The sequence below is a fragment of the Pieris napi genome, chromosome 11 (assembly GCF_905475465.1).
Source record: "Pieris napi chromosome 11, ilPieNapi1.2, whole genome shotgun sequence".
NCBI classification, from domain to species: Eukaryota; Metazoa; Arthropoda; class Insecta; order Lepidoptera; family Pieridae; genus Pieris; species Pieris napi.
This window is the reverse complement of record NC_062244.1, coordinates 4,023,955-4,275,043: the sequence shown is the minus strand read 5'-3', so window position 1 is coordinate 4,275,043 and position 251,089 is coordinate 4,023,955. Positions and strand designations below refer to the sequence as shown.

Here is a 251,089-nt window from a genome sequence, read left to right as displayed (position 1 = left end):
TGACTGTGTGAAATCTGGAGCTCGAGACTTGCATAAAGGTATGCTGTGATGGGCTATCCGACATACTGCTTGAGCACAGATCGCAGCTGGAAAAATTCTGCCATAGAATTATCAAATACGTCAGTAACATGAATAGCACAAGAGGTGACGCGGGTCCGGCGAGAGACGCCAAGACCAAAAACATAATTAGAACTCAATAAACTTCAAAGTATCAGACAGAAAAACTAAAAATATATACAGATTGGTGTATACAATGCAAAATGTAACCTTATTCATCAATTGATATTTAAAATATAATTTTTTTCAATTTTTATTTTATCGGTCATATTAAATTTGGTTAAAAGCAATAAAGTTTACCAGACACTGCGTTTATCAAGTACTCTAACCGCTTGATAAGGCCCATTAGAGCACAGGAATTGTCGTAGTTTTGTTATACACACTTTTTAGTCTAAAAACTGTGATGTTAGTACGAGTGGGCACATTTTTACATCTACGTATCTATGATTCATCATTTTATTTATAGGCTATATAGGGTTCACTCGTACACGTCGTAGATTAACTGTGGTAGGTATGCCAGTTTCCTGAAAATGTTTTCTTTTAGTAAGCATTCATTGCACACACGATAAACCATTGCACCGCTATGATACCAACAACGTTTGAGAATCGCTCACATAAACACAACTCTGTATTATGCGTATGAAAGTCGCAAACAATATAATAATTATTACTTAATTGATTAGTAAACGAACTACGGAATGACACACCACACACTATTTAAACTAATTGATTATTAATCAAAGAGAGTGACACTTATATCACATTAAACAATACTCAAAACTTCTACAAAAATCCTATACACAGATATATATTTTTAGGACGTCGTTTTGTTATCGCGTTTTATACATGCATAAAGATAATTAGTTTGTTTGCCAAGCAGTTATATTTTTTCAGACCCCAATAACATAGGGAGTTTTACAATATTAGAGTGAAAAATTTATAAATACTGTATTGTTACTTCAACCTGCGCTAGAATGCATGCAAATCTAATGACCATTTATGAAATTAACATTGTTTCAACACTCTATAGTTAGGAGAAACGGTTAACCGTGAAAACATTGGTAAGTAATAACCGGAACATAAAAAAAACGCATTCTGCCTGCAATGAATGAAATTTAATAAATTCTATTACATCAGTGACCATGGCTTGATTATTTCAACAGATTTCTATGGTTATTTATAGACGAGTCTAACAACTACTATAGAAACGTTAAGTTCTTAAATTATTTACATGGAAGCTATATTTATAGTATTACTAGCTGACCCGGCAAACGTTGTTTTGCCATATATATATAGTTCAATAAAAATAACTATCTATTATAATAAAAAATAGGAGTTGAATGTAGAGGGGTGCAAATTAAGGGTTGTATGTATTTTTTAAGGGCACATTATAAAAAAATCAAAATTCGTCCAAAAACACGCTTTCTATGCCTTCCGAAACTTTATTTCGCGGGGAATCAAATTTCCGCTTTAAACTTTTATTGAAAGCGACATCATGGGTGAGTCCCGTAGTAAATTACTTTTCATAGTGTGTCGTCGCGAATCGTGACGCGTGCGCATGCTGCGTGTTGACTTCTTGTTGTATCATGTCAACTTTACACTTGATTAATATCTATAAAGCTTGACTCTCAACGATCAAGATTGCTATTTAATATATTCTTCAAACATGTCAAAGAAAAAATATTAATCACGAAGTCTCACTCAAGAATGATTAATGAATTATTAAAAAATAATCATATGTATTTTCAAGAACATACAAAAAAGTCTAAGCAAAAACGCGTCTCACACGGGAAAATGTGTTGTATATTGGTGTTTTCCATAATTCCTTAGTAAAAAATCGTATTACATCGTAATCGTATGTCTAAATCTTGCCTCACATTATAACGAAGGACCAAAGTTAATCGCGTTTAGGTAGAAAGAGAATCAAAAACATTGAACACAGACAATGAACGCTGAAAGAGATGGTGCACCATAAGGCAATTGCAGACCATGAAGTTCAACCTCCAGTAGTAGAGTAGCATCTGTAGATGTTTAACATCTTTCGCTGACGACTGCAGATAAACTTTATGGTAGTTTTTATACTACTCTCATAAAACTAATAATACTTCATAAATTAACACTTTTTTCTGGTTAGGTAGCGATCTCTATGTCGATTCGGTTCTATTGAAGTGAAACTTCTAATGCGACTTTCCAACAAGGTTGCGTTAAACGTTTAACGCTACCATAGAGGGGGTATGAAAGCACTGTTGCGTTAAACGTTCAACGCTCCTTCGGAGGGGGAATAGAAAGGGACAGAGCGAGAGTGAATGCGTCATTTCGTATCTAAATTTAGTCAACATAATCCCATTGTATATTATATAGATTTGGATATTTACTCCACTCGAAAATGATATTTATAAGATGCGATTGTAAATGTAAATAAATTGTAAGCAATGATAGTAAAGTTTGTCTTAAAGAAACTGTATGATTTCATTAAAAATCAATTTCTACCCCTTCCTATTTTCATTTCCACATTACGAAGTTTCACTTCTTCCGTGCACTATTTTTTTTGCAAATTACAAGTTAAATATTGTTTTATTCCGTATTCACTATAACAACACGTTTAGGTTGCTATGGGGCTTGCCGAGGTTCTGAAGTATCTATGTATGTTTGTCGAGACGATGGTTTTAGTGCATTTGGTTTAGGGTGGCATGCTTGATGCATCATGTTAAGCATAGCATCATTGGTATCGTGAATGTGTTGATTACAAAGAACACTACTAAACTAAAACCACATGTGGATATACTCGTAACCTGAAATTGAAAAAGCATTCTTACAACCAACAACTTGGCAACTACAGTGTGTCTTAAAATCTTTTATCCGAAAAACATTAAACGCTTTTGTAATTTTACTTTTCTCCAACTATATGGTTATATCTAATTATCTCTATATACTGTGGTATATCTAACCACAGTATACAAGAGAATTATTAAAGTAAAAGAAAAAATATCGAAGCAACATTAGAGCAAAACGAATACAGCCAAAAATAACACTTCTAACATAGCGTGTTTCATTAAAAATATATATGCTTTGTTGCGTAAGCGCAAGTATGATATTATTGAGTAGCGCATTAACGGTAATAACAGTGGCATTAAGATTGATTCAATTATATATAAGTGTAGCTTCTTTGAAGATCTAAATTAATAATTAGAGTAGATTCATGTCAATGTCAAACTATATATTAATAGTAATACGAAAAAATAGATTTTTACTTAGATATATGTTACATTCATTGTTCAGCTAAATGTGAGTTAAGTAAACGCTTTAAACAATTTATAACGCATTTCATTTCGATATATTTTTATAATATTTCAATTCCTTGCCCTTCATTTGTCGACTCTTGGTCTAAAAGTACACACAATGCCAACAAGTGCACTTAAAACATCCATGTAGGCTGTTTGTAATCCTCCTACAATCATGAATATTCATGGAGATATACTCGGTATTATGCGAAACAAGGTTTTCATATCATTACTGCCGAGAAAAGTATAGATTTTTCTCATTTCACATTGCTTACAAATGGTACCTATGTTCATTAGTATAATTAACTTATTCATAAAATCTTAATTATTTATTTCTTCACACTTTGTTACACAATATTATAACGAGTTACAAAAAAAACATTACATAGTGCACCAGGCGGCCATATCTTTTTCATAAATAATCACAAAACATACAATTAATTAGTTAATTTACACTGTTTAGTAGTCATATATCTTTTTTAAATTATGATAACGCTGTCATAAAAATAAAAGATGAGTGCTAAAGCTACGGCTTTATTGAAAATAGACTGAATTAATTTTTATGTATAAGGATGTAAATGAGAATGTAAAGAAACAAATGAATTTACTAGAAAATGGTATATAATTATTTTCAATAAACATAAAAGATTTTATAAAGCTTAGAGTCTTGTCTTAGTTTTGGTAGAAATAAAAATCTTTAATAATGTTTTTGTACTTGTTTTTTATATGGACGCAAATCGAACCACATCTATAAATTACGTACATGTTTTTCAATCAGGTTTAGTAAAACCTTGTCAGTGGATAATGCCGAACCTGACGCAATATATAGTTGCTTCGAAATCATATGATGGAATAAATAATTATTATCGTATATATAGGAAATATCTCTAACCGATTAAACGCTAGCTTTAATAAAAAGAAGATTTTTATAATTTCTGTTCAGGGTTTCAGCTTGCTTACTAGCTGAATCATTGTTGGATAATACAGAGCAGAGAGAATTCAGTGATTATAAAATATTTGCATTAATGTAAAAATAATTAGTTACGGGAAATGGCTTAACTATTAAGCTAGCCCTTTAAAAATGTATTGTACTAGCTGGCGAACTTCGTACGGGTACCGCTTAAGTCAATAAATGTCTTGTTAGAGATTAGCTTGACTTAAGTAATACGATGAATATAAAACAAATATTATGTTCACTACTATCACCAAATTACAATACTCAACATTACAATGCGCCTTGCTTTGTTGTATAGGATTCGGAAAAGCGACAATTTCAACAAATCAAAAACCATTTAAATCGATCCAGCCGTGTTTGATTTATAAGTGTCGTGCCATTATCGAGATCGATCCCGTTGGATTAACGAGATTAAGTGTCAGTATTATCAGGAAATTAATCTCTTTGAAGAACAAACGTATCTCTGAGCGTCAAATAAAAGCAACCAGGGGGTTGTTATATTTGAATCCCCGTAATTTTAAAATGACTTGGAACAGTTCAAAGGCGATGAAATTAAGCATGTGCCTAGCAAATGCATCGTTTAAAACGTATCCATTTAAAATGCCTCCATGGCTTTTAATAGGAATCAGAAGAGGATCTGAGGGCAGCTTAGAGTTACTCATAAAAAACATATGAATCTATATAAGCGTAGGAGAGCAAGGGTTATCTTTCACGTGGTTACAAGGTGTTTCTTTTTCAGCTTACAGTTCGCTTATAATAGCGCAACCAATTAAAGTTGAGTGTCAGAGGGCATTTTCAGCTGTTTGGTACATAGCGACTGACAAAAGATGCCGCTTATCAAACAGCACTTTCGATACTCTTTGCTCTTCAGAAGTCATTTCCAAAGTCACTCCTTAATATCTAGGATATATAGATAGAAGTAATTCCAGATATAACTCTCTAATCCCCACTGCGAAGACTTGTATTAAAATATATGTTTCATGATTTATTATAAATAATTAGTTAATAAATCACAGAAACAGTTATAAATTATAACTTATAATAAATATGAGTTACAATAGGTACTTATTTTTCTTAAAAATATTATTGTATCTTAATTAATCTCAAAAACACTTCTTCATCACAGCCGTTTTCATTGTGTTTAGCATCAGTTTGAAACAATTGGTTTTTGAAAACTACCCGAGATCTCGAAAATACCGATATCTCGCGAGATTGTAATTCTTAATATCACGAGATCTCGAATAAACGATCTCGACTCGAGATTGAATTCCCTAGAATAAACTCGTACATTCTCGTTTAGACAAAAGAAGTTTTATTTTATGTTCAGTACTTGCAACAACCATAGATAATATAAAGTTATTTTGCAAAAAAACATTTGCCTTTCTCTGCGAATATACTGCACCTTCAAATATTTTTCTGACATAATTTCTGTTCCGGTTTGCAGGACACACAGCCAATTAAGCTCTACATAAAAAACTAAGTAGTTTCAAGGTAGCCAGACTAATTTTAAAACATTTATTTTAACTAAGTACCAGTTGTTTATCAATTTAAGTGAGCCTCTAGGCTCAATATCACAGAACTCATTAATCAAACGGTTGTTATAAGCAAACATGATGAGTTTATTTGCCTAAATAATTGCTACTTGATATACATTCCATGATAATACATCAATACGTTATTAATTAAGATTTATCGGTTTTGTGCGAGGTTAACGGACGTCGTGTTAAAGTAATTTCGTTTATAAATAATATTTGCAAGTATTATATTCTTTAATGTGTCCTATACATTAGTTTATTACATTATAACGTAAAGCATTAAATGTTAAACAGGATATAATTGTGATATGGAAATTTAAGAAAATATAAATATATTAATAAAGAATATATTATTCTAGAGGGTCAGCCAGCTTTTTATTGATATCTGTTACAGTACAGTCGAAAGGAGGTTCAAAGTATGCATAGATAAAATAACCTATATCTGTCCAGCAATTAACGAATTTCTTGTTGTCGAATCTAAGGAACTAATAATATAATTATTAATACTAAAATATAATTATTAAAGATTATTTCATTTCTCTACGTATTCTTTAACCAAAGAATAAGGTTTACGTTAAAATGTATTTATATTTTGTAGTACTAAAAATGATTGTCCGTGTGTAGGAAAAATTAAATAGACAAAAGCTACTTAGTAGACTAAAAAAATTAGTTGAAATCTTACTCAAAACGAACTAAAGAATTTTCAATTTTTTAATTACATAATTTTATGATAGCCATATTTAATTAATTACGAGATTTCATTATATATTGATGAATGTGAAATAAATGTTTCAACATTTCTCTAACAATAAATCAAAAATGGATAACGATGGAGGTCTGTTAGTTTTTATCGAATATTTAAAGGCAATAAATAATAATGGTCATTTATGTATGTGTCTTTAAAAAATATATTAAACGCATGCGATTGAGTTTTCTGCAGTTTCTTGGACCAAAAATACTTACCGAATAAAGCGGAGATCGTACATTGGAACATTTGAAAAACTAACGTTGTTTAGGGACAACGTTGCAAAAAAATTGCTGATAATTTTTCCAAAAATACTGTTCCTAAGCCTAAAGATTTATTACAGTCATGTAAATGGATAATTTTGATTTCGAGTATTTCAGTGTAACAAGGTTTCATATTTAATTAAATATTCCTGCAGTATACAGAGACTGGGGTAATCTATATAATATATAAAATTATCGTTCTTTAAATCTATCAAAAGATGCATGATTATCCAATCAAATGTGACCTCAACTAGAAACGCCTCCATTGACGACTTGATTTCGATTACCGATGTAGTATAATATTAATAACACCATTTTTTTTCTTTGTTTGTTCAGTTGTGAACAATTGAATTGGTGATTTAGTTAAATAACTACAGTAAATGTAAATGGTGACACAAAAATCCGCAAATCACTCCTTTTTGTTTGTATGTCCAGAAAAATATGTTTATATAGATCTGTAAAATTAAAAAAAAATCAAGATTCGTTTAATTCACATGATCGATTACTACATACTGAGTTAAGAAGGATGTCAAGGAACTCAATGTGCTTGGAGAGACCAAGTTTTTTTGTTTCCTCCTGTTTCATATATTTAAAAAAATCAAAGCAAAAAAAAATACGTTGGCTTCGGTGCAAGCATTTAACAGGTTATAGATCTTCGAAATTAAAGCCAACTTAGGGTCAATTATACGCAAACCAAATCGCACTTATCGACTTGTGTTACGATATTCCAAGTGACCCCGCACTATGTTATAGAATGCATGGCCTCTAATGAACAAATTGCTATACGATTCAACGCAAATTCCACCACGTGCCAGACAATTTTTCCACTCAGTCTTAGGTCTTGGACACTGATTTATAATGTCCTTTTCACCTTGTCTGTAGGGAAACGTATATGTCGTTATAACTAACATACGATACTCAATAAAATTCGAAAACAAATGAAAAACCGGGGATTTTTGACTACTTCTCCAAATGGATATATAACAAAATAAAGTTTTCTTAAAATTTAGAATGTGTGTAATAAAAATATGAAAATATCTAGATAAGCGTCGAGTGCATAATTTGCATTAAATTCTAATTTTACGCAAATTGCTAGATTACGGCAATAATTACATAATAATATTATGCAAATGTTAATTATTACAAAAGTTTTACTTCAACGGAATTCTTAATAGTGAACTACGACTGTGAACTTTAATCATAAAATTTCGTGTTTAATAGTAATAATAAATAATAAAAATCAATAGTTGAAATGAATAATCAGATACAATATATAATATGCAAGACTGTGTTAAAATAAGTAAATTGTGTGACACACAAAAACGGATGTGAAAATAACAAGGTGATCCTGTAACGGCCTCTCCAAATTTTTCCTTTTTCATTAAGAGTATGATTTGAGTGAGATTTAAGTTTATATATTCTTGATTATACGTCGCAAATTATTCACTTAAATATTGAAATATACAAGTTTGGGCTTTTGAAATATAAAATACTCGATAACTAGCGAACGTTTAAAACCTTTAAGGTATACGAATAAATGACGCAATTTTGAGATTTATTTAATACCTCTCTCACTGTAGAAGGCAATTTACATTCCACAGGTCGCGGAGACCAAGTTCAAGTCTGACAATCACTGACACACAAGTGCAGCTTATTAATGATAAGTAAAAGTTTTATATTGAACGAAAATATGCCGGAGTTAGGCAACATTCCCTTCCTGTCTGGGCAACAATGACGTAAGCCGGAAAAAGCCTTATTTAAGACATTCAAAAAACAATTTCGGCAAAATTTTATCTAAATATAAATAAAAATAATAAATATCCATGCGATAATGTGAACTCAACGTTTTTATCTCAAATTACACGCATACAGTTAGCATCGCGCAGCCTTCCTGTGCCGCAATACTAAAGACGCACAATTATTCTACATAACGTCCAATAGAAATATGAATATTTTAAAGTTAGTCATTTACAGTATTAGCTATGTTTTATATATTATATAGTAATAACATTGACAAATAAAAACCACACATCGCTTTTCTTAATCTGTAGATGATCTTGATTATATCCTTGTAAAAGTAGGTTTAGTAGTTTTAATGAGATTTTTTATTTTTTATTTCCCCTGTTGTGAAATAATAAAACACCATATGATATTTCATACACGAATGAAAAAAGAAGTGTTTTTTACGATTTCTATTTCATAATCATTTTTATAAAGTTTACAGGATCTTAATGACACGTCAACAAAGTAATATCCTTTAATACAATTGTAATCAAATTAATTGCCATTATCAATCTGGTTTACTTTCTCTTATGACCATTTTGGGAAGTACAGTAAAAACTTTTAATTAAAAAGCAATAAATCAACATCCATCACTCTCCTGCCATACGATAGGGTTTTACAATGATTGAGAAATTAATCCAGGAAAGCAAAACAAATAGTAGACAATAAACGCGTTCATTTCATTACAAAGATTACACTAAATGGTTTCTAGATACCATCGTGACAAAAATGAATTGCATCTACAATTATTGAATGAATTAGCTCAAGCTGGGTGTGAGGGTCTCGGTCTTGACGGCTTCCCGCCCGGTGACAGCTGACCTGCTGACCTTGGACCCAACCATATTCGCACTTCGCGAGATAATATATCAATTACTATTATCAACTAACTACGTAGCTTTGTTCATGCAGTAAAAATTCCTGAGATCTTTGAAACGATAAGTAAAGACCAAATATAAGCCTGACTTCTTACCTGGTAGTATAATAAAAGGGCCTTAAGATTTAATATTATTCTATATATAATGGTTTATTATAATCTCATGAAAATTTAATATAACAAGAGGGATGTTCCATGTAAAACTTGATTGACTGCAGCGAAGAATTGAGATCTAAATAGGTGCTTAGTGTTGTATATTTTTTTTCCTACGCTTATTATTTTCCGTCAAATTTGCGTACATAAATAAACTAAGTTTCCTTTACGACAATAGAAACTTAAAATTTATCTTCACCAAACAACCGACACAATTAAAAAGCAATCTGTAATAAGTTTTTACAATTTATAAACAAAAGTTACGATGTAGACCGTATATAACATAATTTTTTTTAATAAAAACAACAATGATTGTTCTTATTTTATAAAGCTGAAATCGTAGAAAGTTTTAGTATGAACACTTAATACAAATATATTTATCGATATTAATACACATTGTTGACCTATGAAGTAATCACAAGAAACAATTTGTTCTACTAGTTCTCATGTCGCGTGCCTTTTTCATGTCAAACATAATATCATACATGATATGTATTAAATCCTTGACATTTCTTAGAATTTTGTTGCTTGTACTAAATGAAAATTTGAGTGGTCTATATACATAAGTATACATAAGTATGTACGATTAAATGGGTCACGTTTTTAAAGCCGTACTTGAACTTGTTATGTCAAATACTTGGGTCCACTGATATTATTTTTAAATGTGACGCAATTATTGGCTATTGTTTTGTCTTATGTTTATCTGTTATAAGTACGAAGTAATTCTTTTCACATGAAAAGTAAACTTGACACTACAGGATTTCCGTGTTCCGATATTATTCTTAAAAAAAACAAATTCTTATAAATAGTTGTTATTCAATTATGATATAATAAATATAACTAATTAACTGTAATGAAACAGTTGCCCTTGCAATTTACTTTTTTTCAGCGAACTAGTTTTTATTGACGAATGATTACCGCATATGAACGGAATAGTGCTAGTAATTTATATGAAATACTACATGAGAACTACTTCCGTTCTTGCCTTACAAAGAATGCGTTAAAAATGTGATACACAAAGACGTTTATTACTGTTTACACTTAAAAAAGTGTTTTAATTTTCTAAAACATTTTATTTCTTTTTAAAAGTAATTATAATACATATATAATAAGTAATTTTGACCTAATACTACAATCCCAATACTGTTTTAAACAGTAGACAGGAGTTCATAATAAAATACAATTAATATTAAAGCTACAACTTCATTAAAGCTTTCTCGTAAATTTATATGAAAACTTTATTTACACCCATTTATATAAAATCTAGAAAGTCACTTTTATCTGTTTTTAACAGTCCTTAAAACTGGACTTAAGAAATATTTGAATACAGCCTAGTCTTGATTACCTTGCACGCATTTTTCACGTGAACACGTTTCTGTTTTTTATTCATTTTTCTTTATATGTGAACAATCAGGTTCGAAATGCTTAACAATAAACATTTGCGATTTTATTGAAGATATAAGTGCCTGTATCATTTCTGAATTTCTTCGCAAATATTAAATACCTCAGCACCAAATATATTAAAAAGGAAATAGAGCCTACGTTATTCCATACATATATATATAATATCACACTTAGGGTGAGATTGAGTTGAGAGTTTTCGCTAAGTATGACGCCTGTATGTCAAATACCTACTAATACGTCTTTGACATACCCTAAGCAATAGGCAGCCTTGTTATGCTGCTGTTGTATTATGACGCTGGTATCAAGGACGACAGTATTTTAAATTTGCATATTTAGACACAATAACATGTTGGTATTCAATTAATGTACAAGATTGTTTATCCTATCTATACTAAAATATAAAGATATAATAGTAACACCACAAGTGAATTAACGCAGGTGTAAGCACAAGACGCAAGTGTAGTATATGAAGCAATAAAACTTCGATTTGCCGTTTAACAATAATTTTATTATATATAAAGAAACCACGTATGCGAATATAAATGTTGAAACTATTTAGTGATGAAAAACTGTCATGTGCCATGATTTATACCAATTTTTATAAAATGAAAAAAATAAACTGTTGAATAACGAATTAAATGAGTATTTCAAAAGTAGAACCTGTTACAAGAACCTTTTGGTTCTACTCGTATTGTAACAATGTTACCAGAAATAAAACAAAAATACTCGTCGAATTGATTTGGTTTGCATTTAAGTCGGTTTAAAATACAGTACCGACATTAAAGAAAACAACAAAGACTACTTTATCAAGGCGTTTACTTAATTAATATACGAAGCCAATTGATAAGTATAAAAAAGTATTGAAATCCAAACTACCCATAATAACACGTTACCGCCTTGTTCTCACTACATGACAATATTTCACTAGTGCAACAGTTTATATGAATATTGATAGTGGTAAAAAGTAACAGAAAATATATTAATTTAAGCTTTTATAAATATATTTAACTGAAAATGTATTCCTTGCTAAAAAGGCAAGCCTATATTATATTAGACTTCTGACTTTGCAAGACTAATATTAATACTTGTACGCGTTTAACTCTTTTATATTAGTAAGTTGATTGTTCGTCGCCTTAGATTACGTTACTTATCATTAACAAAGATCATTTACAACGTTGTTTGTGTGATCTTATAATAATTATTCAATTATTTTCATTTATTTGATTTAATTAAATTAGAGTCCAATGATCCAGTTATTTCATTCAATTCATTCTACATATTATTTTCTGAGAATCTCATTTTTATCAAAAAAGGGACAACTATACGTTAGTAAACTATAACATAACCTTAACTGTGCCATCGTGCGTTGTTTCCGAGCCGCGGCCGCCCAAACACGAGACCTGTCAGATGTCACTTGTCACATCGATAACAATGAGGTGGGCTCAACTTGTCAAACTCGATGAAGTGCGATTGTAGAATTTTAACACTTTATTAGCTTGATCTTTTGTACCTTGTTTTTGTTACCATATGTGGTATTAAGAAGCAAATACAATTTAGAACATTACAGCAGAGTTTAGCAGTATCGTTATAATATATATTTTATATAACTATTAATAACGGATATTCATGATTCAATGAGATACGCGCTTAATTTTCATTAGCACAACTACGCACGACACTATTGATTTTTGTGCATATTAAATAATATGACATAGACATAGGTAGATATATAAAGAATATTTCAAACATATAACAGGAATATATATCAAATCATAGGCTTGTGATCAGTTTGTATGATTGTTCATATAAAACTAAACAATAGAACCCAACATAAACTAAATGATTGTACTATATTTTATATAAATCGGAAAAAATATTTTTTAATTGATATCTTCCACGACCGAAATAAATTTAAAAATAAGAACTCAAAATATTTAAAACAACACGATGACCATTTTGTTTCCTTGTGATTCATATATTACAATGTTAATGGTATGTAAAGCCACAATAAATTAAGAATGCTTAAGCCATACGTACATTAAGATTACTGACAAATTTGATCACATAAGGGTATGAGCACAATTGCTCTCTTATTAATGTGTTCCTTATATAGCTAAAGCACATCTTGTAATGAGGTTTTAAAACTATAACTGTCTACATTTGGTAGGATGGCGTATTATGATTATCGTTTTTTTATCAAAATATTTGGTTTAAAAGAATTTATCAAAGTCTAATAAATTAAATTACTTCCAACCGGTAAGATCTCAGAAAATACCATAAGTACATATTTGAAAAGTGTATTTCAAAATGAGTAAAGTTAAGAGTAAATCCAATAAACACACGTTAATCTAAGAGAATGTGTAAGTATATTTATTCAAAATACAAATATCGGTTAAAATATATTCTATTTTTATAACAGTACAAACCTTTTATATGACCACAATTTTTTAATGATTAAAAGCAACTTAAAGTAAGCGTAGAATGTTTACGCATGTCTCTCAAGAAATAGAGCCATATATTTTTTTATTCTAAAACCACGCAGACCTCAATTAGAGACGTACCTTTTATAGATCGTATGTAAATTGTGAACATTCCAATTAACAATTATCTCTTTTTAAAATAGAATTATTTAGCGAGTGATTTATTAAACAACTGTCACAATAAAGACCTACAGAATTGTACAGGAAAGCGACGAGACAAATTTACTATTTATTAATATCAGTTGAATTCTTGATACCCAATATTCTGTTAATATATTATTGAGAATAGTGCGCCTTGTTTGCGTATATTTCCTTTAAATATGTATACAGTACCTGCTTATTGATATGTCTAAAGGTGAGAGAAGAAACGAAAGAAAAGAGAAAAAGAGTATATCTCACATTAATTAAAAAGTTTATATGGAAACTACTGTCTATCACATATATTATATTCTTTAATATAAAACTAAGCGGACAAAATTGACGGTTGGTCCATGGCAGCCAACATTTAGCGATATCAATAAATTTCCAAAATGTTTACATAACATGACACTTTTGTTACTTATAATTTAATTAAATCTCAAATAAATCTTAACTATGTTGCGAAAGGTCAAAAACTAAACAAATTAAACTTGTTGAACAAGATCTAGATAGTGAGATTTAATTTAGAACGACTCAGAAAAATATTTCACATTATTATGTGTTTGTAAAAATGTACCTAGATATCGATATATATTATGAAACTTATGTTATAAAACTTATATAACACGGTTAATATTATTATTTATGTAGCTTTATCTATCACTTCAATTCTCGAGAAAACCAATTATTTTCCTCGTGGATTTTCATGACAATACGTAATATAGGATTTAGAGCATGTTGAATGTCTGGAATTATTTTGAATTTTAATGTATATCAGATAACTACCAACTCATTGGAATGTATGTAAGTAGTGCCTTCGTTTATTTTGTAATCGAACTTTGTAGTCTTCCATTTTACTATAATGATTTTCTATAGCTATTTCGCTCATTTCCGTTATATCTAGCTTGAGCTAGTCGCTAAATGTAATGGAAATGAGCATAATATTCCAACCAAGTAAGTGAAGCAATAAAAAATATCGAGTGTGAATCATAATATGATACATATTATCAATACCTGGACCTTGATCGCTGAGGTCGCAAGTAACTTGAGTCTTCATTAACACAACGAAATTTATATACACAATCTTCTTAAGAATTTTATTAAAGGGCACTAGAACAATTCATCCAATTAACCATCTTTGGTGTTTCATTCTTATCGAATCAAATTAATCACACTACTTAAACCGTCAGACTTCGGAAAATGACATTTTAAGTCTAGTTAATATACACGGAAGTCGTACAGATTCAATTTTGGATGAAACAATTTTTTTTTCGGGTTGATAGACATACAAAGCTGACAACCTTTCTTAACGTTATACATAAAAAACGTCGCAAAAATTTATCTGTCAGAATGTCTAAATTTTTAACTTATGCAAAAATGTCTGTTAGAACAAATGAATTTTTGTCTTCTAGACGAATTTACATTAAAGTTCCAGCCTACATTGTTTTAATGTTTATATTCAATTTTAAAGAAAATCAGTGGCTCAATTACGTATTTGAGTAAAGCCGCGATGTGCAATACAAGCAAAAGAATAAGGAGAGTGTAATGTTTCACATGAATACATTGTCTTAAGAATATAATTATTTCTAGCTTTACAAATATGTGCACATATTTAAAATTCAAGCACTAAATCTTATTGCAGCAATATTTTCACGATGTGTAATAGTTGAACAAATTTATTTCAATTAATATGTTTATATGAACATTATTGTTCCAATAAATAAATATAAAAACGAAATATTCTTTCCATTTATAACAATGCATAAAACACATACGAAAAATTTAAATACGCAGTATTATGACGTTACTACGAATAAACTCAAAAATATAACCTTAATATCTTATAAATTTAACGGACCCAAAATGACCTGTCACACAATATCAATAACTCACAAAATCGAACCCAAAACACTGCCATTGAAATATACCTATGATATTCGCCTATTATCAATGGCATGTCCCAAGACTTTCACGCGCAAGCACTACACCCCCTCTGCGCACGCGTCGAACTATAAAAGCCAGCTCCCGCCCTCATTTTGTACAGACGCAAGTTGCACTTCAACATAGCGAATCCTGGAAGACACTAGTCTTTCATCAGCGCTATAAACTCGATCCATATCTACTTTCTATTTCTTTCACTTCTGTGCTTTACTTCTTAACACAAAAATGAAATCCATGGTAAGTAATGCTTCGTTTTCTTCTTTCGCTTTTTTTGTCAATTAATATATGAAAAAATTAAGATAAATAATTTCAACTTGATAACTTAATCGCATTACTAACAATAGTTTATTTAATAAATCATATCGAAACAAATGTAACTTTCAAATGATAAATGGTGCACCGACAAATATATCGGCTTGTAATTTTAATAATTGTTTATTGTATCTGATATGAAAACCAGTTATTGCACCGTTTTCAAACTAAACCCAAGCCAGATATTTAACCTTCAACTAGTTACCACTATTGAATAAAGTAATCTAATTTTCTGTCCGAACAGTAAGTCGTTTTCACAATTATTCGTCGGCCTGTATTTTAATAAAACGATAGTATCAAATTTGCAAGGATTTTCCAAACGATTTCTCTTTGTTCCAAATAACATTATATTTCCTTTCGACACATCATTTCATCCTTTGATAACAAATATGCGAGACTAATGTCTATATCGAAACATTTAATGGACCGTTAAACGAATTAAAATATTTTTCTATGTGAATTAAACTCATTCAGTAATTGTCCGTAACTAGGGCTATGACGCAAAATTAAAAAGTTACTGAATCAGTGCGTGCACGCGACTACCAGGTCATTGTCAATGCATATATTTTTTCCGCTCTACTTAAAGTTTTTCTGTAGTAAAGTTAATGCCCGCGTTCATTAAAAAAAAACAACTAATTACTATGATAAAGCTCTACAAATCTCTACGATTAATATTCGTAGAACGTCTACGGGACTAAAACAAGATGCGCGCGGAGTTGGCCCATCAATACAATGTGGATTCGATCAATAAAAATCAATGTAATAGAAAACAACGACCTTAACCACCTAACCCATTTTGAAGTTCTTACGTTTAAATAAATGGGATGAAAAAATTAAATAAAACACTATATTGATTAGTAAACAAAAAAAGTGGATCAGTTAAAATCGATTCGTTAAATTTTAATTACTTAATAAAATATGATAATTTTCCAGTTAGCTATGCAGGAAAATATCCAACTGGTAAATAGAGACCTAAAAGCTATTAATGTTTTTGACAAAAAACATTGCTATAAAGTAATAAAATTTTATGTCAAGTAACACCTATATTTGGCAAGATAAGCAAATTCATTAAGTTGTTCCCCGATCATGATCCATTTATGTATGCAATGTCGACTGGACTGTGTTAAAATCAATTAACAATCACCTCACTCGCTATTAATTACTTCGAACAAAATATCACGATTATCTTTTATGCGAAACGAGAATCTTGAGAAAGCTTCTGCATCTCAATCAAGTTATTAAAGGCTGGACTGTAATTTATGTGTCTGTCCCTGATAAATATATTTTATTTCGGACTATCATAAAATTATGGTTTTCAAAAAATATTCGCGAAACACAAACAGTGATGGTAGGAAATGGATACGGACAATTGCTTCTAGAAGCTACAAAGAAAGAATATTCAATTTAAAGGACACCATTTTGCTGAAATAGCTATTATCTAAGTCTTAAATGACTGTACATTTAACAAAGGCAGCCGCCGTCGCAGCAAGCGCCACCATGATTTTATCGATTTGATGTGAATCGAATGCTTAACGAGCCATTGTGTACAATTTGTAGCCGAATATTTGTCTTTATTACGATAAAATCTAGTTCTTGACATTTACGAGATTTGATTGGTCATCTAAAACAAATAATCTTTAAGTCCCGTCACCATTGTTAAATGTGAGCCAATTTATACTTCCAATAAATCAAAGATGCATAGTGTCTGTCACTATTAGGAAATTTCATACGTTTGCGGCGGAGGGATTTTCATTGTGCATATATGTTTCGTTCGACAACTAAATTGGAAAGGAAACCAGAGCTGTTGTCTCTATAATAAACGCTTTAAACGACTTCCTTTATTGGTAGCGTTATTTACAACAATCTTTTCAGTTCGGTATTTTTCGTGAATTTCTTTCATTCTCCCCAAATAAATACATCTTAATAATTCCAGGACGTCATTCCGTCAGTTTCCAGTTAGCTCGTGGTCTAATTCATATTCGCCACTCAAAGGCAACTTTTTGCTTGCATTCCTTTGCGCACAGTTTAGAAGGGCATGCCTACGCACACCGTCACACCAGTCAATACTCAATTATACCAAATTACGGACCGCCTACCAATGTTAGAGATAAGCATGTTTAAAATTATAATTACTCTAAAGTCTTACATCCTGTAGTTACTTTAATAGTTGATTTAATTTGGCGAATACAATTATCAAAGATTGTAATTTATGTACGTTACCAACCTATTTTCAAAATGCAAAATCAAAGTAACTCAGCCATATCTATACAACCGGGCATGACTATAACCATAAACAACGCGTGATAATGACCAACAATACCATAAACAATAAATAGGGCAGATTAAAAAAACTCTGCGCAAATGTCAATTTGATATGCGAGGGTAACCAGTTACTGAATGTGACGGTGGGCTGGTCCGGAAGGCTGGCTTCCTGCTGCGTGACCTTCAACTAGCCTTCAGACCTTGACGCCATTCACTCGGCGTTACTTTTATTTCTCTTGAAAGCGTAGGTTCTGGTAAATGCCTTTACTGACATTCAATTCGGCTGTCGCTGATCAAGATAGCTTTGGACAATTCAATGATGCCGATAGTATGCGACCTATAAGATACATTTCAATGTATTTAATAAACTTTTCACAGTTATACAATATATGCCACTCGCGTAAATAATATTTCTTGAACATTGCAATTTCGCTACGAAAACATAAGTCGTATATCAAGGGCAAAACATTGCAAAATATAACCACGATTTTATCAAATTTTGCAACGTCACGTGCTTTTAGAAATAACAAAATATAGCCCACGTTAAAACATTTTCACAACACGTGAAACTATTTGCAATGCCTTTGTTTTAACGTAATAACGTTTTAATTCTAAGGAGACTATTTTTGATAATTTAGAGTATTTTGATAAAAACTTTTATTCGAGAAATATTTCAGTAGTTGACGAAATGTTTCTACCACCTCTACAACCATATGAATACCTATAAACTTATACCTAAGTAAATAATTACCACAAAAAATAGATGCAGAATGCTAGGTCAAAATAAATGTATGCATGATAACAAAGTCGTCAAATTGACCGGCAGCTCTTTGGATTAGATGTGACCGAGTCCAAGCCATGACATAATTACGTGATACTAAACTTACGGCAAGACATTTGCGGCAAAATACCTTAATAATCTCATCATGTTTCAATCATATTGCGCTCCAATTACCCAACTGACAGAATATGCCTAACCATTTGATAATGACATTGTAATTTAAGCTAATAATCGGATTTAAAAGTTACAAAGATTTCATAATTAAAAATCTACATAATAACAAAAAATTACAGTGGTGATACATTTAACTTGTATGGCAAAGACTGAGGCCTTCTACAAAATTATGAAAGTAACTAAATTAGATAAAATCTCTTGCGAAGTTAGTTCACATTAAACGTAAATAAATGTATGCATTCTCACGCATAATTATTTAAATAATTGAAAATACTGCGCTTAATAACCTTTTGTATAACAGTAGTATGATAATTCGAATAAGATTTATATGTCCATCTTATGTCGATGTTAATTGTCAGTATTTAACGATTATAACTTTGCACAATAATTAGTCGCATATTTCCAAGCCTCTTGTTAACATTGAGACCTCTCGCTAAGTGTTTGTGTAGCAAGGGCTTTTAATATGATTAATCAGAGCAAAAAATGTACTTACAGCATTCTTATTCCTGATATAAAAATCTGATACTGAATAAAACATAACCTACCACAACATTTTGTAATTACAGCACGTATTTTCTCACTTCAAATGTTAAAATCAATAAATAATTACGTGTTTAATAAGTCTAATAAGAAAATATCTGTACTTTTTTAAATTTTAAAAATATAATCATGCTACAAACTGTTAATACGCAGTACATAAAACTAGGGCATAAATAAAACTGAAACAAGCAAACCGGCATCATAGAATAATTTAACGACCGGATTTGTCACTTTAATACTAAACAATTTAGATATTTCGCGACAAATTATGTAACTTAATTATTAAGTAAATTATTTTCAACAAGAACAAATACTTTTTGACCCGTTAACTTTGTAGGTTTACTAATTATTACTTCATTGTTTTATGTATATTAAGAATTTTAATTGAGGTGACTTTCGTTTTTTTATCCACGTAATCTATCTAGGTTATAATTAGTTGCTAATTACACAATTATAACCTTGTCTATCTAACATTAACATTGCATAAGCCCAAAGTTAGGGTAATATATTTTCTTAGTAGGTATACTATATTTTGTCTCTGACCGAATTTCTCTTTGTTCATAGATTGTAGTAGCTTGCTTGGCGTTGGCGTGCGGTGCCCACGCGGGATGGGCCGGTCCCCCAGCCAACATCGCTTTGTCTCAGGATGGACGGAATATCCTCGACACACCCGAGGTAGCCCAGGCCCGTGCCGCACATCTTAGCGCTTTACAACAGGCCTCCCAACACAACACAAACCCCCAAGATGATGGCTCATACGACCCCAGATGGGACAACGAAGAGTACTGGCAACAAGCTGATAACAAATGGAACGGTGCCCAGGCTAACCAATGGAACGGTGCCCAAGCCAACCAGTGGAACGGTGCCCAAGCAAATCAATGGAACGCTGCCCCTGCTGCCCCCTCTTGGAACTCTGCTCCTGCCTGGAACGCCGCTGGCTCCGCTCCCGCTCCAGTCGCTGAAACCCCAGAAGTAGCTCAGGCCCGTGCCGCTCACCTTGCTGCCCTTTCCGCCGCCAAGTCTGCTCCTCAATCTCAGTGGAACTCTGCCTCCGACAACCAATGGGACGCTCCCGCTAACAACCAATGGGACGCCCCCGCCAACAACCAATGGAACGCCCCAGCCCACAACCAGTGGAACAACAACGGTGCCAACTGGCAAGGACCTGCTGCTAACATCAGATTGGCACAAAACGGTGCCGGTATCTTAGAAACCCCTGAAGTTGCCGCCGCTCGTGCCGCTCACTTACAAGCTCACGCGCAGGTTGCCCACAACGCTCCCCCAGCTCACCCCCAACAACGCTGGTGAACACTTCTTCCTTTCTTTCTTGGTAACTAGACACCTCTAGCACGTCACGCGCATCGCGGTGACCGCCAGCTCATGACGCTCTAGAGCCACGTCGAGATGCCTCTCTTTTCCTTCGATCTCCCCTTCGTTTAGGAACTCTTCAAAGTGCAAGTGCGTCAGCCTATTCTTTCCTATGGCTTTCTTACTTTTATACAAACTATTAAACGGACTTTACTTTTGTACATACTACCTAAATATATTAATTATAATATGTATGCGTAATAAACAAAATATATGAAACGGAAAATTGTTGTTCGGACTTTCTTTTACGATCTTATCCACACCCTTTTTTTGTCATGTTTCAGTTCATAAGAAAACATTTATACTGTTAAATGTAAACGTAAGTTAGAAAAAATGTTTATTTTATTTTTAGTCTATTTTGTTAAACATTACTTTATGAGAAAGAGTCGCTAATTACTGAACGCAAGCTAATGAAAGCGCAAATACCAATTGCTTTGTAATTAAAATGCAATAAAATCTACAAATTAGAATACTTTCCTGGAACCCTAACGTAAAGGTTTGTTCAATTCAAACAGCAATTCATTAAAAAATAAAACAAATAGACATGGACTAATCAACGATTGTGCTGTTTTTCCAGTTCACATACTCGTACTTAATTAATACATTATTAAATGTTATAAGTACAAATTAACTACAAATTAAATAAAATCTTATCCTTATTCTTTTTTTTTCTTTTTTCATTAGTCGAGCTATTTGGGATAAAATAAAATACTCGAGCCTGTTTGAAAAATGTATTATTAAATATTTTGATATTTACATTATGTTATCTGTTATAGAAATTTAAAAGCATAAAAATAACTAGCATGTCAGGACTATCAGGATCGCGTGAGCATCTTGATCGAAAACTGTAACTAACATAGAATTAGGCGTTTATGGACACGAAATCTTTATAGCTATCAGCATAATATAGTTAATAATGGTAAGTGTAACCAACATTTTAAACGATCATGTTTATTACTACTTCTACATTAAGTTTCAACGAAAATGTAAATATTTTTTAATCGCTGTTCGAGTAGTTTAGTAGTACTTTGGGTTAAAAGTGATTTGTTTCCTTCGAAAACGCAATTTATACATTAATTTACCTATGTAAAATTGACCTATAAATTTTATTAACTTTCTTAAAGATTATTATTCACTTAATTTTACTGACACCAACGAAAACAATTATATTGTCTGAGAGACTACATATTACGAGACTAGAAAATTATGGCTGTTTAAGTTGATTTACGATAAGTAGTAACTATAATTACAAGTTAAGGTTACAGGGACAAATAGATAACTCTACATTAAAATAATATATAATTTTGCCATCAAGAGCGAGTATCGGGGGCGTTGCAAGGACGGTGTATCACTCGATCGCAGCAATCAACTGATTAAACTACAAATATTGGCTGTGGAAAATTAGCTTGCAACTAGTCGACGTTTGCCCTGGTTGTACAGAAAATTATAGACACAACTAAGGTTTTCAAGCAATAAGGCTGTAGCTATGGTATCTAAAAGCCGCGGGAAACGGAATAAAACTTCCAGTTCTATAAAGGTAACTAATATTAGTTAATGTACCTACTAATACAATATAGGGGATTCATTCACATATATTTTTTTACACACGCCGCAGCCCATGGGCGAGATAATTTTTTACATATTTATTGGATAAATATAATAATTTTGGCAACGATTGTGAATATAATTTAAAGTATTTTTAGCATAACGAATGGATATCTCACAGTAATCCATTTAACACTCCTTGGTACAGCTGGAATTTCAATAAATCTACTTTAAGTAGTATTGAGGTAGGTGGCTTAATTTATGATCATTACATTAACCGGCTGCATTGGTTAGGTATATATATATATATATATGTAGGTATAGACCTAATACTTAGGTGAACCCTTAAAAATAAAAGAAAGAAATTGTTAAACTGTGAATTTTGATTTAAGCAAAATATATAATAAATACGTACATCATAAAGATCAGAAAAGGTCCTCGAATCGACTCGTAGTGAAATATCACTTTCGTTGTTTAAGAACTAATATAACACATGATTTTTTATTAGAACCAGAATTATAAGAAAAATAAAACACAAGAAACTATCGAAGGATTTCCACAAGATTTGAGAGATTATTTGCTAACGTCTACTTTGCATGGTCTTCGGTACATCGGCGACAAGAAGTTAACTTGGCTTGAAAGGTATAATCATGCTGCTATGTTTTGCAAATGATATTAAAATTACGTACTTTAATGATAAAAAACTGAATTTAATATTACTTAATTTCAGATTTTTTTGGCTAGCAGCATTTCTATGTTCTATAGTCTGCGCAGGATTCTTTATCCTGAACGTTTACGCCAAGTGGCGGAAGTCACCAATGATAGTGAGCATCAACCCGGAAGATATGCCACTTAACAAGCTTCCGTTTCCGGCACTTACGATCTGCAATGTTAATCAGGCGAAAAAATCTGTTGCGGAACGGTATATGGCTTCTGGGTTAGTAATAAAGAGTGTTCAAAGTCTTCAAGAGACTAGGAACTTTATATGTTATTTGTACCTAGATATGATACGGTGAGACAAGTGATCTTATCTAGAATTAACAAAAATTACAGAAATTCCCTCGAAAAGAAACTACTTGAAAGTTTATGTTCTACACAAACCGATGCAGATCTGTTTGAAGACACAATTGCTGAGAGCGCGGATTGGGATCACACGCGATCATTTCTTATTAACGTAAGTACATATTTGTTTCCCCAGAAAAAGAATATACATTTGATAATTTTCTGAATGTCATAGAAACAGTTTCGACATCAATCATTTAATATTTGCAAAGTTTATTATTATTGATGTCTAAATAATCTAAATTGTCTGTCTATTTTCGAATTTTTAAGTGAAGTTTCCAACAATTCTTCGGTCATAATTGTTACAAAGACTCAAAAAGAAAAGAAGAACTCTTGTTAAAGATCTCAAATATTTTATATAACGGCAGCTTCATATGTTCGCTAGTACAATAATGACGAGATATTTTTTAGGTAACACAACCATGTGAGGAAATGCTAGCAATATGCATCTGGAGCTCTGAAATAATGAAATGCCAAGATCTCTTCAATGCTCAGCTCACTGATGAAGGCCTTTGCTGTACATTTAATGTCGTACATAGGGAAATGATGTTTAGAAATCCGTAAGCTTGCAATAATATTCTGTTCAATATTTTCCAATGAACTGAAGTTTCCTGAGAGTTCGGTCACCATAAGGGCGAAGTTTCACCTTAAAATTTTCGATGAGAAAGCTCAAACCCTGGAGACCGGCGATTGTCGGCTGGATGTTTGCATTGCATAGAACTGCCTGTTAATTTTAGCATTCTTTAGGTAAATTTACTCAGGAATTCAGTAATTTACACAAGATCTAAGGTTGTTATCGCATTAATTCGCTGACTAGATATATCCTTTTAATCGGTTTGCAACTTCCTGTCAATAAAGCTAAGTGTTCCAAGGATGGCTGCTTAATAAAATAATTGAATTGCAGGAGAGATTTGAACGATATGAATATAACATTTCCATCACCAGCTGTAGATTGGACACCGGAAAATGGATACCCTGACGATGCTCCACGTGACGGATTTCCATGGAAACCTCAAGGTATATTTATTTACTGATAGGTATCTTAAAGATTGAAAAATAGAAATACCATTACGTACTGTATATATTTTGAAATACATAGAATTATTTTTTTATTATTTTAATTATAATGACAGTATATACCATTTCGTGTTGATTTCAATAACATAGATTCGAAAATCAAACATTTAGGAAGATAAGAATGATAAAATCTTACAGGAATCGGTACGGACCATGGATTGACATTAATACTAGATGCAAACATTGCTGAATATTACTGTGCTTCTACCAAAAGCGTTGGATTTAAAGTAAGTGCTTTTGCTCTAGTCTATATAAATTGTTCCAGAAATTATTTATTGTTGATCGTAATAGGTGTATAAGGAGACATTGGTTTCTGAATGTATGTTGGCCCGTGGTCATTTCAGTAGCAGAAGGACTTCTGTGCGTATATTTCACAGCATTGATATTTTTTATTTACAATGCCGTTTCACCAACTACGCAGTATAGCACACGAATTTTTTCAGATTCTGTTGCATAATCCTACTGAAACTCCTAAGATTGCTAAATTAGGAGAAATTTATGGACCAGGAATTGAAGCTAGAGTCGCTGTAAAGCCACGGATTTCGGACGCACAACCTGCCTTGAAAGACATTGACGTTAGTAAGAGATTTTGCCTGTTTTCAAGTGAGCGGAATTTGGTTTTCTACAGGTTAGCCCACTTTTACTATCTAAAACCTTATATATATCAAATAAAAACTTAAATACATAAATAAAATATAAGGGGTAAATTATTCAGCAGACGGGTCACGTACAATGAAATAGGCATAAAAACACACCTTGCAGATGTATTGTTGGCCTCGTATGACGAAATAAAGCATCTTATTAGCTTGTAGCACAAGAATTAACACAACAATATTGTAAATGTAACAGGATCTTTACAAAGTAGAGCATAAAGCTAGCCGGAATATACCTCTATTCCTACAAACCAATTTTTTCAGAACATACACCTTCAAAAATTGTCAAATGGAATGCGAAGCACGACGAATGTTGGAAATATGCAAATGTGTCCTTTATTACATGCCAAGTAAAATATAATACTTAATTGAACTAATTTGATAATGTAAAATAATTTTCTGAAACTAGACATATGTTTTAGAAAACAAAACCACGAGGATATGTGGCAAAGCCGATGCAAAGTGTTATAGCGACATATGGAAAAATGTTCCTAAAAGTAAGTAGCACTTATTCCGTTATCGTTTTTTCGAAATCCTACCGACTACATCAAATATACCATATTATAATGTGTTTAAGTTGTAAAGAATATAAAAAAAGTCTTCATAGACGTGTTGTAGAATAAAACACTGATCTGATTTTAAAAAAACATGGACGAATATGAGTAGAATCTTCAGTTAAAACAGAATCATTTATATTACACTGATAAAAGCGTAAAATATATCAGTTTCAGAATAATAAAATAAATCAGTTTTTACAAGTTTAAGATGTTTTTTTAACGATTTAATATCTCTTTTAATTCTCCAGACAACGACCAATCATGCGAAGATTGTCTTCCCTCTTGTACAGAAATATCATACTTAGAACGACTAAGCACAGCACCACTGAATAAGAACCTCATCATTAATTACGCGCAAAGCCTACAAATGTCGCGTAACATGACATCGGAATATTTCACGTAACTACTTGTTAACTTATGGCAATTAGTTGCTTGGCTAATTAAATAATTGGATTAATCGGTTTCAGAGCAAATATGTTAGTCATACATTTCTACTTTGAGGACAAGACATTTCTTAGGTTCACTAAAGGGGAAATATTTGGTTTGACAGAGTTTCTTTGTAAGTATACTTTTGTGATGAAATGTTTTTTTTTTCCATTGGTTTGATAGCACTTTGAAACCAGACTTGACTTTGATTGACGTTGTAGAATACAGGCACTACACGAAGATCCAAAAAGCGACGACGACGTCATTTAGCTTTAGTGCCTTTTTTAAAGAACAGGGGGCAAACGGGTAGGAGGCTCACCTGATATTAAGTGATACCACCGTCTATGGACACTCTCAATGCCAGAGGGCTTGCGAATGCGTTGTTGGCCTCCTACTTAAATTGGTACGCTCATCGACCCTAAGTCGAATTGGTTCGGAAATACTTCAGTCCGCAGCTGATTCCACATAGTGGTGGTGCGCGGCCAAAAACTGCCTTTTAACGCTCAGCTGTGGAACGGATGTCGAGGTGATACGGGTGGAACTGTGCTAAAATCAGCTGCAGGGTATTAATCCGAACAATTCCTCTGAACACTTCCCGTGGCAAATGCGGTAGAAGATGCAGAAACACCGCACATCTCTATGCAACAAGGGATCAAGAGAAAAGACTCGGAAAGGGGTTGGTCGTCGACGATTCGAACCTCTCTTTGTTGCATACGGTCAGGTCAAGTGGAAAGAGCTGGTACTGGGGACCTCCCCTCCCAGAGATGAGAAGAATACTCCATGTGGGACCGAATTTGCGCTTTATGCATTTGCAAGCGATGGCCCGTTTTCCTTGCTGTGCACAAGCGTCTTAAGGGGAAATTTAGTCTTTGCCTCCAAATGACCGAAACTGAACGTCGTTCATTATGTCAACGCCAAGTGTAGCGTTGCTGGCTGACTATAAAAAAGAAGTAGCGATAAAATTATTAAACTTAAGAAATCTGAAGCCAAGACTCATTTTATTATAAGTTACTATTTATTTAATATACATTTCATTATAAGGTATTTGTAGTAAGCAATTTTTATATTTTTTTCTATTAAATTTGTAATATGATCATATATTTTAGCTAATACGGGCGGCTTATTGGGTCTATGCATGGGATTCAGTATGATGAGTGTTGTAGAACTATTGTACTTTTTAACATTACGAGTCATGTGTGTCGCACGACGAAGGCAACGAGTTCGACCATTTGTGAAATAAATTACCAAAGTAAAAATAAAGAGTTTTATTGAATTGCTTTGAATAGTTCAGTCTCATTAATGTAATGTGAAAATGAAGTTTCTACGAATAAAATCGTTGAATGTTCTACAAAAGCAGTATTGTAAGACATAATCAATTATCTTTCTTTATGAAATAAATTGTTAAAAATTATTTTAATGATGTGACCATTATGAAACATGCTATTGTACCATAATTTACAGATCACCATACTAAGTCAAATACAAATTTCTGTTCATTGTGTTGTAATTAGTGATTAAAGATTATGGTACCCTTAAAAAAACACTTAGCAGTGCCACAAATGTGCCAAAGTAACTTACTACTAAATTTACATACACTGTAAACTCTTTATAACGAATTTCAAGGGACTGAGCATTTTTCTTCGTTATAGAGAGTTTTAGATATAGGGAGTGAAGAGAAAAAGCACCAAATTTAACCAATTACAATAATTTATATATATATATATAATAGATAGGTGACGGTGGTTCGTTTAGTAACCACTAAAATTTCCTACAGGCGTATGTACAGGCCAATGTAATCTAAGAAGAAGCCAACCAAATTATATCTTTTTTTACATTATGGAGAGATTTTCATTATAACGAATAATGTTATAAAGAGTTTACACTGTATTTATTTATTAATTTTATAATGGAAGAAATATAATATAAAATGTTTGATTTTCTTCTCCCCTTTTTAACCCTTAATTAAGCTGTCGAACATCCTTTATAAGCTTTAAATGTACACACTATTACTATGGCTGTCTTGGAGGGCCATGTTGGTTTGAATTGGGAGCAGTTGGTGGTGCTGGCACATCTGGAGGTTGCAATGTACGTGTTCTTCTTCTTGTGTAGTGTTGCCATAGTAGTATAGCTTGATCATCCATAAATTTACACACCTAAAGGAAAACAGTTATTTACTGATATTTTAAAAATTAGGTGACATGCAAAATAAATCAGGAAATCTCTGTACAAAAAGATATAAACAAATGTGCTAAAGTTAAGCTAAAGTTGGCAATAGTTGCACATTGCAGTTAAACAATAGATAAATATGTTGTAGTAACATCCCAGTGGCTTTATTTCATTCTAGATTGATTCCCATTCTGTAATATGTAGTAATGGTAACTTGCCCATAGAACATATTTAAACAATAAAACCGTAAAGTAAAAATACCTGAGCCGAAACACATTCTCTCCTGAATGCTTCATGTTGTAAAAGTTCTAAAAAGTGCAAGCACATAGGATATTTAAGATATCTAGCATAATCTGGTTCTCGCCAGTATTGTAAATATTTTATGTAATTTACAAAGGTCTGCTCCTTAAGATACCCTCTTTGAGCTAAAACTAAACAATTTATAGAGTTAGTACCTATATTAGATTGAAAGATGAGGAATAAAGAAAAATAATGTATTATGGAATAAGAGATAAATATAGTACTGAGCTAAGATATAACTTACAATGGATATAGTTAGGGTTGGCAAGACATTGCACAAATTCTAGTTCCACCTGAAATCTTATTCTATTTTGCTCTTCTGTCTCCGTGTTAACTGAAAGAAAATAATTTACAATATAGCAAAGGTTTTTTTTTAAATTACAGTTAAGAGAAGCTACGAAAGGATGAGGTGTACCTTTTGCTGCTAGCATTTTTAATTGAAATATGTTATATAATTATTTTCGATTAACAATACAGTTACTACGGTTACAACATTGTATTTAACATTTTTCTATTTCGCAATATGCAATATCATTAAAAACCAATATACTACATAAATTTAAGACAAAAAAATTAAATTCAGAAGTATAACGTAATTAAAGATCTTTTAATACATATCAAGGAGATATTTAAAGTTTTACTATGATGATTGATAATAATAAATAACAAACATAAAACAACAGATGTCAATTCACAGCAAAGTATTAATAATTTTAAATTTATAATTACGATTTACGCTAAAAAGTAAACACGTCAAGAGTGTGTCTAGTGTCTACTGTCTAATGTCTATTCTAGAAGATTTTTTTTTTTTAATGGCTTTGGCACGATTTGTGCATTAGCCAGCGTCAAGTATAGGATATTTTATAATTCGTGCGTCTTTAGAAATTCGATCGTGTCCTCCATGTACAGTTTTGGCACTCGCTCGGTACCGCACAACCCTCCCAAAGGCCGAGAACAAATTTAAATTAAATTAAAGTTTGTTCTCGAACTGGAATTCTGGATTCTGGAATCGAACCCGGTACCCCTCACCTAGGCTATGAGGCCCCCCAATAATTTTGTTATTTTAACTATTAGTATTGTGGCTAAGCTATAGATTTTCAACCACACTGTCATTTTTAGTTGACTTCAGTGATACTTTTTACACATATGTGTAATAAAATGTATATTTTATTATTGATTTTTGTTAACACTTTTGAATTTTGATAGTTTGGTTGAAGAAGAAACAAACAAGCACGGTTTTAGTAGTTATTTCGTGAGGTATGTAGCCCGGTCGAAGAACTATAGCCGACTCTCTAGGTGGGTATTAAAAAATAAAGCAATTATAATATGTCAATTGTGATTTGTACATTGTAGTCGTACTTAGGACTTACCTTACTACTTTATACGGTTCCAATTTCTAAAATTTTAATTGTTTTTTACTGGAAAACTATATTTTATCAGTTTCCGTTGTTTAATAATATTCTAAGTCCGCCATTGAATATTTTTGTGTAGTATTGTGCTAAAAAAGATTTATTAAGTATCTATGTCATAAATAATTGCATAAACAAAGACTGTAGTATTTTCTAGATAGACTTTTCAGTGTGTTTTTACCATGTCGGGACATAAGTATATAAGTAATACTAGTAATCTCTTTGAAGATGAAGATGTGGATGATGACACCTTTGTTAATAGTTTCGCATCAAGAAGGCCGCCCCCTAAACCTCAGAGTCAAACGTCATCATACATCGCAGACTTGGAGAGACAAAGACAAACAATGTTACTGAAACAAAAGGAAATCGAACAGCGTACTCTTGATTCTTCTTCTAGGAGCATCGGTTTACTTCGCGAATCGGAGCAAGTCGGAATTGCAACTGCCGAAGAACTCGCCCGTCAACGTGAACAACTACAAAATACAAGCAGAAGGTTGGATGAAATCAACACTAACTTGACTTACAGCCAGAAACACCTCAATGGTATCAAATCTGTGTTTTATGGATTTAAAAATTACCTCTCAGGTAAATCTGATCAAACTCCACCTAAAAGTTTAGCGTCTACAAGTTCTAGTATAAACCCAAGTCCCAGTAGTAAGTTAGGAGAAACACTTGATGGTATTGGTGGTTCTTCGCCAGATGAGCGATTTAGTAGTCACCCAACTACACGTCTGAGAGGATTAAACCAGGAACAAACTACATTAGAACCAATGTCTGATACTCAACGTGTAAATAAAATGTTAGATGACAATTTGGATGAAATGGTTCATCATATTTCTAGATTAAAAGGCTTGGGAATGGCTCTTGGTGATGAAATTGAAACTCAAAACCATTTAATAGATGAGATTACAGATAAAGCTGATACAGCTGACATAAAAATTGGTCATCAAAATAAACAAATGAACAAGTTATTGGGAAAGTAATATAACTTCATTCCAATATCATAATAATATATAAATGAGCAAGTCAAAAGAAATAAGACTGCTCTTAATATCATGTAAATCCTTACATTTCTTATTCAGTTAAATTTGATTAGATAGAAAACTTTTAATGTCAATGTATAAATAGCAAAACATAGCCTTAGTGTGATTTCATACTTTTTACTTTTCATACTTTTAAAGTGATTATAGTTATTACTGTAATAGATGTATCTAGTATATATTACTGTAGAAATGTATTCAGTTTAATTTTATATATTACTAATATTGTTTAAACAATGGTACAGGTAACTATTTAAAGTAATTTGTTAACATTGTAATCTATCACATTTCTGTTTAATGCTGCTTTCACAAGTTTGTAAGATATATAGAAAATAATAAAAATACACACTTAATGTTTACTTTCTTTTTTATCACTTTTAGAATCATTAAAAAGTTAGTGTATTCACTTCACCAAAGGTTCTTATTGAGAAAATACATGTTTAGACTGACATTTCATTCATATGTAACAATACTAAAAAAATCACTTCATGTCTTTATTGATTCATACAGCTTAAGAATAGAAATAACAATACTCAGACTGAAGCCTAAACTACTGGGAGTTGAATCATACTCATAGCCTTCTTACTGACTTTCTTGATGAATTCTCATGTGTTTTTGTAAAACCCTTCGGTTTGAAATCTTTTTTCGACATATCTTACATGTCACTTCTTTACTTCCTGTGTGTGATTCTTTATGGACTCTCAAGCCTGATGTAGTAGCAAATCCTTTAGAACAAATATCACATTTGTGTGGTCTTTCACTTGAATGAGCATAGGCAAAGTGTACTAAAAGTGAATGTTTACTAGAAAAACTTCTGTTACACTCATTGTAAGTGCACTGAAAAGGTTTAGGTTTCAGCTCACCAGTATGAATAAGACTATGACTTCTCAAATAGGAAGCCCTGGTATAGGTTTTGGGACATAGTGGGCATGAAAATTGTTTTTGGCCAGTATGAATTTTAGTGTGTTTCATAAGTGAGGATTTAACTGTGAATTGTTTTCCACATGTTACACATATATATGAATAGCGGTTGTTTGAATGTGCTAATCTGAAATGCTCTTTCAATGATTGTCTAGTTTTGTAAGTTTTGTTACAAAATCCACATTTAAATTGAGAATCTTTATGGGAAATAAGATGTTGATTCAATCCATTATTTGTGTAGAACTTTTTGCCACATTTAGGGCACAAATATTTCTGAATACCACTATGCTTGGCCATGTGATACCTTAAACTAAATATCCTTGTGAAAGATTTGTTGCAAAAGGAACATGCATATTTTTTATCACCAACTGTTCTTGGTGGGTGTTCCGTAGCTGTTATCTCAGTTACCGGGGGTAATGGAGTCAGTTCTTTATTTACAGGCAAGTTGGACTCAAAATCCAAAACCGACTGACTGGTAAAAAATGGTAGCTCATATTCATGGTCTTGATAAACAACATTTATGTCAATATTATCTAAATCAGAACTCAGTGGAAGTTGAGGTTGTATAGTTAGAATTTGGGTGAGAGTAGCATTAGCTTTCAGACAGTTGAGCTTAAAACCATAAGCCATTATAGCTGTAGCTACACATGTAGAGCATATACCTTGAGGCCAATTTTCTTCATCATTATGCTGGAAACATAAGTTATCATTAGATCAACTATAGGTTGGGAATACTTAATTAAATAGTTAAACAGTATTCAACATACCTCCAAGCAATTGAGAAAAACCAATATATCAATTAATTTGATTTTTATGTTCTCATGTTCAATGAGATCTTGTATTTTCATAAACATGGTGGCGTCATTTGAATCAAACTCTACTAAACATGTCCGACACATATTTGTCGTGAGAGGAACAATTAAACTCGTAAATTCCATTTTTATGATTTCAATTTATCCATAAATAAATTCTATGTCTATTTCATGCATATTTTATAATATTTTTCAATTTTTATGTTGGCACTTGGTGCGTAATTCGCAGTGAGCACTGGAGCCAGTGCTTCCAGATCCCAAAAGTAAAATTACAGTGTTGTCAGCTAAAAAATATAGTAGTTTCTTAAAACAATACAGCAGATTCCAAATTCGATTACAGTAAAATTACAGTAAAAGTTTGTTTAAATATTAAAAGAAAAATAAGATGCTGTATTAATTTATTTGTAAATTCATATCATTGTAAGTTATTCTAAAATAATTTCCTCATGATTTTGATAAATTTTTGCATTCATCTTCAAAATCATTTCATTAGTGGGATTAAATTTCGACGAATTTTCAGAATTTCGACGAATGGCTTGCTGAGCTAACATATTTTCTTTAATAGTATTTGTGATCAGACAGTTCCTCTGCTTGGTTTTTATACTATTAATTTCACTAAACTTGCGTTCGCACTCAGCGTTTGAGTGAGGCAAAGATAATACTAGACCGACGGTTAGTTTTTGCTAAGCGTTAGTTCTGATTCATTGGGGAATTCCCCGCACTTAAACTAATATGTAGGCAGTGCTTCCAGATCCCAAAAGTAAAATTACAGTGTTGTCAGCTAAAAAATATCGTAGTTTCTTAAAACAATACAGCAGATTTCAAATTCGATTACAGTAAAATTACAGTAAAAGTTTGTTTAAAAATTAAAAGAAAAATAAGCTGCTGTATTAATTTATTTGTAAATACATATCATTGTAAGTTATTCTAAAATAATTTCCTCATGATTTTGATAAATTTTTGCATTCATCTTCAAAATCATTTCAATAGTGGGATTAAATTTGACGCAGATTTCAGAATTTCGACGAATGGCTTGCTGAGCTAACATATTTTCTTTAATAGTATGTATTTGTGATCAGACAGTTCCTCTGCTTGGTTTTTATATTATTAATTTCACTAAACTTGCGTTCGCACTCAGCGTTTGAGTGAGGCAAAGATAATACTAGACGGTTAGTTTTTGCTAAGCGTTAGTTCTGATTCATTGGGGAATTCCCAGCACGTAAACTAATATGTAGGTAACAATCCTACTCTACATTGTCTATAGATAGAGGTCAGTGGTTCTGGGTTCTAGATTAGGTTGCAAATTTATATTTCGTATTTTGTAATACGTAAAACGTATTAAATTTGATTAATTTGATAATTTATATGAACGGAAATTAAATACAGTATTTTCATACACTGTATTTTATCATTACAGTATACAGTAGAAAAGTCTAAAATACAGTAAATCTACTGTAATTACAGTGAATCTGGAAGCGCTGTATGTAGGTAACAATCCTACTCTACATTGTCTATAGATAGAGGTCAGTGGTTCTGGGTTCTAGATTAGGTTGCAAATTTATATTTCGTATTTTGTAATACGTAAAACGTATTAAATTTGATTAATTTGATAATATATATGAACGGAAATTAAATACAGTATTTTCATACACTGTATTTTATCATTACAGTATACAGTAGAAAAGTCTAAAATACAGTAAATCTACTGTAATTACAGTGTATCTGGAAGCGCTGACTGGAGCAGAGCTGAGAGCAGATCATCGATGTTTTGACATCGATGTTGCTATACGAAAAAAATATCGTAACATCAATGTTAACTGAATCGAACATCGATGTTAAGTGGTAAGCTTAGGTTTGCTAGAAAAGCGGTGCCTTTATCTAACGGCCGTAATGTAACGTTGGGTGATGTCACCCGTACGTTGTTTTTAAAATAACATCAGAGTAGGTTTTCTAGAGTACGTTGAGTGTCGCCGTAAGGTCAAATAGCGGTGCTGTCATTTGCATGACGGCCGTCATAGCGTTGATAAACATTAGTTCAACGTTTTGCGCGTGTAGAGGTGCCCATGTTTAACTAATACAATGAGTGGAAACGTAACTTGGACGAGTGAAAATGATTGTTTTTTTGCATTATGTTAAAAAGTAAAGACGGCCCAGCTTTTCTAGGAAACCTAAGGTTAACAACCGTAATATGACGGCCGTTAGTTAACGGCACCGCTTTTCTAGGAAACCTAAGCTTTAACTCACGGCCTACCGCACTACCAATACAACTTACGAAACAAATTATGTCTTCTATGAACGTATCCACAAATCAAGTTTATTAAAATTTTGAACGCGTAATCATTATTTTCGTTCACAAGTCGTTCCCTTCGTTTGTTCTTCGTAGTCTCGCTCGCTCTTTCTCTATCACACTTCGTCACTACTCTTTATCAACAAAGAAATATATTAAAAGCTACGATTAAAAGGTTCTTCTTTGTCAAAATTACTTTTCATTCAGTCAGATGATAAAAAATATCGGATATTAGATATTGTAATAATTTGTTCTGTTTCTTGATAAATTTCCAACCATTTCACTGTATTTTATTTCTTTGTCAATTATTAATGCAAAAATCAAAAGTTCCGTTTTGGATAAATATAACATCGATGTTTGGCTTTCGATTATGACATCGATGTGATTCTATGACATTAAATACTATACGTATTTAGTCTTTTACTATTGATACTTAAAATGACTAGTATTGCATGAAAAACTAAAACTATATTTATTATAAAACACAACTTTATTCGGAATAATCAAAGCCTGCGAAAGAAACGAAATTTTCTATCAAATAAAACAAGTTTAGGCTATTATACCTGTTTTAGTATAAAAATAAGTAATTGCATGAAGTATCAAGACAATAAATCATACTAACCTAAGAAATTCAATGACATTCTGTGTTGCCATCCGAAGACCGAAAGTTTTCAAAAAATTCAATTATCTTCTTTCATTAGCCAGACTCTAATATATGTGTAATGTGTTATGTGACTAATATCTGATCTGTCATCTGTGGCATTGCGGTGCGGTTGCCTTTTGACGTGTAGATTGTAGTGTTTCGTGGGCGCATTTTTCAGTGTATAAAATTTTATAATTAAGTAATTAATTTCATGATTGAACTTTTGCACAATCTACACTCACATAAAAACATTTTTCATATAATTTTACTTCATTTGAAGGTATAATATTCTAATAATTAACAATAATATGCATAACCTCTTATCTATATTACATGTATCTACTTCTTGATTATTAGGAAATATTTTATAAATATATATTAATATTTTGAATCAAAATTGTTCATATTACTAAATCTAAACAATTTTCCAGGTGAAATTTTAGCCGGTAGTAATCATGAGTCGTTTCTTTGCAACTGGCACAGACTCTGAGTCTGAAACTTCTTCAGAGGAGGAGCATGTAGTACGAGCACCAGCGCCCGTATACACGGTAAGGGTTATAACTAACTCATAGTTTTTTATTTTTTAACTTATAAAATCAGAAAAGTATTACACAACATTAACACAGTATTAATAAGGCAAGAATTATCATGTATCATATGTCTTAGCAAAATATCTTCAGCATGTTATCCCCATCTAACAATGTAAGGTGCTTCAAAAAGATCCCTAGATCTGATGTTAGGATGATTATACTTTTCAGTTCAGCGATGATGAAGAGGAAACGAAGCGTGTTGTGCGGTCTATGAAAGAAAAGAGATATGAAGAGTTGGAAGGATTTATCCATTCAATAAGAAATCATCGTAAGATCAAAGATTTCTCCTCTGCATTAGCTTCATTTGAGGAGTTACAAAGGGCATACACCCGAGCTTCTTCTGTCATTCAAAAGGAAGAAAATGGAATTGCACCACGATTCTTCATTCGAGCTCTGGTAGAGTTAGAAGACTGGGTTACATCAGCCTGGAATGATCGTGAAAGCAGAAAGGCCATGTCTAAAGGAAACAGCAAAGCTTTGACCTCCTTGAGACAGAAACTAAGAAAATATACTAAAGAGTTTGATTCTGAAATTGTAAAGTTTCGTGAGAATCCTGATCTTCCAGATGATGATGAAGAGCGTAAGGGTGAGTTAACATTTTTCTTAAAAAATTATTGCAATAGTAATTAAAACCTATAGTAAACCTATCAAAGTAATAATTAACAAAACTAAGATTTTCTTATCACCCATCTGTTATTGAAACCTAGCTAAATCTACTGCTATAATAATAAAGATAATTTGAAGAAGATGTTGTGAATTATGTGCTGGTCAGTTATACAAATAATACTAATAAACAATAGCAGAGAATTATTTTGCATAAATATGCCTTGAGTGTAGAGTAGCCCACATTCACCATGTGACGGCCTAAGTCACCCTGTGAGGGCTCAAGCCGAGGTTCGAGTGTCACAGGAGACGCCCTTGCGCTAGTCGCGGGAGAAACGCCCATTCAGGCCGCGCTTCACTCGCCAAAACAGCCCGAGCTGACCTGTAAAGGCCCTTAAGGCCAACAGCAAGATTTCCATTCAAAAAAAAGTAGCCCACATTATTAACACTTCTATAGTTAAATATATAAGAGTGATTATAATTGTAAATTTTTCTGTAGATGAACCATCGTCTGATGAGTCAGATGAAGAAGAAAAAGTTAAAGAAAAGCCTAAAGTTCGTCGTTCACCAGAACCACAACGTCGGCCAGCTCCTCAAGAGGATGAATCCTCTGATTCCATGGATTGGGGATCCAGTTCCTCTGAGTCTAGTTCTAGTTCTGATGACGAAACCCGAGGGGCTGCTACTCTTCGTGAGCGCTTTCTTAAGCGTGCAACAGAGAGGGATGATGATGAAGAGGGAGACAGGCGCAGGGCCAGAAGAGAGAGACGTGAGAGGGTGGGCAAAGTGAGCAAGAAAGACCAGGTTGATGATGGTGGTGAATGGGAGACAGTAAGAAAAGGTGCTGCTACTTCTGACAAACCAAAAATGTTTGCTAAGGTTTGTATATCTACTGTGGAATTTTGTATTGGGGAGCGTTCAAGTATTACCGAACGAATTTTTGTATCCATTTATATAACATTACGATGCGGGACGGGGATTGAATTACGCGTTATATTATTTTCGACTTTCCAGGTGGTCACGAAAAGTTTTACTTGGGTACAGAAAAACGTTACGGCGCGTTACATGGGGGGATGTCAATAATCTCCAAAAATTGTGTGATGTAATACTTGAACGCTCCCTTGTCATGTCAATAAGACATTAAAATGTTTGAAACACAAAACTGTTAGAACTAGTACTACACTGGGTGTGTCTATAGTTGTCAAAAATGTGGACTAAAAACTTATTATACAAACTCTATAAAATTGGAGTTCTGTAGCTTAACTTATTTCAGAAAGTATCTAATGAGTCAAAAATCGCATAGTCCTAAATTTATTCAGTTTATAAGAAAACAACTAAATTCAAACTCAAAATATCTTTATTCATGTAGTTAAACAAGTACACTTATGAATTGTCAGAAAGAAGTTAGATTAATTGTAAATTTACATTTACTACCAGTTTGCAACTAACTAGCTACCTCATCTCCCTTGCGCTATTTAACTTTGCTTATATTATACAGTTTCATTATGAAATAGTGACAAATTAGCAAAATGTAAATATTACGAAAAAAGGTACATAAAATTATATGTAAAGGCTGAGTGGAGGCCATCTTATAGCTAATAAGCAATCAGTTTGAGGCAACCATTGTGTTAGTAAAAAGTGTTGGTTTGTAACAATTCTATGTTGAAGCCAAATATGTTTATTTAATTGTTAGATCTTAAGTATATTGACTATCAAAATATATAACTTATGCCAGTTTGTTTTGTCTAATTACATTTATAGGAAGATAATTAAGATTTTTTTTTGTCACAGGATAGTGACATTGATGCTGCCCTAGTTGTAAAGAAACTGGGAGAAGTCAGTGCGGCTCGAGGCCGAAAACGCACAGACCGCCGTGCCCAACTAGAACTATTACATGAACTGCGCACTGTCGCTGCACAACACAATCTTGGTGATGCTCTTCAGTTAAAACTACGCGCAGCCACTGTTGCAGCACTCTTTGATTACAACCCTAAGGTGTCTGATGCTATGAAACCTGAATATTGGTCACGGCTTGTTGAAAACGTGGATCATATGGTAACTATTCTCTTAGCTAACGAGGACATGGTGCTTAGTGAAACAATCACAGACGAAACAGAGCAACTTGTAACTGCTCCATTTCAAGTTAGAGGCAGCTTGCTAATAGCGCTCGAGCGATTAGATGATGAGTTCACTAAACTTTTGAAGGAATGTGATCCTCATTCCAATGAATATGTTGAGCGATTAAAGGATGAAGTGAGAGTCTCGGCTCTGATTGACCGAGTCTGTCAAGTTGTGGAGCGTGATGGCACCCCTCAAGAAATATGCCGTGCTTATCTTCGTAAAATTGATCATCTTTACTATAAATTCGACCCACGTGCCGTGAAGAAAGATCAACCTCCTAGCGAGGAAACTTCTATTAAGAAGATGGAGAAATTTTGCAAATACATCTATGCAAACGACGAATCTGATCGTCTACGTACGCGTGCCATCTTGTCGCACATCTATCATCACGCTCTGCATGATAACTGGTTCCAAGCGCGTGATCTCTTGCTGATGTCTCATTTACAAGAGAATGTTCAGCATTCCGATCCCAGCACTCAGATTCTGTACAACCGCACTATGGCCAACCTAGGTCTGTGTGCATTCCGTCGAGGGAATGTAAAAGAAGCACACGGTTGTCTAGCCGAGCTAATGATGACTGGAAAGCCTAAAGAACTGCTCGCTCAGGGTCTTTTGCCGCAGCGTCAGCATGAGCGATCTAAAGAGCAAGAAAAGATTGAGAAGCAGCGCCAGATGCCTTTCCATATGCATATAAACTTGGAGTTACTGGAATGTGTGTATCTGGTATCTGCTATGTTAATTGAGATACCGTATATGGCTGCACATGAGTTTGATGCCCGTCGTCGTATGATAAGTAAGACGTTTTACCAGAACTTGCGCGCGAGTGAGCGTCAAGCTCTTGTGGGTCCGCCCGAATCGATGCGAGAGCACGCGGTTGCGGCTGCTCGGGCCATGAGACGCGGGGACTGGCGAGCATGCCTTAATTTCATCGTTAACGAGAAAATGAATGCCAAGGTAATTACTTTAATTAATTGGAAAGTTAGTTACTGTTACTGAAAGGGCTATGAATATGAATAACGTATGAATTACGAATGTTTTATTTTTTGACAATTATCTACAATAGTAATAATTTTATTGTAATTTTAAACAGAGGAAAATCTGAGCATTTCTCAGCTAATTAGTTGACAATATCAATGATGAGTATGTCAAGTTCAACGCGTTCTAAAACTTACAATTTCTTCGCAGGTATGGGATTTGATGGTTGGCGCCGACAACGTCCGGGCTATGCTTGGTCGTTTGATCAGAGAGGAGTCACTCCGTACTTACTTATTTACATATGCTCATGTCTATGCTTCACTATCCCTTCGTTCTATGGCCGACATGTTCGAGATGCCGCGTCAACGCGTGCATTCGCTTGTCTCAAAGATGATTATTAATGAAGAATTGTTAGCCTCACTTGATGACCCCAGTGAATGTGCAATCCTTCATCGCTCGGAGCCCACTAGAATGCAGGCGCTGGCGCTACAGTTGGCTGATAAGGTGGGAATTATTTTTAATATAGCAAGTAGGAAAAAGAAAAAAAATACTACTAATAGAAATAAATACTAGTAATATAATAAAAATAATCTTTTATAAATAATAATTATGTCGACGTAATATTATAAATTCAACAATATTATTCTTTAAGTTTATCATGCAAATGATAATCCTATTATAAATGATATGAACGCAGTGGTAATATATAACATAATTCTAGGTGGGCAACTTGGTGGACTCAAACGAGCGTATTTTCGAGAAGCAAGGGTCGTTCTTCCAGCGGGGTGGAGCCCCAAGGGGCGAAGGCCGACAACGCGACCGCCCCCGGGAAGGGTGGGGGCGCCGGCAACGCAACCGCCGTCGGGACGACGACCGCACCCACGAAGATTAAAGCATAAACGATCGTACTCTATCCATAAACTAACTACCCTGAATACTTTTCTACCATTTGTATCTGAAGAAAAGTGCTCACAGAACTTAGTCATAGACAATGTGCAGCAAGCTTATGAAGATTCAAAAGAAAATGTCACCAATTCAGTATATATAGAAAAATTTCAGACATTAATATGCATACATAATATCATTCCTTCACTACGATTTTCTTTTTCAAAACAATCCATACATTTCGATAAAGCTGCTAGTGTCTATTCTCAAATCTTCTTTTATACACCCGGAAGGAGGCGCCCTTTCATATTACTACAGTAAATATCGTTATATGTAGTTATGTGAAAGGGCGCCGCAAATACTACAGATTCCGAATACTTACTCCATCAATATTTGTCTATTTATCATACAATTAGCTTTTCATATGGTGAATGATATCAAATATAAAAACCCGTTTGTATTCGTTTTTAAATAAATTTGTTGCAATTCGTTTTTGTTTCATTTTGAATGATTTTCAGAAAAAAGCGCACACCCATTTTATTTGTCTTGATTAATACATCGAAAAGCATTAAACGTTTTACTTTATTTGTATTCTGCTTTTTTTAATGTATAAACTAACGAAGACGGCGGCTCGGCCGAATACTCTGTTCACAATTTTCTCCTACACTATTAGAAAATGAACTGTTAATATCTGTTTACAAACATTGTATTTGGACATACGGCTGTCATAGTAAGCAGTTTAAGGTAAGGATCAAGAGTTAGACTAAGGGTAAGATTAATCCTCGTAATCATTACGTAATATATACTTATTGTAGTTAAGTTCTAACTCTCAAGCAAGACTTGTTCGTACCAAAGTAGACTGGGGTCTGCAGGCTATCTACAAGGTACATACAGCAATTAGAATAATGGGCAACAATTATAGTAGGCTAACCGCTAATGACTTTCTAGTTTCTGTCTCCTAGTACTTAAAAGACAGGCAGGATAGTTAGGACCACTCTTGATTTTACTATGTGTAGATAAAGTATATATAGTATATACACACTACACTTATATAGCTGATTTGGTAATAAATATATTACAAACTCATTTTAAATTGTGATATTATTATTAAAAAAATATATTTTAAAATAATTTATAAATATTTGTCCTTTCATAAAACATAGTTTTTGTGCATGTAACGAAACGAATGAAATGGCCGCCGTCGATCCGAAGACATGTCATTGACATTTTCATTTAATTAAATCGCTGAACTGAATCGGATTTTCGGCATTATAATAATAATTACGTATACTATGTTGTTTAAGGAGACGACTATATAAATATATTTAAAAAAAATATTCATACTTTATTTGAGAAATTTTATTTTGTAAATTAGATTACGATGGCAGCGACGAGAAGACTTCAAAAGGTAAGGCTTATTTTATAGTTTTTCTTTTTGAACTACGATGTTATTAAAGTGTTCTATTAAGGTAAATGGTAAAGTAATCAAAGATTAACAGCTGTATGTTCTTAGTTGCCGGTATACAAAGTGATCGTCCATATTTCAGGAGCTGAATGACATCAGGCAGTCGGGGCTGAAGTCATTTAGGGATATCCAGGTTGATGAATCGAATATATTAACTTGGCAGGGTTTAATTGTGCCCGTGAGTATTATTCAAGTGATTTTTCCCGTCGATGACTCATCAAATGAATATTACAAAAGTTTCAGCTTTAAGGTTTTATTTCTTATTCCATAATATTATTTAGGTCAATTTTGTATTCTTATTTACAATAATAATTCTGAATCTAAGCATCAACATTTATGTGGGTATTCAATTTTACAGGACAACTCTCCTTATAATAAAGGTGCATTCAGAATTGAGATCAATTTCCCAGCAGAATATCCATTCAAACCTCCTAAAATAAGTTTTAAAACAAAGATTTATCACCCTAATATTGATGAAAAGGGCCAAGTATGCCTACCAATCATTAGTGCTGAAAATTGGAAACCAGCAACTAAGACTGACCAAGGTAACTATTATGTTATTGGAGAATAAGTTTTACTATGGTAGTTTTCCACCTTATAATGTTAATTATTTATAGAACACTACAATATTTACAAGTGAAACTTTCTGATAAAAATATAATACTAACAATAGGCAATTTGAAGAAACTCTTTTCCCAGTTGGGCACCCACTTCTCAAGTAAACTATCTGGCAACTGAAATTAAAATGTTTAAATGTGGAGGTACAAAAGGAAGTCAGATAATTCACCTTAAATAATAAATAAATCATTGGAGCACAAATGTTTATTGTCACTGTCACATTGGAGTTAGCTGGCTTGACTTCATTATAATCTATTTACCACATTTTTAGTTTTTCCATAACTATGACATGTTCCTTTCAGTAATACAAGCCCTAGTTGCACTTGTGAATGACCCTGAACCAGAACATCCATTACGTGCTGAGCTGGCTGAGGAATACTTAAAGGACCGGAAAAAATTCACAAAAAATGCAGAAGAGTTTACCAAAAAACATAGTGAAAAGAGACCATCAGACTAAACTATTCAAATTTGCAGCAATAATCATTTTACATGATTAGCTTGTATGAATTTACATTTTGCTAGCTACAGTAGATTTACTTATTATTTTATTATAATACAAGTTAAGTATTTATGTATTTCATAGTTGACATTTCAATAAAAATACTTTATTATAATTTCATACAAAATCTAATCATGTAAGATAAGACAAAACTGCTGATATTGTAACTTCTGTGCTGATGCAAAAATATTAAATGTCCACATTGCTTGCAATTCTATATGCACTATATATGTATAAAAACTCAATTTATAGAATGGGCTTAAACAGTTGATTTAACAGTTTCTGGGCTATCGATTCTTTATTCTCTACTAGTTTTTGTTATTATTTCAAAATTTCAAACAATAGTCAAAAATTTAAAGTAAATATGTTTCTGTATTCAATTTTAACCATGATTGGCTCTGGCCTAAGCTTACATACAAATGTAAATGCTCCTATAAAGTGAATATTGTCTAAGTATATAAAGTCTTATCGGTGTTTAGGAACAATACCTTATACAACCACATTATATAGACAAGTGGCTGTTCATAGAGCTAGAATACTCTGTGCTTAAGGGTATGCATTTCTTCTGTAATTGTCACCATTTTAATAAGAAATTTTTTGGGGAAACATACTACATATATACAATACTGTGTTAATAATTTTAACTTATTGCCTAACAATTAATATAAAGAGATAAATTCCTGTCTTGTTAGAAAATTGTGATTCCTTTATTATGTATCATTCATAAATTTTTGTTGTAATTTTATTCTCAGATTATTTTAATTCCATGTAAGAATATGCATTAATATATCTTTCTATGTAATAACTGTTCAGTGAATGAACCTTAAATAAATATTTTTTTTGATATCGGTGTTTTATTACTAAGACAGAATTGAATCCCACTTTGTACTTATTAAGTTTATAATGGTAAGAAAACAAAATATGAGCTGAGAACTTTAATCAATAAAATTGTACACATCATTATTATTGGGTGATTCATCATTGATTAAAACATTATTTTCTTTAAAAGATAATTTCTTTCGCCCTTTGCACAATGTTTCCTTAAAAATTTTATATGTACTAATTTGATTTTGTTTTTCTGTATCAGTCTTGTGTTTTATGGTTTCACCTTCAATAATAAATTTCAAATTATCTGCAATAAAAAGCAACAAACATGTAAGCAAATGTAACTACATTTAGTTTCTGCAAGTTCTCTAAATCCGTTTTTGTAGCATAACAATATAAATCCGTTCTTCAATTCAAAGAATATTAAATATACTCTTGAGGGTAAAGAAATGTTATTTTGTATTAAATAGTGTTAATATCTATTTTATACATAATATACATTTTTTTATATACATTGTATGAAAAACAAAAAAAGGTTCTTTGTAACTTTTGTTTTGTTTGTGTAAAACTAAATTTCTTAAAGGAAATTGAGCTCATACATTATATACCTTCAATTTTTGTTATGCAATTGTCTAGATCAGCTTTACAGTTTTTATCTCTTCCAAGTAGAGGCTGAATACTGAGGATATAATCTGGTCCATAGAAAGGCCAATAATCATGTTCTGGAATATTTTGTTCCAATTCTACATTCACAACTAGAGCTGTGATGGAAGCCCACAGCTTAGCTGTATTACTGTAGTTATATCCACCTTAAATAAATATTATTGACATAAAAATTTGGATCCCAATAGGTATAGATTTTTCTATTATCCTACATTCATCTAACTACAATTTAAACTGTTTTAAGAGCAAAAATATTCTTAACATAAATTCTAAAAAAGCATACCTCCACCTAAGAGCACAGTAGGCTTTTGTTTATCTAAGATATTTTGGACACAAGTACAGTATCCTTTGATTGTCAGCCCACCTCCTCCCATTGGATCACCAGCCAAAGCATCGGCACCACATTGAACCACTATGGCATCAGGTTTGAAACTATCATAGACTTTGTGAAATACTCTGAAAAATAAACATTCAATTCTTAATGATAAAACTGAGAACTTCCATTGTTTTGATGAATATCAAATTGAAAGCGATGTCCAAAACGGTATTTAAATGTTTTTTTTAAAGACCAATATAGTTAAATGTAATACATATTAATATAATTTCTTCTTCAAATATAAGGTTGAATTTATTATATTATTTGCTCTAATTGATTGACAAGTTTTCAGCAATCACTGTCAGCGAAAGACTGCCATATCATGTAGTAGAGTTAAAAATTGGGAAGATGAAAAAACTTTCAATGATTAAAGTTTATTTAAACAAAACTTAATATTTTTAACACATTTTTGTCAATGTCTCAACTCGGAACTTACCCTAACAATTTTTTTATTATGTTTTGGTCATATACTTTACACAATGATATTAAGCCAGGACCTGTTGTCATGTTACCTGTGTCCAAAGCCTGCTATTATAACTTACTTTCCAAATACATATTCCATTGTTTCATCATTATATGATTCATGTAAAGGAACATTGCATGTGTACCCTTTTCCAGTCAAATTACCCGCTTCATCCACACTTCCTGTACCTGGATAGAACCCAGGTTCATATTTGTGGATTGACAGGGTGAAAACTGAGTTGCTTAAATTATATGCATCTTGCACACCATTACCTTAGAAGTAAATTTTAGTTTTTATCTAAGCTTGACTTCTTTTTACAGAAATAACATAGAAGAATGGTTATTTTTCTGAAAAAATTTTAGCAGGACATTCTTTCACTGAGACAGATCTTATGACCAATTGATTATTTTTTATTGAATGGTGATGATAATAAACTTTAGTAGTTAGTGCAGTAAATGCATGACAGGTCATAAACACATATGTATATGATATTATTAAGTTAACAAATTTACCAATATAACAAGTTAACATTTCATACCATGATGGACATCTAAATCTATGTATAGAACTTTTTTAAACTTCAGCCTTAGTTTTTCTATACATATTACTATATCATTAACATAGCAAAAACCTTCCGCACAAAACCTGAAATAAAAAACTTCTATTTAGAAACAATATAACAAAGTAAATCTATTCACATTAAGTATTACTATAAAATCTAAATTATAATTTACCTTTGGGCATGGTGCCAACCACCAAACCAATTAATAGCGACATCAGCAATGCCTAATATAATGCTTTTAGCAGCAGCCACTGAACCACCAGCTATAACTGATACCAGTTTATACATATCCGATACTGGTTGGCAATCATATCCTGGAAATAACAACAATCAAATAAAATTCAGTTAGCAATCATTAATAAAACCACTTATTTTACATGCAGATCAATAATTTCACAAAAGGGTTGAAAAAGTATCAAAATAATGCATAATTTACAAAACTTATTTATAATTAAAGCCTATATAAAATATATTATTTTCTTCTTATTACAAATATTCAGGCTTTCATAAATTATTCTTACCTAAACCAAATTCTTCATCATGAATTCCAATCACATAATCATCATCTACTTTTTGCAGTATCTTCAAATGATCTAAATAAATTTCAGAATGGAATAACTTTAGGTCTTCATATAACGCTGGTGTGGAATTTACAACTTGCAATTTATTAATGAGACTATAACTAACGATTAAACTTTGTACTCTGGAAGCCTAAAAAATTAAATCAGATACTTAGATAATGCTAAAAAGTGTTTTTAAGTTAAAACAAGATATCGTGTCTGCTAATACTAAATATTACTCTTTTAGCGACAGCCGGTAAACGATCACTTTCTGCCATTAGGAGTTCATCCCATATGTAACATGACTTAATAGTTTTCTTTGCCATAGTTTATATCTCTTCATTAATATTACAATTGTTAAGTACTAACTAAAGAGATATATGAACAGATAGTCCTAGATGTTTAATTTTCTAAGAACTTCACTAGGAAGAAATTTCCAATATAGTGAAATACTAGTATCTAGTGGTGACATATTTATATAATAAATAATAATTGTTTTAAGTATAATTGAATATTGTCGTAGACGTTTTATTTTAAAAACTACTACTACTCTTTTTTTGGAGTTTATACTTTATGGCCTGGTAATTGGTATCTAGCCCAACTGGCAACTAGTAACTACAACTTTTTTTTTTTTGGAGTTTATGGCCTGGTATCTAGACCTTTAGGCCAACTAACTACTACTATTATTCTTTGTAAATATGTAAATAAAACTGATTGCCACCACCAAAAATAACTACAGAATATATAGTATAATTATACTATGTTGATCCGTTATTTTCTAGACTTTCAAATACATAGAAAGGAAATAAAACAATGTTTATCTATGTATTTGAAAGTCTAGAAAATAACGGATCAACATAGTATAAGTTGTTATTTCTGAGCCAGTAACACCATTGTCGACATACTTTAACGATTAAAATAAAATATCGAGCGGTGATTTTATAATTTTAATTATTATTATAATCTTTAAATTATTAGCTTAATTATATAGATTGGTTTAAGTTTTAGTCTAAAACTAAATGCCTAAAACTCCCTCCTCCTGACTTCTTCTCCTTCTATTTTATTCTCATAATAAGAAAGAAGGATGTAAACCGCGGTAAAATATCAAACGAAGGAGTTTATTGCTTCTTTAAATTCAATTATACATAATAATTAATAGGTTTGGTTAGGAAAGCGAATCAGACACCTACTCGGCGTTGATGTATAAAAATATCTGCTCCAGCTGCAGAACCCACTGAAAGCCACTCGGCTATATTTTCTTTATAATAAATATTTCCTTATAAAAATATCATACATAAGGCGTTTGTGGTTACTTTGGATATAGCAAAACACTTCAATTGGGTGTGGCATAAAGTGCTTCTCTCGAAGCTTCCCGTCTATGGGGTCCCAGAGAAAAAAAACAACTGGATCTCTTCGTTGACGGAACATTTTCCGTGAATGCTGGGCTCCCTCTCTTTTTATCAACCCGACAGTCAGTTTCGCATTACTTTTTGTATTTTCTACCATTATTATTATTATGGGGGCTTATTATTATGGGGTCATGCTGCTGATGTCGAAACTATTTTCATCCTGCAGAAGAGGGCTATTCGTGCAATCTATAATTTAAAATGTAGGGAATCTCTTAGAGATAAATTCAAGGAAATGAATATACTAACCTTTCCCTCGCAATATATTTATGAAAATATTATGTGTGTATACAAAAATAGTGATAAGTTTACTAGAATAGAATATACGCACAATGTTAATACACGGAACAAACGCAGGCTGCAATTTCCCCGTACTAGACTATCTAAAGTTAGTAATTCTTTTTTGGGGAAAGGGACACTCTTCTTTAATAAAATCCCACAGGCTCTTTTATCTCTGCCTTTCAATAAATTTAAGAAATGTATTAAAGAAAAGCTGTGTAAAAAGGCTTACTATAAAGTCAACGATTATCTAGTTGATAAAAGGGCCTGGGACTAGTGCTAGACAGGCTACTTCTAATTAATTTGCGATATTTGTTTTAAATAAGTGTTGTTTGATGATTTGCTGTTTTAAAAGAGTACCGAGAGTTTTTTACGCCGGCTTTTTCTCTCGGCCTACACACCTCTGTCTTCTTTGCCGATGAGTAGGGATGCCTACAAATTCAAATTAAATGACGTGGAATAAGTGATACATGTATCTTATGTTCCATAATAAACATATTTTATTTTTTATTTATTTCATTATCATCGAGAGTGTTCAGAGGAGTTATTCGGATTAATACCCACAGCTGAGTTTCATCATCGAACGTCGAGGCAGAATACGAAATTCCACCAGTATCACCTTGACACCCGTCGTTCTACCGCTATGTAACCAGCTACCCACTGAAGTAATTCCGAACCAATTCGACTTAGGGTCTTCAAGAAAAGGCCGGCATCGTACTCGCGTGCCCTCTGGCATTACGAGTCTATGGGCGGCGGTAACACTTAATCTCCTGTCCGTTAGCGCCGTTCTATAAAAAAAACAAAGAAATATTTGATATTTTTCAGATAATTAAAATTGCAGAAACAGTAAATAAATTTTATAATAAACTTTGTATTTATGTGCGTTTTCCAATTACAGCACTAGAGCGCATTATGCAGCATAATGCTCAACGTTGAATGTTCCAAGTTTCCAACTACAGCAACGCTTCGCACAATTGAGCACTCTCAAAACTAATGCTCTCGCGTGCTTCTCGCAATAAATACCAACACAGTGAAAGAAAATTGACCAGTGTTTTTCATTAAGTTGGCATTTATCGAAATTTTCGTTAGTAAATATTATTTATTGTTGAAAAATTTGTAAAACTTTCGTTTCGTCGTAGATTTTGAAAATAATTAAAGTTATTTCAAACTGCTAAAAAAAATAAATATAAGTATGGATGAAGGTATAAATAGTTACTTTTTTATATTCCACATTTAAAATATGAATACAATTTTATTTTAAAATTCGGATCTGTAAACAAATTTATTTTACAGGATTATACTTTTGTAAACATTGCAATGGTTTTGAAGTATATAATTTTTTTAGAAATAATTAGAAAAAAATTACTCAAAACGTAAATGATGTAAACTTCTTACATGAAACTATATATTTTACTGTTAATTAAGCTTGTAAAACCTTATATTCTTTAAAGGTTTTCTTTTATTTCAGTAAAAAAATGTTAATGAAATAATTTGATTATTAAAATAAGCGTAAAAAGTTTTCAACCTATTATTATTGTTAACCACATTATTTATACATTAATGAGGTTGCTAACTCTATTCAGAATTTTTTTTTTCAACACTGACTTAGCGCACTCTGCTGATGCATTTGAAAACTTAATTCACATTCCAATTAAGCTTCAGCATTATGCGGCATTGTGCGGCACTGAGTCGTATTATGCTCTGTAATTGGAAAACGCACTATGTTTATTAAAAATTCATAATAAATCATTCACATTTCCTCTATTGTTAAGCGCGCTAGCCTTTTCATCTACGTTCCACTACCTGTGGAGTGACCATAGACAAAAATTTGACGTTTAGACTCTAGCTTTAAGGAAGCGGTGATAAAATGTCTTGATTTTAATAATTTTGATGAGTTTGGATAGACCATAGTAAATTTTGTTATTCTCGATTATTTAATTTATGTATAACTAGAATTCGTTTTGTTTCTAATAAGTATTTATGAACATGATTTAAATAATCTCGTTTTGTTGAAACATGAAAGGGTAGTTGACAAGGTCTATTACAAAACAGTTGTAATTAGTCTGACTCTGAGTTTTGAAGCAGTTTGTTTTTGTCGTAAAATTCATCTTCTCGATGCTTTTCCGCGTTAGTGAATTAGTGATTATTAAACTAAGGTGGAAATGGTTCGAGGTTAGTAAGGTCGAAGAATATAAATAGAACGGTACAGACAGCATACTCTAAAACGCTATAATATCCTTTGTTCCTATTTAAATAGGTCTATAAAATAAAGTAGGGTTATGTTTTAATTTTTTTTTTTGTAAATAACCATTACTCTAAAACAAATATATTTGTTTTTAAAGAAAAAGAGAATAGCATCTTCATATATTATCATTAATTAAACATAGTCCAGTATAAAAATTATTTTTCAGTAACTAGCCCAATGTCAGGTCAAGAGGGTGTGAAAACTCCACATCGTATTGAGCTCTGTGAAGAAAAAAATCCCAAACCTAAAAAAACTTACAGAAAACGAAGGTACAGTATGTTGACAAAATCATCTTAATTTTTGGTATTTTACTATATTTTGTAATAAAAAAAATTATGTTGGCTGCAGAATTGTGGCGGCAACACCTACGAAGACTGAAAACGAAGAACAAACCTCTGAACCACCAATTAAGAAAGAAATTAAATCAAAACCTTTAAAAACAAGTAATGGCATAAGTAACATGACTAACGGAAATATAGTGAGGTCCAGAGCAGCCCGTGCAGCTGCCCGATTGGCGGAAAGTCATAAACTAACAGAATATTTCAAAGAGGAGATCAAAAGTCCTAAAATAGAACATGTTCCCTCTCCACCAATTGAAAAATTTAAGACAGAAATAGATGAAAAACCAAAAGCAACAGAAGCTAAGTCTGTTATCAGTAATCATAAGCTAACTGAGTACTTCCCAGTGCGGCGGAGTGTAAGAAAGACTTCAAAATGTGTAATGGCTGAAAAGATGAGAGACTTAGAGAGGGCTATAAGAGAACAAAAAGAAGATGGATTAAAGGTAATACTAGAATTAATTTCTAGAGAGAACATTATATGACATTAGACTGTTTACTAGCTTTTTGAGTAGTAGGAATACTACTAAAAAACACATTTCATATTTCCATTACTTTAATTTTTGTGTTTTCTCCCTGATCCTGTCAATATATTCATGTCTTTTAAATACTGGTCAATGTTAGACGTTATTTCAAATATAACCCTTATTTATAGGTGCACTGACCATTGGATACGGTCAACTGGAACTAGTTTTTTTTGCATTTATTATGTTGTTGTTTTTGTATTGTTACATGTAACCCTTATGGAAGTGATGAATATAAAATCAATTACCTATATTTTTAAATAGATAAAATTATTAGTGAGTGTTATGTAGGATTTTTTCATGTATTTTAAAGAAAATATAATTTATTTACATTCTTTTGAAATTAGGTATATCTTAATCCTACTCCTAAAATAAAACCTGTTTTGCAAGGTTATATGCAACAAGCAAATTATGTTTTGATAACAGATTGCCTACTTTGATGGTAAAGGCCGTGGTGTGATTGCAACCAAGCCTTTTCACCGAGGCCAGTATGTAGTGGAATATGTAGGTGAACTTGTTGGTGTTGCTGAAGCCAGGGAACGTGAATACATGTATGCTCAGGATCCAAATGCTGGCTGCTACATGTATTATTTTAGACTGCAAGATCAACAGTATTGGTATGCATTTTTTTGTTTTTTTATTAAAGGTTTGATGCTATAATTATAATTTTTTTATCTATGTATTAACTATGGCTTACAACATTCTAATATTACATTTCGATATAAGGAATAAGTAAGAGTAGTTTATGTAAATGTTAAGGGTTATTAAATCAAGAATATTGGTGTAATACCTGTGTTATGTATAGTTTTAAACAGTGTTAAAACTTACAAATTGGAATTAGAACCCATTATCAAGATATAAGTAGTAGGTGACCAAAATATAGATTTTTTAAATTCTATACAAGTATACTGAATACCGAGATCATCCTTATTATTATTACGAATACGATTTATAATACATTGCACCCTTGCAAAATGATATAGCAAAAGGTAACGAACTAGCACACGTTTCAACACGTTTTTTCCGAACTGTTATACAAAACGACATTATCTTCTAACATTCTCTTTCAGTATTGACGCAACTCGTGAGTCTGGGCGTCTCGGTCGTCTAGTGAACCATTCTCGTAACGGCAATCTATCAACCAAAGCTGTATGGGTCGATGGTCCTCGGCTCGTGTTGTTGGCCGCTCAAGACATCTCCCCTGGAGAAGAACTGACTTATGACTACGGCGATCGTTCCAAAGAATCGCTGCGTCACCACCCATGGCTTGCGCTTTGACCTGTGTAAGTACTATATCTTTTTAAAAATAAATACATGATTTTTGGGAAACATTATTTGAAGCATAATGACAGGATATATATATGGGAATAGCTAGTGAATTTGTAGAAGATTGTTGTATACTATTACTCGTATTCAGTCGTATGTATAACGCGGTCTTGGGTTTTATTTCCTTCGTAACAGTCTGTTCTATTTGTTCCGGTTGGTGAACACGATTCGTGTGCATACCACCGATTTCACTAAGTCTTATGGTAGATACCATAGGAATTGTTTTTTCTACTTCATAAAGTACTCCTGAATTAACAGAAGTTAAGAATATTGAGATAACATATTTTCTTGAGAATAACTCGAATATCATTATTATATTTTAAAAGAACTTAATTTTAAGGCTTATTATAATTTATTTTCAGATTGACTTCAGGAGTCTCAAATGAACTGCTAAGGATAATTTATTATTAAATTTAGCTGTTAAGTTTGTTTGTTACAATTATATAAGGTTTGATATAATGTAGTGGGACAAGTGGCCTAGAATAATTTTGATACTCGGATAGGGTGGTTCATGTACACTGTACAGTGTACAGCCTTATGCCACTATCACTGTTTGAAATATCTGAAATTTTTAAACTCCAAAAAAAATACAAGTTGCTACATAAATAATTGACTTTATTATCATCATCATTAAATAGTCAAAACCAGTATGATGAGGTACAATTATGCTTTTTAATTGGTTTGGCTAAGTTCTTCGTTTAACATCCGTTTTCTTTTCAACTGTTCTATTAAAAGTTCTGCAAAAAATTGACTTCAACATCGGGACATTATATTCAGATATTTAAATCCTAAATAATAATATTAAGACAGTAAAGTCCTGAATTATAAAAATCATATTTCTGTTTTATTAAATTTTTCCAAGGGGCGTGTCCCAATAATACTAGTTAAATTTAATATAAAGATCGGACAAACTTTTATAAGTATTTCCAATGACATCAGTATTTGTGGTATTTGTTATGAATATCTACTTAAAGTGACAAAGATAGTCTAGGCTAATAATATTTTAGACAAGTTATAATAGTATATCCACTGCTACTAAGATCTCTATTAGTACTGTACAAGTAATATTATCAGTTTCATAAAAGGAAGTGGTTCAATTTAAAAGTAGACCTGTATTCTAAGTCCCTCTATCTAAACTAAATTGCTTGTTTACATTGTTTGAAGTGTAAAAAAAAAACATATTTTAGGTAGTGAAATAGATTAGTTAATATAAAGTTAAGGTTCAGTTATAATATGGTTTTAACATCTGTTGGTTATACAGAACATTTAGAACAAGATTGGATTTTGATTCTTTTAAGAATACAGGTTATAAGAGAAACATAATTGTCATTCTAAGAGACTCGAATTATGTATGGACTGCCTTAGCTAATGTTAAGGGATGCCAATAACTAGAGGAGTTGTTCAAAATATACATTTAAATTTCTGACTGAAAACGCTGTAAAGAATGTGAGACATTGTAAAACACCGCATGAAGATAGTACTGCCCCTGCAGCATGTTCTGAAGATTTTTCGTTTGTTATTGTAGCTATCATTAAAATTACAATATACTCAATTCTCAAATTAAGTTCAAACAGCAACTCGAATAAGTATCTATAAATAAGAATAGTTATTAATTTTATTTGAGGTAAAACCTAGGTCATCGCATAAACTGACATTTTTGGGATTAAAATCTGCATATATAAACATGATTATGTAAAATCCACCAGTTTATAGGAAACAAAATGTAATAGAGTATGCTTGGTAAATGTTAAAATCAATATATAAAAGAATTTCTTTAGAAACTTCCAATAATTTATTTTTAATATGTATAGTACATAATTCACAACAACAGTTGTATTACTTATTACCAAGAAATTATATTTTTTTTGTAAGAAGAACTTGTAAAGTAACAAATAATAAATGGCTTAACAGACAAATTATCAAAAATTATTTTTAAAAGCGTTTGTGATATACCTTTATGTATAAACTATACTTTTTGGCGATAATGTTCCCAAATCCCATAGTGTTCTATAGAATATGTAGCCGTCCACAGACTAAATAGTGGAAGTTCGACTAGCCCTTCACATGTGTTTCCAAAGTATTTTGTTCATTTAAAATTTACCCATTAAAAATCATTATATAATGTTATAGTTGTATAAATAGTGGTTATTACACCAAGTTGTACGAGAGTGAAGTTTGCCAGACGTTGAAATTTTTTTTTGCTTTTTACTTATTATTTATTTTCATTCTTGTTAAATTCTATTTCTCCCCTACTAAAATTTCTTTTAACGTTTGGCGTCCCTCGTAATTTTTATGTTTTTTTGCACTACAATTTAGTTCCTAAATCGTTGGTAAATTAATTAATATAAATGCTTAAATTATCTAACATCATAAATTATAAGTATTCTGATGTTTTCTCAAATAGGCTATGTATAAGAGTAATATATTTTAAAATTAATTGCATTTTATGAAATTAAGTAGAACGTTACAATAGATGTAGATTTAGTTCGCTTATTGTGTATTGTAGGCGCACATTATAGGAAGACGATATTTCGAAGACTGCGTGATATGGAACTCCATATGTAACAGGAGATATTTATCACATACAGATTATGTACAAAAATTACTCAAAGGCAAAAAAATATTTTTTCCAGAATTTTTTAGTACTTCGATACCCTTTTGAGTTAAACCAATTGCACGATAATAGATGTCCTACTCAGGTACACCAAATATACAAATGACATATTTTTATAAGAATGAAATTTTAGTTAAGGCTATTTATGTTTTATGTGTGTAAAATTAAATACTGTGAATAGTGAATATTCAATGTGAAGGGCTATTTTTATGAATAGCGATTTTGTAAGACTTAATATATGTGGGCTGATGCACTGCCCTAATTATTGTATAATTAATCAGTAGAAAATTGAGTGAAATAAACGAATACATATTTATGGAGATTTTTTAATCTAACTGGGTTACGTACAGACTAAGTAAACTTTTATTTTAAAACAAATCTCTGTTAGACCAACGGAAATGACAGTTCGCGTCGAAAAGATACAAATTTATTTTTGACTTTCTACATACACTACTGTTAAGGCATCTTGACTGAGGCCCCCCCCCCCCCCTCATGACGTCATCGATCAACACATCGGTATCAGTACATTTTGTTTATTTTTTTTTTGGTAGGTTGACCAGAAAATTTACCAATTATGTCACAAAACTATGTTATATTATGATATACTATATTTGTCAATTAGACAGCAAGTCAAAACGAAACCAGAAAATAGTACAAATTGTTTACAATTTTTAAATTTATTTTAATAAGTATAAGTTAATAACATCAGTCTGCCTATAATGCATATTAAATTGATAATCGGGTTCAGGCTACAACAACATTATGATGAGATTTTAAATAATAGATTTGCGCTTGCGATTCGAGTTCCTTCAAGCTCCTTACTACAGGTTCCATTTGGCTCACGTGGTCCTGAAAGACATATTTGGCTTTTCAAAAAATTGTTAAAGTTGTGAAAGAGATCGTAAAAGCGATGAAACCACCATTGCACGATATTTTTATTTCCTAAAAATACCTATCAATTTTACAAGATTACAATGATCGAATTGTATGTGCGTTATCGTAAGTGAATTTTAAAATATTAAGTTGAAAATCCATTTCAACTTCAAACTCTTTTATGACTTCGAAATTACTGGACTTTGATTGGTTGTATTACAATGTAACTTGTTTCTTGACAACTCTATAATAATGCCAGAAAATGCGTAATGTACAGATTTATAAAGTTTACATTGTAGTTTGGATTCACAAAATATATTTATAAAAAATCGAAGCATATTCAATTCCATATTTTTTTAAGTAAAAATTTAAATTGGGCTAATCAGAATAATTCTTCTTTTTACTTTAATATTGTCTAATATAATATACGTATATAAATTTCAGTTTAAAAAGATTTAGAGATATAACACATTAAAAACTGGTATCTTAAAAAAATAAGACGCAGTAAGAAAATAATACAAATCTTATACATATATTTCAAAGAACCTACCTGATAACCGGAGCCAACTTGAGTACGTTTCTGTCCATAGACAACTTTGCCATCAAACTCATTACTAGGCACTTTCATGTCGGGCTCTACTTGTTGGATTGTTATATTTAAGTGATCTTCTATATCCGCTAAGTACTATAAGAAAATAATAATCTATAGAAGTATCCTAACATAGTAATTACTTAAACATAAATCGAGATTGGTCGATATAATTGACCATATATTTTGTGTTTCGTTTTTAAGGTCACATTGTTCGGGAAGAGTTATAAGAGATCATACAGTAAAAGTAAACAGTTTTTGACACAAATAAAAACCATTCTTCATAGAAGTTATTTGTATATGTTTATTCACATTTATTTATTTATAAAGTGTTACGTTTTCAATTTATATTATTTATAAAGTATTTTTATTTAATCTAGGGGAATGATTTAAAATGTATACATTTTAAATAATATTCAAAACAAGTGTACCTGAGGTTCATTATACCACATGCAGCATCCCTTGGGCCTGTCATCAATGAGGTTTGTGTTAAAACAGTTACGGCCGCGAGAAGAACACCACTCCCCGTGATACCATACCTAAAATAAATACAAAATAGGGGTTGATCGTAGAGGGGTTGTATGTATTTTTAATGCTGTATCATAAAAAAATCCAAAAATTATAATAATTAATCCCATTATATATTTAATTAAAAAATAATTTAGGGGTGGACTACCCTTAACATTTAGGAGGATGAAAAATAGATGTTGTCCGATTCTCAGACATACCCAATATGCACACAAAATTTCATGTGAATCGGTCAAGCCGTTTCGGAGGAGTTTAACTACAAACACCGCGACACGAGAATTTTATATATTAGATATATGAAATAAAAATAAAAATAATTTCACTAACAAAAATGTATAAATTTTGTCAAATCGGTGTGGACTTAAGAAAATATCAAGATATTTTTTTTTTTCGAGCTTAATCACAACAAACAAGTTTTGTACCTTCTCAGGCACGGTAGAGACAAGACTAATGGCCAATCCCATTCTCTCCGCTCGACCCACTCGGCCAATGCGATGCACATAGTTCGATTTCTCGTCCGGTAGAGTCACGTTGATCACTTAAAAAGCGTAATTAGAGTTTGATTACATAATTATAACATTTATTACTAACTCAATGGTCAAGTTTTGTTTATTAATGTTTTTAATACATACTAGTAACTCATGGTGAGTTACTTGACTTTAGTCAAAAACCTGAAGGAAAAGAGTAACTATTGTGCGTATTGTAATAAGTTAAAAATAAAATTGCATTAAAAATTGATTTTTCTAAAGGTTTGAGACAGTTAGCTAAAATAAAAGTCAAGATTCTATAAACTAAATTTTCAAGGTCTTTAACTATAACTCAAGTGTTTGACAAAAATTAACTAAGCACTTCATTTGTTCTGAATAATCTGTGGTTTATGTGCACAGACTGGAATAAACCAGTCAAAAGAATGTATCTAAAGAGAAATATATTTTGCGAGTGACTCAGTAATCAGTATCGTAATAAAAACTGTACAGGACTGACATGACTGAGACTTTCTGTACAATTCAATACAACCTAATAAGTATACTTACTGAATGGCAACCCTGATATATCTATGCCTCTAGCGGCAACATCGGTACAGATAAGAAACTTCACTTGGGACTGTTTAAATTTTTCCAAATTAGCTTTTCGTTCGGCAGGTTTACGATCTCCATGCAGACAGACACACGAAAACTCGCTCCCGAAAGATTTAAGAAACCGCTCCAAATTATCACAATCGAGTTTCGTACGACAAAATAGTAAAGCTCTGCGGGAAAAAAATTAAATTTCATTTTTATAGATATAAACAAAGCAGTTGCAAACAGGTTAAACATATTAAGTGATTTTTAAAATGTTTAGTATTATTATAATTTGATAAATACCTTCCTTATATACAAAATCTAAACTTAGTTACTTATTATTATGCCGTTATAAATTATTTGTCTCTTTGAGAGAGGGTTAGCGCTGAGTATGACAGCGAGTGTTACTCAAAAATGTATTGTATTAAGGATACACTTAGCGGTACAGTCTCTTATAGATATTTATTATTTGTTTAAATAAATAGGTCATTAGGTTTTCCGTAAAATTACAGGAGCTTATACCATCACTACATTTATATGAATTAGTGATACTACTTGAGCTCAGGTAGGAGCTGCATGAGAAACTAATGAAATGTTAAATAAATGCATATTCTCGTGTTTAAAATTATCCATCAAAAAGCTTTTGCCATTTTTTTTTCATTTCCTGTATTAGTCTTAGAAAATATTTCTAGTAATAATAAAACAAAAGACGACATAACATACCTGTCCATTTTATGTTCCCTAATCGCACGAACGCAGTATTCTCCTTTCAGTACTTTGACAGCTTCAGACAATGTTTCAGGGGTTGTGTTACCGCTTCTTATATTATCCTTAGAATGGACACCATCCGTTTGGATTTGCCTGCAATCAAGAAATCTTTTAAGTAATTTTTTAAAACCCTTTATGCTGATGATGGAAAATTTTATTTTTATTTTATTATATATATATATTCTATCACTCTTTAATAGCCTATTTAATTATAGTATATCTAAATTAGAAAATAAAGGGCAGAAATTTTTAACACTACTAACTTCCTTGCAGTCTGCCAGAAGAGATCTTTCTGTGGATCAACATTGACCACAACATGATGAACGGTTTCTGGCACTGCATCTTCGCCTTTCAAGTCCACCCAGGTTGGGAAGTGCATTAATTTTTCCTGTAACATCATCCATAGAAGAGTCCTTTTTAACATTTATTGTTTAAACTATATAAAATATTGTAAGGTAAACACATAATACATATATACTGCAGTGTCTGCATATATAAGGTCACTTAATAGCTGACCCTGTAATGGTCTTGACTTGAATTAGATGATTACAGGGTATCTATCTCGGGATGTAACTTTTGCGTTTTGTAGGATAGTTAAGGTCAGTTAGCTTAATAATTAACTTCTACATATCTTATATCTGACATTGGCCAATTAATTCCACAAAACTTTAATCTTATGTTATATAAATCTAGGTTCCTGTGAAACATAAACAAACCTATTTGCATTGAAATATTAATTTGCTTTGCAACTATGTTTATTGATTTAAGGCAAAATGCTAGTGACAGAGTTGCTTTTGTCTGAGTTTTGATGAAACCAATAGCTTACAAAAAAAAAAAACAGTTAATACAGCGTTCTAATATTTTTGATATATGTACTTACCGCCATTTTCTTGACTTCAAAGGCGTGTAGAGTCGCTGAACAAACAACCATCTGTAATCGTCGTCCATCTGAAGTAATTTTCGGTATTTGCCTATGTAGCCTTTCAATAAGCTCGCCACACCCTGCTTTCAGTAGACCATCAGCCTCATCCAATACGAAAAAACGGCAGTGTGTTAGGGCTAAATAACCTGAATAATAATAAAAAATATCAATATACTTTATTAAAACTTAACAGTAACATACAAACAAATAATACTTATTTTATTATTCCAGATTTATTTTCTGAACTATCATAAATATTGTCTTACCTCCTTGTATAAGATCTTCTAACCGACCTGGAGTTCCAACTACAATATCAACACCAGAATTTAATTCATTTATTTGATCTTTAACATTTATTCCTCCCACAACTAGCAATTCTCTAACTTTTGGATTGTCTAAATGCTTTTTAAATAACGTTATTTGGGAACAGGTTTGTTCTGCTAATTCTCTTGAAGGCTGAAAAATTTGATTTAGTATTAAATTCAAAACTCAAAAATCATTTAATCTAAAAAAAGAAATCATTTAAATAAAAAGAAAATATTTGACACCTTTTTATTTCATTTCGATGAATTTAACTAACTTCCAATACCTATCTACATTTATCAACCTGGGAACTTATATTACATGAAGCCAGCAGTGTTGGCCTGTGGTGGCTTGAGTGTGAGACTCTCATGCCTAAGTTTGTAGGTTCAAACCATGTCTGTGCACCAGACCCAAAAAATTAGTGCATATGTGAGGCATAGACGGCTAATCACCTATGTTTCTTTGAAGAAAAATCCTTACACAACAGATACAGAAATCTGAGGGCAAGAGCAAAGTTTATAGTGCTGGTTTTTCTTTTATATTAATACACATGTCCCCTCTAGAAATGCAAACACTAAAAGACTGATTAATTACCTCAATAATAATAGCTTGTGGTGCGTTATTAACTGGTTTACTCGAGCCTGTTGCAGCCCCAGCTGAGACAACATTCACTTTGACAAATTCCTTAGGTGCTTGACTAATAGGAGTATAGTCTTTAGGAAGCGGTTGCTATGAAAATAATTTTAACAAAACATTAACAACTTTAGGAATCAATAGAGAAATTTGTTTTTAAAAGAAGAACCATAATCAAGACATGATTCATCTATTTCTCTCAATAACAATAAAGTGTGACTTCAATATTTAGTTTTTGTAATCCCAAGTTGAGCAAATCAGAAAATTGGATAATTAATGAGCTTCTAACAATTATGGTGTTATTCAAGAACAGACTTACAATGTATGACTGGTAATTTTTACAAAACTATCTTATAATTTTCTTTAACATATTTTTTTTATATAAAGCATCTGACTTAGCATAATTTTTAATTACACTGCTTCTATTATAAAATAAGGCTCACCTTAAATGGTGTTGCACCAAAATTAAAGGTCATTTCAGCATTTTTTAAAACAACAGCAGGAAAATAGCAGTCTGCCCTTCGGGACTGATCTAATTTAAAAGCAACACCTAGATCCTCACCATTCTTTGTATATCTAATTTCGCCATTGTTTAAATTTAACATACAACCTGTAATTAATTATATTTATATCATATATACATAACTAACAAAAACAAAATATTAAAGGACAAGAATTATAAGTCTGATCTTTTTTATTACAAAAACAGAGGCTTATTTTTAGTTTAAATATAAAAACTTTATATGTTCCAAAAAATATAAAGATATTTAATATAATTTTTTATAAAACACAGATATTTGAGACATACCTATTACATCATTTTTCCCAAAAGCACTGCCATAATCATCAAACTGTTTTGCATTTGACTTCTTCCCTGTACCACCAAATCCAAAGCCTAGTCTATCAGTACCTAAATCTAGTCTTGCCTGGTAGATGAAATACAATATTAATATTAAAAAAGAAAATATTGTTCTGCTAGAACTTTTTGAGAGCTACAGTAAAGAAAACGTACCGCTTGTGTAGACCAACCAACTCTGCATAGGCCTTCATCAGTAACAATAGCTTCGTAGTAGTATAAACCCTTTGTGTGTACACCTTTAGTTGCTCTACAGCCATGCCAACCTGATTGATCACGAGACTGGCACCGTAAACCATCAGGTGTGACGGCTAATGCCTCTGTTCGGTCAAAGAACGACATGGTCCATTCTGTCGAGGTTTGTGTAATAATTTTACTTGATTTTCCTTCTTGTATATCTTTAAGAGTTTCCCATACAATTTGTATTATAGGTAAGCAAAAGGCACCAGTTTTTCCACTGCCAGTCTCTGCAGCCATCAACACATCTCCTCCACCAAGAATAAGAGGGATAGCTTCGGCTTGGACATCTGTAGGTAGCGTCCACTCCATTTCATCTATTGCTTTCCCTAGTTCGGGAAGGACTCCAAATTCTTCAAATGCAGTCATTTTAAAAGGAATTATATGAGATCGTAGGTGGAAAAATCTCGCCCCGCTGCACCGGTCGATTGACGTTTCTATCTAATACACAGACTACATACACTATACAGGTTTAGTAGAGGTAAAAAAATTTTTTTTGAGTTTATGGCCTGGTATCTAGACCTTTAGGCCAAGTAGAGATAAATATATACTAATAGTACAGAAAACGCATAACGTATATTATCCACAGAAGGCATTACTCAAAATCGCTTCCCAACTGTGTAAACATACGTTGGTTTAACGAATAAAGATTTCAATGAGATATATTTTTATATTAAGTACCAAATTTAAATTTTACAAAGGTAAGGTAAGTAAGGTTTAGGTAGGTTTAAAATTTTCTAGATTTTTTATAAATAAGGAAGTTGATTTCAATTTATGCTATTATCTTTATTGTTTCCTATTACCTATATTGTTTGGCTTAAAGGTCTCGTTACCAGGCCATAAAAAAAAAACTTACATTCATATATGTATTGTCAACATGACTTATGAGCGATCTTATCATCAGATTATTCTTAGTTATTACTTATTAGCGTTATTATACATAAATATGAACGTAACCTATAAAGAAATTAGAAACTAGTTTTGTATGCGGGACTCTGATTTCTTAATGAAATTATATGTAAATCAATCATGGAATTAGGTGTATTGGAGCAAAATGACACGAAACGAAGTAATCGGCTTTCAACTTTAGGTAAAACACTTATATACGCCACTGGTGGTCTAGCAGTTGGTGTTAGTGTTATTTGTATACCATTTGTTTCGCCAGCCTTCAGAAAAGTATGCCTTCCATATGTGCCTGCAACTACAGAACAATTGCTAGGAGTCACAAGGGCATTAAAGGGTCGCACAGGGAATTTATTAGATGTTGGGTCGGGTGATGGCCGAATTGTTTTCACAGCTGCAAAATTGGGATTCAAAGCACATGGAGTGGAGCTAAATACAGTGTTAGTGTGTTACTCCCGTATAGCGGCACTCTTTAACCGTCAGTATCACAATACAAGATTTTTTAAGAAAAATCTTTGGAGTTTTGAATTAAAACCTTATAATAATATAGTGATATTTGGAGTAGAACAAATGATGCAAGAATTTGAAAAAAAGGTCACGCAGGAAGTGAATAATGGAACTGTTATTGTTGCATGCAGATTTCCTTTACCAAACATGGTGCCTATAGAAACAATCGGTCATGGTGTTGATACTGTGTGGAAATATATTATAAAAAGATAAAATATATCCATTTTAATGAATTCTTAGAAACTAGATAATATATATACATTTAAAATCGACCACTTCTTTTTCTTCCTGTGTATTTAGTATCCGGTTTTGTTTCTTTGCCTTGTTTTCTTCTCCTTTCTTTTTTTTCTAGTAACCATGCCTTTGTATTCTTTAAAGGTTTACCCCGCAACTTCTTAGAAGCTTCTCTTCTGGCATATTTTATTTCTAGACTATTATCTTCTTCTTCAGTACCTAATAAAAAATAGTATGTAAATTTGAAGCTCTAGTAAATAATTACTAATAAGTACATATATATAAATAATAATACCTAAAGCTTTTGGCAATGGAGCTGCTCCACCAGTCATAAGGACTAAGAAGAATTTTTTAGCTTTAGCTGAATTTGGGAAGTCCACCACAACACCTCCATAAAAACCAGCTTTCATTGCTTGTGATGTCAAAAGATTTAGTTGGCTCTCATTTTCTGGATAGAACTGGAATACTGCTCTAGCAGATCTTGACTGCAAAATGCAAGGTTAAATGGTGATAATGGAACCAAATAATATAAGGCACCTTATTTAATAAATATATAAATACTTACCAAGGCAGCATATAATGTACTAAAAAATGTATATAATCTCTTAACAGGGTGATGAGACTTTTTGTCAGCATTAAATAACCACTGAAGAGCTGATACTGAGACTGCCCCATCAAAACTGCCTGGCCTAAATGGTACACCTTCACCCATATCTGATAATACTACATCTCCTTCAATTTCTCTTTCTATTGCAACATCTGGAAAATACAAGTTGATAATAATAGCTAAAGCTTGCATAGCTTTTTAATATTTTTTTTCTCATATTGAAATTGAAGACTCACCCAACATTGCTTGAGAAATATCCATACCAATCCACATATGACCATTTTGTTCAAGAACTGTACCTGATAATCCTGATCCACAACCAATATCCAGAAGCAAACAAGGAGTATCTTCTGGTAGTAGCAATAGTTCTATACACCGTTCAGTCATTTGTGCTTGAATGTCTATTATTCTAGAACTTAACAAAAATAATCTATGATTTATAGACATTAATTAATATAATTTATTATTATAATTCAAAAAACTACGCGCTTACTTTTGAGTATATTTTCGAGCTTCCTCTTCATTGTAAAACTGAAAGTACGTACGTATTTATGATTAATAACTTTATTAGAAATTTATAGATTAAACTAATCAACATTTTTACCAGTTCAGGAGGAGCTTGATGTTCCGGCCTTCGTGACATATTTATAATTAAAAAAAGGAATTTTAACTTTAACTCAAAATATGTTTTTTTAAAAAAACATCATAAGTCTAACCTTAAAACACGTTTTGTTTTGGATTTTGCCTAGAGTTTCTTGTATAAATTGTCAGCTGTCACGTTTTAAAGATAGAGTTTATGTTTTTTTTTCCTTTATGGCTCTGGCACGGTTTGTGCATTATGGCCGATTTACACGTATTAAGTTGACTAAAAATTTACTAAATATTAACTTAATTTTAAGTAACTTAACCCGTGTAAACAGTGAATTTAGTAAGAAGTTGCAAGTTAAAATTTAGTTGCAACTTAACAAGGTAGAATAGAACTTTGTCTATTTTTCGGTTAAGTTGGTGGGCGTGGCTAATCACTTGACACGTTTGGACAGGCAAAATTTAGTTAAATTTAAGTGAAAAGCATAAGCTGGCGGAGTCATTGCAAAGCTTTGCTTTTGCTTTCGGCGCTGGAAGCTCAAAAACATATCCAAAACTATTTGTCCGATATGCGTATACAACAATTAATGAACAGTAGTAGAACCCCTTCCCCAATGAATAATAGTAGCAGTTTTACTCCTTCGCCTTCTTCAAATACGTATTACGTTGAGTCCCCAGAACCTTCACAATCATGTATTGGAGCATACAATACAGTAAATCCCCAATCAGGAAGAGAAAATCCTATAATATTTTGTTCTGTGATCGTCCATCTTGAGCGAAAAAATGAGTTTAACTAATTATTTAGTATTTTTACGTGTAAACGGTTACTTAAAATTAAGTCACTTGAAATTTAGTTAAAATTTAGTTAAGACTTGGCAACTTAATACGTGTAAATCAGCCTTTAGCAGAGTTTATGTTGTTAGTGTTGTGTTGAAATTTAGCACTGACAAATATAATGTGTGATTTGTCAGTTATCAGCTGTTTCCATAGAGTAGGTTTAATATTGGGTTTTATTATTTAACAAATTATTCTAATTTCAAGGATCAGGGGGTCTAGCCATATTGGTGTCGAAAAGTATTCTACATACACTACCGCTTTTGCGTAATTGTACTGTCGAAAACGCTTCGTTCGTAGCCAAGAGGCATGTCGATACATTACCGCAAAGTCGACACCGTAGATGCGAGCTGCTGTTCGTAGCACCTTATTCCGTCATATTGTCTCTGGATTAAATGTATTCCTAATGTCACTTTTATAAACAAATAAAAGTTAAAACTTAACAATATTATTGTAAATTTGCAATTGGAAGCTGCAAAAGGGACATTAGAATGTCAGAAAGGTCGGACCAATTTTCAATTTAAGTGGAATTTACGGAAGGTGCAAAGTGAATATATGAATTTTAATTGCATGTTTAAATTAAATACCAATGTTTCATGTTTTCTCAGAAATTTAAGGCTACAAATAAATACAATATTTTGAAATTGCATAATCGCGATATACTTATAATAATTAGTAGTACTCATTCTTTGATATTTTTAGGATTTGACCTCACAACTAATCTGCAAAATGAAGAAGCAACATATTTTGTTACCGCTTAGAAGAAACAATAGAAATAGTACTGTGGATTGATAAATAAAGAGTGAAAATAAGATTGATTAGAAGTTGATAAAGTCCAAGGAATTAAAAAACAATAGAAAAAAAACGTAGACTAGTGTGAACACTGATATTAGAGTTTAATTTAAGCTTTAATTAGGTTTGGTGTTTGTGCTTGAACATTTTTAATGTCAATTTGAAAGCAGATTTTTATATAAGTGTAGATTTTATTAGTGATTTACTACTAGTTGGAATTATCTCTGTTTATGTCCATCAAACAATTTCAGTTTAAGTTAGAGTCATAAAGGTTGATTGTTTATAATAAATTTATACTTTTAGAAAGTGAGAATTGAAAAGCAGCAAGTACTCAATGAAATGAAAAGAGGGATTAATCAAAATTATAAAATAGAAACTTAGTCTGGTATGAAATTATAACCCTTAATCAACCTTTGTTTCCATATTGATGCTCCAACATCTTAGATATAAATTTAAGTTTGATTCTGATTTAAAGTTAATATTTATGTCAATTAACTTTTGGTTATATCAGTGATTTGCTACTAGTTTATATGTAAATGCACATTCTGTTTAAGTAAGAAATGAATAAACATTGTATGTTATGTATTTGTCAGTTTTATTTTTGGTAATTTACCTATGTCTTTAGTAGGAAAAACCATTAAAGTGGTTAACAATATTAGTTTATTTTACAAGAATATACAGATAATGCATATATGAATGACCCGTACCTACTAATAGTTAGGAATATTAAACAAACAGGTAGCAAAATAAAAATGTTTCAGTTATGGTTATTTTTTATTAAAATAAGGCACCAAATATCTTCCTTAACATAATGCAGTCTACATAGAAAAATAAACAACTTATTAAACAATACAGACATTACTACTGAACACACACAGGTGCACCAAATTCAATGCATTACTACCTAAATAAAAATTGTTCAATTCATAAAACCTAACGTTAGATGAATGAATCTATGAATACATCTTGGGCGATTAAAATAATAGTGATTGTTTCCTTAACACAACAATTGTAAATAATAATAGTTATTGTAAAGATATAATTCTTTCCAAAATCTACAAATGCAGTTTGTTTATAATAATATCTCATTAACATTCAAACTGCTGAACTTATTAAGATTAAATGTGGAAGAACATAGTTTCAGTTACTGTTTCCTGTTCTTGAGGTAATGTTACGTAACCAACCATTATTTCATACTCCATAGCTTCTCTTTTTCTGAAAAGAAAATATTTTAGTTAGTACTTTTATCCAATAGAAAACTGACAAACTAAACTGTAAGATCGGTCCAAGGTTTGTTCAATAGGTAACTTTAGTATTAAAACTCTTTACTTAATTTTAAACTTAAAAATATACTTAATTTGTCACTGCTGCTTATTGTCAATTAAAGTTTTTAATAACCAAACAATGTCAGTAACTCCCAAGGGACTTGAATTCAAACTTCTCATTCATTAACAATATTATAATAACTTCTCTCGTATATTAACTTAGTAAATAATTAAAGAAAATATCTGCTTACCATTACTTAGTATTGCTCACTAGATTTTATATATCCAAAGTTCATGAATCCACTTTAATTGATTAATTTAAATCAATATTATATCATTAGCTTCTATTATAATTACAATAAAATATATTTACAACTTCTAATTAGGTTCATTAGTGACTGCTTTCTCATCTGAAATATACAAATAAAATGTACAATCATTTTACTTTGTGATTTGTATCTACAAATTAAAGAACAATTTCATGAACTTACATGCAATATAAATATCAATAAAAGATATCCAATATAAACAGAATTTACCTCTACTAATTTGCTGATTTTCTTGATATTTTCATATTTATACGTGTATATTATGTTATCCTCGCATTGATTCATAGAAAAACTAAAACTCTTAACTTAAAAATATTAACTCTAGTTTAAATTATTATAATTACACGAGAACGTTAAAAAAAGACAGATAACAAATTAAAATCATTTCGTTAAAACGTCCAAAATATGACCATGTTTTTAAAACGGTAGCCATTAAAGATGGCAATAGTTGTACTGAATTATTGCAAACAGCAGCTTTTGAGATCACGCTAAAACATGGCGGAAAAACACCGTTTTTTCTACACTGCCGAAACATTAATTGGCCGTTGGCTACCGAATAGCGTTAGCGTTAATGTGTGTCTTTTCGTAGCACTGTCATGGCGTCGCTTATTGTATCCCGACTCACGCCTATAAGGCCTAGGCTACCGACTGTCGACACGAGCTGTCATTTTCATACAAATTTAGTTTTCGACTTTCTACATACACTACTGTTAAGCCATCTTGGCTAGACCCCCAGTTTACACTTTACACTCTTCTCTTTACAGTTATCACGTATCAGTATTCACTATTCAGTTCCCAAGTGGCAAGTGCACAATGTACTTCGGGTGGACAGTTTATATTTTTAAAATAAGTAAAAGTAGTAGTTAGTTGTTTTCAATTTTCTTAAGCAAAATATTGAGTTAAACAATAAATGTATAATATAGACAAGAAAGAATCTAGAAAATTTTAATCATGCCTAAGGTTTTGAGTTTGAAGAAAGTACGTTACAGAAATGTTTTCATTCAAGTTAAGATAAATAAGATTAATTATTATAACGATTTAATACATTTACAGTCGCAGACACAGTCTTCCAAGGGTCAAAAGTCGATAACACAATTTTTTAAAGCAGCTCCTAATAATTGTATTTCTACCCCATCGAACCCTGAGAAGCAAGAACCTCTTTTCGTCAAACGTAAAGCAACTTCACCTGTGTTAGTCGAGTCGATCTGTAATTCGACAGCAAAATCCTCTCCAATAAAAGAAAATATAATTGAAAATCATGTAAAAAGGTGTAAGATCCAAAAAGATTATTTTGTAGAGGATAGTAAAAAAGTTTTAGTTGAATCCAGTTTAGATGATCTTCCTGACAGACCATGTAGCAATGATAGTGCTTTGAATAGACGATCACCATTAACTGTTATATACAATGAAAATCATGGCGAAAGCAAATTATCCTGTAAAAATACTGAATCAAGTTTGTCTTCTATGAAATTATTGAGAACTCCTGAGAAATGTAGTAAGAATGGACAAAGTATATCATATAGCCCAAAATCATTGGTTGAAAAGAGCCCAAGAAGTTAGTACAATATTTTTTATTCAATATAATGTGTTATAGTTCACTTAACCATGAACTTTTAAATTAAAGACAATCTCTTGTACCATGTTATAAATAATACATGATTTTTTTAAAGGAAAATTTGCAAATAAAAGTAGAGAGGAGAGTTCACCATCAAAATGTGGGTCAACTATCAAGTTGTTAGAATTTGATAATGCTGGAGAGAATACAGATGACCTCTTTGCTGATGAATGGGATTTAAATGAATTAAATGAGGTAAGCTATACCTTTTATCCCTCTTATCAGTAAAATAAATGCTTGTAAAATCACCAACTTTGTATGTAAACACAACAAAAAACTTCTTTTTTCTGTTTAATAGAACACTAGGGAAGATTTAGATCTAACTATTATGCAGAGGTGTGAGGTTTTATCAGTAAAGTGTCATCCTACAAAACTGGAACTGAGATTGAAGAATAATGTTGACAGTCAATGCACTTGCTGTATTGAGGGAGTCTGGTATGCTTATTAAAATCTGTGTGTAATTTGAATAAAAAATATTTTTATCTTGGCTGAAACACAAGATTTTTACATTTACAGTAGAAGCAAAAAATATAATATTTTACACACAGTTAACTTCAATTTTATTACAAACATAGGTGATTTACTATTTAGTATGTAGTTTCTTAAATACCAATTCCATTGGAATTACCTAGAATTTAGTTTCACTTAGATTCAGATCAGATCATGTGTAATTTTTTCACCATGTTAATTTATTTGATGTTATTCACACTTTATTACACAATATTGAAACTATTTTAAAAATATTAAACAAAAATAAAAACATTACAAAATGCTGTCACTATCGCACGACGAAAATACCTGTGAGGAAGTGCAAGAGTGCACTATATTTATATAATAATTATTATAATTATTATACAAGGCGAAAAATAATAATAAACTTATCAAAAAAAAAAAAAAAATTTGATTATTAACAACTCCAAATAGATGGAGGAATATAATATGGTTGTTAAGTCAGTATTTTGGGATAATTATCTTACGTAATATTCATACTATTCAGGATGAACACTCCAATTCAATCTGGAGAAATAATAAGTATATTAGCATCAAAAAACTCAGCGGGTCAGTATTTTGTAAACAATAACTATGGACTTCTGTCTTTGAGACCAGATCATCTTATATCTACTACCAGTGTAGTAGCTGGAGTATTTTGCAAGAGAAAGGCAGTACTTCAAGAACGATGGAAAGGGATTGATGCTGGTAATGTTGCAGTAAGTAGATTAAGTTTATTAAATGCATAAATCCCCTTCAGTATACAAGTAAACCCTCTTCCTTATATTATAAGTTACTGTTTCATTTATGTTATTGTATTTATTGCTTCTTCTGGACCTCTCCAAATGTAGATGCATTACAGTTTTATTATAAATAATATATTACTTAGATATATTGAAGAAAAAAAAAACTTTCCATATATAGATGACAATTGGGATTTTAATACATGAATTGGTACAAAAAGCCCTTACACAGAATATTAAAAAAGCATCTGACTTGCGCCAGTCATGTGCAGATATAATAAAAGAATCACTACACAAGTTATATGACGCTGGTATTAATGAAAAGGAAGCCAAAACTAATATGGAACAGTACATAACACCTCTAGAAGATTTTATGCAGACATATTACAGTAAAAATCCGTTGGTACGTAATTATTTTATTATCTTTAAATAATTTCTTATTAAAAGTTTTCTCTGTTCATCTTTAGTTTAAGATAATTAACGAATATCAAAATTTAAAATTGATTTGTCTTTGGCTATCCAGAAATAAGTGTGTTCTAAACCACTTAAAACCTTGATTTATTTCGTTTTGAAATGTTATTCTTCTTTCTTTCTTCTTCTGTTCTCTATAAAAAATATAAACAAATATAACTTGAAGCCATTTAGTTTATGTCCCTTTAGCGTAACACATAAACATTTGATTATTTTGTGAAGTATTATTTTCTTTGAATATCTTGTCTTATTATAGCTAATGATACAATTTTCACTTTGCAGCATCACAAAGCTAAATGGAATGGCAGAATAGAAAACGTTTTAGACATAGAAGAAAATATGTGTTGCCCAGAGTTGGGACTGAAAGGAAAAATAGACGCGACATTACAAGTAACCATCCATGAAAAAAAAGGTAGGCTTAAGGGGGATAGGAATGGTGATAAATTATAAATAGCTTTTTAACATATTCAGAATTAGCAACGTTAGTTTACGTTTACGAAACGTAAAGTCGCATCAAGCTATATCATACGTTATCGCATTTAAATTTTCTAAAATATTCCGCAATTAATGTAGCACTCTTTAATTATAAAATATTGTATTTTGATGTGTCTATAACTTTTATAGTCATAGTATATTAACTAAAGCAATTATTAAAAATTCATTGTTTCACCTACTTATCTACCATAAGTACAATCTAACAGGCGAATTTTCGTATTTGTTAAGGTGAATCACGCGAAATAGTTCCATTAGAATTGAAGAGTGGTAAAGCGTCTGGCTCAGTTGAACATCGAGGCCAACTGGTTTTGTATGGTATGATGATGAGTATACAACGGAATGAAGACCCCGCTATTACAATTCAAAGGGGCCTGTTGCTGTATTTAAAGTGAGTACGAATTATTTTATTAAGCTAGCTAAGTCTTGGCGAATAAGTCATTAGTTTTGTAGACTATTTACAAGGCCAAGGTTTACGAGCCAAGACAGATACGTCATTTGGGACATCCGATGTCTGTGAAGATCTTAAACTTATCCGAATAGTCTAAGTAAGTCTATAAATCTCAAACACATTATCGTATTGAGGAAGGTTTTTCCTAATAGTGCGATTCTTAAACGTGATCTGTATGCGATGTGCCTATGACTGCAAGTAATCTTGCCCTTACGGTATAATAACAATAATAATAATAATTTATTTATTGCAAGAATATGGTACAAAAATGTTGTGGTGGTACAAACGTAAGTTCGCATATTCTGCCACACACAATGGCGCGCAAATTTGTCTTTAAAGGCATTTTACATTATTAGTCAAAGTCAATTCTTATATTATCTGTATCGTACATATCATACTTTATTAAATTTATATCAACTACAGTGTCTCACGCAAATAATCATTTATTGAAGTAAATTTGTCCTTAATTCTTATAGGGAACAAGTGGATGTGAGAGAAGTCAGTTGTGGCTATCCAGAACGACGAGATCTCTTACTGTTGCGGAATGAGCTTGTTCAGCATCTTGCTTCCGGACCGCAAAGTGTCAAAACAGGTATTTAAAGTATTCAATGCATATTTCTAAAATAAATTCTCATTATGGACATTTATTTTTTCACAAAACATACTAAAAAGTCTAGAAAAAATTCTCCTAAGCATAACTTATTCTAAAACTTAAAAATATTGTATTTGATATAGGTACCTACTTGGTGTAATTATTTAAATTTGCTGTTTTAAATATAATAAAAGTTTTATTTAATCGTTTAGGGCCCCGTCGCATTCCTAGTTAAATTTAGAAGTTTTAAGAAATTTACTTCTTTACGATTTCAAAAACATTTGCTCCACGGCGGCTGTTCACGAAACATTCTTAATTTTGCCAGAACTTGTCGTGAGTGCAATCATTTGTATTATTATGCACCGTGCTCAATGTTAATTTATTATCTTATAGAATTAATGGATATAGAAGACGCGGCTAAGATGTTACAGCAAAGTTTACCGGAGCCAGTACATCATCACAACGCATGTTCTAAGTGTCCATATTTAACAATTTGTTCTCTACACTTGTGGTGAGTATCCTTTTAAATATCAAAGCTAATATTCTAATAAATCATATGTCCTCTTACTAGTTGTTCATAAAATTGGACTTCGTATCTTTTAATAATTTTCTCGAAACAGTGTAATCAATCTATATATTACATACATTATGCCCCATTTTAGGCACACTAATGACGTCATTGTCTCTGAATCGCACCCGTTAGCCAAGCTGCGAGATACAGCATTAGGTCATTTGTCATCTACTCATGTATCATATTTCCTACATTGGACGAGTTTGTTGAAGTTAGAGGAAACGGCTCAAGTGTCTAATTCACCGTTACATGCATTATGGACGGTATCACCTGAAAACCGGTAATATATTCTATACAATATCCCACCCCTTTAAATAATTGGCAAGTTTCTGAAAAGATGATAATCATGTGAGCTAACTCATCAAATTTGCTGTCAAATAAGTGCAACCTAAAGATTGATCTAATATGTAGAAATTTACGATATTCAAATTGTCTAAACAATGTTGCTAGAATTAATTTTGACCAAATATTGTTACTTTTTAGTCTTATCAGAAACATAAGATTAGACGTTGATGTTAACGGTAATGAGAAATGACATTCGCAACTTTGGCTTCCATAAACATTAGTGTGTATAATTGCGCGATAAAATTTAATAGTATTGTAATTTCAGAGCGAAACGCGGCACTTGTTCTGCGAATTTAAAGCTGCTCTCGGTCAAGGTACTTGAGGATAAATACGCACATGTGTTCGAAAAGATGAATAAAGGTTCGATAAATATAATAAAATGTATTTATTTCAGAAACTAACTAAAAATTCACATTAAAAACAGTTATACAAGTATTTAGTTACAGATGTTATAAGCATTCTTAAGTACGTACGTGTAAAACGTTCCACGTCCGATGGGGCGCGAGAACAAAAGTTATAGGAAATATTAACTTTTAAAAATATATACATATATGTATTTGCGTTCACAAGTAAAAAAATAACAAAAATATATTACTGCTCTCCCCGTGCCCATGAGCTAATGTCTGGCCGTGAACGCAGGAGATATTTATATTACAGTGCACAAATATGTGCGCACCGACAAATCTTGATTTCATAACTCCCATACTTCTTGGATAGAACATGTCTTGGATGTCCGACATGACCGGAGTAACACGAGAGCAGGCGCAAGACCGATCGCTCTACTTATCCGATGGAGATCAAACACCGCCAATTTCTAAACGTAATATAAAATTTCTTCAGAAAAATCGCAAAGGAGTATTTAATTTTCGGTCTCACCCGGTATTTGAAAATCGAATATCAAAGTATCAAGAATAAACAAAGAATGTCAAAGAAAGCATGGCAATGTTATTTATAGGTTTATTCGAGTTAAAATAATCTTTGAATTTGAGTGATTGTTAATGACCGCACCCAGGACCTGTTCAAACTTAATTACATATTAGCGTTTGATTAGTGTTGCTCTTACATAATACATTATTTTACTGTAGATATTGAAAACCATGCGCTGAAAGGACCAAAAGAAGGGGAATTTTCAATAGTCAGTTTGGATGCCCGACCGTGGGTTGCAGCGGGTGTAGTAACACTTACCACTAAGACTGAATTACATATTAATTTAGAGAGGTACGATATACATATCTACTTTTTAAATAAATTGAAAAGATCGCGTATTCGCGACACATGGTCGCCTGTTGTACAATATTTTATTTGTTTTTGTCATGTACTAAATTGTTAATAAATCCCAATAAGTATGCAATAATAATATTATATAGATTTTTATTTGGTCTTTCGTAACTTACTATATGGTACAAGCATATCTTAAAAATCGCGATACTGTGTTTGTGGTATCTACTTCTTAAAAACGCCGAGCCGATTGTATGAAGCTTTTTTGTACATATTTTGTTGGAAATACGCTATAAAAAATATCGAGGGACAGTTCGTTTAAAATATTATTATTTATTTGCTTATGTAGATTCTGTATACATCGTACAAAAAATATATGGATTAATTTATATAAAATTTAATCTGGAATATTATTATTCAACTTTGTTAGTAATATTTTATATATAAAATAATCGTGTCTTGTCTACTGTTGTACATTATGCTCATGTAACGTAGCGCTAGCTATTATATTTAATATTCTTGAGAATATTGTTCCTCATATAGCTGAGTATATATCTTAAACTGTAATTTTGATATGTTTATTTTGTTTTAGGAACCTCAGCTTGCGGCATAAAAAAAATACAGCTTTTCACATAGACACATACGAATCATACGCCACTACTGTACAAAATTTAACGAATTTGGGAGTACTTATGGAAGATAGCGATCGTGCACTGCGATTACGAAAGTAAATAGTGTTAATTAATAATTAAAAAGTTTTAGAATTATTTGAAATTCATAGTATAATAATCTATAGAACTTTTAGAGTACTCTGATAAATCTAAAGTTTTAGGGCTTACCATTATATTTAAATCGTTAGAGATGACATTGTTTTATAACATATTTTTTTACTATGAAAGAGGGTAGGTCCTAGCTTATATTATAGTTTTTCAATTATTGGTGATGCATGCTTTTAAGTTGTACGTTATTGAAATTTGTAGACTTATTATTGAAAAAGATGAGCCAGAATTTATAGAGAAGTTGCCCCGGGAAGTAGGTAGGTTGGGTTCGAAACTGATGCGAAATTTGAACATCGAACAACAACGAGCCGTTTTAAAAGCACTATCTTGTAACGACTATGTGTTATTACAGGGGTTGCCTGGCACAGGTATGTATTCTAGTTATATTATAAGAATACGAATAAACTTAGGCGCAAAACATACAGAAAAGGCGTAAGGTGAAGGCTCGACGCAGGCGCAGAGCCGCCGTGGAACAGATAAGGCACGGATGCGACTTAAATTATATCAAAGAGGCGAAGAGACGGCACAAAGAGTCATTACGCAGGCTGACTTTATCGTGATAGCATGTCTTCCTCTTCAGATGACGAAGATGACTGCTAGCGACGCGGAACAGGCGACGAAACGACTTGCCTCTGCCACGCCGCTTGAGTATAATTAACAACGTGCCGCTTACGTACATTTTGTATTGACGCGTTTTGAAGCGGCAAGATGCCTGCGCCGCTCCTTCACCTTACGCTTTTTCTGTGTGTTTCGCGCCTTAGGCGAGAATGCATAGTAGCTATAGATAATAAATATATTATTTGTTCATATGTAAATATATCTTAAATTTTAACTATTAGTCAAATACAACCTACAAATTTCAGTCTTACCCTGTGTATCTGATGCGAAAGTTTTTGACTTTACTGGTTTGCTCACGATGTTGTCCTCCACTGTCTGTACACAGCCGGGGTTTGAACGCACGACTTTAGTCAGGGGTTGAGGCCCACGTCTAGCCTTAAACTGATCTGACATACAGTTATGTTACTACTGTATTGATTGACGTAAAACGCATATTTTATTTAGCGTACGCTTAGTCTCCGTGTGTAAATGCTTTTAGACAAATTTCAAGCGCATAATGTATTTTTAACTTAATTTCAGGCAAAACACAAACAATTAGTGTTCTCATACAAATGCTTGTTTGTCTTAAACAGCGTGTCCTAGTTACTGCGCACACGCACTCCGCTGTCGATACAGTTTTGACCAGGTGGGATGTTTAGGATCCTTTTATCATGAACAATATTTTTTAACTTACAAGGTCGTTTGAAATTCTAAAGTAAGAAGTAGTCTAAAGGTAGTGTTACCATGGTTACCATTTCTTACAAAACGTAACCATGGCAATAAAAACGGTACTTTAATTTACGATTTCTAAGGCCGATTTATTTTATAAACACTTCTAGTCTTGCCCTTAATGCTCTTAGAGTGCACTGTGCGCGTATTAGATTTTCATTAGTTAGTATTTTTCATATACATATTATACTTTAGATATAATAAAAAATACTAATACGTTAAAAATAATAATTAAATATAACTGAAATAAGTAAAATTTTATTGGAAAACCTATAAATCTAAACAAATCAAAGTAAAGGAAACTAAGCATACTACTAAGTAATTGTTTCTTTAGATACATATTTATTATAGTATACTTCAAATCTAACTATAGAACGTTTTATCCGTATCACTTAAAAAAGAAAAACATTTGATCCCTTATAAATAAGATAGTTTATTTCTTGAATTTTGTTTTCATTTGGCACATGGATGAAATACAGCTTAAGGTAAATATATAGCACGCTAAACTTTTTGATGCTTTTATACATTGAAGAAAGATTAGCACACTCCTTATATAAACATTCTCCTATTATATAAAGATTTATTACATTGCCAATGTTGTAATGTTAATAGTTCAATTAACTGGTATTTATATTTTACCCCTTTATGGCTAAGCGTAATTTTTATAGAACACACTAAAAAATGTTTGATAATAATCTTGCTAGTTTTAAATAAATCACTATCTATTACTGTAATTTAATCATTTAATTTTTGACAAACAATATTATTATTTAACTAGGTTACCGGAGTCACTGAAAATTATGAGATTAGGATCGTCATCACGCGTCGCTCATAATCTTGCTGCTAAATCGGAGGCTACCCTTACCAAAAACTGCAATACTTCAGAAGAATTATCAAAGTTATATGATTCTATGGTATTTATTTTATTTATCTTTGCATCCCATTCACCTCGCCTAATAATAATTTTCGCATTAAATCTAGGGAATATTCAGAAACGAGGCGTACACTACACTAGCGAATACTATTTTTTACGTACGCGATTCAGACCTAGCGCTCGTCACTGAATCTTACCGTCAGTCATATGATTTACGATAAATTAACCTGCCTTGATTACGTTTTACGATTGATTACGTCAACTGGTATAAAATTAAATTAAATTAATTTATTGCCAATTGCCAAAATGCCAAAAAAAGACGCGTCAATGTATAAATGACAAAATGAAGATGCTTAACAGTGTTTCGTAACTTAATGCCTAATTCAACAATTAAGGATTAATCTCTGATATAAATAAAGAGTGAGCATTTTTTTCAAATTTCAATTTTTAACGTCTTTCATTATAAGCTCAGAGCAATTTCGTTTTGGATTGATAGACAAAGAGAGATATATGAATGCTAGACAGGTGCCGATCTGTCTGGGCTTATAATGTTTTTTTTTCATTTAACTTTTTGGATATTTAAGAACGTCAAAAATATATTTTTTCAGGACGTAGTGGGTGTGACTTGTTTGGGCGCGAATCACGCCCTTCTTTCTAGAACAACTTTCGATGTTTGCATTGTAGACGAAGCCACTCAGGTAACTTTTGTTTTTTAACTCAAATTTATCTGTTTAGACGTACGTTATACGCGTTCGGACTGCTGAAGCTAGGATTTTATTTTATTCAATTCTATATGCAATTCTATTCAACTGAAACTTTATCAACACGCCTATTCCATACATTTATATATTATTATTTTTTACAGGTTTTACAATGTACAGTACTACGACCTCTTTTTGCTGCAAAGCGTTTCGTTCTTGTTGGAGACCCAGAACAATTGCCACCTGTTGTTAAAAGTAAATCTGCTAGGTAAAAATATTATTTCATTTGTTATCTTTGGGTTTGGAATTTAAACGTGGTTCAATTTTTGCAGTAAATTTTTCTCTATAAATTTTCATAGTTGCTACAATTTGAAATGTACATGGTTGAGGATCTAAGTATGAACCAAAATTTTTCTTCTGTAGGAAACATTGAATATTAAAATTTCCTAAACTTAGAGACAGAGAAAACGGGAGATTTCTTCCTTATTTGGAACTACTAAAGAAAAACTAACAACAAATTTGGTTTAATAGTATAGTAGACTATACTACAACTGGTACCGTTACGATAAAGAATATGAACGTGTTTGTAAAAAATACTTAACATGTAAGAAGACTTTTGGAGATCTTAAGTTTTCTGTTGAAAAAATCTTTGAATATCATGTTGCTTACGCGTTTATTGAAATTTCGTATTTCTTGTGGCCATAGTTTTATTAACTGATGATGGACATTTTATTGTTTGAACAGGCGTCTAGGAATGGAAGAGAGTCTTTTCCACAGACTCATGAATGATAAATCGACATGTACACTACAACTACAATATCGTATGAACCAGGCCTTAGTGGATATCGCCAATAAAGTCGCTTATAGTGATAGACTAAAGTGCGCGAATAAGTCTGTTGCGGAGTCGACTATGAATATTGACGATGAGGTAAGGTTGAAACTTAAAATAGTAATATGTTGTCTTTTATCGCGAATATCACTCCTAAAACCTTGCTCTAGATTAAAACACATTTAGTTACCTAAATTTTTGAATATTCATATTTTTTCAAAGATTTTATGAATTGTTATTTACATTTTAACAACGTAGAAAAACAAATTTGTGCCCTAACGCCGACATTATGCGCAGGCTTTTGCATACGTAAACCGACCCCTCTCGTACCTAAGTACAAAAACACTATTAGAATTTAACCGATAAAGTACTCTTCCAATTATAAGAGTTGCTTGTGATATTGTTATTGGATTGGATGTTTGAGAATGATTTAGGATTTCGTACAATCATCAGTACGAATGTTTTGATTGACAGACTCAGTTTGTTCAGCGAGTTCAGAGGTTTATTGTGTATTTGTAAAACCCAAAAATGCCCAAATTTAACAAGAAAAAATATGAATGCAACATCTGGCCTTATATAACTTATACTTATAGAAACTTTCTGCCCTCGACCCATGGGAAATAGAAGCTTGTAGTAAAGATGTGGATAAAGCAGCTCTTTTCTACAATGTGGAGCCAATCGAGACTAAATACCATAAAGACCTTACTAACACCGATGAAGGCTGCGTCGTACTCGCCTTAGTTAAACTATTTATACAGGTATTATAATCTTTATATATATAATTCTTCTGTGAGTGTGTATGTCACTGAACTGCTCTCAAACGACTGGACCGATTTTGATGAAATTTTTTGTGTGTGTTCAAGGGGATCTGGGAATGGTTTAGATTCACAAATCAGCCCGCCAGATGGCGCTGCAGTCGGTACTTTCATACTTTGCTTTACTAATTGCTTGAAATATCATGCAGGACAACGTCTGTCGGGTCCACTAGTTTATTATAAAATGGTATTTTGTTTAGGATGAGATTATAAATGTCTAACTGGGATAAAATAAATATATGATGAACTGTGTATTTAGTAGTTGATTTTATAATTTTTCTGTGTCTTTGTATTTTATATAGGAAGCACAAATGACAACTTAACTAGACTAACAACATCCTAACAATACTAAAGTTTAATTTTATTGTTATGTTATTACACTAAATAAGAACGACTTAACAAGTAGTAAATAAATCATCATCTTATTTATTCATTGTCAGGTTGGTGTCAAAAACTCGGACATAGGCGTTATAGCACCATACCGTGATCAAGTGTCATTATTGCGTCAAATGCTTGCGACAACGCATGTCGAAGTCAGTACCGTTGATCAGTTCCAAGGACGAGATAAATCTGTCATCATATACTCATGTACTAAAAGGAATTCATTTGATGATAAAGTTAAGGTCAGTACTTAGGTTATTTGATCTCGTTTGGCTTTTTAGTTAGAACCGTGACGGCTTCGGAAACTGTCGTGTCGTTGACTTATAGCCCGCAAGTTCTAATTTCGATTCTCGGAACAAATTAAATGCATTAGCAATACTCCGGGGTCCTTGTTATAAAGAACATTGTTCCGACGTGTTGCAAAATTTTAACTTGATTTTTCTTGTTTTTCAGGAGGGTGAAGTTTTAAACGACCAACGCCGTTTAGCAGTTTGCGTTACTAGAGCCAAACACAAGTTTATAGCAATAGGGAATGAACAAGTTCTACGGAAATATACACCACTATCTAAACTTATTGATGCATGTACACAAATAGCGATGGACAAAAATATATTGCTGGAGTTGATTAAACAATATAAGAGTGTGTGAAATTAAAAGCAAAGAATAAACAAAACTTGTTTTTAATTTTAATGTTCCTTCTCTTTTATTGTAGTGTGCAATGCTTACAGGTTTTGGCATATCACAAATTATTACATTGATACTTTCATCTCTAAAAGTTATCTATGAATTTATGTTAATTTATTCTTTTCCCTCTATATGACCACAGAACAAGACATTTTAAATTTAAGATGTGCTTATTTATTACAGAAAAATTATAGAGCAAAGAAATATTTAAATGCAAAACATTAATTATCAGGGTCCTTATTGGTTCTAGGCTTATTGTCTGGTAAATTAAAAAATTTGCTGACATCAAATTCATCGGCAGCAAGCAGATCGTCCCGCGCTATCTCGTCCACTTCAAGGAAATTGTCGTCAACCATACTTTGAACATCAAAAATATTGTTTTGGTCAAAAGAGGGGGGCAGAATGACGTCTTTTAGTATTTCGTCTGGCTCCATAAGAGTCAAATCAATGTTTTGTTGAGTGGAGCCATTGGAGGTGGTCAATTCTGGTTGTGCACGTGGAACACCTGAAGCCTGGGGTTCAGTAAATATGGCATCAAGGTCGGCGAGAGTGTACATATTCTCAGAGTCGGGCAAAACCCGCGAGGGGCTCGACTGTGAGGAAGAGCGAGCCGGGCGCTCGCGGGCGGGCGCTACACCCGCCCTTTTCTCATGTTATACTCTCTTCTTCTGGCCCTTCTTAGCCATGCGCTCTTTAGTCTTTTCAATTAAAGGCACAAGCTGTTTTTCCTCAGCCAATATTGTTAGTAATGTTATTATAAACGGCATGTAGTTGTGTCGGCGTCGTATCATCTCCTGCTGGTATTTGTGCATTTTTATATCTTCATACTCAATTAGCATCTTAAGTCTTCTCACTTCATTTTCAATATCTCCAGAATCCATACCAAGCATATGATTTTCTGTTATTAACTCATCTATCTGACGTTCATATATCATCTTTCGGTTAGATACCAATGCCATAAGATTAAAATGGATTTCTCCCTCAGTGTAGGTGTTAATTCTCTTCAATATAATTGGCCGTACAACATCCAACCAGTCCTGATCTGGACCTATAGGACCATGATCAATAGGGCCATCCCGTAGTCCATCCAATTCATATAAACGACCATCTATCGGTATGTAGCCAATGAAATGGTATGCATCTTCCTCCTTTGTTTTCGGGGATTTACTGTCAAACTCAAAAAAAGTCTGCTGTGCCATAGAATTATGGGATGCACGAATTGTTTGTGAATTACTGAGGGTGAGCCCACGCATTTTAGGATCAAATGACATACTAAATTCTTTCAACTTTGTCAGTTCTGGACCTAAGTGAATATCAGGGTGGTTGCAGTTCAATAATAAACTAATTACCGCTTGTGTGGCGCAAGCATTATTAATTACCTGTTTTGCGAAGAAAATTTTTTGAAGACGATCATCTGTCACAACAGGATTAGTAGGTTCTTCATGTTGAACATATTTAAAAAGGAAAATGAGTCCATGAACTGGTCGCAAATTTTCAAATATTCCATCATCGATTGTCCACATTTCTTCTACCTGTGCTCCTGTTACACCAAATTTTTTTATGAGTTCTGTAAATACTCCAGGATCGCTTTCGATCAAACACCAATCCCCCGCAGAATCCATTGTGTTGATTTCGGAGAGCCACTAAATTAAAACCGCGTTCCTGTATTTAGTAATTCAGTTTAGAAAATTATCTTTGTGTTCATTCTACTTTTTTTGCTAGTCACGTTAAAAAATTCACAGATTTTGATTATTTATTGTAGTTTAATGTTTATCAAAGACTACAACAATCAAAGAAAATTATAATATACTTTGGAACAAAGAAGCCACACTCGAAAAAAATATATTTTACGCCCTCTTAAGTTCAGCCCCTTAAACTAAAATTAAATTGTGATTATAAACAGGATTATAGGTAATTCGACATATTCCTGTTCCTCTTACGTCGAAATACAGAATCCCAGCGCTCGATTCTGTAGCTATCTTTTTTTTGCTGAAATACATTTTAAATGAATGTTGAGGGAGTATTAATTTTTGTATAATTAATTTTTCGATATAAATTGAAACTATATGCTTTTTTAATAGATTTTACGTAATTTTATTTATACAGTCCAAATTATAATTGACAGACACAAACATAAATGAAACATATGCAAATATAAAATAATATTATCTCTATTTACATTTTGTATATATGACAGTTACACTTACAGTATACCTCATTTTCTGAAATTTTTAGTAGTGTAAGACGTAAGTAATAAGTATAATATGTCTACGAATCTGTGTCAGCACTGCTGTGTCTTGTGAAGTCGTGTCTATACCTAAGATTAATTTAAGTAAATACTTTCCCCGCCCATTTTGATTGCTATTTAAAAGTATTTTCAACTTCGTGCACAAATTTAATTCTTAAATAATTTACATGAAAAGACATTGCGTGCTGAGTCCATGCCAAAACAACTCATCGTAGTAGATATTTTTAGTAACAACCTAATTACTGTAAACCCTCAAATTTATTTAGAAGGTAACATAAAAATTAAAAAATATTATAATGCTTACTAGAACTTTTTAATATTATGGTTTACTTAATTTTTAACGATTAATTTATGATATATGAGCAATATATTATATCCTGACCCTGAAATTTTAATTATTTTACACGATAAGCATGCAATGTTAAGTTATTTTGTATTCGCAGATAAGTTTAACATTAGGGACACTTTAATAAATTTGTTTTTAAATATATTTTAAACTAATGCTACCGCATTTACAGGATAGTATAATAATGGTGAAGGCAGTAGTGATTATCACTGTAAGTGATACCTGTTTTAAGAACCATGCCAAAGATGAGTCAGGACCAGCCTTGGTTCAACTTGTTAAAGAGCAGTTTCCAGATGCATACATCCATACAATTATTGTTCCCGATGAAAAGGAATTAATTGAACGTGAGCTTAAGTACTTTTGTGAATCAAACATTGATTTAATTCTGACAACTGGAGGAACGGGCCTGAGTAGTAGAGATGTGACCCCAGAAGCCACCAAAGCTGTTATACAGAGGGAAGTTCCTGCAATTCCAATTGCTATGACCTTAGAAAGTCTTAAAAAGACTCCTATGGCTATGTTATCAAGAGCGACGGCAGGAATAAGAGATAGGACTTTGATTATTAATTTCCCAGGAAGCAAGAAGGCAGTTGTAGAGTGTATAGAAGTTGTAAAACCAGTTTTATCTCATGCTGTTTCATTGTTAGCAAATGATCTTGTTGAAGTTAGAGCTGTTCACGATCAAATGCAAAGTGGGTGCCCTCATAAAACTAGCAGAGTAGTTGTGAGTAAAGTGGCATTAAGGCACAGAGAGTCACCATACCCAATGCTTGAGATGACAGAGGCGTTTAATATTGTGGATGCTGTTATGATGCATTGGACTGAGAGGGTAGAGGAAGTGCCTATTGATCAAAGTATGGGCAAAGTGGCAGCACAGCCAATATTGGCTAAAGAACCAATGCCTCCATTTCCAGCCTCTGTTAAGGATGGTAAGTTTTGAGGGTCATTAAAAGCACATTTAATCTAATTTACAGAATTCCCTTAAAAGCCTTACTTAGTTAGGAAATGAATTGATAAATCTGTCCTGAAATGTTTCTATACAGTAGAACCTCTATAAGTCGAACATCAAGGGAGACGCCAAAAAATTCGAGTTATAGAGTTTTCAACTTATGGAGGATTTCGACTTAGGCGGATTTTGATTCGACATAAAGAGTTTGAGGTAAATTTCAAAGGGAATCAAAATTGAACACCTGACACAAAGCAAGCAAACACGTGTTTCCATGAGTCATAAATTTATTATTGTATACTCCTAAAATGTTTTCTAAGAAACAATAGTGTACTCACATTGTCGGCAATTTCTTAAAGTCGGTAACTTATTTTTGTTCGAACAATAGAGATAATAAATTCCAAATGATCAAGTTGTAAAGGTTGTAAAATAAAACGTTCCTATGTTCGAGATACAGAGGTCAAATTTAATTTTTCGAGTTATAGAGTGAAAATATGTACCAAAATAGCTTGGAGGGACTCGGTGATTATTTCGATTAACAGAGGGTCAAGATTTCAAGTAATGGAGGTTTTGGTGTTTTAAGGGAAGGGAACAAAACATTTTTTCGAGATTTGGAGGTTTTTGACTTATCGAGGTTCGACTTAACGAGGTTCTACTGTATATAGAAATAATATCCAAGTATTTTTTTTTCTATATAGTTTGATAAGACTGCTTTGTGATACAAATAATTTGTCTATGTACAGTTAAGGTTAAAAGTCAAAGTTTTAAGGTCTCATCTATCTTTGCAATTTGTTTCAGATATTTTTTGTATATTTTAGACAGACAGTACAGACAAATAATTTAAAGTTGAGAACATTAATTTGATTTATTTATTTTAATTATATTTTTGCTGTTCATATTTTTAACACCTTATAATGTTTAACATTAATGCAAAATTTGGGTATTTAATGTTTGAAACATTCTTTGCTACCTACTTTTGCCATTCCAAACAGATATCTTTAATGTCATGGTTACTTGTCTAGGCTACGCCTGTTTAAGTTGGGACGGGGTTGGTATACGCAAAGTGCGTTCAGCTGTGACAGCTGGAGATACGCCCGCTGCCCCGCTTGCATCGGGCGAATGCGCTCGTGTAAATACAGGCGCGCCCATACCTGCGGGAGCTGATTGTGTGGTTCAGGTTTGTCTATTTCACGCATATTATATGCAATAGGAACAACTGGTACTTTAAAAAATTATATATTAGATTTTTTGTAACGAAAAGAAACAATAGATATTTTTATTAAGTGTAATTGGACACATTACGGATTTTTTATTGATATTCAAGATAACGTTTTGTAAAGCAAACATTTTAGTAGATTAAGCGCAAAACCTAATTCTGACCTATATCCTTAATAAATGTAGTTTATATTTCTAGGGAGTACCATAGACTATATTTCGAATAGATCCTTACCAAAACTAATACAATGTAACCAAGAAAATTAATTATTAACTCATCTATGAGTCTAGCGTGCGAAGTCGAGTGATTCATCACTGATTCATAAATAAGTTTGTATAATTTTTTTATTGAATAAACTGGCAGCAGTAATTTCATTTTAGGTTGAGGATACGAAACTGGTGAAAGCCACAGATGATGCCGAGACCGAGCTGGAAGTAGAGATTTTAGTAGCTCCCCAACCGCATCAAGATGTGAGACCAATCGGTTTTGACATATCTTTGGGTGCTGTGCTGTTGGAAAAAGGTAAGTTCTTTATGTTCATATTTAATCACGTTAACTGTGTGCTTACACAGTCGTTTATCTCGTCAGATTGCTGTCGTAAAGAAATCTTAATATAATGTATGGAATTTTATAATTTAGGCTTTCTTCAGTAATTCAGCTATGAAAGATAGAAACATCAGGTACCGATCTTAGTTCTTTTGTTTTTGTTGACGAAGGGTAGACATTTGTGAAAGTTTTATAAATATGAGCAATTTTGGCCAGTGGCTTCAACTTGCGCTAATAAATCCTTAGGTGCGTTCGTATTACGGGTGCACCAATAAAATATCTATGTGCGCAATCAATCCGCTCGTAGGTACGTTGTAAAAAAACATCGTGCTGACACAAACAACTAACGTGCTGTAGACATAAAATAGAAGGCACCTTGCGAAGAAAGAAAATTTTCTTTATTATCAAGGAGACCAAGACCTAAAGGTTTTGTATGTCATAGATGTAAACTCTTTTGCATTAAAACGGTCACCTAAGGAATTTACGTTCTAAGGTCAATTTCAAATAACTAAATGAAATTTAATTGTCCGACGTAGTCTACTATAATCGTATAAATTAATACGCGTAAAGTGAATTCTGGCAATGTTGTATGAATTCTTTAAAACTGATTTACATGGAGAAACAATCAGAAGTAGTCGGCAATAAAGACAAAAAAAAATCCTGACGGACGTAAGAGGACTTTCACGCGTATTAATTTACACGATTATACGTGTAAAGACTACGTCAGACAATTAAATTTCATTTAAATAACTGCTATCACCTTAGAACTTAAATTTCTTTAGGTGCCCGTTTTTTTGCAAGAGTTTATTTGTAAGGTACCCGTTGACGATCCATTTATCACTCAGGACTACACGGCATTTTTTATTAACCACGATAGTACAATATCTAGGTTACCTAATAGATTTAATGTTGTCTGTATTGAATCAACTTTAAAAATAGATTATTTGTCACCTTGCAAAGGTGAGCGATTCATTGAGCTCATTAAACATAATTTGATCTTTACGTACCTATTTGTTAACGAAAAGATATACAGTAGAACCTCTATAAGTCGAACATCAAGGGAGACGCCAAAAAATTCGAGTTATAGAGTTTTCAACTTATGGAGGATTTCGACTTAGGCGGATTTTGATTCGACATAAAGAGTTTGAGGTTTATTCTTATAAATTTTGAGTTAGAGAGGTAAAATAAATAAAAATTCAACTTGCAGAGGTGACAAACATATTTTTTTTTATTATAAATCAACATTATTTCAAATCATTTTAAAATAAAAAATATGGCATTAATAAAAGTCAGTATTTTTTTTTTGCTTAGATAATTTGGTTGTTCTCTATCTATAGCATTGTCTAATCTATATAGAGCAGAAAATTCTTCTTCTTCAGAGTTACTGGTTTGCTCTATAAAATTACGTAAGGTATTCAATGCGGTTTGCGCCTCTTTGATGGAAACCCATGAAGCGCATGTACTATTCACGTCTTCTATGTCATCTAAATCATTAGTATCGGTTTTCTGAGCTACTGAATCGATAATTTCGTCATCAGATAATGTCCCAGCAGTCATAACTCCATCATCGCACGAAACAAAGTCCTCTAAGGGTATTCCAAAGCAAGCAAACACGTGTTTCCATGAGTCATAAATTTATTATTGTATACTCCTAAAATGTTTTCTAAGAAACAATAGTGTACTCACATTGTCGGCAAGTTCTTAAAGTCAGTAACTTATTTTTGTTCGAACAATAGAGATAATAAATTGCAAATGATCAAGTTGTAAAGGTTGTAAAATAAAACGTTCCTATGTTCGAGATACAGAGGTCAAATTTAATTTTTCGAGTTATAGAGTGAAAATATGTACCAAAATGGCTTGGAGGGACTCGGTGATTATTTCGATTAACAGAGGGTCAAGATTTCAAGTAATGGAGGTTTTGGTGTTTTAAGGGAAGGGAACAAAACATTTTTTCGAGATTTGGAGGTTTTTGACTTATCGAGGTTCGACTTAACGAGGTTCTACTGTACATAGGTCAACATAATATAAGATAGCTATAACAAAAATACCATTACCGCTTGTCAATTATTGATTATAACTGCAATTAAGTTATCAAAAAGATAAACAATTAGTATGTAATAAGTGACTTCAGAAACCTGTTTTTTTGATTCGATGTTAATTTTTGTATATGCTTAACACTGGCAATAAATAAGTTTGACTTACGTGTAGGAACGAGCGCACTATATATGTGTGTGTTTAAAATCTTGATTGAATATGATTTTGAATGCGACGTTGCTGCTTAAATTAAACTAAATTTTATATGTATCGATATCAGTTAGTGAGCGAATCTTTTAACCGCGTAAGCTGCAGAACTAAGTCTTTTCGCCAATCCGTTAATATTAGGGGACCACTGAGGTTTTGAATCCATGATTCCAAAAAATACAGTTGTATCATCCAGATTCAATTCCTCATCATTTATAATTTTGTCTAGCATCATGTAGTAGTATATATCTGAAATAAAGATAATTTTAACGTAGAGAAACGGACCCGAAAGACGTCTATAAAATATCACCTTATACAAATAAATACAATTTAAACTCATTCTCGAATGCACTTGAACACACATAAAAATTTCAATTAACAGAGTAAACAAGATATCTAGATATTTAAAAATATACTGTAATCTGTAAGTAAATTCGCTATAAGATTTCTACAATCAAATTATTTATCTAGTCATATCTTTTATGATTATAACTTGATGAATGATATTCTGATCTTCATATACCACGAGATAAATTATTACGTTATTCAGCGAAATTATATATACAGGCTGCCAGTAGCAATTTTACCAAAAAACTTTAATTAAATATAACCGTTTCCTCTGTTAAGAACTGCCCTGCGATTCTGTAACTCACTTTTCGAACTCACACAGCGGTTTTCGCATCGGCGGTCGCTCTCAAATCAGTCGTGAAGCAGTCTTTTTATGATTTAGCATTCTGATAAACAATAAACTACAAGCTCCCTTTTCAGAATTCCAAATCATAAAAAGACTGCTTCACGACTGATTTGAGAGCGACCGCCGATGCGAAAACCGCTGTGTGAGTTCGAAAAGTGAGTTACAGAATCGCAGGGCAGGACGGAGATACGATTGTAAGTTCTTTTTACTTTTGAAGTAGCAGCAAATTTTGTTAGTGGTATGTAAGTCGGTATATATATTATAATTATTGTATGGCATAAATAAATAAATATTGAAATGCCATGTCATGCCATCTCAAGTCTGCGGCATCAGAGCTGCGGATTGGATTTGAAAATTACCGACAGTTTCGTCGTCAATCACGTAATTAAGGTTCTTTGATTGTCAATGCCAGCAATGCTATAATTATTACGTACGTACGTAATTTACGTAGGTACTTACAGTTTTAGCTGTATCATGAAATGATTGGAAATCAAGAAGATAGATTTAAAATCGGACGTGCAAACACTTTTAAACTGGTAAGCGAGTATAAATAAACACAAGTAATGCTTTTTCTCATTATTTACGCAGGTGATTTAATCGATGCAGCAAAGATAGGAATTTTGGCTGGCGCTGGTTACCTTAAAGTGCCCGTAAGAGTTTGTCCCAAGGTATGTTTATTTTTTATATACTTTTTTTCAATAAATAAATTTTAAGTATTGTTTACTTTTTTCAAAGGGATATATTTCATGTCTACATGAAATGAGAATAAAAAGTTGCATTCAGTCTATGAAGTGTAAGTTGGCGCTCTAGTATCGGCGGCATTTCCTGTACACTGACTGTTTTTTTCCAAGCTTGATGAAAATAATATAAATAACATGAGTTTTAATTACCACTTTGTACACTAGACGTAGGCGATACAAATCATATATAGTTACGTAACCTATCAAAATAATGTACAAAGTATTGTACACATTGAAAAGGTCTACAGAAAAGTCCGTGATGGTATATGTCTATCTCTTATGGATAACCCACAATAACTTTTTTTGTCATTTACTTTTTACGACAAATAATGGCTAATTTTCGAAGCGAGTTTAACCAATACAGCATTAATCCTTAACCAATTGATTACCTTGAATACATTGTTCATTTAATATAGATCTATATGGCCATATATACAGCATATGATTTAAATGAATATTTCGAAGATATTACAAATTTAAAAATTGCGGGACGCAGCGCGTCGGAGGCCGCGGTTCTCTCTATACTTTATAGCACTTTGAATTTAGTATCAGCATTGCATCCGTGCGAAGCCGAGGCGGGTCGCTAGTATACTACAGTAGAACCTCTATAAGTCGAACATCAAGGGAGACGCCAAAAAATTCGAGTTATAGAGTTTTCAACTTATGGAGGATTTCGACTTAGGCGGATTTTGATTCGACATAAAGAGTTTGAGGTTTATTCTTATAAATTTTGAGTTAGAGAGGTAAAATAAATAAAAATTCAACTTGCAGAGGTGACAAACATATTTTTTTTTATTATAAATCAACATTATTTCAAATCATTTTAAAATAAAAAATATGGCATTAATAAAAGTCAGTATTTTTTTTTTGCTTAGATAATTTGGTTGTTCTCTATCTATAGCATTGTCTAATCTATATAGAGCAGAAAATTCTTCTTCTTCAGAGTTACTGGTTTGCTCTATAAAATTACGTAAGGTATTCAATGCGGTTTGCGCCTCTTTGATGGAAACCCATGAAGCGCATGTACTATTCACGTCTTCTATGTCATCTAAATCATTAGTATCGGTTTTCTGAGCTACTGAATCGATAATTTCGTCATCAGATAATGTCCCAGCAGTCATAACTCCATCATCGCACGAAACAAAGTCCTCTAAGGGTATTCCAAAGCAAGCAAACACGTGTTTCCATGAGTCATAAATTTATTATTGTATACTCCTAAAATGTTTTCTAAGAAACAATAGTGTACTCACATTGTCGGCAAGTTCTTAAAGTCAGTAACTTATTTTTGTTCGAACAATAGAGATAATAAATTGCAAATGATCAAGTTGTAAAGGTTGTAAAATAAAACGTTCCTATGTTCGAGATACAGAGGTCAAATTTAATTTTTCGAGTTATAGAGTGAAAATATGTACCAAAATGGCTTGGAGGGACTCGGTGATTATTTCGATTAACAGAGGGTCAAGATTTCAAGTAATGGAGGTTTTGGTGTTTTAAGGGAAGGGAACAAAACATTTTTTCGAGATTTGGAGGTTTTTGACTTATCGAGGTTCGACTTAACGAGGTTCTACTGTATATAAAAAAAATCTCATATAAAAAGTAGTACACTATATTTGCGATAAACTCTTTAGAAAGAAACCCTCTATACACTAAACGAATTTGTTATTTCAGAGAAATCAATAGAAATGTAGAAAAAAAATAATTATATAAATTCCTATTACAGGTTGCGATATTATCAACAGGCAATGAGTTGCAAGAACCGTTTGAGAAAACACTTCGTCCTTCGCACATAAGAGATTCTAATAGGATTATGCTGAAAATGCTTCTTAGGTATGTATATATTTATTACTAACTAGCAGCCCCAAGAACTTAATTTCGCCTTAGTGTGATTTTTTCTCTCCAAAAAAACCTTCCTCAGAGTACAAAGTATAAATTTAAAAATACTCGTAATAGTCCAGCCGTCTTCGAGTTTTGAGTTTAGCAACATATTTTGCGTTTACTTTTTATTTATATAGATCTTCTTACCTACTCACCAGTTTATAATTAGGTTACTTCGAATCCCAAAATACTTATGTCAGTCGTACAGTGATGTTTCTATGTAATTCTATAGTAGTTTATGCAAAAATTCTATGCATATATATATAAAGCAAAAGATTGGCTGATTTTTTTTTTGAAAAACACTGTACAGATTTATCAGTATTTTCGTATAGGTCGCCTTTGGAATATATTCAAACGAATAGTACGAACCCGGTTAGACATTTTTATAAATTTTAATAACCATCCAATCAATTCCATAAAATCAATTCTTAAAAAATTTTGGCATTAATAACATCGATATATTCTTCATCGGATAAAATATTACTTCTTATCTTAATATCTAATTGTAAATCGGAGGTATTATTTTCAGTATTTAAAAAACAATTTACTATATTAAATTTTTTCGTCATGGCCAACTTCAATGGATACGTTTAGCGACAAACACTTTTCAAGGAAACAACTGTTTAAACAAAATAAATAATTTTATGATCAAAGTATGTTTTAACTTGTATTGTTTAATCATTAATGTCTATGTTATATGAGAGACGTAGGTACTTACTATATCTTGTATAAATGCTTGGCCAAAACAAAAGTGGAAGTCGAAATTTATCTAGAGATAAAATATATCTATCTGTAGGGAACACGGTTACGACAGCATAGACTGTGGTATTGCCCGGGACGAGCCCGCAGAGTTAGCGTCTGCGATCGCGGGCGCATTGGCCAAATGCGATATACTTGTATGTACGGGTGGCGTTTCTATGGGCGAAAGGGATCTACTCAAACCTGTGCTTGCTAATGTACGTATAAGTTAATATTTTAATATTATGGATTTTATGACCCTTTAACCTTTGTTAATAGATTCTATTTAAATTTTTGTGTGTAATAGCATCTATAATAGTATTTTTTTCGTACGTTACTTGTCTTACAATCAGTATACTACTCTACTATTTGACACGTTCCTATTTTTAGTATTGCAGTATAATTTATACAAAGCTTATAGCTTTATAAGTCACATACAAAACTTCAATTGTATAAAGCTTAAGATATAATGATACATGAATAATTACTGTATTACTGTATGAGGGTGACTTAGGCATACCGTGATAGCCACTACAGTAATTTGAAAGTTATACGAAAATCGATTTGATTCATTTTATGCTAAATATGAAGTTTGCCATCCGGAAAAATAAAAGAGATATATAGATGATACTGTTATGGAAATAGATACTAATTATGGTTGGCATTATCACGCGAAGCAGAAAAATTGTTCTAGCGATTATTTTTTTTTACTTAAAATTAACTCACGCAGAGATTTCCTTGGCTTGATGAGCTGGTTGCTCACGCGATGATTATAAATATTAAACATACATATTTCTTGTTCAATAAGTAGCTACTGAGTTCTAATTTAAAAGTCTAATTATTGAGAAAACTTTATATAAGTAAATGTTTATTCGCAAAAATTTGCAAAATAAAATTTACTACACATCATGCATAAAAATAAATTTAGTCACGAATTAGCTCGTTGCCCAAACCCATCTCAGATAAATACGTCTTAAGCTTGTCTAAATTCGATGAATGATTGAAATAATGAATATTGTAAAGAATTAAATATCGACTTGTATCCTGCATTCATAAAATTGTTTTCAGGATTTCGGAGCGACGATCCATTTTGGCCGCGTGCGCATGAAACCGGGCAAGCCCACCACTTTTGCTACATGTGATTATGAAGGAAAAACCAAATTTATATTTGCTCTGCCAGGTATATATAATTATTTGTATGGAAGAAAATGACCTTAGCAAGCTCTTTTTCATATATTATCTACGTACTTTATTATTATTTTGGTTCCCGTTTTGTATGGTAGATTATATACTTTACGCTTTTATAATAATCTAATTTTGTTATTTGATAATTATTTTTGATGATTAATTCTTGAGCTTAAAAAAGTCCCAACTATATGGATAAAGCTAATTAAACCTTGTTTTAAATTTTCAGGAAATCCAGTGTCAGCATATGTTTGCAGCTTATTATTCGTAGTGCGTGCACTACGTCAATGTACGCGTTATACGAGCGAGTTTGCCCGTATGCGTGTACGTATCGCGCGTGACGTCAAACTCGATCCAAGGCCTGAGTACGCACGTGCTGTTCTTCACTTCCCTGAGAATGAGGAGTTACCTGTTGCTACGTTGCTAGGCAACCAGGTAAATAAATATTTATAGTTGTATTTAATTATAATTTTTGTTGCAAATGAATTTGCTTAGCGAAAATAATATATACAAATATATATACAAACGTCAGAAAGCGCGGTATGGTCAAGAAAACTATTATGGCCACACTAATTTTTATGTAATTTAATTGAATGAATATGAATGGTTATTTGAACCATATGGTTCAAAGGTTAGGCTAAGAAATGTTGTTTTTCTTAATGATAAGATATGATTAAATTTTTAAAATGGTTTAATTGTCAATTTGTAAAATTGCCCTCTTTTAGGTCTATTATAGTGTTTTCCTTGCTGAAAAGTTCTGTGAATAATTGTCATATATCCCTATTTGAATGTTCACTACCATAGAAGCAAGAAGAGATATACCACATTTTACAGCTAAGGGCTACAATTTGTTCCGAACTATATATGTAAATTTAGAGTAATCAAAGCAGCTTCTATTATTAAACCCACTTAAAACGGTTTTCAATTTCACTATGACATAACTAATGTATTTTTTATTTTGTTTACAGTGCAGTAGTAGACTACTTAGTGCCTCTGGAGCCAGTGTGTTACTTGAATTACCAGGTGCTAGTGAAACTTGTAAAGTTTTACCAGCAAACTCTGTTGTATCTGCACTTGTTACTGGAAGAATTGACTTTAGCAGACCCGAGTTATATGTTATGTGAACGGTGTTCCTATGTTCTCATTTAATTGTTATTACTTAATTCTATTATTACAGGGAATCTAGATATAAAAAAATTGCTTATAGCATAATAAGTTATATTAATTCAAATGGTGAATAAAGTTTTCTAACATAATGATCATAGACCCATGTCAAGCGAAACAGACTTTACAAATATTTGTTTGAACAACTTAGCATATTACGTTCCTTTGTTTTGTATGTAAGATCATTGTTGAATAGTTGTAAGTAAATTTTTTAATCATATTTTAGTATGTATTTCATCATTTGAGATGTATAATGCATATTATATACTAAAGTTGTGATCTGATGTTAAGTTTATGATAAAATATATTTAATAAAACAAATTGTGTGAGATTTTCTTTTATTTTAAATCAATGACAAACTACTGAAATTTCGTATAAATGTATAGCATTTAAAAATGTTCAACAACTGTAGTGTGCAAATATTAAAGCCATGGGACTTGTATTAGCGGTGTACCGAAAATCTTACTTCATAAAAAAAATTTTTTTTTTTGAAAAGTAAAGTTGAATTGTGAATTGACTAAAATGAAATTGTTTCTTTCAACAGTAAACATTTAACACAAAATGATAAATAAACATATATTTAAATAATTTATATTAGCTTGTATAAAAACATTCTCAAACCACAGATCACTCAAATTGTATAAATAAATAGATCTTAGATTTTTTAAATTTATATTATAAAACCTACTATAAATTACACAACACGTTGGACTTCAAAGAACCTTTTAAGGTAATACACTTGCCCAAATGTCATAATTAGAAGAACACACGCCTCAAATATAGACCACATTACAACTCTGGAGTTTGTGCTCTCATTGATATCACGATGAATGCGGTCACGAACCTGGAATATTAAAAAAAATAAGAAAATTTAACTTTAATCATTATTTATACCCAAGGATTACATTATATGTATATGATATAAATTTAATGATGTAATGTATATAGTATAATAGACTAGATAATATAAGAATTGACTTTAACTTAAAATAATAATTGACTTTTACTAAAAATTCCTTAAGACAATTTTGCGCGCCATTGTGTGTGGCAGAATATGCGAATGATTTACTATTGTATCATCTTAACATTTTGTACCATATTCTTGCAATAAATAAATAATAATTATTATTATATATGTCACTGGAATATAACAAAATCTGCAATCCGCAAATCTAAATTCCGGTCACATATACCAGGAGGTAAGGAATGTGCAACTATAGATTAGATAATATAGTTTTGTTCAGTTTTCATGCAGAAAGACATTATTAGGCGTGTCTGGGATTGAGATTAGAGATGCGTTTGGAGGATGAACATTACAAAGCCCTTTCACCAACTTATTCTCTTTAATACTAATCCTCTTCATGGGGTTTGGCCTCAAATTGCGTCTGTTTCTTTGATAACTTTTTTTTTAAGTAGGCATCATTTATATACGCCCGACATAATGCACAACACAATATTTGGTTTAAAAACATCCTGGTTTCCTTACCCTCAGCATACAAATATTAATTGAGAAAATTTATAGATGAACATACATTAAGGGTTTAAAATGTAATAAGTCAAAATAGGAAATTTCTTGCATATAAAGGTTTGTTGTTCAAAACAGATATTAAATTATCATACCTGCATATACTCTTGTTCATGTTTTACAGTTTTTAGAGTAGTTCCCAATTCCTTAATCATATCTTCTAACTTATTGTGATTTGCATCATCATCTTTTTCACCTGTTTTTTTGGCTGGAGCATCACCCACTTCGAAATTGAACATTACTACCTATAAACCAAAGAATTGTCTTTATTACATTTGAATAGTCAGATTGTTTAGTTGACATTTAAATAGCCTAACTCAGCATAAGTCACAATGATTATGACTGTGATTTTAAGTAAGATACTAGAAAGAAATAATACAAATAATCTCTTAAAACAGCAAGACTAAAAAAACTTTTAGGCATAATATATGTGATTCAATATAATATCAGTATCAGAATGTAATGAGACTGCGATTGATCACCTTTGGTGTCATAGTGGACATTTGATTGCTAAAACAATATGTATAGCGTCCAGATGTTGCTGCTGAGAATGTGTACATTCCAGATGATTCCCTTTGTCCTGTGTATATGACAGCTCCATCAGGTCCTGTTATCTTAACATCTATATCTAAGAAACCTCCTTCAGCTATTTCAAAGGTTAAACCTGTAAGTCAAAAAAAAAATTCTATGTGATGTACCAAACTAATAAATTAAGTTTAATACACAAAAAGTACTTGTTATTAGCCACTCATTTACGACCTTTAGTTTTTAAACAGACATATATTACTAGAAAGCTGTGACCGTTGAATTATCTCACCCATTTTAGTATCGGCATCTACATTTTCAAAAAAACATTCTTCTGCATGAGCATCGACTGTAATGGTATAACTGTAACTAGCCGTTATTACTGAACAGATAGATAGTAAGAAAACTATATGTCTATTTGAGCTTTTCATTTTAATTGACTAAATTTATTTAACTGTAACCTATTTTGTTTTCAATTTATTTTTGAAATAATATTCAATGCAAAGCTCTACCCTCGTCAGGCCACGTAATGACATCTGACAATTATAATTTATAACATACAAACGGCTGATGTCAGTCAAAACTATTGCCATAATAAAAAAAAAAAAAAAAAAAAACGGCTGATGTCTGCTGTCAAAATATGCACTACTCAATTTCAAATTTAATGACATATTAGTATACTGTTTAAATAATATTAGTTGCAAAAGTAATAGGTACAATTAAATATCTTACAAAATTGTATGTAGGTAAAATATTGCTGGCTGCCTTGTTTATTTTAAAAGCTACTACTTGGCTATCTCTTTGTAACTCGACGGCAGGTTGTATAACATAAAAAAAATACATACATATTAAGTATATTATAATCTCTTTAACTTAAAAATTTTGACTGTGTCGAACTTTTCTAAATGTTAATCCAAACAATAATAATTTAACGACTCTTCGTAATGAAAGAGCCAAAGTTCAAGGAGAATTGTTTATTTTTGTTTTTAGATTAATAATGGGATTCAATAAAACCAAAATAATGTGTCTGTGCAAATTTGCTATGAAAACAAAAATCAGGTTCGTCTTATAAAAATGTGTACCATTGCATTAAAATTTTGAATACATAAGTACTTATGTCGAAATAGCATTGCATATTTATTACGACAATATTTACTATTTACGAGGTCTTTAAAGCTATTCAAATTAGTTTTTATTATTATAACTATCCACTATAATAATTATTAACCAAGACTTGTTGAAGTTACATGTTTCAGTCGCCTAGTCGTATGGTAAGTATTTGATAGAAATAGCATTAGAGGTATTGATTTTATAATAATGGAAAACGTTTTAAATTTATGAAGTAATGTCCTATGTGCTGTGCGGCACGTGTTGGACAATTTTGCATATAGACAAGTAGGTGCCTTTTGTGGCGATTTTTAGGTCTAAGACATTCCGATTTTCCACACGACGTTATCTTTAGCCTTACAAGGATTGTTAAATTATTTTTCATTTATTGTTAATTGTGCTCATGTAAAAAAATCATTAATCGCGCACCTGTTGTGACCTGGAGAAAAGAGCGTCGTGACTCGTGGATGCGTATTCCTCATCTCTCCAAAGAACCTGATATCAAATTTATGGCCTATAGAGAACAAGACCATCCTAGGATAGATGCATCAGCAGTAAAGCTATATACGGACGGAAGTAAAGTAGACAAATTGGTTAGTGCCAGTGTTTCCTTATAGAAATATGGTGCCGAATTTGAAAGTCTTAAATTGAAACTATCTTCATGCTGTTCCGTGTATCAAGATGAACTGGTAGGTATTCTTAAAGCAACTCAAAGGATCCTTTGTCACCCAGAAGCAACCTACAGCGAATATAGTAACTCCCGATGTGTACTCGAAGGTATTACGGGTGGTTGCTCTTTAAATCCCCTTGTAGTTGAAATCCGTAGGATCAAAAGAGTTTTGATCAAATTTACTTTTATCTTTTGAGTTAAAGCGCATGCGGGCGTGAAGGGTAATGAAAGAGCAGACAAACTGGTAAAGGAAGGTCTAGAAGAGGCGCCCGTGTACAATTGATTCCCCATGTCGCATTTGAAAAACTGTCTACGTGGAAACACGATAGAAAAATGCAATCACAGATATCGCAACGGCGAAACAGTTGCAATAACAAATGTTGTTTCGGCCCTTTCGATAATAAAAAAAAATAAAACCAACGGGATTGATTACCCAGATGTTGACAGGTCACGGTGGATTTTTGTCGTATTTTTACAGGATTAGGGTTAGACAAAGTGCTGCCTGTCTTTGTAGCAATACAGCTGAAGAGACGGTGTTAATACCTAATATGTTCTTACCGACTGTCCAATGTGTCCAATACGACAGGTATAACAGTGAACAAGCTATGGGAATTAAAGTAACAGAGACGAATTTAAAGGAAATAAAGTTCAATAATAGGTTAAGATGCATCTTTCTGGAATTTACTATGAATGTCATACAAAAAGTTGTTAAAAGAAATAGGTAGTAGTGTTTAATCATCCAGGTTACCAATACCATTTACGTAAGTTATTTAATACCTACAAAGTAACATAGTCGGGGAATAATCTAGAAAATATAAAAAAAAAAACTCTTATAGATGGATAAGAAAACCTTTAAGGGCCTCTGTTACAGCGTTTAACTACTGTATTATAATATATAACGTGTCGCTTGGAACAGCCAAATAGACACAGCAGCTTAAAAGGTTTAATCGTGATAATAAATATTCATTATGATATGCCGTTTGAAAGCGGACCGGAAATCTCAGAAGATGCTGTAAGGGGAGAATTTTTTTGCGTTAGCTAGTAGACGTACTGGGATCCGAAACAATAGCTTATAACTTGCTGGATTGGGATCCCGGTACTGAAGAATATCGCACTTATATTACGATATCTGATAAACATAATATTTCCCGATTTCTTAGCTTCACTTGAAGCTAGTTTACTGATTCCATAATAATGAATCAGTTAAATAAGTTAATATTGTATTTTTAAAACATTACTTATTTCTAATTCAGAGCGAACGAGATTAAATTTATTGAATGAACTTAGCTACGTCACACTGCGAATATTTCGATCCGGTTCAACGTTTCAAAGACCATCCTATTATTCAACAATTTTATGAATGCTTATGTACAATATTAAGCAAACGGGTTCAGTAAAGACCAGATGGATACTTAAAACTAGTTTTCGCATGATAATGAATTCCATTTATATACCTAAACTAAATATTAGTCAGCAGAGATAAATAAATGAGAGACAAAATATATTCTAGTGATTTAATACTTCTTTTAAATAACATAGCACAAACATATTTAAGGCTATTCTACTAAACTAACCTAATTAATATATATAATTATCAACTATTATGTTATTGTCGTTTAATATTTATTGCGTCCAAATACGCACGCTATAACAGAAGTCGGTAGGAGACCACAACTGCCAAAATTTGACAATATTTTAATAAAACTGAGCAATTAGCGACCCTGTGTTAAACCAAACAGTACTTAAACGGCAAAAAATATTGCACGTTGACCTTTGAATATAATTTTCCAGTATTGGCTTTGTAGACGTTAACTCTATTGTATGGACTTCAGTATACATACATTTTCTATATTACTGACATGTTTTGTGCTTAGTGCATATTCATTTTTTCTTTTTCTACAATACTGACATGTTTTGTGCTTTTGCATACAATATTTTACACTTTGACATGCCAAGTGAATAATGATTATATTTCGATTATATTTTTCAATTTCATTATTTTTTCCTTGCTTTAAGGTACACCTTAAAAATACATTTTGTATCCATTGTAAGTGTAAACATTATGCGGGTATATCATAAACTCTTTTGCTTGATTTATAATTTGATACATTTTAGTCTATAGTTATTTTGGGCTGGCGATCTGAGTGAGTTGTTGCCCCACATATTTTTATGGTGCCACTGGCGGTATTGTTGTGTACCGGGTTGTGCAGCTCCCTTAAAAATGGTTGAGCTGCATGAGCTATTCGGGGCATGCTAGCCGTCTGCTGGCACAGGCTTGCTCAGATCGATCTGGTTCTTTCTTCCAAAGACCAGTCCAGTAAATACTCTGCATTTGTTTACACCAATTTATTAATTTATTATTGTATTATCTGGACTATAAAAGAGACTAAGACCCCCGAGTTTGTTTCGACATTTCTTCTCAGGGCAGTCAGTTAGGAAATGTCGACTTCATCTAGTTTAGGATGACATTGTAAAAGTGATTTATATAGTCCTACTTGCAAGAATAAACTATTTCATTTCATTTCATTTCAACTGTTTCAAGTATTTCTTTTAATATTCAAATATGATCAAAATTTAAACTAAAGTTACTAATAGATAAATTAAAATTAGTTGTAAAACATCAAAAATATAAGCCCGAAAAATAAAACAACTAATAAAATTCTCATACCAACACAGTTGTTCATTCTATCATTTCGTTATATACCGCACCAAACTAAAGTGCGCAGTGGTCCTGGCAAGAGTTATATTAGTTCAACGAGAAAGTTCACGAGCTACGTTAAATTTCAACTTAGGTAATTATTACGGTAATAACGCTCTACGAAATCGATACTTCACTTTTATCTCTGTTTTGGCCGATATGTACAATCACCGAGCGTTGTAAATGTCAAAACAATTATATTAATCGATTTCAAGTTTTCTAAACGCGCCGGCGGTTCCATAAATATCATTGTCGTATTTCGGTTCGGGCGCAACTTGGCAAAGTTCGTTAAAATTACGAAGGTAGTCCCTAACTTCTTCTACGCGTTGCCGCCATTTTTTTGTTAGCACGTCAAATGATTCTTCCTCGCCACCCCATTCCATCGGCAACATGCGAGCTGGGAAGTGGTCCAACAGCTCCTCTATCTTATTGTGTAGATAATACTGAAAGTAGTAGTTCCTTTACAATTACTATACACGTTATATGAGACTGATACAAAATATACACAGATATTGAACTCCTTACAACAACCCTCAAACTTATTTACACATTTGGGTGTTTTGGGTTATGTCGCTTTTGTGGACCGTTCCCATGACCTTTCTATATTTTTACTAAATTTATATCGGTTTGTAGTATCACCGTTATAGTGTGATACGGGTTGAACAGCCGTTTACTGTTATACTCTCTTATCGGTTACCATTAATCTTAAAAACGAAAAGTCAAGTAGTAAGGCTAACTTTCCTGGTCTGTGACTGGTCAATTATAAATAAACTAACGAAACGTATTTTACGTAATGATAAATAACATCGTTGTTGTTATATTTGAATACCAATGAGGAAATTCGTAAAAAATGTTATTGGATTGTTAGAATATTTAATATGCTATTTACATACCCGATTGCGAACTTTTTCGTTGACACAAGACCTCATAAGGTTCAAAGAAGAACCGACAAGGCCAGCCGCGCCCACTACGTGTATTCTGCGCATACGCTGCGGATACGCGCCCTGAGCTAAGTATATGCTACGGCGAATTGCGTTCGCACCACCCGCTACATATGCCGCCATTGAAGCACGGACGTTGCTCGCCTGTTAAAAATAACTTAAATCAAATGGATGTAAATAAATAAAATTTCAATTTTAAATATCTTCTTGAATGAATAACCATTTACAAGTACACGTCAGCCCCGTCTCTCCTCCTGCTGGGGGTGGCCGCAGATCAGATGAAAAATAATAAGCGGCTCAAATATAAGTCCTTCCTCCAACTTCGATTTGTTACTTTTAGACTACTCCAAAGTCTAATCTCTACAGACTCTTTGGCCGTGGGGTTAAGTGTGCAAATTCATGATTTAGTAATAAAAAACACCGAAATTAAAATCATATATTGGTACCCAAGAAATAAGAGAAGAAAACGAGGTAGACAGTTTCGAAATAAAAACCGTAACTTGAAAAATATGAACAAGCAAAGCTCAGAACAGAGCAGAGTGGAAAGAAATGGAGGAGGCCTTTGTCAAAGTTCGGCAAACAGATGGGTTGTCGGTGTCACCGACTCACTAGAGTAGGTGTAACACTAGGTAGTAACACTAGTTTAAGATTAAAATCATGTAAAATTTCTGTCTGAATAAAGGCTTATATCATTATTATTATTATTATATAATTTATTAAAGATTTAAGTTGGCGTCTGGTAGATAGTACCGGTGACCCCAGAGCTGGTGCTTTTCTCGCTCAACGGGACCAAACTTTTTAAATTCGTTTTAATTTTCTTTTTATTTATTTTTAATTACTTTTATTATTACTATGTAGGTTAAGAAAATTGTAAAGACTGTATATTTGATTGTTACGTTTAGGTTTTAATAAACGATATATTTATATTTTAAAAACAAAATTATGGTTCAGGAAGTGTAACCATGTGTAACAATAATGCGACGTCACAGTCGCTCATTATCATTTTATAGACATTTGAATTTTTAATTTCTGATAGAACTGACTTCCGCAGCTCATATTTACAATTTTGTTTAAAAAATTAACCTTTGCATTGAAATGTAGGTTAATTTTCCTAATGTTTTGTAAATGAAAAAAAATACTTTAAGTTTTGTAGTAGATTTGGTATAAACAACTTAATATTAACGAAAAAAACCATGCTGAGTTTATGCATTGAAATTTAGATATATAGGTACATATAAGATAATGCTTAGAACTCTTCATATATTTTAATCATAATTAATTTAATAAACTACTAACCTTAAAATACAGTATTTACAATTTTCTTAAACCTATAAAGTAATAATAAAAATAAATAAAATGAAAATCAAAACAAATTTAAAAAGTTTGGTCCCTGTGGCAGTGTACCTTTAACGCTGGCAGTGTACCTTTAACGCTGGCAGCATTTCCTAGCTGTATTGCGAGACTTATTCGTTGAGCCAAACGTAAAGAACGACATACTAAACGTATTACGAATGTGTGAAATTTCTTATTCATATTACTTGAATAAAACGATGAGCCAGTGCAAAGTCCAAGTAGGTACCTACTCGTACGTCCTATTATAATTCTTAATCTGCAAGTCAATATGACGACTTTGAGTTTCTTGTAAAGTCGCAGTCTAGAGTGTGATTCAACCCATAATTATCAAAGTCGTGGTTTGAAATCCTGCTGTTCACCAACATATTTTGTCTGCTATCAAAGAGAAGAAAAACAATGTGAGGAAACTCGCATATCTACTAAGAAAAATATCAATGACACAAAATGTAGCTATATCATACTTCATACAATTTCCCGCATAATACGCTTTCTCACTTTAGTCGCGGATTTGATTGGAAATCGTCTTAAACGAGTTGTACTGTATGTTAATTCAAATCTAGAACGACAGTATAAATAAAATGTCTACATACTTCCCAAATAAATGCATCTCCTAATATAAGTTTTTCGTCAAACAGCCTTGTATCAGAGATGAGTAGGATTGCCTTTACAGCCGATGTGATGTCAACAGCGCTTTCAGGATATCCTGGTCGTACTCTAAAGATAGTTACTCGCAGACCTTCATCAGTCAGCTTCGGAAGAGGTACTATATCCCTGGAATACATTTTCAGGATTATATTAACATTAAAATGGTTCAATTGTACAAACCTGGTACTGGTAAACGCGTATGTTTAATCCGATCTGATTACTTTTACCGTATTTTGGAATGGCACGCATTATACTTCCTGGTTTCCGGAAACTATAATTTGTATTGAAACTAATTTATTAAAACAGTCCAATTTTTAGTCTAAGACATATCCGTCCTATCCGTTATACTAATCACGTGCGATCTTATAAAAAAACAGTTATGAAAATTGAATTTATGGAATACATTTTGTATAAGTTTAAACTTAATTTTAAAAATCCTTATAATTTTATAAAATTAATTTAACGGAGCTAAAATTTTTGACCTTCGAAATAAAACGAAAAGTGTTAATGAAATCACTAAAGCGTAAATATGACATATTTTATCAATATAATATATGCAAGAGATTTGTTCTTATATAAATTTTTATAATTATTATAACAGCAGTTCTTATTTGCAAGGAAGGAACCTGAGGAATTGACGTAAAATAAATAAGTTTATAATAATTTTGTTGCCTTTGTTGTTTAGGTATTATGAATTTTCTGTTGCCTAATCGGAACCTAGGTTTCGGTTGAGAGATCTTTCCTCCTTCAGATAAGTTCATACAGTGTCATATATGCCATTTGAGGGGTTTTATTTTATACTTACAAGAATTTTGCGACATCGCTGAGTGGAGGTTCGTTGAGTGACCGGTGAATATATAGGTCTCTGTAGCGGCATCGTGCGTAGCAAAACGCTTCAAATTTATTTCTTGCTCGCTCAAAGTCCATTCTGCACCCGCGGATAAATACTTTGAATATATGGTTATCTGTTAACAAATGCTTAAAATTAACCATAGATCTTATAAGTAGATTTCAGGCCAAAGGCTTCAAGCTAGAATATTCTACTTCATTATCAAATAGGCATACTAAAAATGGCTTAATTTAAACATTTAAGTATAATAGGTTTAATGAAATAATGCAGTGTTTATTGAAACATTTAAGGAACTTCACTGGCGTGCTCTTTTACCCAAGCGAAACCTGGAGCCGTTATAAATTTCAAAAAAACGTCACAAAATTATAATACAATTTTTTTACATTCTTGGGGGCATACACCTTATCAAGGAAATGACCTCAGTTCAGCAGCAGACACAATATTACCTTATAAAATATCTCATCACAATGGAAATACCTAGCGTAAATCAGTTTCCGTTTTTTTAATACATATATATTTTTTCTTATGTTTACATTTGATATAAAAAAACAAAAACGTATTCTCAAAAAACACCGGAGTTTTATCTACGTAGGATTTACCTTAAAATTAATTTAAAGCACTAAAGCAGTTCACACAAGCGTAACAATAATAATGAACCCACGTACCTAAGAATTCACGAACTACCGACAAAGCAAATTATTGTTTCTATAGTTGATGAAGAAGATGTAAGAACTATTAATTAAGCCTTATTCATCGTAACTACATATTATCTAGCTTATAATTACGCAAATAAGCAAATAGTAGGTATAGATAAGGAAGCTGTCCACACAAGGCCTAATAGAATAATTATTCCATTTTATTATCAATTTATGCGAAAATGTTTTGTACCATATACGAGATGCCTTAAGTTACGAAGATTTTATATAGTAAGTATTATTGTATAGACTATAAATTCATTTTAAATTTAGTGCGAAGTTGGATTTTTGTTTTATTTGAAAGATATATTAGATGCGTCCGATCTTCAATTGATATAAAACGTGTTTTAGATTTTTGTTTCGTAGTAATATTATATCTAGATGATAGTTTATTGTATTCTTATAAAAGAACATTTTAATTGGTTTTATTGTCATAAAATGTTCATAATTTTGTCCAGGACTACAGTGCAATATAATATTACTTATTTATGTTTGGTATATCGTAGCTATATTGTATCGATAAGGCCAGTTGCCAGTAGCCAGATGACTATAAGGCCTGTGTTGATTAGCTGTTTGAAACCTGATTTAGTAGTTGTATAAATAGAATTGTCGTAGTAAAACAAAAAGTCTAGATGACAACAACCTCCAGCTCACTCCGCGCCTCCACATCTTTTTACTTTTTATTCCGGTTTTAGCGCATATTTATTTTAGAATACGTGGGAGTTTTAAAAAACTTAACTTTTTCAACATTTTTCGCAATTAGCCCCTAATTTGTTTATTTATTATAATTAGACATAAAAATTGTTTAAGAATGAGAACTAAACGGACTTAAATTTAATTAGGCATTCTTTCAGCGAGTTTAAATGATAAAGTATATGAAAAAAGTAATAGTTTTGAATATCTTATTTTGTGGGAATAACAAAAACATATCAGGTCAGAATTTATATTATTAATTTAAAATAACTTATCTAGCAGATCGTTGATTTTTTTAATATCCATTGTTGATTTCATTTGTTTAAATATACGTACCTATTAGTTTTTTTTAATAATATAAAAAAAATAATATGAGATAATTCCGCTTCACAATAATTCAACATTATACATAACTAGGTATGTCGTCGCCTAATTATTGTAACACTCTCGATATTTTTATTTTAATATGTTTAATTATAAATAATTATATCAAACAAAAATATTAAAATTAAGGAAGCCAATTTTTAACAGTGTGTTTTTTTTTTATTTCATTTAATTAAGACCGTTACGACCCATAAGGAACAATAAAAGAACGTATTGTTTTTTATCCAGCCATTATAAGTGTCAGAAATATCAAGAATTTTACCATACAATGCATTTTTCTACAAATGCAGATAGTTTCAAACAAATAAATATATTTTTTAAAGTGTTATATTATCTGGATTGGTTGGATACACCGAAACTTGGGTTACAATAGTATACATTAGCTTAACCTTTTATATTATTTTTGTTTAGTTATAAACAGAATGTTTGTTTGTAACCTTTAAAACTAGGTTTACAGTTTCACGTGTGGACTTTACACTGCGTTTTAATTGCCCCGCTTTTTGTATTAAATAACGATTGTCCCGTTCCTGAATTAGGTTTTTATAGATATTTGCTCCTAGTTTTTTAATAATATATTTATGTACACTGACCGTAATTTTTGTTAATAAATCTGGACATTAATTTCAAAGAACTACGGTAGGTAATAAACTTAACTCATTTATTTGTTTTTTTGGTTGTTTTCCTGCTATTATTCTCTTTATGCTTTTAAATTACAAACCTACCGTTACATGTTTTTATAAACTGTTTTGTAAAAACTGTTACATATTTTTTTACTTTTACAATAAAGAAAACAATTTTAACAATCGTAATTTGCATTTCTGCTTTGGGGTCAATAGGTAATGATTTTGTACTCTATCTAAAGGGTAGCGTATCTTTAACTACATAATGTCGCAATGCTGTCATGAATAAACAAATACAGTCAAAATCTATTATAACGACATCGAAGGGACTACTCATATTTGGTCGTAAAAACTGATAGTCGTAACAGCCGATGACGTTGTTTTTAAGTACCTATTATATACTTATTATTGAATGTGTGATTAATATCATGCATAAAATAAAATTACATTTTATTTATTTCACATGAAAATTATAATAAAAAGACATTACCTACGTTCATATAATTATCATTTTTCTACATTAACAATTTTTTTTTATAAGGCGGTCTAATAGAAGTCAGCCGGGACCTTTGATTTTGGTCAATATAACGGGTAGGTATGTTGTTTTAAACGATGTCGTCGTAAACGGTTTTGACTGTATGTAGGAGATGTAAAATTAAAACGCTAAATCTCTTTCCTAATAAAAAAAGTATATATTTTACTTTAGCAATTGCTCAATAGTTGATCTCTCTATCAAACAGATACTATGATATAGAGACTTCTTTAATACCTTCTACATACATGGGTATTATTATACACTGGCGATTATGTATGCAACATTACACTGAGAAATCCTTAGTGCTCGAATAAAATATCGATTAAATACCCGTCATTTGCGAAAGAGTACTTTGACAGAATTCTAAAAAGATTGCATAGAAAAGCTCGTACATTATACGTGACAAGAGTTAATTTGATTTGTCAATGCACCCTCGAATCTACCCATAAAACAATTACTTTACCATGTTCATGGCTAGCTAACTTATCTTTAACACAGTGATGCCAACTCCTGCAGAATGTTACCCCTAAAACCCTCTTCAAATACCCCTAAATAACGATTCTCTCTGCTCTATTTACATTTAATGCAGGTATAAAAATACTAGCAGTTAGAAAGTAGTATATACAAGAAACCTTGGCGTAAACACCTGGATATACCTTGTCGTAAACACCTGGACCGAATCCAGGAGGTATTAGAGAAGGGACTAAGTTAAAAGTGCCCTTTGTGTCATGAAAGTGGATGAAGAGAGGTAAGTCAGGAACGTAGCAAGTGAAGATAGGTGGTCTCTGTCTACCCTGGGTGTGATGATAGAAAAATATCATAAAATATACTCTATAATTCATATACTATAATTAGGAAATTTAATGGTGGTCATAGATCCGAGAACCGAATCAGAATATTCTATGTAATAATGTAGTCAACGTTAGCTAAGACTTATTTACACTAAACAATCATGTAATATAAATAAATAGTTGAGGTTAATAACACAAAGTGAATAAAGATGTATAAGTACTTGATCATACGCGTTTAAAAACAAACCTATTATACAGTAACACTTAACTAGACTAACATAGAATTAAAATACATTTTTATACAAATATTGTTGTTTATTTCCTTGGAAAATTACATAATCTCTGACGTGTTAACATATATAAATATCATGTTGATTCGTCATAATCAGCGTTATAGTATTACAATAGTAATAAAATTTTAGTATTAATTGCTTTGCTATGGCATTCGATCTAAGGAAATAATTGGTTATAATTACACAAGTTCTGACTGATGCCCGCGACTTCTTTTATATAGGAAATGAAATCACACTACAGCGTGAAGGCATATCAACCGACCAAAAAAATATACTTAATTATTAGTAAAGATTGTAACGTAATGAAGTAGAATTGAAGAAAATAGGTTTTAAATATTGAATAATATATCAGTGTTCGTTCTACATATATTTTACTTTAATTTGTAACATTAAATATATATTTTACGAAAAATATGGAATAAACGATATTTTTCGATAAATTAAATTATTAAGATTTAATATTGTTTTTTTCATCTTCATACATACGCCATATATATAAATAATATTTTTTTTAACAAAAGCAATTAATCATTACAAAATTTAAGTAACGTATAAATACTTTTAGTTCGGGACTCAGGAGGTCAATAAAAAGTATTTCTTTTATTTATTTATTGCAACAGAGTAAAACGTAAGTTACGTTGATACGCATAGAATGCGTTGAAATCGTTGTAGTGCGATGAATTTTAATCTATCAGAAAATCAAGTAATTCATCAATAATGAATTATTATTTTTTGCCAACATTTATGAAACGATGGGGTCGAAAAAGAATGACGGAGTTATGCCATCCAAACATTCATTCCCAGATTGAATACTTTATTAATCCTTATTTTTTTATTACATATACATCAACTAAACAATACAATGAAAAAACATACCCATTTAAAATCATCATACTCAAAGATATCAAAATAAACTCCAAACAATTTTTGCTTCAAGAATAATTATGAGCATGCGTTACTAATGGTATCATTTAGTAATAATTAGACGACTCTTTTTTAATATAAATTCATAATTTTTGGAAACATGGGGTTCTTAGTAGATTGTTAGTAAGCCTATTTATTTGTACACATCAATAATCCTTTTTCGGATTTAAACACGAGTTTAACACATTTAGTAGCGAGAGGCTCGCTGACCTCGATTGTGTAGATAGATAATAATGTATTTTTGAATATGTAAAAAAAGTTTTATTTAAATATAAATCTTTAATTAAAATTAGGTACAACGTGTCATATCTCATATATTTCATCACTTCCAATGAAACAATTTTAAACCCACATTAAGTCAATATATTCAATGCGTGAAAAAGTGAATTAAAGATAAAATGGCATGGAAATAATTACCAATAGCATCCGGTCGTGGCAGGTGAGGGTTGGCAGCACACATACTCCGGAGATCTATGACGCCCCTCTCAATATCACCGGGATTCTCCCCAAGTTCCTGCTTTATCATCTCTTCCTGTTTACTCGACGGTACTTGGAGCAGAGACATTTTTACACGGCACTTTAAAGAACTGTTCTAAAAAGGAACTGTACGCTTGCTGAGTAAGGATAAAACTGCTAGCGATACGAAATTTACGACTTTTATAAACAAATGGCATACGAGCACGCTGACCGCTAGCCTGACGCGATGTAAATGTGCAAATTGTTAGGATATATTTTTCTTATAGAATCAGCATATTGATGACGATATTTTTCCCTTAGTAGACAGAGTGAACACTGTTCACACTGTGACTGGCCGTTCAATGCCTTCGTTAGATAGTAGTACAATCTTGTATTAACGGATTTAATTGACTGGAATTTAAATTCTTAAATATTAATTTAAAATTATAACTGTCTATTTATATATAATAGGCTTATATTACAATATGAACGGTGTATTTTAATCTACTTATTTTGAACTTTACTGATGTTTTATGAAGACACCATGAAAAATATTTCGGCTTTAATATCGATACTAGCGTAGGTAGCGATAACATAGTTTTAAAAAAGCGGACGGTTGCAGTTTTATATTGTCTTAACAAACAATTAATAGAATCATCAATGCATTGCCTTATACTTCTAGAACGTTTGTAATGCCCTCATTCCAATATCTTATTCAATTCAAAAATGAGGAAGGTGATTTATTAATTCATTTTAACAAGTTTCAACAATCTTAAAACACTTCCGTAATTTTATGTCGTGCTTTTTAACTTAATATTTTACGTTTCTTCTGTTTTTCGTAAGTGCCTGTATTTTAATATCACAATGTTACGAAGAACTACTGCCAGTATTTTTGACGCAGACACGAGTTAGGTAGTTCTTAGTTATATATTAATACTAGCTGACCGGGCAAACGTCGTTTTGCCATATCATTTATAATAAAAAAATAGGGGTTGATCGTAGAGGGGTGAAAGTTAGGGGTTGTATGTTGTATCATAAAAAAATAGAAATTAAAAATTTTGTCTAAAAAATAAAAAATAAAATTTAGGGGTGGACTACCCTTAACATTTAGGGGGATGAAAAATAGATGTTGGCGGATTCTCATAGATACCGGATAAGCACAAAAAATTTCATCAAAATCGGTCAAGCCGTTTCGGAGGAGTATGGCAACGAAAACTGTGACACGAGAATTTTATATATTAGATAGTTTTGTAAGAGTAAGTAGCCATTTAGATACCAACATTATTAAAAAAATTGGCAGGTATTGACAACTAAATGTGTACTCATTTGTGGAGGAAGCATAGTGTAGGTACCGTTCCACCAACCTAAAGGGAGAATTCTGGACAAGTCTTACCACTGACTGGCCCCCGTTGCTTATTTCGAGAAGTTATATAATACACGACCCTAGCGGCCGGAATAACTTCGTTGGCGCGATTCGTAAGCGCAGATTATAGGTTTCACTACACTTTGAATTCAAATTGGGTTTTTAGTCTTAGCAACTCGTTAGCGTAGCAAAAAATGTGTTAAGGCTAGACGTATTTTTTATTAAGGTTTAAACACCTTAAGTGTTAATTAAAACCCTATTTGTTATAAATCTTGTTTGTAAAACAATTAACAAACACTTGTAAATTCCATTGTCATATACGTAGTTTTTTTATTTCGTTCTATTAGATCATAATTTGACGGTTGGAAAGCCAAGCGTCTAATACGTTTCTGAGATATTGTTAAGAAATAGCGGATAAAACTAGAGACAAAGAAAATCATGCTTAAATCACTTATTGTTTTTATCAAATTTTAAAAATGTGCAACAAAGAAGATTGCTTCAGTATTTTATTTACGATTGTATATCTATATATTATGTTATGACATATCTTTTATTTTTATGATTTTTTTTTAAATAAACTTAGTTTATATTATTACATAGTTTGTAAACTATTTATGTATTTTAACGGATCACGGGGTGTGCGAAAAGAACGTCTTTATCTATTGTCTGTGGATTGACGAGTTGGTAAGTCTACTGTCTAAGTCAAAAAAATAAAGTTTTTCATTATTAGCATTGTTGAAATCTGTCACATGAGACCGTGACAGTGACACAATCACTTCAAATTTAAATTTGTACGCAGTATTTTAACGGTCACGTTTGTGAAAAACATTCAAAAATTGTAATCAAGATTGCTTTGAAATGCAATTTTAAATAAAGAACAATCAATTCTATAAATTAAAGTATGCATACGAGTATATGATAATTAATAAAAACCATGGAGCCCTCAAAAGATGCCATTGCTGTGCGCGTAACTCGTTTAAATCGTCAAATAACTGGTAAAGTGATAAGTGGTACAAATAGATTGAGCAGAAAGGTGGACCGAGAAACGCTATTAGATGGTTTAACTGTTTTGTATGATGAATGCAATGAAGATCCAGTCAAAAAAGCAGATGATCTTGTTCGTGTTTTTGTCGACAAATGTAAGTGTGTTATATGATGATGACCTTTATGTGTGTACATGCAGCTGCAGTGGGCAATGACCCTGACATATTGATGAATGTGTTTAAAAAACACCTACTAACAATGCCTATAATATTTTATTTTATCCTAACTATGTAGGTATGTATGTTATATGGAATATGTGGGTGCAAAATCAGCTTACTTCTACATTTACAGTAATTAATTGCTTATTTATTTTCCCACATTATTATATTATCTATGCCAGAATAATTCTATAATTCAAAATAAATCTTATACCTAATAATAAATTGAGCACTTGTGAACCCACCTCCAGTAAAAACAAATTGGTGACCAAAGGCACCTTATACATGTATTGCTTGTGTAACCGGTGTCATGCTAATTGAGTTGGTGTGTTTTCATGGTACATTAAACTTTTGTGACTTCTGCCTCAGATTTGAACCTACTTGGAACAGTTATAAAGACCAGTGTCTTCAATATATCCAAAGTAGCCTTAAATATTCTTGATAGTAGTAATGTTTTTATATTGAATGAATAAATGAAACCAACAATTATGTCTTAGTATTTCTTTTTATAATGAATTGTTTTTTCAGACCGAAGTGCATTAGCAGATCTCCGCAGTGCTCGTGTTTGTGTGTCTGATTTTGAAATATTGCAAACTATTGGAAGGGGACATTTTGGAGAAGTACATGTAAGCATAAATTATTTATAATATTAAAGTTTTACTATTTTAATTTATTTAGATTTTATAAAGGTTACATATTATTGTGATAGATGGTACGTGAAAAACAAACAGGGGATGTCTATGCATTAAAAAGTGTTCGCAAGGAGCAAGCAAGGAAAAAAGTTTCAGGAGCAGCTGATGAAAGAGATATTTTAGCTTCAGCATCGGGCCAATGGATTCCTAAATTACAGTATGCATTTCAAGTATGTAATCTTACATTTATTATGTCATTTAGTAAAAAGTCACTCAACCAGCACAAAGGGTTGTATGTATTTTTGTAGCTTTATCATAAAAAAAATTAAAAACAAAATTTTTCTAAAAAATAAAAATGTTGGGATATACCACCCTTAACATTTATGAAAATGAAAATAGATGTTGTCTGATTCACAGACCTAACCAATATGGACAAAAAAATTCACGAAATACGATCGAGCCAATTCGGATTTTAACTACGAACACTGACACGAGAATATTAGATATATATTAAGAATAAACATAAAATTTATATTTTTTCAGGACAACAACAATTTATATCTTGTTATGGAATTATGCAATGGGGGAGATTTAGCTGGGTTCATATCTCGCTGCAGTCATCCCCTATCAGAAAGAGATGCTGCATTCTATGTAGTTGAAGTTGCTCATGCACTCAAAGCACTGCATGGTATGGGCTTTGTTCATCGAGATTTAAAGCCAGCCAACATATTAATTGACAGGTATTGTAGAATTAATTTATAAAATATGTTTTATCTTAATTCTCAATCTTTTAGACACAATACACCTTTCAAGTGTCTTACATTGTGTGACAAAGAGATAGCTTGATTATTCCTCTTTAAAAATTATTTAACTATTATTTTAGGTGTGGCCACATTAAGCTAGGCGACTTTGGATCATGTGCGCGTCTATCTGAAGGCGGTTGTGTATCGGGAGGTACAGCTGACTACATAGCTCCGGAGTTACTCGCCGCCGCCGACTGCGCGTCCCACACACACACTGTCTGTCTGCAGTACTGCCACATTACTACTGCGCTTGTGGGTTATGCATAGATACAGCCTCGTAACACTGGGACAGTTGCTTATAAAGATTCGTACAAAAAAAACAATTAGTGTTTTTATCCTGTTTCATAGATACCAAATAAGGACAGGATGAAGTAGTAAATGCTAAAGTAAAACCCACTTGTGTATTCGTTTTATAATTAGTGAAACTCGTGGTTGAGCTATGTAACTGATAATTACTGATATTTCTTATAAGTTTTTCATTAAGTTATATAGAGGTGGCTTCTTGAAAATGAAGATACAACTATTACAATTGATTTAATTTATATTAGAAGTCTAAAGCAACTTTCCATATGTTATTAGGTAGATATAGTAAACATAGAAGTAGATGAAGGAAACAAAAGCTTAGCATGTATAACATAATTAATTTCAAATAGTACTAACTTAGAAATTTAGTCACTTATGTAGTTGCTTATGTAGATGTAGCAATTACAATGTTAATCTAACAAAATTATTTTTTTATATTGTAGCAAAAGAGTAGAATTTAGAAGAGTTATTTGTCACTGACGCCTATGAAAAGGGATTTTATTTTTGACTCCCCCCTTTTATTTCTTAACTTCGTTTCGCCTAACATGATTTTTTTACTTATCCTACATTTTTTGTAACTACATTCCATATATGGAACATTTTGCCATGTTACCCTATAGAGACCTCGGTTCTCTGGAATAAAACCTAAGTATTAAATAAAACTAAATTTTTAAAAATATTTTTCCTATTTCTCTCCATAAAACCAAGTTCGAGGAATAAATTTAAACAAAAATTGTGTTATCCCACCCCTCTTCGTGTTTTGAGCTTAGCAACTTATTTTGCGATTATTACACAATAGCACAACAACAAAGTTGACAAAGTGATATCAGTTTCGCCTACGAAACGTGACCCGCCTCATGCCACAATGCGTAATTGAAATTAACTTTAATATTTGTTTACTTGTTCCAGTCTGCATGTGATTATTGGTCACTAGGTGTGGTAGCTTTTGAACTGGTTACGCTAAGAAGGCCGTTCTCATCCAGCGATGACGATTCTGTTGCACAAGTCCTTAGCAATATACAGCAGTAAGTTTATTTATAAGCATATTTTAAAAACATTCATTATTATTCGTGAGTAAAAAAATTAATAGGATTTTGACAATAGTCACTAAATAAAGCAAAGTGACGTAGTTAAGTAGACGCATTTCGGGTCTACTGAAATAAAGAAAATGGTTTTAAGCCGATATATTTATTGTTGATTTGCAAATCCAAACAACTTAAGATTATTGAACAAGTTATATTCATGCGTTTGTTTGTCAGTCTTGAAGAGAAACACTAGTTTGCCCACCTTTATTCCACATATATTTCAAACATGCAAATTGTTTAAAGAACGTTTACATCACTTGCCACGTTTTAGGGATGTGACATTCTGCATAAAAAAAAACGATTTTTTATTAATCGATTTTTTCCTAATTTTTGAATAATTTCAAAATAAACACCCTAAATATTTTATTTTTCATGGTTTTTTTAAATTAAAAATAAACAATAGAAATTATAAACACAAATTAACGTTTAAGAATAATCAAAATCGAAATTAACTTAATCTCGTTTTGATAGATTTTGATAAATGCTGTGTGTATTCCTTTTCAGTAGCACATTGCAGTATTTTTGTTGTCTTTTTAATTGTATGTAGTCTTGTGCTGCTGAATAAATTTATTTTACTTTTAAATTATAGTGTTCCATTCAAACTTGAGTTTTTGTAAAATTAACTGGTTTTATCATCCTTTGGATGTTTTACAAAAAAACATCCATGCATCGAGTATATAAATAAATCTTCAAAGAATCGGATTCAATGTATCGCATTGTAAACATCGTTGTATATCGAATATCTCTAATATATCGAGGTCCGGGTTATAAAAGACCAGACATAATGTCGGGAGGTGGCAGATAAAAAATCGACGATTTTAAATTATAAAAATCGCGTAAAAAAATCGATTTTTACCTTTTAAAAAATCTATTAAAATCGATTTTTTTTTCACATCCCTACCACGTTTACTGGGCTTTATTTTCCCAGTTCACAAAATATTTTAGCAATTTCACCATAGGTCTCGTAACACCAGTTGACAAACTCTATATATATTCTAGATATGAACAGGATTCAAATCGTGAACCTCCTTTCGACCCTTTACCAAACAATCCATCTACGACGTGGCGGGGTTTAGTGAGTGGATTACTACGGGTTCAACCCGCGAGACGGTTCAACTATCTTGATACGTTGCGACATCCGGCACTTGGGCATATAGCATTGCACGCTGCTGCTATACGGGATCAGGTAATTTCTTGAGAAAAACTATGCTTGTCAATTGAATTTTTTAGGACCGGAATTTGACAACGGTGATTTGTATGGAATGTAGACATTGTGAAAATTTAAGGTCAATGAGGGATAGCTGATAGAGAGTAGTGTTTCGAATACCATACCTATCCGCCTACCATAAATATATATCGAGACACAAACTTAATGAATTTAAAACAACTTTATATTTATAATACATGTATTCTTGTCAAAAAAATTATAACGTTAGCTAAGTGAATATGTTAGACAAAATTACTTTTAAATTAATTTCTTATAACTACTTTTAATCCATATTTCTTTGGTTACTTTTATTTTTAAGTTTATTGCATGTACGGCTATATTTTATTGTGATTATTTTAAGAACCACTACAATGTTATGTTAATTTAAAGTATTATTCCCTAATACCCTAAACCTATACCACCACAAGCCGTCAGTAGTTATCTGATTCAATTCTGCCATTCATCCTAAAAATCTATTTAATCATCAACTCCATACCATTTAAGAATCTTGGTTTAAAAATTCGGTAACGATTCTAACTAAACAATATTTATTTCTGTTAGGTACCGCCATGGGTGCCAACTGTACGCGGCCCAGAAGACGCTCGGTACTTGTCTACGCCGGAAAGGCAAAACCATCCGGTCAGTACAACGCCCTTCCGAACGAGACCGCCTTTCGCTGGACAATTGCCTTTTGTCGGTAAGTTTACGCTCTTTTCTCAAAATTCTAGTTAAAAAAAATGTTTATTGTGTGTCAAATTTTTCATTAAATACATGAGTTGAGACAGCTTCCGTAAGTAGTCAGACTTGTGTTGGGGTTGGCTCGCTACTTCCATTATTTATACAATATTGAGACAGTTGTTATAAAAGAATACAAAACAATAAACAAAGTTATATTTGCGATTTGTCATTGCTTTTTTTAATTACAATTATTAATTAACAAAACATTTTTACAAAAACGTTTAGCACTATTGAGTATTGACCTACAATCTAAAAGATGGGATTTAAATATATGGCATCATTCAAGATATAATTAATTAGAACTTATAAGAATCGTATTGGTGCGAATATAAGATATATGTATAATTATTAATAATACTCATTGTGTTATATCCGATATGTCCGTATCAAAATAATAGTCTCGGTCTAAAACCTTCTCATTAATATTCTGTTAAAAAAAAGTGTCTACAACAAACAACAAATGTATATTTTGCTTATTCACAAATGTTCTAGTAAATATACATAAAGAAATATTGATTATTGTCCATTGTTGATGAGCTATGCGCTCTATTGTTATTTCTGTAATAAAATATCGGATACCTATCATTTGTTTGGAAAAATTCCTGAGAGTGGAGTGCTGAGAGCATAATAAAATATAGAATCCGTAACGATAAGTTTACTTTAAAAAATTATGGATATGGGATCTTAAAACCACGTCCGATTTCGTCAGATTTGCTAGTGGTACTGAATGAAAGAAGTATAGTGGTTATAATGTATTTATTTTCAGGCTACTCGTATATTGCACCAGATGATAGCGAGGAAACTCTAAGCAGTTTCACGACTTCACACGACAGTACCGCTATTGATTTGGCTACGTTCAAGTAAGAAGTGATATATTTTAGTTTTTAGTACTTATTAGTGATATTATCTATTTAACGTTATTTGTACATAGCATTAAGTTATTAATATTGTACATTGTATTAAGTTATATCCGGTTTCGTGCCCTAACCTACATACCATAGTAAGTTAACCTGACGTATGGCAGTTTATACTAATAACATTTGTAAAAGAAAAGTTTTGTGTTGATGTTACTTATTTTTAAAACATTCCTCTTGAGTAATAGACAAAATCCATAAAAACTGTTTGATACTACTTTATATGGAATGTTTCCTATTAGAATAATCTAAGCGTATCCAATTAATAATGACGCCTAAAATAGCCTTTGAAGAATGCTCCTTTGAAAAACTCCAATCTTCTTTATTAGCACCTTATTGAAAATCAACGTTATTATATGATAGACATGGAAGTATGCATGTGTTTTTGTCTGTTCTTTTTATACTTACTTATAATTATTGTATACTTATATAACGTGTATAAAAAAAATCTATTTGTTAGATCGGCAGAAAAGCTGGCAACAATTCGCGCCAAAGAAATAGCCTCTCTTCAAACCAAGCTCGCATCAGCTGAGTGTGCGATCAGTGAGGCAGTTGAACGTGCACGCAGAGATACGGAAGATGAAGCGGAACGTGTACGTGCACGTCTGCAGGCTGATATCACGGCACTATCATTGCAGAACAAGTAAGTTTAAGGCAATATTAGTTACTCTTGTTAATAATAGTTGCATGTGACTAAAGTAATTGCTGTGAAGTTGGTTCACGCTAATTATAGTTTTTATTACAACCAGTTTTGTTTATAAGACTTAAATTGCTTTGTTGAAGATTAATTATGCTATCAATAAAAATTTAGAAGCGCCTTTGAAGAACTTTTTGTCTAGTTTGAATGTTTCCTTAATATTATTATTTATTTTCGATTTAGTTAATCAATTCATCAGTCGGTCAATCAATCAGTTCAATATTCGTCACACTGTAGAAGTTATAAAGTTACGTACCGTCGCTGTGTCTTGTGCATTACTTTTTACAGATATATCTAATACGATTACCACAATTATAAATTACTATTTTTTTATTTAAGTATTAAAATGTTATAAAAGCATCCTATTTTTCATAATAGACGTCTAGAGCGACAGATAGAAGTTGAGAAAGAAGAGCGAATGGCCCTAGAGCGAACTAACCAAGAACTGTGTTCTGGTGTAAAAGAACGCAGCAATGCAGAAATCAGAGCAGCCAAAGCCCAAGCTAATGAATTGCTAAGTGAAAGGAACATGTTAAAGGAAGACATGGAACGGCTTGAGGCGAAAGTACAGGAATTACAGAATGAATGTGCAAGCGCAGTAGCCGCGGCGGATGCGGCCCGATCGCAGCATAAACACTATAAGGTAATTTGAGAATACAGTTAAAAAAAACATATTTATATATAAAATGTCAGTCGCAATACGTTTCGTTTTGTTTTTAACGCAAAAGTATGAAATAATTTGTATGTATATAGGTATATTAATGTTAGATACAATAATAATTACCTACATTATTAAATTTATTACATTGATACATGATGAGCAACTGAATCTTTAGTCTAGATCAGGGGTCTCCAAACTACGGCCCGAGGGCCACATCTGGAGATCCCGCGGAGAGCTAGCATACTTGAAAACTCCTTTTAGAGAACATATTTTTTATAGCAAATTAAATTTAGTTTACTGAAGTATTCTAATTTTATGTTGAATAATTATTAATATGACATCTACATTGATATCGTCATGGGCTAACTACTCATTACATTGTTGTAGGCTTATTGATATTGTGATAAAAACATAACTTATAACAAGCATAATGACATAATATGGTTTTGGCCCTCGGAACTTACTGGAGTAATCAGTATGGCCCTACGGCTGGAAAGTTTGGAGACCCCTGGTCTAGATCAATCTCTGGGGAATGATACTGTATAATATGTACACTTTTCCTCGCTTTTCTGTATTCGCCCATTATTCTGATTTAATATAATTTATTACCTTATATTATATACCTAAATGTATTAATGTATTTTGTCTTTTTCTTGAGACTAGTGACAAAATGATTAGTATTTCAAAAATACAAACATGTTCTTTTTGGAAAATATAGCACTTATATTTCGTTCAGTAAATTATAGAAACGTTTCTCAGGATGTCATACATAACGTGCAAGAGTTGCGTCATAGGTGGCTTACAGAAATCAATGTCAAGCCAATAGTGAGTTTTGTGTTAAAGTAGCAGTAAAATAACGTAGAAATACCGTAAATCAAATATCTAATATAGATGCTTTTAGCTTGATCGGACGTAGGCTTAAATTTTAATAAGGATTGTTAAAATTTCTTATTGTTGTACCTTTAGTAATTGTATATATTATAATGATATATTTTAGTTTTGTTATTAGAGTTGCTTGGTAGAGTTAAGTCCGCCGCATTCCTAATCCTTTTATTTTGTTCAGAGCTCTTAATGCAATACAATAAAATAAATACATTTAAATCTAAACTAGAAGGCATTTGCAAGATAATTATTACTGCTGTAGTTTTAATTATTACAATTTGAAAATCTAGGAAATTGAACAATTTTCTATGTTCAATATGCCACACGGTTGCGATTGTGGCCGGCCATTTCGGAACCGGAATTCTTGTAGCTGTATTAATTCCTAGAAGCTTTAACAAATAAAAACATTGTGTTGTAGTTTTAGTTAAATAGTATATGATTATGGATTGCACGAAGACACGAATTTTCGAAACAGGATACCTTATAAAGACACATTTTGTCGAATTGCAGGATACAATAGCAAAAGAGCGTGCATTACGTCGCCAAACAATAAGCGGTAGTGACGTAGATAGTGCGCGTTTAGTCGCCGCTGAAGCTAATCTTGTGCGGGAACAGCGAGCCAAAATATCACTTGAAGAGCGCCTCGCAGCAGCCAATAGTGACATAAACGACCTACGAGGAGAATTAGAATATGTTCGCGAATGTCTTGAGCAATCTCAGGTATGTATAGAAACATTGCTGGATAATTATAATACAAAATGATTTTTGTTTCGCAAGGAATCAAACCACTTATATATTAACAAACATCTAAATATTATATAAATGTGTGAAAGTTGTTTTAATACGCTGTTAGATTTTTTTTTTACTTGTTGGGACTGAAAACTTCTGAATATGGGAGCGTTCAAGTATTACGTAACGAATTTTGGAGGGGGGGGGGGTCCTTTTGTAAAACGTTACGATACGGGGCGGGGATTGAATTACGCGTTATTGTTATTATTTTGTACTTTCCAGTACTTTACACCACATAATGGTAACTAATAGGTATAAAGAGTCACTAGGTGGTCACGAAACGTTTTACTATACTTGGGTACAGAAAAACGTTACAGCGCGTTACATGGGGGGGGGGGAGTGTCAATACTCTCCAAAAATTGCGTGACGTAATACTTGAACGCTCCCTATTCCGTGTATGATTCATTCAAGATATTTTATATATCTCATTTTTCATTTTCTTTATAGAATTCAGCTCGCGAAAAAGATCGGATAGCTGCGGCAACCAGACATGAACTAAGTGAGCTCCAAGTTCAGTATGCGCAAGAGAAGATGAGAGCCTCTTCATTTGAAGCGCAGATTCAGGTGAGAAATATACGCTATATTATTTAAAAACGAGTTATGTTCTAAAATAGTAATAATAATATAGCATTAAGGTATATTTGCTATTTTGTATAACAGCATATCTATTTTAGTAATAGATTCATAATAAGATAATTAAGTGATGCCAGCTTAGCGTGAAACCAATACAGATCGCGATAGAAGAACACACTATTATGCTTTGAGAATTTATAAACAAATCATTCATATATTGCAAGCTTTTCCTAATGTAACTAAACCAAGATATTCTTTATTTTGTAAAGGAATTAGAACGTGGAATTTCTGAAGCGGCGAAACGCGAGGTATCCTTAGAAGAACAGAGCAGTAGGACTGAATCCCGTCTCCAGCAACGACTTGAGGCGGCGGAAACAAAGGCCGCGTGCGCAATGAACGAAGACGCTAGACATAGAGAAAAGGTGATTTAGTTAAAGTTATTAGGAAATAAGTATTTTAGTATTTCAACTATTAAAAAACTTTATCTCACGGAGCAAACGCGAAAATGGTTTAGTTTATAGTTAAAGAAGTTCTAATTAAATGCGTAAAACGGAACCACAGACAAATGTTATTTTCAAAGCCTGTAGAAAATTTGACAAAAATTGTTCTACATTTAAATTAAAATACGCGGCGTTTTATCGAAGCTAAAGAGTTTCTTTTGTTTTTCATAAGAAAGCATTTTGAAATGAATTGAACAGGATCGCTTAGACAACGATTAATAGACATTTCTGTGTCTCAGAGTACTCCATAACAAAGGCGTCGACGCGTAACCATAACCGCCTGTAATGCACATGAAACATTGGAAAAGAATATAATGAAAAAAAAATGAGATAATTTACCGTGCGCGTGCTTTGTAAATATGTAACTATATTGTTATGCGATAATCTAAACTCACCTCAAGAAATCTATTGACAATTTTGGAGAAGATAAGATGCACTTGTGCAATTTAAGATGTAGTACTTTACTGTGGAGATATGAAATTGATAAAATATCTCGCGACAGATAACGTTCGATCAACACTATGTAGTTACATAGAAACTGGTACACAGCCTGTAGATATTCTCTTTTCGTAGTATTAAAGTGAAGACGGGTAATGCTAATATGGATTATACTAATGTAATTGAGTTCAATCGGAAACATGTTGCAATTACATGTAAGTTTCTTATATCATAACTCTTGAGTGTGTTCAAATTATATCAAAAATGTTTAAATATTTTTTTTCGTACAAAGTATATCAAAATGTGTCGTGAATATATGAAGTCTGGGTATGGATATGTTATTCTGGTGTGAGTCGAGTCCCACACACAAACAAAAACAAAATGACATATCTGTGAATATCATATCTTTTCTGAATACTTAACTACTTTCGGTAGCAGCATTCACAAAACAAAATTCTACCTCGTATTATATAAAAAAAGTATGTTTGTTATGAATGTATTTCATTCTGTATCTATAAAAAAACGTATATTAAAAAAAACCCGCATAACACTATATATTTTCTTTTCTTAATCAGCTTTATAAGGATATAAAATAATTATGAGAGGGAATATGATATGTCGTGGCTTTGTTAAAATTTGTTTTAAATTCATATCTAGATCTTATTCAATATCTGTAATGACTATTTATTTTGTCAACAAACAATTAATTACCCCTAATGATTTAAGATCCCTCATTAGCGATCTATAGATATTTCTAATAACCTTCTGATAGATCCGGTAATGAGTTCATTTTGGAACGTACTGAAAGCACCTTCTATATTGAAAATAATTGAAATGTGACTTGGTTAATAATTTTGTGTAGATTTTTCAAAATAACAAAGAAGTGCCATCGAGTATCCAATAGGATCTCTTCGGGGATTTTAAATGATAATTTATTTCTCAGGATAATTTTAAAATTCTTTGCACGTACTTATAGTAATCATTAATCATTATTACGCAGTATTTTAAAAGAGATTTTACACAATTTGAGTGAGTTGTGCAATATAATTAACGCGTATTTATACAATTATAATAAAATATTATAGCGCCTATATAATTGTAATTAAATTATTATTTGTATATTTAAATAATAACCCTTGTCCATAGGTTACAACGCTAGAACAGTTGGTCCGACAACTAGAGCGCGAAGTCAGTGCTATGGAGAATCGAGCCTGTGTAAGATGTATGGCTCATGCTAATGATGTTAATGCTAACGCAGCGACCAATACATCCGATTGTGACATTAGATGTGATACAAGAAGCGATACGGAGAGCGTAGTGGATTGTCAGCTAAATGTGCACGTTTCGGTCTTAAAGGAACAGTTGGAAAGGGCTGAAGCGCAATTACAGGTTTGTATCTTTTCTTATTGTTGTTCCTATTAGATACATCCTCTATTACAATACGAAAACTACCCCTTTTTTAGGCACGCGCCGATGAAATTGCGACTTTACGTCAAGAGGCCAGAAGTGCAAATCTTGCGAGATGGAGAAAGGTATTATATTTTAAATAATTTTGAATGATATTTAGCTTTAATGAATTTAATTGTAATATAAAATGCAATATTCAAGTAGAATTTTCACATCTGATATATGTGAAATGTTGTCAAAGTAATTGTCAAACTTTAGTAGTAAGCTCGATCAAAACTATATTTAATGTGGGATTTAAAAAATGTAGTATTTAACATAAGTCTCTATAATAATACATAAATGTATACTTAAATAGAGACAATTACGATTAAAATACATATTATATGCAAAAAATACGAGGTATTGATTTTTTTAGGAAAAAGAATTCAACGATCTTTCTCTAGACGCTAAAGTAACTACGCGTGATTTAAAACGCGCTGAAGAGCGCATAGCAACTTTATCTCAAGGGCGTAAAGCTGCTGAAGAAAAAGCGGGCAAGCTAGAGAAAGAGATAGCGATATTGAAACCGCAGTACGAGCAAGCGAAAAAGGATATGGAGAAATATAAGGAACAGTTAGAAAAGATCCAGAAGACTCATGACGTACTTCAAGCGGAAGTTGATAGGTAAGTTAATAATTGTGTGCTTTTCGATTTGATTAATAAACACGAATGGATGTCTATTAATTTAGTGGATAATAATTTTTAATTAAAAATGATTTTTATTTAATAATTTTGCGTTATTTTTATTGTTTTCTTGTGTGCAAAAAACTAGATAAATATTCATAAAGTTTTACTTTCAAGGTCCCGAAATGATATCCGCAAGTTGCGAAGTGAAGTACAGTACAGTGAGAAACGGAGGATGCATGCTGAAGAGCAAGAAGAATTATCAGCTCGAGAGAGGGGCCAGCTTCGTGATGAACTATCTCCGTTACGAATGCAGAACAATGAACTAATTATGGTAAGGGTATTTGAAGTTTATACAATATGGAAAAGATAATAGGAGTATGTATGTACTGTAGATTAGTTTCCGCAGATAAACGCCCATTTGGTCCGTTGTGTGTTGTGCGTAAAAATAATAGAAATACGAGAGTGTCCTGAAAACCCTAAGAATTGTAAAGTTTTACAGTTGTAAACAGATTATTAAAAACAATAACTTTCTTTGATATTCGTTAGACTTACCAAAGAACAGTAATACAAAAATACTATTAAATTACTATAACATTAATTCAAATAATTGCAGAGGTTCAAAATATTGCAGTTAAAACATTCTTGTAATGAAAACCAGGCCTAAAATTATTTACAGATCATAGAATAACACAATAGTTTAAAAACTAACCATTGTTTATTGTTTATATTTTTCATGACGTCTTTGTTTATATTTATCAATTCATTGTATGAAGAAATTTATACAACCTTCTCCAATTCCGTCCGAGATGTATTTAGTTTCAATTCGGCAGCCGTCAACGACAAGAGATATTGTATCTTAACATATCTAAAGTGAATAGATAGTTAGATAGTTTTTCGGTTATTATTTAATTGAAATTTAAATAATGCCTGACGTTTAAAGAGGTTTTATTAAGTTATGGATGATTTTCGACGTTTCGGAAAGCCGGCAGTGTGGCCTAAGCCAATGTATTTGCGTATACGTGGACGTTCCTTACAACGTATGAAGGTGGCATTACTCAGTGATTTATTAAGGAGCCGCTGTAATGCGATAGATGCATCTCTTTCTGCCTTACATGCTTATTTGTCGGCTGTGAGTATAGAGTCAATATCGTTTGTTATAAATAAAATATTTGAATACAATAACAATCATGCGCATCGGATACGTTTGTTTGTATTTCAACTTATAATCGTGAAGTTTAGCAGAATTTAATACGTTGAGCTATTCGAATAAGGTTTTAATTTTCGTTTATATTTAAGTTTTAATTGATGGAGATCAAAGATTAAAATACTTTTTAGTGTCTAATAGGTTCGTGTATGATTTTCCTATCGGAATCTAGTTTATATCCAATTGAACACGGTTTACAGAATAATAAGGCTCTGCAAGAAGCATGTGGTCTATTGGAAGAGCAGCTGACGGACCTTGAGAAACTCGCCGACTTACATGAGCTGAAGAATAAGGATCTCGAGGTAAATAAAAGAGACCTAAATTACTATGGTCATACTACGCCGATGTTTCTGTCCGTAGATTATGTTGAGTTAAGGTGTTCAGTCTTAGTATCTACCATATATTTTTAGATGTAAGTTAGGCTTCTCGCAAATAAATATTCGCGTATATATTCGATCAAACCAAATTCTTATATCGTTAAATCTGTTAAATCAAGCAGAAAGTTTTTTTTTATTGGTAAAGAAATTGAGAATATTTCTAGGATCAGTTATTTAAGTTTATAATTCTAATAAAAAGGTACTTTTATATTTTTAGAGTGAGATGCTACGTATGCGTACAGAGTTGGAGACATGTCGTTGTCGCGTAGCCGAGGCTGAACGGCAAAATGCTGAGAAAGCTCTCACTATAAGCCTCGCTTCGCAGCGGGAAGACGAAGCCAGGGAACAACTTGAGCAGGCGCACGCGCAGATAGATTTCCTTAAGGTAAGCGTTTTCTTATCTCTATTAACCGCTACTACATTCATCTCATTTCTCTCGGAAATTTTACATGTCTCGTTTGTTACGATATTTGGTTAATTATATATAAAAGCTACTTCAATGGCTAAGGTATGTGATGTAAAAAATAGAAATGATTATAACAGATAAGTATTGTTTCTCCATGCAATCTAATAAAGGACATTGTTTGTTTGTGGGCTATTCTTGTCACGGAAAGTTGTGAAACTATACTCAAGACAAAATGAACTATGGTTATAAAATCATCAATGTCATTAAAACAATTCATAAACATAACAAACATTATCTATTACATTATGTACAAATAATTACTCTAAAATTGTAGCCAAATATGGAATACAAAAAGGTTCAAACATTTAAAAAAGGGAAATAACATATGTTCAATACATTCAACTAAGAAATACCTAATTTGGCTGTGGTGTGTGATGGTGTAAAAGTTAGGGTATGTACGTGAATGTGGGGTATGCTCATGATGCAGGTGACTTTGCGCTATGGATATTCTTAATACTTCTTTTAAGCATATTCCGCGATAGCTTAAAGAAGTCAAGGCTTAAATATTGGTCGTAGTATATTCGGGCTGCGCGATACACTGAGTTTTTAGCATAGTTAGTGTTGATGTGAGGAACATGAAACAACCAGTATTACATCTTTTAATATCCATGAAAAATGAAGCCCACGATTAGTTGTGTCAAACCTGTCTGAGAGGAATCTTTTCTTATCTGATAATATTACATCATCGAAAATTATTTACAGGATCGTCTAGAAAACAGGGAAGTGCTAGTATCTGACCTGGAGTCCCGTGTAGCAGAACTAGAAAGCGCCTGCGCAGGTCATGAGGCCGCGTTGACGTCAGCCGCTCGTCGTTTGCGCGATTTGCAAGAAGAGAGTACTGCTCTACGCACACGTGCGCTTAATGATCACGCACGCGCGCTCGCCCTACAGGCCAATCTTGATGCTGCGCAGGTAATATTACTTGTTTTTTTTTATTTTTACAAATAGTGATTTACAATCCTCCTTATTATGAATGTATAAAGTAATTATTATCTTACTTAGCTATTATAGTCAGAGTATAATCCTATTCAGATTAGATTTAAACAGCAACGGCAATATTTACTTAATTGACTGCGACCCTGAGTTTGATTCCTATAAACCAATAATTGTTACCTAACCTACGAAAATATATACAATTACGAAATAATGGTAGATATGTACGACCCGTACTCTTTGGGTGTTACCAGCCACAAGCTACAGGCACATAGTAATAATTATGTTTACCCAAAAACTTATATACAATAATTGTATTCCCTTATAAGAAGGAATTCTTAATTTACAGTTCATACTTAATTACTAGTCTAGTCATGATTTTTACTCAAAGTATTAATCACTTCCTGATAAAAAAAAGCATTTAATTAACAGGAAGAGGGAAGTGCGGCTCGCGAAGCCCACGAGGCAGCAGCCGCGTGGTGGCGCACCAGAGAGACCAAAGCTGATGCTACTATACGCCAGCAGGCCAAGCTTATTGACTTTTTACAGGTGATTTAAAATAATATTATATATAGTTTATGTAAGTCTTAGTTCAGAACAATAGCCGTCATTTTGTACCAAGGTTTTATTGTCATTTATTATGTCCATCGGTCAGTTTTTTTTGTGTAATATCAAGGTGTTCCCAGACCTTTAGCTAATAAATTAACACACAGTAGAAATTATATATTATTAATACGCAATATATATTCCGCATGAAAATGTTTTTATTACCTTTAAATATAGATTTAATTCCCAAAATAGGATAACGCCATCTTCTTGTATATGATCGACTAATTGAATAGGATAAAAAGACAACACAGAACGTTAATAATGTTTGTTTTTGCTTACATAGTTCTAAGATCCTTATATCTTCTTAGGAATAAATACATCATAAAATAACGCTAAATATATTTCAGGCCAAAGTAGAGGAAGCTGGTCGAAAGAAGTGTTCGTTAAGCAACAAACTCTTTGGACGTTCCGGTCGCCGTACGGCAGCCTCGCCGCCTCTACTCAGAGTTAATAGGTAAACAATAATAATAAATTGTTAATTAAATTATTTATACTCTAGACTATTATTTCTTTAGTTGATAGTCATTGATGTATAATTTTTGTCATTGATGTAGGTTTTAGTTAAGTGTAAATAACAACTTGAACTTTTTTAAAATTGCTGTGGTTATATTATATAATCTGTGATAAAATCTAAAAAAAATATTTTGAAAATTTAATATTTTTACGTGAATTGTTTATGCAATTCTTACTGTCCACCATAAATTATATGTTTCATAATTAACACTACTGTATGATATACTAATATTAAAAACTATTTGTTTCAGAGAACTACGGGAAGAAGTAGAAAGATTAAGAGCTAAGCTATCTGCAGCTAACATTTCAGCCAAGTAAGTTGACTACTTAAATATTATTTGTAAAAATTATAGATTAACTCACTAAACCATTTTCCTCTTTACAGTTTTCCACCCACGCCACGAAGAGAGAGATCTGAAGTTAAACCAAAGATAATTGCAAATGCGTAAGTTAATATTTACTATTCCAATAGAGTCTTCGATGACCGCGAATGCTATTTAGCACTCGAAACGTCGAGTTCTTTGAAATTTCATAAATACGTGATTGTATCCGTTAAAAACGTATTTTAAATGTGTGTTAACCATATTATTATTTTATGGAATTAGCTGCAATGTCATACTTTTAACTTAAATAAAAGTATATTTACCTGAAAAGCTAATCTTTAATCTTAATCTTGTCGACCTGATATCCACAGTTGCTAATATGTTTAATTTTATTTTTCTATTACAGAACAATGAGTTTTGATCTGAATCATGAGTCTGATCCACCTGAAAAGGATTCGCTGCTTGTTATATGGTAAGGTTTTTTAAAAATTATCTCAGAGTAGACTACTTAGACAGTTACGTGTATTATATATAACACTATTTATTACTACAGATTTGTGTTGATATTTGCTACCAGAGATTTCCAACACGTGTTTTTACATAAGTACCAAATTCACACAAAAATGTATATATGTCCTGTCCTATCTCCGACCTTTTTCAAATATTGTGATTTAATGTAACCATCCTGCTATTTTGGAAGTCGATAGCTAAAATTAAATGACCGTAGGTACAAAATCCATTTCTAATTCACATAAATCTTCATCTTTAAGGAACGATGGTAGTCGCGAACGCATGATCGCTCGGTACTGCGACACCGCGCTCGTACTCACCAACGGTCAGAGAGAGTTGCGGGCGCATCTTCACGCTACGAACGCACTTGACTTGCCGCACAATGAGGCTAACAGAGCGTTTACTGTGAGTATACGTTATTATAATATAACTTTGAGATCACGATACCGAATATTTATTTCCACAGGTCTTTTTAATTGTAAAGAAAATTCGACTAAAATTCCAAAAATAATTACATATTAGGTCTCCTTTCTAAGTTTAATCTGTTTGATAAACACATAAGGTCCATTTCACAGTTGCAATTTGATTGTTGACACCTCTATTATTTAGTTTAAAATCGTTGTTATCACTTGAAAACCGTCTTGAACTTGGTTAGTTGGATATAGGCTTGATTCTTGGTAGGTTTTTTTGTGTTTAGCAGGCTAATCAGTTGCAAATGTTTATGTACGTTATAGTTACGCCTAGAGCACGCAGTAGCGGGCGGGGATACATGCACAGTGGTGTGTACAAGTATACCGGAGCGAAATGAGTGGGTCTCACGCCTGACGTCTCCAGTAGTACATTCGGGGTATGCGCCTGCGCCACTTGCGGACATGGATAATGCCCCTACTTCAGCGCTCTATGTCGCGCCTAATGTGATTGCTATTGGTAAGTCAGGAGTGATTAAGGTTTTAGATACTATTTATTAGTGATAATTCTATATATAATTATTTTACATTTTTAAATCTTGCTTCTTCATCCGTGTCAGTTACCTTACCAAGTACAAGGGTACTCTTAATGTCTGTTTTATTTTTAATCTTTGTTACACGCAATATTCTTAAAGCTTTTCAGTAATTATTGCAAATTGAAAAAAATGTACTGCGAAATCATTTTCATACTATATTTTAACAAATTTTTAAATATATACTTAAAATCCCATTATATCACAGGGCATCCAAATGGCCTACGCTCTCTTCGCGGAACAGTACGTATAGAGTGGGAGGGAGATAGCGCTATTGAACACGTATCCTGTCTCGCTCAATGCAGTGGACGGGCGATACTCGTTTGCGGTGAATGTGTTGTACACGCGGGATTATTGAGTGTGGGTTCGGCATTACGAAGAGCGAGCACTCTTAGACCAAGCTTGACTGTGAAGCCTATGAAGATTGATGGCAGGCCGCATCTTATACAAGTGAGTTATTATTATGAATATTGTTCTGTAAATACGTTGACGACATGGTCTTATTTTGTCTAGAAATATACTTGTAGCAATGTGGATAGCAAGTGTCAAATATCCTGTCTTTTGGTAAAATAAATGTTTGGTTTGGAAAACAGAAAGTATACATTTGCAGGCTCAAACCACAGTCTGAATGAAATGAAATTTAATATAAGTTTCATTCTTGTTACAGACAATCTCAGGAGACGTGGCAAGTGAAATCTGCGTGGCGATAGCGTGTGGTAGACGCGTATTCCTTCTGAGATACGAAGCTTCAGAAGCAGAGTTCAAAGTTATCCGCTCTCTGACAATAGATCGACCTGCAGAGTCAATACTTCTAACCTCGAGATCAGTTTACATCGCCGGCGAAAAGCCTCTCAAACTCAAACTACCCGCAGGCGCGCTAGAAACCTTTGCCATGGACGACCTAACAGTTTCTGCGGCAGCCAAGAAACATCTACCACCCAAAGCGATAATACTAATCAAGGAGAACCCAGTGGAAATACTACTCTGTTACGCAGAATGCGGCGTCTTCGTGGATGAGAACGGCAGAAGATCTCGCAACGATGAGCCAAAGTGGAGTCCCGCAATCCGAAGCTGGGAGTTTGTCAGCCCATTCCTGTATGCAGTGGGAGAAGACAGAGTCACCATAATATATCTAACTGAAGAAGCATACAAAGCCCCACCTTGCACCTGTGATACCACATCCATTGCATCTTCTGGATCTTCCTGCTATGCACCAGAAATATTTAACTACAAAGTCAAAGACCCAATGCTTATTGGGAGAGCTCCTAACGGAATAATAATAAGTTCCAAAACGGATAGTGGATACCAAGTATCAATAGTGGAAGGGATGGCTGCCTTTAAAAGTATTGGAGCTTCGCTCGAGTCCTTGGCGACCATTTCGAAAGGATCCACGAACGACTTAACGCAGTCCTTAAACGATCTCTGCCCTCAAAATGATTCGCAAGAGAGTGTAGAACTAACCACAGGATTTCTGGCTGATATTAGGAATAGAGCGAAGCAATTGCGGAATAAAAATAGACTGGATATGCAATCTATGCAGGCGTCTGACGATATTATTAAAGAGATTTTAACAACTGAAGTTGGAGTTAGGCGTCCCTCTAATGGAAGGAGATCGCCTGTTATTTCAGAGTTCGATTCTGACACGGAGACGGAGAGCGAGGGCGGAACTGGGACTGGGACTACTAAATGCACGGCTGATGTATGTGGAGAGATTTTCGCGAGACAAGTGCGATTTAATTAAGTAAACATGAAAGCAAGGCGTGCACAATTAACGTTGATGGTGATAGGGATAACCCTAAAACCCACTTCTAAAATTGCGTATTAAACATCTCTTAACTTCTCATACTAGCTAAATAAACTTTGAGCGGCATTTATAGGTAAAGGGGATATTATTATCCAATTTAGTCATTTTATACTTACCACACGTATTTATTTATGTTGTAGAATTAAGTTTTAACTGCTTGAAATAATTGTACTTCTGATTTATTTTAATGGTAGTTGCATATATTTTTAGAAAGAAATTTTCTTAGTTTTGTTTAGATTTAATTTATTAATTAGTTTAACCATTGCTTGCCTAAACCGCAAAATGTGAGGAAAATTATAAATGTTTTGTATTATATATACTGTGATTTGATAAATATTTGGATTTGGAAATAATTGTATGTAACAATATTAGTGATGTAATGTTTAATGTACTATTCATTAAAATAAAACTTTCTTTTAAACTTTGCGTTTTTATTTCTTAATATACCATTCGTCACACGTTTTTTAAAAAGTAATTTTGTTACTTCTTTCTTGCAATTCATTGTTTACATTCAATAATGAGATTGACATTAAAAACATTTCAAGTATTTTAACTTTCTAGGCATCTTTTCCTGAAATTATTTTGTCGTCTTGTACCTCAAATTATTATTCAAAGCATCTCAAAAACTCTATAAAATTACGCCTATACACACTGTATGTAATAAAGAAATTTTCGATAATTGCGTTAGAAAGATATACAGTGTTAACTGCATGTAACGGCATTCGATTTAACGACAAACCCCCTAAAGCGGTGACTTCACTCGGCTATGGTTGGTTAAGCTTACATACTAGCATTACACCCACCCTCAATAACGACAATTAAATAAAAATGTGCGTGTACTAGTGTACACACGTTAGAAGTGAAACTTCTTTATGACCTTATTTTTCGAAAAATTATCTATATGCAACTAACTTTACAGAAATTGGTTAAATAAAGTTAAATTAGATAAAGTTTAACAAAAGGCTTGTAAAATCACAGACTTGAATACAAATAATACAATTATTTCATTTTATCTTATTACCACTAAGATTATTACAGAATTTCATAAATTGTAATATAGTTTTAGTATCATTGTTATGGTTATTATAAATTTTTGTTATTAATGGTTTAGAATCTCTTCGAATCAACCGTGGTAGGGACGAGAAAAAGACGCGCGTAACGGTCAAATGTGACGCGTAACCGAAACATGTGACGCGTAACCGAAAAATGTTACACTAAATTTTTTCCAACCCCGATAAAGAAGTTTCACTTCAATAAAAAGTACTTTTTAAGTTGCCGAAATTAGTTAAAACTGCGGAACTGTGTACGTTCTTGCCGCTTTATTGTCCTAGTCCGTAAAACTCGACTGTCGCCCTCATACGTCCCGAACTTTTTAGGAAATCGTTATCACTGAGAACAGTCGAGTAGGGATGTGAAAAAAAAATCGATTTTTAATGCAGAATGTCATATCCCTACAGTCGAGTGATATAGAAAATACGTAACCAAATAACTACCACTGAGATTGTCCATATGGTTTTTTTATTAACATAACACAGTAAAAGTTAAATGCCGTGTTATGTGTCATTTCAGTTAATTTATTTTATGTAAGTTCGATGACATGGTGGACGAGAATGCTTTGTTTGTTTCCGAGCAACCAAGGTTAAACCTTTTTCATTTCGGATCCAAGGGAATTTTGAATCTATCTCAAACTTTTTTTTTTAATAAAAATGCTAACTTCAATTACCATTAAAATTAATAATTAGTGACTAAATTAATGGTTGCGTTTGCTATTTAATTGATTCGAATAAAAACAGCGAATGTAAATTTTATGGCATTACGCGAGTTCGAACACTCGCGTTAATTAAACAGATAATCTATATGATAAAATTTAAAGATCTTTACAGTCCAAAAAAATATTTATTCATATTATTATACAAGGAAGTATTCAATTTTCACCTTGGTAAAATAAAAACACAGTTCAAATTGCATAATTTTATTATTTACATTCTTATATAATACGAAACTATCATTAACGTACTGCATTGGAAGGATTTGAGCCGACATGTACAAAATAGCTCTCATATCCTATAGATACAAAATTAATCGTAATAGCGAGTTCAAACAAAACCCCTATAGTACTGTACTTATAAACTGCCCTACAAAATTCGTCGAACAGTCGAGATCGAATTATTCACAGTAAATATACACAACACACAGACATAAGATTATCCTTACTCAGTCGTAATATAATACAAATTGATTTTTTCACGCCACACAAGCACACTCTATACACATTTATTAGTAATGTAATCGTTGAGGCAGTCAGAGTCTTCGTGAATTCGTGAGCAGGTTAAGATAAATGTACAGAGCTGGACATACTCGTACAGAGCAGCGCGAAAAATATAGTATTTCTTTCATTATATCTATTATTTAAATCATAAAAGATCATTGAAATTCAATTAATTATTTTTAATAAAATTTGAAGCAGACCACAATGGAGTGTGTTTGGAATAAATAACGAATTGATTTTATTTCAGCTAAAGGTATCGGAAAACATACGATTTATTTAAAGATTTCATATTATGTTGGACACTCTGTAAAATCGGCTGGGTTTAATAATTTTGACGTCACTAAAGACAGAACCCAATCAAGTTCTTTCAGTAGTCATAGCGATAATGTCGCAAATGTGGAGAAAAACATACGAAAACTCAATATTAAAAGTTTTCTGTTCCAAATCTGTCTTTACCAATGTTAATGTTTATTTAAACAATTTGACGATAGATTATACAAAAAATCACCGAAAAAGGAACCACGTAAGTTTTTCCAACAAGTTTTCTGACGCTTAACTTTTTTTTTAAAGTTTTGACTGAAATTGCTAAAGCCCTAAAAATATGTTACCTTTGAAAATGAAATATAAATTAATTGAGGAATCCCCTACATTGTGGTGCGCCACAAAGACACGGTATTTTCTCATCTTCCAGCGGGAATTTGTAATCATATGTAATTTCTTCGTCAACCCCAATCGGTTGTTTGGAATAAATCACAATTTTCTTCTGCGATTCTATTGTTATAATCTTCGCGTAGCAATTAGGCTGAAAGGAATGAATAAGTTTTCTGAATAAAAAAAATGTATATGAGATCGCTATATAAGCTGTTGTAACATATGTCGGAGCAGTTGCGCTACTGTCAACTGTCATTGTCATTTTGTTAAGGTTGTGACATATGACAGTGACAGCTGACAGTGGTGTCGACATAATTTTTAATAATAATGACTCAATCACTATTACTATGGACTATCAAAATATAGTCGTTAATTTGTAGATCTAATAATATTGGCAAATCGAATCACAAGTATTACAGGTTTTAAACCGATCAGACAATGACAGCAGAGCCATTGCTTCGACATACATCTATTTGTTATATAGCCAAAGTCACTAATAAACAAACAAATAAAGCCAAGTTTTACAAAAAAACTTTTGTAGTACACAGTGTTTATATATAATTCTTCAAAAATATCAGAAGAATAAAGGCCTATAAACTCAAACCTACGATCTCCAATGACCTTAAAACCTGTGCAAATACAAGGTAATACTCACATTACAGCTGTGGTTGATGAACCGTGCGAGGTTGCCGCACTTCGTGGCATCGATGATCGTATCCAAGTCGATTCGGAAGAGATACGAACTTCCGATGCCCGTCGCTTCGTATTGTGCTTCGCGTACGTCCGCCACTATCGGACGTACCATTTGACCCACGTACTCTATTACCATTTCATCTGCAGCTATCGGCTCCTAAAAAATTAAAATAATATATTAATTTACACCGACACAGTGCACGCCGCTCTCAACCACACTCTCAAATACGCACACACATACACATATTCATACATTCACGCATACTTCAGGGCCTTCCACGATTTTTGTTCGATTAAATAACACTGCCGTTAGATTAATTTGGTCACAACCATATCTCTGTCATGCAAAATGTTTTCATTTAAGTTTTACTCGTCAGCTATAGCAATATACACACTCGTTATATTAGCGTATACATGTACAACACACGGCCGTGTCTATGACACAGCCACACCCCATTTTTTGAAACATCGTATAGGTTTCATCCAGTAGGGATTACCGGGGTAAATAATTAAAAGAGAGATTTTAATATTGAGATATGATTTAAACCGGTCCGTTGTTTTTTTATTCTAAGCAATAGTAACAATTTTTTAAGTATATTTCAGACTTACCTGTGCGAATAAGCCCCAATCGTGAATACCAGATTTTGCAAATTTGAGCTGCTTCTTTCTGAATTTGAGCTGATTGAACTTAAGCAAATCTGAATCCGTATCCGTTCCTGTAAAAAATACATTTAAAAATAAATTATAAGTAGGTTTTATGTTTGTAATTTGTATAAATTTGACCCTAATTCGTAAAGTCCAATTGCTTTACTAGTTACCTCTTTCTAGCGTAAACGCAATTTGATGGACAGAGACGTAAGAGTACGAGAGTCGAAAATTGTATTTTAAAAGCTATTCTCAAGAAATAAAGGGTTTAATTTAATTTGATTTTAGTCAAATCAATATAATATATTTTAAAACTTTAGAATCGATGTGAAACATGAATTATTAAAGCAGATGACATTGTATTTCTCTTTGTATTCGAGAATTACTGCAACCAAACAATATCCGTATATACAAGTAACTTCCGTAAGAGTAAGAGATAGAGAAAGAGTAGTACCAAAGGCGGTGAGCAGTCTTCTCTGGTTGGACCTGGCCTCTCTTGAGAGCAATTGCATCTTGTTAGCGCGAGCCTTTTCGTCGTGCGTGGCGAGAGGCGCCCGTCCGTGATGGTACTTGTACTTAGCTTTGACGCGAGCGTCCATCTTGTAATAGCCTTCTGTACGAGCTGAACCGCTTGAATGACCCTGAAGATATTAAACGTTAAATTAGTTTCTGAATTCACCAACCGTTCATTGGTTCAAATACAGGTGTAACATTAAATGTCTGATATATATAATTTTATTTATGTTAGAACATATAAAAATGTCAGTTAATTCAGGCCCTCGATACGATTTTATCGGCAAGATTTATTGAGAGATGAAAGAGAACTAAGAGAAATTGATTATTTAACTTTCTTTAACGGAATATAAAAAGTGATGATTCAAAGCTGTCCGTGACTTTTATTTAAATATACTTGAATTAAATAATATATCTAATTTTAGCATATAGTATACTTGAATCTTTCATTTATAGTTTTTAAATATACATTTATATACATAACTTTGGTGCTCTCTAAATACTATGAATTAAATGGTTATACAGATTAGATAAAATAATACATCTTGGATATATAATCGCGGATTTACATAAAAATATATCTATAAATATTTAATCAACATCACAACCATTAAACAAATAATTTAATAATCTCTTGTTTTTTTGAGAGGAATTGAGAGAATTCACATACCTGCAAATCCTCGTAGATATTATTATATCGCTTGGATTTCTTTCTGGGCGGACTATATACTATGTCCGTGGGAGAATGATCAACCCAATGTGTGTCATTCAGCCAGTAGTCCTGCGTGTCCTCAGCCAATAGGGCTTCATAGGCCCGTCTCAGATACTCTATATCTTCCCTGTCTATGCCTCTCGTGAGGAATTCATACATAACTTGCATCTCCGCCATTATGTCGCGGGGTTTAAAGGTTATATTCGAATGTATCTTTTTATAGTCCTCCATAGGTTCGTATAACCTAAAAAGTGTTAGAATAAAAAATAGTTTTTATTGTGCATTGCATTGACCGGTGACCAATTACAAAAATCTAGAATTTATTATGATGACATAATTTCATGGACTATATATAATACTAGCGGCCCGTCCCGGCTTCGCACGGGTGGGTATTTATTTTTTTAACATTTTTTTGTTCTATCATCAATAGTTTCCGCAGCGCATTCGATGATAGATATTTTATAGGCATTTTTTTTACTTGGGTAACATTATAGTAGTTTTAGTGGGGATGATTATTTTTTTCTTGCAATTAGATAATAGTCAGTAATTCTATAGCACTCAAATATTGAAATTTTTTTTAAAATCGGTCCAGTACTTTTTGAGGCAATTCGTTACAAACATACTTACTTTCTATATAAAGATATTATCCATATAGAAATCGGAAAAGATATAATTCTAATAAATGGAAAATCACTGAAAACTCCAATCTGACCATTTTGATTTATATATTTAAGAATGCAATTTTATTTAATAAAATTCTAACCCAAAAATATACAGTTGTAATTAAACATAAAGTAAATCTTAAAACTTACTTATTTTGTATTTCAGCGAGTTTTTTGATCTCATGTTTCCGTTTGTATGGTCTTTTGGTCTTTTCCACGGGTTTAATCTCTTCGACCTTTATAAGAGGAGATTCTGTTTCCGGTTCTGTCATCCATGTGTAACCTGAAGTAAGTTTGGAGTCAATTATCAATAAATGTCAATAATGATTTTAAACATCTTAATTTTATTTGTAACTTTCATAAAATATATACACCGATTTTAAATACCTTTCAAAATTATTTACCTACCTGGGTAAAACTACTAAACCGATTTTTATGAAACCTGTTTTCAAAGTTGGAATAAAAATCTAAAAGAATCATCTCGATATGACTTTCCCATGAAATATAAACAAACATACATACACTTGCAAAATTTAATCTAAAAATAATAATAATCAATCTTTCTTCTAATTCCAAGACACAAAAATAAATTCCTTACCATGATCGTGATGCAGATGATTAGAGTTAGAGAGTCGCCTGACGGGTGTCTCTTCGGCATCGGTCGGCGGTCGGCAATACGAATGGTCAAGAGCCACTTGGGACGCCTGGGAAGCTTGGGACTCCTGCGACTCTTGGGACGCCTGGGACCGAGGGGAAGAGGCCGGTGAATGTACTTCATCCTGTATACAAAATAAAATTCAGATAGAACATTCCCTTTGGGGTAATCATGCTTTGCCTGCATAGCGTTCAGGTTTAGATGTAATTTTTTTTTATAATTTAAAATCTAATTTTCTAAGAATGGTTGTCTATCTATTAATATAACTGGTTTCATTCAATATTTAAGGTTTTATTAGTGAATATGCAGACTTAGAAAAATGATCCGGAAAGTTCAAATAGCTGATTATAGTTTGGCTCTTCCCTTAAAAAAGACAGTCAAAATGTTTTAAAGGGTTTAAGTAATATTAGTGATTAACAATTCTGGGTGATTGAATTCATTCGTTAGTTTAAAAATGAGCTAAACGCATTGTGTAAGATAGCGTATACGCGTACTAATTTGTACGTATACGTACGATATTGAATACCCCAAAATAAATATCTTTTACGCGGATAATTTTTTAAAGATTTACATCCATCTTAGACACTAATCGATTTATTAACCTCTTTAACCCCATTAACACTGACTGCGGTATCCGTGTGACTATCGCTGACTGAAGGCCTTCTCTTCTCCGGTTTCCTCTTGGTCTTCCTCTGCTTCCTCTCCTTCTTCCTGCGAGCCTCGAGTGGTTCTTCTTCTGAGGAAATCTCGCCTTCTTCCAATTTGGCTGGTTTTTTCTCCGGTGACTTGCGGTGGTTCTTGAGTGGACTGAGGCGGCTTTCTTCAGGTGACTCTTGTTTACTGTGAATCGTATTTTATCACAAAATTAGACAAAAAAATTCGTTGGTTTCAACTTGAATCATAATTCAATGATAATATAATAATGAAACAAAAAATTAATATTCCCATACATGGTTTATTAAAATACCTTTCATCGGGAGGCTTATCAGGTTCGGGTACGTTCTCCAACTCCTTTTTCCGTCTCTGTTCCTCCAAGAACTCTTCTTCAATCTGAGCCATGTATTCCGTGTTACGTCGTCTTTTCTCCTATAAATTATTACAGCAATAAATATTAGTACTGAGTTTTATTCACATAATATATTGATCTATAGTAAATAAGCTTGATACAATTTTTTTTTTTTTTGAAAATACGTTTTTTTTTAAATCATCAGTGTAATATATACAAAAGAAATTACCTGGTATTCCCTCTCTTCTTCTGAATCTGAATATACTCTGTCGAACATATCTTTGGGCGGCTCCGGTGAGAGTATGGGCGATCCCAATCTGTCATCCGCGGATGCCTCTACAGGTGGTATTGGAGTTTTCTCTGAAATATAATTAATTTTGAATTATAATTCTGTCGAAAATAATTTATATTCTTTGAATTTTTTAGATCAAATGAATTTTGATTTGAAATAATTATTTCTTAAGACTTAAACCCCGGCTTTAAGGAGAATACAACACTTAGTTCTATCATTACAGGAAAAGAAGAGAATTTTACCTCTCTCAGCTCTTCTTTGTTCTTCTTCACTGTCAGAAGAAGAGTAAACTTTCCGTAGCCTCTCTTTGTTTGAAATAACCTTAAACTGCAACAAAATATACAATTATATTTAAATTAAGGATTACAATTATTTATGTTACTGAAACCAGATTAATTTTTTTAAGTTTTTTATTTACCAAAATGAGTTTGTTTAAAGTCCCCAACCGCGCTTGGTGGAAACACAAATAGGGTTGGAACTCAGTTTTAAGGGAAATCGAACCCTGTATGTTAACCTTTAATGATGATCTAAGCCACCGAAGGTAACTGGCACCGCGCTTTATACAAAAGTAGTTGTAAGAAAAAAAATATTTTGATACTTCTTCTGACGTTTCAATTATTACATCTTGGTTAACCAGAATTTTAGGTCACTTACCGACCGACGTTTAATTCCGTGATATTTTACATATTACGCACCTGCGACTCATCAAGTTCCGAATCGTCAGTATCAGAGTATATCCGCGGCGCTGTCATACGACGTGACGTCGCAGAGCGCTCTGATCCCGACCAAGATGAATGTGATGATGAACTGGATGAAGATCTATAGGTGGTAATTGAAGTATTTTACAAGATATTTACGGGGATATATAGAATACCGCCCAAATATTCTACTTTAAAACTTTTATAAATAAATCAGTGGCGCTACAACCTTTAGGTCTTGGCCTTAGATTTCGGAATCTGTTTCATGATCATAGAGCAAGATCCCAGGGCCGCCAGACGTCACGTATTTTCTGACGGATGAAATGTGGACGATTGGGTAGTGTTAGTATGTACTATGATCGTATGCCTACCTGCTAGCTTGGTCAAACCGCCAATTTCCAGGTATCAGGTAATCAAGGTACACAAAAACATTACTTACTTCACGTAAATTCTCATGGCTGATTTTTATATATGTTTTCGAGTGTATAGTTAAAAATAAATTGTCAATACTCCCAGACACTTTCCGTCGGCCATATTGCTTAACAGACGCTTTAAGGGTCTCAAAATAATTAGTCAACTTCACGTAAATTCTGACGCTCCATTTTTATATATGTTCATCCGACAACTATTTTAAAAGCTTTGACAAGAAGACAGACCGATCCAAGGGGCCAATCATCCCCTAAACTAAATTTTAATATCTCTGTGAGTGGGAGAGCATTATCTACGCGCATGAGACTGAGTGAGACCGACTGCGCTATTAAGGCCATGAAAATTACTTGTACAGATATTTTATAATTTTTATAACTTTTGTTGACAAGTAAATTATAGCAACAAAAATAAGAAAAAAAATTGACACATAATAAATAATACTAAAGTTAGCCGACATTTTTTTTTTCAATTTATTAATTAGAACTAAAAAATATTTTTTTTAAAAATACCACTTATATTTAAATAGCAGCAATTTTTTTAATTAATTATTTATTGGAAATTTGGAAACAAAGTGGAAAAATATTAATTCTTCAATATTTCTTAACAGTGGCTTTTAATATTCATTATCATCATCATCAAATATCAATCTTGAAATTGAATATCTAAATCGTGATCGTCATCATCAGCATTATCCTTATTTTCTTCCTCTGTAAAAAACAAGTTAAACAATGAAGGTCTGAAAAAACTAAAAAGATACAAATAATATGAGAAACGAAAATAATTTACCTGATTGTTCTCACTGACAAAACCCGGTAATTGATCTCCATCGAACCAATGAAAATCATATTTACCATCTTGTAGTGTCCAGCCATTGTTTTCGGGGTTGAAAATATTTATCATCTTCATACTTGCATTGTTCCAAAGCTAGCCCGTCGAAACTGTTGCCAAAGCTCACTTTTACAAGGTGGTAAGTTACTGGCATCGAAGTTTCTTAAATTCTTTCGATTGAATTCTTCATTTATATCAGATACTATGTATGTAAATGATAAACAACTGTAGTCTGGCAGCATCTACATCAATTATTCCAGGAACGTTGTAAACATCACAGATAAATTTTTGTATTATGTTGAATACACGGTGAAATGCTTGTTGGTACTCTTCATTTTTCTTCAAAATATTAAACGGCTTTTGCTTGCCCTTTTTGAATAATAATAATTTTTCAAGTAATTTTCATGGCTTTAACAGCGCAGTCGGTCTCACTCAGTCTCATGCGCATAGATAATGCTCTCGAGCTCCCACTCATAGAGATATTAAAATTTAGTTTAGGGGATGATTGGCCCCTTGGATCGGTCTGTCTTCTTGTCAAAACTTTTAAAATAGTTGTCGGATGAACATATATAAAAATGGAGCGTCAGAATTTACGTGAAGTTGACTAATTATTTTGAGACCCTTAAAGCGTCTGTTAAGCAATATGGCCGACGGAAAGTGTCTGGGAGTATTGACAATTTATTTTTAACTATACACTCGAAAACATATATAAAAATCAGCCATGAGAATTTACGTGAAGTAAGTAATGTTTTTGTGTACCTTGATTACCTGATACCTGGAAATTGGCCGTTTGACCAAGCTAGCAGGTAGGCATACGATCATAGTACATACTAACACTACCCAATCGTCCACATTTCATCCGTCAGAAAATACGTGACGTCTGGCGGCCCTGGGATCTTGGACCATCATTTTTAAATATAATTGGCATGTAGGTGATCAGCCTCCAGTGCCTGACACACGCCGTCGACTTTTTGGGTCTAAGACATGTCAGTTTCCTCACGATGTTTTCCTTCACCGTTCGAGCAAATGTTAAATGCGTACATAGAAAGTCCATTGATGCACAGCCGAGGATAGAACCTACGACCTCAGGTATGAGAGTCGCACGCTGAAGCCACTAGGCCAATACTGCTCTACTTAAAACTGTTATAGAAATGATAAAACAAACTTTTCAGTTTTAGAATAAGAAGAGATAAAAAGACTATTTGAGCACTCTCAATTTTCTCATACAACAAAATGTACAAGCATGAACATTTGCGAAAATAAACTAACTTGATCCTTTTACGAAAAGGCCAGGTTCAAAAGAAAAGGAAAATCTCATACCGCGATGAGCTCGTCGAGTCGCGCCTCCGTCCTGTTGATAAATATGAACCAGTATTTCTGTTCCTGGGACTGGTTGGTACTTCTTTCTCTTCGTCTGAATTCTGAACAATCTCCTCCTAAAAATATTTTATTAAAGTTGAAACATAATAAAGACTAAAATTCCAAATACAAATTGCTAGTGTAAGTAAAACGTGGTTATTATTTTAATTAAGCTACTAAAAGAATTCAAAATTTTGAATATGACAACTGATTTTTACCTTAATAAAAGAGAAATAAATGTTATAGGGCATTATTTTTATATTTCATATACGAAGAAGAACTATGATATAAGTTACTAATTAGTCACAATTTAAACTAAATTATAATTTTCCATGTTTTGCCTCGGTGAAGACAGCTCAAACAAAAACTAGTAATTGCAACCTATATTCAAAAGAGTCGATATCAAAAGGTATTTAATAAAACACTTGCAAAACAAATTACCTGATCACTAAGCCGTTTGGAACTGTCCTCATCCATCCTCACAGGTGAGGGTATCTTCCTCTTCCGGCGGAAGCTGGGCATCTTGGGTATAGTGGCTCGAAGACCCAGACCTACGCCAGTACCGTAACCACCCAACTCTAGACTAAGCTCTCTCGACTCCATTATAGACTTAATCGAATCCACCTCTTCTTTCTTATTTGAAATATCCTGCGAATATTTATATTTTTGAAGTGAAAACTTCTTTAGCTTTTACACTTTTTTTGGAATGGGTAAAAAATGTTTAACTCGCGTCAGGACAAGTGACCTGATCGAAAATTAGTAAGACGTATGGAAAGTAGACAGCTGGCGCGGCGTATTTAATGTAATGTAAATTGTCATGTTTGTGTACGATAGCGCAATAAATATTGTATTCTACCACATAAAGTACTTTTATACTGTTAATTAAAGCAATGCGTGCAAAATTATTCCCTAACCATTCCAAAATATCAAAAATGCACAACGTTAATATTCAAGTTTTCACTTCTGCCGGCACTCCCGGAGTGCATATTATTATTTCAATGGTAAATAAAACTTGTAAAATTCACTTTATTGAATTCTTATTTTAACTCTGATCTAACATGAACACAATAATAATATTAAAGTCTTGCAATTGAACAGAAGCACAAAAATGCATATTTTAACATTATTCGTGTAAATAATACAAAATATGGAAAATCTGTGTTCAAGTTGAGAGAAACTGAATTTATCGTACGTACGCGAGCACTTGTCAAAATTATCGAAAAGTTTGAGTCAACATATGTAAATAAAAGTTGTTTTAGTATAGAATAAAGAATATTACCTGCTTAGCATATTTGAATGTATAACGTTACCTGCAATGGTTGTCCAACTTCCTCCTTTGCTTTCGTTCTAGTTTTCCTACTCTGCTCATCCCACCATATTTCAAAATTTTTGAAAGCAGTGCTTTCGATCATTTTCTTATTAAAGTCTTTCTTCAAGATCTGTTTTAGTTCTGCCTTCACTCGCTCTATAACGCAGTTGATGGTTGGATAGTGAGGGTTATCTAATTCCTATAAAACAAGGAAATATGTATTGAATAAATATAAAATATGGAGTAAATCCTTCGCGTCGTTCAGCAAACATACTTTAACACTTATAACATTCGCAAAATGAAAGAAAGATTTGAAGTAGTAGTTATTTAAATAATCGTACTGAATAATGTTAAAACAAGAATTTTATAAATACGATTACATAACCAAATTCATGGACCTTCGAGCCGGAAAAGTAAGTCTTATTTAAAAGCATGGAAGTTAGTATAGTTACCATGGTAACCATTATCTTTGTATGAAAATAACATCGTAAACACAGCCCTAACCAAAGGCTGGAAAAGTAAAACAAAAAAAAATAAAGTTATAAATCTAGATGAATACCTGCAGATCATAGTTATGCGTGTGATGCCCATGAGGTGGTGGGTAATGTGGTATAATGGGTGGAGGAAAAGCTCCATACAGAGGTACTTCACCCACAGCTGGTACTACGCCTGCATAGGCCGCACCTCCATACCCTGTAATATAAGATGGATTTTTAATTTTGTGTTTACAATTTATATATATACATATATATTTTTTATATATATATATAAAATAATGAAGGTTTAATCGCTTTTTGTTCCTTTAAACGTTTTCAAGAGAAGACCGGAATTTCACGAGAGGCTAATGTAATATTTTTGAATTGAATTTTGACATTAAATGTATGAAAACATGAACAATTTACTTCAAAGTATCTAACCTGTAGGCCATACATGTTGATAGTAATGTGAGTGATGCGTAGGCGCAGTTGGATAAAAATACCCCTCGGCTGGGACTTGCTCCTCGATCTTAGCCTCGGTCGAAGACAGTGAAGATAGTGACATCTTTAACATAAATTGAAAAGCTAGGTTGTTGCTAAATTGCTAAGGGGGCGTCCATAAATTACGTGAGGTGTTTTTTTAAATTTTCTGACCCTCCCTCCCCCCTTGGTGAGATGTCGTGAGATTTTATTCAACCCCCTCCCCCGTGTGCAAAAAATTGCTTCGTGCTTTTATTTCGACTAAAACAAAATAAGTGAAATGTTGAGCGTTGAGGTATGGAGTTAGCGGGAAGTTGCAGAGATGGCCTTTAGGGTCAACCGTTTTCCTATTTTTTTTTTCAATCAGAAATAAAATTGCGTGATATTTGCCGAGACCCCCCCTCTCTCCAACGTAAGATTAAATAAGATTTGACTCGACCCCCTCCCCCCCCCCCCTTAAACACCTCACGTAATTTATGGACGCCCCCTAAGAATAATAATAAGAATTGCTAATTTATAAAAATACTTCACTTTTGTTATAGTCTGTGACGAAACTTACTTGATTTTAAATTATTTTCCCAATAGAGTTTATCTGTTTTTTAAACAGAAGAAAAACAGTTGTGTGGTAATCGTGTCTGTGTGTTCGTCACACACAAGTATACAATATCATCTACTAGTTAAAACATTTTTTGATCAATCATGGAAAATATTTAGCCAAAACCGATTAGATCTAACTATACACTATAAATTTGTACTTAATTAAAAAATAATATGAAATTAAGTATAAAAACTGACCTGATCATCATCTAAGTTATCCTTATCTTTATCCAGAGGTTCCGGAGAATGATGTTTCTTCTCCCCAGTCAACAATTCATCTTCAGACGATGATATATCCGACCCAATCTTGTCCATTTGAGGTAGTTTTTTTCTTTCCTCTTCCTGCAATTGCTAAAATAACAAAAAGTTTTTAAATCTAAAATTCTGTAAGTTTTGCTAAACATTTTACTGTGAATGTGCAGTTCTTCTTCAATTCCAAGTTATGCAATACTTTTGACAAAAAACTTTTATTATTTTACAAAAAACTTGATTTCTCCTGTCATAATGCCTTAAGTCAAAAAATAATCATCAGACCAAGACGATGTTTTCTGATATTGGGCTAAGGAAAAATTTGCTACAAGTTTCAACTTTATCCAGTTTTTTACATACACAAGCCGCAATCCTTTACGAAAAAAGCAAATACTTGGGCGTCTAATAATTTTTTTTAAAAACAATTTATTTTTACAAAATAAGCTACCATTACAGATTACTCCAATGCGGCAACTGTATACATTTATATAACATACAAATATAGAAAATAATAGAAAAAATTAACAGTAATAGATTCAAATATTAACAAAAAGAATAACTATTTCGTACAGTATAGAGACTGACATGAAGCAGACAATGAAGTGAGATGATTTTTGTCTTGTATCATTTTAATTTTAATTTATTTAATTTGAATGGTTGGTATAAATTCCTTACCCTTTTAATAGTAAGTTTAAGACATTCAAGATAATTATCTCGATCGAGATAGGGTGACGGGGTCTTAGACAAGGGCTCAGCGTCGAAATCTTGGTCTTGGTTAACTGAGATGATGCTCTCACGGTCTTCACTTATTGAACCTGCAAATATAATCTTAGTCTAGATATGTATATATTTATAAGATTTTTGAAGTGAAACTTCTTTAGAATCGTTGTGATTTCAAACCGGATGCAACGGAAAAAGCGACAGTAAAAAGAGACAGACACATAAATTAATAGGATTTGGCGTGGGAGAGAGTGAGAAAGCGACAGGTAAGAGACACAAACACAAAAATGTGTAGGATGAAGCCAGGAAAGAATGACAATTCATACTATTTTATATTATTTACGGATGAAACGCAATAATAATAATAATATTAGCGTCACGAAGATGTGCAGCGTTTTTGTCGAAGAAAAGAGAGATAGCGATTGAGAGAGAATGAGAAGGGCGGACTTTATGCAAAATAATTTAAAAATTAAATTTACAATTCGTATTAATTGCGACACTTTTAATATTTCAATGACAATTAAATTCATTAAATTCCTAACATATCTTCCTTGCCAAAGAAGTTTCACTTCTGATATGTGTACTTTGTACGCACGCACTTTTTTTCGAAGGCCTGATAATTAAATGAGTATACCTTCATCATCAGATGGTGGCTGCGGTGCATCCAGGTCTGGTATCTTCGTGGGAAGACGGGCGTCTTCTTCCTCCTCCGAGGATATTCCCAAAGCGAGAAATGGAGGCGCCAAGGCTCCGCTACCAGCACCTCCTTTTAATAGCATTGCGATTCTAAAAAAAATAAGTAAATTATTTTCAGTTCAATATAAATATAATGTTTAATGCGTATTATGTACAAAAGTCGATAAGTTGTTAAATAAATAATAAATTATTTTATTTTAAATACCACGTCAAATAAATAATTATAAAACTGTTCCCACATTAATTATGGTCACCGGTTACCATGTTTTTTGAAGTGAAACTTCTTTATCGGCGTTGGAAAAAAAAATACCGTACATTTTTCCGTTACGCGCCATCTTTTTCTTGTCCCTACAACGGTTGATTCGAAGAGATTCGAAGCCATTAATAACAAAAATATATAATAACGATAACAATGATAGTAATAATTCTATTAATGAATTCTGTAAAAAACTTTATTATGGTTGAAAGATTATTTATTTAATAAATCGTATAATAGTGCGCAATGACAATCAAAGGTAGGCAAACTTCACAAACAACAAATCTTGCAACTAATCAATAAACTCGATCCGAAATCGCAGGACGCAAGTTATCAAACTTATTTTATTGTAAATTAAAATTCCACGTGTTTTTATTATCAAAGAAAAAAAAAATTGTATTAATTTTTTATTCCTATCTTCCTTTTTCCCTCCCTCTAAGTATCGGAAATCTAGAGTTTTGGATTTGTATAAATATGAACAATACCTAAAGATTAGTTTGCCAAAGAAGTTTTACTTCTGATATGTGTACTTTGTACGTGCGTAAGTGCGTGCGCACTTTTTTTTTTATTCGAGCTTGACCAACCTTGTATCCAAATCAACATTCTTGTGATCATCGGCAGGTGGCGGTGGCTTCGGCTCTGGTTCAACGGAACTCTCTTTCGGAGGTGGCGCCTCCGCTTCTGGTATTGGTTGTGGTATTTCCTTTGCGACATAAATATTCCATTTAAAAACTTTATCTGCACTATTAAGGTAATTCTTTAAACTTTTTTGGAAGCGTTTTAAGCACATATGCGAACAAAGATTAAATCTAATTTGAAGATTCTTGACATTACTCAAGAGAATATTGTGAATTGTGATGCACTAGAATATTGTTTTTTATACTTTAATACAAATTAATACATTTTGTTATAGACTACACATGCTATAACACTTAAAGACTACCTACAATAGAGTTTCCAAATCGTCACATAAATATAATTTTATATAAATATTCATGCAACATATTTATTGGCTAAATACCATAAATACTCATTCTAATACGATATCTCTATATAATAATCCTACAGTATAACATTTTTATATAAACACTATTTTTGTACTATGCAAAACATAGCTATATAAATGTACAACAAACCTTTATAATAACCAGAGGAACGTACGTATTATACGTTCGTACGTAACAGTGCGTACGTACGTTTATAAAATGTTACATGCTCTAATACAAATGTATCAGCTACATGCTATGTTGTTTCTAAAAATTACTGACCGTAAAGCTAAAACTATACTCCAACCTTTTTTATCTTTCTACGTATATAAACTTATTCATGCTCTAAAATACCGTATCCAATTCACATTAAGCCGAATTATCTATTGTCGAACCTTTTCCTTCTCTTTCTCTGGTTTCTTTTCGGGTGAGACGCGAGATGTCGCGTTCGTCGTCCATTCTGGCGTCTTGCGAGAACGCCGCTCCGACTTTACAATAGTTTATGGTGTTATAATGATTGAATAAGCCAAAAAACAGGCATTATGCGGTAATTTATAGTATTATGAATACACATTATATGAGTAGTTAAGTAATCACGGATGACAACTTACGGAGTAGCATCTACATGAGGCTCCCTGTATTCCAAAAAAGTAATTAAGCCACAAATGGATTAATTGATGTACGTATATTATATCATCTTACAAGGAAACAAATAGAAAAATCGCGCTCAAGCAAAAATATATTAGTCATGTTAATTTTTTGACGTGATAACGTCTTTAAAATCGTATTAGTCGGGTGACATGTTCAGAAACTTGTGTCACACCAAAACCTCACGAGCGCGATCGCAGGTATAACGAGAGAGAGACGGACCGATCTCCCGTCTCATCTCGAGCGCTGCCAGTCATTCCGTGAATGTATGAAGAAAAATGTATATCATAGTCGAATAAGTAAACTTGTCATTTTACACCCGAAATTTATCATCAAAAGTGTGAATAAAACGATAGATGTAATTTAAAATTTGAAAAAATTGTTATCTTCATTAATTCCTTACTTCCCAAAAACTTATATCACCAATAAGACGTTATCACGTAAACATCTCGATCGTAAACCTACTTTACAAACAACCAATATTTTTTTTAATTTATGTAATGCTGAATTAATAAAATGTAAAATACAAATAGAAACGCTTGGGTACTAAATTTTCCTTTTGACGGCATATTAACAGTCAAATTAAGAGTCAATTGCCGCGACTATTTTTTAATTGTTAACATTGCTATGAATATAGTTTTGGTGGATGTTAAGACAAAAATGTTACTGATTGCCTAATAAAGCGGCAATAAAATTAGTGACTTTCAATATTTGTACGGTGAGATAGGAAGCACGTTATGTTTGTATGTGTAAATTGCTGTATAGGCATATACTCACGTGCGAGGGCGTGTGCTGATGGGGCGTGTGCGGAGTATGCGGCGTGTGGTGGGCGTGGCGCCAATCCCACCACACGCCAGACCCACCCGGAGTCGCACCCGGCCCGTATCCATACCCGTAACTGTTAAGATATATATTTATGGCCCAAAATATGTGGTATTTTTCTTTATTAGTAATTATGCTGACTTATTGTGCCTTCCAACTCTGAACAATTCTTTGTTTTGCCGTCAACCAAGCCACGAAAGCGGTGAGGTTAAGGGTAAAAACCAATTAACAACATTTCGTAATTAATGCTGCGATATTCAGATAATAATATTAATAATATTTATTAAATATATTAATTGCGTAATTTATACTTCCTATAAATTACGGTTTTTACTTTGTTGCTTTATCTAATACCAGCCTTATTAAACACCTTATATGCATTGTTTATATAAAAATAATTATACTTTCCTTACAAAACCTCTATTGTCTAATGTATATATTTATTTATATATTTTTACTTATTTATATAAATTGTAATTACCCAGGCGTCTGATAGTAGGGGTCGTAGCTAAGTGGTCCGGTGGGAGTGAACGGCACTTCCGACGTGTGACTCGACGTCGCGTACGTATTCTCCGTCTCTGCCGCACGTGAATACCGCTCTCGCTCACGCTCTCGGTGTCTGGAAATAGAAAATAACTAAATTAATAAATAATTCAACTATAGAGTTTTGTAAAGTTTTAAATGTTCAATGTACATTTTATTTTTTCAGATGCAAATTATAATCAGAATATGAACATTTTGGACATAATACAAAAAATTGCACTTTGAAAGGGAGTGCCTTATCATCAAAGCAAAGAAAAAAAGTAACATGCTCGTACAGCCATACAAAAAATTTAATCAAATACAATATTTAAATATCAGTTTAATAAAATATTATCAAATTTAAGGTAATCAGTATAAATATAATAAATAAAATATAGGCCTCGCCTGCTTGGCATAAATCATGGACATGATACAATATACAAGTAACAAAAATACCACAAGAAACTTTTTTATTAAAGTTAAACACTGCTTTAAGGAATAAGAATAAGCAAAAGTGATTAAAGATGGAACATAAGTGTTTTAGGTACCTTTCCTTCCGCTTGCATTTCCTTTTACATCGTTTGCTTGTAAAAAAGTAAAGAAAGGTGAATTATAAAAATATAGCACACCCATATCTTTTAAAGATTATTACTGTGTTACTAATTTAATATTCTTATTAGTTCTAAAAAATTTTGAAACAGAGTTAGTCGGACGGCTGGTAGCGCCGTGGGGTTTGATTTAGTGGGTATGCACAGTAGCGAGTACCACATCACCCTTAATCACAAGACAGTCGCGTAGCAAGAGAGTATGCGTAATACATTTCACCGCGAAAAAAAAGTGCGAGTCTATGTATTGCTGGCAAAATGGATTTTACAAACCTATTACAGTATAACATTGAATTTTGAGAAATGATTTGACTATCCACAATATTAAGAGTTGGAAAAAGTCTTACCGGTCCTTCTTCTCTCTATGACCATCCCCATCTCTGTCTCTGTCTCTATCGCTATCTCTGTCTCTTTCACTCCTGTGCCTATGCCTATGTCGGTATTCGCGATCATCGTCAGACCATCGGGAATTACTATCACTATGTTCCAAGTCTTTATACCGGGAGTATGGTTCCTAGAACAAAACAAATTAGGTTTTTTTTTAAATATTATATCAAATTATTGATATAATATTTTAGTCAATTTTACTGAAATTTCTACGGTACATTCTAAACAAAAAACAATATCATTCATCTGAGAGTTATGGTTGAGGCAAATATCATGAGGAAACCGTAAACTCATAAATCACCATGTGAAGGTAGCTTACTTGCTTATAAAAACAATAAAAGTGTTGAAAGAAATGGATGCAATCTGTAGAGCCACTGGATTAATATTATTATCATTGGATGAAAACTGAATTTGTTGTTCATAAGAACCAGTCTTGAATTGAATATTTAACCTATTGAAGCTTCAACGTTTCTAAAATTCTTTAAATGTTACTTGTCATTATTTTTATTAGTTAGGTTTGAGTTATATGTTAAAATTAATGTACCTTCTCAACCAGTTTGGTATCCTCTAACCTCTTACTAAGAGTAGAATCAACTTTTGCCAGCCGAACGTCTTCATGTGGAATCTTAATCGGAACTGGTTGTGGTTTTTTCTCCATGGTCTTATCTTCATATATCTCTTGACATTTTCTACCAAATGCATCATTCAGTACTTCTAACACCTTAAACAATAATAAGCACTAAAGAAGCACGTACCTTAATATTGCTAGTGAAAAAGTTAGTTACATTTTATTTCAAAATATCTTTCCTTTTATATAAAGTGTGTTTAAAATTTGGTTATGTGAGTGATTTTGTTACCTACTTAAAATATAACAAACCAGGTGGTCTAATTTATCTTAATATCATTTTTACTCCTTTAACTCCTTCAAGTAAAACTACTGTTTTTTATTATTTTATATATAATACAATAGATATACCTTTCCCATAACAGATTTGCCATTATATTTTTCTATACACAACTTGGCATGTTTAACTTCATGAAATACAACCCTTGCAAAGCCCAAATGCCGGTTAGTCAATGGATGATAAAAGATTGTCAACTCCTCAAAAGGGCCAACTTTATTCATCATGTCAGACAAAAAGGCTTGATCTATGTTATCATTTAAATTTCCTATAGTTATCTCGACAGCTGGTGGAGTTCCGATATAATTTTTATCTATTTTGAATCTGCAATATAAATGTTAAAACATATTGATTCTTAATGTATATAAAAATAAAAATGCAAGAACACTTAAAGATGCTTCACCAACAAAACACAAAACTGTACTATCAACATTTTAAATTCCCGCCATCAGTCAATTGTCAACTTGATATTATGTTGGTATAACTGGAGCAAATGGCATAATAAAAACAAAGAATATTATAACCAAATTTTATAAATTCTTGAATAAATTTTAGAGATATTCTAATTTCTTCTAACAAAAATCACCTAAAACATATTTTTTGTGTTGACTAAGAGTACAAAAACTGTTAAACAAAACATCATTCCTATGCAATAGTACCAAATGTTGATTAGCAATAATTGTTTATATTGTTAAGAGTATACATACTACTTTTTTAAAGTTATTAAGTTAACATTATATCGAAATTACTGAAACTTAAAACCATTATAGGAAGGAACAAACCTTTTCTTTAAGGTTCCATTTGTATGTTTAGGTAATGTTTGGTTCTAATATTATCATAATGTTATTAGGGTAAAAATAAAATAATTTACCTAGGTACTGGTAAATCAGCTGGTTCAAGTTTATTCCAAATCCTGGAGAGCTGAGATCTGGGATCTCTGCAGTGAACAGGAGGATATGTTTGATCCCCTGGTACAACTCCATCATATCGGTACAGTTTTGTGGCTCCTTTTACAAGAAATGGATCTATTAACAGTTTGTAGTTTTTAGGCGCCTTGTGCAGCACTGCATTATGTCCTGGTGCCTTATGCTCCATTCCACCATTCATTCTGAAATACAAAATGTAAATGTTTCTGAGAAAACATAACCTCAACCATTTTATTTGAGAAAACAAAAATAATATACAAATGAATAACAATATCATTAATAGAAATGCCACATAATAAGTTAAAAATTAAAACAAACCTGAATTATATATACAAAATATGTTATGAATTCAATACAACTGTAAAAAAAATAATACATAATATCTGCAATGACGCAACATTATTATTTCTGTAAGCAAGTACTTATTTCTTACACATAGGAAAAATTATCAAGTGAGCTTATTTTCTAATATTATTTAAAAAGACAAATAATTAAAATAAAATTTCACAGCATAGGTACTGTCTCAAATCTCAATGGTGACAACTTCTAGTTCTTGAATAAAGATGATGTTACACTGTCAATATACAATTATTTGAAAGCATAATTTTACAGACTATACACAGTCCTCCGTACCTGTGGACACATGGTGCAAAATATATTTATGCTCAAAATATATTATATGTGTATATCTTTATTGCGATTACATTTTATTTTAGCCACATACGATATTTATAAAAAAAATCGGTTGTCTGTAATGTCGGTTTACTGACGATAGTTGAACGTGACAACGTCATAAGAAAATACTGATGGAATGGTTGCATTTTTCAAAAGAAAATTTTAATTTTATTTGTTTGATAGATATTTTGTATGGATATAGAGAAGGAGGTAAATGGAAATCACAATGGAATTGATCAAGTTACATTTTTTTGTACGCATAAATACAATTATGTAATTTTTTAACGAACGAACGCGGAGGCCTATTGTGCCTCTTTGTCGCTCGTTCCACGCTCTCGCTTGCACTTCAAACCTTAAATGGAACGCCTCAGAGCGAGGTAACGCCGCATGAGTCATGTTTTTTCGTGCGTGCAGCCGTCTCCGTCGAATTATAAGACGTTGTTACGTCAAAATAAGTACGTGCGTAAAAAGTACATATGTCAGAAGTAAAACTTCTTTGGCAATCTAATTTTTAAGTCTTGTTCATATTTATACAAATCTAAAACTTTAGATTTCCAAGACTTAGAGGGTGGGAAAAAGGAAGATATGTTAGGAATTTAATGAATTAATTGTCATTTAAATATTCAAAGTGTCGAAAATTCATACAAATTATAAATTTAATTTTTTTATTATTTTCTTCGATAATAAAAACACGTGGCATTTTATTTACAAATCGTCATTTGAGATTTCAATAAATTATTTTGCATTAATTATTTATTATTAATTATATTGCATTTATTATTAATTATTTTGCAGTGGTAGGGGAGCCCAAGAGGGGATTTCGGGATTTACTCAAGCGCGGCAGATTAATATATAGGGGGATACCTTGTACCCGGTTAAGTACCTCCACAAAATATGAGGCCCATATATAAAGCCGCACGTGAAGGAGACAGAATCAGTTTAGTAAAAAAAAATTGACCATCAGAAATTCCCGAGCGCCTCAGATTAAGGTAGGGTGAGTTAATTACATCCTAAAAAGTGTATATTCCACTAATCTGACAATTTGAGAGTGACGGAAAAAAAGGGGAGGGCAACAAAGTTGTAAAAAAAAAACGTCATCTCGACATTCTCGAGCGTAGCTAATTTTTTTTTTATTTTGAAGGAAATAATTCAAGAATAATGAAAAATATATAATCTGACGATTTCCGCAAGCCGAAATAACAAAAATTCGTCGATAAAGTTAAATGCGTGCAGCTGCGTGATGCCTACATTTCCTTAAACCGATCGGAATCTACTAAACGGCGTTCTAAACATTTCCCTCAAAATTACATTTCCTGTGAATTTGAACCGATTCGGACCGATAGATTTTGAGAAATTTTGAAAAATCTTAAAAAAATAAGAAATATTTTTTTTTTAAGTGGTTTCTTTATCGATCAACTTCAAAAACTAATCCGCCTTTGAGCTTGAAAAACCACGTCGATCGCCACCAAGCTGGTCAAAAGCGGTTGATTCGTTCGAGAGATATCGTACACGAAAGAAACCCGAAAAAGTGTTTTTTCGGGATTACTCCGAAATTTGTGGTTCGATCAATTAAAATTGCAAAATTATTTATGAGGATGATAAAACTGCGTCGAATGCCGCCAACCGCGTGAAAATTGCTTGATCCATTCAAAAGTTATTGCGGTTTGAAAATTCCAAAAATAGTGTTCTATGAAACTTCTATCAGACTTTCGAGCTGGGAGAGCTCAAATGCATAGAAATGTTATTTCTTTGAACTCAGCGAGCTCAAAATATCAATTTTAAGCGCCCAGGAATGGAATTAGCGGGAAGTTGCAGGGATGGCCCTTTAGGTGAACCGTTTTTCTATTTTTTTTTTGTCAGATCAGGCGAATCCCTCTAGATAATCGTCAGATTATGAGACAGTACGTTTAGAACATAAAGATGAACCACATATATCTTAATCTGACGCCCTTGAGTATTTCAAAATTGCGATTTTTTTTTGCAAATTAAGAAAATGGCTGTGGGTTTGCGTCCCATCGAAATCGTCAGATTAGTGAATGAGAGCTTTTTTTTGGTGCACTTAACACTCCCTTAGAAAATCTGACGCGCTCGATAATTTTTTTTTTTTTTTAATTTTCAACCCTTAAATACAACCACCCGCATCATGCAAACGATCAGATTAATATACGTACATTATTAAAAATACGTAGGGCATAGATGCTATCAATATCTGACGCGCTCGAGGATGTCCATGCAACAGTTTTTTTTTACATATTTAACAATCTATAGCCGCTTCCCCCACCGATGAAAAGGAATTTATCATATAACATTTTTTTCTTCTTTTTATCTAAGCTTTGCATCCCAATAGGTCTCTACGACGCTCGAGTAAATCCCCATTTAGCATCGTGGGCTCCCCTACCACAGTATTATTGCGTTTCACTTCAAAAATTATCTGACATAGAACATAGATTACTGTTACAACATGAATGTTTTAAAATATATCTATGTTCTTCAGTGTCACTGTACTCGTACTGTTAGATTGTAATCGGTAATTATATAAATTTAATATATGGTAATGTATATTGTATAGGGTAGTATGTTTAAAGTTTTATTTTTCGATACACATAATCGAATGGCATTCAATCGAGTAAATATTAATATTTGTTTTTTTTTAAAGTTGATTGGTTGAATGAATATTAAAAACGCAACATAAAAATAAATTGATATTTGATCCACTGTTCTAATCATAATACGGATTCGATATTATCCGAAAATCGATTGTATCATTAATATAATGCTTTAAGACTCGATCACTTAGGATCGGATCGTCATTCGTCAGACTTCACAATTCACATCACTAATTTCGTGTACATAGAAAAGAGGGTTGTTGCGTCACCGATTTTGGTAATTTTTGATGAATTTAAAGCGTGTAGTCCCCCAATTTTTACTTAAACTTAATTACGTACACAAAAGTGCTTTATAAGAATAGTGTCTTATTATTGTTATCTTGTCTTTCAGACAAAATGGCCGAGAAAATTATTCCTGTAGTTCGTGCTGAAGATGAAGAGGCAGAGGAAGAAGAATTAGTTGACCCGCAGACACAGTTACGGGTAAATAAGATTATGTACTCTTACAAACCACGATCACATATAATTTTAAGATCCATATCCTCTACTGCATAATTATCTATCTCCTAACCTAAGTATTTAATACATACTATGATAATGATTTTCCTTGAGTTTTATAAAATTAATAAAAAATATTTTGGCTAAAATATAAGCTCCACCTTCCTGGGCTTTAAGACTGCTAGAAGCCGAGTTTAATGAAGATACATATATTGTTTGGAAAAATTAATTTTTGTGATATATTTATAGAATGAAGAATGAAGCATGAAAAAAGGCAAGGGGTATTAATGTGGACAAGGTTTTAGTTTAAATACCTACTTTTTCCAGTTTTTACCATGTGTAATGTTAAAGTAGTTTGTGGTATAATTTTAATGTTCTTATATTTGTTGGAGTAATGAATCATGCCATTTATGGTACACTTTGATTATTAATTAGACATACATTATAATAATACATCAGACTGTAGGTTGAGTCTCAGGCGAGTCCCAACATAACAGTGCTGGGTGGAAATACATCAATCATAGACAATCTATGAGTAAAAAATATATATAATATGTTACAAGAAATGTTTTTAGACTTAAATTATGAAAATAATAAAAACATGTATTTTCAATAGAACTGTAGGTAATGTAGTTAGCACGGAATGTAGATTATATTAGGAAACAGTTTATTTACCAATACTTCTTCTAGGAACAATGCCATGAAAAGCCCGAGATGCAAGCAATGTGGGCAAAATACCAAGAATGTAACAACAGAGTGAACTCTCGTTCAAACACTGCTGAAACATGTGAAGAGGAACTTGTTGACTATGTTCATGTTCTTGACAAATGTGTCAACAAAGATCTTTTTAAAAGGTTAAAGTAAGTCTCGTTCAAATGGCTCTGTTACCCAAATTATGTTCCAACTTTGGGTTGTAGATTTATTAGTAATTTATTCAATAATTAATGATCAGTGTTGCGAGACTTTGTTTTATGTAAATAAATAAATTTTAATTTACTTTGATTTTTATTAAAAATTGTTAAAATGTATTAAAAAGCAATTGAAAAAATCAAACACATTAAATACTATAAATTCACTTTATTTAAGCATATAACAAAAGGATGTTTTGATTCACACATTACTTCTCAATATTATGGAATGTCATAAAATGCAAAATGTTTAAGTAAATATTAACCACATAAAATACAATTTTGTATAAAATATATTTAATCAAATAAAAAATAACCATTCAAATTAAATTTTAACAATTTTCATAAGATAATATACATACCTAAGATTTAATTTGATACATAGAAAATAATTTTGCATAAGCCATTCAGCCGAAATGTATTTTACACTAACTAGTAAAAAATAAGACTGAGTTAGTATTGAAAAAAAAAAACAATGGGATATAAATGTTTATAAATAATTAACATGCTACTGCCCTTAGGTTTCTTTAAGAAATCCGTGAAAATTTGTTTTAAAATGTTGAATAGAAATAACTTAAGATTAACTTCTAAATTATATTCTTAAACAATGTATGAACAGAGACTTCCTAAATAAAAAAAAAAAACATCAAACAGCTATAAAGATTATCTCCTAATCATAGCTTCTATAAATTAATTTCATCAAAATCAGTTCATGCCTTTAGGAGCTGCAAACTGCAGACAGACAACAAGTTAAATATTACATATTCTATAAGGAAAATGTATGTATTATCTTACAACACAATGCATTATCCATATTAATAACAAGTACAGCAGCAAGTCAACATTTAATTAACGGTTTATTTTGGATATAACATTACAGTTGCTACAATTAGGTAGGCTTTAGCTAACACTTTACAGTAGTCATTGGGGAGAGTAATCAGAATTTATTATATATTAATGTGTGTACTGTGTATAGGGATTTCCTGAAATGTTATATCCAGTTTTGACAGTAATTAAAAAAGCAGCACTTGTCTATTTTCGTATCAAATTTATCACTTAGCATAATCTATGCTTTTAGCGTCGACTATAGTATTGCTTCACAGATTAAACATATTTACGGCACTTGTCTACAGGCTTTCTTAATCTATGGTATACAATAAAAGTAACGCGTTTAGAAATCAGTATTTACTACAACATTGTAGTTATGAAAGAAACTCTCAGAAATTTGAAGATTTAACCATTAAAATATATTATGTATACATACATACATACATACATACATAATATATTTATATTAAATTATATTAATATTTTTTATTTTTGGGAAAAGAAATCCTGCAATTGAAAGAATCCGAATCCTAAAGGCATTGTATCTACGTAGGGCCGTAACTCTTTCTAGCTTACTCTAACTGGCACCAACTTGTAGGACATTAAAACATATTTCGCAAACCCGTTGTGGTTTATTCATTCCGAACTTTAATATGGGAATATCTTGACTGGAACATTTATTACACAACATTCGGCCGCAGTGACGACTGTAAAGAAAAAAATTAAAATTGTTAAAATGTTAAAATTTTATGTGCATTTTCAATTATTTTAAAACAAATACACTATATCTAAAGTAGAATGTAAAATTATAGTATCTTTTTTTTTCGATTTCTTTCGAACCTTCCTACTATCTAGTTTTATTACTGTTAAAAATATAAGTATTCAGATAGATTACATACCAATGATGTTTTCTCATAGTCAGCGTGAATTTAGTACCGCACTCTTGACATAGATCGCTTTCCGCCCATGGCGCTTCAGCGGGCAATGCGTCTAACAATCTGTGGAGAAGCTGTCTTGTCGCTACCTAGGGGAAATTTTAATAATGGCACAACAATTATTTTCATATTTCTAAACTACAGCTAGGGGAGCGTTCAAGTATTACGTCACGCAATTTTTGGATATTATTGACCCCCTATTTAACGCGCCGTAACGTTTTTGTGTACCCAAGTACAGTACTGTGCCCAAGTATAGTAAAACGTTTCGTGACCACCTAGTGACTCTTTGTACCTAAAAGTTACCATTAAAGTGTAAAAGTACTGGAAAGTCGAAAATAATATAAACAATAACGGCTTAATTCAATCTCCGCCCCGCATCGTAACGTTGTACAAAAGGAGGGGTCCTCCCTCCCTCCAAAATTCGTTACGTAATACTTGAACGCTCCCTAGTTTGAAATAAAATTACCTGATAATTAAATATAGAGACGCCCTCTTTATTTTCGTGCGCCAGGCAGGCTCCAGCTTTGACTAAAACCCTACACATGGCAGCCTGTCCATTCATATACGCCAATAGTAATGGAGTATTGCCCTAAAAAAGTTTTACAATTATTAAACATATCCACATAGGTTAACCAAATTCAGAACAATCGATACTAAATGACTAATCATTTATATGGCATTTGCCTCAAATAAAATTTGAATCTCCTCATAAACATACAAAAAAATGGTTGTTAAATATGTAGAGAGAAACCTTACCATATAGAAAAGGTAAATTTTAAACGTTTTTTAAATTTGTTACACAGTGCTTTTGGCATTTATATTAAGTAAACCGTGAGGTAAGCTACTAAGGAATTAAACGTAATAAATTTGTAACAAAAACTACTTTGGAATAATTACATCCGAGAGGGCTTTTGCACACATTTAATATTTATTTGAAATCGAAAAAATACAACTTAAAATGTTAAAAATATTGGAACTCTTTAGTCGTATTCAACTTTATGAAATAGATCGTTTGGAGCTATTGCATACCTGTAAGTCTGTCCTATTGATTGGAAAGTCCGGCATAAACTCTAGGAATGTTTCACATATAGTTGCAGCATTATCTTTTTTACACCAACACAGCTCATGAAGAGGATTGCGACCTGTAATATTAACGTTGTATTAGCAGATGCAGAGATGCATTTGTCTCATTCTTTATTATTTAATATACTCTTCTATTACGTGCTTATTTAAACGTTCTATCGTTTTTTAAATCGAAATTCTTATTGATGATAAGATGTATATCAATTATTTAAGTAGTATATCAATGATACGATTATATAGAGAAAATATATAGAAATAATGTGATATACGCATTAAATCGTACACATATCAATAAATTATAGCAGTTATTACTATCAAGTGCAAATATTTGTTTTTTATATCTTATCACACATAACACTGCCGGACCCAATCATAACGTCAAGAATGCAATTTATATTTCAGGACGTCATGTTTTAAGGGGTTTTACGATTACCTTTAAGGTTAGTAGCAGCAGCATCAATATCACTATCCGCTAGTAAAGCTCGTGCAACGGGGGCGTGACCCTCGCGAGCACACACGTGCAATGCGTTATCTCCCGCCGCATCAACAGCGCCTACTTCAGCTCCATCGCTTATCAGAGCGGATACTATCGCCGCTTGGGAGGTCCCACCCGTGCCCGCTGCTACGTGCAATGCCGTACGCCTGATCATACGTAAATTATGTTCGTAATATAATGTTATTTTAAGCTTGGCGGCTTAATTGGTACAGTAGCTCTATCAAGTGTCGGACATTTAACGCGAACGTAATATGTATATATACATTTGTTTTAAATATTTGTATGAAGAATCTTACAGTGCCATAGAGTATACAAATTGATTAATAAAAATACTTTATGATAAAATAAATTCTTTAAAAATAAATTATATCCAAATAATTAATTTCGGTTCGACTATTTCTAAATTAAGTTTTACTTCACCCGATGGCAGGCTCAGGTCATGTTCATGGCCATTTTCAAATTGACACTTGATGATGGAAACAAAATACAGAAATACCCTACTGATTATCTTTAATGCATACAATAGGCATCATTGGTGACAGTACTTTCCCAAACTGTACGTTCCGTCCCAAACCGGACGTGCGGTTTGTAGAAAAACGTACTATCCAATAAACTAAAAGGTTTTACTGAATATAGAAATGCGCAAATGAGCTAGACCCCAGAGTTTACCTCTCGTAAAATTCCGATTAAACTCATGAACCATCAAATCACATCCTCAAAAGGACTACATAAAAAGTACACATACTTATGCGCATCTCTATCGTTAGGCCTTGCTCCAGCCAAAAGTAGAGTTCTCAAAAGGGCTTCATTTCCCGATGCAGCCGCAAGATGTAATGGCGGCGCTAGTGTCGCATCTTGAATCCGCGAGTTGACATCTACCTTCACCGAAAGTAAAAACATCAAACTCTCCATATCGCATTTCTGGATTGCGACGTGTAGGAAGTTCCGGCCTTTTTTATCAACCTGGTAAAAAAGTAATTTATTAACTAACCACTTCCTTCTTTAGCTTAAAATTAACATATTAAATACAAGTAATATCATTGATTTTTGAAGTTATACTTCTTTAGGCGCGTTATGAAAATTTGATGAGAGTGAAATTTTACGATGCGCGCGCACCTATGACACAAAATTCGGAGTGTGATTATAGCGTGCGCAATCTACAAAAGAAATAGAATATAAGCTAACTTCACGCATATTCTATTTCTTAGCTTAGCAGCTTAACAAGAATTTTGAATATCCATGACAATTGACATCTGACATTGACATTTACCTTTTAAACAAATATAGGAGTTTGAATTATTGTTTAAAATAAAAGATTAAGATTATCTATGTATCTAGTTATTTTCATTATACAAGTGCGAATTTTATATGTGCGTCTGAATTATAATCAGAAGTGATTTAAATTTAATATCTAAATCAAAACTAATTAATATGATAAAATATTTGTGAAAAAACTGTGCCAACCTTCCTGAGTGCTTCAATACAATTGAGGTTAACTATCCGTAGGTATTATCGAGTATTATTGTTGATTAAAACTGAAACATGAACCATTATTCATTGCTTATGTTTATTGCGTTTGTTACAGCAACGTTTTAGAAATATTCTATATATCAATAATTGAGAACAAAGATTTAAGCACGAATACTAATAAGGAGAAAATGAAGGCTTGGAGCGATATAACAGAGAAGTAAACATTTTAATAAGTACCTGCATCTCAAAAAAATGACCACATTATTTAATCAAAACATGTAATTTTTTAGATTTAATCTAGCAAATATAAGGACAAGAGACAAAAAACAATTGATGAATCAGTGGAAGTGCACTAAATTGAATACAAAAAAAGAGTTGTCATCTTATCGCCGTGAAACATCTAAAACTGGAGGTGGAACAAAGCCACCATCACCTTCTCGAGACACAATGGATATGGCAGAGATGATACCGCAACGGTTTGAAGTAGATTTCAATGAATTTGATTGTGATGGTGTCGAGGTAGGAATGTTAATTATAAATATGATGTATGGTAATGTTCAAGGTTCAACCTTTCAAGCATAGGCATTTGCTCACAACAGTACTTTATTCCCCTACAGGTAGTTAGAGATATTGTAATACCTCAAAACATCCATGTTGCACTTGTAGTACCGAAACTCTGTCCAGCCAGAAGTGAGCCCATTCCCACTTATAATGGACAGTGGGTATAATACACCTTAATACCTGAGTGCGAACCACTCACCATGATACTTAAATTAATAGATGTTATTTATATATTTCAGGATATTACAAATAAAATCATTTTGGAAACAATTGATATCCCAAAAGCCAACAATGACAAGGTAATAAATCAGTTTTGACATAACTTGAATACTAAAAAAGCCAAACAAAGGTGTGCACAACAGTGACAACATAACTTAACAATTTCATTATTATGTAGGATTAAAGAAAGGTTAAAGAAAATCATGTCGAACTGAACAACAAGAATCCCCAAACAACTCCAAAGAAACCTACACGGAAGACACCGGTATTATATTTAAATTATCTCTATCTCTAAATAGAATAAAAGAAAGTTGCTATCCAGGTCTGTAGCATGTGCTACAAATTATATTATTAACACATTTATATAATTATATTAATATAAATGTGTTAAAAAATTTATAATATGAATTATAAAAAAATTTAAGTTTTGCATGGACAGAGCTTAAATTAATATTCTCTTATTTGTTGCAGAAAGCAAGTAGTAGTTTTAGTTTTGGAGAAGCCTCGTAGATGCACAACCAAGTAATGATTAATTTAAAATTACAAACCGAAATTCTGATGAAGACAGTCACTTAAAAATAAATAGTATAATGAAATAAAAATGTTTTAAAGATAAATAGTGTTTTATTTGTTTAATGTAAGAGAATAATAATAAATATTTATTTAATTAATTTTTCAAATGTAAACTGAACTTTATTGACTTTAATGACTCCTTTTCCAGTCTTTGATTATTTAATTGTAATTAATTATTTGCATGCAATCAAAAACTATTTTTAATAATGCCAAAGAAGTATAACTTCTTACGCGCGTACATAAGTACACGCACCCTTTTTTTTATATCTTATATATAAAATTCTCGTGTCACAATGTTAGTTAACATACTCCTCCGAAACGGCTTGACCGATTTTTATCAAATTTTATATGCATATTCCAGTAGGTCTGAGAATCGGCTACTATCTATCTTTCAACCTCCTAAGTGATATGGAGTGTCCACCCCAAAAAAAAAAATTCTTAGTCTAGAATTTTTTTTTGTTTTTATTTTTTTATGATACAGCAAAAATAGATACAACCCCTAATTTTCACCCATCTACGATCAACCCTTATTTTTTATTATTGTAGATAGTTATTTTTATTGAACTAAAATAATATTTCCTAGAAATAATATACATGGTAAAACAAATGTTTGCCGGGTCAGCTAGTTTATTATAGAAAAGACAATCGACTAGTAACTTTTGTCATTTTATTAATTTATTCGGATCATTGGTTTCTTCCACACATTGAAAACTTGAAATCATTTAAAGAAACTCTAAGAACAAATTTCAATTTACATCATACAATGAAAATCTTATGTTTCTTAAATATTCTACATAGTGTTTTGTTACTACCCTATACTTGTTAATGGTAGTAATTTTTTTTTTTGAGGGTTACGTCACTTGTACTCGATATGGATGCCTTAAATATTTATGATTCTACTTTTAAAAAGTAAAGTTAGCTAAAGCTATAGTTTTAATGTTTACTTTTATAAAAAACTATGGTTGACAGATCTGTTCACCTGTTCGGCCGCTGAGGGATTTTTCTCCAAAATGGCTTGAGCCGCCTTATTATTCCTCGCAGTGAGAGCCGCTGCGAAGGGAGTGACTCCCCGATTGTCCCTCGCTGATAAATCTACTCCAGGTTGCGATAGGAGAAGGGATATTATTCCGGCGTGCTGGTTCTCAATAGCAATGTGTAGAGGGGTCTTGCCTTCAGCGTCTTTGGAGTTAATGTTCGCGCCATGCTCTAGGAGCGTCTGGAGGATTTAGATAACTGGTAAATCTTCGAGCCCTTACAACTAAAATCTTTATTTGGGATAACTACCAATTAATACGTAGTTTTTTCATAATAACGAGTTTTATTAGTAGTTGTTGATATAAATTAAAATTCCTCAGTTCGACAATTTCAATTCTGCTCACATAACAGTTGTGTGAGGAGTTGCACAAGTAGAAAACCCTAATATACTTATTGTAAATGGTACACAGATTTATGTAAAAATTAAATTATTTCGATTTAAAGAAAACACTTTTTTACCGGATTGAAGTTATGTATTATTATAAACTTATATGTATTTTACATAATTAAAAAAATTCCGACGTTTCGCGTGCTTTACAGCGTGCGTGGTCACGGTGACTAAAGACAAAAGGTGTTGAATGTCATAAAGTATCACAGCTGTTGAAAAAGTTGTGTTATCTGTATTTATTTTCCCGGAGTTGGTATCGACTAAAAGATGGAGGGTTTTGGCAGAAATGAAAAAGATTTTTCTTTAAATGTGTAAAAGTTATGTTAATAAAAGACAATACTTAGTGCGATTTGCCAATACAACGTATTAAATAAACCAAACATACCTGTATGACATCAGTAAGTCCCCAAGTACAACATAGATGAAGAGGTGTATGTTTGTCCGCTGCGACGTCTGAGCCCTCGCCGGATGGACCAGCTCTTCGCGGCGATTCTACGTCACATCCGGAACGGATGAGGAAAGTTGCTAGATTCTCTTTGTTTTCGTCTATGGCCCTGTTTGATGAAAGATAATGGTGATAAGTTAGATAGGTCTATTGGAGTTGTCTTAAGTCGCATTTTTATTTAGTTAGTAATTTTTTTATAAATTCCTTCTCGTATTTTTTTTATGCCGTACAAAAATATTAACATCACTGTACAATCAAAGATTACACATAGTAGGTACACATATATTTTTATGAAGATTAAAATACATAAATAAAAAATAGATTCTTAATGTGGATTCAACAAACCACAAAAATTAAAAAAAAAAAAAACACTACACTTTCATATTCCTTCCTTTTTTGAATTGTCCTTACTGTATGTAAAACATCCTGAATAACGTAAATTTACTTTCTATTTTAAAAAATTACCGTACTTACATAACCACGATATATTGAAAAGAGGCGATGAAAAAAATCGCGATTTTTTGCCACTTTTGATTTAATTGATATTTAATCTTACTTATGCAGTAGTGTTTGTATGCAGCCATCAGGACCAGGGCCCCAACAGTCAGCATCTGCGCCGTTTCTGACGAGAATCTGTATAAGAAAAAACATCTTACTATATTGACCGAAATCAAGGCTCCATAACAGATATTTTCTACGGTGTAATCTCCACGTAACTTTACTTCATTTAACCCTATCAAAGTAGGAATTACTCGACAAGTTTGCCTTGTAAGTTACATTTCATATAATAAGTATCTAACAACTCAATAACGCCAAAAAATGCGTAGTATAGTGTAAACTGCGCAATTTTCTTTTTATTCGGTTTAATTCATTGTCTCTTTTAATTTGTTCATTGTGTCTAGCTTAAGTACAATTTGATAGAAGGAGACGAACCACAACCATGGATATTTTTATTGAATACGGGGATGGATACAGTGTAAAACTGTTTGTTATGGATGGAGCGGGACGCGTAAAGAGATAAACATCGAAATCGAGGTGATCTCAGTTTATACATTTTTTTAAATATAAAATATTAGATTTTATCCCCGACTATGTTGGCGTTATTTATATGTGTTACATGTATATTGTATAGGTATGTATTTCTGACTATTATTAGTTTTCTTTTTCGGGTTTAAACGAGAAAAAACTGCCATGTTTTGTTTTTTGATAATTGTGTTGAACGAATTGGGTCAACATGATGATTTAAATATTAGTTATTATATATTATTATCACTCTATTTATTGTTTGATGCTTTCAGAGACTTTTTAATTCAAGTTAATATTAATAGCTTTTGTTTTACAATTATAAACCACAATTGATTTAGTATTGGAACGATAATGATCAAATATCTTAATATAATTTATACATACACTAGCAACTTCCTCCTGTCCCGAATCGAGTGCGGCCCAAAGAGGAGGTACTCCGTTAGCGTCGAGTTTGCTCATGTCAACTCCGCGTACGCATAATGCTTCCACCACTAAGCCTAGGCGACAGTGGATAGCCAGTTGAAGTGGGGTTTCTCCTGCGTCAGTTCTAAAAAAAGTTAAGTGCTGACATTTTATTTTTACACGTAAATCTTATAACCAATATAACAATATTATTATTTGTTATACATTTTCTTAAAAGATCTTACAGAATTTTTCCAATAATCTATTTGAACTTCCGGTCGTTGCGACCTCATTCACCTACGTGAAGTCCCCTTACAAACACACACATTTCTGTGTCTGTTTCATTTTTTTTAAATACATGCAGTGCAGTTGTGTCTTCTTAAAATTGCTATATTGTGTATGTATATTTCATTCGCCAGGAATTGAACTCCGTAATACTACGTAAGCAGATTTAGTGCAATTAATCCCCCCCCCCCTCCTCTTGTCAGCAAAAATGAGCAAAACTCTTTTCGTTTTTAAGCATAGACAATGTGTTACCCACACATATAGTAATAAAAAAGTAAATAATTACTGTTGACGTAATCACCAAATAAGAAAATCAAAGTACCACCCCCCCCCCCCCCCTCTTATAGTGCTTACGTAATACTTGAACGGCCCTTATGTGACAAGAAGACGCATACAAAGCTTAAAGTTACTAATTATATATAAAAAAAACTTTAGAGGTGTCAAGGGACACCCGGATGGAACGAAATTCCTTTCGATTAATTTATATGTTAATTGGTATCATAACAGTATGATAGATTTTCTCGACACCAATCTTACGAAAAAAAAGCCAACATCACGAGGTGTTCCCCCTTTCGCAACGCTCGATAACTTCGTTCCAACAAGACTAATTTAGTTAAGTGATTCCAAAAATAATTTTCATTTCTTATCCCTACAAAAAAAAAGCCAACATCACGAGGTGTTCTCAGGCGGTCACCCATCCAAGTACTGACCTCGCCCGACGTTGTATAACTTCGGTGATCGGACGAGAACAATAGCAAATAGCAAAGCGTTCCGTCTAGCCCCCTTTCACAACGCGCGATAAGGAACTTCGTTCCAATAATCAATAATGCCGTTAGAGGTGAAACAATGCAACTCACAGCATATTCATATCAGCACCGTGGTCGAGTAAGTAAATTGCAGTTCTAGAGTCCTCTTCAACAATAGCTTGGTGAAGTAATGTGAATCCTTTTCCATTTCGTATGTTGGGGTCCGCGCCACCTTCTATCAATGGTCCTACTAAATGTTTGTGACCTGGAATTTTATATATTTTTTTTTATTAAAAAATTAAAAAATAATAATTTAGGGGTGGACTTCCCTTAACATTTAGGGGGATGAAAAATAGATGTTGTCCGATTTTCAGACATACCTAATATGCACACAAAATTTCATGAGAATCGGTCAAGCCGTTTCGGAGGAGTTTAAAATACAAACACATTTTATATTCTAATATATAAAATTACGCTCTTTAAAATACATTTGTTAATTTTTGGTAGTACGAATAAGTACTCTGTGCTGGTATGCTGGTACTTAGTGTAGCCGTATGATCAGGACCCGAGTATATTATTATCATGTTTTATTGTAAAGCTATTACAATGATAGCCTTTTTTTAGCCGTTTTGCTGTCGCATATGACTCCACTATTAAGATATTTAAATATAACCTCTTTAACGAATATAAACCCCAAATTTTACTAACTTGAACTGATACACTTGAATTAAACCTAAGAAGTTCCTATTATTGAATTCGAAGTATTTAATGCTATATACCTCATTCTTCCACCTAAGTCGTTGTCTTCTCTTCTCGCTGGTTTTAAAAAGACATTTGACATTCCCAAGATTTAATTTAAAAAAAAATGATTCTACCTTCTGTGAGCGCAAGACTAATCGGCGTGTACCCTTCAGAATTCTTCAAATTCAGATTTGGTATAGCACTAGAGCGGTCTGATGAGGAATCTTCCTTCTCTAGTGACTTTTTGTGATCTATGATAGCTAGAACACAACCTTCGTGGTTATTAAGTACCGCCAGATGTAACGGAGTCTGTCTGAAAAAATATGAATATTATCTACATCTATAAAATTAATCTTTGCACGTAGAAAATTTATATTCTATGTTGTAAATTGTCTATGGTATACTCGAGTGCAATACGTTTGCTGGCGTGTACTGCTTTAAAGCGCTCGAATAGAGTGAGAGAGGTATATGATCAATTCTCGTTTATATACGTTAAAGTTTTGATAAATAATTGTGTTGCTTAGAATCCTGTTGTATCAGAAAGAGACTGCAAAAGTATTTTTGTTTTTGATCTTTGAACCCAATTTTATCGTTACTAAAGTGATGATAAAATTAGTCACCTTTAAATGTTGTACGATCGCCAAATATGTATTAATTATTTTTATTGTTCCTTCATTTGTCGTATGACCCAAATATCATAAGGCACAATGCCAATACTACTAACAATTAAATATTATCATTGAAAAACAACTCTTTTTTATATTTTATAAATTTTTCAAATATTACTTTGTTAAATAATTTAGTATTTTTTTATTATTCATGTATGTACAAGTTTTTATTATTACTTTTGAGATACACGTTTGCAGAGCTATTTCAAATATTCAGTATCTGTTTAGGATTTAATTTTAATATAATGACAGTGTTAAATCTTTATAAACCAAACAAATGTAACTATTTTTACATTATAGAGAGTTAGTTATTCGTTATAGTGAATGACATTATAAAGAGTTGGCACTGTATTTTACTATAATAATTTTAAAATATTACTTTCATAGTACAAATAGCCAATTATTAAAATTAACAGAATAATCTATGACGCAATACGAAATATTACGTACAAAAGTGCAAATTAGTAGTGTTTTATAACAATAAACAATGCGGAAAATTACACTTGTATGAATTACGTTTCACACGCGTTTCTAAGTGTAAATAAACAGAAGGATTTTAGAGTATTCATATATTACGTTATCGAAGCCAAATTAGTTATTATAAAGAATTTTGATGTATCTTTAGTTTACCAGCTTTAAAAGTAATAAGTAATTTACCTACAGATGACTTAAAAGATGAATCAAAATAGTACATCAATTCTCAACTTAGTATTCTATAATCCTAATTCTCGTGGTACCTTAAGCGGGCCATAGACGGACCGCATGTTGCAGCCGACACCGACTGCTCTAAGCGGTCGCGGACGGCGATCTGCAGTTTCCATACTAAATTGATATTCGCAATACACGGACCGCTCGAGCAGTTCCTGAGCAAATCGCATATTGCAGTCGGTCTTGACTACAACATGCGGTCCGTCTATGGCCCGCTTTAGTGGTTGAAGCGTTCTACTCTCATCCCTGTGTTCATACGTTAGAATCACACCTATGATAGACTATATGCATTTAACACTCGCTCCTGAAGAAAAACTCTACTTCCCTATTAACTCTATTTTCCTATTAAGTAAAAAATAAGAAACAGATACAGAAATTTGAGGCCAAGACAAGAATGTTAGGGCCGCTAATTTCTTTTGACTAAGTTTCTAAACTATTAAAAAAATCACAACTATGCTAAAAATTGTTGAAGTTATTTCTTTTGGCGCGTTAGGGAAAAACGATGAGAGAAAATGGTGACGAACCGACACCCTAAAGTTAGCATAGTCAACATTTTAAAATTAAAAATGTCCATTATGTAGAAATAATTGTTTTGTGATATTTAAATAAACTTTATTTAAGTAGATAATGCTTTATAATAAAACTTTCAATGTATAAAAACCTTTTTGCTATTGTTAGTGTAGTTTTTTCTACAAACGTAGAATAAGGCGAAAGATAAAAAAAATTGAAAAGTTTTTCATCTCATTACGCCAAAAAAGTATAACTTCTAACGCGTGTACACAAGTACACACACGTTATTTTTTTTCAATAATCAGTCAGTATTCCACAGCTGGGGAATTAAAATTGAATTGCGCGCTTAACAGTCCCCCGTAAGTCAATACGTTATTGACATGACGGGTGTTCTAGCGCTAAGAATTTGAATATCACCCTAACTATTCCATAGTTACCTGTACACTGTATCCTCGTGCTCTCCATAGGCAGTCTGTAAATTGGGTCTGGCACCATTTTCTAATAATGTAGCGGTTAATCTAGTTAATCCATTTGCACACGCTGCATGCAAGGCTGTCAGACCAGCCTCGTTTGTATGGTTCAGGTCACCATTTAGGTTAGATGCTAGAAATACTGCCGATTCCTGAAATTTAGAAGATATAGGAAAATAGAAACTGTCATTAATTAATACCTAGTTTATTTCATGCGAGTACTTTACTTTGGCCTTTGGGCCGTTTACAAAGGTCAGATGGGCAGACGAAATTGTAGCATGCGCGGGTGGAAGTTGGCTAGACAGAGCTAACGACAGAGAAGGATGGAATTCCTTGGGGGAGGCTTATCCGAATGGGGCCTATGCATTAAATTATAAAAATAATAATAATTATATTAAAATAAATAAATGAATAATCAAACAATAAATAAATTAAACAAATAATAATTACAAAATAGAATTTATAATTAATAAGAAATCAAATAATTCATACAAGCGTAACAATTGGAATTATTATAGACTAATAAGTACCAAATTATATTGTTAAATATGTACTATGCATGGAATTAAATAAAGCATTATTATTATTACTTTACTTTGGGTTGGAAATTTGTAATATTACCTCTTAGCCAAACGTTACGGGACCTTTTGAAAAAGTTTTCTTGGACTGGGGCGTTATATATAATATAAATAATTGCCATTTGAAGTAAGAAATTTTCCGAATTTCGTTATTCGTGCCCAGTATATACATACGGATTAAGTATATACACTTATCAATATACAATAATATATAATAAACTACATACAAATGTACCAAGGAACTATCAGAATAAAATCAATCATATAATACTAACCTCAAACCATCCCTGGGCTAAAATATGCAGCAGACTATCTCCGGTATTCGAGTACAAAGGATTCGGCTGACACCCTTTCTCTAACAACTTCGCAGCAAAACCTCTCTCAATAATATCAGTCTTACCCTCCACCGGGTCCTCCGTAAACGCATTTTTGTTTGTGACAGGCGTATCGAAAGGATTTGAGCCGTTCATGACCAGTGTTTCACTAGAAGATATAGACGCACGCCGATCGTCTACCAATGCATAGTATAGAGGTGGGTGTTCATCAGAGATCGTTCTTAAGTTTGTATCTAGGTTGGATTGTTTTAGAAGGAGGTCGAATATTTGCTGACTTCTTGCTATTACCGCTTGATGGAGAGGTGTACTGGAAACAATTTTAATCAATTAGTTTTAACTTTATATTCGACTTAGATTCTATACTGTATCTGCTTCTTAACAATGCTACTAGCAGATAAAAAATCTAAGCTACTTTAACAATTAATTTCTTGCGTTCGTTGTGAGGTGTACTTGAATGATTTATATATTTTATCCTATAGTATTTACTTATAAATTTATACGTTAGGAAATAAAAGTCAAATAAAGTATAAATAATGTCTAAATTAATTCGTACATACAAAGTCCTGGACTTATTTATATTTATTTTAACTTGGATGGGATTCTGGTGGTCTAAGCAAAAGACTGAAAGTAGAAACTCAATTAATTATAATTTATCTGCAATATTAAAAAAATACTTACAATCCTTTTCTATTTTGCCGATTTATATCTATGCCTTTCTGAACAACGATAGCAGCGATCTCCACCATTTGTTCCATTGTCTCCGGATCGCAGGAACTTGCAGTTAGACCAGCTATAAGATGCAGTACTGTATCGCCTTCTTCTCTGTAATAGAAAACCAATATCAAATAGGATCAACAGTATTCACTCGACGTCCGTCATTCCACATCTGAGCGCTTTTTTAAGGCAGTTTTAGCGCGCGCCACCACTATTTGGAACCAGCTACCCACCGAAGTATTTCCGAACCAATCCGATTTTTTATATATAATTTATTACACATCAAATAATAAAAGAATTACAAGAGCAGCGTCTGCTTCATAAATACAGAGAAATGTCTCTCGGCCAGAGTATGTCATCCACTTGATACCATTTTAATAATATAATCCCTATACCTAGGTATTGTGTGTTCATAACTGAGTTTGAAAGTATAACGTAATAATAAACGAAAAAAAAAGAAAATTTAATTTGTATACTTTTATTATTTCTTTAAATGTCTGGAACGTAAATAACTAAATTAAGTCGGTTCTGGGTGCTCTTTTAACCTTTGAAAACATTCCATTTGAATTACTAATGCCAAAGCGGTAAACAAAACTGAACCATACATAAAAAATAAATATTTTAAGACTAATAATTACTTATTATAAAAAAGCAGTTGATACATAGTTTTGGTATAGTATATCTGTATATGGAAATTCAGCAAAATCTGTTAAGCTGTTTAAGTAGGACACGTCAAGATGTGTTTGTAAGAGAAGATAGGAAAAACCAATTGTGAAATTCCTTTGACTCAAATTGTATTTACATGGTTCATTAGTATCAATTAAACGTAGCATTAAACATTGCGTTATATGAATAATAACTTATTGTCTTTTATTGTAAAATATAATTTTAATGAACAAAAACTACCGTGATTGCTTATAAAAAAACTTGGTATATTGGGAATTGGATATCGTTCGCACTGCGATATTTTGATTTATCGAGTGTCAGATTTCACAAAAAGAAATCCATTGCGAAATTTCAAAGATTAGTTCATTCATATCATTATTGTGACGCCGGCTTTGTTAACTTCTAATAATTATGCTTTTAAATTTTGAAAAATACACGATGCAATCTCTGTTTAGGGTAAAAGCTCTATAAAATTACGGTAGATAATAAAAATAGAAAATGCATATTTCCATTACGAATTAAATTATCGCAGTAAACTTTATAACTGTTATAAGTTTCCCGTGGTTTGCATTATTAAATTTCAGCGTAGTCCCGTAAATAATTAAATCAAATTTCTTCAGATTTACAGTTGTTGCCAGTTTCTTAGTGCCAGTGGAACAAACTAAGAACTGGCATCAAACTCTCCGGCACTCCTTTTTATCGCAAGTATTTGAACCTCTAATGTATATGTCTCATACAAACCAGAAAATAATATCGTTGATAAGTATCAACGATTGATTGATTAAGTTGTTCTCGAACTAACGCGGAATTGTAACGTATTTAAATTAGGTTATTAACATTTAAAACACTGACGTCAAAATTAAACAGATTCTTAATAATTTCGCGGTCATTCGAAGCGCGACATACTCGTTTAATTCTCACAAAAATACGTCGGTAACACTGAAAATGTTTAGAATTGGCCAGTTAGAAACATTGCTAATGAAAACTTTTTTTGAATTTCAATTTAAGAACTCTTTGGTAATCCAATGTAGTATATTGCATTCATTTGTCATTTGTTTTTGTGAATTGGCGGCAAATCTAAGGCTATGTTCAGATGGCAAAAACTTGACGCGCGTTTTCAAATCGCGCGACTAGAGATTATGGTATTTTCTTACAACTGTTCACATGTACGCGCGTCAACGCGGCGCTCAGAGAAAAAGTCTCTAGACGCAGGTGATCTCGCGCGTTGACGCGCGCTTTGATATTTATGTAATGTCCGTTTGCTGTTCAGATGAGCGCGCGCTTTCATCGCGATCGCATGTAATTTTGTTAATTTTCGTAATTATATTTTGTTCTCGTTTTTAAAATGAGTGAAATTGAAGATATTGACATCGACTTACTAATCGATGAAGTAGAAAAAAGGCCAGCAAGTTGGAATATAGCAAATTTGTATAAAAAATATAATATAATTTGTATTTTTTTCAAAATTGGATGAACCCAATGTGTACGTTTTCTTTTTCTATATTTTTCTTTATAATATAACCACAAAATAATAGCCTCTTCCATGTCCATTTTCTACGTTCTGCCGAACTAGACTGACGAGTACTCTCGCAACGCGCGTTAGCGCTCATCATCTGAACGCTCTTCAAATTTGATCGCGCGTTGACGCACGTTGCATGTAAACATAGCCTAAAACTCTTGTTAGTTGTTACATGTGAAAATGAACCTAACGCGAGAAAATGTTCGGACAATGATTTATTATCACTTTCGTTGTGGGCTTACTCAACAACAAAGCTATAATAGGCTGCGATTAGCATTTCTTAATTAAGCCCCATCTCGTGCCACTATTTACAAAATCTCCCATTACAGTTTTAGTTTTTTTCTCTACGAGGCTTAGAAACAGGCACATGTTCATATTGCCTAACCTCCAATAATTACGAAAGAACTGGAACTGGTTACATATCTTTGCTATATACAACCGATAATTTTATAACTCTCGATACGTTGCGAAAGACCACGCCAACTTGTTCCGCATAAGGTCAAGGCTTTGAAAATTACATAGGCTTATTCAGTTTTAATATTACTAACAAATTCACAAAATAAGTAAAAATATATTAATTTAACTAGCAGACCGGCCATGCATTGCTTTGGCTAAGATTTTTGTTATATTACATAGTAGTAACCTATTTAAGGGAAACGGTAGGAGAACACACTGGGACAGGGACCACGATGCTTTTTTGGTGGTTATGCCATTAAATTGTCGCTTATGTGAAACGTTGGTACTTTCAACACAGTGCCATCTGTTAGAATTGTGACTATCAAATAATTTGCAATAAAATAATATTGAGGGTGTAAGCTATCCTATCTTTTAAGTTCTAACCGCACACGGTGTGCAAATTTGATTGAAATTGGTTCAGTAGTTTAGGAGTCCATAGCGGACAAACAACGTGACACGTAATTTATATATATTAAGATTGAATTGATTATGGGAACGATGTAAAACTATTAACACGTCATTAGTAATTTGACTAAAAAACTATTCTAAATACACTTAGAAAGATTTTTTGTGAACACGAAATCCTCTATAAATTAACATTGACTAGTAATTGTAGGCATATAGGCAATGGGTCCTAATTTGAAGGTCGATAATATTTGAACTTACTTCGTCGATAGATTTGGATCCGCACCATTCTCTACCAAAAATTTGGCTGAAAACGCGTCCCTTGCGTCAACGGCTCTGTGCAGCAGGGTCCTTCCTCTGGGCCCTCTTGCATCTGCGTCGGCGCAATGCTGTAGCAGCGTTGTGGCAATGGAGGCACTACGTCCACGTAACGCCAGCTCCAGTGGTAGTTCACCCCGGGAGGACATGGCGTTGACAATATCTGTTAACTGAAGAACTTAAAAATTAAAAAGAAATTTTCGCGAGTATCATATCTTTAAATATGGGGAAGGGAGATGATATTTATGGTAGCTTGATGAAATAGGAAAATACTATCTTTGTTCAGTACCTACATGGTAAAATTATGTAAAAAAAATGCGCTTAAATTCGTCAAGACGATTAAACTTATTTTTTACGTAAATTACTTCGCTGTTAAGTAAAGCTTACACAATATCCTTTGACTGAGTTACATCTTTTTCTTTTACGTTTTGAATACCAAAGAGCTCGAGACAACACTTTTTTATTCTTTCATATACACTCGAGTTTCGCTTGACCTATCTACAGAGTATTAGCGCAGTGAAAAGTCGCTAGCTAAATAATATAAGACGCTTTTAGCGTCAAAGCTTTTAAGAATAAGCTGCAGTTACAAAGAAAACGTATAATTATATTTTTAGTGTCAATTTAAAATAGTATAAATAATATTTTTAGGTCTGGGCCTCAGATTTCTGTATCAGTTTCATAATCATTTATCAATCTAATAGGGAAGAAAAGATCAGCCTTCTGTGCCTTTGGGTCTAAGGCCAGCCGGTTTCCTCACGATGTTTTCCTTCACCGTTCGAGCGAATGTTAAATGCGCATATAAAAAGAAAGCCCATTGGTGCACAGCCGGGGATCGAACCTACGAACCTTAGGCCTAAGACTCGCACGCTAAGGCCAACACTGCCCCCAAGGTAGGTTAATTTCAATTTAACAATGAAAAAAATTGAGGCTTGTATTGTTACGTATAGAGCTATAGTCCGACCAATCCAATCAAATATTAAAACCAATCAAATGTTTGTTATGTGTATAAAGTACAAAAATTCAAACCATACCAGAAAAAGTAAACAATGACTCGTAAGTGAATAACATTTTCGTCAAATCTTATGAAGAATGCAGGACGGTTGGCGCGAACTCAGATAACATTAAGTTCTTGACTTGATAATAGTAATTAAATAGAGCATTAGATAAAAATACGCTTCAAAAACACTTTACACTTTGTCTTAACATGACCCAAACCTAAATACACTTTATCTAAAAAACTATAACAACGATATTTGTTACCGTATATTTTCGTCTTAAACCTTCATAGTTCAAGAGGACGCATGTCAACACTGACTTTTATATAAATCTCGAGAAAACTAAGAATTGACGCGTAAAAAATCCAGCGCTGGACCATTAGGCCATAGAGAATACAATAGCTACTGCAATTTTGCGCAGTCTGCGCTAATTGTAAAGGAGGTCAAACTATACGTATTTTATATTTGTTCGTAATAAAATTATGAAAATCTCTCACGTCACACTTACTCAACTATTGAGTAATATAGGAAACAATGATGCGAGTGAGGTAACGGAAGCGGTTAACACTATGTCAACGCATTGGCATTAGCAATTAATTATATGTAACCAAGCAACTATCTGTCCCTGGAGTCTTTGATCAATAATCTTTGGATACTCTTGCTCACTAGCTAACTCTTCTTGATAGAGCTAGGTTCCCTGTCTCAAGTGGACATTGTATCCGCTTTTGCATAGGCTGTCTTATTGAATGAACTCTCCGAATTCACATATTAAGTCATGGAAGACGTCACTTCAATAGATAAGCATCAAAAATGTATTAAAAACAATATTTGATACTCTTACAAAACTCATAACATTTCACGCGGCATAAAGTTAAACGAAAAAAAAAATCTAAAATTATTTAATTATAAATTTGGTTATATGCTTCAGGAAAGCCATCAAAATATACGGTGGATTTGAATCATAAAGACAAAAATAGATAATAATCTACACTTTAGTCACATACAAGAAGCAAACGATTATAACTAATTTACAATGCAGTCTTACTGCAATTTTTTTCACTCACGCATTCTACATGTTTTGCCAGAATATTTGGTGGTAAATAAATCAATGTTTATTTGGACCATGTTGATTTAATTCAGCTCACACAATGCAGTCGGACACATTGTTGTGATGAATGGTAATCGTATACTTTCACGGTTACATAACGTTATCAACAATAGACATACACAAATGAATCGATTAATTACACTGTATAAATTACATGTTATGAAACTTAGTATTTGGTTCATTGGAGTTGTACAGTTTGAACTACAATATAACGTCTCTATATCATTTTAAGTACAAAAAATATTTCAGATTTATAAATATATTTCGCAACCCATATTAAAAAATTGTAATACATCATTTTGTTCTATCATTAATAGTTTTCGCAGCGCACACGATTGAAGGAAGTTTTTTGTTTATTTTTTTACACCTTGGGTTAGATTATTCAAGTTTTAGTAAGCATCCCTAATTTTTTTGAAAATGAAACATAGCCTATGTCACTCGAGAATAGTGTAGCTTGCCAACGGTGAAAGAATTTTTAAAATCGGTCCAGTAGTTTCGGAGCCTATTCATTTCAAACAAACAAAAAATCAAACCTTTCCTCTTTATAATATTAGTATTCTATCGATAACGAAAGTAATACCAAAGCGACTATACACTGAATATGAATTATCTTAAGATAAAAACAATAATTGTCCAAAAAGAAACAATGATTTTAAGGAACGCTAAATCATATTTTACTACTACAATTAATGATATATTAAATATATTTCGATGCAAAGAGACTAACTAGAGATGTAACTATAGTAGCTTTGGAATTATTAAACATACTAAGTGAGACTGCATGTTTTTCTTAATGTATCTATCCATCGTGGACCCCACAGGGATTGAATTGATAAATTGCACTCCCGGCTAGTTACAAGTAAAAAACCCAGTGGAAAAAAACAATTAACTATAAAATATAATAATTACCATCCGTTATACCTTATTCGGATTAAGAATTTATTGAAGAAAAACATTTATTATTAGATTATAGGTTAATTGATTATAATATCGATAACACAAGTGATAAAACTGTTCATTATTTATCTTTAATATAAGGCTTTTATTCGCAGTTTTATAGAATTTATACCGAGCAGTGTTTGCAGTGGCTATGTACGCAGCTCTCAACTCTGAGGAGGTCCTTACGAACCCCGGCTGTACACCAAAAAGATTTTTCTTCTATGTGCGTACTTGCATATATTGTGTAGGAAAAATTACGTCAGGAAACGGTAAAGGCGAGGGTCAACCACAAAAGCCACTTACTTTACTACTACTAAATTAACAAGACAAAAATCTGAGACCAAGAACTGTATCTCGACTATTATTTTATAAAGTTTATTTTGATAAAAAATTTACGAGATAAAAATCAACAGAATTCAAGCAAAAATGTTGATTACACATTAAAGCAACTGAGATGCCAGTACACAAAATGTTGTTAATTCGAGCAAGGTTCAAATTGCTTAGCCATCATACGGTCAAGTACACAATATTACGTAGTATGACACAGGTCTTGCAAAGACGCCAGTTGGACCAGTGTAGTCTTAGCCACGCACTGAGTCACGCGTATACTCGCAACGTTGTAGTGAAACGTTTTGTGTTTAAATCGTAAGGTAAAGTGAGTGTCTGAATGAGTCAAAATAAAGTGTTTTTACTTTTAGTCGATAAAGTGTTTCCTACACCTAAAAACAATAGATAAAATTCAAAGTTATAATTTTATTTACTTAACAATTTAATTAACTAAATAAAAAATTTATTTAAAGAGAAACACTAATATTTGAACAGCCGATATACCTAAGTCGGTATTTCTAGAGTATAATTATATTAAATTATGATTTGATAGAATTATAAATGTAATATTATTTAGTAGGTTTCAGTTAAAATTCCTGAACATATTATGACTGCTTGCTCAATAGGTTTTAGCTTGCCTAAACCACACCTACAGCTAACAAATCCATCGACCTCTAGCTACTTGCACTACACACACGTGTACATATTTAATAGAATTTATGTTAAAACGTTTATAACAATGATTTTGCGTAATACATAATTGTCTTTGAAAATAAAACTTCTCCGAACTTCTAAAACATTAGACATTTATTCTATATTCTATTCAGTTCCCGCGAAATTTTAATTAGACCAAAGAATTAATTTTAATAGACTATTAATTTTTGCTACTATTACTTTGTTAATTTACTGAATTTAGAACAAAATATACAGAGTAAAAATAACAATAGAGCAGTATTTATGGGTTTTCGTTCTGTTAAATTGGCATGAAATTAAAAAGTATACACTCCTCGTATTAACATTATAAACTCTTTGATTATCCCAATATCGTAATGACCGTTAAGTAGAAGAAATACAGCGACATAATTGTTGATTACAAAAATGTTGTAACTGGAACTTGGCACATCTAATGAACCGAGTGACCCGGTTGTGAAAAATTACTACTCAGCAGTTTTCAATCAGAACATTTGACTATTGTACTATTTTCATTTGATACTAACATTTATAGGAATTTGTAGTAATGACGCTTCGTTTTAATAGCTCGTTAACTCAAATGTATCATATGATAATTAAACTTTTGAGAAGTACCGTAGGAAATCACAAAAAAAATATATTTTCTCCTATTATTTCGTATAAAACTTACGAATAATAAAATGCATGCTTCAAGGACATTTTTGCCTCTTCATATATCATTTTATATGTAAGTAAAGCATATTTAATGTGGAATCATTATTGTTTCACCAGTTGTCATCTAATTTAACTGACACATCGATATATGAAATTAATCCTACTTCGAGAATTTTTCAATACAGTTAACAAGCGTTGTTGCGCAACTCGTCATTCAATATCTTCATGTAATACCATTTATGTTACACCAAAAAAAACTTTATGGGAATGTTTATCACCTGTCCTACCGAAAAGTCAAATATTTGCTTAATACGCATTCTACGTTATATTTACGCAATTTTATTTCCCAAATAAAACGTCGCTTGTTTTTCCATACAGAATAGTTAATGAGTTTTTAATATCACCATAAAGGTCAAATATTAACTATGTAAAACAATTCCATAAACTATGTAAAACATTAATTTTCAAATGACGCACGTCGAAATCACAAATTAAAAGTACTCGAAAATAATCGTACAGATTAGTTAATTTTTTCATTTGTAATTAAAAAACATTTAAAAAAAAAACAAGTTTTTAACAGAGAGCTGACCGATTACATGATCTAAGCCTCACGCATTAATTAAAATACGCAATAAATTGCCTAAATAAAGGCGCTCGCAGCGCCTGCCGTCTTGTTTTATATTACATAAGCCGTTAATCGGATTTATAAGTGAAAATTTTTGGTTTACGTTTCACGCGCACACATACACATCTGACCCCACACATGCTTGCAATAAAGGTATATGTAGTAGAATTTACCCTCATATTACGCCTTTAATGGGGGACTGATATTGACTTTTCCCTAGGCTTCAGCGTCTAGGTTTTCATGCATTTTTTATTTACCTATAAGGTCAAGAATGATTGCGACCTTCTAGCGTGTTTTGCAATCTAATTATAACATACTGATGTCATGGGTTTAGTTTATATTTAAATTTAGTTTAATTATGTCTAAAGTGGACTGATATCCCAAATAACCCATATATCACATCACGGTAATCTGACCACAAATATTTTGTACACTCATAAAACATGTAAACATTAAACCAAAAATATTATACCAATTTCCATTTGCTACTAAATGATCGATTTAAAAAAAAATGATTTACTATTTGTTTTACTGCGCTTTTTACGGATATTATTCTATTATCTGTGCCTATGGCCATCTATTGTATATCTAACAACTATTAAGCCATATAGACAACCAGTAATAGTATTTTATAATCAGGAAGAACATAAAAATACGCAAAAATATATCAAATTACAGGAAATAAATCTTTAAATATATTTAAAAAAGCGGTTAAGAAGGTTAACGTAAGAATAAAAATTCGTTAGGTAATCCAAGGCAATCAGCTGAGTGAAGTCACGAATCAATTAAATAACAAAGTATAGTGTGTCATTTATATCTATCTAGCGACTCTTCCTCACGACGAACAGCACAATACCTACTAAGGTATTTAATAGAAAACAATTCTATTTTGTATAGAAAATCAGACCCTTTGTGAATGTACTTGGATCTCGCATAAACGTTTAATTGGTAATCGTTTAGTAAATTCGGGCAGACGCATAGCTAATATCCTAACTATTGTTAGAAAGTGACACGCTAAAAAAAAATAAAAAAAAGTAAAACTATGTACAACTTACAAAAATTGTTAAAAAATCACAAATTTTTAGCGTTAAAATACGCACTCTCATTTGTTTACAGCAGCTAAAAATTTCCTCACTTAATGATCTAATACGTTGTACGAAATTTAGCAACTTTTAAACCGAATATTTCTGTATCAATTGCATGCATTTAGAAGCTCTTGAATTCGCCTGCCAAGGTAATAAAAAAAAACTCAGCATATTTTTTTTATGTAATAGGAGGCAAACGGCAGGAGGCACTTGATGTTAAATGATTCCGCCGCCCACGGACACTCACATTGCCAGAAGGCTCACAAGTGCGTTGCCGGCCTTTTAAAAATTGGTATTTTCTTTCTTGAAGAACAATGAGACCAATTTGTTCGGAAATACTTCAGTGGGCAGCTGGTTCCACATAGTGGTGGTGCACGGCAAATCTTAATTGAACGTAGATAAACACGGTAATTTTACTTGCTTCTTAGGTATTTAAACGTCAAAAATTACCATTTATATGTACGAATAGTATATTTACTTTACTCAAGTATTCTCGGTATTTTATTGTCTAGTGTTGTTCGTTATAAGCGATATTACTAAACACCTTTGAATCAAAAATTTCGAAATACCTTGATAAGACGTAACTGTATACGAAGTATTAAAAAAAGATTACGCAAGTCTCTTAAACCGGATTTAGGCCTCATCGTTCTTTTTTAGTTCAGTTCTTGCGAACTTGAACCCTAAGATGTTTGTTTGGAATTTATTTTAGTGCTTGTGGGATATTAAAATCGTTCTATTCGCTTCTTTACTGGGACTACCGGAGCATGTATAGAATGCATTTATAACTACGTTGTATACCTATGATAGAGGGGTACCTCTATGGAGCATGGGATATACATTTTTGCGCTACTTACAGTAATCATTAATTAGTAGTTACAAAAGAATTATATGCGTTGAACACTGAAGCCAAATAGGTGGTCATTAATAACTATAATAAAGAAAATATATCCCGTACTGTGCTTAAATTAAGGTATTATTCTATATATGTAGCGTCACTCTATTATGTAAATAATTTTACTTAATATTCTAATTAGTATATGCATTTTATTCACGGCTTCATCCATAAAAATGTAAATTAAAGGTTGGTTTAGCAGCTATTTAACGCAACAGCGATAATATTTTATTAAAAGTGTATATAACGAAACAAAAGGAAATCGTTTTAAACTAAATAATAAACGCGAAAGGGATTTTGTATAATTTGGAAATTTAAATTGTGAAATGTTTTGAGATATTTTTTTTTCCTTTTTGAATACCATTTGCTTACTTTCCTGTTTTCGCTGCGTAAAAAATTGAAAGTTTTGAGCCGGTCATGGCCTTGAGATTCAGCTGTTCGTCAAATTGCTGTAATTTATCATCATACAATCAACGCACGTTTTGACATCGATAGATCTAGGCATAAACAGATTACAATAACAAAAAACTCTTAAACACATTTATTTTTAAAATAAATTAAGGAAATTTGTTTAATTTTTATGGTATACTAATTAGGACGATTTTACAAAAACGCTTTCAATTAGAAAAAAAAATGGTCTTAAAATAATCATAGCGTAATAATAGTTTCAGCTTTTAGGCCTTTAGTTGTGGTTTATGACATTTTCCTTTGAATAATTGTAATGTAGAGGTAGGGTAAAACTTGCTGAGTTTCTTGCCCGTTCTTCTCAGAACAAGGCCTCCTGGTAGTTTTGCGAACGGATGGCATATTCTTGCTCTTTCGCGAATTTTTTAAATGTTTTTGACATTCATATGCAATAAGCATGCTCTAAGACGCATCTAAATTGAATAAACGTATTTTGATTGATTGATTGAGTTATTTGTGTGTGTGTGTGTGTTCATCACAAAAATAACTCAATCAATCAGATTGTGTGTAAAACTATAAAAATAATTCAATAACTAAGATTAAAATTATGCGTTTCAGGCTCGAACACGGGACACTATCAACGATAGGGTGTTTTATATGAGCTGCGAAGTTGCACAAATTCAAACTGGACCAAACACGGCGTCGGCACAGTGAGAACGAGTATCGACGATGGAGCAATATCTGGCCATGGTGACTTTGTCTCTGATTACAACAGGTAGGCTTTTGTCTAGTATACTTTGCACTGTAACGTGAAATATAACCTTGGAACTCATTTGAAGTGATTTAGACTTTAATATTGTTTTAAGAAATTAAAATATAAAGGTCGATTCAACGACTAACAACGATAATATGAACATATCAGAAGTTTTCTCGTCTAAGTTATACTTAGTTTTAGTTTTTATGAGAAATAAAATCTCTAAAGTTTAAGCTCAGTGGTGACCTGGTAATCTTTAAAATCCATATAAGTAAAAGCAGCAATATTCCGAATCAATCTTGGGTAAAATTATTGTCATAAGGGTAAAATCATTGTACAACGTAATTAACTTTGTTTGGCTAACCTAGTGTATAAATACTGAGAACACGAAGAATGACGCATATTATATTAGAATTAATTGAATTCGTGAATAATAGTTTTGGTAACGCAAGTTCCATAGAACAAATTCCTGATAATAAGGACTTTGACCTTAACAACAAAACAATAAGACTATAATACATACGACTATACGTTATTTTACAAAGTATAATTTTCTAAAGTTTTTAACCATACATAAATTCGGGTTATATACAAAATAGAGTTTTAAAGCTATAATAAGATTTAACAAAAAAGAATACCAAAATATACTATTTATTTTGAATTCGGAAATGCAAGAAGTTTTTACATCAACATCATTTGCATAGCTGTAAATAAATAAATATTGAAACATAAAAAAAATTTTTGCTTGATGCTATATGTCTCATTAGAATAGAATATTACCAGGCTTAAAGAGTAAAAGAAAGATTCCTTAATTACTAAGGTTATTCCGTTACGGCCATGGAGAGTTAAAGACATACTTGAGAATGAATAGATTTCCTGTAATTATTTTGTAGAACAGTATTCATTTTATATGACAATGAATTATAATAATTACATGGGAGTAAATTGTGTCAAGTTTGTTCGTAATTTTGTTAAATATATACCTTTCTTTTTTCAACTTGACACCAATATCAAAACTAAATAATCGAAAAAAAGGTTTACGTAAAAATTTTATGTCATTCAATATGTAAAAATAGTTCTGAATCATACGTGATAACAGCGCATAATATTTTAAAATAAAACACGAACAACATCTGAATTGTAATTCAATGATGCGGCTGAGGGGGTGACTCACACGCTTAGTAAATATGGGAATAATAGGACCTAACCACATCCATCATTTGCATATACGTGCCTGTGAAATGCAAAATTACTGACCTGTCTCTTTCAACTATGTTTTTGTTTACTGATTTCAGTTCTTATAAACGCCTATAAAGCCTTTATATACGATTGTAGCTAATTAAAAGGTGCAAAAAAAATTACATTAAATGACGTAGATTTCGTATTAATCTAATTAGATTGTCTAACAACACCGCTAAATAAGTCATAGAGGATAAGAGTAAACAATGCTATAGGAGCAGCTACAGCCAGAGATCTATATCCTGGTGTAGGATCTCTAAATTCGTAACACAGATTGATATATCTCCGCCCTCTTTCCATACAAAGCGAACCAGCCTTTCCCGCAATATACATTGACTCATTTGTATCACATCGCGCTTCACTTTCATCGATAAAAGTGTACTTGGTTACTAAACGTGCGATCATTCCTCTTGTTCCATTCCTTCGTTCAATTAGATATTTTCGCACCCAGCCTTCGTTGTATATTTTATTCAAACTCTGTACACCCCATATGGTGTTAACGCTGTCAATACCCTTAATGTTACTAGACAAATTGTGTTCAGATTTTTCAAACATATCTCGTTCAGTCGGCTCTATACCATCCCAAAATACTGGCAAAGAAGATAAGAAGGTTTTTTTCTTTGCGAAAGAACCAGACAAAATTTTGTTTGAATGATCAATAATGCCACAATATAACCCTGTTTCTAAAAAGAATGGTGCTCCTGGTGAAAAATTGCATACCACCCTGATATTTCCTTTGACACTTTCTCCATAAGCACATCCTATTTTTAAAGTTTTAGCCCAAAGTAATTGAACAGTGTTAAAGGTTTTAACAGACGTACGACCGCATTTTATATCTGCTTGTTTAATATTTTTTCCAGCACTCCAATACCATACATGAAGACATCCGATAATAGGTGATACAAAACATTCCATTTTAGGTGTACTGTAAGAGAAACGAGATAGATTTAAGTTATACGAGAGAATGACTACTAGAAATCTATCATAACATTACCAAAAATTACCAACGAAAAGCAGATTGGCTTCTTAAACAGCAATAATCTGAATATTTAGTACATTCAAGATGTGATACTGTTTGACCATCGAGCGCGGAACAAGGTGCTGGTCCCGGAAGACATTGACGTAACCAAGCTTCGGAGATCTTTTGCAAATCGTAATCATAATTGATTTCTTTCATGTTGGCTGCCGGAGGCAAGTGAGAATATCGATCTGATTCACCACTTGCAACTCTGTTTCTCATCGAGTTTATGGTGTTAACTAAAGCAATTTGATCTAAAATAGACGGGACTTGTACAATATATCCTTTCTCGCATAATTTTGATAAATTATCACCAGGAAATAGACAAAGAGTGTGGTCTCCATAACAAGGTAGCACGCCACACCAGCGATTGGGTAAATCGTTGGTCGATGAGCTGGGTGTTTTATAAACGGTGTCATTATAACCAGGATCAAAAACATTTTTTAAACGTCCCCCGAAAATCAAGAAAACTTCAGCGGTTTTCATTCTCTGTCCTAATTCACCGTACAAAAGCGGTAGTTCCCAACAGGGATAATTTTCCGGAACATACCATACTTTTTCATCATTATCCCTTGGGATATCGTATAATACACCCGATGCTGCTGCTGGTCCTAGGTTGTAAAATTTAACAGCATGTTCTTTTAATTTTTGAGCTTCAGTCTTATTAATGGTCGTTTGTTTTTGATATAGCTTAGACGCATTATCATTCCGTAAAACCTTCGATTCAGCATTATCATCATACACGTACACATAATCTTTGAAAATATTAAATTTCGACACTGAATTCGAATAATTTTGTACGAAAGAATCATTTTTAATGGATTTAGCACGTGAATGATAATATTGTACAATGGGATTTTCATTAGATATTGACTGAATCTGTGTACCCGACGTAGAGAATGCTGAATATTTTACTGATACATTATTGTTGTCGGGATTTGTTATGTTTGGAACTACTCTTACGTCTTTGATACCAAATCTACGATCAACAGTTTGATTAATATTTAAATGATCGTTATTTTCTTCCACATTTTCATCATCATAATAATCAACATCCACACAGTAACAACACGAACTAATTACAATAATTACGGATAAATTATATAACTTCATACTATCGACAATTGAACGTAGCCTTCTAGATAATATTGTCACCTTTTTATTTTATGTTATTTCTAAGTATGTTACTTTTAAGTATGAAACTTCGGTAACCTTTAATGCCGTAAGCAAAACCTTTATTTATAATCATAACTCAGAGACATTCTGAGAATGCTCTTCCAGCATGTCCGCCTATGCGTAATATGAATCAAAACGTGGGCGCGAGGAGCAAAGCTCTGTGACTCATCACATTCAAATAACAATAACAACCTTCATATGTATAAAACTCATTTGTATTAACCAAACTCGTTATTGATTTTTAGACACTCATTTTTCTTAATAATTTTTGAGGGTTGTTTTATTACAATTACGTTAAACTAAATTCCGAAAATGATTTTAGTTCTTGTTCTTGTCCTATTCACGAGCCCATTCAAATGATAAAGATGAAACTCGATTTTTGCATAACCGTTAAATGTTTTTTTTTTAATTTTCAGGTGCATCTGCACTGCAATGTTACCAATGTTTAATCAATCCTCAACCTGGGGAATATTATAATACAACGAAGAGACTGTGCGTGCACTTCGATTACTCAGACAAATTCATTGTTGACTGTCCATTCTCTACAATGTGTATGAAGAAGGACTTCTATCTTGATATTCAGAACGGAGGTCAGTGAGTAGTGTAGATAGCATATAGTTATTACTAGTTACATAATATATTAATTTATATGTTGATGGCAACAGAAGAGTATGCCAAAAAACCTTTTATCTTTAACCATAATGCATCAAATTCGGGGATTTAGTTTAACCGTAGAAAATATATATTATGATTATTAATTTATAACAAATAGCATTTAAATTATACTTGCTCGCATAAGACAATACAGATTCGTAAGATATATAAATAAGTGTAGACATATAATGCGATGGTAGCTATTAATACTGCGGTTTAAAGGCAATCAAACTCCCATAGTGTTATAGGCCGCTAAGCACACGCGCTGCTCAAACGTTTAACTTAACGAAATGATTTCATTTAGTTAATAGACTTTATTTATTGTGTTTTAAGAAATGTAGTCTCCTTGTAAATCTGTATGCGCATCAGGCCAACTTGCACAACTGTTTACTTAAATCGTATAAAACATAAAAATTTATTCGATTCAATTATGACTTCAGTGAGAATAAACGCCGTCCTTCGCGATTGCGCTCAACAGAAGAACGAATACCAGGATTACAAGAACGGCAAGTGGTCTCCGAAGACTGAGGTTGTGGAGGCTTACGAAGAGGGTTGTACGTCCGACAATAGAGGAGATAAAGCTGTTGTCAATAAGTGAGTTACTAAGAATATATTTATGATACAAACTAAAATTGTCAGAAACGATTTTATTTTGTAACCGTCATTCTAAGAAATATATTTATTAATTACTTAAGATATCATGTGGAACATGGTGTAATGGTTGCAGCTCCTTAAAAACATTGTGTAAAACAAAACCCTTGGCAGTTCTTCTCTTCCGTTCTATGCCCTTGATTTGAGAACTGGCAGTAATTGTAAAATTAGTAGCATTTAATATATATTTCTTTTTTTACGTTCATAAGTGTACATTTTGTAACCTATATGAGCAAATGATTTTGATTTGATTTATCCCAGCGTAACCGAAAAGCGGATGCCTTTTTAATTCAGGTCCAAGTACAGTTGGCACAAGTTTTTACATTAATAGGGCACATGGGCTATAAAATAATGTCTGTGTTAATATTGAAAAGGTGCAAACAAACGTGCGAATACATTGAAGGTCACGCATGCAAGGTTACACTGACGAACATTAACTATACGGTTGCCAACACTATTCAAAAGGTCATTTACATAAAAATACACTGCATTTTCCAATTAACGATGCCCGTACATGCTTCAATTAATTTTCTTCATATTTCATGATACAGTCGACTCTCGATAATTTGACACTCGTTAATTTGAATCTCTCGATATTTGAAAAATACTCGATAAATTGAATAAAATCAATGATAATTGGTCCCTTCGGTCATTTGAAGTTGAAAAAGTATTATCTTGCTCGCCAACATGCGATAATTTGAAATCCGTCTTCCCTACTCACTATAATTTGAAGCGTTTATCATGCACATACCTGTCGTTTGTTTACATACATGCACAGACTTGTCTTGATAAAAATTTGTGAATAATTGTTATAATAATTGTTAATACATAATAAGAATATAGAAATAATAAGTAACAAATTTTGATCAAATTCTTATTTTCTTCAGTCGCCCCTCCCCCTCGTGGTTATTCAAACACTTATTATTTGAACTCTTGATAATTTGAAATTTATCTCTGGTCCCTTGAGTTTCAAATAATCGAGAGTCGACTGTACTACATTAGCTTTATTTAATTTTGAAGAAAAATAAAAATAAAATATGTTTATTATGGAACATAAGATACATGTATCACTTATTCCACGTCATTAAATTTGAAGGCATCCCTACTCATCGGCAAAGAAGACAGAGGGTGTAGGCCGAGAGAAAAAGCCGGCGTAAAAAACTCTCGGTACTCTTTTAAAACAGCAAATCATCAAACAACACTTATTTAAAACAAATCTAAGCTCAAACAAATCCTTTGCAATTTTGATCAAATTATTATTTTTATAACGTTCGCATTAGCTTTATCATACGATCAAGTAATAATGTTATAACTTGACCTTTATATACTCAAGGTTGGGAGCTGTTTAACTGAGTAATTGTAAACTTGCAATTTATAAAGGTTGTCACAATAAATATGGCAAAACCTAAAAATAAATTTATATATCAAATATTGATATGGGTATAGGTAAAATTAATTATGAGGTTCTGGCCGTTATTATACAAAGAAAATCGGTACAGAATAGAAAAACTCAAAAATTAAATTATGATTTTTTTAATTCTTAGTTTTCGTTATGAAACATGCATTTTTTCTTTCAGATATTGCTACTGTCGCAGTGATCTCTGCAACTCTTCAAACACAAACCACGAGGGATATACAGACATAATGGGAGTAATTGTCGTATTTAATTTAATGAAATACATAAATAGTCTCAGGTAGTCATTATAGGGTTTAGACAATTAAAAAATGCTTTGTGCCAAGCGGCTACCTCAAACTGGAGTCATTCCTAGACGCTAACTTAGAGCTTTTTCTAGGTAAATAGAATTATATGCTATCGGCATTGCACAAATGTATGTAAAGCTTTCGGCTGGCCGACCTTTATGGCACAGTGGTCAAAGCGGGTTGCTTCAATACATGTAACTTGGAGACCCTGGGTTGGACTTGCAGAGAAACCAGATTTTTTGGACAGAAGACAGAGCAGACAGTAGCACAGATAAACTATGAATCTTAAATAATGATTAATGACATCAAAAATATCTTTTTCCTATTGGGTTACGGATAAATTTTTGGCATTAATACATGTTTAGGTCGACTGACCTATACTTAAATAGGGAAGTCCACAAGTGCTTGTGGTTATAGAATCCTTACAAATATGCAGTTTGGACACATTACTAGGAAAATCGACAAACATCAAACGGCTCCCACACAACTACATACCGGCAAATAAAAAAAACCAAAAGCAAATGAAAAAGCTATAAATCGGACTAACATTTTTGTACTAAGCAAGAAAGACCTCTCCCAACGTGCCGATAGTTTAGTTGGAAAAAGTGTTAAATAACTAAGTGTTTAATTAAATATGTAAGTTAGTAAAAGAACGCAAATATGCGTTATGTGATACTCGTTATAGATGTAAATGAGGTTATGTATATTGTAGACTAATTACACTTTTAAATCAATGTCACTTAGCACGTCCTTTGTAATTTTATGCTTTAAATTAGTAAGTGAACAAATTTTTACATTAATGATATAGAACGAATTATATACATTATTATTAGTATTACAACTAATAATTAAAAAGATCCAGAAGATAAACCAACGATAAACGTGTCAGAGAATCAAATTGTAAAGCTTAAAGTATATTTAAAATACTTTGTTGTTGGAACTTTAAAAATAAGATTTCACTAGACCTTAGGACAATCTGTTCGTCTACATAAAACCTATGTTACACAATATAAGTCTTTGATCCGATCCTTGTTTCATTATTTTTTGATGATTGCGATTAGATAGACTTATGAATTTTGTGCAAAGTTTGAATTCTTGAATTCGATATGTTTGATAATGTGATCGGTTGACTTATTTAATAAATAAAACTATTTCGGTCTTACAATTGTTATACATTATTTGTTTTCTTCAATGGGATTTATTAGATAGATTTAGAGCAGTGTTGGCCTAGTGGCATCAGCGTGCAACTCTCATACCTGAGGTCGTATGTTCGATCCCCGGCTGTGCACCAATGGACTTTCTTTCTATGTGCGCATTAAACATTTGCTCGAACGGTGAAGGAAAACATCGCGAGGAAACAGACATTTCTTAGACCTAAAAAGCCGACGGCGCGTGTCAGGCACAGGAGGGTGATCACCTTGCCTATTAGATTTAAAAATGATCATGAAACAGATTCAGAAATCTGAGGCCAAGACCTAAAGACGTTGTAGCGCCAATGATTTATTTTTATTTCAATGGGATTTATAAACGGCATCTGTTTCATCAGCAAAATTCATTCAATGGTGCTATGCCAGGGTTCAATCATACCTGTTTAGACCGGTTGAAAATCTGCACTGGTACTTATAATGCTATCTTAGCTGTTTTTATTACCGAAATTAAAAAATACAAAGATTCCTCTACTCTTTAAAATAACCGCTCAAAAGTGTATGTTACACAAACTTGGAAATGTCATTGCAATGAAATCATTAAATATCTTTTTTTTTTTATATAATAGGTGGGCAAACGAGCTTGCGGGACGACCAAAAAGGGTAGTCCACGCAGCCCATAGACACCCATTTTAGTGGGTGCGTTGCCGGCCTTTGAGGGAGGAGTAGGCTCGTTTTTTAAAAATTTGGAGGTCGTATCTCTGAGGGAAGACCCCCCCCGGGAGCCGATTCCACAGTTCGCTAGTTCGCAAAAGAAAATGCCTAGTGAAGCGGACCGTGGAAGACCTCCAACCATCAAGATGATGCTGGTGAAATTTAGAGGTCGTTCGGCTCGTACGGTGTTGAAAAGAGGCAGGAGGGATCAACCCAAACAATTCTTCAGAACACTCTCCGTAATAAATTTTGTAAAAAACGCAAAGAGACGCAATGTCTCTGCGTAGCGATAGAGAATCAAGCCGATCAGTAAGACATTGGAGATTGACAATTCGACAAGCCCTTCGCTGAATTTGGTCAAAAGGAAGAAGCTGGTATTTGGGAGCACCGGCCCAGAGATGCGAGCAGTATTCCATATGAGGTCGTACTTGAGCTTTGTAGAGCTGCATACGTTGCACCTCAGTGAAATACTGCTTAGCCCTACCCAAAACACCCAGCTTTTTGGAAGCCAGTTTGGCTTTTTCTTCCAGATGACTGCGAAATTGGACTTCTTTCGAAATGCCAACCCCAAGGATACTGAGGCTGTGTGACGAACTAAGGAGAGCGCCTTCAAATTGGGGAGATACGACAAAAGGATCTTTCTTGGCAGAAAACGAACAAACCTGAGTCTTTGTAGGATTAAACTTAACAAGGTTGTTACTACCCCACACAGAAACCTTCTCCAGAATCGACTCAATTTCGAGAACAAGTATGTTGCGACTCTCATCGACTTCAGATCGAGACATGTTCGGATGGCCGGAATATAATGTGTCAATGGTGCTGTCGTCTGCATAGCAATGGATGTTGTCGATATTCAACAGGTCATTGATATGCAGAACGAACAGGGTCGGCGAAAGGACACAACCTTGCGGAACGCCTGCATTGATGGGTCTAGGATTGGAACACGCTCCGTCAACTAGGACTTGCTTATAATTATAAGCAGGCGCTAAAAAATATGATGTCATTCATACCCAATTATTATATGCTCAGACAAATACGTCACTAAAGATATGACGAATTATCATGTCATCCGTGACTTGAATTAATTTTAGAGGTGTCTTTGCAGGCTAGACGGCGATGTAAGAATCTATTATGTACTATATCTGTAATTAATGCTCATCATTTTAACTTTATATAACGACAACCACTGTAGAGCTTGTTCAGAAACCGGTAAAACCCGAATATTCTAGTTACGATTCCAGGCAATAATTGTTTCTGCTTGGTAACATACTCTTTGTTCCTACCTACTTCTATTTCTATTAGTATATGCACTAAAACGCTTTTCTCGTGAAATATAAAAAAAAAATTTCAATAACAAAAAGTAAGATAATTAAGGGACAATAAATATCAAGTGTCGGTTTCCTCAGGACGAGGTGCGTAACCCCATACGAGGGTCATTGATTCGTGAACTTTGGCGAATGTGTCATATTATATTGTAAGCCACATGTTAAAGACCGTAAGTATTAAATTTATAAAAGAATTTGTTTAAATCCTAAAAAGTGTTTTTCTTTAAGTGTTGCCAGTACTATGTTATTAGTTTTATTAATCATTGCCACCAGGCATTCTAACTAACTGTGTGCGAAGAAGTTTGATCCGCCTTCCAGTAATCGGTAAAAAGCTATAAAATTATACTCTGATTTTTAATTCCGTAGATTCTGCTAGCTATAATTTTATAACATGTCAGAGATGGAAACCCTTTTTGGCCGGGCACATTTTTCAATTTCAATACGAGTCTATACATACATTTTATTGTTAGTTAATGTATTCATTTTATTAAGTGCGGTGCTCCACATTAAATGTGGTTTAACGGCGAGTGATAATTACGTCCCTTTTCATCACAAACAGTAAAAACGCACAAATAAAGATTACCTTTTTTTTTAAAGGTTTACTAAACCTGGAATTAGTAGGCTGTGATGACAGCTAAAGAATACAATAAAGTAATTAAAGTTAATTCGATATATTGTTCGTGATATTGAAATATTTGTTATTTTTGTATTAGGTCTGTTGAGTAAGTAAAATTTAGATTTACCTTTTTGTAGGTAAAACATAAAAAAGACGTAGCATTTTTTTTGATTGCCCTCAAATAAGTAAAATTTGTCTTATTTCGGTGGAGAACTTTTTTAGTAGCAACACTTATGAAATGTCATAATTCTACGGAATAAAAAAATAGAGTATAGATAGATATTATTTACACGTCAAGTTAGGAGTGTGATTGTTAGCATTACGCAACGTTATTACTAAATAAAAACGGTAACCATAGCAACAAATACCGTAATAACTTCAGTTCACGTATTATATTAAGAACGTCAATGTTAACATAATTAATTGGAATTCCGACGATACATATGACGAAACTTAAGGCTATACAAACGAAATTACAAAAATTCTTTTTATTCTAAAAAAATCAATAAAAGAACTGTATATAATGGCCTACATAAAAAATCGCTAGAGTGCCTGCATTATCACATGGTCACATTTTATTAAGAGGATGTGGACGCACTGATAACCGTTTCACAAGTACAATTATTGCAAAATTACGACTTTATACTTATTAGAAGTAACAATAAAAAAAAGTACTAATTCAAAATGCTCGTATCTCTCATACCGATCTCAATCCTTGTCTTGGAACAGACTTTTCCAAAAAATAATTTAATCTTTTATTATTATTAAACCATAGTCCATGGAGCAAACATAATTAATTCTACGCGATCAATTTAAATAATGTATATACGAAGTAGAAGTAGAGCCATGTTGGCCTAGTGGCTTCAGCGTGCGACTCTCATACCTGAGGTCGTAGCTTCGATCGGCTGTGCACCAATGGACTTTCTTTCTATGTGCGCATTTAACATTTGTTCGAACGGTGAAGGAAAGATCGTGAGGAAACCGACATGTCTTAGACTCAAAAAGTCGACGGCGTGTGTCTGGCACTAGAGGCTGATCACCTACTTGCCTATTAGATTTAAAAATGATCATGAAACAGATTCAGAAAACTGAGGCCAAGACCTAAAGAGGTTGTAGCGCCACTGATTTATTTATTTATATAAGAAGTATTGTTCTGGAATTGAACCTAAATCAGCATTAATTTTTATATATACGATTCTATTGTTAAAATACGTCTATTGGTTTATTATATAGTGGGTGTTTGTCCTCATGTGTGGTCCTAATAAAATAATAATAATGTAGTAGTCAAAAGCGTAATTAAATTAAATCTACTGAAATACACCATTCTAAGAATTAGTTCTGCAACAATATTGGTTACAGTGTTGTATATATAATTCTTCTATCGGTTGTATAAAAATGGAATCGAACTTGGCACACTTGCCAAAAAATGTTTTGTATTATGCATATTAAAGTCGTGAAGTGGTACTTTGTGTTTAGATTTAAACATATTTTTCTATAGAACAGAAGGCAAACGGACAAAAGGCTCATCTGATGTTAATCACACTGGGGGCATCCAATGCGTTGCTGTACTTTAAGAAATATTACGCTCTTGTAATAAAGTAAGAAAATAAACTGTGTGTCATGGTTTCGTACGAGACGAAGGACCTATATATCAAATTCGTAGCTAAGAATATATATAGTGGAATCTCTCTCGAACTTCGTTAAGTCGAAATCCACAGTTAGTCGCAAAAAAATTGCCATAAATACGTGGTATCTCGAAATATTTAGACTTTGTAACTCGAACAAAATTTTATTTTCCTATGAAGTATTGATAATACATATTTATACACTATAACTCGAATTTCAAAAAGGAGATTCCGTAAGTCGTAGTAGTACAGTTTACTTGATATATATATGTAATTACATTTAGAAATCGCGCTTCTGTAAGTCGCAGCAGTAGCCAGCAGTTAATCATATGTATCTCGAAGTTCTCGAAGTCGAAAACTCGATTTTTTTGCATTTCCCTTGACATTCGAGTTATAGAGATTCCACTGTATATAGTACGTTATAATATTTTCTACTACAATTATTGCTAATAATGATTAAATTAAATTTAACCCTTTCAGTAACTGCTAGTTACCTACAACATTTTATTATCTTTCTAATTACTGTAATTGTTCCGAAGAGTTCTAAGTATTTACTATTTGTTAATTTCAGCCTAATTAAGTGCCAGTTTTGACCTAAGCGCACTAAATGGCCAATTAATAAAGCCTAGTAAAAATCAAATATTGTCTAATGAAATAATATCTAATAAAAAAAACAAAAATTTTATAGACATCAATTTTTAACAAAAATTATTTTGCAATGGATAAATAATAAATCAACATTGGTAATTAGTAAACATAAAGCCAGATTTACTCCGTGTAACCAGCGTAGTAATAATTGCATATAAAATAATTCTACAATTATCACTGTGTACTATTATCACGATGACGTATGCTGCGATAAAAAACAAAACAAGCAAGCAACGACATTCGTTTTCGACCGTCAAAAGTTTAGTAAAGCGCCGGCGCCAGAATCGATCGGGTGATTCACGTGAATAGAACCTTAGACAAGTGCCGTACCAAGGTTTCCTTCCTGTGATGATTCAGAGATTCTTGTGTTTCCAAACCACATGGACCCATTAGCACGGCGCGCGCGACCGCGTATGCCAGTGCATAAACGTACTTTTATAATTAACTGAAGAGTTAGTGTATTGAGTGTAAAATGGAGTTAAAGTTGTATTATTTGGTGTTCACATTTTATTGGAAGAGTGAGTTTTTTAATACATTCGGCAGACGTTTTAGACGCGTTACAAAAAACTTGGGAAGTGATTGTGACTAGAATATTTATATTAAATCAAACTTCCTATATTTTATTGTCATACTGACCTTGTTTCATTTATTAGCATTTAATTTACATACCAAAATTTTAAATCAAACATCCTCGTGAACTGTTTTAGATATTGTTTATGTATACATATTATACATACCTAATTTAATTATATTTACATTTTTTATTTTGAATGGTACGCTTTTTTCAATAAACTGCGCCTTTTAAATTATTTTTTTGTTTTCCCAAGAATCAAACCCTACACACATTGAATGAATCAAGTGACTATTTAGGCAGTGGTTATATTTGTATTGAGCCAAAGCGTAAGACGCTTCGGACCCGTTAATATTTATAAACACGCGCGCTTTAGAATTGTTGTATTATTATAATTCTTGTATTATTAATAAAACAATATCAAACATTTCATGTCGGATACTAAGAGAACCAATGATACAATCAGCCATTGCCAAATAAATACGATTAAATTGTGTGTCTCAGACATCATAAATAGTTTCCAAAAATGTAAGACAATAAAACAATTAACAAAACGACATTTTAATTGCGAAATAAATTATGACGGGGGCTAGGACATTTAAGATTTTACGAATCTTCATGTGCGATACAAAATTATCTTTGAAGTAAGATTATCTCAATCTTATCTTTGATATAAACATATGCACATGAAATTTATGGACATTGTATTTAATTTCTTTATGCCAGATATAGAATATTATAGCGAAATAATTTTTTCGAATATAAATTTCATACATAGTTTTTAGAATTAATTAAGTCTGTCTAGTTATTATTGAATTTTACTAATACAATACTATTTACAATACAACAGATTAGCTGCAACCAAGTGTCATGCATTTAATTTAAGCATTGATAATCACATACAGGCATTTTATAATGGAAAATGAATACATTAGGCGGTTATCGAACCGGCTTCCAATACATTCGTGGCATAGATTAATCGTTTATAAACATTAACATCTGGTCTAAGTCTAGGAACGCCAAAATTGTTTTGAAAGGTCTAAACATCTTTAAATTGTACGATTTTCTGATTTTCGTGGAATTATTGGATCAGGACTACTTAAGTAGATTCAGAGGATTCCATTTCCAGCGGAGAGCTTTTGGCTTCGTGTGTAGTGGGATTGAGTTAGTTATTAATAATTAAATCCCATCAGTAGTTTTCAAGTTAAAAAGTTAAAGATAATTCCAATAAATTGAAAAATATTAAATGCGTGTAGCAACTAAAACAATAATACAATTTCAAATAACAACTTACATCAATATTTATAAAAAATTATGCGATAGAACAGAACAATTTGTTATTTCGATGTGTATTAATTCCTTTAAATTAATTATTCAAAGTTGGGGTTTTACAGATAAATATAATTGTAAATCCAACAAATTTCCTTGTTCCAGCATTAATGATATCACTCGTAGGAATTATTATACAGATAATGGCCATATGTAACTCTTGTATGTGTCAATTTTAGCGTATTTATTGTAAATTACTATAAAACTAACTGTCTATGTCTAGTAAAATATAATCAGATATTTTAAATTATTTTACTGAGAATCGAATACAGCAATACCCAGCACTTCTGGTATACTGTATATAGTCAGTTAATTTAAGTGCCTTTGTAGCCAATTGCCCAATTAAAGTTAAGTAAGCTAAGTATACTTGTAAGCATTATATTAAAAATTTTAAAAGATTTGTTTTTCAGTGACGTCAGCAATTCGATGTTACGTATGTGATCCTGAAGAAACCTATGAAGGAATCAAGTTATGCGAGAATTTCGACTATGGTGATCAGTTCCTACGTGAATGTGAACATTCCAACATGTGCTTTAAACGAGAGACCTCATTAGACTTAGGAAACGGAGGTAGGTATTAGAAATATTTAATTCGACGAAGTATAGACAATAAACAGCAGACTGTCCTGTCTAAAAAAGATAATTTGTTCTAAAACACTAAATGAAATTTTAAATTCAAATCGTAACATTAATTGTTCACATAGGTTGGTACTTTAAAACTAGACGGAAGATTTTGCTAAAACACATTTTTAATCCGTCCCGTTTTTATTTTAGTTTCTGTGTAATGTTTATAATATATAAAGTGCAGGAAAGTAATATGTATTAAAAGATATTTTAATCTTATTCAAAGTGTATTAAAATACATTGCTTCATATATAAGGCCTTATATGTAATCTTTTGCGACACGCTTTAAGCATTTTCCTTCGCCTAATTCCCTTATGTAGAAGGCAGACTAAGTTTAAAACATTTCAAAATGGACGAAAGCGTAAACGACTAATCGCGCCAAAACTATGATACTGCAAGGTCAGGTTTGACGTTTAATAAAATACAACCTTTTGGGTCTGAGCCTCTTTTCGATTCTGTATCTGCTTCGTGACTGACACACGCTTTGAACTTGTTGGGTCTAATGCCGGTTTCGTCACGATGTTTGCCTACGCCGTACAAGTAAGAGTTAAATGCGCACATAGACAGAAAACCAATTGGTGCACAGACGTGGTCCGAAACTACAATATCAAGAATGAGAGTAGCACGGCTCTCAGTAAAAATAAAACCTCGAAAAGGTTTAAACAAAAAGCAATGAAATTTTAGACCTCCCAAAGACAACACACAAGCGGCTTTGGTTAGAGAATATATAAAGAAATAGGTCAACTCATTTCATATTGAAACAAGTAGCGACATATGACATACTTAAGGCATAATTAGCATATTTCAATAAATCGTTACTGTAAAGCACTTCATATAGTCATCTGGTACAAAACTGTATCGAGTTTCTCTCACATATGTTTTACATTCCAGTTTAGCGAAATAGCCTACTTTATAAATGAAACATAGCACGATATAAAATTGTTTTAGTCATGATTGCCTTGTCTGGTGTGTTACGTACATACATGTGAGGGGCAGACACATTTTGTCATATATTTGGTACTGATATTTCCTAATACATTGTCGAAACCATTTTGGTCCCTGTGTTTCGGAAAGAATGGGACGCATACGAGTACTGAACAGGAGTAGGTGTTAAGCACTTCTGTATATACTTTTGGGACTACAAAGAACTGCTCTTTTCTTTAACATTGGTAAAGCCTCTTATAATTGAATAATATTTGAGTATGATGATCTAGTCGAGTCTTGCAAGCACGTGTTCTTTTGTAAGCGTATGCTTGTCCAATAGACTCTTGGAATCTAAGTCATGACAGTAGACTTGATTCAAATCATGTGTATTCAAAATTTTGAGAAATAATATAATTTTTCCATTTTCAGTTGACAGGTAAAATTAGCTTTATTGTATGTAAATGACGGGGTTTAGGTATGGTTTTATTAAATACTAAGTTAGTCACTGACCTAATAATACATTCGGATTTAATTGGCATCCGTTAGTAAATATTTTGAATCAAATAATTTCCTGTTCGTAAATGCATCTTCAACGTACAAAGTGATTGATTACACATAAGACAGTGATTTCTTTCAGATTGGTTTCTATTTAGCTTAATACTTATAAACATTGAAGGAAAGATAAAAAGAAGCTCTATAATTCGTCGACCACTGAAACTTCGCTTTTGGTGGCTATTAAATATTTTATAGCCGCGACGGCATGGGTGGGGTCGCAGTAATTAATTTGAATATGTTTTGGGTATTTTAATTAAATGGATGGTAAATAATTAATTTCTTTTTAAAACCCGCTACACAGTTTCACATCCTTTATACATCGAATAATAAATACAACACTTGTATAGGCGCTAGGCTATTTTCGTAATTGTTTCATTGATTCCTTAAAACAAGAAAATCGGCGTTACAAACCGAAGAAAACCGATCATCAACCTAGGCGCTATGCTCCTGTGCATTAACCACTAAACTAAGGAGGCGTATATAAAACGTATTATAATAGTCCTGGTCAAAAGGCGATTCCATAATTTACGAAGTTTTTTCGTTTATTTATATAATGGGTATTTGCACGATTACTGACAAATGCGTGCACTGACTTGACAGGTCCACTTAATCTGTGTGGTTCTTTCCTCAAAAGACCATTTCAGACTGCAATCTACATGGTCTTCACATGATCTGACCAAGATTATGTCTGGACTTTAAAAGAGACTGTGAATTCTGAGTTTGTTTCGGCGTTTCTTCTCAGAGTAGTCAGATAGGAAACGTCGAACTCATCTAGTTTAAAAAAAAATATGCTTGATGTGTAAAAGTGTTTGTACAAACCTACTTACAGAAAATAAATCATTTATCATTATCATTTGTTTTTCAGTGACAACCAGATCCGTAACAAGACGTTGTGCTGCACAAACTCTGAGTGGAGATCAGGAGAAAGTTAACGGAAAATGGAGACCTAGGGACACTATTTACGACGTCTACGCGGAAGGTTGCGCCGAAGACCCAAATAGCATAGACAGACCAACGAAGACTATTAACTGTTACTGCCGCGGGAACCTATGTAATAACTCGCTTAGGAATCAAATAGGCTTCATTATTTTACTACCAATTTTTTCCTTAATAAGCCAGTCTAGTCTAGATTAGTCATATAGCTTTATTCAAGGCTTGAAATGGCTTTTTAAAGTTTTTAATTATGTCAGATAAATGTTAAACGCACAATATAGGCAGCGGCACGTAAGTCTAGCGCTGGCCGATACGTGAAGGGGATTTCGCGCATGTGAACTGTCGCGCGGGGGACGGAATGCGACTGGAGAGCCAATCGAAACTCTTCATTCCGCTAGCCCCCCTCAGGTACCTTATTTTTTACTTCTGCGCAATAACGGTCAGCGCTAGAGTTTCGTGCCGCTACTTGTATCATATATCGTAAATATATTCTTTATTGAATAGCGTTCTTTGTCGTGTCTATTTCAATTGTTTAATCGTAAACTAATTTATCGAAATATATAAAGTTATGATTTCAAGGATTTTGTTGAACTCTTTTAATATGAAAAAAGAACCATGAGCATAAGATCCATAGAAAATGTTATTAAATTTCGATTGTTTGTTTTACCTTGTCATCGAAAAATAACTAGTCATATATAGAAAAGTTAATATATAAATACTGCCATAACGATATCAACATTACGCTTATTAAATGTGTAGTAGAAATATAATATTTTACTCTCTGATTGTAAAAATCATTCCAGTTTATATTATAGTCTTAATATTTTTTGTATATATCACGTACAGTTTATAATAATAAATAATATATTTTTTATGGTATTGCGTTTTGTCTTTGTTGCCATGTAGGAAACATCAATTTACAATTAAAAGATAGAATATTTGTTGTATTCTAAAAAAGAGAAAAGATCACCTGTCTATTTAGCGATCGAAAAATCGAAACATAGAAGAAGTAGAAAAAAGGTGTTTCAATTCATGAGCGCAGTAAAAAAGTCCTAGTTTATCGACACTAAAATATGAATTATTTCCAATATATCTAGATATTATCTCTAAATAACCAACATCAGAGACCTTTCTGCATTCTCACTTTCCGAGTCTCTATAACAATAAAGACATTGCTTATTTATTATTTGACGACTCATTGGTCAGGTGTTTAGTACCCCTGACTGCGAATCCATGTGTCCCGGGTTCGATCCCCGGCTGAGACGAACATCGATGTGATGAGCATTTGGTGTTGTGCTTAGGTCTTGGGTGTATAAATATGTATTTATATGTCTATCTATCTATGTATGTATATCCGTTGCCTTGTACCCATAACACAAGCTTCACCAGCTTAGCATGGGACTCGGTCAATTGGTGTGAATTGTCTTTAAAAAAAAAAAAAAATGCTTATAATATCTACTTACATTTGCGTGGTTTTCCACGAGGCATAAGAATACAACGTCTTCCCTTAACAACCGAACAGCGCCATGCAACGGTTGTGGTGTTTTACTCTTCAACATACGGTAGAGGAGGGCTGACGACATGTGGGCGAAGTCTTCGCCTAAAATATAATGGTATGTGAGTATTCGTGCTATGTATCGGAATATATACTGCAATTACTAACGCAAAACGCAGGAGATTTAATAAGAATAACAGCTGAAGTAAATATATTTAAAAAAAAACAATTTATAAAGTACTTAGTATATGAATAAATGGGGAAAGTGTTGCTGAGGCTAAGGTTTTTGTTATATTACATAGTAGTAAACTATTCAAGGGAAACGGTAGGAGAACACCAGTCATGGGGACAAACATGCTTTATTGGTGGTTATGCCATTAAATTGTAGCTTATGTGAAACGTTGGTACTTTCAACACAGCGCCATCTGTTAGAATTGTGACTATTAAATAATTAACAAATATTGCGGGCTTAAATTGAGATGTAAGCTATCCTATCTTTTAAGTTAGATCAAACTGCATACAGTATGCAAATATGATTGATATCGGTTCGGTAGTTTAGGAGTCCATAGCGGACAAACAACGTGACACGTAATTTATATATATTAAGATATGAAGGTTTATGAATGACTTAGATATCTATTAAGTGATCTGCACCGGATTAATTACTCCCAGTCGCGAGAGGATTCCGACTTCATTATTGAGTTGTACCGCGCGGTCCTAACGCTGCAAAATCAGCGCTACAGAAATTGTAACAACTACATCGAATTTGCATATAAAAACTTCGAAATCGGCAGCGCTATCGCTGTTGGAAGTTACACAGTACAATCAATGTCCTTATCATTCTGTTAACACTCAGCAAATGAACAAAACAGTTGTTTTTTTTTTCAAATTAAGACACCCTTAAAACAACTGTATTGTTTGCATACATAAATAAGAGTACATATATGTTTAGTGAACTATCCAATGGACGCTGTCATTTTAAAATATATTATTCTAATAATAATATGTAAACACTTATTTTGTGTTCTTGAAATAATTGTAAAGGACATGCAATTGAAAGCCTTAGGGTCTGTTTCACAATGTACGGATAAGTTCTAAATTAGCTATTTATTACTTATTGGTAGGATAAACACTATTGTTGCGTTTCACGACTGTCAGATAGCGCTATTCGTCACATAAAGTCCATCATAAGTTATGAGTCCGATGAAGTTTCAAATAGCCCAATGTATCTTCCAAATTATTATTATTTATGTTGCATAGCTATTTGGTACTTTATCCATACATTGTGAAACAGACCCTTAATCTACAAGATTAATATTTAGAAAAATAATCAACATACCTCTTTTTACCTACTTATATCTTTAACTTTCAATAGTAAACTCACTAATAAATTTATAAAAAACCATAATTAAAATTATTGTTTCTTTAACAATGTTGTAATTGTTTCATGATCAATAAACAAAGTTAACTATCACCAAGAAGATTCTATCAATTATTTCAAAGCAATGTTATTTGTAAGAAAGAAGTACCTGTGAGGTCATCCCAATGTGCAGAAATAAGGCCAGAGCAGTGCTCCTTAAGAGCTGTTGCTGCTATTTCATCTGCAGCTGAATAAAATTTCACACAAGTTCTGAAAAGAAATTACATGCTTCTAAATACAGCTAAGTGTTTTAAGTCAAGACTTGTAGTTGCTTTAAGTTCCCAGAGTATTTTTTTATTATTTAGTAATATGCATATATAAAAACTATTAATGTAATAAATACATCTGCCTCATGTCATTGTGAGGGGGATTTTACTTATATTATCTATGCTTTAAACGGCCATATTAATAGGCAGCTGGTGTTATTTAATATTTTTAGGTACTAGTGCAGAAAACTTCAGGACACACTTATAGAAAAACTATATTTGTTTTGGGGTTGAATATAAAACAGGTTGATTGTGATACTTGAAATTACCTTACACCAACAGATGCAATTAATGCCTGTTCACACTTTCCAACAAGACCATACAATTTAAAGCTGGCTGCCGATTTCATCAACTGAAGGGCAAATAATTCTCCTCGGGAGAGATCTACAAGGTCTGTATATAACCATTTAAGGAGAGCAGCACCAACATCGTCTGGCAAAGATGACCAGTCTGAAAAATAAATATAATCTAGTGAATATAACATTTATATTTGCTAGATTTTATTTGAGAGCATTTGTAGGAATATGTTATTAGAAAAGAGAACAAAAGTTATTTCTAGTTTTATAGATAGATTATCTCCCAAGAGATGCAAATACAAAAGCTGCATGAGGTATAACTCAATCAGGTTTTGTAGTGTCAATAGAGTTATGCTGTGCTTTTGTGTCCTAGTCATTAATTTAATTATAAATCATTACATACTGATGAACAATATGTATAAAAGCTTACCAAGTTCTGTATGATTTTTCAAGGCATCTTCATTCCAATCATCCGACCGTGCATTCAGGACAAATTTATGTCCTGGCATAGACTTACTTTGAAGTTTAATAGAAATATCAGAATATGTCTCTCTTCCATATAACGATGATACAGTCATAAGCAGCCTTGCTACAAAGCTGGTTTCACTTAAATCACCGGCGGAAGCTGCCGCCAGCGTGTACTTCCTTTCCACTTCAGCACAATGACTCTGCAACTTTCCATATTCCTCCTTAAGCAGTGCTAGATGCTGCTGAAGTTTCGTAACTTCACTTGATGCTGAAAAACCCATTATAATCAGATTCAATTACAAGCAATCAAGCTAATATCTACGCCCACTAATTGCAAGTTTTTAAATAAAAATATCCCTCTAACTTACCCATTTGCACCTGTAGTACCTATTTTATTTGATCAAATATCACCCTAAATCTAAAAAATAATCCTATTTATTTTCAGATAAATAAAATTAAAAGTATCGATAAATAAATCAACAAATGACAAGTATCCAATGTTGCCAGTAACAACTTATCTAATTTGCAAAAACATTACAGATTCATATAATTCCATAAAACCACAAATGATTATTAATCTTAGAATAAATAAATTTTAGATCGAGTTTTCACGTCTACGCTATACAGGGTGGTCAAAAAGTCGTGGACCAAACGCAAATAGATGAGGTCATCAGCTGCAAAAAATTGTTCTACGGGAGGTCTCTAAGCTCAACCCCTGCAGAGTTATAATTTATTTTGCGTTTTATAAGAAAATTGACTTGTTTTTACTAATTCTTATTAAAATTCGAAAATGTTTACACCTGTATCTTTTTCATAATATCCACTAAATTGGTACATACTGATGAGTTCTTGCGTTAGACATACTATTTAATATTCTATCATAATATCCCTGATGTCATCAAAAAATCACATCAATTGACAGTTAACACACAATTGTGACAATTGGTAGTGGATAGTTAAGGTCACTTTCAGTAGGTGTCGCTCTATCGCCAAAACGAAGAAAAATCGGTCTATTTTCAAGTTATTAGATAACCTTCAAATGTTTTATTTTTATTGAACAGATAACAAGTTGTCGAACTTACAAAGTGTCGTGAATTTTGGATAAAAATCTGATAATTAATGATCTAATACATAATCATGAACACTTTAAATAAAATTACAGCTTTGAGTTCTTCTGTTCCCAAAAATGCAAGGTATTTTGATTTCTTTTTGAATTTCGAATGTTTTTATCAGTGGATGAGTGCGATGAACCTACCGCTAATTCGCAGCTATTGATATTATTGTTCTTGTGATGATATGTACTGTTTTGTTCTTTTAGATTTATCGCTACAACAAGTTCTTGTTTAAATGCTGATGATGGATGGCTATCGAAACTTCTGGTGCGAAAAATCGAACCGACCAAAGAATCTCACAGTCGTATGCTTAGCGACAAGGAGATTGTATATGCCTTACATACGCATAACATTAGGCCGGACTCAGTTGATAAATATTTAAAAAACTAGTAAGTACTGTCAGAAGGGTTCAAAGTATAGAATCTTCAATTGGAGATCTACTAAATGGACTATTATGCAACATTCTTAAAATAGAATATGCATTTGAATTATAAGAAACAAGTAGATATACCTAGTTACTCTCTGTTATCTTTGAAACCTTGAAACAAATCATATTTGTATTAGAATATTTGACGTTTGCTTATTGAATAATTCTAAATAAGAATGAATTAAGATTGAATAAAAACAATACAAACTTTTAGCTTAAAAGAATTTCTGTATTGTTTATTTAAAATATTAACAATTACTTTGGTTTAAAATGAATATTTCAACTCTACAGACTGTTTGTCTCATGCCCTATGGAGTTGCGACTCCAAAATAGAACATTGTATTTATTGTGTCCCTTTCATAAATTTTTGCTTTCAAAAATAGCAGTAGAATAGAAACCTTGAAAGATTTAATGATAATACTCTATAAAAATCAGGTGTGTCCACATACCTTTTCTTAGTGCAATTTCTTAATTACACATCTACTTGTGCCATAGTGCCACTTCTGTGGCATTTGTAGAATCCCGGAAAGCAGACCTTGGCTGTGAACTAGTAGGATCATGGACAGTGTCTGTGGGAGACATGGATCAAGCTCTACACTTATGGCGGTATGTTGGTGGCTTCGAAAAGATTGACAAGGCCAAAATATTGTTCAAGGAAAATCCTGTAAGTACTTTACTAATTCCAATTAAAATAGAGTTAGAGAAAAATATCTGCTTCACATTGTTTTAAATATTTTTTATGCTATTCTATCACAAATATTTATTATCATTAAAATATTTTACTTGCTAATAGTTCAGCTAATATACTTATTGATCAATATTAAAGAATTAGATTTTTATTTATAAAATTTTGTTAAACATATGTGGTGTAAACAAGTAAGATAAAAAAATAATGTTATACATCTACTTTTATAGGAATATCGGGCACTAGAGAAGGAGCGAGGAAACTTTGTAAGGTCTCGTCACCTGCAATATTTACTCGCCTTCAGTTTTTGGCCCTCGGGCGAGCCCCGCACACCCAATAATATCTATGAAATTCGATCCTACAGGTATAGTTCTTTTAAATATGTGATATTTTATGTTATTATAGGCATTGTTGCTTATCATAAAATAATTATAAATCAACTGGTATTATTTTAATTACAAAAATAACATAGTCAAAGAAATCTGACGAAATATGTGAAATTTAAGACATCTTCATCTTAATGGTATATCTATTTATAAATATTTGAGAAGCGCGGGTGTGCGAATACAGCAAAAAAACCAACTCTGCTAAAAATACCTTTATATTATTAGACCGAATATATTCACCGTATTAAAAAAAATCATTTCATTTTATGAGGACTGTGACGATAAATATAGCTTTTAGGGTTTTGGGAATATTACATATTATTGTTACTTTTTATTGTGTGACTCCTGCTTCTGAACCCAGTCTGTACTCCAATGTTACTTTTATTTGTGTATTTTTTTGCTGCTTGTACAGTGAAGAAACACATCGTGAGGAAACCTTATTTTAGTCCCAAAACAAACAATTTGTAAGGCACAATTTGATGATCAGAAAGTATGCGAAAGGCTTAAAAATATTTTTTTTATCTCACTTATACCTATATGTTAAGAAATCATGTCATAAGTCTCAAGTAGTACAAGTAGATATAACTTAATTACTATAAACCAGGATTATACTTTTTCTTAAAGTGCATCACAACAGACCCTTAAAAAAATTTAAATTAATAATTGAACTCGAATTTTATAGTTTAGTCTTAAATAATTTTTCTCTAAAAATTATATGGACCTTAATTCTGTCTAAAATTTAGCTCAGTTAGCATTCTAAACGTGAAAATAAACTTTTATTAATATTATATTACAACTGTATATGATAGATAAACTAAAATAATTCCAGCTTGAAGCCAGGAACTATGATAGAGTGGGGCAACAATTGGGCTCGTGGTTTGACCTACCGCCGCGCTAAGAACGAAGCCTTCGCTGGATATTTCTCGCAGATTGGGCGGCTTTACAACGTACATCATATTTGGTGTAAGTCAACCGCTACTAAATTGTTTCTATGACTGGCGCCTGATATGATTGATTGCTTGTCCCTCAAACAATTTAAAATGCTTTTTCATAATTTGGTTTCTGAGTTACATAAAAGTCCAATTGAGGTTGTTTTCGGAATTTCACTTTTATTTAATAATATCTACTATATAAAAATAAGTCGGGTTTTCCTTCCTGACGCTATAACTCCAGAACGCACGAACCGATTTCCAAGATTTTGCATTCGTTGGAAAGGTCTCGGGCTCCGTGAGGTATATAGCAAATATAAAAAATTTCAACAGAAAAGCGGGATCACCAAACGAAATGTTACATAAAACTAAGCCATCTGGTGGCGAAACGGAGTTCGCCGAGTTTGCTAGTTTTTCATAAATTTCTTTTGGATATAGAAATGTAACTTACAAAATCGTTTGCATTTGAAAATTTAACTCTATTTTTTTCAATCAAAATAATGTATGTAAAGCGGGCCATAGACGGACCGCCAGTTGCAGTCAGTCGTCAGTCGCCGCACGGCGATCTGCAGTTTCCATACTAAATTCATATTCGCAATACACGGACCGCTGGAGCAACTCCTGAGCAAACTGCAACATGCGGTCCGTCTATGGCCCCCTTAACTGTGATACTCCATATATATTTCAGGTTACAAAGACCTTCAAGCTCGACGTGAAACGCGTGAGAGTACATGGCGTAACCCGGGTTGGGACGAATGCGTCGCGTACACGGTCCCACTCATTCGGGAAATGCATTGCCGCATCCTGGAACCTACTGAATTCTCACCCACAAAGTAATTTGAAGTGTCAGTTGAATGATTGCAGTTACATTTAATGAGTAGCTTTTCATTATTCGAATTTCAAAATATATATATGTCAACAGCTACCGTCAAACAAAAAATATCTTTTTTATATTAGGCTCAACTACACGTCTTATTCACAGAGATATTAATTGGCTTCTTAATGTATAAGTGTGCAAAGTGAAGTAATATTTAGGTACACATTATATGTAATTAAAGCAATCATATTTTTTTATATAATTTGTTTGCAGCAACTATGTAAGAATTACACAAAGAAATTGTTACCTATTCTTTACCTCATGGTACGAATAGGGCAACTGGATTATATTTTGTCATCTTGCCATAGTGTCACACGCCTATCTGATCTGGTAGTAAAACTGTTTAAGAACATTAAAGTTTAGATGAAGTAGAACTTGGTCACAAGGTCATTGACACTATTGTATGTATAATATTTAACTATTAGCATTTATTGGAAAATCTAAGAGGGATTACGATATTTAATTAAAACGTTTTTAAACGCACAGTCAAAATATACTATATTAACATGATACTATATGTCAAAATATTTAAAATAAGTAAAAATCCAACAATTGCATTGCTTCTTAACGTTATTGCAAATGAAATTTTGTAATAAACTAGATTTTCGTCAAAATTCCGGCTCTATAAGGACCAAAAAATTCAGTCATTTTAAAAATATACACATGCTGCAACATTATTTGGTGGAACTCTTATTTCAACTATCGTTATAAGAACTAAGTTCTGTATTCCATTTTAATATCACATCCATATTTGACCATGTCCTATGAATTTATTTGACCATTTTATAAATGAAAAAATATTCAATGAATACGAAGGTTTATTGATCTTCTGAATAACTGCCAACGTTTTTTTACAAAGATCAGAAAACAACTTAGATATCTCATCTATTTTATATTATGAAATGGGCATTTACAGAACACGGCTGAAAGGTATTTTAAAAGAATGGCGAAATAAGATGAACTTTTTTTGTAAATAAAAGATCACAAACTTCAGTTGTAAAATGCCATATTGCATGAGGCATTTAGCATTTAAGTAAAAACATTGTATATTTATATATAGAGTAGAGGGGAATTTTAACTATATTATAGAAAATGCCATCCTATAGTTATATTTCTATTTCTAGCATTATCAAAAATAATTGAATTATATAATGCTTGAGTACATCGGTGTTTTATTTTGAATTCTTTTCCAAAGCTACTCACATTGATTGTTTTTAATAAAAATTACAAACAAATATTAAAACTTGTTCGACCAGAATACGAAAATCCATAGCTAAATTGATTTTCCGACAATTTAAACATTTACATTTTTAAACAGTTGATTAAACGAACTTTAATTGTCTGACATAGCCTACAATGAATTAGGACTTCCATTATAGACGTATGTACGGTGCATTCAGTGTTCTATTTTCTACGAACACTAACTTCTTACAAAGAGATTCTAGCTTCATCAGAAAACAATAATTTATTCCAATCCTCCAGAGTCCGTGAAGAACAGTTTCAGGCAAACTGGAGTCGAAAAATTTAGAGCCTAAAGGAGTTAGCGAAACTCTTTTTACTTCTTCAAGGCTCTTCTTCAGGTCTACACTTGATGCCTTGCAATTCCGCAGCTACTGACTCACTACAAACCACCATCTCTTGGTTCTGTGCACCGTTTTGTTCCCCGGTCTTCCTTTGACCGAACAGGGGGTTTAGTCAAGATGACTAAACAGTAGTGTATGTAGAAAAAGACAGTTCGTGTCGACAAAATTTCATGCAAATTTAGTTTTCGACTTTCTATATCACTTGATACTGTTCCTGTTGAACGATTTGGCAACAAGGACAGTTGAACGACTCACAATTAGCCGCCAAGAAAAGTATGTTTGCGAACATCTTCTTCAAGTAGGGCTATAACTTTACCGGCCCTTATCGCTTTATCAGTCATATCAGAAAGTGGTATTTAATGCAAAAAGAAAGATACAATAAATAAAGAAAGATTAAATTATTTAATTTGCGTAAAATTTTTAAATTATTTATTTTTTTTAGTAATCGGTAAAAAATTGTTTCAATAGTTCGCGACATTAGTAAATGAAAAAATCCTTATTTTTATTTTGTGAATTTCAGAATTTAAATTTCAAACGTAAAGTGTAAATGAATTATGAAGTATGGAGAGACGGTAATAAATACATTTAAATAGTATTTTGAAAATTTTTACATAAAACAGTGAAGTACAGTCTTTTTCTATTCATATTCATAGTCTTTCCCACTAAACATGAAAAGTAAGAACCAGAAATGTGTTACGATAAAATTTGCATAAGCAATTTTTTTTAGTTCAGGGTTTTTCAAAGAATTTTCTAAATCGGCCGGTCTCATTTGAAATTATTAAATACTTAAATAGTGATTTAATAAAAAACATAATTTTACAAAAAACAATTAAGTAGATGTATTAATTTTATTACGTAAATAAATAATGTTAAGGAACTTTTTTATTAAACTTCTATTACACTTAAAACTATTTTGACTTATTCTAAAAATTCAATAATTTCAACTTTTCAAAGTTCCATTCTCCTTCCACTGTCCTCTAATAGACTCTGGTATCTCTACAACATCCACCAAATCCGTAACTGTGGCTGGAAATGGAGAGTAATTCTTCCACTGTTTTATTTCTTCATAAAGCGCATCGCCAGGACATTCTGTATCCCTCACTTGTCTATGACCTATGAGTTTATAATCTGTTTTTATAAATCCGAGGTCTACACCAGCGGATATCAACTCTTTAGCCGTTTTTATTTGCAGCGCTGGCGGTACTTTATCTGTAAATAGAAGTTTTTGCTATTAATGTAGATATTATTTAAAGTCAACGGCCTCCGTAGATTAATATATAATTCGATTTATATAAAAAAAGCACTGATTGTTTTATATTCATACACAGAGCGGCATCTAAGTACTTAAATAATATATGTCACTATACGTCATTTAAAATTAATACTAAAATATCATCGATGGATGACCTTTTATAATCAGTCACAATTAACAATAATGCCAGCTTAGATAATACGTTACGACGTCTTGTAGTGGAAAATTTTCTTAATAATAATATGTATTATTACTAGTTATTAAATAATCTATTAGAGAAAAAGTTACATAATGACGTCGTTATAATTACGAGTTTGTGTTCAATTGTGTATCTACTTGTTCCAAAGAATTCACAAATGAGACTTAGCGCTAAGTCTGACGTCAAGGTTTTATTATATTTTTTGTAGTTTGGATTTTGAGAAACAAGGGACTTAGTTCGTGCTCAATAATTTAAGAATGGTTAATTCAATACTCATTATATAGTCAATTTTTATTTTGGACATAAGTCTCGAATAATCAAATTATGTTAAATAAGATTTGCTGCTTTTTAATAGTAGTACCTAATTAATGATAGAGATATAGTACTGTTATGGCATGTAAATAAACATATGTATTGCTATGTTGTAAATTGATGAAATAATTATCATTTAAAATTATTATGCTTTGACGTACAAACAACATTTTTCTTTAGTAATGTCTTGAAAGCCTAGCGAAACATACAATAGTTAATATAAAATTTACATGTTTCTATATTTTTTTCTAAGTAATACATACATCTCCAGTCCCCAATAAGGCATATTCCAAGACTGTAATTATTGAAGCGCAGTGAATGAGCACCAAGGACAGTCCAACCTCGACCTTCGTACGCAGCTCCATCACCGCCAATACCAAAACTAATAAAGAAACAATTATCATCAGTCAAAAATTCTTATAATTTATTACACGAACAATTCACGTCGATTTATTTCATAAGAATGGAACTCACGACTTCATGAATCCGTTTTTGTTTTAATGAAACATACGTAGGTATATAGTGTCAAACTAATAATAATATAATATACGAAAACTATTTTTCATTTTGTAGGTTAAGGAAATGAATGAATGAATAAGTATATCTTTTCGTATTCAGTAAGGCTTTGTCTTTTTTAAATTGTTAGATCTATTTTTAAAGACGCATGTCTTTTATGTTTTACTAGCAGACCGGCTAAGCGTTGCTGTGGCTAAGGTTTTTGTTATATTACATAGTAGTAAAATTCAAGGAAACGGTAGGAGAACACCAGTTATGGGGACCACCATGCTTTTTTGGTGGTTATGCCATTAAATTGTTTGGTACTTTCAACACAGCGCCATCTGTTAGAATTGTGACTATCAAATAATAAACAAATCATTTGCAATAAAATAATATTGCGGGTATAAATAATAGACCACAAGCCCATGAACAAAAAATACCTGTGAAATGACCCAACGTGAATTACGCTTAGAAGGCTGTTACTATATCTGAAAATAGCTCTGAGCACTATGCCGTCATTTCTGAGCGGTACATGTGAGTACGTGAGTGAATGGACTTTCTCAGGTACAATGGAGGAATTTCGACTAATTATTAATGTACGGCTTTGTTATAAGTGTATAGATGATTCAAAATAAATGTCGAAAAACCTAGTGCCGTACAAAAGTGATGGTGCCGGAAGTCGGTGCAAATTTTTAATTCGACGACAGTTGCAGAAGCAATATAGGTCATTTATTACTGTACGGCATTTGTGTGATTCCTTTTGGACACATATACAGATACTTTACCCGTAAACGCCGTACATATTCCCAGCGGAGCGGTCGAAAGCCAAGGGTCGCAACATATGTCTGATTAGCATATAGGTGATGATGATATGTAACAACATAAAATTAAATGATCTTGAGAGTACTTCACAAATAGATAACATTTTCCAGCATGCCGTACATTTTTTGTGGAACACATAGGTGTATGGGGTAAATTACTTTCCTCAGAAAAGAGTCATTTTCCGGTGACTTTTATCTGTACGGAAATAACACAAGTTATTAATACTTTAGACAATCTTCAATAAAAGATAAATGCCGTACACTTTCGATAGTCCGCTACCACCGCCTACCAATACAGGGCGTCCCATAGTTGTGGGAAATGAAGGGAAAGTACCTTAAATATCGTAGATAGGGTATTTTACTAAAAGAAGACTTTATGTTATTTTTAAATGTTATTAATTCTGCATTCAAAGATTTTTTAAAAATTACTTGCCTCGTCTGGGAATCGAACCGACTTAAATGTAAAAAAACACCCCTACTTTTATGATGCCAATCGAAAGAATGGCCAAAAACTAATAACTCTTCTTAAGTAACATAGTATTTTAAAAGAAAGGAACAGCGTGAATATATCTTTTTGATCAAATTAAAAACATTATCTATCGAATTCGGCCTAAAAAAATCCCCTACGAGTCTGTTACTTTAGAAAAGTTATTAGGTTTTGGCCATTCTTTCGATTGGCATCATAAAAGTAGGGGTGTTTTTTTTTTAAATTTAAGCCGGTTCGATTTCCAGACGAGGCAAGTAGTTTTTAAATCTTTGAATGCAGAATTACTAACTTTTAAAAATAACATAAAGTCTTCTTTTAGTAAAATACCCTATCTGCGATATTTAAGGTACTTTCCCTTCATGTCTCATAACTTTGGGACGCCCTGTATTATATTTTTATTTTTGTTAAAAATATTTTTCCTTTACCTCTCTCTGCTGGTACGATAAGGCTGTAAATATACTTTACAGCCTTATGGTAGTATACTCAGATATGTACAGTTATTAATGACCTTAAGGGACACCTCAAACGTCGTCGAAGTTTTTATCAGCTGTAAAGAATAATCTGGAGTAAAATGTACGGCATCTGGTTTTTTTTGTTTATTTATATTTGTTACATATAAGATAACAATAATCTTTGAAAATATTACTCCCCATATTACTCTAGGAGCATTTGAAAAGTCATCTAAATTTCGGAAATTTCATATATTTTTTATCATAATATTTTTATTTGTTACCATTTATAATGAACGGCTATAAGGTACAACGGTAATATTTAGTAACATTATGTAAAAAAACAAGTTGCCGTACATTATTCTTTGATCTTACAGCAGTAAGAACTTGGTAAATCCTGAAATTTCGATAAATATTTAATTACACAAATATTAACTGTAATATTTGGACGGCATAATTATAAAACATTATTGTCCGTGTTAAATAATATTTTGAACATGTTGCCGTACATTTTACAATGACCTTAGGGTATATGGGTGTAGGGGTAGGGTTCCGACCCTTGGCTTTCGACCGCTCCGCTGGAAATATGTACGGCGTTTACGGGTAAAGTATCTGTATATGTGTCCAAAAGGAATCACACAAATGCCGTACAGTAATAAATGACCTATATTGCTTCTGCAACTGTCGTCGAATTAAAAATTTGCACCGACTTCCGGCACCATCACTTTTGTACGGCACTAGGTTTTTCGACATTTATTTTTAATCATCTATACACATATAACAAAGCCGTACATTAATAATTAGTCGAAATTCCCCCATTGTACCTGAGAAAGTCCATTCACTCACGTACTCACATGTACCGCTCAGAAATGACGGCATAGTGCTCAGAGCTATTTTCAGATATAGTAACAGCCTTCTAAGCGTAATTCAGGTTGGGTCATTTCACAGGTATTTTTTGTTCATGGGCTTGTGGTCTATAAGATGTAAGCTATCCTATCTTTTAAGTTAGATCAAACTGCACTCGGTGTGTAAATTTGATTGAAATCGGTTAAGTTTTTTGGGAGTCCATAGCGGACAAACAACGTGATGCGTAATTTATATATATTAGATAGAACTTACAGTTCACGGCCAGATAAGGACGAAATAGCAAAAATATATTTATTTAATATGATAGTTTTTTTTAAATAAATAAATAATGTGACGTATGTACAAGGCTATAATCGTATATAAGCTACTCACTTATATCCAATATCCCACCATCCATGCTCATCCATGTGGTAATTCTGCATAGACCGCATTGCTTGCGCACAGCTGTTACTGTCTTTGCAGGCGGATGGTGAATAGGAATGGTGGATTACAACATATGGAACAGGTACATTTAGAGGCAGGGTGTGTGTTGGTTTCCTTGCGTGCCATTTTCCACGCCTCACCAAAGGAAAGTCGTATGTGTTCACCTCATTTTCCAATGGTTCCTCTAAAGAGAAAAGAGGCCACAATAATTGAATTTAATAGATTATACTGAAAATGATTTTTGGGAGTATTAATAATATTTCGCAGTAAATGTTCTGGTTTGAAAATCAATACGTTTCATAGAATAATCTTAGGTTATTATAAAGTTTAGTAAATTTAGGGTTTAGTTAATTTTTAAGTATGACAGAAATTATTACAATACACGAAAATTTTAAAAACTAATTATTTAGTACAATCAAGTATGAATATATATAAATATATTATGTATATATAATATATTACTAGATTTTTAAATAAAAATATATTTAATAACAACAAACAAATATAGTTTAAAATATTCTTGGCTATATACTAATAGTAATAATTAAAAATTATTAAATAGAAAATTATTATTTATAGAAACATTTCGAAACCTTAATATGACGTATAATGGTTTAAAAAAACTAACCTTTGAATTCAGCCGGAACACTTTTAGCAAAAGTAATGGTACACATCAGTAGTTCCAAATAAAATATACACAGCATCACTGATTCTGATTGCGCTGAAATGTATATTTACTATTTATATTACATGACTAAAAAATTATACCTCCTCGTGTCAACTTTGGTTATCGTATATCGACTGGTACGCGTAAACTATCAGTGCGCTAGCCTCATTGACTAAATAGTGATTCAAATTAATTAGGTGATATACCGACAAACCAAAGATTTATCATCAGAGTACGATATAAACTTTTGACAAATTTGTTTAATGATGTGTGCAATATAAAAACAAATATACACGGAGTATTCGTGAATTTTTACTTTATATCTAGGTCTTTCGATGCGAAAGGATTCAAAAATCAATTCCTGATTTATACTTCGATCCTTTAAAGCAATATTTCATCAAAGGCTATATAAAACTTTATTTAAGATGTGTGTGACTTAAGATGTCATGTGGAACATGGTGTAATGGTTGCAGCTCCTTACAAACATTGCGTAAAACAAAAAACTTGGCGATTAAAAAGAGTGGCTATTTAGTTTATTGGCAGTTCTTCTCTTTCGTTCTACACCCTTGATTTGAGAACTGGCAGTAAATGTAAAATTAGAAGCATTTAATATGTATTTATTTTTTGACGTTCATAACATTGTGTACCTATGTGAATAAATGATTTTGATTTGATTTGTAAAAACAAGTAAAATATTAGCAACATTGCGTTAAATAAGCAAATATACTACTTACATTAAACCAAAATTGGACTTCATTTATTGAGGTCTTTTTGAAGGCACTTCCGCGAAATAATTTTGTTAACAACTACGTTTGGTACACGAAATATTTGCTTCCTAGTATTAAAAATTAGCACAAAAAACAGACCACTGTCTTTAGCGATGTTTGTGAAACTGGTATTGGTTGGCATGTGTATAATATAGTCATCAGAATCAAAGGTTTATCCCCGGCGGTCACGTTGAATAGAGTATTATGAAAAAAGTTAATGACCTTAATTTTGCAGTGATTCTGCATCAAACTTCCGGTGGAAACTAGGTTATAATAGGAATGCAGAGGTAAATTATAAGAGATAACTGGAAAATAGTTTTCGTAAACTTTTCCTTAAATTGGGAGTAGATAAATAATTAACTATATGATCTGATATTCAAAAACAAAGGTAGTAAAATTACAAGAAAATACCAGTCATAATAAATGTATTTTGCAATATTGGATATATTGCAAAATACATAAAATATAAAAATATAATAAAATCAATTCAAGGGTATATAAATATAGTGTTAAACTTGTTATATTCTTAATTGGAGTCTACGTCATAACTCGTGTATATAAAGTGTCGGGTAAAGAATAAATACACATAATTGACGAATTATTCTCCTTATTAATTATAATTCGCAAAGAAATTTCCTCATAAACGGGTCATTATGAAAAATCCCCGGACAAAATAGTTTATCATAATGATCGATCACAGTTGAACATAATAACTTTAAACGTATACATTATGTATTGTGTATTTTTCGTAAATCATTCAGTGTTGTTTTTCCAATATGTTACAATAATAATGATAATTATTTCGGACAGATGATTCAACAACAAAATCCATTATCAATAATAGTTCGTAAATAATATTTGGATAATTAGTCCATCATTTATGCAATATAACGATATTGATTAGCTGTTTGTTGTAATGTTTCATTTAGTACTTACAATTTGGGTATTGTATGTAAAAAAATAGTAACTTAAGCTTTGGTATAAATGTATTTAATTTGGTATAAATATCTACGTAGATATATTTGGTAATAGCGGTTTATCTCAAAATCTGGAAGATTACAATTTTTCTTTGCAAAATGCCAAATGAAACTCAATTAATATTTTCTTTTTAATTTAATGGAACTACATATTTTAAAAAGTAAAAGTATAGTGACTGTCTCAAATGTGTAAAGTAAAAATTATGTTTTATCATTTTTGTGATAAACTTCGCTGCGCAATCTTTTCGTAATTTAATTTTAGGAGATTTATAATAACAATATAAATAGGTAAAAATCAGGCTCAACTTTTCGATGACTTGTTTAAAAAAAAACTGAAAGATTTAGATTAGATGTGTATTAAATGTCAGTAGAGCAGAATTGAGTATTGAGTGTTGACTTCAGTGTACGAGCGCATAATACTCATTCGCAGAATACAACAGCCGCAGAAGGCTGATCACCTACTTGCCTATTAGAGAAAACAAATGATCACGAAACAGATTCCCAAATCGGAGACCCATACCAAGTAGGCTGTAGGTATGGGTCTCAGATTTGTGAGGTTTCAGTCAATTTGCTACATCTGCCTTTTATCCTCAATCAGGTACAACAATGCATTGTATTTAAGAGTTCAAAACAATAAAATCCTTGCCAGAATTTCCTGCTAATTTTACATATTATTGTTGAGGAAATATGGAATGTTTCTCTAACATTAGGCGAGTTTTTAAGACTAAAATATTTTTAATAATTCTAATAATTATCGGAACTTGTCACTTCAGTCAACTGATTTAAAGCGTTTTTTAATATTAATTTATTAGTTTCGTGAGTCCATTATGGCTGAAAATGGTAGCTTCACCATCGCCAACTCATTGCAGCGCTACAGGGCATTTTCAGGTATATTTTCATGGCTTGATTTCGTAAATATTTTAATTTTAACTTAATGTGGCATAGGTCCCCGAAACTTCATAGAGAAAAAAATTATACACAGATCGCGGACTAGATTTGAGGTATCGAATATAAGCCTAAAATTTAAGAACATAAATTTTGAAAATGTTTCTTACCGACATCACATAAATTTAAGGTATTAGAGCTCTCTATACTAAAAAGTATGTAACGATCTTAAATCTAACATAGTAACTCAAGTATTGGACATTTAAACGCCCATATATGCAAAATTTTAAAAGATACAGCAGAATCATTCATCACGCCTTTGCACGCCTTAATCTCATCGAAGAACTAAAGCAATTTTGTAGCGAAGGGAACGCCGGTAAGTCTGAATTTCGAAAGCTCCAAAACAAAGTGCGAAAGGAAATCAGCAAAGACCTTAAACTATACCAAGAGAATTGGAAATTGTTTGACGAGGAAAACAAAATCGTGGTCAATAGACCAGAGCTACTGAAGACAATCGCTACTAACAAAACCTCTATCAAAGCAAAAACCCTACCACTTCAGATGGCTTGCCTGCTGGCCGTCGCAGATCTCCATTTATTAATAATGTGGGCTCGTAGAACCTCCCAGAAGTAACGGTCGCAGAAATCTGTACGCCGACTGAAAAATCGCAGCGGGCGATGGAGCGTGCAATGCTTGGCATCGCACTTCGCAATCGCATACGAAATGACGCCATTCGTAAAAAGACCAGTGTAAGCGACGTAGGCTGTCGCAACATCTAAGTTTCGGTGGGCCGGCCACATAGCGCGCATGGACAAGAACCGATGGACCCGCAGGCTCCTTGAAGAGAGACCTCGGCAGAACAAAAGACCGCGCGGCCGCCCACCGACTAGGTGGACTGACGACATCGTCAAGGAGTTTGGAGAGTCCAGCCCAGTGGAGACAGGGATGCCAGTGCAGGGCGTACTGGAGGAAAATGGAAGAGGCCTACGTCCAGGAATGGACCAAATAAAGAGGCTGATAATGATGATATACATTTTGCTGCTGTCTTGGAATTTAATATTACCTCAGCCTAAAATCACGTATCTGTTAAGAACACTTTTTTACCATTGAAATTTCTAATAAAATAAATGATTTAAAGTGAAATATTCTTAAAATTTTATGGCTGTCGAAATGGTCCCAAATAAGCATTTAAATAAGATAAATAATTTATTAAATTAACATTACTGTACAATATTGAGGAACACACTTTTATAGTTTATTAAATAGCTAAGCTAAACTGAATTTGTTTGAGAAATGATCCCATTTTGAAATAATATCGAAGAGAGCAGCGCCGGGACATTGTGTTGCCATCACTTGGTTGTGGCCAACTAACTTATAGTCAGGACTAATCATTCCCTTGTCTACTCCCATCTGAATTAAAGCCTTTGTAGCCTCCAACATATCCTGTGGTGGCTGATCAACTGTAAAACACAAAAGTTATCTTTTTAATGACATTCCAATGACAAACTCAATTACACTCATCACTCATCTAATCAGCGATAAAAACAATATGACATAAATGATTGCTTTAGTTAAATTACTTAGATTAATCAGACGTTTTAGTATCAATTCCTAGATCCTTTCTGCCTAATGCCTATATTCAATATTACACTTCATATTATAATTAATTAATCATACAACTCCGGACAAAATTACATGAAAAATATTTCAACAATTTACAAGAAGTAAGAACACTATGTTTTAATATAGTAGAAGTCTTTTTTACGAAAACAAAGCGCGAGTTACCGTTTCTCATTCTTATTAAGCATTTTATTATATTTACCTCTCCAATCACCAATTAGACAGATACCTATACTGACACCATTCGCTTTGCCTGCGTGTATACCCTTTCTTTCCCATCCTCTTCCTTCATAAATATCTCCACTATTGCCTATACAGAAGCTGAAAGAAACACCTCGTATTTATATCATTTAAATATTACTCAATTAATTAAATAATCGAACGAAAGATAAAACAATATAAAAGTACAACGGGGGATTTTTTAGATATATTTAACAAGCAGCTGTTGTAAACATACTTACACGACAAAATACACTAGTATATCAAGTGAATCCAGAACTTATTTTATATTTATTCGTAAAAACTGACAGTTACATGTTATGTCCGACTTACCCGAATACTTTTCATTTGTTTATTTAAAAACCACTATATAATAAAAATACTTACTTATATCCAATATCACCCCAATCTAAGCTCTCCATGTGGTATCTTTGCATTGACTGCATAGCTGTGATACATTCTTGGTGGCTTGCACATGCGTCAGGCTTATACGTGTGATGGATAATCACGTAGGGTACTGGAGTTGACAGCGGAGTTAAATCTGTAGCCAGTTGAGCATGCCAGTCTGAACGCGTGTAGAAACTAAAAGGTAAACCTGGAAAATTTTCCTCGTGTGTTCTGAATACAGATACGAATTGGGCACTACAAATAAGTATTTTTGATATTTTTTTATAATATGATTTAGTCTAGTAGTAGATATAACCACTCAGTAATTTATTTTATTTGCTTTTTGCAACCGAAACGTCCCCTCGGTTTTAAAATTTTAAGTTCAAAATAATTGTAATACTATATTTAATTATTTATTATAATTAAATGAGTTTTCCTATATCGTATTTTGTATAAAATATGTGATCCTTGCGTAAATATGCATAAACACTACTGTCATTATTTTAATTTACATAGCAGACCGGCCAAGCGTTGCTATGGCTAAGGTTTTTTATTATATTACATAGTAGTAAACTATTCAAGAGAAACGGTAGGAGAACACCAGTCATGGTGACCACCATGATTTATTGGTGGTTATGCCATTAAATTGTAGTTTATGTGAAACGTTGGTACTTTCAACACATCGCCATCTGTTAGAATTGTGACTATTAAATAATAAACAAATATTTTGCAATACAATAATATTGCGGGTTTATATTGAGATGTAAGCTATCCTATCTTTTAAGTTACATCAAACCGCACACGGTGTACAAATTTGATTGAAATCGGTTCAGTAGTTTAGGAGTCCATAGCGGACAAACAACGTGACACGTAATTTATATATATTAAGATATAAAGCAAGACAGTAAGTAAAGTGTATTTTGAAAAAAAAAATGAACACCGGAAAATTATTCAGAGGCAATTTCATCAATAAATGCCTATGCTTATTATTAAATTAAAATGCAATCACAAAAATAAACTATCTTAAATATACTTACTATTTAATCTAGGAAAACAATTAACCAACGCGCAAACTACAAGAAATACAACTTTTGATAACATATTTAAATATTGTGATTGAGAATGTACGTCGTGAAATGGCCGTCCGATCACCAAACTAATACTTCATTTGTTTATTGCCTGCTTTTATTTATCCGTATTCAGTTCAAGTGCCTCGGTACTTCCCCAATAAAACAAACAATGTGGTCATTTTCTACTTTACCTAGTTATCGAGTTAAGGGAAGGCTTCGAGTCTTACTGAACAATATATTTTTTTGTCGAAAAGAGTTGACCACGATGAATAGCAGCCGCCCTCAGATTGACTTCGATCACGTATAAGATTTTGGCGTTTCTCTAATATATCCACAATTTTATCGAACATTTTGAATATCTTCTTTTTCCTCCACTTTACAACTACGCAGTCAGCATGACGAAGTAATATGTTTAAAACATTTTATTAATTATTTTAGATATATACTTATATACTAGCCGATCCGGCAAACGTCGTTTTGCCATGTATATCATTTATAATAAAAAAATAGGGGTTGATTGTAGAGGGTTGAAAATTAGGGGTTGTATGTATTTTTTTATTCTGTAACATAAAAAAATAAAAAAATAAAATTTTATCTAAAAATAAAAAAATAAAAATTAAGGGTGGACTACCCTTAACATCTGGCGGGCTGATTTGTGAATCTAAACCATTCCCAGATCCCCTTGAAGACACACAAAAAATTTCATCAAAATTGGTCCAGTCGTTTAGGAGGAGTTCAGTCACATACACACGCACACAAGAAATATATATATATTAAGATGGTTAACTATTTAAAAAGGCACTACTTAGTTCGCTTCCAATATTTCGTGGAAAACAAAATAATTAAATACTGAATTGTGTCTATGTCACTTTAAATGTGTTTACCCGTTTTGGTTGATTGATGACTGATGTGTATTGTGTTATAAAGTGGTTGTGGAGAAACAATAAACAAATATAAAGATTGTAAGTTGCTGAAGTTTTGTCGTTTTAGTTAGTAAGTCATAAATTAGGCTTGATAATAAAAAGTTGGTTTTACTAGCAATCTGACAATTATTTAAAGAAAAACATGCATTTTGATCTCGTAACATAATGTTTTTACTACGTAATGGTATCATGTATATCGTAGCGGGCATCTCAGTTTTGATTGGCTAATTTGTCTCACAGACATGGCCAAAATTAATATTTATACTAATACATAAATAGTATATAAACTAATATTAGTATCGATCGATATTGATAGTATCGTAAATCCATACAGATGACGTAGATACGAGTACGTCTTTATGATTGTATCACTTATCAAACGAAACGTTACCCAACAATTGTTTTTAGAAGGTCAGTGAATTTGAGCTGTAGAATTTATCACTTTAGACAGTCAAGCCCATCTCAACGACCCTACATACCCACATATAACCAGTACAGTACCTTTTCATGACACTTAATGTACAAAGACAATCAAAATTGTTTGTTTTAAATTATTACAATAATTTATTATCAAATGATAACATCTTCATTGACGTCAACGAAAAGAGGAAAGAACCCATAATGACAGGTAGTAATATTTTGGTATAAAAATATTTGTTTTCATAGTTTATCTATTTTAGTAGGTGTTTTACAACTCATATGACTATTAGTTCCATTCGCGAGTGCATGAATCTATCAGGTGTTTAAAACTGACTTTATTTAATTCCTAGGGCCTGCTCTTGCGTTTCTCAGTTAGATAGATATAAATATACGTTAGTTTAAACAGTGGTTTAAGACAATAAGAAAATAATAACAACTTTACTTTTAAATCATATTTTCCTGTTCCCTCGTGATTATACACCATTTTAGTTAATTGAGAAAAGATCTTTGATGTGCCTACACATTTGCGAGCAAAATTTGTAATCTGTTAATAAAATGCAGCCTTTTATGACATTAATCATTGCTAAAGTAATTCTAATTGCTATAATCGAAGAATGTCTTAATGTATCTGATCTATTATGAACGAAGAAAAAACTATGTTTTATAAATTCAAGTACAGTGGAAAAAGAGTACAGTTTATTTAAAACATTATCAAACAATAACAAATACAGGTCTTATTGATAATCTCCTTCATTTTGATTTTTGTAGTCAGTAAAAACCGGTAACGGTCGCTAAGCACGTTTGGTAAGAATACGAAATAATTTTGCAACTGTCAAATCGATATAATTTTTCTTTACGTCACATAGATTGAAAAAGGATTTTGAACACAAAAAAAATCATGCATTTTATTGTAGAACTGAGAAAATACACTATAATTAAAGAAAATAATTTGTTAAAATGTATAATGTGAATTTACGTTTTTTGTCATTTGGTTTCGTATAATTATGGATTAATAGATTTATGTAAAGACAGATAAATAGATGTTTTTATTACGCATTTACTGTATGGACAAAAAATTAATAAAAACATTAACCAAGGCCTATCAAAATGATATTAATCATTTTCGAGGTCGTCGAACTAGGCATAATAATATTTTAAGTTTTTTTCCAATATATACTCGCATATAACATAACACATAAGCTTAACCTATCTACTACTATATATCAATCATGATATCTCTTTCAAAAATAACAATAAATAAAAGGTGAACCCAAATTATCATATGTAATATTTAAAAACTCTTCAAACGTAACAAGAAAAGTGTCGCGAAAAGTCGTATTTTTTACTGAGCCTTAACTAATCTGAGGTTCACAAGGGCGGCTGTGGAAACATGTTTGATGAGGGGCTTACCCGATCGAGAGCAACATTACATAAGTTGAGTCATCACTATATATGAAATATCACCAAATCTCAGTGATTGAGTCGCTTATCAATCAATTAGAGTATATATTGTTGTTTATACAAAAGCCTTATTAGTACAGTAGTAATCGGGCATTGCTAAAATCAAGATCATTTACATTTTAAAGGAGTGAGTGTTTTCTAGATTTCCTATTCGTTTGATTTATTATTTTAATTAGATTTTAGAATATTTAGATGTTTCCGTAAACGTTTTATTTTAGGCATTCACTATATGTAGATATGTTTTATAGATTTTTATTTAACGAAAATTTCGCCAAATTCCTATATTAATCTAAGAAATGTTTATAATTACTAATTATACTTCGATATTTCAAACTCTTGTATTATACCTAATTGTAAAAAGTTGATAAATGTGCAGTTTTGATCATAATGATACCTTTTATGGATTATAAAAGAAAAATCGTCGTAAATTAAATTAATAAACCACACCTAAATGTTCTAAAAATATCTAATACGTGAAACCGGTTGCGAAATCGAAATATCAAGGGCCATCAAGCATGTATGAAAATAATTCTTATATCTAATAATTTGCTATCGCTTGTTAAAATGCTTTGAGCACGGTGTGATTTTATTCAATCTCGATAGCACTTAAAGATATTCGATATTGTACTACTAATTGTGTACCTATTTGTTTTAGTCATAATGAAGATCTACGCGGTTATGTTCCTTAGTTTTGTCGTATCGTCACAAAGCTTTCCAGCGAAATTTCAAAGGGCTAATAAAATATGTAAGTATTTGAATTTATTGAATCATTCGTCACCGTTACGTATCTTAGCTAATTTTAAATATAATATTGCACAATGTGTCATATCTATTTTGCTATCAATGGCTATTATTTATCAAAACTCGACATTTTATCATAAAAAAAATTATAATAGATTTTATGTTGTCTTAGCAGTATTAGCAGACCCAAGTCTAGTTCGAAGGTTTAGGCATACTAAACATCTACAGCTTATAAGATTCGCGTATTTTTAATCAGACTTAACTGTTTCGCGATCTGTTATACGCTTTTTATTTGCCGCTGTATGATTAAGAGTGTATTTTAGCATACTGCTACCCCTTCCCATTCGTATCGCGTGAAGAATGGAATGCGAAACCACCAACATCTATAACAGAACAGAACACGCCAGTACCCCTAGTGATCATACATCATAGCTACATACCAAATGTTTGCCACAGTCGGGCAGAATGCGCTAGATCAATGCGCTCTATGCAGAATGCACATCAGATAACAAATGGATGGAACGATATTGGATACAAGTAAGTCTTACGAATAAATTTATTAATCATTTGAGAACAGGACAGACTCCTGGTGTAAAAAAAAATGCATTTCCGAATCTTGGGGCATCCCAATTTTTCGATGTTACACTTAAAAAAATTGCGTACGCTTTTTGTATAAAGCAATTCGAAGTAACCAAGCATTTTAATTCCTTTAAAAACATAACAATTAATATTGATGTAATTATGTATGAACAGTCTACTGAAACGTGCCGTAGTTAAAACTAATTATATATTTATACTATGTAATTTTAGACTAATCTATTCTCATATTGTGTTAGAACCAACGTATCACACATCAATTGATATGGCCTGTCTTTCATATTACATACATATTCAAAAAGCAAGTCTCTTAATATTAAAAGGATATAAATATAAAACGCACGAGATTTCGACTAAAAACTATTTATTTTACTATACATATACGAAATTTGACAAAATTACATCAATTCTATTTGCATACTTGAGTAAGATCTTAAAATATACAACCAAACATAGATACAACTATACATTAATATATGTGTGGCAATAGTTTTGCAGTGGGCGGCGATGGAGTAGTGTACGAGGGTCGAGGGTGGAACCGCGTCGGCGCACACGCAGCTGGTTTCAACACTAACAGTATTGGCATTGTCTTCATTGGTGATTGGGTGTGTAAGTATCACGTCATAGCGTCAACCATTTAGAAAACTTCTCCTTACGGCAGAGTTCACAATTTTGCAAAAAAAAAAAATTGTAACTGATATGAGAACCTTATTAAGCTACGTTGGCTATTTTTGATCTTCCTGATTAGTTGGAATTCACAAAATTGTGTTTTGTAAAAGAAAATTTATTAATTGCAAATACCAAAAACACTTCAAAAGTGCCTATAACATTTATTTCACCATGATATTATCATTAGAGCATCCTTTGAAATATATATTTTAATTGGTCCAGTCTTCAAGTAAGGACATAGATAAAAAATATTTCGACGAAATAAGAATTAAATTTCTTATGAAGTCAGTAAGACTGGCCATTTAATATGTATGGCGGTTAGTTCGTTCTTTACTTTCCAAAGCATATGATCAAGAAAAGTTTAAGTTTATACGACGATCTGATAATAGGACTATAACTGGATATATATAATATAGAAAGGAGGTAACTTAAGTAATTTTTAAATGCGGTTCCTTTTCTTATAATTACAATACTAATTAAGGGTGAGATGCCATCCCGTGTTGTTTTTAAAACTAAGGACTAAGTGGTTGCCTGGAATAGATCGCTCGAAAGCGATAAGGCCGCCAGATGCCCTTATTTTCATTCAATTATGTTCAATTTTTATACTGTAATGCAACGATGTGTTAATAAATAAATAAATAAATAAGTATGAATCCCGTATTACAAATATGTATTGGATTTCACGTACGGTCATTTCTCCGTACCTTAGACCCAGTGCAGTCGAACAGACAATCCTTTATGGAAAAGAGTGAACCTTTCAATAATAAACAGTGTTTTCACTTGGTCATTTGTCTTATAATATATCATTATTTCAGCTACCGTCCCTGCAAAGTTGCAACTGAATGTTGCAAAGGAACTTGTGAAGGTTGGTGTGGAACTGGGTTACATCAGTCGTGAATATAAGCTAATTGGTCACCGACAAGTTGGAGCGACAGAATGTCCTGGCAGTGCGCTATTTAAAGAAATAAGTACTTGGGAACGATTCGCGTCTTCATTATAATTTTACATTTGACATCTTCAGTAGAAAATTTGTTCATAAATGTTTTTCAGCCAGTATCAATTTAAATAAATGTGACCTAACATTGTGACTTGGTTAATGTTTATAGACCCTTTTTACGACTCTTTAGCTGTCGCTGAAAGAGTTAAATTAAAATGCACTCTCCTGATATGCAATAATATATTTTTAGAACTCTTTTTAAATAACCAAAATTATTGCTTGCATGCCACTACAACTCTGAAAAGAATTTATTAATTCAAAAAAAGAATGCCTTTGTATAAAGCCTACCCTAATACAATTGAATTGTTAAGTATTAAATAATAATTTATCTTTTAAATGCGTATTACTAAGAAATATAATACATTTATCTGTATTTTTTTGTTTTATTTCTTTTCCTGTCGGTCGATCGGTCGATAGCGACTTGATACGAACGTGCTTAATTGATAAGATGACGATAGCGATAATATCATCATCAAATCACGGAAATCGTCAATTGTAATTATAATATGTATTAAATTCCTATCACAAATGTTGAGTTTGTTTATTATTAGATAACAATTATCAGCTTTCAAAAAAATAATTCTATTGGTAGGTGAGTCAAAGCAGACTTCTGATTATGATTGTGATGAAGATAAGGGTAAAATTACATTTTCGAAGTATACAAACATTCAAACTTTCCTCAACGAAGATGGTCATTTATTCGAAATCCAAGGGACTGCACCTTAAAATTTGTCACAGACTTCGGAGAAGAATATGATTAAGTAATAACAACAAAAACAAAATACTATTAATCTTAATTTAACATTAATAGTCCGTGTATCCTGCTTGTTACTTCCGGGACTGCGCCTTAATGTAACACACCTTCAGTATTCACTGAAGTATGACAGTTCTTGACAATTATTTGATAAATCGTTGAAGCTTGTGTTAATGGTAGGGGAGCCCAAGAGGGGATTTCGGGATTTACTAAAGCGCGGCAGATTAATATATAGGGGGATACCTTGTACCCGGTTAAGTACCTCCACAAAATATGAGGCCCATATATAAGGCCGCCCGTGAAGGAGACAGGATCAGATTAGTAAAAAAAAATTGACCATCAGATATTCCCGAGCGCGTCAGATTAAGGTAGGGTGAGTTAATTACATCCTAAAAAGTGTATATTCCACTAATCTGACAATTTGAGAGTGACGGAAAAAAGGGGAGGGCAACAAAGTTGTAAAAAGAAACCGTCATCTCGACATTCTCGAGCGTAGCTAATTTTTTTTTTATTTTGAAGGAAATAATTCAAGAATAATGAAAAATATATAATCTGACGATTTCCGCAAGCCGAAATAACAAAAAATCGTCGATAAAGTTAAATGCGTGCAGCTGCGTGATGCCTACATTTCCTTTAACCGATCGGAATCTACTAAACGGCGTTCTAAATATTTCCCTCAAAATTACATTTCCTGTGAATTTGAACCGATTCGGACCGATAGATTTTGAGAAATTTTGAAAAAATCTTAAAAAAATAAGATTTTTTTTTTGAAAGTGGTTTCTTTATTGATCAACTTCAAAAACTAATCCGCCTTTGAGCTTGAAAAACCACGTCGATCGCCACCAAGCTCGTCAAAAGCGGTTGATTAGTTCGAGAGATATCGGGAACGAAAGAAACCCGAAAAAGTGTTTTTTCGGGATTACTCCGAAATTTGTGGTTCTATCAATTAAAATTGATAGAACCACATTACTTATGATGATGATAAAACTGCGTCGAATGCCGCCAACCGCGTGAAAATTGCTTGATCCATTCAAAAGTTATTGCGGTTTGAAAATTCCAAAAATAGTGTTCTATGAAAATTCTATCACACTTTCGTGCTGGGAGAGCTCAAATGCATAGACATGTTATTTCTTTGAACTCAGCGAGCTCAAAATACCAATTTTAAGCGCCCAGGAATGGAAGAAGCGGGAAGTTGCAGGGATGGCCCTTTCGGTGAATCGTTTTTCTAAATTTTTTTTGTCAGATCAGGCGAATCCCTCTAGATAATCGTCAGATTATGAGACAGTACGTTTAGAACATAAAGATGAACCACATATATCTTAATCTGACGCGCTTGAGTATTTCAAAATTGCGATTTTTTTTTGCATATTATGAAAATGGCCGTGGGTTTGCGTCCCATCGAAATCGTCAGATTAGTGAATGAGAGCTTTTTTTTGGTGCACTTAACACTCCCTTAGAAAATCTGACGCGCTCGATAAATTTTTTTATTTTTTTATTTTCCACCCTTAAATACAACCACCCGCATCATGCAAACGATCAGATTAACATACGTACATTATTAAAAATACGTAGGGCATAGATGCTATCAATATCTGACGCGCTCGAGGATGTCCATGCAACAGTTTTTTTTTACATATTTAACTATCTATAGCCGCTTCCCCCACCGATGAAAAGGAATTTAACATTTTTTTCTTCTTTTTATCTAAGCTTTGCATCCCAATAGGTCTCTACGACGCTCGAGTAAATCCCCATTTAGCATCGTGGGCTCCCCTACCATAATAAAGGACATCATAATGACTTCCAAGTTTCAAAATTATAACCGACTCCAAATGCACTAAAAATTAAATAACAATATTTGGTATTTGCATAGTTGGTCTTGTTACAAAATAAATAAGTAATAATTACTTTATTTATGTATGAGGATCATATTGTCCAATTTGACACCTCAATCATCCACGGACGGAGGAACTATAGACCAGTGCAGATAGCCTTTAAAATAAATAAAAAGTGAAAAAAATTACAGTAGGATGAAACCCATTAGAAAAGGAGGGGAATATGATCAAAATGAAAGGAAAAATAAATTACGGTCGATCTGAGGTCGGGAAGGGGAAGGGGGGGGGGGGAGTTTTAAGGGTAAAAAACGGTTTATCTCGATTTCCGGCAAAACTAAAAGTCCTATCGAAGAAAGTTAAATGGCAAAGTTGTAGGTAATAAAAAGATCTAAAACTTTTGTATTCACACATTTTTCACATAATCTCAAAATTTATGTGAAAAATTCAAAAAACAAAATTTTCGTATTTCATAGAGAAGTAGGGAAGGGGATGACGGGTCTGGGCGTTACTGCATACGATTTTTTGCATATTCTGAGAAGATTTACTATGGTAATATATATATATTTTTTTACTATAGGAAAGTAGAGATTTCAACGAACTGAAAGCACACCAACTTTTTGAAAAAAGCTGATATTTTGACGGGTGAATTTTCGATTGAAAATTAGGGTGTTTTTTCGATATTAATTTAAAATAAGGTGAACAAATAAATATTTTTAATCAAATAAATTACAGCGTATTTGGGACATAGAAAGGTAAGTTTTCACCAAATTTCGTTAAAAAAAAAATATTTTTGTAAAAGATAAAAATTAAAAACCAAAAACTTGGTTTTTTGAATTTTTCACATAAATTTTGAGGTTATATGAAAAATGTGGATACAAAAGTTTTAGATCTTTTTATTACCTACAACTTTGCCATTTAACTTTCTTCGATAGGACTTTTAGTTTTGCCGGAAATCGAGATAAACCGTTTTTTACCCTTAAAACTCCCCCCCTACCTCTTCCCGACCTCAGATCGCCCGTAATTTATTTTTCCTTTAATTTTTATAATATTCTCCTGCTTTTCTAATGGGTTTCATCCTACTGTAATTTTTTTTGGTTTCAAAAATTATCGGCACTGGTCTACTATGCTTCACGTTAAATTGTAAACCTCCTCCTTCGGTTATTAAGTCTGTTAAAACCGTTGCGTATGCCAAATTTTAATAGTAAATATAGCATCTTAAATTTTGTTTGCTCTAAATTTATCATAAGAATAGAACGAACACGAACGAACGAACGCTGAATCATAATTACTTATTATTATATATACATCACTATATGAGTTCAATAAATAGTAATAGAAAATAGAAAAAATAATACTAGAAAGCATAGCCTAGACATTATTTTTAAAAATAATAAAAAAGCAATCAACTCTCTTCTTTTGCCAGGTGGGAACGCGTTCTTAACAATTTATAAAATAAAATCGCTAGTAAAGCAGTTTGGCCAACAACTATTTTTTGGCTCCATATTATTATTGTTTTTAATTTAAGCATAACATTCTTAGATAAAATCAACGATGAGTGATTTTGGTTGGGGCTAGCTCTTAATCATGGAGCCACTATAGCGAGTACTTTGTACACAGGACAAATAAAAAAGGGAAAATCACTAAAGTTTTTTTTCACCAACCCAGTTGTACTGGCTGCCACTCAAGAAACTGGCTTTAAATTGATAGAACCATATTCACCTCCAGTGATTTCTACCTATTACCGCATTTAAAGGAACATCTCAGGAGTCAAGAAGATTTTTAAAAGGAATTTTAGGTTTACAAAAGAGATAACCTTTAACTATCACTTATTCGTGTATGTCTGTTCGCGATAAAGTTAATAACTCCTGCACTGATTTAAACCAATAGATACAGTGATTTATGAAAAACGTTTAGGGGGTAATGCGTAATGTTAGCAATAGCAAGCCTAGTAAGGCTTTTTGATTCTAAACTCATTCGGTCTTACTAATAAAGATTTATGCACATCGTATACGCCTGTTATAAGAAAAATGTTACTAATAATTCCTGAATTGACAAGGTTGATGTATACTGCTGTTATAACAAGTGTCTGGTTTGTATGAAGACTTGTACAATGCTTATACAGCGCAGAGGCCTAGTTTAACGGGTGTATAAGACAAAAATTGCGTAATTTTATCTGATTTCGCGTTTGACAGCATTTTTTGACTGTTTAGTTCAAGGAAAGATTTAAGTTAGTAGGTATTTGTGTTTGTTGAAAATAGATTTTATTGATCAAATGGAAGATTTAGATAATATTGATATGCAGCTAATACATACGATTGAAGATTTGCCGCCGATTTGCCTGCCGAAAGTCTAAACATACCAAACTTGGTGCAATCCGTTATTACTTTCGCATGGCGATTTCAAAACAAAATACCGCTTTTCAAAGAAGTATGTTATGAAGATCTGTGACATAGTGCGAGCTGATGTCGAAAAGAGTAATAGAGGTGGAGGGTTTTCGATTTAGGTGTCTTCTTCATGGCTTCTCAGTGTCATTAGAAAATGCCAAATTATATATAGTAGCACTGGCAATCCTCCACAATATTGCTATTGATATCAAAGAAGACCTGGATGTTACGTATGATGACACTGAGAATGCACCAGAAGAACCAAGGCCAACCTAGACGCCCCCAAGCAATCTGGCTGGACAAGCTGCTAGAACTGCTTTTATTGAAACATATTTTTAAGGCTGTTTTATTTACATAGGTGTGGATAGTTAAGGACTTGAAATAAATAAATAGTTATATTTCATTTAAAACAGGGGTTTTATTTTTTTTATAAGTATATAATTATTTATTTAATTGCTGCTGTAACAATTTGAGCCTTAGAAGATGCTCCTGTCTAGCCCTTTCGTGAGCTTCGGCAAGTTGCTTCTGTTTGAGCTCATGCGTTTCAGCGTCTGCCTTTGTTTTGTTTCGTGCTCTTCCTGGAAACACTGGAATACTACCGTGTTGCGGAGTTTGGCACTTTCCACTATTTGAGATGCCTAAAAAATTTAAGTATGATCGTTGAGGGGTTTTGAATGAAATAGTCCTTTCTCTATCACATTGATACTAACCTCTTCTAACTTTTGTACTGCAGAACACGGCTTTTTATGTAAAATTCTAGTCCTCTTTGTCTGAGGTTTTGGAGTTTCTATTAGCTGCAAATAATAAAATGTTATTAGTATATTAAGTAAATGTGTATATAACTGCTTTGGTTGATAAAATAAATACAACTTACATTAGAATTATGAGTTGTATCAGAATTATTAAATCAAACGTCAATCAAACACGGCGGGTTGCCAGGGTAACAATAAATAAGGGTCGTTTTGTTATTCAACCAAAACACATCGATTATTATTGGTCAAAGAGGTGTTTATGCCCTGTACAAGCTCTATTCACTGAATTACTATCACCTTGTTATAACGCATTTATAGTGATTTTTTATTAGTAAGACCGTGTGATTATGCGTTTTATTCCCAGTTTAAAGGATCTATTAGATCTTTCTAAAAGCATTAACATTGCATGTAAGTGAAGGAAAAGATCGCGAGGAAACCGGCATGTCTTATAAAGAAAATTAACTAACTGAAAGGAAACATTTGTTAATAAATAATAATATGCTGGCATTAGCACTCCCTACCATAACCCATATGACAAAGTCCCGTTTTAGTTCTTTTACTACCCGCTACTGTAACAAAATCGTGAAGATACGTAATAAGCGTGGAAGTTATAAGACATTTAAATACATACAAGGGAATTTGTTTAATATTTCATAGTAGCAGTTAGTTAGAAATATTCAATGAAAATTGGTTCAAATTTTAAGTAAAATAATTAATTAATGTGTGACGTATTGTGAATGACGGTTAAGATTAATGTCGCAACCATGAGCTTTTATACAACATAGCACTGTGTTGTATCGTGAATGCTTATATTCTTGATCGGAGCTTTTGTCATTGACAAGAACAAGCGGAGCAGGAAACGCTAAAAATAAGCGTTTCGTCGACGATTTAATAAAAATGTTTACGAGAGCTTTCGTCACGGTCGTGTCTTTTAATAATTTCATAGATATTATGATAAACTTTTATCTCTAAAATTTCTACGCAAGTAAATATTTTATTACGACTTTTTTATTTAATATTTTAAATGTTACATAGACTGCAGCTAGGCGGCACTATTAATATAACTAGCTGCCAAAAAATGTAACGTATTTTCTTTGCTGTGCCCACAGCATCCTCATTTGTCATCGACTTTTCTTTTATTACGAAAATTGTAAAATTGCATACGTCGTCGTTCTCCTATAATGAATTGATTTCATTAATGAATCCCAACATCCCGAATTATTTCGCTGTATAAAATCTCGTCCGCAGCGTGTTCACCGACTATTTATAAGTTCCAGAGATTATTCAAACACGAAATTCCGTCTAGTTGGGAATCACGCGCGGCCGCCGCTGCGTTCATTTTATCAACTTTGTTTGAAGGATTTTTATTTTAAATTATGATGTCTCATTAGTGGTGTGCTGTGAATTAAGTGGGTTTCTGTGTACACTACACAAAACACACGTAAGACACGAAATTTCAATAAGTTTTATATAAAAATATTTATAATTAAAATTTGTTGGATAATTAACATTATACGATCGTGTTTTGTTTTAATTATTATTATTTAATTCTAATTGAGTGACAAGTGAAGAATTGTGTAGCACTTTCCATAACCATTGCATATATTATTGTTTATATAATATAACTCAAGTCTATAAGTATTCACTTTGTTACTTATAAAATCTACTAAAATATTTTGTTACTTATAGCTTTTGAAGGTTATACGTGTATGAATTAGATATAATAAAACAGCAATTCGGCAATGGCATAATACTATTATACACAGACATTTTACACTTTACAGTAGCACTATGCCAATCGGTAACGTAAGTAAGGATTCGGGGCCTAAACGGGAGACCTTTAGGCCACCCTGGGTCAAAGAAAAGGATTCTCAGGCCCCTCCATCATGGACGCAGAGGAAATTGAAACCAGTAGAAAGCACGCCGCCTTTAGCCAGTCAGGAAGAGTTCGTTATTAAGCCAATTAAACGTAAGTACAAAATTAAACTTAAGTAAAATTTTTATTTCCAGTAGATATTTACAGCCTTACTCGGAATCGCATTCATAAACCATTCGATAAGACCCTTTAGGATCCAATCGAAGCCTAAAAGAGATCTTACGCTACTACTTTTAAATTTCTATTTTTCAGTGTTGCAGTCAGAATAACCAGTCAAAGTCACAAATCATTTATTCATATAGGTAACACAATGTACACTTATGAACGTCAAAAAAGAAATATAATGTATATTGTATTACGAGTATAAAATGCTTCTAAGTCTTTATAGTCTATTACACAGAGGCGAGATTTATATTTTTTATTTCTTAACTACTTATATTAATGGATGAACTCAAAAACTACTGGACCGCTTCGAGTTCTCTCTCCTAGAAATATTGATGAAAGAGATAATTCCATAGATTCGAGTAGGTTTGATGTGTGTCTTGTTTTTTGGAAACTAGTCATACGTTAGTAAACGATGAATGTTTAGAGATAGGAAACGACATCTTATTTATAAACGTTCCATATAAGCATGAATGAGAGAGATTTTAATTTATTTGCAAGCAAGACGAACACTAAAATCTAATTGGAGCGTACTACGTATACGACTAAACAACATTTTATTTAGGTATTTGGGGCTTAGATGAAGTATTAACCGTTTAAAATAAAAGGGAATGCCTTTTCTTACTATATTATATATAGTCTTAAGTAAGCTAATATGCAACATAACTGTTTCATATGTTAAGTAATTGACATATCAGCGATTAAACTGAAGTTTTTATTAATAATTTTTATAGTACATATTTTACAAATCCCTTACAAATTAAAAAGCGCATCTAAGGAGCTGTGTTTTGATGTTGTTAAGACATCAATTGAAATTGGTTCAATGCAATGTTTTAAGTGACGACGCAACAAATTCTCCCGTTATATATTTAGGGCACCGAAGTGACTGAACGTTACTTATATATTCATACTAGCTGATTGATAGCAAACGTTGTTTTGCCATGTATATTATTTCTAGGAAACATTTTTTTATAATATAATAAAAAATAGGGGTTGATCGTAGAGGGGTGAAATTAGTGGTTGTATGCATTTTTTATGCTGTATCGAAAAATAAAAACAAAAATAAATTGACTAAAAAATATAAAATAAAATTTTGGGATCACTAAAGGGTTTGAAAGATAGATAGTAGCCGATTCTCAGAGTTACTGAATATGCATCAAAATTTTCATAAAAATCCGTCAAGCCGTTTTGGAGTATGGGAACGAACATTGTGACACGAGAATATATTAGATAACAAAACGTACAGGGAATATACGATTTTTTTAATCATATTTTATTTTGTAAAACAAATTTAGTTGGTAATCAAACATATTTCACATAAACGAAGTCAGGGGCAGTTGTTATTAATTAAATGTACTAGAATTCCAAATGTGCGACGTTTCCTCCCACGTTAGGTTTTGTGATGCAGGCTCTAAACATATCCTCGTGTTTTTAGATTAGCAGCTGTTTTAAATTATTAATTAGATGTGTATTTGATTTAGTCATATTTCTAAATTGAACTAATAGAATAAATGGTTTATAGATAGGTTCTTAATTGTGAGGAAGTACGTGTTTATAAAGATAACTAGTAGACTCGGCCAAGCGTTGCTGTGGCTAAGATTTTTGTTATATTACATAGTAGTAAACTATTCAAGAGAAACGGCAGGAGAACACCAATCCACTATGCATTTTTGGTGGTTATGCCATTAAATTGTAGCTTATGTGAAACGTTGGTATTTATTTTGATAAGGATAAATACATAGGTACGAATAAAGAGCCTTTTCTAGCGGTGGTATTTTAATAAAAAAAATAATAATAAAAGGACGCTTATTGTGACGTAACTATAAAAGATAGAGACATGCTGTCGCGACATTTTTTATAGATAGTGATGTGTCCTGAAAAATTGAAATACATCATTTTGTTCTACCATTAATAGTTTTTTCCAGCGCACGCGATTGAAGGAAGTTTTTTGTTTATTTTGTTACACCTTGGGTTAGTTTATCAAGTTTTAGTACGCATCCCTAATTTTTTTGAAAATGAAACATAGCCTATGTCACTCGGGAATAGTGTAGCTTTCCAACGGTGAAAGAATTTTTGAAATCGGTCCAGTAGTTTCGTAGCCTATTCATTTCAAACAAACAAAAAATCAAATCTTTCCTCTTTATAATATTATATAGTATAGATGAAACAGCAGCAATGTAGTCCCATGGCCCACGGGTTTACGAGACATCACACACCACAGTTTGCGTCATTGATTTATCATCAAGGCTGATACGCGTCCTCTACGGTGTTTCAAAAGTGCATACTATATGTGTATAATCACCTACATACTGACGTCAACACGTGGCTGAAAGTTTGGCATGGACACCACTTCCAATACTTACTCATATAGTTCCCAAGTTTGTTAGTCTGGAGTTGGAAGTGTGACGTGTTGTGTGTTCAGGAGATTTGCTAAAGTGTTGTTGTGGAAAGGTGAATTACTTCAGTACGATTACGTAAATTAGTTTACTAACGGTATCTTCTTGTGTTATTTTGTGATTATAAGAAGTTTATAGGACATACAGTAAAAGATTGCAAGCGAAAGCCGCAAATCAAAAAAAACTCATGTTATTAATCAAATTAAACAATCAAAAACATCACACATATATGTAGAAAAGAAGTAACGTCGTGACTTGCACAAATCTTCTTAACTTTGATTCTATTCTAGATTCAAATTGCAGACTTTATCGATGTTGTGTTTTTGCAATTCATAAGTACGTAGTAATTTTACAAGCAAAGATATAGGAATGTAATATGTAGTAAATAAATGACTATTATAACCTAAATGACTATATTATAAAAATGTGTTATATAAATTAAAATCAGGCGACGTTTGAAGACCAAACAAAATACATACAAAAGTTTTATAGTGTAACAAGAGCACTAAAGTAGTAAAATTCTGAAAAACAATCAAGTGTTTTAAACTGTATCATGACACGTTACAATTATCGTTTCGCTGAGATATTCCAAGCCAACGCCAACGAATCGGGATATTTTTAGAGAGGACACGGTTTTACAAAATAAACGTAGATGTTGGTGTTACAGTATGATTTATAAGAACGCTTTTAGACGAACATTTATGCATACCTAGTATATTTATTTCAGAAATGCTTTGCTAGCTTAAATAAAGCAATTTACCAAGCCAATTTTATCAAGCATAGTAGCATATAATATTGTTAAATCTACGTTATTGTTGACACTTGACAATATACGTTGAATATTTTTTTTATTTGATAAATAAACCTACTAAAACAGCGAAGGTCGGCCATCTTGGCACTCGCTATGTTTATTTACGTCCATATTTAATGATATCAAATGCATACGAGACGAATTGTTAACACGTGTCCCCAATCATTTACCTCTTAATTATAATTTCTTGTGCTAATTAAAGTAAAAGATATTTCAAAGTATTGCAAAGTGCAGGAATTCTGTTTTTTACACGTCACTAACAATTGAAAGCCCGAATTACATATAACAGAACCTAATCATTGTTTAAGTCGTAGTTAAACTTTAGAATTTCATTTAAAACATTTCAGCTCTTTTGAAGAAACAAGCTACAGTTAGAGAAGCCACCAACGGTGCATCTCCGGAAGAACGCTCAGTAGAGGAAAAACTTGTAAAACCTTCAACAGCTAAACTAGCTGATAAAGCTTCTAGACAATCAGAAGACAAACCTAGGTTTACAAAATCTACTATAAAGACAATTGATAAAAAACCAACAGAGGAAAAACCTATAAACAAAGTTACCACCAAAAGTAATATCACAGATAAAACTAAACTTGACGATAAGAAGACAACAGACGAAACAAGTATTACTTCTAAACCATCACAAAAATCAAGTGCCACAGATAAAAGTAAAAGTGAGGAAAAAACAAAAGCTCCAGAACGCCCAATTTTAAAGAGTGTTAAAACTATAAACGATAATCCAAAGGAAAAATCTGTTAGTATAATTGATCGAAAATCTGTTGATAAAAATGATAAACCAAAAATAACTCCGGCGAATGACGTAACTGTAAACGGTAAAGGAATACCCAATACTCTAATTAAAGAAAACAAACTTGAAAAAAGTACCGAAAACAAGAAAGAAGACAAAACTACTATGGCAACAAAACCACCAACGCCGTTAGAGAAAAATCCTTCAAAGGTAAATAAAACTAATTATTACGAGAATTTTACTAGAAATATATGAAATTTTTTGTTAATAAATAAAAACTGACTGGTACTTGTAATATATGCTTAGTAAAAATATATCTCGATATATCAATTACATAATTATCTTCCTTTTTAGCTGCCTCCACGCAAACCTTTACAAAAAGCGCCCTCCAAAGATGACGTAATGCTCAAGAAATGGAGAGATCCACTTCATGAACGAGTCAAGGAGAATATTGACAAAACATTAGCAAATGACATTCCGAAGGGACACACTCTCACTAAAAATGAGAGTTTACGAAGTAAGTAGATTAATTAAATATGTCAGTTAAGAAGTAAAGGCTCTTTTGTCTAAAATATCATGTACATCGCGTTTTAATTAATACAGTCGATATTATCGCTCAAAACAAAAGCGGACTAACATAAACTGAATTCATAAACGATAAAGTTCTATTCATAGAAACATCTCGATGCGTATCAATCAAATGCCATAGAAAGTCGATCTTGGCAGTTAACACAATGACGATCCTAAAATATCATCTATAATTACGCCCTTTAATAATTCAAAAATTTTGAATTATTAAATGTTAGGAATTATTAATTTTCTTTTAAGGAGCAATCTTAATAAGTTAAAATAATTCTAAGCTCATTTTGTTCTATATGATAGAGAACCTTTATTTGGCGGTCAATTTTATAAACTAGCCAGACAAGCAACTACTTCAACGATTGCACCATTAAAATTCTCTCTATTAGTATCCCTTTTGATGTTATGTATGATATACAGTTTGTGGTCTAAATGTGATCCAAAATAGTCACAGTTAGTTCCGTGTGCGACGCGTGTGCAGTTCAGGTGCAAATACTAGACATCTGTTAGATTCAGCGGAAAGTTTTAATTCACAGTAAAGTTTTGATATTTTTTTGTTAAGTGAGTGACAGTAAAAATGACACTGCTGGATGATGTTATTCCCTACTATAAAGGTATGAATAAAATATAGTACCGGATCTAGCCTCCTTTAAGATTTGATGATTCATTAAATTTATATATTGAAAAAATCAGATACGTGTCTATATTATACTGGTACATGACTGGCGAATATGGGATAACCGTTTGTTGCGGCCAATCATATATCCATAATCTAAGGGAGTTTATAAAAATTAAAATATGTATTGAACCTCGACGTCCTTTGTTCCACAACTGAGCGCTTTTTAAGGCTGATTTTGCCGCGAACCACCACTATGTGGAACCAGCTGCCCGCTGAAGTATATCCAAACCAATTCGACTACTACAATAACATTACCATCAAGCTATTATAGTCTTGTTAATTTATTTTTCCGAAAAAAAATTGTGAATACGATTAGTTAATTACGATTAATTCATCAAAATCGATTACGGCTATATCCGCAATCTAAGCCACCTCTTTATTATTTAGTTGGTAGTACAGCAAAGTACTATACTTATTTGTAAAAGGCATCACGTTATTTATCTCTTGATACACACATAAAAATGATTTAAAAAACACAGTCAGTTGTCGGACTTTAGAAAAAAACAATATGTTTATTATTTTTAAATACATATTTGAACATATTATATCGGTTTATATTGATATTGTAATATATTCATGTAGGCAAAACGTATTAAAACATTGGCTTCAATATTATGTAGCCCAAGCGTAATAAAGAAGGACTGTAATTTTTTGTATCGTTACATTGTCTTAATTTACAGGTTTACTAAAACCTACACCACCACCGCCACCGCCACCGGCGCCGCCCAAGTTACCACCGCCACCTGAGTTCAAAAAGCCTAAGCTTGATTCCGAAAAACTGAAGAAAATTGAACAGTTGCGGAGCAGACCGAGAAGACGGCCCGACTGGAGTGACATGATGAAGGAAGTGGAAGAAGGAAGGAAGTTGAAACATGTTGTCTGTAATGACAGGTAATTGCGTGCGTTAGGTGCCATTGCGGAGGAAGGATGTAGTGCGGTTCGACCAGTCTTACACAGTCGATAAATTTATAAGTCCGGTATATGTTATGAGTCAACGACTTAGACAAATATGCGTTTGATGTTTAATATGGATGGTGATAGTTTGTAGAAGACAGGACGAAAGTCATTTGTTTTACGAAAGCAGTACTTGATATATCGTTATAAAATTCCAGGTCCAGTCCCATTATAACGACATCGGTTGTTGTGAAAAACAAGGGGCAGTTTATATTCGAATCAGAGAAACCGAATTCACATAATGAGTTGCTAAAAGAAATCTCAAAGGGAGTTAGGTTAAAGAAAGTGAAATGTAACGATAGGAGTAAACCAATCTTAGAAGGGTTACGGAAATTCAGAAGGCAAATGACGATAGAAGAACAAGTGCAAAAATCAATGTCACAGGCTAATTTAGCAGCGAGTCCATCGGGGGCAGCACTGGCAGAGGTACTCAATAATTGATGATCAAAAATAAAAACAATGTATGTAAATAAATTTAGCTGTGGTGATATTCAAAGGGAAAAACTTTACTATTATAGGTTCCTGCTGCAGAAGAAGAAGAAATAGATGAAATGGATGACATTGATAAAGTTAGAGACGATCTTCAATCAACAAAACAACTTTTAGCTATAGAATTGAGGTGAGTCTGCTCCACGGCAAAAATACAAACGAAAATGAAGTATTGTGTTTCATAATTATATTTGCATGGTTTAAACTTTCAGGAATAAGGAGGTACAAGAAAGAGAAAACAGGCGACTGTTAACCAGAATACAAAATTTAGAAGCTGAACTAGCTAGAGAGAGAGCATTTATTAAACAAGAACAACACAAAACTGTTATTTCAGTGACAGATGCTTATGATGAGCGGCTAGTAAACAGTTTGAAAATGGAAGTGGACAAAGCCAAAGAAACAGCTGATAGTCTTCAAAAACAGTATTTACAAGCGGCTGAAGATCGAGATGACGCTCTAACTGAATTAGAAGATGTTAAACGTAAAAATATGGAATTGGAAAAGAAATTAGAACAAGCGTTATCTGTAAGTGTTATTATAGGGCTGTACGTGTTGATATTTCGATACAATTATAGTATACATAAATATTTAACGTATGATTTGGTTTATATAATGTTTCACAGCAACAGTTTGAGGAACTTTTAAAGTTGGGACATTGTCTTACTCCTGAACAAAAAAGCTGGTTAGAATTTTTCAAACAATGCAAAGAATTGAATATAAATGTAACATCCCCAGAAGCTGAAGAGATCAGAAAAAAGACAATTGACGCTTATAATAATGCTTTTACTAACAATAACAAACATGATGAGGTAACAAAAAATTAAACATGACTGTTCATCATAGCAAAAAGCTAAAGCTATAGCATATCATAGCACATTTGTTATTTTTACAGAATGTGTTCCTAGTTTAGTGGTTATTGTCATCATAGTATTCCATAGTAGATATTTTAAAATAACAAATATTTTGATGTCTGTGTATTTCCTGTTAAGTAATATTAATTTTACATAAATGTTTATTGATTGTAGGGAGTAGTGCCCACGAATGTTGGGTCGAGACGATCAAGCCATGCTGTCAAACAATTGTCTGTTACTAAAGATGATAGTTTCGAAGAAGAAGAAGAATCTGAAGAGGAAGAAGTATGTATCGAGAATGTATTATATTTTGTTTAATGTTTTATAAAGACGTAATTATCATACGATTCTTCCTTACATCGAGCTTAAATTATGTAACCCTCGAAATACGCAAAAGTTTTGTTTAATTGTTTAGGATATATCTATCTATCTTATCATTGAACGTAACTAACGTTCTTCTTTGTATTTCCAGTGTTTCATATACGTAATATTAATACTTCTATTACAGGAAGAATCTGAGGAGAAGAAACAAAAAAGATTAGAGAAAGACGTTCGAAATATGAGAAATAAAATCAGGCACTTGAAAGAGAAACAAGACAACATGAAACGGGAGCGAATGGCCTATAAGATGTCCTTGAAAAACCAGCAATCTGCCTTAAAGTAAATGAATAATTTAATCAAATTATATTAAATAGCTTGGTGTTATATGAGTTAAAACGAGTAAAGTAGGCAATTTACGAAAATTCAATGTGTAACAGTGAACTAATAGGTGTATTTAATTGAATTTCATTTTCAGGGACGAGAAAAGGAAATACAAGGAACTCAAACGAGAAGTAGATAAAATGGCGGCTATGATGAAAGAGGTAGGCTCAGAGGAAGATGAAGAAGAAGAAGACGAGGAAGAAGAGTCTGAAGATGAAAAAAAGAGTGGATCTGAGGAAGAAGAAACTGAGACAGAGACAGAGCAAGATACTGAAAGTGAAACTGAGAGTGAAAGTGAACCCGAGGTATGTAAACTGTAAAAGTCATTTATATTCGTTCAAAATTGAATTAGCTATGGCTAAGCTTTAATAATTATTTAGCTTTTTATATTAGATAATTTAAACTTAAAATAACTTTATTGGTTATGCCATTTCTTTTTTAGGATGCGCCATTACCAAAGAAGAAAGAAAATCTTAATAAACGACTAAAAAGACATGAAACTAGAATAATTGCTTTGAAAAAGGGCAACACTTTACTGATGGCAAATGTAGATAGGATGAAAGACGATGTTCTCAGGCAAAAGGAAATGTCCCTAAGCTTAAAAAAGGAGTTAGATTCACTTATAGAAGATCTCGAATAGGCATTAAAACTGCTTTGACAAATGTTTCTATGTATCCTCTACTACAGAAAAGTTTCGATACTCGAAAATTGTACTTTTATTTTTTGCGCAATCATCTAGAACTACTTATACTTATTGAAACGAGAATTCGAAGTTGTGGGCTATTATTAAAAATAAATATTTACTTTCACATTTTATAAATATAATTTAAGTACTACCATTTAGAATACGTATTAATAAGTTATGCTTTTATTAAAAAAATGTGATGCTTTACTTAACCTTACCAGTTACCACCCTAATGTAAAAATAACAAAACATGTGCTTAGCTATGATTAAATACTTGATTGGCTATTCAGTCTAAAATGTTATATTCTATGTTCATTTTGAAGTCTTATGTATATTATAATAAATTTTATAATATTGTTTTTATTTACTTCCCGTTATTATAAAATAATATTTTCGAGGGCGTAGCCATCGGCGAGTAAAATATGGAAATAAAGCCAGTACGTAGTACCCGATAATTATTATAACTATGAAGGAGGAGGAGGAAAGGACTGTAGGTAAAACCCATAAAATTGTTCACGCTATAGAAATAGTTATCCCAAGTATATTATTTTGATTAAAATTTACTTTTGATATCATATGATTTTAAGGGAACAAAACATGTCTGCACCATTATATAAGATAGATAAAGTATTAAAATCGCACGGTCATGAAATTTTAAGACTCTGACCTTATTGCACATTGAAACCCATACAAATTATTTGGGATTCAAATGAAGCAAAAAGTTGCTGATAAAAATGTAAATAGACCTGCATGTGACATAAAATTATAATCATTGAAATTTATAATAAACACCTCTTTATAACACATCACATGACGAAAAACTAGAAATGCAAGTGGAGTTCTTGGAATCGTTTTCTAGTTCTGATGAGGACTTTAAGTTATTTGTATGATTGAAATGATATAATAAATAAATAATAATAACAACATTCTTCATACAAATAACTAATATACCTCATGTTTATTTATGTCTTTAGACATAAATAAAAATTAAACAGTATCAAGATAATTTAATCCTATTTTCCCAGTGTTGCCCACAACAAATTTTTATGTCCCTATTTACCATGAGATTCTGGTAGAACTATATCAATTCACATAAACAGTGTGTTTTCCAATTACAGCGCTAGAGCGCATTATGCGGCATAATGCTCAACGTTGAATGTTCCAACTACAGCAACGCTTCGCACAATTGAGCACTTTCAAAACTTATGCTCTCGCGTGCTTCTCGCAATAAATACCAACACAGTGACAGAAAATTGACCAGTGTTTTTCTTTAAGTTGGC

General features: G+C 32.4%; 26 protein-coding genes and 1 long non-coding RNA gene across 41 annotated transcripts; 15 read left to right on the top strand and 12 right to left on the bottom strand.

Annotated features, from left to right (window-relative positions):
• The first annotated feature begins 15,692 nt into the window (after positions 1–15,692).
• LOC125054103 (pupal cuticle protein-like) lies at positions 15,693–21,276 on the top strand. The gene is made up of 2 exons (XM_047655787.1): positions 15,693–15,845; positions 20,242–21,276. Exons 1-2 carry the CDS (start codon positions 15,834–15,836, stop codon positions 20,983–20,985), a joined length of 756 nt encoding a protein of 251 aa, XP_047511743.1. The 5' UTR covers positions 15,693–15,833; the 3' UTR covers positions 20,986–21,276.
• Positions 21,277–21,730: 454 nt separating this feature from the next.
• LOC125054100 (pickpocket protein 28-like) lies at positions 21,731–27,605 on the top strand. The gene is made up of 14 exons (XM_047655783.1): positions 21,731–22,582; positions 22,749–22,835; positions 23,099–23,232; positions 23,321–23,527; positions 23,644–23,764; positions 24,064–24,212; positions 24,557–24,669; positions 24,868–24,956; positions 25,173–25,357; positions 25,647–25,732; positions 25,805–25,879; positions 26,188–26,338; positions 26,407–26,498; positions 27,472–27,605. The coding sequence occupies exons 1-14, from the start codon at positions 22,532–22,534 to the stop codon at positions 27,603–27,605; spliced, it is 1,674 nt and encodes a 557-aa protein (XP_047511739.1). The 5' UTR covers positions 21,731–22,531.
• A 10-nt stretch (positions 27,606–27,615) lies between these two features.
• On the bottom strand, positions 27,616–29,598 carry LOC125054104 (mediator of RNA polymerase II transcription subunit 31). Its single transcript, XM_047655788.1, has 4 exons — positions 29,247–29,598; positions 29,076–29,165; positions 28,793–28,962; positions 27,616–28,518 (listed from the first exon to the last, which is right to left on the bottom strand). The coding sequence occupies exons 1-4, from the start codon at positions 29,260–29,262 to the stop codon at positions 28,375–28,377; spliced, it is 420 nt and encodes a 139-aa protein (XP_047511744.1). The 5' UTR covers positions 29,263–29,598; the 3' UTR covers positions 27,616–28,374.
• A 568-nt stretch (positions 29,599–30,166) lies between these two features.
• Positions 30,167–31,406, top strand: LOC125054102 (synaptosomal-associated protein 29). Its single transcript, XM_047655786.1, has one exon. It carries the CDS (start codon positions 30,423–30,425, stop codon positions 31,221–31,223), a length of 801 nt encoding a protein of 266 aa, XP_047511742.1. The 5' UTR covers positions 30,167–30,422; the 3' UTR covers positions 31,224–31,406.
• A 223-nt stretch (positions 31,407–31,629) lies between these two features.
• On the bottom strand, positions 31,630–33,255 carry LOC125054101 (zinc finger protein 501-like). The gene is made up of 2 exons (XM_047655784.1): positions 32,969–33,255; positions 31,630–32,891 (listed from the first exon to the last, which is right to left on the bottom strand). Exons 1-2 carry the CDS (start codon positions 33,137–33,139, stop codon positions 31,863–31,865), a joined length of 1,200 nt encoding a protein of 399 aa, XP_047511740.1. The 5' UTR covers positions 33,140–33,255; the 3' UTR covers positions 31,630–31,862.
• Positions 33,256–36,059: 2,804 nt separating this feature from the next.
• Positions 36,060–41,606, top strand: LOC125053616 (eukaryotic translation initiation factor 3 subunit C). Its single transcript, XM_047655052.1, has 7 exons — positions 36,060–36,223; positions 36,375–36,491; positions 36,702–37,119; positions 37,636–38,015; positions 38,928–40,211; positions 40,443–40,736; positions 40,954–41,606. Exons 2-7 carry the CDS (start codon positions 36,399–36,401, stop codon positions 41,122–41,124), a joined length of 2,640 nt encoding a protein of 879 aa, XP_047511008.1. The 5' UTR covers positions 36,060–36,223; positions 36,375–36,398; the 3' UTR covers positions 41,125–41,606.
• Positions 41,607–42,312: 706 nt separating this feature from the next.
• On the top strand, positions 42,313–44,543 carry LOC125054227 (ubiquitin-conjugating enzyme E2 L3). The gene is made up of 4 exons (XM_047655994.1): positions 42,313–42,525; positions 42,665–42,760; positions 42,941–43,127; positions 43,503–44,543. The coding sequence occupies exons 1-4, from the start codon at positions 42,499–42,501 to the stop codon at positions 43,655–43,657; spliced, it is 465 nt and encodes a 154-aa protein (XP_047511950.1). The 5' UTR covers positions 42,313–42,498; the 3' UTR covers positions 43,658–44,543.
• Positions 44,544–44,621: 78 nt separating this feature from the next.
• Positions 44,622–47,757, bottom strand: LOC125054220 (histone deacetylase 8-like). 4 transcript variants are annotated; one of them, XM_047655983.1, is made up of 8 exons: positions 47,388–47,755; positions 47,110–47,299; positions 46,761–46,902; positions 46,565–46,671; positions 46,106–46,298; positions 45,552–45,643; positions 45,133–45,333; positions 44,622–44,831 (listed from the first exon to the last, which is right to left on the bottom strand). In XM_047655983.1, the coding sequence occupies exons 1-8, from the start codon at positions 47,472–47,474 to the stop codon at positions 44,635–44,637; spliced, it is 1,209 nt and encodes a 402-aa protein (XP_047511939.1). In that variant the 5' UTR covers positions 47,475–47,755; the 3' UTR covers positions 44,622–44,634. The 4 variants fall into 4 exon arrangements, with proteins under 4 accessions (XP_047511939.1, XP_047511938.1, XP_047511942.1 ...); XM_047655982.1 differs by having other exon boundaries at positions 45,471–45,643; positions 47,388–47,751; XM_047655985.1 differs by having other exon boundaries at positions 44,779–44,831; positions 45,124–45,333; positions 45,471–45,643; positions 47,388–47,751.
• A 2,904-nt stretch (positions 47,758–50,661) lies between these two features.
• Positions 50,662–56,196, top strand: LOC125054222 (histone-lysine N-methyltransferase PR-Set7). The gene is made up of 6 exons (XM_047655988.1): positions 50,662–51,005; positions 51,245–51,347; positions 51,427–51,862; positions 52,367–52,557; positions 53,011–53,223; positions 53,629–56,196. The coding sequence occupies exons 1-5, from the start codon at positions 50,996–50,998 to the stop codon at positions 53,216–53,218; spliced, it is 948 nt and encodes a 315-aa protein (XP_047511944.1). The 5' UTR covers positions 50,662–50,995; the 3' UTR covers positions 53,219–53,223; positions 53,629–56,196.
• A 342-nt stretch (positions 56,197–56,538) lies between these two features.
• On the bottom strand, positions 56,539–63,098 carry LOC125054217 (ATP-dependent RNA helicase Ddx1). The gene is made up of 13 exons (XM_047655978.1): positions 62,570–63,098; positions 62,366–62,483; positions 62,001–62,167; positions 61,519–61,653; positions 60,888–61,077; positions 60,580–60,767; positions 59,963–60,087; positions 59,655–59,792; positions 58,905–59,119; positions 58,293–58,408; positions 57,774–57,881; positions 57,304–57,438; positions 56,539–56,729 (listed from the first exon to the last, which is right to left on the bottom strand). Exons 1-13 carry the CDS (start codon positions 63,017–63,019, stop codon positions 56,625–56,627), a joined length of 2,190 nt encoding a protein of 729 aa, XP_047511934.1. The 5' UTR covers positions 63,020–63,098; the 3' UTR covers positions 56,539–56,624.
• Positions 63,099–63,546: 448 nt separating this feature from the next.
• LOC125054226 (ATP synthase subunit C lysine N-methyltransferase) lies at positions 63,547–64,332 on the top strand. The gene has a single exon (XM_047655993.1). It carries the CDS (start codon positions 63,680–63,682, stop codon positions 64,271–64,273), a length of 594 nt encoding a protein of 197 aa, XP_047511949.1. The 5' UTR covers positions 63,547–63,679; the 3' UTR covers positions 64,274–64,332.
• Positions 64,231–65,661, bottom strand: LOC125054224 (probable 18S rRNA (guanine-N(7))-methyltransferase). Its single transcript, XM_047655990.1, has 6 exons — positions 65,506–65,661; positions 65,395–65,432; positions 65,138–65,316; positions 64,860–65,053; positions 64,590–64,779; positions 64,231–64,513 (listed from the first exon to the last, which is right to left on the bottom strand). Exons 1-6 carry the CDS (start codon positions 65,542–65,544, stop codon positions 64,323–64,325), a joined length of 831 nt encoding a protein of 276 aa, XP_047511946.1. The 5' UTR covers positions 65,545–65,661; the 3' UTR covers positions 64,231–64,322.
• A 2,212-nt stretch (positions 65,662–67,873) lies between these two features.
• Positions 67,874–68,957, bottom strand: LOC125054228. The gene is made up of 3 exons (XR_007117682.1): positions 68,917–68,957; positions 68,629–68,787; positions 67,874–68,327 (listed from the first exon to the last, which is right to left on the bottom strand). It is a non-coding gene; the product is annotated as an uncharacterized LOC125054228 (long non-coding RNA).
• Positions 68,958–69,461: 504 nt separating this feature from the next.
• LOC125054216 (DNA replication ATP-dependent helicase/nuclease DNA2) lies at positions 69,462–82,071 on the top strand. 3 transcript variants are annotated; one of them, XM_047655976.1, is made up of 24 exons: positions 69,463–69,684; positions 69,760–70,261; positions 70,377–70,516; positions 70,620–70,756; positions 71,319–71,529; positions 71,735–71,956; positions 72,307–72,436; positions 72,748–72,907; positions 73,444–73,559; positions 73,953–74,070; positions 74,222–74,410; positions 74,741–74,835; positions 75,561–75,693; positions 76,286–76,420; positions 76,674–76,840; positions 77,610–77,715; positions 78,278–78,283; positions 78,577–78,712; positions 79,281–79,370; positions 79,538–79,641; positions 80,118–80,301; positions 80,796–80,960; positions 81,458–81,640; positions 81,852–82,071. In XM_047655976.1, exons 1-24 carry the CDS (start codon positions 69,658–69,660, stop codon positions 82,044–82,046), a joined length of 3,651 nt encoding a protein of 1,216 aa, XP_047511932.1. In that variant the 5' UTR covers positions 69,463–69,657; the 3' UTR covers positions 82,047–82,071. The 3 variants fall into 3 exon arrangements, with proteins under 3 accessions (XP_047511933.1, XP_047511932.1, XP_047511931.1); XM_047655977.1 differs by lacking the exon at positions 78,278–78,283 and having other exon boundaries at positions 69,462–69,684; XM_047655975.1 differs by lacking the exon at positions 69,463–69,684 and having other exon boundaries at positions 75,567–75,693.
• On the bottom strand, positions 82,063–83,883 carry LOC125054221 (ubiquitin carboxyl-terminal hydrolase isozyme L5). The gene has a single exon (XM_047655987.1). The coding sequence runs from the start codon at positions 83,702–83,704 to the stop codon at positions 82,736–82,738; it is 969 nt and encodes a 322-aa protein (XP_047511943.1). The 5' UTR covers positions 83,705–83,883; the 3' UTR covers positions 82,063–82,735.
• A 354-nt stretch (positions 83,884–84,237) lies between these two features.
• On the top strand, positions 84,238–96,350 carry LOC125054218 (gephyrin). Of its 3 annotated transcripts, none has more exons than XM_047655981.1 (10): positions 84,238–84,328; positions 84,849–85,605; positions 86,645–86,799; positions 87,219–87,360; positions 90,908–90,987; positions 92,780–92,886; positions 93,731–93,890; positions 94,741–94,852; positions 95,087–95,292; positions 95,826–96,350. In XM_047655981.1, the coding sequence occupies exons 2-10, from the start codon at positions 84,861–84,863 to the stop codon at positions 95,979–95,981; spliced, it is 1,863 nt and encodes a 620-aa protein (XP_047511937.1). In that variant the 5' UTR covers positions 84,238–84,328; positions 84,849–84,860; the 3' UTR covers positions 95,982–96,350. The 3 variants fall into 3 exon arrangements, with proteins under 3 accessions (XP_047511937.1, XP_047511936.1, XP_047511935.1); XM_047655980.1 differs by having other exon boundaries at positions 84,326–84,414; XM_047655979.1 differs by lacking the exon at positions 84,238–84,328 and adding an exon at positions 84,337–84,599.
• Positions 96,351–96,679: 329 nt separating this feature from the next.
• On the bottom strand, positions 96,680–98,620 carry LOC125054225 (transmembrane emp24 domain-containing protein 2). The gene is made up of 4 exons (XM_047655991.1): positions 98,364–98,620; positions 98,029–98,210; positions 97,642–97,791; positions 96,680–96,865 (listed from the first exon to the last, which is right to left on the bottom strand). Exons 1-4 carry the CDS (start codon positions 98,500–98,502, stop codon positions 96,716–96,718), a joined length of 621 nt encoding a protein of 206 aa, XP_047511947.1. The 5' UTR covers positions 98,503–98,620; the 3' UTR covers positions 96,680–96,715.
• Positions 98,621–102,710: 4,090 nt separating this feature from the next.
• Positions 102,711–112,048, bottom strand: LOC125054223 (retinol-binding protein pinta-like). The gene is made up of 5 exons (XM_047655989.1): positions 111,688–112,048; positions 106,291–106,450; positions 105,431–105,611; positions 103,440–103,631; positions 102,711–102,989 (listed from the first exon to the last, which is right to left on the bottom strand). Exons 1-5 carry the CDS (start codon positions 111,833–111,835, stop codon positions 102,747–102,749), a joined length of 924 nt encoding a protein of 307 aa, XP_047511945.1. The 5' UTR covers positions 111,836–112,048; the 3' UTR covers positions 102,711–102,746.
• Positions 112,049–113,872: 1,824 nt separating this feature from the next.
• Positions 113,873–134,705, top strand: LOC125053938 (citron rho-interacting kinase-like). Of its 2 annotated transcripts, none has more exons than XM_047655569.1 (30): positions 113,873–114,228; positions 114,820–114,917; positions 115,001–115,153; positions 115,467–115,663; positions 115,807–115,942; positions 116,939–117,054; positions 118,114–118,300; positions 118,883–119,018; positions 119,826–119,919; positions 120,434–120,616; positions 121,049–121,313; positions 122,724–122,933; positions 123,450–123,566; positions 123,845–123,997; positions 125,660–125,902; positions 125,977–126,045; positions 126,336–126,583; positions 126,761–126,917; positions 127,991–128,092; positions 128,385–128,552; positions 129,336–129,545; positions 129,999–130,115; positions 130,523–130,629; positions 130,940–131,002; positions 131,074–131,133; positions 131,418–131,483; positions 131,782–131,926; positions 132,256–132,448; positions 132,730–132,971; positions 133,189–134,705. In XM_047655569.1, exons 1-30 carry the CDS (start codon positions 114,024–114,026, stop codon positions 134,260–134,262), a joined length of 5,514 nt encoding a protein of 1,837 aa, XP_047511525.1. In that variant the 5' UTR covers positions 113,873–114,023; the 3' UTR covers positions 134,263–134,705. The 2 variants fall into 2 exon arrangements, with proteins under 2 accessions (XP_047511525.1, XP_047511524.1); XM_047655568.1 differs by having other exon boundaries at positions 115,807–115,978.
• A 1,576-nt stretch (positions 134,706–136,281) lies between these two features.
• Positions 136,282–156,856, bottom strand: LOC125053877 (histone-lysine N-methyltransferase SETD1). Of its 5 annotated transcripts, XM_047655473.1 has the most exons (31): positions 156,752–156,853; positions 156,637–156,676; positions 156,264–156,500; positions 155,467–155,716; positions 155,035–155,211; positions 154,451–154,617; positions 154,047–154,082; positions 153,458–153,595; positions 152,932–153,052; positions 151,902–151,994; positions 151,105–151,223; positions 150,203–150,354; positions 149,524–149,663; positions 148,798–148,950; positions 147,964–148,087; positions 147,606–147,739; positions 147,048–147,245; positions 146,179–146,385; positions 145,699–145,814; positions 143,119–143,242; positions 142,666–142,750; positions 142,361–142,491; positions 142,093–142,211; positions 141,728–141,965; positions 141,069–141,249; positions 140,621–140,753; positions 139,767–140,052; positions 139,038–139,224; positions 138,548–138,654; positions 137,901–138,095; positions 136,282–137,396 (listed from the first exon to the last, which is right to left on the bottom strand). In XM_047655473.1, exons 3-31 carry the CDS (start codon positions 156,497–156,499, stop codon positions 137,223–137,225), a joined length of 4,521 nt encoding a protein of 1,506 aa, XP_047511429.1. In that variant the 5' UTR covers position 156,500; positions 156,637–156,676; positions 156,752–156,853; the 3' UTR covers positions 136,282–137,222. The 5 variants fall into 5 exon arrangements, with proteins under 5 accessions (XP_047511429.1, XP_047511428.1, XP_047511431.1 ...); XM_047655472.1 differs by having other exon boundaries at positions 156,637–156,856; XM_047655475.1 differs by having other exon boundaries at positions 141,752–141,965; positions 156,637–156,856.
• A 2,634-nt stretch (positions 156,857–159,490) lies between these two features.
• LOC125053502 (cytochrome b-c1 complex subunit 6, mitochondrial-like) lies at positions 159,491–161,093 on the top strand. Of its 2 annotated transcripts, none has more exons than XM_047654866.1 (3): positions 159,491–159,520; positions 159,991–160,082; positions 160,788–161,093. In XM_047654866.1, the coding sequence occupies exons 2-3, from the start codon at positions 159,996–159,998 to the stop codon at positions 160,959–160,961; spliced, it is 261 nt and encodes an 86-aa protein (XP_047510822.1). In that variant the 5' UTR covers positions 159,491–159,520; positions 159,991–159,995; the 3' UTR covers positions 160,962–161,093. The 2 variants fall into 2 exon arrangements, with proteins under 2 accessions (XP_047510822.1, XP_047510821.1); XM_047654865.1 differs by lacking the exon at positions 159,491–159,520 and adding an exon at positions 159,754–159,876.
• Positions 161,094–162,285: 1,192 nt separating this feature from the next.
• On the bottom strand, positions 162,286–209,960 carry LOC125053500 (rabankyrin-5). Its single transcript, XM_047654862.1, has 21 exons — positions 209,820–209,960; positions 209,414–209,719; positions 208,957–209,137; positions 208,531–208,631; positions 206,970–207,106; positions 179,529–179,755; positions 176,186–176,329; positions 175,448–175,814; positions 174,562–174,746; positions 172,373–172,551; positions 171,609–171,762; positions 170,449–170,611; positions 169,595–169,671; positions 168,979–169,147; positions 168,150–168,386; positions 165,093–165,310; positions 164,285–164,493; positions 163,798–163,910; positions 163,235–163,357; positions 162,733–162,857; positions 162,286–162,540 (listed from the first exon to the last, which is right to left on the bottom strand). Exons 1-21 carry the CDS (start codon positions 209,821–209,823, stop codon positions 162,411–162,413), a joined length of 3,549 nt encoding a protein of 1,182 aa, XP_047510818.1. The 5' UTR covers positions 209,824–209,960; the 3' UTR covers positions 162,286–162,410.
• LOC125053501 lies at positions 183,152–195,524 on the top strand. 2 transcript variants are annotated; one of them, XM_047654863.1, is made up of 5 exons: positions 183,152–183,277; positions 187,924–188,080; positions 191,909–192,082; positions 192,587–192,740; positions 194,375–195,524. In XM_047654863.1, exons 2-5 carry the CDS (start codon positions 188,035–188,037, stop codon positions 194,493–194,495), a joined length of 495 nt encoding a protein of 164 aa, XP_047510819.1. In that variant the 5' UTR covers positions 183,152–183,277; positions 187,924–188,034; the 3' UTR covers positions 194,496–195,524. The 2 variants fall into 2 exon arrangements, with proteins under 2 accessions (XP_047510819.1, XP_047510820.1); XM_047654864.1 differs by having other exon boundaries at positions 183,152–183,282.
• Positions 209,961–210,414: 454 nt separating the features above from the next.
• LOC125053602 (protein NipSnap) lies at positions 210,415–214,212 on the top strand. Its single transcript, XM_047655025.1, has 6 exons — positions 210,415–210,644; positions 210,770–210,952; positions 211,486–211,654; positions 211,906–212,039; positions 212,891–213,024; positions 213,679–214,212. Exons 1-6 carry the CDS (start codon positions 210,589–210,591, stop codon positions 213,825–213,827), a joined length of 825 nt encoding a protein of 274 aa, XP_047510981.1. The 5' UTR covers positions 210,415–210,588; the 3' UTR covers positions 213,828–214,212.
• A 2,102-nt stretch (positions 214,213–216,314) lies between these two features.
• On the bottom strand, positions 216,315–227,453 carry LOC125054065. Its single transcript, XM_047655740.1, has 9 exons — positions 227,318–227,453; positions 226,281–226,488; positions 225,877–225,995; positions 225,327–225,514; positions 224,675–225,017; positions 221,387–221,479; positions 220,708–220,942; positions 217,477–217,595; positions 216,315–216,659 (listed from the first exon to the last, which is right to left on the bottom strand). Exons 1-9 carry the CDS (start codon positions 227,379–227,381, stop codon positions 216,391–216,393), a joined length of 1,638 nt encoding a protein of 545 aa, XP_047511696.1. The 5' UTR covers positions 227,382–227,453; the 3' UTR covers positions 216,315–216,390.
• Positions 227,454–230,147: 2,694 nt separating this feature from the next.
• Positions 230,148–233,531, top strand: LOC125054143 (peptidoglycan-recognition protein LB-like). The gene is made up of 5 exons (XM_047655868.1): positions 230,148–230,281; positions 230,810–230,899; positions 231,219–231,432; positions 231,983–232,101; positions 232,977–233,531. The coding sequence occupies exons 2-5, from the start codon at positions 230,815–230,817 to the stop codon at positions 233,159–233,161; spliced, it is 603 nt and encodes a 200-aa protein (XP_047511824.1). The 5' UTR covers positions 230,148–230,281; positions 230,810–230,814; the 3' UTR covers positions 233,162–233,531.
• Positions 233,532–240,158: 6,627 nt separating this feature from the next.
• LOC125053860 (DNA ligase 1) lies at positions 240,159–250,161 on the top strand. Its single transcript, XM_047655456.1, has 12 exons — positions 240,159–240,321; positions 240,665–240,849; positions 244,473–245,080; positions 245,225–245,387; positions 246,809–247,019; positions 247,241–247,508; positions 247,601–247,701; positions 247,784–248,096; positions 248,597–248,707; positions 248,931–249,082; positions 249,219–249,429; positions 249,567–250,161. Exons 2-12 carry the CDS (start codon positions 240,672–240,674, stop codon positions 249,762–249,764), a joined length of 2,514 nt encoding a protein of 837 aa, XP_047511412.1. The 5' UTR covers positions 240,159–240,321; positions 240,665–240,671; the 3' UTR covers positions 249,765–250,161.
• The last annotated feature ends 928 nt before the right edge of the window (positions 250,162–251,089 follow it).

Bases quoted from the DNA above. Each gene is read 5' to 3' on its own strand.
- LOC125054224 (XM_047655990.1), bottom strand. From the start codon at position 65,544: ATGTCACGAAGGCCGGAACATCAAGCTCCTCCTGAACTG. The intron at 65,317-65,394 runs GTAAGCGCGTAG...ATTTTTGTTAAG, and splicing joins GCTCGAAAATATACTCAAAA to TTCTAGAATAATAGACATTC. The intron at 65,054-65,137 runs GTGAGTCTTCAA...TGTATTTTCCAG, and splicing joins TATTTCTCAAGCAATGTTGG to ATGTTGCAATAGAAAGAGAA.
- LOC125053502 (XM_047654866.1), top strand. From the start codon at position 159,996: ATGGCCGAGAAAATTATTCCTGTAGTTCGTGCTGAAGATGAAGAGGCA. The intron at 160,083-160,787 runs GTAAATAAGATT...TACTTCTTCTAG, and splicing joins ACCCGCAGACACAGTTACGG to GAACAATGCCATGAAAAGCC.
- LOC125053877 (XM_047655472.1), bottom strand. From the start codon at position 156,499: ATGAATGGTGGAATGGAGCATAAGGCACCAGGACATAATGCAGTGCTG. The intron at 143,243-145,698 runs GTATGAGATTTT...TACCACCTATAG, and splicing joins GACTCGACGAGCTCATCGCG to ATCTTCATCCAGTTCATCAT. The intron at 141,966-142,092 runs GTATTTTAATAA...TACGATTCACAG, and splicing joins GATAAGCCTCCCGATGAAAG to TAAACAAGAGTCACCTGAAG.
- LOC125054143 (XM_047655868.1), top strand. From the start codon at position 230,815: ATGAAGATCTACGCGGTTATGTTCCTTAGTTTTGTCGTATCGTCACAA. The intron at 230,900-231,218 runs GTAAGTATTTGA...AGTGTATTTTAG, and splicing joins TCAAAGGGCTAATAAAATAT to CATACTGCTACCCCTTCCCA. The intron at 231,433-231,982 runs GTAAGTCTTACG...GTGTGGCAATAG, and splicing joins TGGAACGATATTGGATACAA to TTTTGCAGTGGGCGGCGATG.
- LOC125054221 (XM_047655987.1), bottom strand. From the start codon at position 83,704: ATGGATTCTGCGGGGGATTGGTGTTTGATCGAAAGCGATCCTGGAGTA.
- LOC125053616 (XM_047655052.1), top strand. From the start codon at position 36,399: ATGAGTCGTTTCTTTGCAACTGGCACAGACTCTGAGTCTGAAACTTCT. The intron at 37,120-37,635 runs GTGAGTTAACAT...ATTTTTCTGTAG, and splicing joins TGATGATGAAGAGCGTAAGG to ATGAACCATCGTCTGATGAG. The intron at 40,737-40,953 runs GTGGGAATTATT...ACATAATTCTAG, and splicing joins CGCTACAGTTGGCTGATAAG to GTGGGCAACTTGGTGGACTC.
- LOC125053501 (XM_047654863.1), top strand. From the start codon at position 188,035: ATGGAGCAATATCTGGCCATGGTGACTTTGTCTCTGATTACAACAG. The intron at 192,083-192,586 runs GTCAGTGAGTAG...TTATGACTTCAG, and splicing joins TCTTGATATTCAGAACGGAG to TGAGAATAAACGCCGTCCTT. The intron at 192,741-194,374 runs GTGAGTTACTAA...TTTTTCTTTCAG, and splicing joins GATAAAGCTGTTGTCAATAA to ATATTGCTACTGTCGCAGTG.
- LOC125053500 (XM_047654862.1), bottom strand. The intron at 175,815-176,185 runs GTAAGTATTTTT...AATTGTTTCCAG, and splicing joins CGGCAAAATAGAAAAGGATT to TACACCTCTCCATCAAGCGG. The intron at 162,541-162,732 runs GTATGTAATCTA...TTTTCTTTACAG, and splicing joins ACTATGAGAAAACATCATTG to TCGTCACTGCGGCCGAATGT.
- LOC125054104 (XM_047655788.1), bottom strand. The intron at 28,963-29,075 runs GTAAGTTATATC...TAAATTGTTTAG, and splicing joins CAACCCTAACTATATCCATT to TTTTAGCTCAAAGAGGGTAT. The intron at 28,519-28,792 runs GTATTTTTACTT...GTTTTCCTTTAG, and splicing joins GAGAATGTGTTTCGGCTCAG to GTGTGTAAATTTATGGATGA.
- LOC125054227 (XM_047655994.1), top strand. From the start codon at position 42,499: ATGGCAGCGACGAGAAGACTTCAAAAG. The intron at 42,526-42,664 runs GTAAGGCTTATT...TCCATATTTCAG, and splicing joins CGACGAGAAGACTTCAAAAG to GAGCTGAATGACATCAGGCA. The intron at 43,128-43,502 runs GTAACTATTATG...TGTTCCTTTCAG, and splicing joins AGCAACTAAGACTGACCAAG to TAATACAAGCCCTAGTTGCA.
- LOC125053860 (XM_047655456.1), top strand. From the start codon at position 240,672: ATGCCAATCGGTAACGTAAGTAAGGATTCGGGGCCTAAACGGGAGACC. The intron at 245,081-245,224 runs GTAAATAAAACT...CTTCCTTTTTAG, and splicing joins TAGAGAAAAATCCTTCAAAG to CTGCCTCCACGCAAACCTTT. The intron at 245,388-246,808 runs GTAAGTAGATTA...CTTAATTTACAG, and splicing joins TAAAAATGAGAGTTTACGAA to GTTTACTAAAACCTACACCA.
- LOC125054100 (XM_047655783.1), top strand. From the start codon at position 22,532: ATGGTATCTAAAAGCCGCGGGAAACGGAATAAAACTTCCAGTTCTATA. The intron at 22,583-22,748 runs GTAACTAATATT...AAGTATTTTTAG, and splicing joins AAACTTCCAGTTCTATAAAG to CATAACGAATGGATATCTCA. The intron at 24,213-24,556 runs GTAAGCTTGCAA...ATTGAATTGCAG, and splicing joins GAAATGATGTTTAGAAATCC to GAGAGATTTGAACGATATGA.
- LOC125054217 (XM_047655978.1), bottom strand. From the start codon at position 63,019: ATGACTGCATTTGAAGAATTTGGAGTCCTTCCCGAACTAGGGAAAGCA. The intron at 59,793-59,962 runs GTTAGTAGTGTT...TCTTGATTGCAG, and splicing joins TTCTGGCAGACTGCAAGGAA to GCAAATCCAAACGGATGGTG. The intron at 58,409-58,904 runs GTAAGTATACTT...ACGCTTTTTAAG, and splicing joins TATATCAGGGTTGCCATTCA to TGATCAACGTGACTCTACCG.
- LOC125054065 (XM_047655740.1), bottom strand. From the start codon at position 227,381: ATGTTATCAAAAGTTGTATTTCTTGTAGTTTGCGCGTTGGTTAATTGT. The intron at 226,489-227,317 runs GTAAGTATATTT...AAAATTTTCCAG, and splicing joins TTGTTTTCCTAGATTAAATA to GTTTACCTTTTAGTTTCTAC. The intron at 216,660-217,476 runs GTATGTATTACT...TTCTATTTACAG, and splicing joins CCTTATTGGGGACTGGAGAT to ATAAAGTACCGCCAGCGCTG.
- LOC125054220 (XM_047655982.1), bottom strand. From the start codon at position 47,474: ATGGCAAAGAAAACTATTAAGTCATGTTACATATGGGATGAACTCCTA. The intron at 46,672-46,760 runs GTAAATTATAAT...TTTTTATTTCAG, and splicing joins GGTTGGCACCATGCCCAAAG to GTTTTGTGCGGAAGGTTTTT. The intron at 45,334-45,470 runs GTATGCTTTTTT...TATTTATTTAAG, and splicing joins TACTGTGCTCTTAGGTGGAG to GTGGATATAACTACAGTAAT.
- LOC125054102 (XM_047655786.1), top strand. From the start codon at position 30,423: ATGTCGGGACATAAGTATATAAGTAATACTAGTAATCTCTTTGAAGAT.
- LOC125053938 (XM_047655568.1), top strand. From the start codon at position 114,024: ATGGAGCCCTCAAAAGATGCCATTGCTGTGCGCGTAACTCGTTTAAAT. The intron at 125,903-125,976 runs GTTTGTATCTTT...CCCCTTTTTTAG, and splicing joins GGGCTGAAGCGCAATTACAG to GCACGCGCCGATGAAATTGC. The intron at 126,046-126,335 runs GTATTATATTTT...TGATTTTTTTAG, and splicing joins ATCTTGCGAGATGGAGAAAG to GAAAAAGAATTCAACGATCT.
- LOC125054225 (XM_047655991.1), bottom strand. From the start codon at position 98,502: ATGAAAAGCTCAAATAGACATATAGTTTTCTTACTATCTATCTGTTCA. The intron at 98,211-98,363 runs GTGAGATAATTC...TTTGACTTACAG, and splicing joins AGATGCCGATACTAAAATGG to GTTTAACCTTTGAAATAGCT. The intron at 96,866-97,641 runs GTATGATAATTT...TTAATATTCCAG, and splicing joins ATGAACAAGAGTATATGCAG to GTTCGTGACCGCATTCATCG.
- LOC125054101 (XM_047655784.1), bottom strand. From the start codon at position 33,139: ATGGAATTTACGAGTTTAATTGTTCCTCTCACGACAAATATGTGTCGG. The intron at 32,892-32,968 runs GTATGTTGAATA...TTATGTTTCCAG, and splicing joins TTTTTCTCAATTGCTTGGAG to CATAATGATGAAGAAAATTG.
- LOC125054222 (XM_047655988.1), top strand. The intron at 51,348-51,426 runs GTACAGTATGTT...TGTTGGCTGCAG, and splicing joins AAAACTTACAGAAAACGAAG to AATTGTGGCGGCAACACCTA. The intron at 51,863-52,366 runs GTAATACTAGAA...TTTTGATAACAG, and splicing joins AAAAAGAAGATGGATTAAAG to ATTGCCTACTTTGATGGTAA.
- LOC125054218 (XM_047655981.1), top strand. From the start codon at position 84,861: ATGGTGAAGGCAGTAGTGATTATCACTGTAAGTGATACCTGTTTTAAG. The intron at 87,361-90,907 runs GTAAGTTCTTTA...TTATTTACGCAG, and splicing joins TGCTGTGCTGTTGGAAAAAG to GTGATTTAATCGATGCAGCA. The intron at 94,853-95,086 runs GTATATATAATT...TTAAATTTTCAG, and splicing joins ATTTATATTTGCTCTGCCAG to GAAATCCAGTGTCAGCATAT.
- LOC125054223 (XM_047655989.1), bottom strand. From the start codon at position 111,835: ATGTCTCTGCTCCAAGTACCGTCGAGTAAACAGGAAGAGATGATAAAG. The intron at 103,632-105,430 runs GTATGTAGACAT...TATTTTTAACAG, and splicing joins GAGATGCATTTATTTGGGAA to GCGAGCAACGTCCGTGCTTC. The intron at 102,990-103,439 runs GTATGTAAATAG...TACTACTTTCAG, and splicing joins ACGAAAAAGTTCGCAATCGG to TATTATCTACACAATAAGAT.
- LOC125054226 (XM_047655993.1), top strand. From the start codon at position 63,680: ATGGAATTAGGTGTATTGGAGCAAAATGACACGAAACGAAGTAATCGG.
- LOC125054216 (XM_047655976.1), top strand. From the start codon at position 69,658: ATGCCTAAGGTTTTGAGTTTGAAGAAA. The intron at 72,908-73,443 runs GTGAGTACGAAT...TAATTCTTATAG, and splicing joins GGCCTGTTGCTGTATTTAAA to GGAACAAGTGGATGTGAGAG. The intron at 76,841-77,609 runs GTATGTATTCTA...ACTTAATTTCAG, and splicing joins ACAGGGGTTGCCTGGCACAG to GCAAAACACAAACAATTAGT.
- LOC125053602 (XM_047655025.1), top strand. From the start codon at position 210,589: ATGAACACTTTAAATAAAATTACAGCTTTGAGTTCTTCTGTTCCCAAA. The intron at 210,645-210,769 runs GTATTTTGATTT...TTGTTCTTTTAG, and splicing joins TCTGTTCCCAAAAATGCAAG to ATTTATCGCTACAACAAGTT. The intron at 213,025-213,678 runs GTAAGTCAACCG...TATATATTTCAG, and splicing joins CAACGTACATCATATTTGGT to GTTACAAAGACCTTCAAGCT.